The following is a 287,632-nucleotide window of genomic DNA, read 5'->3' as shown; positions in this document are numbered from 1 at the left end:
GTTGAAAGCCCATTTCTTTACTCTCAGCCTGTTCTCTTGAAACCGGAGCATATGTTGCTCTACACATCTTTCAACAAGTAACCCTTCCTCTTAGCTGGGAGTAGATGATAATTCTGTTCTGGAAACACTTTTACAATTATCCCATCTCACTCTGAAGCTCCTGGCTGGATAAACATAATTTCATCTATGCCAAAAATAGACTACTAAGAAACAATCAGAATAAATATTAATAAATATCTCTATCAGTTGTAAATTCTCAGTACCTCAATAAATTATAACAGCATTCCTGCTACTGCTCATTTGTTTAATAAATAAGCTAGAATTCTAATTCCAAATGGTGTAAATCATCAATGCTGTTAGCACTGGAATGGAAGAGCTTCAAGTGATTATGGAATGGAAAAGCTTCAAGTGATAATGGTTAGGTTTTCATCCTACTTATACATTTTAGCCAAATAACCCCATCTCAACTTACATTTTTTTAAGCACCAATTCTCTGAATCTTGGAAAGGGATTTTGCTGTCACCCTATCACCCCTTCTTCCAGCCATCTCCTCCAAAATAGTAAAACATTGACCTGTTAAAGCAGAGAAATTGGCAGCCCCGAGTCAAGCTAAGAGGAAATGTAATAGACTCCAAACTAAAGATTCAGCTCCCTTTTTAGGTCTAAACAATCACTAATGGGAAAGTAATAAAATTTGCTTTTGTTTGATTTTATCTTAGTAATACCATTCTGTCACTCGCCTTTGGTTCTATCCTTTTAATTAGGTAAATAAAAATCTTCAGTCATAATCTTCATCTTCCAATGCCCGTTAATCAGCTACCAGCTATAAAGTTCTTTTAAGAACTGATTTAGTCTTGTGCTTATCCTGTAAATTAAATTTTTATGAAAGATTCTGGTGACAGATCCTCCATGATTGAATGACCTAAGTCCCCTGGAGTTTTTCCTTTGAATGAGGTAGGGGACTTAGTTTAACTAATTAAAGTCTTCATCCATGACTCCTTTAGTATGAAGTTGCAATTTGCTAGCATGGATTTTAAGAGTAGAATTTTAAAACAGGTACAGACTAAAGTTTTTGTGTTAGTTACGATTCTTTATTCTGACTACTGCTCATGGAAGAAGTAGGGGAATAAGTCTGATAATTAGTGTTGTATTTTTTCATTAAGATAACTTGAACTAGAGTTCCGGACAGTATCTGCTGTGGGAGTTGCTTGTTCTTTGGCGCAGTTCTCTGCCATCTTGGTGGAGGAGCAGAGGGTTTCAGGAGGCCCTGTGTAAGACCTGCTGTGTCTGCACATGTGGCCCACAGGGAACGGCGCTCTCGAGCTCATCGAGCATGCGGCCCTAATCCTTGTATTTTGCACCCTCTGCACCCTGCGTTCGTTAACTGGTAGCATGTTAAAGATGTTTCTAGGTAGACAAGTAAGGACCCAGAAAAAAAAGTTTTACAAATATTTTGGGACTCCTAGGCTTCATTTTACAACTAATCAGTGAATGAAGTTAAAAGAGCCTTGTCCCCACTTTCTTGGTACTAAAATGTTACCCATCTGAGTTCTAGTATCATATTGGAAATGCACCACCATCCCATCCCACTGTCCCTGGATGAAGATCTTTAACAGACTTGTAGGCTTCCAGCAGAGACCTCCTCGTGAGCCTGCAAGCGTGCTCAGCTGGGAGCCGTTAGCAGCAGCAGGCTGGTCTTCAACACCTGGCTTCAAGAGCGGGGCGGGACTCCAGGCGCTTGCGCAGGTGGTTGGCAAAATCCACCTGGGTCTGCGAGAGGACCTGGTTGATGATAGTCTTTGGCAGCCATCCCTAGAGTTGAAGGTAGAAGAATTTGGCCATCTTGTGGGTGACATTCCGCTCTAGACACTGCCATGCCCGATCACACACCTGGTGGGTTGCCTAGGCTTGGCCTTCTAGCTCTGTTGGTACGTGCCCCCGTTCAGTTGATCAGGGTCAGGGGCTGGAGGACTGCATTACTGCCCTGCTGTCATGACCGTGTCAGAAGCGCTGGATTTGCTGTCCAGACAGATTTCAGCCCTGTCTTCCCAGCGGTGTGACCCTGAGCTAGCTACCATACCTTCTTGGGCCTAAGTTTCCTTCTTTCTAAAAATAACTACAGAATTGAAATTTGATATGAGAAGTAAGAGGGAGCCAGTGCAGGCTTCTGAGGTGGTGGAATAGCAGTTAGGCCATCACTCCAGTGTCCCCTCTGCAACGGTCCAGTTCCCTCAAAGTGGAGGCTCTTTCCAGGTGTGTGCGGGATGATGTGGGAGCCGTAAGAGCTTACTTTGCTCACCGCCGCCTGTCCCGAGCCGCCCCCCGCCCCCCGCCCCTTACCTTGAGGTCGATGTTGAGCAGCCAGGTGAGTTTGGTCTTTGAGGGGCTTCCAGCCAGGGGATGGAGCACCATGCAGGTGGGGCCGTGCTCAGCTCTGCCGGGTGAAGACACGTCAGGTCAGGAGGACAAGGCTGAGTTCTCGAACACTGACTAGTCTTCCCAAATCTCATCAGAGAAGTGTCCTTTGCCAAGGGTGACATTTAACAGTTGGCACGGTTACCAGCTTATCAGAACAAATGCTGATTGGAGCTGGAGCTGAAGCCTGGAGGCCTCCTGCGGTGCCTTTTAGTCGCTGGATGACGGGGAGGGTCCAAGGAAGAGGGTCCAGGGTGGTGCTGGGGCCCCTGGGAGGACTCAGGTAGCAACCTTGTTCTACGTGGTATGGTTCTGTTTTAATCAACATTACAGTGGGACCTGAGCATACCAGCTAAACCTCAGCCCTACTTCTTTTTTTTTTTTTTTTTTAACATCTTATTGGAGTATAATTGCCTTACATTGTTGTGTTAGTTTCTGCTGGATAACAAAGTGAATCAGCTATACGTATACTTATATCCCCATATCCCCTCCCTCTTGCGTCTCCCTCCCACCCTCCCTATCCCACCCCTCTAGGTGGTCACAGAGCACCGAGCTGATCTCCCTGTGCTATGCGGCTGCTTCCCACTAGCTATCTGTTTTACATTTGGTAGTGTATATATGTCCATGCCACTCTCTCACTTCGTCCCATCAGCCCTACTTCTTGTTTTAGAAAATTACTAAGGTTCTTAAACTTGCTGGGAGGGTCAGGACAAACTGGTTATGTAAGTGTGGCCAGTCTTGTCTTCCCCCCGCTGCGATGGAAAATGAGACTTCCTCTGTGAAAGGAAGCTGAGGGTAGGAGCCAAGGATGGGTTTCTTAGAGCTGGGGATGCATCACGCACTTGACAGGTGCATGTCCCCAGCCTGTGTTAGAAAAGGGAGCTTTTGAGGCTGCTGCCAGTGTTACCTGATGACGCCCTTCTGCTCGGGCATCTCCCCGTAGTGTGTGGCCATGCCAGCCAGCACACACATGGAGCCCCGGCGCTTGGTACAGCGCACACTCACGAAGTCTCGGGGCCCCACAAGGTTTCCTGCCGCCTCTGCGGCCAACTCGTGAGTGATGACTGTGTCTTTTCCAATCTTCTGCAGGACCTGCCAGGCCACAGAGAACCAGAGTCACTACTCAGCCAGGTGGGGGGCCGAGGCACACCGCAGCTCACAGCCCCCTCCCGACTGCTGTGGCCATCCTTCCGCCTGGGCCTCCCCACCTTGATCTCCTTGACATTCGGGTTCCACTCGCCCATGGCCTCCATGTGCTCCACGAGCTCTTCGTAAAGCCTCTCCATGGGCTGGTCCACTACCACCTCCAGCCGGAACACCTTGCCCACGTCTGGGATCACTTTACTCAACACTTCGTCCCCATTCGCCTATCGGCAGGGAAGAGAGGAGCCCCAAGGGAAAGGTTAGAAAAAAATATTCCTGGCCGAGGACACGTAGACAGTGCCGGGCAAGGCAGGAGGGGAACAGCCAGGGGAACTCTAGGCTAAGCCTGAGTAAGCCTGGAACCATCTCTGATTAAGGTAGAGGAGGTCATCTTTCCTGCCGCCTGCCTCGTATGTCTGCTGAGGACTGGGGAGGTAACCTGCCTGTTCCCTGGGCCCTTTTTTCTTGGGTGTAAATGTTGATGGGTGTGGGTAAGTGCCACCTGAGAAGGCCCTTACTTGACTTCAGAAGCTCAAAGATCCTGAGAGAGACGCACCTGGGAGCAGGGAATGTGGTTTACAACCAGCTAATTTCCCACACAGGTTTTTTTAAAAGTCCAATCCCTCATTTTACACCAGAGGGATGTAGGGCCAGAGAAGGTCAGTGAGATGCCCCAGGACCCTTAGCTAAGAGCATTGCTGGGCCTAGCTCCCAGATTTCCCAACTCGCAAACTTGTAGTCTCTTAACTTTGAGAACTTGGAGAAGGAAAGATCTCACCTGAACTTTGGCCAATGGGCAGCATGTGAGCTTTTGGTGAAGATAAAGCCACCAAAGTCTCGGTAGAGCTGTTGGCCTTTAACACACGCCTTGTTCCCAGCTCCCAGTGAAGGGGCAGTGGTCAGGAGCAGAGCACCCCAGAGGGCCTTGGGCCGCCTGTATCCCAGTGCAGCCCTGTTGCGAGTGAGCCCAGGTCACCCCTGCGAGGTCAGCCATAAGGCGGGCTAACAGCACAGGCACTGCGCTTCAGCACTGGAACTCTGACCCAGTGGGGATGAGGCCTCTGCCGCCCCTGGAGTCCCCGTTTTGCATGGTCTGAATGGGTGTACAGTGCATTTGGAGGGTAGCTAAGGATGCAGGAACAACATTTCTCAAACGTGAGTCTCCAGGACATCTTTGTTGGAGGAAAGGGGTATCTGGGGATATATTCTTGGGAAAGGAGAATTCTCAAACTGCTTGCTGCCCAGTAGACTGTTGCACAAGGCCGGACTTCTGAGAGGAGTAGAGACCCCAGCTGGCCTTGAGCAGATGGCCCGCAAGAGCGAGGAGCTGTGGGTTCCTCCGCACCCACCCTTACCTGCTGGCTCTCCTTCTTCCAGCCCTCCTGGTCACTGAGGATGCCCAGGGCCCTCTGCATGGCCTCCTCTCCCTGCTGGATATAGGCCAGTTCATGGTCGCTGTAGAGCGTGTCTTCCAGCTGAGAACCTGGACACAAAGCCACGGAGAGGCTGAGCTTCCTAGCCTCCCACGAGCTTTCACCCCTTTCATCTCTGAAGAGCCCGGACCAAAGCCATATGGTCCAGCCTGCAGGTTAAGTTAGACACGGGGGACAGGGAGGGGGTCTCGCCATGAGCAACGCCATTCCCATCAAAGTGAGTGAGGACGGCTGGGGGATGCGGGGGGAGGGACCAGAGCCACATGCACATCCTTTGCCCCCCCCCCCCCCGCCCGGAGCTCCCCGCCGCTGGTAGAAGCCCAGAAGCCTCAGCACTTACCGAGCAGGGAGCCGCGACGCCGAACCTGGTTAATCCAGGCAGCTGGGGTCGGGCCCCCCGGGGCCCTCCGGTTCAGCTCCTGGCCGATGGCCAGCACAGCCTGGTGCCTCAGCCCTGCAGGGAAGGGAGGGAAACTGTCGCTTAGGAGCAGAAAAGCCCCTTAGAGAACGTTCCACCCCTTCATCTCATCACAGAGGAGGAAGCTGGCCTGGGGCAGAAAGTGACTTGATCAGGAATACCTCCAGGGCCCAGAAACCAGCCTGCCTTCTGGGCTGGCCGGGCCTGGAGGCGGGGGCCACACTCAAGCTTGCTGGTTTCCTTCTTGAAAGGGAGAGAAGCTTTGAACAACCTATCCTGCTACAGAAGGGGAATTACAGCCACCAGTCCCCTGAGGTCTGTGTGGTTTCTGCGTGAGTAACTGCTCCGTGTGCCCGGGGGTTCCCGCTGATCTAGAGAGAAGAGCCCCACGCCGGGTACAGGTCTTCCAAGTGCGGCTTCCATCTAAACAGTGGCCACTTGAACCCAGTGTAATTAGAAAGGACTTGCTTAGGTTTGTGGTCCCTTCAGCGACAGCAGGGAATTGACTCCAGTGACCCTGGTTTCTGCCTCCTGACTGATGACAACGAGACTCCCCACCTCACCCACCTTCCCTCTCTATGTGCTCCTCGGCTGTCTTACTCCCCTTTCTTGTCCTTCTCCCCGTCTCCCGCCTGCCCTGCCTCAGGCTTGCCAACACAGCTTCCCAGAGTCACTGCGGCTCAGACTTCCCTGGCACCCTTGGTACCCATCCCAGAGAAAGGCAGAGTCAGGAAGAAGCCAAGACAGCTCGGAGCCCTGGAGGGGAGGCTGGGGATGACAGAGTCTGGAAGGCACCCAGGAACCTTCGCATCCAGCTCCGTTCTTCAGCGCGGGGGACACTGAGGTATGGGGTAGGGGGAAAGGCTTGCACAGGCTCCCCCACTGAGCAGCACCCCTGGGACTTGAGTGGCCTGTCCCTCCCCCCCCCAGGCGCACACTTTCCCCACTAGACATTGCCTGCGGGCTCCTGGTCACCCGGACAGGGGGGCCCAGGAGCTCACCCTTCATGTTGCGCATGTGTCTGTAGGAGCTCCCGGCGCACAGCTTGAACGTGGCGAGGAGCATGGTTCCCTGGCGGTGGGGGCAGGCGTGGAGGCTGGCGGTGGTGCTTCTGGCCTCTGCTCCTCTCCTCCTGGGCCTGTCAGGGTTGGCCTCTGGGTCCTGCAGCCGCGGCCGGACCGTGCGTCCTGCGCCTTAAATGCCTCCAGCCGAAGGCTGTGTTTCATCATCAGGAGATAAAAAAGCCATCACTCATAGTGTAAAGGAAGGCACCAAGGATAGAGGGATTGCCTCACAAGGAGCCTTTGGCCATTTGCAGGGAGTGCGGGCGGGGGTGGGGAAAGGGCTTGGGAGGCTGCTGCCTGACGGGGTGGATGGAGGGGAGAGAAAAAAAAGGAGCAGCAGAGGTCAAGGCAATTTAGAAAAAAGTATGCACATGTGACAGTGGTTCTCAAGCAGCAAGCTGTTTAAAATGCAGCTTTGTAGCCCTCATGCTCAGAAATTCCAGATTTAACAAGTCTAGAATTGAGAAACCTGAAACCTCTGAAACCTGTATTTAAAAAAAAATTCCCAGGTGATTGCCATGAAGGTATTCTGTGAACTGTACACTAGGCTTTGAGAAGCTCTGCCCTGGGAGAGCACCCAGGGCTTCTGATAGGGGACAGGCAGGCAGAGCTGACAGAGGCCACCCAGCCCCAGGGTGAGGGGCCTGAAGTCTCGGGAGGAACGGCGCTCCCACCCGGTTCTACAAGAATCAAGTCATCACCCCTGCGGTCGCTGACCTACAGTACACCCTGGAAGGAATTCAGGAAGACAATTAGGATGAGGCACGCTGTGCTCTGGGAAAACAGGCAAAGTAAGCCTTTAGACAGTTATCAATATTATAATATTTTAGAAAGTTTTTATGAATCTGGATTCTTACATCTTATACTTAGAAAAGCACTAAAATCATGAACGGAGAAACTCGTCGCTTGTGACCAGGAGCAACCTTCTACCAAAATGTGTGCTTGAGTGCAGGTACCCTTCACCTAAATCACACATAAGCCAGCGTCCCCCTTACCTCTCCCTCTTTAGAGCAGTTCCTCAGAGCTATCTGAGAGGCTGTTTCCCAGGCTATAGTCCTCAGTAAGTCCCCAAATAAAACTGAAACTCACAGCTCTCTTGTTGTATGTTTTTTTCAGTCGACAGTTTTGCTGACCATGAAGGAGCACAGAGCTAATAACTTCTCTCCTCCATCTGAACACTGTGAAGATTCAGGACCTTGGTAGCAGCAAGGGCCTTTTATTCCCATCCACCTCCTCAGCGAGTCCAGACGAATTTGGGTGAGTTTCTCCTGGTTCTCAGATCTCCCAATTATTGGTTGATAATCCTGAGTTTTATTTGGTGGTGTATAACAGGTACCTGACGCCCAGTTGAAAGATACTCGGGGAGTGCCCCCCGCCCAGTTCTGCCTCCAGAAAGACACTGAATGGTCTGGACCGAGCGACTAGGTGTGAGGCTGGCCAAATGTCTTTCCTCAATTAGGCCAACTAAGGGGTGTCAGAAAGCCAACCTCTGACTAACACCCCAGCCAGATTGATGTAAAATACATACGGAACTTATCTTACAAGTACTTACTTAATTGGGAACTAACCACTGAACTGCGTAAGAAATTAAAGAATTCTAGTGGAAACCCTGATGGCTTAATAAAACTGTTAAAGGATCAAGATCAAGCATTAGTTACAGGGCTTCCCTGGTGGCGCAGTGGTTAAGAATCCACCTGCCAATTCAGGGGACATGGGTTTGAGCCCTGGTCCGGGAAGACCCCACATGCCGCGGAGCAACTAAGCCCGTGTGCCACAACTGCTGAGCCTGCGTGTCACAACTACTGAAGCCCGCATGCCTAGAGCCCGTGCTCCGCAACAAGAGAAGCCGCTGCAATGAGAAGCCTGCACACCACAACGAAGAGTAGCCCCCGCTCGCCGCAACGAGAGAAAGCCCGTGCGCAGCAACGAAGACCCAACGCAGCCAAAAATAAATAAATAAATAAATATTTTTAAAAAAAGATTGGTTATATATGACTGATAACTGATGAGTATGGTTATAATTTTTATGACTTTTTGTCAGAAGTATTACTGGCTTTTAATCTTTGTTTTCTAGATATAAGGAAACCTTAAGCTAATTATGACTTACAGCAACTTGGTAAATTAGACCTTTGTAAGCAGAACTGAAACATTTATCTTTTCTTTCTACTTGATCCCACCAGAAAATGGAAACCTTCAGGTTCCCAGTAGCCTTATCAGGTGAATAAGGAAGGTCAACTCCTGGCAGGTGCAAGAATGTCAAGGTATTTTGGAGACCTTGAGAAGAGAGGAATTCGCCCAAATCTATAGTTATTGTGGCGGAATCTAATGGCAAGCCCTTGGCATGGCTTTCCTGGCTCAACTTGAGAGGCCTTTTAAAAGTTCAGTCTGAAATTCCTTATGAAAAGTTCCAGGAAAAACAATTTAAAAGAGCCTATATAATCAATTACACTTATGTAAATAATCAGGCCAAGTTTATTTTGCAAACAAATTAGCCTTAATTGGGCTATATTTGGTAGAAATGAAGGTGATTTTAGAGAAAAAAAAAGTTCTAGTGGATATTAAGTTCTAATGTTGTCAACTGTCTTCCAAGTTTGTACTTACTGCCCAAGGCTCACTTCTTTTATTGGCTCCTTGTTATAGTATTGTGAAGTTTAATTGAATTATTAAAAGGACATTGTAAGTTTGTTTCTGAAGCTTATCACAGTAATCCTTGGATGAAGATCAGATGCCCCATGACCTGTAACAAGATTACATATACTAGAAAATATATCATTTAAAGGACTTTCTCCAACCTATACAGAAGGACCCTCCAATGAAAATAATGACAACTAGGTGACTTGATTAACCAAATAAATAGTTCTACATAAGATCAATGATTGTAATAGTGTAACCCTAGATATGGGAAGAAGCAGTAAGAGGGAAACTATTCCTGTAGTTTCCAGTAAGAGGGAAACTATAACAGACTAGTAAGACTGTTATGGGCCCAGTTCAGTAACAGCACATTGAGTGACCTATATCAACGAAATCCTCACCAGACCTAAGAATGAGCCTTCCTAGCGCCATGGGACAAATTGGTCATGAAATGCCTCCTAAACCTTGGTCAAAACTATGACCAAGGGGAGGGTACTGCCAACCCGAGGAATGTTGCCCACCATCCAGTTCTACAGCCCCTGCAGTCGCTGACCTATAGTTACCCCTAAAAGGACTTCAGGGCGAAGATCAGGATGAGGCACTCCGTGCTCTGGGAAAACTGGCAGAACTGGCCCTCAGATAGTTAGAGATTTTCAGGAGACAGTTTTTGTGAACCCGGACTCTTGCATCTTCCCTTACTTAGAAAAGCACTAAAATCATTAAAGGAGATACCTGCTTCTCATGACTAGCAGCACCCTTCTCTGAGACACGTGCTTGGTCGCACGTACCCTCTTCACCTAACTCACGTATACTTCAGAGCAGTTCCTCAGAGCTGGGAGGCTGGCTCCTGGGCTACAGTCCTCGCCAAGTCTCCAAACAAAACTGAAAAGTCACAGCTCTCACGTTGTGCGTTTCAACTGACGGTGGAAATGAGCTGTTCAGGGTCACACAGCTGGTCGGCGGCAGGTCTGGGACAACAACCTTCAGTCCATCTTTACACGGCTCCTCCTGCAGCCCCCCGACACTTCGTGTGTTCAGCTGTTCAATTATTGATACATCCATTTCTATCAACAGCCTTTACCAAAGCCCTGTTTAGGGTCAGTTCCCTTCTCAGGGGTTAGTTCTGGAGCAAGGATGACACCTCAGGGCTGAGTCCTGTCAGCTCACAGAGCAGAGCAGGGAACTGGCCAGAGACACAAAGAGAGGGGGCCTGGGCCTGGCCGTGCCCCACGCCCTTCCTCATGCTTTCCCGAGTAACATAGGCTGGCCTGGCATGAGCTGAAAGGTTCAAAAGACAGGGTATTGGGGTGCCCAGCCCAGTCTTTCCACTTTGGGGGGCCCTGTGGTCTGAACGGGGACTCGTGAGAGGCCCAGTCTCTCCTCTGCAGTTCCCACGCTCTGGTCCAGGCCCAGTGAGGGGGATCTCATTCCAGTCTGCATGCTGGTCTCCAATGACATCTTTTCCTCTTAAGGTTGACCTTGAGGTTGCTTCTGAGCCAGATTCACCTGGCAAGAAGGTCGGGGGTCGAGAGAATCACATTGAATTTGGCCCTGGTCCTGGGCCTGCCCCGCAGGTGAGACAGTTCCGTGTCCTGTCACCACTGCACGGAGATGGAGGGAAGGCCCCCCCCCACCAGCTCTTGCTGTCCCCCTCACTCTAGAAAGGACGAAACAGACAGGACCTGCCTGGAGCCAGGCCGGGTGCCTGGTGTCCATAGGGAACCGGTGAGTCCCACACGCCCCCTTCAGGCCGTGCTGGCACAGGGAGACGCGGCCAGCAACCCGGAGAAACGCCTGTCCCGGGCTGCGCTCCGAGCAGTGGCTGCCTGGCGGCCCCGGCCCGCCCTCCAGGGCCCCCGCGCCCGCCGCCCGCTTGAGCTGTGAAGGCCACCCAGCCTTCTGGAACTGGCTTGTCCCTTACTGTGGGTCCCCCTAGAGGGGCTGTCCTGGTTCTGATTTGTGTCACGGCGTGTGCGTGCTCGCTGTCTCTTCTGTGGGGCTGGTTCCCCTGCCCTCCCAGCGCTCAGCTCCCGGCGGGGCGGGCGGCGGCACAGGGCAGGCCCCTGCTCCTCCTCTACAGGGAGCAGCTGGGGAGCTGACTCTTAGGAACCCTGCTTGTGGGCTTTGTTTCCGGCCCTCTCAGAGTCACAGGGAAGCTGGCACCCGAGGGAGAGCCTTGGCCTCTTGTTTGTCTCCAGCCTGAGCCAGCGGCGTGGAAAGAGGTCGGAGGGCCCGGGGGGAAGGCAGCAGGCCAGCCGCCCCAGGCTTCTCCTCCGTCCTGGCCCACGTGCGCCCTCGTGCACACGTGCCTCTCGGTGGGGGAGGAGAGGGGTTACCATGGGACAGGCCACACAGATAACGTTCAAGGCCCTGCCATTGCTGTCCTGGGGAGAATCATGGCCGTTATGACGGGGAGGAGGTGGTATGGGGAGACTGCAGGATCGGGGCACAGGCTGCTGCTGATGTCAGAGCCTGCCACTGACTCTGGGACGGGTGTGGGGTGCTGGTGACCTCCTCCTGGGCCAAGGTTCTCTTCCTCAGCCTTTCCAGGCTGAGCGCCTTGTTAACTCTCACGGTCCCTCTGAGCAGGAAGGTAGGCAAAGAGGTCTGGGAATTCCCTCTGGTTCTGGAAGTCCTCTGTGTCTGGCTTTGCTTTTGGATGAGGGCAGAGCCCCCAAGGGTGGAGACCAGAGGGCACCGCAGGCCGGGAGGGAAGAGATGCGGCCCAGGCTGTGCAGAGTGCTGGAAGGCCCAGGGCCGGGGAGGGAGGACCCCACTCATTCACTCAACAGTCCTTTGCTGCGTGTCCACTGTGTAGCTCCACAGTTACAGGGGAAGATGAACCAGGTGACCCCCTGTGGGGAGCTGGAGGGCGGATGAGGAGGGAGCACCTAACGACACAGGAGGAGGAAGGGGGTGCTTCTGGGGGGAAGTCAGATTAGGAAGGAGTCAGCCAGGTGGGAGAGGGGCTGGGGGGCAGGCGCTCCAGGTAGAGCATGGAGCGGGCGGGGGTGGGGGCGGAAATCTGAGGGGTGCTCAGCTGTGGAGTGTTTGTAGGGCGAGGAGGGAAATCGAGGCTGGAGAGAGAGGCGCAGAGGTCAGAGCCAGCGGGCGGGCCTGGGAAGATTCCTCCGCAGGTTCCCGGGAAGCAGAGGCGGCGAGTTGAGGAGGGGACCTTGAGCTGGCGTGGCCCGGCCCCGAGGAGGTGAGTACTGGGCATCGCCAGCGGCCTTCGACCTTGGGCGTGCGGGGAAGCTGTGGACTGCAGGGCAGAAAGCACAGAGGTCGAGTTCAGACGGACTTCCCATCCCACTCCCACCACTTACTTTATGATTGGGAGCCCCTCACTTCAGTTTGAACTTCCTCATCTATAAAATAGCGGTATGTTTTCTTTTTCCTTTTCTTTTTCTTTGTGTAATCCTCTCAGGGTGGTTATAAGGCTTGAATCAGGTAACAATACATCAAGAGCCCCCAGGACCAAGCCCTAACTTCTCAGCCAGTGTCTGGGCCCTCCCGACTCCCCCCAGCCGCCCTTCTCGTCTTGCCCAGCTCAGCGCGCTCCCGAGGTGCCCTCCACGTTCGGGGCAGCTCACAGCGTTACCCCCTGAAAGGCTTCCCTTTGGGCACCCTGTCCCCCTACTCTTTAGTTAGAATTCAATACCTTTGGGCCCCCCGGCAGACATTTATCACAGTATCAGTAAGACTGTTACCATTCCCCACACACACCTTTTTTAAAAGACTGTTTTAAGAGCTGTTTTAGATTCACAGAGAAACTGAGAGGAAGGAACAGAGATTTCCCGTAGACCCTCTGCCCCCGCACCTGTAGATCCCCCCTCTCTCCGTGTCTGTGAGTTCCGCCCGTAAGGACCTGTAAATGCCATGAGGACTTGGATCCTTTCCAAATTCTTGATTCCCCAGCACTTAGCACAGTGCTGGATAATTAATAGATACTGAATAAATGTTTAGTAAGTGATTGGGAAGCATGGAGCCTGGCACTTTGTAGATTATCAGTAAGTATTGATTTTCTTCCAGCTCTTCCATCCTGCTTATAGGGTACATGCTTATTTAATATCTAAAGAGTGGAGTGTTTTCCCCCAAAGGGGCCACTGTGAGAGGGCAGCAGAAAGTTAAGGCAAGTTTAACTCATTGGGCTTGAGGTCATTATGGATTACCTCCCTTCAGAGAATATATATTTTTTAAATAAATTTATTTTTATTTACTTATTTTTGGCTGCGTTGGGTCTTTGTTGCTGTGCGCGGGCTTTCCCTAGTTGCGGCGAGCAGGGGCTACTCTTCGTTGCGGTGCGTGGGCTTCTCATTGCGGTGGCTTCTCTTGTTGCAGAGCACGGGCTCCAGTAGTTGTGGCACGTGAGCTCTAGAGCGCAGGCGCAGTAGCTGTGGCGCACGGGCTTAGCTGCTCCGCGGCATGTGGGATCTTCCCGGACCAGGGCTCGAACCCATGTCGCCTGCATTGGCAGGCGGATTCTTAACCACTGCGCCACCAGGGAAGCCCAGAGAACATTTTATGTAATCCAGCACTTAATTCCTCAATTTGAGTTGGTTGCCGTTATGTTATCACTCTTTATTATTTTTTTTTTTTTTTGGCTGCGCCACGTGGCATGCAGAACTTCCCCATCCAGGGATCGAACCCACGTCCCCTGCATTGGAAGCATGGAGTCTTAACCACTGAACTGCCAGGGAAGCCCTGTTATCATTCTTATTTGTACAGAGGAGACTAAGTGTAAGCTCAGTGAGGGGATGGAAGGCATCCCATGAGTCTGGGGGGACTCAGCAGATGATAATGGCTGGCGTGGAGCGCTCCTGAGCCAGGGGTGGCTCTAAGCTCTTCACACATGTTCACTCACTCCTTACCACCACCCAAAGAGCTGGTGCTATTAGATCCCCATTTTACAGACAAGGAGCTGAGAGGTGCCGCTGGACCAAGCTCTGAAGTGAAGAAAACAGGACGCACAGCCCGTGCTCTTCACCATTTTTTTTTTTTAATTGAAGTACAGTTGATTTACAGTGTTGTGTTAGTTGCTGCTGTACAGCAAAATGACTCAGTTATACATACATATGTATATCCTTTTTCATATTCTTTTCCATTATGGTTTATCACAGGATACTGAATATAGTTCTCTGTGCTCTACAGTAGGACCTTGTTGTTTATCCATCCTCTGTATAATAGTTTGCATCTGCTAATCCCAAACTCCCCGTCCATCCCTCTCCCACCCGCCTCCCCCTTGGCATCCACAAGTCTGTTCTCTATGTCTGTGAGTCTGTTTCTGTTGCGTAGATAAGTTCATTCGTGTCATATTTTAGATTCCACATATAAGTGATACATATGGTATTTGTCTTTCTCTGTCTGGCTTACTTCACTTAGCATGATAGTCTTTAGGTCCATCCATGTAGCTGCAAATGGCATTATTTCATTCTTTTTTATGCCTGTGTGCTCTTCATGTTTTAAAATCTCCTGCTTCTCTCTGAAAAGCGGGGCCCGTGTTTGCCTCTCATACCTGACAAGTCTCGGGGTGATGCTCAGCACGCTTATCGGTCCCCTTACACTGGTTCCCTTGTTCTCGTCCGCCTGCTTCCAGCAGGTGAGAGCCAGGGACGTTGGCAGGGGCCACAGTTAAAGCTGTCTGTCTTCCGTAATAGCCTGAACCAGAAGAGCAAACTGAAGGCAGGTGGGCTGAGTTTAACTTTCCAGATATTTTATTTGACCTGCACGCTATCTTTAGAAAATTTTGAATTAGTTGCCAACACAAACTGTAGGGACAGAAAACAGATCAGTGGTTGCCAGGGGCTGGGGAAGGAGGGAGAAGTTAAATTCACAGGGGCAGGGGTGATGGTGATATAACTATATGCAGTTGTTAAAACTCACAGAATTGTACACTAAAAAGAGTGAATTTTACTGTATGCAAACTTATTCGTCAATAAAACTGGGTCTTAGGGATGAATTCCCAGGCAATCTGGGTTTCTGACCTTGGATACGGCCAGCACTGGGCCCTCTCTCTTCCTTGCGGTTCTAGCTGCTGGCCGGCTGGTGCTCTGACACCGCTTAATGCTCTGCGTTTCCCGAGCAGCAGCGTTTGAGACCATGTTCTACCCCTGGGTCCTGCAGCAACTGCTGCTGAATGTCTGAAGTTAAGGAGGAAAAAAAAAAAAATTTTTTTTTTTTTTTAAAGGAGAATAGGTTCAAAATAGGAGGTTGAGAAGGGGGAAAAAGAGAGGCAAAGCGGTGAAGTGAGACATGAGAAAAGAAGAGGACTTGATTTTATTTTCTGCTCCCATGTAGCCCTGGCAGAGCCGGAGGAGTACACAGGTAGGGGAGTGCTCACCAGGGTGGACAGCCCCAGAGCTTTGGGACAGGTGGGTACATGCCATTTTCTAGGGTGGGTTTCCTAATTCTTTCAGGCTAGGAGGTCTTGGGTCACTTAGCTAGATACAAAACCTGCTTCGCTGGCAAAAGCAAGCACCCATGAAGCAGTCTCTTGCTCTTTATCCCCAAAGGGGTAATATGCAAGGTGGAGGTGGGGCACTGCAGTTGGGAGGAACACGGACTGAAGAGTATCTGTTGCCTCCAGCAACCCTGACAAGTCCTCCCCCACCCCCAGCCCCGTTTCCCTGGGATGCTCTTCCAGACGTTGGCACACCAGTCATCTCCAGACTCTTCATGCCTGGGGGGCTGTGGTCTCCAGTGAGGGCAGTAAGAGAACACCTCCACATTCAGCGTAAGGATCTCTGCTAATCACTCCACTCCGGGATGCTCGGTGGGTCCTGCCGTCCTCATCCTTTGAGGCCTTACTGGCCTCTGAAGCATCTTATCTGACCAGCCTGAATTCACTGCATTCCCCATCCATCCATCTGTCCATCAACCCGTCCTTCAACCCCAGAAATATGTACTGAGACTTGATATATGCCCGGTAACATCCTAGATGTGGGACTACAGGAGTGAACATGACAAAAATCCTGTCCTTAAGGGTTTACATTCTAGTGGGGGAGTGGAGCAGACAGTAAAGTGAAACTTATGTTGGACTGCGATACTTGCTCTGGTGAAAAGCAAAGCTGCCAAGGATATAGGTGGGGGAGGGGGGAGGTGTGCTATTTAAAACACGTCGTGAGGGAAGGATTCTTGCAGTTATCTGGGACAAGTATGTCCTAAGCAGAGAGAACAGGAAATTCCGGCCTCGTCCAGGGCCTGCACCATCTGCCGTCTGTACCTCACTCTGCCTGACCTGCCACCCATACTCCTGTGAGCAAAACTGAGGCCACTCTCCAGCCATCACATCTGTGTCATACCCCTGGGGTTCACGCTGACGTGGCATCCCTGAGAAGCCCTCCACAATGGGCAGGATGAGGGCATCTGGTTCTGCTAAGTATCCAGGGCCTGTTGGGAGTTTATCCGAGCAGGGGAGGAGAGCAGATACTGTGGCTTAAATTCAGCCGACAACATGCGACGTAAGGTCAAGGGCCAAGGAAAGGGGAAAAGAACAGCTGGGAGAGAGAGAGAGAGACTGCTGTACCCAGTTACATCAGAATAAAGATCGCCAGGAAGGGGGCTGCAGTAGGTCTTCCTTGTTTGTTTGTTTTCCCTGAAAGTGGTCTCATGGGAACCCCTATTGGAAGAAACTATTAAAGACAAAACAAAGGTATAGAACTGAGATTGATTCTGAAGCCTGATAACAGTAGAGGAGTAGTCCAGGAAAAAAGCACGATTTCAGTACCTGCAGAAAGCCTGGACTGGGCAAAGCTGAGGGCAGGCCGTTGCGCTGAGCAGCAGGGGGATGAACAGGAGGGAAGCAGGGAGTCTCATTCCATCCTTCAGCTCTGACTCTTTGCTGCTGCCTGTGTGACAAAGGTCTAAAGGCAATACGTTATTACGCATAATGACTGAAGCCCAGCTATGGCTTGGAAATTCCTGAACTACCATGGCAATTGTCTCTCTTCTTTTTTGAACGTAAGAATAAATCATGACTCTTTTGATTGCATTTGGAATTCCGTTTGAAGGAGGTTGAAAAGACGAGTGCAGTGAATCCGAATCTCTTGAAGGTGCCGGATAATTCTGAAACAGTGGTGCTCAGAAAAAAGCAGAACGCTTACAGAATGCTGTAATTCTGCTGACTCTCAAAGAACATCTTCTTGTAGTGAAAGTTAGTTAGCCGCCTCTTCCACAAGTCTTCCCTTTGGGAAGTTAATAACAAATTCCGGCTATTCAACAGTAAGGTTAGAGATGAAACACACTAGATAAATCATTAAGTGCAACTGTTCTTCACAAATTAGCTACGTTGAAACCAACCCAATGATGAATAGCTCAGAAGTCTGCATTTGGGGCAGTTTTAAAGACACCTGAGCTCTTAAAATGTGGTCTATTTAATACTATAAAATAACTCAAGCATAGGAATTGGCTATAAATATCTTCTCTGCAAAGAATGTCTTTGCTCAACAGACTATTCCAGTATCTGGAATAATTTTACAGTTAAAACTGAGAATCAGGGAGGATTAGTGACTTGCTTGAGCCCAAGGTGCTAGAGAGAACAGAGTCCAGGTTTTAACCCATGTCTCCTGTACCCTCAGAGTACAGCCTCTTAGGCTTCCTGTGTGATCAACATCATTCCAGAAAAGGGGCATCACTTGGCTTGGCCGAGAATAACCGAGATATAGCAGTCACTGAAACACCGTTTTATCTGTGCTTTTTGATCACAGCATACGAGGCTCAAGACTCAATCTAAAGGACTAGAAAACCTAATGAAATTAGCAGAATATTTAGAGAAGTCGTTACGTGGATCTCAAGGGAACGCAGTTGGGATAGCTGTTGGTGAAGCAGAAACAGCAGAAGCAGGAGTGACGCTGCTTCTCAAACAAACACCAGCTTCTGTTATAATCAGTAAGTGCAAAACTTCACGGAAAGAGCCCTCCTCAAGCCTGAAAACTTGTTTTTCTTATCAGAAAAAAACACGACAAGGGGAGAAAGGAGGACCCGCAGGATATCTGGTATGAAAATATTCCTTCGTAAGTAACTAGCAGCTTGGAATTGTGACAGAAGGGAAATCCCAGCATGTGTGTGTATGGACTGCTTATACCTTTGAAAGCAGAAATTTAATGACTATTCATTGAAGGCAACTCAAACTTGGGAAATAATAACATTGCAATTTTGAGATTCATATTTTATTTACAAGCAAATGAAGAATATTCCCTGTAACCACTAATTTGGGGTGAGAAGAGCAATATAAAGAAGTAGTTGCTGGCTCCACAGTGACGTGTGAAAGGAGTCCATGCCACTGTTTCTTTAAATGATGATTTTGTTATTAAAAAAAACGAAACAAAACGCATGATTTCTTCATGTTGCATATGTGAAAGAATTCCAAATAAAAATGACTTTTCAAAGCTCTGCAGTCTCTCGTCAAATGTGTCACTTGGTTTGGTGACAGCTCCTGCTCCCCAAGAGCTGCAGCCTCTGAGCAGAAGACTTAATACTCATCAAGAGTATCTGCTCGAGGGATGGACAGGCCTCGGTCCTGCAGGGCCTGGACTTTCAGCTTCTCAGCCTCCAGCTTGGTCTGCTGCTCTGCCCTCTGTTCTTCTAGGATTTCTTCAATAGACACTTGCTGGAGGGGTGTGTCACTCTCCTTTTCTAAGTCCTACAAAACAAGCAGGTTTGGAAAACTTCACCTGATGACCAAGAATAGAAAACATCATAGATCTAAAGGCAAACCGGTTCCTAAATGGATTCCTATATCCGGCTTGGGTTATTTTTTGTACTTGAGATAGGGCAGAAATATCCTATGGACAGATAAGTTTTACAAAGAAATGGCTGGCAATGCTCCTATAGAACACATGTGAGTGTGGTTTAACAGGGATCAGTATCGGCATGTATAACAAAGCTTTAGTGTATCCAAAGTAAAGTCCTACATGAGACAAGTACTCCTTCTCTTTAAAAAAAAAAAAAAAGATTAGGGCTGCTTACAGCTATTTCCCCAACCCCAGGGAATCCAAGAGAGAAGGTACTGAGGTCAAGATGGCTTAAAATAAATTTTGTATTTATACGTGATCAAAGTCAGCCTAATTTCTGGGGGTTTGTGCTCAGTAAGAAGGTAGAGAACATTGATTCAAAGTAGCACCACCACCTCCCACCCCGACCCCCCCTCCCCCCCGGACCCTGGCTCCATCCTGAGCCAAAGGCAATACACTGTCCCTCTGTCGCATTACCCAGGAGTTGTTACATTATAACACAGGACTTCTTTCCCCTCCATGGCAACAAGTCTTCTAGAGAAAACCTCAGCAGACCAGTTAGGTTACTAAACCATTTTGGCCCCAATATATTTCTCGCAAATATTGGCTACTTTTCCCACTTAATATGGCATAATATGCTTAGTATTTTTATTTTTGAACACCTTCTAAACATTTGATAACCAATTTTATAATGCAGAACCTTGCTATAAAATGATCTACCTACAGACTCAGTTCTCTCTCCTTAAGATGAGTATACAGGTGTCACTCTGTGTTTTAGTAACGTGGAAAGCCTATACCGACAGGGCATTCTTATTTCTCATCCTCCTCTCTTTTAATTATAAAATTCTGGGAAGGCATCAACACATACACAAACTCTCCAGACGTTCCAGCCGACCACTGGATACTTATCTTCAGGTGCTGCTAAGGCCTCGGAACCCGCAGGCAGTGACACAGCAGATGGAGGACTCTCACCAGAAAGGTTAGAATGAAAGCCACATAAATTACATAAGCAAGCCCTGCCCTGGGTCAAAAGTTAACTGCATCCAGCAAAATATATATTATCAAGTGTCATCTTCCCTCACAACCCATGGGCAGCAGGAGGGAAGATAACGTTCTTGGCTTACTGTACTGCCTCTTGGGCTTTTCAGCGTTATGTGCTGAGCTGTGCATGTGGTTATGGTAATGCTGTTTCCTAACAATCAGCTTATTACTTAAGGCCGTGTGTCTCATCATCCTTGAGGTAGAATCCAGGGACTCTGCAAACAACTGCATGTTTACAGAATCCAAATGGCTTCTAGGTTTGAGTTTTCCTAGAATTGGCTCATGATGTCTTCAAACTGACTACCGATTCACAGAACTGTGTAAGCATTCCTGAACCATATTTCTTTAGTGGAACCATCGTAAGAATTCTGCAGCATCCAAACCATAACATACAAAAAAAAGAGCACTTTTCTCCACAAAAGGGCTCCCAGGAAACAATGAATCTTCACGAATAAACACAAGTTCACTTCTCTTCACATACATCCACACAGGGGCATGTTTGTGCCAATGTAACTGGCACAGAAAGCATGGATGTGGTGTTTACTACTATACAACTGAAGCACAGTATGTGTGGATATTTTAACTTAAATCTTTCCCCCAACAACAAAGTAATAATTTCCTCTTTAAAACAAAGAGGTGACAATTTCCGCTGCTTACTGAAACCAAAAATATCAACCACAACAATATTTTTAAAATTAGAAAAAGTTATTTCATAGCAATACTTGGACAGTATTGATTAGTTGTTTCTAGCTGTTTCCGACATGAGGTCTCTGAACGAGCATGACCCTGGCAAAATTACCTCCTTACTTTCTCAAATGGGCTACCGTTAAAAATAGCTACGGACCAAACTACTTCACTCCAAAGACTTCTGTAAACGTGATTTAAGATGTGGCTAGGGATTGGGAAACTTTACTGAAAACTTTAAAGATAAAATCAAGCAAACGCCAAGGTTTGATTTTCCTGGAAAACCCAATAATCAGAAGCATGAGGATCAAGTCAAAGGTATTAAATAAAGTACTTTTCTTTTAAAGTAAATGTCTCACGTAAAATGTGAAATCAAGTTTTACTTTCTTTAAAAATGTCTGAGTACTTCTAATATATATTTTGGGGGAACAGTTTTCTAATAGTTCACACACATACACATATAGACCTACAGTGACACCACTCTAGAGGATCTGATCTAACTTTTCACCTGCCAGCTGGCTTTCCTGACACACATAACAGGTACCTCTCCGCCTTGGCTGGGAGCTAAGGATCCAAGTGAAGTTGAGCCCATCCTCGGAAAGTTAACAGAAAGGCTTCTTCTGCAGCCATTCTTTCCCCTTCCCCCCTTTAAAAAACATAGATATCGCATTGTATATGCAGTGTGTCTTTCCCCCAAACACCACTAATTACCTTTATGTCATGAAAAACCATTTGTAACCAATTGTTTAAATGACTGCAGAGTATTCCAGTGTTAACAAGCCACATTTCATTGAATTATTCTTCTCCTGTTAGGTACCAAGCTTCAATTTTCTGCTATCAGAGATACAGTAACAACATACTAAGGAACACATCTGTGCGGGACAGTATTTACGTATATATATTTATATACATCTATGGCTGCTCCGTGCGGCTTGTGGGATCTTAGCTCCCCGACCAGGGATTGAACCCGGGCCCTTGGCAGTGAGATCGGGAGTACTAACCACTGGACTGCCAGGGAATTCCCATGTAGGACAGTATTTTTTATGGTATCAGGTAAAAATCAATGGTATTTTGCTGCTAATGGGATCAAAACCTTTAAAATGCTAGGAGGCATTGAAACAAAGTTAACTGTTCTCTGTAGCTTTCCTTTTACAATGTAGCTTTCCTAAGCTAATTGGGTGGTTTCCTTGAGAAGCTGGGTGAAAGTGGAAAATATATTTTTTCCTTCTTGAAAAGACAAAAAAGAAACCTAACTGGCATGATTATCAAGAGCCATAGCAGCTTAACAGTTTTCACTTACTATTTCTCCTAGTAGGACCACATTTTCTCCTCTGACCACAAAAATCCCTCGAGGAATATCACCGTATTTTTTGCCCACATGAATACGCTCCACAGTCTGATGTAGCACTAAGTTAGCTATAAGTGTACAGGGAAGAAACAAAGATATTTAGTTCAAATTACTTTATAGGTAAAGGTCCATTACTCAATTAATCAGTTATTTTGAGTAGAAAAGATTTAGCTGAACATGATTTTCAAACTTTCTAGTTCTGGAAAAAGCTAAAATTTCAAACAATCTCTTACTCTTACATTGAGACAAACCACTTAGGAGACTTTTAAACAACTGCAAACTGAGAGAGTATTTGGGATTATGTTGCACTAATAAGGAGGACGGTGGAAATAAATGAAGAAAATTAAATTCCTTATGAGTTAGTTGCTAATATCAACATGGCTATAAGAAAATATAAATGATAGGGCACTTGGAAAACTCTAAAGCCCAAACAACTGCAGAAAGTAAAACTCTGGGGTTTTTTGGAAGGAAACCGTTTTTCTGTGTTGTGTGATGATTTACCAAAGATTTAACTTTGTTTCAGTACTTAGGATTCATTATTCATTTAACCCAATGTAGGTATTCATGGATTACGATATAACGGTAACCTATTTTTTCCCTTTGTCAGATAACCATAATCTGGTAATCTGAGAGAGTAAAGTCACTATTTACCACTTTTCCCTCATGTAGTCTGATGAATTTGACTTAAGGTTTAGAACCACAATCTGTGAAGAATAATTCCTTTTCCTCTTTCAATTGGTGCTGTTTGTCTTACGTGAAGAAACGCAGTGTCTATGCTCTTATCGTCTATAATTCTTACATGTGTTTCAATTATGTTGTTTTTCCTCAGGCCCAAAGCCACTGACCTAAGCAGATGTCCAGCAAATGCTGATATGAACTGAGGAGTTCCTTAAGACAGAAGCAAATATAAGGTCTCTTTAGAAAAATGCAGGAGGCAAAACCAAGACCAAGACCTTGAGTCTAATGTATCCCAAGGTATAAAATCCTAAGCTTAATGTTGGGGGGTCCCTAAAAAGCTTCAGCAAAGGCCTCTGACCCACTTTTCATTGGACAGGGAGGGATTACCTTCAGGGCAGGAACTGCTTTGAAGAGTAGTCGCACCCAAGCCAATGTACAAATGAGCAGCTTTTTCAGTGGACTGTTTATTTCTATCATCTGGCTCCCTCTAATGGGGAAAATAAAAAATAGTCCAAAACACTCAGCGCATGTTCTAGTGAAAACCAGTTTTAGAAATACAAGCTTGTAAACACAAGCTTTTGAACCACCTAATTGTAATTTAGAAAACAATGATGTAATGATTCAAACCAATATTCCATTATGCCAGACACGTGAAAAAAGTTGCAGACAAATAAACTTCGATATGAAACAACACAAAAATACAATGGGCAGCTCTTATTATCCAGAGTACAGGAGAAGTCCGTGACTAATACGTACCAAATTGATCAATGCTTCTTAAAAAGCCTATAAGCGTCCTTCCATCTCGAAGCAGGACCAGGTGCTTTTCTGGGGAGAGGAAAAAAGATCTTCAAAAAATGAACTGTTGGGACTTCCCTGGTGGCACAGTGGTTAAGAATCCGCCTGCCAATGCAGGGGACAAGGGTTCTAGCCCTGGTCCAGGAAGATCCCACATGCCACGGAGCAACTAAGCCCGTGCGCCACAACTACTGAGCCTGCGCTCTACAGCCCACGAGCCACAACTACTGAAGCCCGCGCACCTACAGCTCGTGCTCTGCAACAAGAGAAGCCACTGCAATGAGAAGTCCGTTAGCCTGTGAGTTTGCAGGGTAACAACAAAAACAAAGCTCATAGCAAATTAAGCTCTACCACTTCCTCTTCCAGTGTATTTAAGGCAGAGTTCACTGAGGAATTAGAGGGATGACCCGGCAGCCCGGTGTTTAGATGAGAAGACCGGTGATGAAAGAATCCGAGCGGGCGGCAGAGTGGGGAAGGACTGGGCATGTAGTCGGGGGCCTGACCGACCGGTTCTAGATGCTGATGCTTGACAGTTAAACCCTCTCAGTGTCATGTCAGTTTCTATACCTGCAAATTTGGAAACTGAATCTAGGTGATCTTTATGATCTTAATTCAAGAATTATTTTCCCCTCAACTGAGATGGAGAGCTTCTATTTCACACTCTGGAATCAGGGAAGGTTTTAAATAAAAAAATACCTCAGACATGTAGAATGAGGATACTGATAATAAAACTAGAGCAAAAATTCAATAAAATTTATGGAAAGCTATGTGCTGTTCTGGGGCCTAGATATAGAGTAGAGCAGGGGTCCCCAGCCCCTGGGCTGCGGACTGGTGTCCGAGGCCTGTTAGGAACCGGGCCGCACAGCAGGAGGTGAGAGGTGGGCGAGTGAGCGAAGCTTCATCTGCCGCTCCCCATCGCTCGCATTGCTGCCTGAGCCGTCCCCCGCCCCGCCCCGCCACCCCGGTCCGTGGAAAAACTGTCTTCCATGAAACTGGTCCCTGGCGCCAAAAAGGTTAGGGACCGCTGCAGTACAGAATAACATGCAGAGTCACCAACCTTATGAACTTATTTTCCTGATGGAGAAAGTCAAACCAATTTTTTAAAATGCCCTATAGTGATTAGTCTAGCAGAATAATAAACAAGCTAGCAGGATGAGAAAAAGAGGGAAAGAAGCTACAGAAGAGAGGGTGGCTAGGGAAAACCTCTCTGAAGAGGTGACTTTGAGCTGACACTGAAGAATGATAGTAAGTCAGTCACTAGAATAGGTAGCCAAAGTCATTCATTTGTTCTTTAATGCCATGGATAAAGTACTTTCTAGATGCAGAACAGAGGAACAAGACAGTGATTCTTTCCTGAAGGAACTTATAGGCTTTCTGGGGCTATAATTAAGTACCACAAGAGAGCAAATCTTAATTATATGAGACTGAGAGAAACTATATCTAGCTGGAGAAGGTATCTGAGTTGGACATTTTTGGCCATAGGAAGAGTGACAGGGAAGGGGAAGAGGAGGGAAATCTGTAATATAGGCAGAAGAAAAAAGAGCTATGTATCCAAATGTCTGGCTAAAAGTTGAGGGTGTGAAGGGAAATAACAGGAGATGAAGTCAGAAAAGTACTGGGAGCAGGCTGAGTTTGGATGTGACTTCACAGGGAACAAGAAAACTCTGAAGATTAAACTGGCAGAAAAGAGAGAACAGTTTTGAGGCTAGACCCAGAGCCTGAGACATGAAGAGACCTGAACCAGGGGAGAGATGGGAAGGGACGGGATGGGAGGACCAAGACACTGCAGTTATAAGGGATGGGATTTGTCAGCCAAGTGTGTTTGTATATGTGGGTATGTGTGAGAGAGTCGGGTGCTGAAGAGATGAGTTAAAGAAGATGTAGGAATTCTGAGTCATCATGTCAGGGAGGACCATTTACCAAGAGCTGGGGGTAAAAGAAGCAAGCTCAGTGGAAGGTGATTAGCTGTAGTGATTCTGAAGTGGTATCAGGACACCGATGTAGAAATGTCAACTGGCAACTGGAGATGTAAGACTGGCTAAAGAAGTCAGGATCACAGCAGTTTTTGGATAAATCCACAAAGAGGTGATATAATAATTAAAGTCCAGGAGCCCTCCTAGCGATTTAAAGAAAGAAGCAAGCCAAAGATGGGACCTAAGTGTCCATTTATTTTAGGGAACAATAACAGTTGCAGAGGTAAGAAAATCAAGTACCAGTGTTGGAGAAATCAAGAAAATGAAGAATCCTGTGGTAACGGTATCACAGTGTTGCAGAGGAGAGGGAAGAACTCGGAGGAGCGCATCAGAAGATGTCTTTCAGACTGCAGTTTCAGTAGTGTGTTGACGAAAGAAATCAGATTGCAGGGGTAATAGAGGTAGGTGGTCTATTGCAGGTGGTCAGGAAGTAGAGTTAAAATGGGAGATTACTCAAGAGGTTTGGGGGTAAAGATGTGAAAAAAAGGATGGGAATTTGATGGTGAAACACAACTGAGAAAAAAATCGACAGACAAGAACATACATGAAGGGGAGGATTCAGAGGGGGAGCGAGAGAGGATATGAGAGCAACAGGATATTAATGGAAGAAGGTTCCAGAAGCAGTGGGAGGAAAGAGAAGTAAGACACAAACTGAAAGGGAGGAATACTTCCTATTCAAATGAGAGGCTGGGTGAAAATACAGAAAGACTGAGGAGAGCAGAGCGAATGTCACAGTGAAGGGTGCATATGAAATGGTTTCAAATCTTTCAGTAAAGGAAGAGCTTGGAATCTGCAAAAAAGGGGTTAGAGGCTTGAGAAAAGCAATTATTTTTAGTAGGATGGCAGGATGTGTTAGGAGCCTCACATAATTCAGATACATAACAAGAGAGGTGAGGGCAAAAGGGCATCCTCAGACAACTAAGATTGAAGATTTCATCACCCATTACAGACAGGCTTGTACAGTGGTTATTCATAGATGACTTTGGTCCAACCTACATTTCCCTTCAATAGCAAAATCACTAATTTGGATCTAAAAAGTGATTTCAAACGACAGGAAGAGAATTTAATCATAAACTCACTCTTTAATTTACATACATAGTAACTGTAGAGATTCCTGTAACTTGTTTGGAACTGTGTGTAAACCGTTTTGCAGCAATTACAAGTTAATGAGACAGATCACACGACTGAGACAACTTTAAAAAAATGTTTAAGGAATAATTCACAGAGGAGAGTTTGGAATAAAGGAAAGACAACTGTACAGAAGTGAGTTCCTCTTCAGGACAGTGACTAAGAATAAGGGAGGTCTTAATCAATGAGAGAGAAAACTGTCTAACAGAAGAAAAAGGTAAGTTTGAAGTGACTCAGTCTTTCTGGAAAAGGCAATACCTGGTCGGGCAGTGGTCTCCATTACCACAACCCTAAAGTCTAAATACCCTCAACGGTAAAAGAAGATTGCAAACGGCCACACAGCATAAATCCTATATTTAGTGCTAATTAAGTCCAACTGTTGTTGTATTACTCTTTTCGTTTCTTGAAGAATCCTTTCTCTAAGAATTCTCATTCATCCACCAGTAACCACCTGGTACTTCGAAATGCCGCAGGTGGGAGATGATGCACCGGGGAGGCGGCAACTTTCACACTTGGGCCTCAGCAGCCGCATCCCTGAAAAGCAGAAGTGAATTCTACAGCTTGCCCGGGGGCCGGTGAAGGCTGCGAGAGACAGGATACAGGGAGCAGGCTACGAGGTGGGCAAACGGTGTGTCCCGTGGCTCCTGCATCCTGTGGAAGATGCCAACACCGGACGTCCAGAACCTTACTAAAAACACACCGCCCCCGGCCCAGACTCATTCTATGAGCTCCCTCCTAAGAGGCACCCTCCTGGGAAGAAGGGTCTCACCCCAGACTTCACTCGGTGGAGATGAACTACTCACTGTCGATGTCCTCGATGAGGCTGGCGGTGCCGGGCATATAGTTCATTTTGAGTTGAGATAAGGCTGCAATGTATAGTGGCGGTGGGCCAGCGCGTCCAACACGTCCTTCCTCCTATCGCAGTCGCCGCCTCGGCGGGACCGGGACAGGAACCCGGACCCGGACCAACTCCCCTGCCCCGGCTTTCAGCAGCCGGGGCCTGCCGGAAACGCCACCATATTACCCCCACCCACTTCCGGCATCACGTGCCCGTCCTCAAGAAGAGGCGGGGCCGTAGCGGGGTCCTGGGATACGCTTGCCGCATCCCTGATAAGAGGGGAAGAGGAATCTAGATTGGATAGACAGTGGGGAAATGTGTTCTCCCTTTCAAAGGAACACGGTGCCGCCCCTCGTTTTCCTGCTTCCCAGACCCCAGAGTCACGGACCTCCGTCTTTCCACTCTCAGGACGCGGAAGCTGAGGGGGCGGGACCCGGCCTGGGATTGGCTGTTGCCTGCCGACCCCCCCCCCCCCTTCCCTGCTGTCCAGTCGCGCTCCCCCGCAGGCGCCTGCGCAATGGGCCGGCCTTAGGGGGCGGGAAGCGCCCGGGGGCAGTGGAGCCCATGTCGGCCTTGAGGCGCTCGGGCTACGGCCCCAGTGACGGTCCGTCTTATGGGCGCTACTACGGGCCTGGGGCTGGAGATGTGCCCGTACACCCACCTCCGCCCATATATCCTCCCCGCCCCGAACCCCCCCAGCCTCCCATTTCCTGGCGAGTGCGCGGGGGCGGCCCGGCTGAGACCACCTGGCCGGGAGAAGGCGGAGGAGGCGATGGCTACTATCCCTCTGGAGGCGCCTGGTCGGAGCCGGGTCGGGCTGGAGGAGGCCACCAGGTAAGCTTTGCGCCATCTGTCCCAGGGGGGTCCGACAGGGTAGTCTTTGGGGGTGAGGGACATTGGGATTGATCCACCTCCAAGAGTTCGTAATGAATCGGGTTTCCTGTGTTTTCCTTAGGGGGGCTTTGGAGAGACAGAGACTAGGATCGCGGGTGGGGGGGTGGTTTGCTTGTGTTCCCTTTGCCCCTCGTCTTCTGCTTCAACCATAATAAATGTCTTACCATGAAAGGAGGAAAAAAGATCCTGCGCTGACCTGCGAAGCTGAGTAGCAGGCTGCGAAATCTCTCGCCTGGGGACGAGGTTGGGCTGGCGTGGCCCGGCTCTTGCTTTTCGAGTCCTAACAATTTTTCCTGCGTGGCTCGTCAGTTCGGCTCTCCCCGAGGAGGGAGGTGGCTGCAGCCTCCTCCGTCACTCAGCGACCCCTCCCGCTGGGAAGGAACATGAGGGAAGGGGAGGGAACTGGGCATTTAGCCCTTTGCCCCTAAAGCTTTGCCCCGCATTGGATCACGGATAATCAGTGTAGGAAAGCACCTTTACGTGGATTGTTTTATTTCATCTTAACGGTGACTGCAACGTAAATGTCATCACAGCGTTCCTATTTTACGATGGAAGAACTGCTGGCTGTGAAAGGTTAACTCACTCAGTATATTCGGACCTCTAACATTTTATTCTGTGTCGTCGTGCCGGAAATATACTTCTGTTTTGTTAATGCAATATTCTTCGTAGAGAATTATCGTTATACGGTGGGGGCATACGTCTCCTTTGCTTCAGGAATTATAACATCCTCATTGGTTGAAAATTTCTAAACATTGCTGGTGGGAATGTAAAATGGTTCAATGGTTTTGGCAGTTGCTCAAAACGTTAAGCATACTGCTAGGATATTACTCAGCAAGTCTGCTCCTAGATATACACCCAAGAGAACTGAAAACACATCCACATAAAAACTTGCACACGCATGTTCATAGCAGCGTTATTCATCATAGCCAAAAAGGGAAATATCCCAAATGCTCATCAACTGAAAAACTGATAAAATATGGTATATTCATACAATGAAATTATTTAGCCATAGAAGGGAATGAAGTACTGAGACATTCTACAAATGGATACACCTTGAAAATACGCTACATGAACGAAGACAGTCACAAAGACCAAATATTGTATGATTCCATTTATATGAAGTGTCCAGAATAGGCAAATCTGTAGAGACAAAGATTTGTCATTGCCAGGGGCTGGGGGCCTGGGGACATTGGGGAGGATAGAGAAAAGGTATGGGGTTTCCTTTGGGGAAGATGAAAATATTCTGGAATTAGTGATGATGATTGCACAACTCTGAATATACTAAAAACCATTGAATTGGACACTTTAAAAGGGTGGGTTTTATGGTATATCTTTAAAAAATTGTATGAATAAAAACATGTAGTGAGAGGTTAATTGTGAAGAAAGGTCCATAATTTCTATCTAAATCTGGAATAAGTAGCCGTGGGACTTCAGTCCCACGACAGAGTAGAAAGATGAAATGCTTAGCCTATAGGTAGGCAAACTAGACCGAGGCTCACTTGAAGGGAAAAAGGAAGGACTGCTGAACTGACGACTGCCCGGGCTTGCTATGTTATCAAAACAAAAGTGGGTTTTCAGGTTAAGGTTAGAGAAGTAAAGATCTTAACATTGTGCAGGGAGTTGTCAGGTATTGGTGGAGTACAGGTGTGCACACAGGGTGGGTGATGGTGCTGGAGGGAATGGGCTTAAAGCTGGAATGTGTAATTGGCATTTGTAAACCATTTCAAGAGTCTGTCTTTCAGGTTGACGTTTCTGAAACTTGAAAAGTATTGGATGATAGGGTTTTTAAATTTTTAAATATTTATTTATTTATTTATTTGGCTGCATCGGGTCTTAGTTGCAGCACGTGGGATCTTTAGTTGAGGCATGCGAACTCTTAGTTGCGGCATGTGGGATCTCATTCCCTGACAAGGGATTGAAATCCGGCCCCCTGCATTGGGAGTGCAGAGTCTTAGCCACTGGACCACCAGGGAAGTCCCTGGATGATAATTTCTTATGCAGCAATAGGAAACTAATAGAAAAGATAAACATGTTGGCACGTGTGTTGCAAATTGTTTTTCTAAATTCGTTGTTTATCTTTTGACTTTATTGTGGTTTTTGCCATGTAAATTTTACATATTTATATAATCAAACATGTCAGACTTAAAAAAAAAGGTATAGCAGCCTTTTAAAACCTTACTCTTGGAACTCCCTGGTGGTCCAGGGCTAAGACTCCACGCTCCCAATGCAGGGGGCCCGGGTTCAGTCCCTGGTCAGGGAACTAGATCCCATGTGCCGCAACTAAAAGATCCCGCGTGCTGCAACTAAGACCTGGCACATCCAAATAAATAAATATTAAAAAAAAAAATAAAACCTTACTCCTTAAAAAGTGTGGGCCGTGGACCAGAAGCTTCAGTGTCGCTTGGGGGTTTGTTAGAAATGCAAAATCTCTCCTGCTCCAGACTTACTGCTGCTGCAGTTTAATGAGATCCTCAGGTGATTCATATGCACGTTCATGTTTGAGAAGCACTGCTCGGCAGAATTGAATGTATTGAGATGATGTTGCACTGAACCACTACAAAGCCTTGACTTTATATTAACCTATTTAAATATGGCAGGGGAAAAAACGGAGAACCTCTCCCTGTGTTCTTTCTTTTCTTACCTTGTTAGCTATACTTCAGCACTGCAGTTTGATTCCTACACTAGCAGCATACGCATCACCTAGGAGCTTGTTGGAAATGCCGTATCTCAGGCTCTGCCCCAGACCTGCTGAATCAGAGTGTGCATTTTAACCAGATCCCTGGGGGATTTACGTGTTCCCCCAGGACGAGCCATCTGAGAGAGTGCTGAGGTGCAAGCTGGAAGCTGCAGTCTCTTCTAACCTAAGCTGAGAAGTGATCCACCATCACTTCTGCCGAATACTACTGGTCGTGGAGAGCAGCCCCAGTACAGTGTGGGAGGCCGCTTCACATGCATGTGAATGTAGGAGGCAGGGGTCTTTGGGAGCCATCCTGGAGGACGGCTACAGTGGGAGGGTTTGGGGAGACAACTTAGGCTCCCAATTAGGTCAGAAAAGAAACAAAAAGGGCATGTGTTTCAACAGTGTCTGAATGTAGACAGGTTTTTTTTTCAGCATTTTATTATAAAAATTCTCAAACATCTAGAAAAGTTGAAATTGGGAAAACCAATATATCCACCACCTAGATTCTATGGTTAGCACTTATTATGTTTATCACATGTATCTATCTTATTTTTTGGACGTGTTTCAAAACAAGTTACATAGGGGACTTCCCTGATGGTGCAGTGGTTAGGAATCCACCTGCCAATGCAGGGGACACGGGTTTGATCCCGGGTCTGGGAAGATCCCACATGCCGCGGAGCAGCCAAGTCCGTGAGCCACAACTACTGAGCCTGCTCTCTAGAGCCCGCGAGCCACAACTACTGAAGCCCACGTGCCTAGAGCCCGTTCTCCGCAACAAGAGAAGCCACTGCAATGAGAAGCCTGGGCACCACAACAAAAAGTAGCCCCCGCTCGCTGCAACTAGAGAAAGCCTGCGTGCAGCAACGAAGACCCAACACAGCCAAAAATAAATAAATAATAAAATAAAAATTAAAATAAATGAAAAAAATATTTTAAAAAAACAAGTTACATAGATTCGAAAGACATTTTCTTTCTTTTTTTTTTTTTAAATTTATTTATTTGGCTGCACCGGGTCTTGGTTGCGGCAGGTGGGCTCCTTAGTTGTGGCTCGCCAGCTCCTTAGTTGCAGCACGTGGGCTCCTTAGTTGTGGCATGCGAACTCTTAGTTGCAGCATGCATGTGGGATCTAGTTCCCTGACCAGAGATTGAACCCTGGCCCCCTGAATTGCGAGTGCGGAGTCTTACCCACTGTGCCACCAGGGAAGTCCCTCGAAAGATTTTCAAAGGTGTGTATCAATTGCAAGTGAGGGTTGCAGGAGAAACAGAAGGTAATTCTGAGTTTTTAGTATTTCATAGGAATAAAGATTTCATAGGAATAACAAAGAAGAGGAACAGGTTTTTATGGGAAGATATATATAGTTTAGTTTTTTTATATATAAATTTATTTATTTTATTTTATTTATTTTATTTTTGGCTGCGTTGGGTCTTCGTTGCTGCGCACGGGCTTTCTCTAGTTGCGGCGAGCGGGGGCTACTCTTCGTTGCGGTGTGCAGGCTTCTCATTGCGGTGGCCTCTCTTGTTGTGGAGCACGGGCTCTAGGCACGTGGGCTTCAGTAGTTGTGGCACATGAGCTCAGTAGTTGTGGCTCACGGGCTCTAGAGTGCAGGCTCAGTAGTTGTGGCGCACGGGCTTAGCTGCTCCGTGGCAAGTGGGATCTTCCCAGACCAGGGCTCGAACCCGTGTCTCCTGCATTGACAGGCGGATTCTTAACCACTGCGCCACCAGCGAAGCCCTGGTTTAGTTTTGTACCAAAAGAACTAGTGATTGGTTAATAGAGGAGCTTTAAAAAAAATACAAAATACAAACACTTGCCAAGGGTTTATGTACTGCCTTTATTTCATTTCTGCTGAAAACCAGTTAGTGACGGTGGTTACTGAGAGCCAAGCTCTTGATGCAAAGTATGTGATTGATTAGAGAGAGATGTCTGTGATTTTCTGTTTTTGTTTTGTGGTTTTTTGATGTACAATTTTAGAGTCTGTGGTGTTGAGGAGTTGTTGTCTGGGAACAAAACAATAGATGTGGGGCTCAGGAGGGAGACAGGGGTTGGAGACAGTGATTTGAGAGTCATCAAATGGAAGCATAAGTGAATTACCAAACCAGGTTATGCTGCCAGGGGAGAGCTTTGAGATCTAGGATGGGTGACGGAGAGAGAGGACCCAGAAGACAATGAGCGAGAATACCTGGATAGAAGGAAAATCAGAACGTCATGTGATACAGACCAAGCGAGGCCACAGTTATTTTGCAGGTGAGTGATATGAGAACTGAAGAGAAGCAGTTGGATTGGCAATTAAAGAGGTATCATTGATTTTAGTGGTGGGAGTTTAAAACGGTATTTAAGTAATGAATGGGGGGTTTGGATGGCAAGAGAAGTGGTGTAAACTGTTAGTAAATGAGAAGGTGGTCAATTGACTGGGAACCAGGATTGAGGGAAGAATTTTTAGGATGAGGTGGCTTGAGGATGTTTGTAAGCAGAAATCGACAGTAACACAATAATAGTGGGGGACTTTAACACCCCACTTAACACCAATAGACAGATCATCCATACAGAAAATAAATAAGGAAACACAAGCTTTGAATGACACAATAGACCTGATAGACTTAATTGATGTGAGTAAACTAGTAGATTGAGAAAAAAGACACTAACAAAAGGATGGAATATGGCTTGGGGAGAAGCGGATTAAGAAGTGAGGAAGAGCTGAGAAACCTCTTCCAGAGCTAGAGGGGGAGAAAGGAAGCTTTGAGTTGCAGGAGAGGGGCATTGGAGGAGTTCCTGGCTCTTGATGTCCTTGTCGATGAAGAAGGAGGCTAGGTTATCTGAGAGTAAAGGAAGTGGGATGGGATACGCTGGGAACTTGATATGGTAGATGCTGAAGCAGGTGCTGGGGGAAAGGAGGCACGGTAGGGAAGCACGGAAGAGACCCAAATGAGGTTAAAGCTGAGAAATTTGTGATGATGACCAGTACAGGAGCATAAAGTGCTTTGTAGTGGTTTTGGAATATATCGCTATAAAAATAATTTGTAATATATTTTTCTAATAATTTTTTTTTTGTCTTAATTCTTACGAAACATATAAACAAACTTGTAAATGGATCTTTGGTAGTACCAGCACTACTGAGATTCCTCTACTGTTAGATTTGTTTGGGCTGGGGTTATTTTTTGGAGGCATGGTGGCAAGTCACTTTGTAAACCATACATCCACTTCTTATGGGACTAGATAGTTCTATGATAAACATGAAAGGCGTTGACTCCAGCCTTCACCTGAGATATAGGTATTTCTTCTCAAAGGAGAAAAAAGTAAATAAATTTATTATGTTCTTGCATAATTTTAATCAAATTTCCTTTGTCACAAAAACTTTAATTCACATTATTCCCACTTGTGAAAACCTTTTATCATATTTGTTTCGTTTACATCATCTTTTATCATCACCTTTGTCTAGTTTCAGACAGCACATAAAAAGTTTGGAGAGACTTCGGCACATGATAAAATTGGCAATTTGGTTTATAGAACAGCTGTCAACTTCAGCCAGCTTCCTGTGAAACCAAACGCTATTTCATAGAATTAGTGTCATGTTAGGAGGGCCTTGAGCTGCAGACTATCATTGTTGCTGGGGATATTTTTAGATTTGTTCCATTTTGTCCAAAAGGGGGAAAAAAAAAAGCAAAGGCAGTCTTTTAAATTAAGACTTAATAAAATTAATAATTTTTACTGCTTCATTGAGGACATTCTTTTTTTCATATAAAAATCATGATATATTTATATATTGTAAATTTTACCATTTTTAAGATATAGTTCTGTGAGTTTTGACAAACACATATGGTTATGTAACCAGTACCACAATCAAGGTATAAATATTTATCCATCTTTTAAAAAAAGGACTCCTAGGATAAGATGGAAGATTTAATTTTTATTCATCTCTAAACCCCATTAAAATTACAGAAAGGGAACTGTGTTTCTTACTGTTTTTTAAAGTATTTTATGAACTCATTTGCATAACATATGTATGTATGTGTACACATATATATATTCAGTATTTTGAATGTGTCTCAGTCACTTGCTGTCATTCTTTTATTGCTTAAATGATCCCATGTGATGCCAATGGGAGCCCCCTCTTCTTGGCTTCTAAGTCCTTTTGACATGACCCATTGATTTTTGACAGCTTCTTTGATTTCTGGTACAAGATATGCCAGGCTTATTGTAGTCTGTCCCAGATGTTATAATCAGCCATTCTTTTAAGAAACCTTGTTGTGTGTTTTTTTTTTTAATTGGAGAATTTTATTTAGAAGCTATATATGTCAAGATCCAGGCAGGAAAACAGAACATACACTAGTTCTTTTAAAAGAGAGAATTTGATTTAGGAAATTAGTTAAATGGGTATTGGAGATCTGAAAAGGTAGAAAGAAAAAATGTAACACAGAAGATAGTTACTGCAGGAAACAGCCTCAATTCCTGGGGCTGGGGAATAAAGAGAAGAGGTTAGGGGTATTAGAACCTGGAAACTTGGAAGAATGGCCTGGTATAGCTGGCACCGAGGAGGCACTGCCGAGCTGGTGCTGGTACCTGTGAGGGAGTTCTTGGGAAACCAGGAGTCTGCAGCCTCTGCTGACTGACGCTGCCCCCAGGTTGAAGGGCTTTGCTGGGCTGGCACCGGCAGGAGTGGGAAGCCAGCGTGCAACCAGGAAGGAGCAAGTCCATTCTCCCCTCCTCTAACCTAGTGCCCCCTATTGGCAGAGCCAAATAGTAAGCAAGTGACAAAGAGAAATGTTTGCAGACTCCTGATGCTGCATCTCAGAGCCAGTTACAGAACGCGGTGTTTGGAGCTGAGGGCCAGTAGCTTAATAACTGGTACAGAAGTGACATTTGGGTGCTAGGTATACTGATTGCTGTTGTGTTGTCATTGCTTCTAGACCTTTCCAATGGACAGAGTTATATAAAATAAGTATTTAAAAAAAAATTTTATTGGAGTGAAGTTGATTTACAATGTTGTGAATAAGTATCAATATTTTAAAATAGAAAAATAAATAAGTTCATATTTGTGTTAATTCAAATTGAATGTCATAGATTATTTTTACTTCTTAGATTGTATTTATTACTTTTGTATGGAAAATTTTGGTTCCTAACAATATTAAGGTAATTACAAATACTTGTACAATCCTACAATAATATATAAAATAAGTTCAAAATAATGCCAGGTTGCAGCTCTGGCATGACAGCGTGAGGAGCTCTGTGGGCCCAGTCATCAGTGAAACTGGTGAAAAATATTTTTAAAAAACAACCAAATTAAAGTCTCTGGAAATGGTCTTAAGGAATTTAGCAAATGAAGAAACATTTATTTTAGAAAATTTACTCAAACTCGGTAAGAATAGTGAGATTCTGTGCCATCCTCCACCTCTCCCACCCCCCAACCCCCAGCTCAGTGAGACAGAAACTCCATTAGACTGGAGAGGCAAATAAAACAAAGTTTCTTCGCTCCCCAGGCCCCAGTCCTCCTGGGTGGGCAGCACATCGACATTGCTCATCTTGCCCCCAGCTACTGTTGCAGAGGCCACGTTCCGGGCAAGTGTGGCCAATAGTGGTGGTTCCTACCCATGCCCTGTCCCTACCTGTGGAATGGAGGCTTTACCTTGGGTAGGGCACTGCTGAGAACACTGGGGCTCTGATCACCCTTACCCTGGCTTGTAAGGCAAGCTGGGAAGGCCTGAGGCTACTGCCCTTTCCCCCCAGGTGCTCAGCTTTTAAAGCAGGGGTGTCTCTCAGAGAAGCACACCATTGTCCCCAACCCAACTGCAGAGTGTAGCTCAGACATTTTATCTGGAGGAGGATGTTCTCAAAAACTGTGGAGGGTGTCGTGAAAGGCATTTGGGAGGAGATCAGTAGGTTCACTGAAGATACAGACCAGGCTGCGGGCCAGCCAGTTTGCTGGAGAGAACTAGGGAAAGAGATCGCTGGGAGGGGCCCTCTGGGGTTGGAACACATCTCAAACACTGACTTTGGGAGGTGTCCCTTCCAAGGAACCCAGATTTGATTGGATCAGTTTGTAGAGCAATTTATGTCCCAAGTAAACAGTAAAGAAATTAGCTGGAAATTTGTGGAGCTTTAACAGCTAGGTGTGGTCAAGGAAAGATAGACATATATATACATATATATAATGCATATATTTATATATACTCATTAAAGAAATTAAAAAGCTGCATTAGAAAATATTCACTTAATGCAGAAGCAGTAAAAGAAGAATAGAGGGACAAAACCAAATATGAGATATAGAAAACAAAAAAATAAATGGCAGGTGTAAATCCAACTATATCAATAATAACATCAAGTGTGAATAGATTAAACAATGCAATCAAAGACAGAGATTGTCAGGCTGGATTGAAAAAAAGAAGATGCAACTATATGCTGTGTGAGATAATGGGAAAATATATATGTATATATTGGTCTCTGCCCCAGGTTCCTGGTGTAGAGCTCCTGAAACCCTTGTAAATTCCTAAGTCATAAGAGCGCTAGGAGCATCTTTTGTTCTAGTATTTGGTGTGTGAACCTGGTTCCTGACACAGGGCTCCTGTATCCATTGGAGTTTCCTGGGTGACAGGAGTGTCTTTTATACTAATGAGGCAACTCTAGGTGTTTTCATGGATGGCTCCTGGATAGGGCTGGTCACCACAAAGACCAACTCATGATTAGAAGCTTGGAATTTTCAGCCTCATTCCCCATTCTTCAGAGACTGGAGAGGGGTTGATCATGCCTACGTGAGGACGCCTCCATAAAAATCCCAATAGCATGGGGTTCAGAGAGCTTCCAGGTGGGTGAACACATCCACATGCTGGGAGGGTGACACACCTAGCTCCAAAGGGACGAAGCTCTTGTGCTCAGGGCCCTCCCAGACCTTGCCCTATGTATCTATTCATCTGCCTGTTCATCTGTATCCTTTATCATATCGTGTAATAAATTGGTAAACTTAAGTAAGTATTTCCCTGAGGTCTTTGAGCTGTACTAGCAAATAAATCAAAGAAGGAGGAGATCATGAGAACCTCCAATCTGTAGCCGAGTCAGACATAAGTTATGGGTAACCTGGGGACCTACTACTTGCAATTGGCATCTGAAGTAAGGGGGGGTAGTCTCATGGGACTGAGCCCCTAACCCGTGGAATCTGATGCTATCTCCAGATAGAAAGTGTCAGAATTAAGTTGAATTGTGGAACACCCAGCTGGTGTTGCAAAATTGCTTGGTGTGGGGGAAAACCCCCCGACATCTGGTATCAGAAGTGTTCTGAGTGTGGTAACAGTGTGAGAATAAAGGAGAAACATAGGAATAGGAGGTTTTCCTTCTCAGCTGTCTATAGGAGGACATACTTCAGATTTAAAGACACAAATGGCTTGAAAGTAAAAAGATGGAAAAAGAAATATCATGCAAACTGTAGCTAGAGGAAAAGCTGGAGTGGCTATGCTAATATCAGACAAAATAAACTTTAAAACAAAAAATATTACTAGGGATAAAGAGGGACATGATAAAAAGGTCAATCCATCAGGAAGATATAACAATTATAAATATATATGTACCTAAGAACAAAATACACAAAGGAAAAGCTTACTGAAATAAAAGGAGACATAGACAACTCAATAATAATAGAGACTTCAGTACCCCACTTTCAGTAATGGATGGAACAACTGGACATAAGATCAACAAGGAAATAGAAGATGTGAACAACACCGTAAACCAACTAGACCTACCAGACATCTATAGAACACTCCATTCATCAACAGAATATACATTCTTCTCAAGTGCACATGGAACATTCTCCAGGATAAACCATATACTAGCCATAAAACAAATATTAATAAATATAAAAGGATAGAAATATACAGAGTATGTTCTCCAACTGTAATGTAATGAAATTAGAAATTAATAGCAGGAAAAACTTTGGAAAACTCATAAATATGTCAAAATTAAATAAAACAGTCCTAAAAGAACCAGCAAGTCGAGGAATAAATCAAAAGGGAAATAAAAAAATACTTTGAGATGAATGAAAATGAAGACATAACATACCAAAACTTATGAGATGCAGCTAAGGTAGTAGTGCTTAGAGGGAAATTTATAGTCATAAGTGCCAGTATTAAGAAAGAAGAATGATCTCAAATCAAGAACGCATCTTCCATCTCAAGACACTGGAAAAAATGAACCAACCAAACCTGAAGCAAGCAGGAGGAAGAAAATAATAAAAATAAGAGTGGAAATGAATTAATAGAGAATAGAAGAACCATAGATGAAATCAATGCAACTAAAGGCTGGTTCTTTGAAAAGATCAACAAAATTGATGAACCTTTAGCTAGATTGAACCAGAAAAAAAAGAGAGAAGACTCAGATTACTAGAATCAGAAATGAAAGAGGGGACATTACTACTGATCTTACAGAAATAAAAAGGATTATAATGGAATATTATGACTAATTGTATGCCAATAAATTAGGTACCTTAGATGAAGTGGACAATTCCTAGAAAGATACAAACTACCAAAACTAACTCAAGAAGAAATAGGAAATCTGAATGGATCTACCAAATATTTAAAGAACTGACACCTATTCTTCACAAACTCTTCTAAAAAACAGAAGAGGAGAGAATACTTCTGAACTCATTCTGTGAAGCCATTATTACCCTGAGAGGAAAACTAGGCAAAGACATCACAAGAAAAGAAAATACAGACCAATATCTCTTATGAATATGGATGTGCAAAAATCCACAAAAAAAACCTAGTGAAACTGAATACAGCAATGTATAAAAAAGAATTATGTACCATGACCTAATAGGATGTATTCCAGGAACGCATGGTTGGTTAATATCTGAAAATCAATTAATGTAATACACCATATCATTCAAATAAAAAACAAAACCCCTATGATTACCTCAATAGATGTTGAAAAAGCATTTGGCAAAATCCAAAACGTTTTCATGATAAAAACACTCTAGGAATTCAAGGAAATTTCCTCAACCTGATAAAAGACATCTGTGAAACACCCACAGCCAACCTCATATTGAATGATGAAGACTGGATGCTTTCCCTTAAAATCAGGAACAGGACAAGGACATCTGCTCTTGCCACTTCTATTCAGTATTGTACTGAAGGTTCTAGCAAGGGCAACCGGGCAAGAAAAAGAAATTAAAAGGCATACATAACCTATATGTCTATATGGAATAGAATTGAGAGTGTCTATGGTCAGTTGATTTTTTAAAAAATTTATTTATTTTACTTATATTTATTTTTGGCTGCGTTGGGTCTTCGTTGCTGCGCACGGGCTTTCTCTAGTTGTGGTGCGTGGGGGGCTACTCTACGTTGCGGTGCGCAGGCTTCTTACTGCTGTGGCTTCTCTTGTTGCAGAGCACGGGCTCTAGGCGTATGGGCTTCAGTCGTTGTGGCTCATGGGCTCTAGAGCGCAGGCTCAGTAGGTGTGGCACACGGGCTTAGTTGCTCCGTGGCCTGTGGGATCTTCCCGGACCAGGGCTCGAACCCATGTCCCCTGCATTGGCAGGCAGATTCTTAACCACTGCACCACGAGGGAAGCCCGTCAGTTGATTTTTGACAAGGATGCTAAGACCATTCAATGGAGGGAAAAAGTCTATGGCACAACATATGGTACCATGACAACTGGATAGCCACATACAAAGAATAAAGTTGGACCCTTACACCATATATAAAAATTAACTCAAGGGACTTCCCTGGTGGTCCAGTGGTTAAGAATCCATCTTGCAATGCAGTGGACGCCGGTTCGATCCCTGGTCAGGGAACTAAGATCCCACATGCCGTGGGGCAGCTGAGCCTGCGTGCCACAACTAGAGAGCCCGAGTGCCACAACTAGAGAGCCCACACGCTCTGGAGCCCATGTGCCACAACGAGGAGCCCACGTACCACAGGGAAAGATCCCACGTGCCGCAGCTAAGACCCGATGCAGCCAAAAAATAAATAATATTAAAAAAATTAACTCAAAATAGGTCATAGACCTAAATGTAAGAACTAAAACTATAAAACTCTTAGAAGAAAACATAGGGATAAATCTTCATTTCTTTGGATTTGGCAATGGTTTCCTAGATAAGATGCCAAAAGCACAACCAACAGAATAAAAAATAGACAGATTGGACTTTGTCAAAATTAAGAACTTTTATAATTCAAGGGACATGATCAAGAAAGTGAAAAGAAAGGAAATGCTTGCAAATCAGATATCAGAAAAAGGACTTGTATCTAGAATATATAAAGAGCCCTTAAGACTGAACAACAAAAATATAAATAACCCAATTTAAAAATGGGCAAAACATCTGAATAGACAGTTCTCTAAAGAAGGTGTACAAATGGCCAATGAGCACATGAAGAAATGCTCAACATCATTGGTCCTCAGGGAACTGCAAATAAAAATCACAGTGAGATACGACTTCACACACACTAGGATGACTATAAAAACAAGCAAAACCACAGAAAAAAACAGGTATTGGTGAGGAGATAGAGAAATTAGAACCCTTATACTTAGCTGATGGGAATATAAAATGGTGCAGCTTCTTTGGAAAACAAATGCCAGTTTTTTAAATTGTTAGAGTTACTGTATGACCCAGCAATTCCGCTTCTAGGTATACAGCCAAGAGAACTGAAAACATATGTCCACATAAAATGTTATTCGTGAATGTTTATAGCATCATTATTCATAATAGCCAAAAAGTGGCAACAATCCAAATGCCCAGAATGGATAAGCAAAATGTGATATTTGTATACAATGGAATATTTTTTGGCTGCAAAAAGGAATGAAGCGCTGATACATGCTACAACATAGCTGAACCTCAAAAACATGCTAAGTGAAAGAAGCCAGCCACCAGATATCACGTATTATATGATTCCACTTATATGAAATACCCAGAGTAGGCAAATCTATAGAGATAGAAAGTAGATTAGTGGTGGTGTAGGACTGTGGGAATGACAGATAGGAGGGTATAGCCAAAGGGTTTTCTTTTTCAGGTTTTGAAATGTTCTAAAATTGGTTGTGGTGATGATCACACATATCTCTATAGTATATCTATGGATATACTAAAAATCATTGACTTCGACAATTTTAAATGAGCGAATTGTATGGTAGTGAATTATATCTCAATAAAGCTGTTAATATAAATAATAATATCAATATTATGACTAACAGTTCCCTAATGGATGCAGTTTAGGTTTCTTTGCAGTTCATCTGGTCTTTAGAATATATTCCACTAAGTGTGTACAGTCAAAGTAAGATGATTTAAAAGTCATTAGAAATAATTCTTTTTTCTGTATGGTTACGTTACCAATCTGATGTTTAGTCATCTCATCAGTTGATTTTTCCTGTAGTAAAAAACAACTCCAAGAGTTGCGGCTTACAACAATGAATATTTATTTCTTGCTTTTGTTCTGTGATGTCACTGCAGAGGCTCATCTCCAGGTCTGGGTTGGGTTCAAGTTTGTTCATGTGTTTTGTTCTGGGACTCAGGCTGAAATGACAGCTCCTATATGGGATTTGCTAGTCCATGGTGGAGGGCAGGAGTGCAAATGGGTTCCTAGAATTTGCATTAATTCCTAAATCCTTTGTTTAAAACTGGCATGCTGTCACTTACCCATATTTGTTTGTTTTGCATACAAGGTTAAATTACATTTTAAAAAATATGTGAATTTATACCTGTTCCTCCAATTCAATTCATATTAAGTATAATATGAGATAAAGTTATCATATTAACTGATAAAGTTATCAGTTGAAAACTGAGGGGTAGGATAAGAGGATACTGGAGATTTGACGGGACAAGAAGGTGAAATAGTTGTTCTATGAGTGGGATGAACATACTGAGGAAGGGTAGTGTAGTTGCTAGGCAGTGCTGAGTGTCTGCTTGTGTGAAACCAGAGAGCTTGTGTTTCTCTCCACCGATATTTAGGTGAAGTACAGATGTGGAATCAGTGGATAATCGGGTTTAAACTGGGTTAGGCTTTTGCAGGTGAGAACATCCGAGGGAAAGAGTGGTAAGGGATTTAAGGTGTTGAGAATCTGAGTAAGGAAGGAGTGAGGACAGGGTGGGTGGAGAGGTAGTAAAAATGTGTGGGGTACTTCGGAGGATCAGTAGAAAAGGACAGAAACCAAGGAAGTTCTGGGGATTTAGGTGTTAGTTCACCGCTGCTGGAGTGAGTCAGCTTCAACTCTGGTCTTTTCACCTCTTTAATTAAGATTCAAATTCTTGGTAGAGAGAAATCAATTAATTATTCAAATACCACTTAACCGGGGGAAGAAGGTGGGGTGGGGGGGGGGGTGCGGGTGGAGATTGGTCAGGGGAATTTGCCTGATTGAGAAATTTGGTTGTTAGGATCTGAAGTTGCTAGTTTCTATATTGCTCTAGTTGCTGTATTATGTAAGGGAGATGTTACTTGCCCAGCTTGTATAATGTCATGTGGAATAATTGCATGCTTTGAAAACAAAGTATTATGAAACTGGTAAGTAGTGCAGTTAAGCTCAGATGGTGATAATTAAATTCTCAGAGACTACAACTGCCAGTGAATTCCTTTGTGAAACCATATTTGAAGATTTGAAGATCCTCTTTAAGCTTAAAATTAAACTATAAAGCTCAAAGCAAAATAACTCAACTCATGGGATGACAAATGTATATATTAAAACAGCCTGAAAAGTTTTGAGTTGTTCTAGTTTCTTATCAGAGTGTATAGGCTTATTGAAAATGATTGCACTAACTTTTTGAGGTGAAGTGAAAGCTGTAGAGATTAATGCCATACCTAGATTTTCTCCTCGGAGTGGTAATTATTCTACATAATTCCTGATCCCGAGTTAGTTGTGGGCTGCCAGCAGAAACCTTAGCCATAGCAGAAAGTAGAGGAATATGAAAAAACTAGGGTGTGGCCAGGCAAAGAAGTTGAGTATTGAAGGTGTATGCATTTGAAGTAAAGTTTAGTAGTAAAATATTACTTCAAGTTTCAAAGTTGTTGAGATAGGTAAGTATTATACTACTCTTCTTAACAATGGCAAATAACTAATTGTGCTGCACTAATTAAATTAGTAGTGATGGGTTAGTGATTGGAGCAGGATAAAGGAATTGAATGTCTCTGGTTTTGCTAATTAACTTGACATAGTAGATATATCATTTGTTATAACTGGCATAATGCACAAGAATACTTAATAATTGCTTTGTTCTAGGGCAAGTGATTGACCATGTATCTGCATCAATTTTAATAATGAGTGATTTTAGAGTGGGGTTCCATTGCTTTTTGTCTATTGCCTATTTTTTTTTTGATACTTACACCTGCCTCTATCAACTTTTCAGAATGATGTAAGGATGTTAGTAAAAGCGAATTCATTTTCCTTTTTGTCCTTAGGAGCAGCCACCGTATCCTAGCTACAATTCCAACTATTGGAATTCTCCTGCCCGACCTCGGGCTCCTTACCCAAGTACATATCCTGTAAGACCGGAAATGCAAGGCCAGGTAGGGTCTAAAATTGACAGACTTTCTGAATTTTTTCTTAATGAGTCGATTTATTTTCAGAACCTGTGGAGATTTCATAGTGAAGATGTGTGGGCTTTTGTTATATAATGCATTCTATCTTAATCATTTTAATGTTTTTAGCTCAGAGATAAGGAAATATCTAGGCAGATACTACCTATAGCAAAGGTAGCTTGATGCATGATAGATTATTTCTCAGGACCTGGAAACAACAAACACAAAATGTACTTATTTCTAAAAATTTGACCTTTTATGGAGCTATAATTGACATATAACATTATATTAGTTTCAGGTGTACAGTGTAAAGGTTCAGTATTTGTATACTTTCCAGAATGATCGCCACAGAAGTCTAGTTAACATCTGTCACCATACAGTTACAAAGTTTTGTTTCTTGTGATGAAAACTTTTAAGATATACTCTCTTAGTAATTTTCAAATATACTGTACAATATGTTAACTATAGTTACCAGGTTGTACATCACATGCTATGATTTACTTATTTTATAGCTGGAAATTTGTACCTTTTGACCCCGTTTACCCGTTCCTGCACCCCAAGCCACTGCTCCACCTCTGGCAGCCACCAGTTTGTTTTCTGTATCTATGAGTTGGCTTTTTTTGCTTTTTAGATTCCACATATAAATGAGATCTTATGGTATTTGTCTGTGTCTGACACTTCATTTAGCATAATGCCCTCAAGGTCCATCCATGTTGTCCCAATGGCAAGATTTCCTTCTCTTTTATGGTTGAATAATACTCCATTGTGTGTGTGTATATATATATATATATATATATATATGTATATATCACATTATCTTCATCCATTCATCCAGTGATGGACACTTAGGGTGTTTCCATGTCTTGGCTGTTGTAAATAGTGCCTCAGTGAACATGGGGTGCAGATATCTTTTCGAGTTAGTGTTTTTGTTTCCCGTGAATATATTCCCAGAAGTGGAATTGCTGGATCATATGGTAATTCTGTTTTTAATTTTTTGAGGCACCTCCATACTGTTTTCCACAGTAGCTGTACCAGTTTCCATTCCCATCAACAGTACACAAGGGTTTCCTTTTCTCAACATTCTCATCCAATACTTATTTCTTGTCTTTTTGAGAATAGCCATTCTAACCGGTGTGAGGTTGTATCTCGTTGTGGTTTTGATTTGCACTTCCTGATGATTAGTGATGTTGAGCACCTTTTCATGTACCTGTTGGCCATCTTGTATGTCTTTGGAAAAATGTCTATTCAGATCCTCTGCCCATTTTTTAAATCAGGTTGTTTGATTTTTTGCTATTGAGTTGTATGAGTTCTTTATATATTAACTCCTTAACTTATCAGATATATGATTTGCAAATATTTTCTTCCATTCAGTAGGTTGCCTTTCTTTTTTTTTTTTTAATTAATTAATTAATTTAATTAATTATTTTTTGGCTGCTTTGGGTCTTCATTGCTGCGTGCGGACTTTCTCTACTTGTGGTGAGCGAGGGCTACTCTTCGTTGCAGTGTGTGGGCTACTCTTCGTTGCGGTGGGCAGGCTTCTCATTGTGGTGGCTTCTCTAGGCGTGCGGGCTCAGTAGTTGTGGCTCACGGGCTCTAGAGCACAGGCTCGGTAGTTGTGGCGCACGGGCTTAGTTGCTCTGCGGCATGTGGGATCTTCCCGGACCAGGGCTCGAACCCGTGCCCCTGCATTGGCAGGCGGATTCTTAACCGTTGCGCCACCAGGGAAGCCCTGGCTTTCATTTTGTTGATGGTTTCCTTTGCTATGTAGAAGCTTTTTAGTTTGATGTAATCCCACTTTTTAATTTTGCTTTTGTTGCCTTTGCTTTTGTTGATAAAATTTTGACTTCTTATGACAAATATTAAATTTAAAATATTTCAAGCATTCTGAAAGAGTGCAGAAAATATGTACATTGTTTTTTATCTAGCTCCTAGCTTTGTCAGTTTTTAAGTTTCAGATTTTTAAAAAGAAGTAAAATAAATACAGTTGAAGCCCCATATAACACTTCTTTCCATTTCTTAAAGTTATATTAATTGTCTCATATGTGTTTTTATGCTTTTGCTACTTGTATATGCATTTTTATAGTATTATTTAACATGATTTTGAACTTGATATGAGTGGTTTCATACTAGCATTCTCCTGCAGCTTGCTTTTCTTTAACTCAACATTGTTTTTCTCTTTTCTATTGTACAACATATGAGACAAGCATTTCCCTAGTGTATGGAATTGGTGGGTTTGGATATGTACATCTTTATTTAATATAGCCAAATTACTTTTCACAATGGTTGCCAATGAGGAAATGAATTTTTCAATTTCAGCACAAAAGGCAGCTGGGATTTTCATTGGGATTGCATATAGATCAATTTGGAGAGTAGCATGCGTTACTTTTACAGTTAATGTAAGAGGAAGACAGAACTCAAAGCCATGAGTCACAATTTTTTTCAGCAATGTTAATTTGTCTGATTTCATCAATTGTTCCTATTGATAAAGATTATTTTTGGGGACTTCCCTGGTGGCGCAGTGGTTAAGAATCTGCCTGCCAATGCAGGGACACGGGTTCGATCCCTGGTCTGGGAAGATGCCACATGCCACAGAGCAACTAAGCCCGTGCACCACAACTACTGAGCCTGCGCTCTAGAGCCCGTGAGCCACAAGTACTGAGCCCACGCGCCACAACTACTGAAGCCCACGCTCCTAGAGCCCATGCTCCACAACAACAGAAGCCACTGCAATGAGAAGCCCGCGTACTGCAATGAAGTGTAGCCCCTGCCAGCCTCAACTAGAAAAAAGCCCACACGCAGCAACGAAGACTCAACGCAGCCAAATAAAAAAGGGAGTCAACATATTAAAAAAAAAAAAAGATTATTTTTGGAGATGACATCCGCCCCTTCAGATAAAGGCATTTATTACATGTATATATTACATATATTCAAGAAAGATTCACTTTTAATTTAGTGATGACTTTTTGAAAGCAACAGCAATAATGTGAGAGAGCTTTTAGATACAAAAATTGTTGGATTCTAAACCCAAAGGTATCTAGACATTTGCTTGTATGGGATTAGCACACGTGTATTTTCTGGTGAAGCATCACATGGGGATTATACATTTATCTTCTGACCAAAACAGACTCCTGTAGTGGTATGTAGATATGACTGGTTTCCTTTTTTAAAAATTGAATGGTTTCACTCCTTTGCCTTCTATCTGCCGCCTCATGTGAGCTTTGCCACATGATCACTCTTCTCTTATAAACCGGGAGTGCGTAATTTCATGCACTTTCCCCCGGTAATGTGGAATGTATATCCGTTTCTTCAGAATCGATGAATGTTGGGAGGGCCCCTGAGCAGTCCCCAAAGCTGATTAGACTGTTGTGTTCAGGTGCAGTCTATGTGCTACGCAGGAACAGGGGACAGTCTTTGAAATACAGCTTTCCTCATTTTCAGCTCATAGTAAGGATTGTTGAGGAGCACGTCAGACGGTTTGTGGCGCGGGTTTGGGCCGCATGAAGTAAACCAGCTCAGGACAGAAGGTTTGGTCTCACCAGACTGTTGATGAAATTCACGAGGTATTTTCTGAGTCCTTCAAACTAAGATTGCTTCTTATTTGCTTTTAACGCCTTCATTTGCATCAATGACTGTCTTCTGAAGCCCCAGAAGTATTTTCTTTCTCTTTGGCCTCTGTATCAGGGCTTTGAAACTGGGCCAAGAACTCCTGTGTTTTCTTTGCTATGCTGCCAGGCTACTCTTCAGAAGACTTAAAAACTTTGAACATTTCTGAACTATGATCATAAGCTCATCCTTAGTCAACGTCTGTAGCAACTGCAAGGCTAACGTATGTTCTTCCGACGCTGATCATTTGTAGACATGCATGTTGTAGCTCTGATCCATTGACCCAGTGGGTACTTGGGAAAAGCATGATAAATACACAGACTCTCTAGTAATGATTGTGGTGGGGTGTTTTTGTTTAAAATCCTCTCATTGGTCATGAATGCAAATTGTTTTTCTAAAGCTTCTTTTCCACGTATCTAAAGGATGAAAGACGGATGTTTTCACATTGATTTTCTGATAAAGAAGATAACTCCCTTGGGTTCTGGGAGATTACACCACAGAACACTGAGTACCTGGGAATAGAAATGCTCTAAGAAAGAAAACTGAAGTCCTCTTATAATGTTCTGAATTGAGAAATCATGATACAAAAGGACTTTCATCAGAACCTATAACACCTTTTCATTTAATTTAAAGGGGACCTGGGTTGTAAAGTACAGCTTATTAAGTACTGTGGTTTGGAGCTCCTGTGAGACAAAAATTGGAATAGTTATATAAGGAGAGATACTGCATGAGGAAGTAACCAGTGGATGATAATAGATTTGACAATTCCAGAAATGAGTATTAGTAGAAACTCAAGTTGATGTCGACTGCTGATAATTATGAAGTCTTGGAGTACTTTTGTGGTGAAGCCTTCCATGTGTTTCAAGATCAGCACAGCAGGAGGAATTGTGGTGTTGCTAATGGAAAAAAAGTTTTTTTTCCCACTTGGATTGAGTCTGTTTGCTGTTTGATGTTCATGTACCAAATGGAAAGGGAATCTGTTGAACAAGTGTATCACTTCCTGAGTGAGAGACCTGATCAGTTTTCTCCTCTTTGGATTCTATATCTATAAACAGTCCATCAATTGTAAAACCAACTTTTGGAAGAAGTATTACCTCCTGGATAATCTTTAGCTTGCAATGAGACATCATATGGTGTGACATGATTCTGACTTTTGAATGCTAAGTCATATTTACATTTACCTCTAGAACAAGAGCAGCACTTGGGATATTTTTTGAGTTTTAAGAGCTCCAGTCTCTTGATTTCTTTTGGAATCCAGAATGAGACTTCTACAGAAATTCAATGACTATCAAAGATTTTGTTTAATTCTTCTTGCAGTTGCTCAGTTTCAGATTTTCTGTTGCCATATCAGCTGACAAGTTTCAAATCACAGCTTGCTATCCTTAGATACAAATTTCCCTTCATGAAAATAGTCTACTTGGACATAGATGGAAGTAGCTATGGTCCAAGCAGCCCACCAGTTTCTAGACATACTTGGGATTTCATGACTTTTTTTTTTTTTTTTTGGCTGCACCGCACTGCATGCTGGATCTTAGTTCTCCGACCAGGGATCGAACCCATCATGACATTTTTAATAGCATAATTTTTTTTACTATAAAATACAACTTTATTACTAAACATTTGGGAAATAAAAGGGAGAAAAAACACTAATTCTGTCATCCTAATATATCCATATTTTGGTAAATTTGTTTTCAGCCTTTTCCCTATCATATTTACACAGCTTTACATATGCCTTTTAATATGGCAACTCATTTTACATATGCCTTTTAATATGACTTTTCATTTATCGTATGTACTTTACATGTTATAGGGTGAAATAACAGGAACTTTTTTTTAATAGTAAGGAAATTTTCAAACATAATCCAAAGTAACGAGAATAGTGCAATAATCTCCCATGTACCCATTACTCAGCTTCAACAAGTATCAATACATGGCCATCATGTTTCATTTATATATCCTTAGAGTATTTTGAAGCAAATTCCAGACATCATGTTATGTCTCTTGTAAATACTTAAGCATGTATCTTTAAGATATAAGGAAGCTTTAAAGACATTACCGCAATGCCATTATTAAAACTTAAAGGAAAAAAAACCCAAATAATTCTTTAATATCATTAGATGTCTGGTCAGTTCTAACAGTGAGTTTTTTTAAATTAATTAATTTATTTTGTTATTATTTTTTTGGCTGCGTTGGGTCTTCGTTGCTGTGCGTGGGCTTTCTCTAGTTGTGGCGAGTGTGGGCTACTCTTCGTTAAGATGCGTGGGCTTCTCTTGTTGCGGAGCACAGGCTCTAGGCGCGCAGGCTTCAGTAGTTGTGGCACGAGGGCTCAGTAGTTGTGTCTCACGGACTCTAGAGCGCAGGCCCTGTAGTTGTGGCGCATGGGCTTAGTTGCTCCGTGGCACGTGGGATCTTCCCAGACCAGGGCTCGAACCCATGTCCCCTGCATTGGCAGGCGGATTCTTAACCACTGCGCCACCAGGGAAGTCCCTAACTAAAGTGAGTTTTTAAGACAGAATAAAATTTCCTCAATGAATAGCCTATAGTCTACTTAATCATTCCATCAGTACGGGACGGTTAGGTTGTTTACAGTTCTGCGTGATGGTGAATCATGCTGTGATGAACAAATTCATGCCTATAATTTTTCCTCTAGTTGAATAATTTCCTTAGGAAGGATTTCTAGAATTTGAATAACAGAGCAAAAAGTCACATGATTTTTTTTTAATCAAGTCTTCAGCTGTATATGTTGCATAAGGGATTGTTTGGTTAGGCACAGCAGCCTGTAGGCAGAAGACTTGATTAGCCTCACAGTGGCTGCTCAGGGAATGCCTGGCTGGATTTTCCCTCACTCCTGTCCCTGCATGGAATTCTTTGGCCATGTGGTGATAGTAGCCTGTCTTTTATCCTCTTGCCATAAAACTGTGGCTTAGAATTTATTTTCCACAGAATTATGGCCTCCTTCCCACTTCAATCTATCCCTCTTTTTGTTGTGGTGGATTTGGAATCAAATTTAAATTTCATTTTCTTCAGTAATTAACAACTGTAGAAGATATCAGGATTCTTTTTTTTTTTTAATTGAGGTATAATTGACACATAACGTTACTTTCAGATGTACAGTGTAATGATTCGGTATTTGTATACACTGTGAAATGATCACCATGATAAGTCTAGTTAATATCACAAGATTCTTTTCTTATTCTTCTACCTAAAATGGGAAAGATTGTCTAGTTTTAGAAGGATGAGTCCAGGAAAACCTGATTCTGTTTTTACCATTTTAACAAGGTAAAGTAGAAATTAATAGAAAACATTAAGGTAATCATTTAGAGTTTAGCTTTAATCTTGTTTGGATTACTAAACTGAGGATTCTGGGTGTCAGTAATAGTCTGGATAGGTGATGTAAAACTGCAGTAAGCAATATATGAGGAATTTGTCTCTGTCTGCTGTTATCATTTGGGGAAGCAGAGTGGGATAGTATCAATACAAAGCACATGGGCTTGGAGTCAGATCTGGGTTCGTTTCCTGACCTTGCCACATTAATACTAACAACAATTTGTATTATAAAAATTGCAAATCATTGAGCATACTACGTGCCAGACACTATACTAAGCATTTTATATATGTCATCTCATTAATTTTTACAATAACCCTGCAAGATATGTTTATGATTTCCATTTTCCTGCTGGAGAAACTAAAGTTCAGAGAGGGTAAATACAAAGCCAATGGCAGGGCTAGGTCTGTCTCTGTGGTCTTTTTTTCTTTCTGTTGTATTATGGTTACTTTCTTCTTTCTCTCGCCATTCTCCCAGGTTTCCCGGAATACCCTCTTCAGTTTGTGGGGACAAGTTCCCTGCCGTTAGGTGCAATTGTTAGGTGCACTTATGGAAATGGCTGAGAAGCACTAAAGGCCATCACTTCATCCTTCATCACAATATACCCATTGTTATGACACAGACTCTAAGGTGATAATCTGAGTTTAATATATGTATATGATTATAATATATGAAAGAATACTTCAAGGGTTGCTTAGGTAGTTCATATTTTCATTAGTTACTGATCTCCTTTCTTCCCAAAGTTTTGGAAGTGAGGGCATTTCAGCTCATCTACTCATTCATCTTTTTTTTCTCCCAACTTTGCTTTTTTACAGAGTTTGAATTCTTTTACAAATGGAGCATATGGCCCACCATACCCCACTGGCCCTGGGACAAATACTGCCTCATACCCAGGGGCTTATTACACATCTGGGTATGCTCAGACCAGTTACTCCACAGAGGTTCCAAGCACTTACCGTTCACCTGGCAACAGCCCAACCCCAGTCTCTCGTTGGATGTATCCCCAGCAGGACTGCCAGACTGAAGCAGCCCCTCTTAGGGGGCAGGTTCCAGGATATCCTGCTTCACAGGTGAGCATTCGCCTGTTGTGTTTTTATTTTTTCATGTTAATGAATGGTACCAAGTTTATTTCTCTGTTCATTTTCAAGAGGTTAGGGGTTTTTTTAAAAAAAATAAATTTATTTATTTATTTATGCGTTAGGTCTTCGTTGCTGTGCACGGGCTTTCTCTCGTTGCAGCGAGCGGGGGCTACTCTTCTGTGGTGTGCAGGCTTCTCATTGCAGTGGCTTCTCTTGTTGCGGAGCACGGGCTCTAGGCATGCGGGCTTCAGTAGTTGTGACACGCAGGCTCAGTAGTTGTGGCACACGGACTTAGTTGCTCCACGGCATGTGGGATCTTCCCAGACCAGGGCTTGAACCCGTGTCCCCTGCATTGGCAGGCAGATTCTTAACCACTGTGCCACCAGGGAAACCCAAGAGGTTAGGTTTATATTTTTTAATATTCTATGAATGATCCCATGTTTATTTCTCTGTTCACTTCAAGGAGAGTTCTAGTATGTCTTTATTTGTGCTTCCTGATAGCATATGAGTCCATTTATTTATAGTATCTGTGGGACAGACTTATGCTGTGCTTCAGCCACTGAAGTTTAGGCCCTATTTTTCTGAGTTTGATGGTCACCAAATCTGCCCCTGATATCTTTAGAACCAAGCTTTTTTAGGTTTGGAGAAAATATTTGCAACTCATTGGAAATACTACAGTTTAGTCCCATAGCAGCTAAAATATACCCTGTTAAGCCGAGAGGAAGCATCTCTGAATCTGTTTACACTAGAATATTTTCATTACTTCTTTAAGTGTTTTTTAGCAATGACCAGTGTATTTCCTTCCTCTCAATCTAGAACCCTGGAATGAGCGTGCCCCATTATCCTTATGGGGATGGTAATCGTAGTGTTCCACAACCAGGACCAACTGTACGATCCCAGGAGGACTCCTGGGCTCCTCCGGGTGCTTACGGCATGGGAGCCCGTTACCCCTGGCCTTCAGCTGCCCCCTCAGCACCACCTGGCAGTCTCTACGTGAGCGAGAGCGCTTCATCATGGCCGAGCAGTGGCTCTCCTCGGCCACCTCCCTCCCCGCCAGCCCCACAGCCCAAGGTAGGAGGCTTCTAGACGTTGTCCTCTTAATGTCTGGGTAATTAAGAGAGCGCAAGGTGGAACTTTTTCTGCATTGGTCTGTGTTGAATGGGGACTAACTTCAAAATGTTGGTGGCTACTACTTATAGCTTTACCTAGCCCGGTTTACTTTTTATTTAAAATAGGCTTATTTTTTAGAGCAGTTTTAGGTTCACTTCCATTTTTAAACAACAGGAGAATGCTCATTTACTAAATTAGTTGTAATTTAGTTATCGGAATGTTAGACAAAATCAAAGATTATATTTTATTACCTCAGTCTCCTGACAGAAGACAAAACCAATGTGAAATTGCATGGTTTTATTAAACCACACACTTGAACATCATTTGCTTGTGGCCAGGTTCCTTTTTAAGATTGTCTTCAGGTTTTATCTCTTTAGGGGAAAAAACTATATAATTCCTATGTATTAAGTCACTGGACAGATTGTGAGGTGGTAAGGATAGATTATGAGGTGTTCATGATGATGACCTGTCTCAGGGTAGAGTCCAGCCTTTATACTCAGGAATTCTCTTCCTTTTATCTTTTTAGGGCTGTATTCTTCTCAAATGATTAAGGAGGGCCGTCCACTTTTATTGGTGGGGAGTCTTTTCATGTACCTTCCTGGTCAGGTGAAAGATGTGGGCTAACAAATCTGATGTTGATGGATCCCCATTAAAACAGCTTTTTTCCCCTCTTTGCTCTCCTACTCCAAGGATTCCTCATACCCCTATAGCCAGTCAGACCAAGGTATGAACCGGCACAACTTTCCTTGCAGTGTCCATCAGTACGAGTCCTCGGGAACAACGAACAATGATAATTCAGAGCTCTTGGATTCCCAAGTCCAGTATAGTGCTGAGCCTCAGCTGTATGGTAATGCCACCAACGAACATCCCAGCAATCAAGATCAGAGTAATAATCTTCCTGAAGAGTGTTTATCTTCAGATGAAGGGACTCCCGCAAGTATTAAAAAAATCATACATGTGCTGGAGAAGGTCCAGTATCTTGAGCAAGAAGTAGAAGAGTTCGTAGGAAAAAAGACAGACAAAGCATACTGGCTTCTGGAAGAAATGCTAACCAAGGAACTTTTGGAACTGGATTCAGTTGAAACTGGGGGCCAGGACTCTGTCCGGCAGGCCAGGAAAGAGGCTGTTTGTAAAATCCAGGCCATACTGGAAAAATTGGAAAAAAAAGGATTATGAAGGGATTTAGAACAAAGGGGAAGCCTGTTACTAACTTGACCAAAGAACTCTTGATTTTGGTTAATTACCCTCTTTTTGAAATGCCTGTTGAGGAGAAGAAGCAATACATTCCAACTTTCCTTTGATATAAAACTTGAAAAACTGGTAAAGGACTTGGAAGAACAGTTGGGTTATGAGTTGTTTTCAGTTTTCAGACCAATGAATGTAATAGGAAGTTATGGAGTTACCAGTATTGCCAAGTAGTCTCACCCCTTAAGAAATTTATGGGTATCTGCAAGCTGCTTCTTATCAGCAGGAGGGAAATCCACCTTATGTAACAGGCTTATCAGAAACCTACCGGATAAGACTGGATGTTGTCTGAGACAAACAGGCTCTGTTTTTTTAAACATCTGGATTACTTGTCACATTTTTGTACATTGTGACTGCTTTCACCGTACACTTTGTGTGTAAATTACAGCTTGGACTTTAGCCTTCTTGGACCTCTGTTTCGTTTTGTTACTTGTAGTTCACAAATATAGTGTTATTCTCTACTTCTTGGTACATTTTGTAGTAATATGTTTAATATAATTACTCAAGAGACTATACTGACAGCCAGATAGTATGGCAGTTCTGGATGAATTTATATCTTTTCACCACTTGAATATATTGCACTGTGTAGTGAGTTCCTGAGGTAGATTGTCTCCTTTTTTGTATAGATCATTAGGTTAGAGTTTTACCACTTCTATTTTTCATGTTACTATTGGAAGGTTAATTTGGAAATGGCATGGGTATAGGAATGAAAATGGGGCTATTTCCTTTTTCGCTGTCTTAATCGTATTTGGATGAAGATCCACTTTAAAATTTCCTTTCTTCCCCCTTAATTATCTTTTTACTACAGCTGCTTCCATATGGAGCAGTGTGATGAACACAGATTAAAAATTAAATGCCACAGCACGTAGAAATAATAACTGCAAAAGTAGTAAATACAACCATTTGGGAATGCTGTTCTCCATCTAAAATATTAGCTTCACCATCAGGATCCCTATGAGCAGATTTCAGCTCAGTGTATCTGCTCAGTTTACAGTAAGAAACAACGAGGGTAAAAGAGGATTCATGCTCAGGGAATGAATCAGCCATAGCTAGAGTGGGAAATTGTGTTCTTCTTTTAAAGGTAGATTTGATGTTTATCTTTGTTTCCCTAGAATAAATTGCATAGACAGTATTGCCTGTTTTATAAGAAAGATGTTTACCATCACTAATAACAGTCATTTTAGAGCCAGATTTAAGGAAGGGATATTGAAAGGGTCTTAGCTGGATTTGCTTGGGTAGCTCTATGCTATCATGTAGAAGAGACTTAGGTAGATAACTTACTTTTTTCATCTGAAGTGAGTTCCAGTATGCAGTATCTGTTATTGGAAAAACTGCTGTTTCTTAATAAGATATCCAAGTGATTTTTTTTCTTGACTGCCAGGCCTATTAACAAGAAAATAAATCCAGCCATCTCCTCTCCTTATAAAAAAAACCAATACAAACATATTATATGACGAGAAGAAGTAAAGTAAAAATATTGGCCGGGTCTTAGGTTGGTATGAGTGATTTTATGAGATAATATGGTGGTGACAATTTTATTCTAGGATTTTTATTTTTGGCCTAATATAAGAATGTTACAAAAGGCTTTTCTATGAAAATTTAAAAGTTATACTTGAAACTAAATATTTAGAAGGGGGAGAACCTTAAAGCTGAGTTAACATAAACCAGTGAGACAATGACTAATACAGGAGAGAACACTATTTTTTAACTGAGTGCCCAAGATACCAATTTCCCTGAAGTCTTGATTTTTTAATCTATAAATCACACATTATACACACACACATATATATGTGTGTGTGTATGTTTTTTAACAGTTTTTTTTTTTTAGTTTTGAGATAATTTTAGACCTCCTGAAGAGTTGCAAAAACAGCGGTTTCTGTATGCTCTACGCTCACCTTCCCTTTATATTAACAACTTACATAGCTGTAGAACATCTGTCAAGTTAAGAAATTAGCCTTGATATAATGCTGTTAACTAAAGTAGAGAGTTTTGAAAGTAGAGATTTTCTAGTCTTTTCACTAATGTCCTTTCACTGTTTCAGGATCCAATCCAGGATCCTGCCTCGCATTTAGTTGTCATGTCATCATAGCGTCCTCCGATCTGTGACAGTGTATCTTGACACCTGATGCGGTAATGTATTTCTGGTGTTATTAACCTTAGCCACTACCTGAGGTGGCGTCTGCTAGGACTCTCTGCTGTAAACTTACTATGCTTTCCTTTGTAATGACTGAATGTTTGCTAGAGATAATGTGAGCTATGCAAATGTCCTGTTTCTGCTTAAACTTTTGCCCACTCATTTTTGTATCCACTGGCAGATCTTGCTTGTTACTACTGTGGTGTTCGAATGTGACTTTGTTTCTCTTATTCCTTCTACATTTATTAATTGGATTCTTTCTGTAAGGGAGGGCTATTGCTTCTGGATTTATAATTTTAATTATAATAAGATATTCAGGATAAGTACAGACTTAGAACTTAAAGGTGTAAACCATGTTAAAATGATTCCAAATGCCAATATCAAGGAAAGGAAAACTAAATTGCAACCTGTTCCAGAAAATATAGTGAATATAAGAAGGAAAATAGTATTCATTTTTTTGTGGATATGATTCAGTTCTTAGTATTGACTCTAGACTGAATTCAAATTTTTTTTGGTATTTCACATCTGGACTTTTAAAAAGTGTCTAAGTTTAATATTACTTTGGGGATAATTTCTGTCAAACTCTTGAATAAAGTTATCCGGATCTGGCATGTTAAACACAGCTATGTTCTCTATAATAAGCCACTATTGTTCCAAATATAAACGCCAATGTAAATATTTAGATGAATTTAAGTCCCAGTGAAGTATTAGCAGGATGGGCTGGTCTCTACATTGTTGGTGGGGAATTCTTTAAAGTGCTTTGAAAAATGGGGTTTTGAAAACAGTTCTGTAGTTGGTTAATGTAATACCATTAGAGGTGGGAAGATTTTTTTTTTAAGTTGAAGAATATGGATTAAATTGGCGTTAAAAAAAGTTTTTTGGGGGATGGATACTTGATGACTGGAGTTTTTCATCCTTTTTTCTTTTTAAAAAAGTTATGAGTTTGAAGACTCAAATAATTCTATGGAAGTTAGCAATTTAAAGAGTCAATTCTGGGACTCCCCTGGCGGTCCAGTGGTTAAGACTTCACCTTCCAATGTAGCAGGTGCGGGTTTGATCCCGGGTCTGGGAGCTAAGATCCCACGTGCCTCGCGGCCAGAAAACCAAAACATAAAACAGAAGCAATATTGTAACAAATCCAGTAAAAACTTTATAAAAATGGTCCACATCAAAAAATAAAAAAAATCTTAAAAAAAAGTCAGTTCTATGAAAAGGAGCACTCTTCTGTTCCACTCCCATTTTTCCTTCGACAAAAGTAACTACTTTCAATTGAGTTTTTTAAAAAAATTATCTCCATATTTTTTTAATAACACAGTTGTATTGCTCCCTTTTGATTTATCAGCTTTAGGTCATTTCTACTGATTTTCTGTTGTAGAGGATGAAGGTTAGGTCTCTCTGCCTCTACCCTACACACATCCCAGCTCTCATCCCTCCAATTTCTCAATCCACTTATATGGTAATTCTGTTGTACGTTATTATACTATGTAAATGCTGCCCAGAGCTCAGTCATGCAGTAAACTGTTTACTTTTCTTTTCCTGAACAACTCCTTGTTTTCTCTGGAATGAATCATTTGTCATACTTATTTTGTTTGCCTATGTGCTTATGACTGATTTGACCTCAAACCCTCCATCATTTGTCTAAGTCTTCTCGTAAGATGCCCAGACACATTTTATCAATTTTAGGCTCCTGAAGAAGCGTTCCTGGAGCCCTCTGACTGCAGCACTGGTATGTTCCTGGTGCATACTTTCATTCTGGTCTCTTCTGTTCATCCTCGGGATTCTCTCCACTCCTTCTGTTGGATTCCTTTTTTCCATAGCCTGTGTCGTTCTCCTTCTCAGTTTATTCCCTCATTTTGTAGAGCATGTTCCCCAGTACCTTCCTGGAAAAGGGTGCATAGGAAGTAATTTTTTTCCATCTTGCGTATTTGAAAATGTGTTTTCATGATCCTTTGTTTAAAACTTAGTTTTTCTTCCTGGAAGCTTGTAGGATATTTTTGTCCCTTCTACAGTACAGTGTTGGTGTGGGTCTGTTTTTGTCCATTTTACTGGGCACATTTCGTTCTGGAAACTCCTGCCCTTAAGTCCTATAACGTTGTCTTGGGTTTTGTTTGTTTGTTTATTTTCCTCCTCTGCTACCCTAATCTCTATTACATCTTTCTAGAATTCCTGCTGTTTCTGTTATAGATCTCTTAGACGGGTTCTTTGATTTACTTATCTTTTCACTTTCATTTTTTGCCTTTTTGCTGTACTTTGTGGGGGATTTACTCACCTTTATCTTCCAACTCGCCACTGAATTTTGTTTCATCTATCATATTTTTAGTTTCTAGGAATTTTTTTGTGCTCTGTGTTCTCTATGGGATTCTGCTCTTGTTTGTGGGTGTAGCATCTTATATCTCTGAGGATATTAATGACAATTTCTTGATTTTTTTTTCTTCTCAAATAATGAATTTCCTACAAAGTTGCATTTTCCTTTCTTTTTCAATCTCCATCTTTTTCATGTTAGAGATATTTTTCAGATGTCTATTACTTCTTGGTTGTGTTTTTTACAGTGTTGTTATACTGGACACCCCAAATTGCTTCTAGAAAATGCTTCCTGACTATTCTGTTTAATTATTATTTTTTCATAATCTTTCTTGGAGGGAATAGCTATTTTGAGTTGAAGTTGAGAAGGGAGGATTATCTGGATAATTTTTACTCCTCTGTGAAGACAGGAGGGCTTTATACTCTATGTGGCTTTTCTCATCAGGAGTGGTGGGCAGTAGCACATTTGTTGTAATAAAATGTGAGGCAGAGGAGATGCCAGCTGCTGAGAAGGGAGGACTTAGGGGTTTCTGAGATCAGGGCACATTTTCTCTAGGCAACTTTTAAATGTTCTTTTATTTTGCAATATATACCTTATCCTGGTAAGCTAATGCCAAGGGTAGTATTGCCAGATAAAATATAGGACTCTCAGTTACATTTGAATTTCAGATAAACAACAAGTCATCTTTTAGTATCAGTGTGTTCCACATATGGCATGGGACATAATGATACTAAAAATGATTGTTTTTCTGAAATCCAGAATAACTAGGAGTACAGTCGTCCCTCAGTATCCGTGGAATTGGTTCCAGGACCCCGCCGCGGATACCAAAATCCATGGATGCTCAAGTCCCTTATATAAAGTGTTGTAGTATTGCATAAAACCTATGCATATCCTCCCATATACTTTAAATCATCTCTAGACTAGTTATAATACCTAATACAATGTAAATGCTGTGTAAATAGTTGTAAATACAATGTAGATACTATGTAAATAGTTGCCGGGTATGCAGCAAATTCAAGTTTTTGGAACTTTCCTGAATTTTTTTTCTTTCCAAATACTGTCAGTCCATAGTTAGTTGAGTCCGTGAATGTGGAACCGATCAATAGGAGTACCAACTGTATTGTATTTCTTATTTTTTATTTATTTATTATTTGGCCACGCCACGTGGCTTGTGGGATCTTAGTTCCCTGACAAGGGATTGAACCCAGCCCTCGGCAGTGAGAGCGCAGAGTCCTAACCACTGGACTGCCAGGGAATTCCCTATATTGTATTTTTTTTCATTAAAGTTTTTATTTTGAGATAATTGTAAATTCACATGCAGTTTTATGAAATAATTCAGAGCTTTCCTGTACCCTTTACCCAGTTTCCCTCAATGGTAACATCTTGCAAAACTGTACTGTGATGTCACCGCCAGGATATTGACATCGATATGGTCAAGATACAGAGCAGTCCCGTCAGCACGACTCTTCCTCCCGTTGACCTTTCACAGCCGCACCTGCTTCTCCTTTCCCACCGTGCTAAACCCCTGGCAACCACTAATCTGTTCTCCATTTCTAAATTTTGTCATTTTGAGAATGCTATATAAATAGTATTGTATAGTATGTAACCATTAGAGATCGTTTTTTTTTTTTTTTCCACTCAGCATAACTCTCTTGACATTCATCCAAGTTGTTTCCTGTATCTGTAGTTCTTTTTTATTGCTAAGTAGTAGTCTATGATGTGGATGTACCACGGTTTGTTCAACCATTCACCTCTTGAAGGACATATGGGTTGTTTCCAGTTTGGGCTATTATGAATAAAGCTGCTATGTACATTCATGTACAGGTTTTTGTGTGGACATAGTTTTCATTTCTTTGGGATAAATGCCCAGGAGTGTAGTTCTGGGTCATATCATACTTGCATGTTTACTTTTTTGGAAACTACCAAACTATTCTAGAGTGGATGTACCATTTTACATTCCCACCAGCAACGTATGAGTCTCTCTGCATTCTTGCCAGTATTTGGTGGTGTCACTATTTTTTATTTTAACCATTCTGATGGGTAGGTAGTGATATCTCATTGTGCTTTAATTTGCATTTCCTTAATGGTTAATGATGTTGAACATCTTTTCATGTGCTTATTTGCCATCTGTGTATTCTGTTCTGTAAAATGTCTGTGTGTGTCTTTTGCCCACTTGCTAACTGGGTTTATTTCAATAGACTTCTTATTGTAGAATAGTTTAGATGTACAGAAAAATTGTGATGATACTACAGAGTTCCCATATACCCCACACCCTGTTATTAACACCTTAAATCAGTTTTGTACGTTTGTCGCAATTAATGGATCAGTACTGATACATTCTTGTTGACTAAAGTCCATACTTTATCCAGATTTCCTTTGTTTTTACCTGGAAAACACCGTTTTCCTCTTCCAGGATCCCATTCGGGATACCGTATTACATTTAGTCATCATATCTCCTTACGAACCTCTTGGGTGTGACAGTTTCTGAGACTTTCCTTGTTTGTTTTTTGTTTGTTTGGGTTTTTTTTTTTTTTTTTTTTTTTTTTTTTTTTTTTTTTTTTTTTTTTTTTTTTTTTTTTTTGCCACGCTGCACGGCTTGTGGGATCTCAGTTCCCCGACCAGGGATTGAATCCAGGCCATGGCAGTGAAAGCCTGGAATCCTAACCACTAGGCCACCAGGGAACTCCCATGACTTTCCTTGTTTTTGATGACTTTGATAGTCTTGAGGAGTACAGGTCAGATATTTTGTAGAATGCCCCTCAACTGGGATTTGTCTGATGCTTTTCTCATAATTACACTGGGGCTTGGGTTTTGGGGAGGAAGACCACAGAGGTAAGTGCCCTTTCTCATCATATATCAACTGTATATACTATCTACATAGCTTATACTGTTAATGTTAACCTTCATCACCTGGCTGAGGTAGAGTCTGTCAGGTTTCTCCACTACATAGTTACTATTTCTTTTTTCCCCCTTTTCATACTGTATTCTTTGGAAGTCCCCGTTTGCAGCTCCCCCCTTAGGGGATGGAGAGTTACCTTCCACCTCGTTGAGGGTGTTTATCTACGTTAATTCTTTAGAATTTACTTGCAAGGTAGATTTGTTCATTCTCTCCCATTTATTTATTTGTTTGTTTACTCAGTCATTTATATCCATATGGACCCATAGATATTTATTTTATACTTTGTGTTATCTAATGCTACCTTATTTATTTTGTTGCTCAGAATGTCTTGCTTTGGCCATTGGGAGCTCTTTCAGTTGTGTCCTTTTGACATACCCCCATGATTTTGTGGGGTTTGTTTTTTTTTGGAACCCTCCTCACTTTCTGGCACTACATGATTCTTCAGGCTCATCCTGCATATTTCCTGTTCCAGTGCTAGAACCAGTTGCTCCAACAAGAAGCCCTCGTCCCTCTTATTGAAGAATGATATTGAAACCAAATTTGGGTTCCATTGTGTGTCTTTTCACTGCTGAGTTTTAAGAATTCTTTGTGTTTTCTAGATACTGGTCTTTTGTCAGATTGGTGCTTTGCAAGTATTTTATCCCAGTCTGTCGCTTGTCTTTTCATCCTCTTAACAGAGTTTTTCACAGAGCAAAAGTTTTTAATTTTGATGCAATCCTATTTATCAGTTTTTCCTTCTGAGAACTTTTGGTGTCACGTCTCTAAGAACTCATTGCTTACCCCCGGTTCCTGAAGATTTTCTCTTATTGTTTCCTAAAAGTGTTGTATTTTACTTTTGCATTTGCTACATTTACATATGCTCAGTCCGACAACCCGAGCCAAGAGGAAACCTTGGCTTGATGGAAACCTCCAGGGGCCCAAGGAGACACCTTGCTGCACAGCTCCAACTGAAGTTATCAGCTCAAAACAGTCTTCATTGAAGTGAGAGGCAAATCACTTTCCTCAAAGTGGGAAAAACAAAATCTAAGATTATTCAACTTGAGGGCAGGAACTATTCAGTTGTGGCTATAAAGTAATAAAATGCATTTTTATGAATGGTTTATAGACTTATAAAAATCACCAACTTTGGGCTGGAAGAGAACGTCACACTGATGTCTCTATGGTTCCTCTAGTTCTAACATCCTTTTATAAACAAAGTCAGTAAGTGGTACTTGCCGCACAGCAGCAGCCTGTATATTCTTGTTTAAAATGTAGATTCATGACCCCTCTGATTAACTATCGTGGGTTTCAATCTGAAATTTAAAGAATCTACTTAGCATACCCTTCTATTCATTAGAGTTTGAGAATCACTGTTACAGCCTGGCCTTGTTATTTTATTGTCAGATCATCAGAAACAACTGCGGAGTTTTCTCAACTTTTGATGCCGACGTGTCCACCAGGGGTTGAGAACTTCTGTCTCCAAAAACTGTGTATCCTCGTAGCACCTAATGCCTTGATAGGCACTCAACACAATACCTTTTGAATATTGAAATATGATTTATTCTGGAAAGAAATGGGAATTCAAAATTGATGCCTAACAATTATTCTGACTTCAGATGTGAAATTCAGTGGTTTCGTGACCCTTAGAATGTTGCTTTTGCTCTTTAGGCAGCTTACTGGCCATCAGCATTATCTTTTGCACTGGAGCATGGAGTCAGCAAACTACCACCAGAGACCAAATTTAACCCACTGCCTGTTTCTATAAATAAAGTTTTATTGGGACACAGCCACACCCATTGGCTTACATACTGTCTCTGGCTGCTTTTGTGCTACAGCAGAACTGATTAGATGCCACAGAAACCTTACAGCCCACGCAGCCTAAAATATCTATCTGGCCCTTTACAGAAGAAAGTTTGTTGCCTACTGCACTGGAGCATTGAAAGGGAAAAAATAGACTTTGTTTCAGATTTTACCTTTTAAGCCTTTTTCTGGTAAAAGATTTGATATACCACTGCAACAGCAATAGCCAGTGAAATTAACTGGTGGTTTCTTTCTTTATTTTTTAAATTAATTTATTTTATTTATTTATTTTTGGCTGCGTTGGGTCTTTGTTGCTGCACATGGGCTTTCTCTAGTTGCGGCGAGCGGGGACTACTCTTCATTGCGGTGCGTGGGCTTCTCATTGTGGTGGCTTCTCTTGTTGTGGAGCACGGGCTGTAGGCGCGCGGGCTTCAGTAGTTGTGGCATGTGGGCTTCAGTAGTTGTGGCTCACAGGCTCTAGAGCGCAGGCTCAGTAGTTGTGGCGCACGGGCTTAGTTGCTCCGCGGCATGTGGGATCTTCCTGGACCAGGGCTCGAACCTGTGTCCCCTGCATTGGCAGGCGGATTCTTAACCACTGTGCCACCAGGGAAGCCCAACTGGTGGTTTTTTTGAGAGATATCATAAGATATTCTCTCTTTCTGAAACTACCTACCTGCTGGGCCTTCTTGGAAACCTAGAATTTATACTTCTTTTTTTTTTTTTTTTTAATTTTTTTTATTTATTTATTTATTTATTTATTTATTTATTTATGGCTGTGTTGGGTCTTCGTTTCTGTGCCAGGGCTTTCTCTAGTTGCGGCAAGTGGGGGCCACTCTTCATCACGGTGCACGGGCCTCTCACCATCGCGGCCTCTCTTGTTGCGGAGCACAGGCTCCAGATGCGCAGGCTCAGTAGCTGTGGCTCACGGGCCGAGTTGCTCCGCGGCATGTGGGATCCTCCCAGACCAGGGCTCGAACCCGTGTCCCCTGCATTGGCAGGCAGATTCTCAACCACTGCGCCACCAGGGAAGCCCCTAGAATTTATACTTCTTAAGGCAGTGTTTCTCACAGTGTGGATCTCATGCTGTCTGCATCCAGATCACCTAGAGGGCTTGTTTAGAATGCAGATTCCTGAATCCCACCGAAGACCTACTGAAATGAGAATTTCTGGAGGTATGCCTGGACATGAGATTACTCCCTCTCTTGTAACTAGTGGTGTATCTGGTCTCTGTCTTTGTTGTAGCAGTCAACGCGATATATTTATTTATTTATTTTTTGAGGTCTGAACCCAGAGTATTTATTGTCATGGTAATATGAAGAAATGTTCATATTCCTGTGCTTTTTTTTTTTTTTTTTTTTTTTTTTTTACATACATCTCTTCTTTTTTGGATTTCCTTCCCTTTTAGGTCACCACAGAGCGCCGAGTAGAGTTCCCTGGGCTACACTGTAGGTTTTCATTAGTTATCTGTTTTATACATAGTAGTGTGTATGTGTCAATCCCAGTCTCCCAATTCATCCCACCCCACCTCCCGTTCCCCCTTGGTGTCCATACATTTGTTCTCTACGTCTGTGTTCAACAAGATATATTTATTTGTTTACCTGCTTGTGTTTCCTATTGAGACTGTGAACTCCTTCAGGGTAGGTATTGTGTTATACATTGCTTTTGTATTCCAAGCCCCAGATTAGGTACATTTAATTGTTATAGTTCTCAAAGGTTGGTCCATGGAAGCTGAGAGTCTCAGAGACCCCTTTAGGGGTCACAAGATCAAAATTTTTTTTTTTTTTAGAGTATTAGTCATTTTTTATTTTTATTTATTTATTTTTGGCTGTGTTGGGTCTTCGTTTTTCTGTGCGAGGGCTTTCTCTAGTTGTGGCAAGCGGGGGCCACTCTTCATCGCGGTGCGCGGGCCTCTCACTATCGCGGCCTCTCTTGCTGCGGAGCACAGGCTCCAGACGCGCAGGCTCAGTAGTTGTGGCTCACGGGCCCAGTTGCTCCACGGCATGTGGGATCTTCCCAGACCAGGGCTCGAACCCGTGTCCCCTGCATTGGCAGGCAGACTCTCAACCACTGCGCCACCAGGGAAGCCCAAAATTGTTTTCTTAATTGTACCAGGACATGATTTGCCTTTTTTTCTCTGTTGTTGACATTCGCACTGTTGATGGAAAAGCAATGGTGGGTAAAATTGCTGGCGCCTTACCAGGAATTAAGGCAGTGGAAACAAATTGTTCTACCGGTCATTGTATTGTCCACTGCCATGAATTTGTAATAAACACAGTGCCAGTTTCACTTAAAAATATACTTCATGAAGAGTAAAAATTAATAATTTTATTAACTCATAACCCTTGAGTTCACACCTTTTTCACATTCTATGTGACAAAATGCTTAGTATGCATGAAACAGTTCTGCGGGCTGAAGTACATTGGGGAAAAGCGTTCCTGGACCCAATTCCAGTGTGTGTGTAGAGGCCTCCGCACACCAACAAGCAATTCTTGTACGCCAGACGTTCCCATGACTTCCTCCTTGGCTTCAGTTAACTTGCTAGAACGGCTCACAGAACTCAGGAAAACCCATTTATCTACTAGATTACCGGTTTATTATAAAAGGATATAAAACCACAGCCAGATGAATGATAGAGATACACAGGGCATGGCCTGGGGAGAGAGGCCGGACCTTCTGTTCCCTCTCCAGGTGCACCACTCTCCCCAGTCCTCACATGTTCCCCAACCTGGAAGCTCTTTGAACCTTGTCCTTTGGATTTTTAGTGAGGCTTCATTACAAAGGCATGACTCAGTCACTGGCCTTTGGCAACGGATTCAACCTCCAGCTACTCTGCCCTCCCCAGAGGTTGGGCGTTGGGACTGAAAGGTCCCACCCTCTAATCCCATGGTTGGCTCTCCTGGCAAGCAGCCTCCCTCCTTCTGTGGGATCCAAAAGTCACTTTCCCTGAAGCGTTTTCAGGACCTGAGGACAAGAGACCAAATATTATCTCACTGCTTTTATAGCTCAGGAAAGTCCAAGGGTTTTGGGAGCTGTGAGCTAGGAATTGTGAATTAATATATACATTCATCTGAATGACCAAATATTTTTCCCATAAATCACAATATATTGCAGCTGGTCTCTTGAGGAAAAAGCACGTTACATTATTTGACTTGGTAACTGAACTAGCTACTCTTTTTTTCATGGAACATCATTTTTAGTTGAAAGTACAAACGACAGACAAACTGTGGCTATGCAGATTTAGGTATGTGGCGGAACTTTTCTAGAAAAAGTGAGATTGTCACTTCAAAGAAAACAACTGACAGTATTTGTTGCCAATAATGAAATTAGACATTTACAGGAAAAAGAATTTTGGAAGACTTTTATCTGCTATGAGCTTGACAGCTTCCCAATACTTAAAAGACTTCTAATTAGATTGGTGGTAATTAAAAAAATAGTGAAATATGTTAACATTTGAAAGGCTGCATAGCTCAGTGAACTGATATTTTACAAATGACCAATGCATGATGTCATCAGTCATGCATGGGTAAAAGATCTATTCAAAGTTCAAGATAGACCAATGGTGGGTTTTTTTTGTTTTTTGGCCGCACCTTGCGGCATGTGGAACTTCCCTGACCAGGGATCGAACCCACGCGCCCTGCAGCGGAAGCGCAGAGTCTTAACCACCGGACCGCCAGGGAAGCCCAAGACCAATGGGTTTTAAAGTATCAGAGTACAAAAATTCACTAATATGTTTTCAGATTCCACATTGCAACTAACTTTTAAGAACCTACCATTTGTCGAATTTTATTGTAGTAGTAAAAAGAATACTCCACAATTATCTGAAAAGGCCATTAAAAGATTCCTTCTTTCTTCAGCTACACAGTGGAGTGAGGCTGGATTTTCTTCATATACTTCAACCAAAACTAAAATTGTAACAGATTGAATGCAGAGGCAGATATGAGAATCCAGTGGTTTTCTATCAAGCCAGACATTAAAGAAATTTACAAAAATGTAAAGCAATGTCATCCTTTTCTCTGGTTTTTAAACAATTATTTTGGAAACTAGTTATTTTTCTGTAAAAATATTTACATAAAATGGATTTTTCTTATTTTTAAATGAATTAAATGTTTAAATTTCTCGGTTTTAACATCGAGTACAGTAAATAGTGATAGATACAATCTACATAAACACTCTTTATAGAGTTCTCAATAAAAGTATAAAGGGTCCTGAGACAAAAAAAAAAAATTGACAACACCTGGTACAGAGGCTGCAACACGGATTTGGAGAAAGAGGGCCTAAATTCAAGTTCCAGTTCTATCACTTAACTGCGATTTTAGGTAAGTTACTTAGGTGCAGGCTCTGAAGACAGACCTTGTGTTTATAATATTGGCTCCATCACTTGCTGGTAGTATGTGAGTCACTCTACCTCTGCAAATAGGGATAACCTACTTCACCAGGTTGCTGTGAGAATTAAATGGGAGTATACTTGTCAAATGCTTACAGTTGTTACCTACAGCATAGAGTTAAAAGCTAGCTACTGGGCTTCCCTGGTGGCGCAGTGGTTGAGAATCCGCCTGCCAATGCAGGGGACACGGGTTCGAGCCCTGGTCTGGGAAGATCCCACATGCCGCGGAGCAACTAGGCCCGTGAGCCGCAAACTACTGAGCCTGCGCGTCTGGAGCCTGTGCTCTGCAACAAGAGAGGCCGCGATAGTGAGAGGTCCGCGCACCACGATGAAGAGCGGCCCCCGCTCGCCGCAACTAGAGAGAGCCCTCGCACAGAAACGAAGACCCAACACAGCAAAAAATAAATAAATTAAAAAAAAAAAAAAAAAAAAGCTAGCTACTGGTATCAGTTATATTATCTAGTCATCTGACAGGATCCTAGAGGCTGGGGCACAGTCCTGGCTTTCTTCATCCTCTCTGTGTTACCGAACCCAGGTCCGGCTGCTCGCTGCTGGAAAGCCCATTCTCGAGAGACGAGCGTTGGTAGGAAAGGAAAGGTTGCTTTATTTCGGAGGCTGGCAACCGGGGGAGAGGGTGGACTCCTGTCCGAGAACCAACTCCCGATTGCTGCTCAGGGGACGGGGGCTTTTAAAGGGGAGTTTCAGGGCTGCATATGCGGGAGCAGAACAGCACAGTCAGTTCTGACAGTCATCTTGAAACCAGTAATGCGGTGGTCTGATCAGCGTCATCTTGGTTGTTTTAAGAACAGTTAATCTTTAGTTCCAGGGTTTCCATTTCTTTGAGGCCAGTTCTTGGAATTGTGGCAGCTTATGTCACGGCTACAGTCTGGTCATCATGTAGTTAACTTCTTCCACCTGGTGGGGATTTCAGTATCTGTAAGACAGCTCACAGGATACGGCTCAGAATATTATCTATAGCCCTTGAGGAGGGACTGAAGGTCCTTGACAATGCTTAATGACTAAACTATTATTTGGTCTCCTTTGACTGTTTTCCTTTGTTTCTGCATTTTCTCACTTCTCTGATTAAACTTATTCTTTGCCTAAAGTTTTTCCACAGACAAAAGGCGGGCTGAGGACATGGGGTGAGGGGGCAGGGACCGTACGGTCCTGCTCCGTTTCATCTGCAAAGAACAGAAGCTATTCAGGTGTTATAAATTTGAGGAGAAGGTATAAGTAAACTTGTGGATAATTGTGTGTGGCTCTTAAACTGTAAGAGAATTAATCTGTTATAAAAAAAAATCCCTCTTTTAGTTTCCTTTTTCTCAGCTTTTGAAGAAATAACAAGACAGAAAAACATTCCCTGAACCCTTGCCCTATAATCTAGTTAGAAAATAGGAAAGTATTTTATTGCATGCCCGAAGGAATTGAAGTCTTCCAGAAAACTAAATAGGAGAGCTGGCAGGGCTACTACTTGAGAAATTCTTTTAACCTCTTTACCTCAGTTATGTCATCTTGTTTGGACAAAAATATCTCATCTCCAACCCTCTTGCGGCTTTTGAATCCTGCCAAGCTCACCTCTACATCTTTTAAAGATATCTTTTTGGCAGCTTCTAAATCCCAATAAACGCAAAGGAGAGGGGCAAAGACCCAGAGACGATCTTTTCTTCCCTTGCAAATGCCAATGGTATCCGTTCTCAGCACCCAGAAGTGGAGGTCTGGGTAGACGCAGCTGCCGCCAGCGCCCTGTCCTACTTCTCACTAGGGGCATGGCATCCCGGCGTCCCCGCACCATCCCGGCCCATGAGCAGGGTCAGCCAGGGTACCACCGGGTCAGAGGTCTGTTTTCCCATCTATTAAGTGGGGAGGCTGGGTCATCTTGAAGAACCTTGCTTTCACTGCAATTTGAAACGCTCCCCACCTATAACGTCTCATTCCCCATCCCTGCCTTCTAAATACCTGAGGCCTCTCACCCAGACCCCGTGCGCGGGTACCAAGCGGAGGGCTCGCGGCCGGCAACACCCGCGTGCCCAGCGCTCCGACCTCCAGCCCGCTCGGAGGAGCACATCTCGCGCGAGTCCCTCCACCTCTCGCGACACTTCCCGCCAGCGCCCCTGCGGGCCTCCACGCCCCACCCGTTGCCTCCACGCAGCAGTCCCCGTCACCTCACCTTTGCTCTAGGCAGCCTGGCCCGCTGGGAGCGCGGCGGAGCACTGTGTTGGGCGCGAGCCCGGCGGGGCCGCAAGCTCCGCCCTGCTCTGCTCCGCCCCGCCCCTCCTGGGCTCGCGGGGAAGGCCTCCGCGGGGGATATGTCGTAGCCCACTCAGCGAAGGCAGGAGAACTTGAAAGGCTGCGGGGCTGCCAGGTGAGTCTGCGGCGGCGCGTTCGGGGCGGCGGCCGGGCCCAGGGCTCCGACCGGCGTGCGGGTGGGAGGCACTGCGGGATGGAGATGCCAGGGGTGAAGGAGGACGCGATGCCCGAGGCAGGGAAGGGGGGCTGGGAGGACCAGCCCTGGCGGGGTGGGGGTGACCTCGGTTACAGGGACGCGGCCAGGGACCCTTTTGCATCGACCGTGCCCGAAGGCACCTGGAAATCACCTCGTTCTCATCCACGCTCCGCTCCTCTCTGCGGGGCTAGACGCGGGACGGAGAGAGGCGTCCGCGAACCCTGAGGTCCCAGACCTGGGCTGCAGGAGGCCCGGGGTCGTGGGGAGAAGGGACACGCAAGGTGGCGGAGGTAAATTCGTGCTGGGAAAAAAGATAAAGTGGCGGAAGCTGGAGAGCGTCCGCTCCGAGGGAGGCCGGGTGTTTGCGGTCCCGCTGCGCTCGGTGCTGAGATAGCGATGGTCTTGCCCGCGCCCCTCCGAGGAGCCTGGGTTTACTTTCGACGTCTGCAGTGTTAGTCTCTGCGAGTGTTAAAGGGGCGGAAATACACAGGTCACGGTCTTCCTTGAGGGAAGGAGGCTTTTGAGGTCACTTGTTACTTTTCGTCTGAGACCTGGATGGTGCGAGTGGGTGCGCGCGTGCGCACAGTGGCCCCAAGCGAGGGTTCGCGTTTTCAGAATTTGTACCACAGTCTCTACTTAAGCACCCTTCAAGCATTGATAAAAAGTGACTGGTTCTTAAGTGAATAGTTTTATTTTCAATATTGTGATTCCAGTAGTCAGGTAAATGTGTAATGACAAGGGCCTGGAGCCTACAACCAGGTGTTATTAAGACGGAGTACGCGTTTTTGCCTTGGGACCAGACTTAGATTGGAAATTGGGGTAAAATTTTTTTTGCAGTCAAGATTTCGACCATGTGTTTCTCGTGATTCCAGTTTTGTTTAATTAAAACCATGCAGTTTTCTGAGAGGATTGGAAGATCAGTGCAAAGTGGTTGGTCTAACTATAAGAAGCGTTTTGTTTAAGGCCTCCTTCCTCCAAAAAAAAAAGAAAAACCCCAAAAACAAAACCAAAAAAAGCTGTTAATTTATGTTATTTCTGTTTTAAATTATGCAGCCCCCTTAGATTTTTTTTCAGAAATGACTCCTTAAAAATGACCAGTTTTGTGTGTGTGAACAATTACACTGTTAATAGAAGGAAATTTTATTGATAGTTTTTTGTCTTTTAGAGAAAGAAATGTCATCAGTGGAATCACACGAGGAACAATTGTCCCAGTCAGATCCATCCCCGTCACCAAACTCATGTAGTTCCTTTGAGCTGATAGACATGGATGCTGGCAGTTTGTACGAACCCGTTTCTCCTCATTGGTTTTATTGTAAGATAATAGATTCTAAGGAGACATGGATTCCCTTCAACTCTCAGGATTCACAGCAGCTGGAAGAGGCATACGGCTCTGGTAGGGTGAAAGCTATGACTTGTAATAGACGAGGACTTACTGTCATTTCTCTAAAACTGTAATATAAAAGTCCTTATAGTGAGTGCTATTAGAAGTAAATTTTAGATTTTTTTCTAGTTGTCTCATAGCATTTTTTTTTGCTTTACATTTTTTATACTTTCCAAATTTTACCTAATAATCTTTTCTTTTTAACATCTTTATTGGAGTATAATTGCTTTACAATGGTGTGTTAGTTTCTGCTTTATAACATCCTATAGCATTCTTATATAGAAGTTCTGCATTACTATCCAGCCAATTTATAATATTCAAGAATTTGGTCTGTAGTTTGAAAACAGGACCTATTGTAATTCCTGCATAGTTAACCAATAATGTTTCTTATGTTTCAGTTTCTGTTTATGAAGAGTGTGGTACGGGCAGTGTCACATTGCAAAAGAATGAATTCTTTCATTTTTCTCTTGTTTTTTCTTCTTTTATGGAAACAAGAATGATGCTGGTTACTACCTTATCATCATGATGGTCATTAATTTATCTTTTGGTCCCTTAAACAAAAAATTCAGAAGAGCTTTCTTTTATACATTTTTTTTTAAGGGACACTCCTATCTCTCCTCAGAAAAAGAACAAAACAGCATTGGGTATTATTTTTTTCATGTTTCATTAAAACCAAGAATGATGTTGATGGTTTATAAAGTAGTTTAGCCAAGAAGAAACAGATCATTCGTGTGTTTTATAACATTATTTAGAGCATAACTCAGAGTTGTATTTTGGGAGCTCTATTTTGCTATACTATGTACTTCTTTTCCCCTTTCCACTCCCTGATAGGAAAAGACTGTGATAGGAGAGTTGTGCCCACTGATGGGGGCAGATACGATGTTCATTTGGGGGAGAGGATGCGGTACGCCGTATACTGGGATGAGCTAGCATCAGAAGTGAGGCGCTGTACCTGGTTTTACAAGGGAGACAAAGATAATAAGTATGTTCCGTACTCGGAGAGCTTCAGCCAAGTGTTAGAGGTATTCCTGTGACCCTTTTTTACTCATTTTCTTCATTGTGTTCTTCTCTTATTTCATAATCTTTTCTTCCTCTTGTGACTTATTCTGTGAATTTACAGAGAGAGTTTGGTTCTATTTGCATCACAGTTCATAGCATTTCTTTTTGCAAGCTCGTTTCAGGATAAAGTAGTTTTATTTTCAAATTTTGAAATACTATGGAAACTATTATGTATTTAAATTAAAATTTTTTTTTCTCTAATGGTGATCTTTGTAAATATTTAAACTGTGACCACAGGATTGGTCTTTTTTGCCTTTTATTTTTCTTGCTCTGAAAATGTTCTGAAATTTGCTTTAAATTGGAGTAGGATATTAATATTATTGAACGAAATATATCAAAATGTGAACAATGATTATTTCTAGTCTTGATGATGGAATTGGGACTGATTTTTTTCCTTTGTCCTGTACTATTATCGTAATTTTAAAATAAATTTGATAAATCAAGAGAAGGAACTTTATATGTAATGTAATCCTCATTTTATGGATAATACACATGCATTAACATTATTGAAAGAAATATATCAAAATGTGTACAGTGATAATCTCCAGTCTAGATGATAGAAGTAGAAGTGATTATTTTTTCTTTGCTCTATACTAGTACCTGTTCTCATTTTAAGAGAATTAAAATAAATTTGATAAATTAGAGTAAGATATTCTTATTGTAATTGTTTATCTAGCAGTATTCTTGTAAAAAAGTTCAGTTTTAATAGAAAAACCATTACGGAAATCTAATGAAATGTGTTTTCTTTTAAGGAAACTTACATGCTTGCTGTAACTCTGGATGAATGGAAAAAGAAACTGGAGTCTCCCAACAGAGAAGTTATTATATTGCACAATCCAAAGGTAAAGCAAATTAATGCCCTTCTTTAACATTGGGATTAAAGGTTAATTGCATTAGTAAGAAGAACTTAATTGGTTTCTTTTTCTGGGGATTCTACATAGGATAAGCTTTGGACATTTTTATATTACATTCACAGTTATGAAACTTGAAGCTGTGGCTCCTACCGTCATTTCCTCATTCAACTCTTACACAAAAATTTTCTTAGGGAAAATTATGTCACTGTAGATTTAGAAAATCACTGACACGTTATGTGGGCACCTCTTCCATGTGTAGGGTATGGTTGAAAGATCTGTTAGCCTGATGAATTTTCATTTTCCTATTTTTTTTTTTTTTAGCTTTACTGAGGTATAATTGACGAAATAGCAAGATATTTAAAGTGTACAACATTAGCCTAATGTATTTTCAGGATTCTCATTTCAAGCTGTAGGAGTTGCATATCAAAACTCCAGTTGAGATTTGACTATGTGTTATGTTTTAAAAGACCCGTTCCTACCCCTCAGAATGTATAAATAGAAGTGTCTTTAATGTAGAGTATGTTTATTGCTCTGATCTTTTTTATTTGAGCTTATGGTACATTACCAGCCAGTCGCGGGGTCTGATGAATGGGGTTCAACACCCACTGAGCAGGGCCGACCTCGAACAGTGAAGAGAGGGGTTGAGAACATCTCTGTTGACATTCATTGTGGTAATGTTAATCATTCATTTTTTTTCTTATCTTCTGATATACTTATTTGTGTATGACTTAAATCGTGGTCTTTCTCTATGGCTTTAGATTACGTCAAGGCTTAAAAATGGTCTTTAATCAAATGGGCTTATTCTAAGTTAAGATTAGCATTACTTCATCTACTAAGAATCTTAATAGGTACAAAAATCTCTTTTAAAGTTGCTAAGTATGTATGGTGGGGTGGATAAAATTTGACAGTACTAATCAGGAGGTCACTAAGTACAAATGAACTGATTTAGTCCTAATTCTAAGAAGTGTGATTCCACCTGCTTGATTATTAATTTATTCCTGGTAACTCCTGAAGGTTTTCAGGAGGTTTTCAACCAGGGAAAACTATTTTTCAGTAGGACCTTGATGGTTATCCATTGCTGTCTAGCTAGGGTCATTTATGGTTGGTTTTATAATATATTTAACTGGATTATAAAATTCCTTTCATCTTTCAGAGGAGATGGCTTGTCTCTTGGACAAAGTCGTAGACTTACTGTAATTTGAAAAGATGAGTTTAAAATTTCAGGCTTCAAATACATACCAGACTTTATTGGTACAACTGATAAAAATAGAATATTAGGTAAAAGTATCCTGTCAATATTAAATTACTTGAATTTGGTAACTGCCCTGTGGTTAAATAAGAGCATATTCTTAGGAAATACATAATAAAATATTAAAGGGTTAAAGAGATGTGATATATGCCATCTGATAATGTATGCAACCTGCTCCCAAATGGTTCAGAAAAATAAATGTGTGTGAATACACATACACATAGAGAAATAAAGCAAATGTGGTAAATGTTAAAGTGTTGAATCTATATAAAAAGTACATGAGAGTTTCTGTACTGTTCTTTCAAGTTTTCAATAAGATTGCAGTTATTTCAAAATAAAAAGTTTAAAAAACTTGAACAATGTTTTCACTGACTTATTACAAGATAAATTAGAAACAAAGTAAAATCACTATATTTTTACTAAGTAGTTCAATATGGGACTGTGTCTTTTAAAATATCTGCTCATATTTTAACTTGCCCATTTCTATTATCTATTCATTGTGAATGTTTGATTTTAGAATACATGACTAGTTATATAGAGTAATTTTTCTTTGTAATTTCACTTGTAGGGGAACCTTTACAGATAGATCACTTGGTTTTTGTAGTCCATGGGATCGGACCAGCCTGTGATCTCCGCTTTCGAAGCATTGTACAGTGTGGTAGGTTTGCAAAGCATGTTATATTAGATCATGTAAGGGGACTGTTAGTGCTCCTGTGAGTTGAGATAAAGTGTTGTCTTTAGTCTGTTGTCTTAGCTGCATAATAAGATTTGGAGAGCTAAAGACAGGTGGCAAGGTAGTCAAGCTTCCCAGCTTAGACCTAAAGTGCTAGTAAATTCCTTAGGCTAATAGGTTTATATTCTTAACTAATAAATCTTGAGTGAGTAAGCCCTCAAGTCTTATAAAATTGTTTTATGATGTGATGGTCCTCTTTATAACCATTCTAAATTTAAAGGGAACCATAAATATATGACCATGAAGATAATATAGTTTAAATGAATAACAGAAGCTTCAACCATTTTTGTAATTCATACTGTGATAAACCTTATGATATTCTAATTGGAATATTTAGGTCGTTAGTATAACTTGACTTTGAAAGGTAGTATTCATAGTCTAACTGCCCTAATTTGGGAGTCTGATCGTAATGGCTAATGCCGCTAAGCATAAACCTCCTAGAAGGTTAAGATCGACGTAATATGAATTCCAAACGGCAGTGTATTTTTTAAAAATTTAAAATTTTGGGTAAAGGTTGTTTATAAGAACCAGAAAGTTAGGATAGGAACCTGACTGCAAGGCCAATTGACATGGTCAAGTGGTTTGTTTAAAAAATTGAAACAGTTCCCTTGACACGGCAGAAGTTTTGAAGTTACTGTGTGATTTTTTTTTTTTAATATAAAAATGTTTTGTATAGTAACAGCAGTTCTATATTAAAGGAATGTCTTTTCCTACATGCACTGTTAATTTTTTCTTGAATACTCAATCTACTTTTGACTCGAGTCAGTAGGTGCTATAAGCAAATATAGATGGATGCAGTATAATTATAAGATCTGTTGCATCCTCGCTCTACAAATTGATCGCTTCACCGTTAATGCATAGTTAATTTTCTTTTCTAGTTAACGATTTTCGCAGTGTTTCTTTGAACCTGCTACAGACGCATTTTAAGAAAGCCCAAGAAAATCAGCAGATTGGGAGGGTAGAATTTCTCCCAGTCAACTGGCACAGTCCTTTGCATTCCACTGGTGTGGATGTGTGAGTAGTACTTTACACCTTTGAGTTGCTAACTGTGATTGTAATGTTTTCTGATCATTGATATGCTTAGGAACATTTCTGCTATAGCTGATTGTATATATAAAATTTTGTTCAACAGAAAACTTTTTGTACTTCTGTGTCTTTTTCTTAAGAGATACATTATTAAGTGCGGACCAACCCCTTTGTTTAACTAGCTCGGGTTAGGAGTGGGGAGTTGTGTGTATCTTCTTCCAGTATGTTTTACTGGCTCATTAGTGTTTACTACTACAGCTTTATTATTTCTTCAGCATAAAGCCGAATGTTGCTTTCTCCCCATAGTGTATAAGCATTTCCATCTTAAGATGTCAAAAGCCAACCTACCTCAAGATGTACAAAGTATTTTGTTGTTCCTTTTGTGATCACATTTAGATAATATTTGTCCAAATTTGGGGAAAAAAGGAAATTCCCAAATATTAAATTATTGGGGTTTATAACTTGACGTATAATTGGTGCAATGACTTTTAAGTGATGGCTTGCTTAAGTTACAGGCTCAGTAGTTCTGTTTGTAAACTTTTTGGTAATGTCAGAGAAGGTTGCCTTATATTAAGGATATTCAGCTGTGGGCTCGCCAGAAAGAAGTATGTTCATAATATAGTTCTAGGATAGAAGTAGGAGATGCTTCTCTGGTAGATAAAGGAAGTAGCATTGTTTCCATGCTGGTCTTGGAAATGGCTTTTCTGATTCCATGTCTCTCAGTTCTTAATACCCTATGATTTGAGCATATTCCACGTGCCAAATGCTCCATTGTGGTGTTGCTTTTACTAGGTGCACAGAGTTCACATTCTTTCATATTTGAGTTGATGCTAAGAGGTTACTAGGCGCACATAGCCCTCTCTAAGCTACAGAAGATGTTGAAGGTTTGAGGAGTCTTTCTGGGAGCTTTGAGAAAGCTTTATGTGGAAGCTGATTTACACTACGTCAACATTGTTTTCCTTTGCGAGATATGAGTTCTGTTTGTCCTTGGCATCTGGCAGTCTCACCTTCTTTCAGCTTTTAGAAATTCGGCATAGAGAGAGAGAGCTGATCCATTTATCATCTGACTTGTGATCAAAAAACCTTAATGCTGAGAATTCTAGGAAAAGCCTCTTGTATCTTTTAAAAAACTCTATTATAGAGAATTTTGTACACAAAAGTAGCATATATAATGAATCTTCATGTATTGATTATGATTACCCAGCCCAACAAGCCTCAACACGTGGCCAGTTCTGCCCCATCCATATCTTCCGTGTACTGCCCATCCCTCCACTCTATTACTTTTGGATAAAATCTTAAGACATCATCATTTCATCTGTTAAATGTTTCAGTTTGTATATCCTGTTAAGGATTAAAAATATATATATAACACCATTATCACATCTAAAAAAATTCTTAATATCAGCAAATATACAATCAGTATTCGAATTTGTAATTGTCTAATAAATGTCATGATTTATATATACACATACATACACATACATGCACATACACACATAGTTTAAACTGGGATCATAAATTGCAATTAGTTGATGTCTTTTAAGTCTCTTTTAATCTCTTGATTACCTTTCTATCTCTTATTTTCTTGTAATTTATGTCTTGAGGAGGCTGGGTTTTTTGTCTTGCAGAGTTTCTCACACTCTGAATTTTGCTGGTCACATCCCTTTGGCTTCATTACAAATGTCTGTCCTCTATATTTCCTGTAAATTGATAGTTATCCCTTGTATCTTAATTTCTAAGTGTAATTTGGATAATAACTTAGAGGAGGCTATGGAATGTATTTAGGTTTTCTGCTTAAAATATCTTTTGTTTTTTCAGAGATCTGCAGCGAATAACTCTGCCCAGCATTAACCGCCTAAGGCACTTCACCAATGATACAATTCTGGATGTCTTCTTCTACAACAGCCCCACCTACTGTCAGACTATTGTGGACACAGTTGCTTCTGAAATGAACCGATTATATGTACTTTTTCTGCAGAGGAACCCTAATTTCAAAGGGAGCGTATCCATCGCTGGTCATAGTTTAGGTAACGGATTCTATGTGACCAGAGATGACTATCACATTTTAAGGATACCTGTTTTTGAAGTACAGGGTCTTTTATCAGTATCACATTCAGAGGTCTAGAACTGGTCTATGATGAAGAATTTGGAAGGGGTTGGAAGGGTGGTGGTGGATTGGAAAGAATGACTCCCTGCTTCATAGATTTTGCTTCATGGGTAATTGGCTTATTACTTTTTTTTTTGTATAAAAGACAGCTATTTAGTGCTAATGCTTTGAAATTGTCCCTTCTTTCTTCTGTTTTACTTGTAGGTTCACTTATATTGTTCGATATCCTAACAAATCAGAAAGATTCTTTGGGGGATGTTGACAGTAAAAAGGTAATTTAGATGTTCAGATAGGTTCTTTTGTATGCTTTCTTAGTAAGCATTTTTAGATTTTAGGCTTTTTGTTTTTCGCTTAGTCTCATACCATAATATTTACATTTATTTTAATTTTAACAGACTTGTAATTATCTCTGTCATTCTTGGATGATAGAAGCAAGATAGTAGTATGCTTCTACAAATATTTGCCACATTCTAAAATAATTATAGGTATCTTATTTTTTTCATTATAAATATGCACTACTGATCTGTTATTAGAATTATAGAATCATTGAGTTGAAATGGAATTTGCATATGAGGAAATGAAGAGTGAACTGGATGCAAACTGATATAGTTTATAGAAATTCTGTTTGAAAGCCATCCTTAAACATTAATAAGAGCTCAGGGAAGGCTTTATTAATGATGATGAAGAATACTTTGATACTCATTCATTCACTCATTCATTTATTTAAAAACATCTTAGGTTTCAACTGACTGCAAAAACTTAAAGATCAATCACAATTTATATTTCGTATAAATTACAATTTATTCAAAGTTAAGATAGGTCTCTGTGGATATCTAACATAGTACTTTCCTTTACTGCAAAGTAATATTAATAAAAATCTGAATGAATTTAGAGAATACGAGCTTTACAATTTAACTTTTAGGATTTGCCAAGTATTTTCATGGATCAAGGAGACACACCGACACTGGAGGAAGATTTGAAGAAACTTCAACTCTCTGAATTCTTTAGTATCTTTGAGAAGGAGAAAGTAGATAAGGAAGCTCTGGTAAAAATAATCTTTTAAAACTTTGCACTATACCATTTTCAGTATTTTTTTTTTAATAAATTTATTTTATTTATTTATTTTTGGCTGCGTTGGGTCTCTGTTGCTGCGCGTGGTCTTTCTCTAGTTGCAGAGAGTGGGGCTACTCTTCCTTGCGATGTGCAGGCTACTCATTGCGGTGGCTTCTCTTGTTGCGGATATGGGCTCTAGGTGCGCGGGCTTCAGTAGTTGTGGCTCGCGGGCTCTAGAGCGCAGGCTCAGTAGTTGTGGCGCATGGGCTTAGTTGCTCCACAGCATGTGGGATCTTCCTGGGCCAGGGATCAAACCCGTGTGCCCTGCATTGGCAGGCGGATTCTTAACCACTGTGCCACCAGGGAAGTTCCCCATTTTCAGTATTTTTATTGCTTCTTTTCATCGTACTGCTTGCTAAGAACCTGCCCTTTAGAAACATTTTAGTCATAAATACTTCGTTATCATTAGTAATGCTCTTTAGCCTTATTTGTGTGCTTTTTATCATATAAAGTGATCTTTGCTTTGTGGAGGTTCAGAGTTCCAAGGAGCCATGTTAATAGCAATGGAGCAAAGACTAAAACACAGCACAGCTCTGAAAACATGAGAGCAGGAATAAATGACCACTAACTTTTCCAACTCTTATTTTCTGTTATACTTTCTAGAGCTCTGCTGTGGATATTTGCTTGTTTATTTGTTTTTGTTACCACTAGGGAGTCCTAGTCATGCAAAGCAAAGAACAACAGAGTGTTTAGGCCTTATTCCTCTCAGAGAACAGGGCATTTACTTATTTATTTTTAGGACATTTAATTGATTTTATTTTGCCTAGAAATAAAGATATTTGATTTTTTATGCTTAGGCTTTATGTACAGACAAAGATCTTCAGGAAATGGGAATTCCCTTAGGACCAAGAAAGAAGATACTAAACTACTTAAGGACCAGAAAAAATTCAGTGGTATGTGCTTAATATAGCTTGTGGGATTAAACAGTTTTTTGACTTCCCTGTATCCTTGTGCTTTGTGAGGTGTTTAGTATAGGGAGCTAAGCAATTTTTAAAATTGACCTTTGGCTCTCTTTTCAGAAATTAAACACATTTACTTTATTGATATCTTTAAAAGTGTTGTTAGCTTCAGAAGTCTTTATCTCCCCTGGACTTCCACCATTCAGTTTTTTCCTTTTTTTTTTGGTTTGTTTTGTAACTGCTTTATTGAAATATAATTCACAACACATACCATAAAATTCACCCTTTTAAAATATACAATTCAGTGGGTTTTAGTATATTTGCAGAGTTGTATAACCATTACCACTATCTAATTCCAGAACATTTCCATCACCGCAAAAAGAAACATCATATTCATTAGCAGGCACTCCCTATTCCTCCCTCCTGTGAACCAATGATCTATTTTCTGTGTTCATGTATTTTCTTATTCTGGATATTTCATATAAACAGAGTCATACAATATGTGGCCTTTTGTGACTGGCTCCTTTCACTTAGTATAATGTATTCAAGGTATAACCGTGTTGTAACGGTGCTTCTGCACTGAGCATTTTTGGCCACTGATTCCTTTCCATAGTCTAGTTAATTATTTTTCAACCTTTTAGCAGGTTGCTCAGTTCTGATTTAAGGCTGATAGAGACATACTACTTGCTTTGATTAGAAAGGCATAGCACTTCATTGAACTCCTCAGCAATCCCCAACATTCATTCCACAGTGCTCTGCTATCGTTTTCTCTCATGATGGTTGCCTAAAGTTTCAACTGCTACCCAAATGGCTTTGTACAGCTTTCATTATTTCAGAGCATGTAGGGATATCAATTCATAATTTAAGGCAACTTTTGTTTTCATCAGCTTTATCTTGTTCTCTGAGAGATTCTTCTTAAAATTGTTGACTACCATTTCAAAACCTTCCCAAGCATCCTTTTAAACCAGTAGAAAACTGTATAATCCTTTGGATATTTTCACTACATAGCAGCCCCACAGAACTATTTTTTATTCTTTAGGGAATTAATAGACCAACCCCGAAATCACCTGCAGGGGCGAATATGTCTAACATCCCCAAAGAATCGGAGTTCTGCAGTAGTACTAATGGTACTGGAAATGATGAACATCTGGATGTTGGCATTGGGCAGGTAACAATACTAATTCTCTTTGGCCATTTTATTGTTTGCCATTGGTATGGTAGGAACAGATGTAACTTTTGTTATTAATGAGAGATGCTTTTATTTCCTCCTTCCAGGTGCCTGTAAAATACCCCCGGCTCATCTATAAACCAGAAATATTCTTTGCCTTTGGATCTCCCATTGGAATGTTCCTTACTGTCCGAGGCCTAAAAAGAATTGACCCCAACTACAAATTTCCAACATGCAAAGGTTTCTTCAATATTTATCACCCTGTAAGCATTGGACAGCTCTTGTGGTTTTACCTGAATATTAGGGCTTATTGGTAAAGAGCATACGATATTCTATTGTGTTGATTTACTTTTTTCTATATTATTCTGTAGTAATGAGATAATTTATAATAGTATGAATCTGGAAGTGATGGGGCAGAACAACTACATTTAAAAAAATGAGCTTATAATTATTCTTGCCTGATACATAGCTCCTGAGACTGTCATTATCTTTCTTCAGCAGAGGTATATGTAGCTATTGTTTTTCCTATGTAGTTTGATCCTGTGGCCTATAGGATTGAACCGATGGTGGTCCCAGGAGTAGAATTCGAGCCAATGCTGATCCCGCATCATAAAGGCAGAAAGCGGATGCACTTAGGTAAGTCTTGAGTATAGAACCTGATAATTCTAGACCTTCTGGTCAGTGCACACTGACTGGACCTCATTCACTTTGTTTAGCTGTGTTGAACCCTTTTACCTCTGTAAACCATGTAATGTTCTTTTTCATATATGTTTCAGAACTGAGAGAGGGCTTGACCAGGATGAGCATGGACCTTAAGAACAACTTGCTAGGTTCGCTGCGGATGGCCTGGAAGTCTTTTACCAGAGCTCCATACCCTGCCTTACAAGCTTCAGAAACTGCAGAAGAAACTGAAGCAGAACCTGAATCAAGTTCAGAGAAGCCTAGTGGTCAGTGACACTGTACATACTGATTTCCTACACCAGGCCAGATAACAGGGACTCCATGGTGTCTGGTTCTTATTTTCCCAGGGTCTTCTTACTTTCTCCTTTTTATTGTTTAGGACCAATACTATGAGTCCTAATGGGCCTTCAACTCTGCTGGTGTTTTCTGTCATCTAATAGCCACAAATTTTGGAAAAACATTATTTGTGAGGGAAGATGTCAAGAGAAGCTGAGCATCTAGTAATGAGGCTTTAAAACATTCCCCACTTGGGCACTATGGCAGTGATGCTCAGAGCCTACACTGTGAAGAACCTTGCTTTTACAGGGGAATGTCTGTGTATTCATGGGTTGGTTTTATTTTCCTGGCTGGGGACTAGCTAGGACACTTTTCCTCTTAATTTCACAGTTAATACTGCATTCTTTTGCTTTAGTTTTCAATTGCCTATGGAGTTCTAACCCTGTTTGCATTTAGTTTGTAAACCAAAGGCAAATGGAATTAGCCATTAAAGGTACAGGAAGGAAGAAAGGGATTGGATAAAATCAGTGTGCCTTGAGGAGAAGCTTTAAGGGGATTGAGAGGAGGAAAATGAGAGAGAGCTTTCTGAGCAGGGTAGCGCAGGGTACTCCTGCGGTACAGCTGGAGTCTGAGGGAAAGTAAGGACAACCTTGGAGGGCTGGACGCTTTTATATTCTTATTATGGTTCTTCTGTATCCAGATGTTAGCACAGAAGAGAACCTTGTAGCAGTTAAACAAGAAGCCCCCCCCATCCATGTGGGAATGCTGAATGGAGGCCAGCGCATCGACTATGTGCTACAGGAGAAGCCCATTGAAAGTTTTAATGAATATTTATTTGCTTTACAAAGTCATCTATGCTACTGGTAAGTGTTTGTTTGTTTTTTTAAGTCTATCTTTTTTTAAAATTAATTAACTTATTTATTTTATTTTTGGCTGTGTTGGGTCTTCGTTGCTGTGCGTGGTCTTTCTTTAGTTGTGGCGAGCGGGGGCTACTCTTTGTTGCTGTCACGGGCTTCTCATTGCGGTGGCTTCTCTTGCTGCAGAGCACGGGCTCTAGGCGCGCGGGCTTCAGTAGTTGTGGCTCATGGGCTCAGTAGTTGTGGCTCACGGGCTCTAGAGCGCAGGCTCAGTAGTTGTGGCACACGGGCTTAGTTGCTCCGCAGCATGTGGGATCTTCCTGGAGCAGGGCTCGAACCCGTGTCCCCTACATTGGCAGGAGGATTCTTAACCACTGCGCCACCAAGGAAGCCCCTAAGTGTTTGTTTTTGTTTTGGGGTTTTTTGGTCTTAATTGTTTGTTAAGATTTCTTCAGATGATATGAGTGTGCTGTTTTGTAATTGTATGAACAAGAAATCATTCTAATCCCAAATGTACACTGGCCTATCCTCCTTTTTCTACATCTATCAAATATCTGTGAAACAATTAAGACTTATTTCACCGAGCATAATATTCTTTAGGTCCATCCATGTTGCTGCAAATGGCAGAATTCCATCTTTTTTTTTATGGCTGAGTATTATTCCATTGTAATATATACCACATTTTCTTTACTCATTTGTCTGTTGTTGGACACTTAGGTTGCTTCCATATCTTAGTTATTGTGATTAGTGCTGCTGTGAACATTGGGGTGCGTGTATCTTTTCAAGTTAGTGTTTTCGTTTTTTCTGGATATATACCCAGGAGTGGAATTGCTGGATCATATGGTGGTTATATTTTTATTTTTTTGAGGAGCCTCCATACTGTTTTCCACAGTGGCTGCACCATTTCACATTCCCACCAACAGTGGACAAGCATTCCCATTTCTCCACATCCTCGCCAGTGTTTGTTATTTGTGTTCCTTTTGATGACAGCCGTTCTGACAGGTGTGAGGTGGTATCTCATTGTGGTTTTGATTTTCATTTCCCTGATGATTAGTGATGTTGAGCATCTTTTCATTTGCCTGTTATCCATTTATGTGTCTTTCTTGGAAAAATGTCTATTCAGGTCTCCTGCCCATTTTTTGATTGGGTTTTGTTTTTTTTTTTTTTGATATTGAGTTTTATGAGCTGTTTATATATTTTGGATATTAACCCCTTATCACTCATATCATGTGCAAATATTTTCTCCCATTCAGTAGCTTTTCGTTTCATTTTGTTGATGGTTTCCTTTGCTGTGTAAAAGCTTTTAAGTTTAATTAGGCCCCATTTGTTTATTTTTGCTTTTATTTTTTTGCCTTAGGAGACAGATCCAAAAAAATATTGCTGTGATTTATGTCAAAGAGTGTTCTGCCTATATTCTCTTCTAGGGGGTTTATGGTTTCCAGTCTTACATTTAGGTCTTTCATCCATTTTGAGTTTATTTTTGTAAATGGTGTGCAGAAATTTTCTAATCTCATTCCTTTACATGTAGCTGGCCAGTTTTCCCAGCACCACTTGTCAAAGAAACTGTCTTTTCTCCATTTTGCATTCTTGCCTCCTTTGTCATAGATTAATTAACCATAGGTGCATGGGTTTATTTCTGGGCTCTTTATTCTGCTCCATTGATCTATGTGTCTGTTTTTGTGCCAGTACTAATCTGTTTTGATAACTGTAGCTTTGTAGTATGGTCTGAAGTCAGGGAGGGTGATATCTCCAGCTTTGTTCTTTCTTTCTCAAGACTGTTTTGGCAATATGGGGTCTTCTGTGATTCCATATGGATTTTAGGATTATTTGTTCTAGTTCTGTGAAAAATGTCATGGGTATTTTGGTAGGGATTGCATTAAGTCTGTAGATTGCTTTGGATAGTATGGCCATTTTAACAATATTAATTCTTCCATTCCAAGAGTGTAGGATATCTTTCCATTTCTTTGTATCATCTTCAGTTTCCTTCATCAGTGTTTTATAATTTTCAGAGTGTAGGTTTTTCACCTCCTTGGTTAAGTTTATTCCTAGGGTATTTTATTCTTTTTGATGTAATTTTAAATGGGATTTTTTTTCTACTTTCTCTTTCTGATAGTTCATCATTAGTGTATAGAAAAGCAATAGATTTCTGTATATTAATCTTGTATCCTGCAAGTTTACTGAATTCATTTATTAGTTCTAACAGTTTTTTGGTGGAGGCTTTAGGGTTTTCTATACAAAGTATCATGCTATCTGCAAATAGTGACAGTTTTACTCCCTCCCTTCCAATTTGGATGCCTTTCTTTTTTTCTTTTTTTTTTCCTTTCTTTTTTTTTTGTCTGATTGCTGTGGCTAGGACTTCCAATACTATGTTAAATAGAAGGGGCAACATTAGGCATCTTTGTCTTGTTCCTGAATTTGGAGGAAAGGTTTTCAGCTTTTCATTGTTGCATATGACGTTAGCTGTGAGTTTGTCATAAATGGCCTTTGTTATGTTGAGATATGTTCCCTCTATATCAACTTTGATGAGTGTTCTTATCAAGAATGGATGTTGAATTTTATTAAATGTATTTCTGTGTCCATTAAGGTGATCGTGTGATTTTTGTCCTTTCTTTTGTTGATGTGGTATATCACATTGATTGATTTGTGAATGTTGAACCATCCTTGTGTCCCTGGAATAAATCCCACTTGATCATTATGTATGATCCTTTTTTTATATTGTTGGATTCAGTTTGCTAACATTTTGTTGAGAAGTTGTGCATCTATATTCATCAAAGATGTTGGCCTGTAATTTTCTTTTTTTGTATTGTATTGGTCTGGTTTGGGTATCAGGATAATGGTGGCCTCATAGAATGAATTTGGGAGTATTTCCTCCTCTTCAGTTTTTTGGAGTAGTTAAAGGAGGATAGGTGTTAGCTCTTCTTTGTACGTTTGCTAGAATTCCCCTGTGAAGTCAGTCCTGGACTTCTGTTTCCTGAGAGTTTTTTTTAATTACAAATTTAATTTCACTAGTGTTTGGTCTGTTTAAATGGTCTGTTTCTTCTTGATTCAGTCTTGGCAATTTTTATGTTTCTAGAAATTTGTCCATTTCTTCTAGGTTGTCTAATTTGTTGCAATATAACTGTTCATAGTATCCTTTTATGATTTTTTTATATCTCTGTGGTATCAGTTGTAATTTCTCCTCTTTCATTTCTTGTTTTGTTTATTTGGGTCCTCTCTCTTTTCTTCTTGGTGAGCCTGGCTAAAGGTTTATCCTTTTTGTTTATCTTTTCAAAAAACCAGCTCTCATTTTCATTGATCTTTTCTATTGCTTTCTTTAATTTCTATTTTATTTCCTTCTCTGATCTTTATTATTTCCTTCCTTCTGCTGACTTTGGGCTTTGTTTTTCTTTTTCTAATTCCCTTAGGTGGCAGGTTTGTTTGAGATTTTTCTTATTTCTTGAGGAAGGCCTGTATCACTATAAACTTCCCTCTTAAATCTGCTTTTGCTGCATTCCATAGATTTTGGAGAGTTGTGTTTCCATTTTTATTTGTCTCAAGGTATTTTCTGATTTCCTCTTTGATTTCTTTATTGACCCATCATTTTTCAGTAGCATGTCATTTAGTCTCCATGTGTTTGTTCTTTTCCCATTTTTTTTTTTTTTTAACTTTTTTGGGTTTATTTATTTATTTATGGCTGTGTTGGGTCTTCGTTTCTGTGCGAGGGCTTTCTCTAGTTGCGGCAAGTGGGGGCCACTCTTCATCGCCGTGCTTGGGCCTCTCACTGTCGTGGCCTCTCTTGTTGCGGAGCACAGGCTCCAGACACGCAGGCTCAGTAAATTGTGGCTCACGGGCCTAGTTGCTCCGCGGCATGTGGGATCCTCCCAGACCAGGGCTCGAACCCGTGTCCCCTGCATTGGCAGGCAGATTCTCAACCACTGCGCCACCAGGGAAGCCCCCATTTTTCTTTCTGTAATTGATTTCTAGTTCCATACCTTTGTGGTCGGAAAAAAGCTTGATATAATTTCTGTCCTCTGAAATTTGTTGAGACTTGTTTTGTGGCCCAACATGTGATCTGTCCTGGAGAACATTTCATGTGCACTTGGAAAAAAATGTGTATTCTGCTGTTTTGGAATGTAATGTCCTGTAGATATCTATTATGTCCACCTAGTCTATTGTGTCATTTAAGGCCACTGTTGCCTTATTGATTTTCTGTCTGGATTATCTGTCCATTGATGAAAATGGAATGTTAAAGTCTCCTACTATTACTGTATTATTGTCAGTTTCTCCTCTTATGTCTGTTACTATTTGCTTTATATATTTAGCTGCTCCTATCTTGGATGCATATATAGTAACAAATGTTATATCCTGTTCTCGTATTGATCCCTTTATCATTATAGAACGCCCTCCTTTGTCTGTTGTTATAGCCTTTGTTTTAAAGTCTATTTTGTCTGATAGGAATATTGCTGCCCCTGCTTTCTTTTCATTTCCATTTACAGGAAATATCTTTTTCCATTCCCTTATTTTCAGCCTGTGTGTGTCTTTAGCTCTGACATGAGTCTCCTGGAGGCAGCATATAGATGGGTCTTGTTTTTTGTCCAGTCACCCACCCTGTGTCTTTTTAAAATTTATTTATTTATTTTTGGCTGCATTGGGTCTTCGTTGCTGTGTGTAGGCTTCTCATTGCTTTGGCTTCTCTTGTTGCGGAGCATGGGCTCTAGGCACGCGGGCTTCAGTAGTTGTGGCACGTGGGCTCAGTAGTTGTGGCTTGTGGGCTCTAGAGCGCAGGCTCAGTAGTTGTGGCGCAGGGGCTTAGTTGCTCTGCGGCATGTGGGATCTTCCCGGACCAGGGCTCGAACCCGTGTCCCCTGCATTGGCAGGCGGATTCTTAACCACTGCGCCACCAGGGAAGCCCCACCCTGTGTCTTTTAATTGGAGCATTTAGTCCATTGACATTTAAAGTAATTATTGATAGGTATGTACTTATTGCCATTTTATTACTTGTTTTCCGGTTGTTTTTGTAGTTCTTCTGTATTCATTTCTTTTTTTTCTTCCTTTGTGGTTTAATGATTTTATTTAGCAGTATGCTTGTGTTCCTTACTTTTTTGTGTGTGTGTATATGTTGTAGTTTTTTGATTTGTGATTACCATGGGGTTCTTATATGTTGACCTATATCTACTTGTGTTAAACTGGCAGTCATTTAAGTTCAAACATATTCTAAAGAACCTACGTTATTTTACTCCCCTCCCCTGCATTTTGTGGTTTTGATGTTAACATTTCACATCTTCACGTTTATCCCTTAACTGTTTATTGTAGTTATAGTTGCTTTTACAGTTTTTTGTCTTTTAATCTTCATACTGGCTTATTTAAGTGGTTGATCCTCAGTCCTTACTATGTATTTGCCTTTTCTATTGGGATTGTCCCTTTTCTATAGGTTCTTACTTCTTTTCCACTTAGAGAAGACCCTTTAACATTTATTTTAGAGTAGATTTAGTATTGATGAACTGTTTCAGTTTTTGCTTGTCTGAGCAGTCCTTTATCTCTTCTTCAATTCTGAATGATAATCTTGTTGGGCAGAGTATCCTGGGTTGCAGGTTTTTCCCTTTCAGGACTTTGAATATATCATGCCACTCCCTTCTGGCCTGCAAGGTTTCTGCAGAGAAATCAGCTGATAGCCTTATGGAGATTCCCTTGTGTATGACTCTCTTTTTTTCTTGCTGCCTTCAGAAGCCTCTCTTTACCTTTTGCCATTTTAATTATGTTATGGCTTGGTGTGAGTTTGCTTGGGTTCATCTTGTTTGGGACCCTCTGTGCTTCCTGTTCCTGGCTATTTGTTTCCTCCAGGTTTGGGAAGTTTTCAGCCACAGTTTCCTCAAATACATCTTCGATGCCCTGCTCTCTCTCTTCTCCTTCTGAGACCCCTATAATGTGGATGTTGGTACATTTAATGTTAGCCCAGAGATCTCTTACACCATTTTCAGTTTTTAAAATCTCTCTTTTCTTTTTGCTGTTCTGATTGGGTGATTTCCATTATTCTATGTTTCAGATCACTTATGTGTTCTTCTGTATCACTTAGTCTGCTATTCAGTCCTTTTAGTGTGTTTTTTATTGCAGCCATTGAATTCTTCATTTCTGATTGGGTCTTTTTTATATATTCTAGTTCCTTGTTAAAATTCTCACTATGTTCATTTGTTCTTTTCCCTAATTCAGTTAACATTTTTAAATTAACTGTGTTCTGAATTCTTTATCTGGTAAATTGTTTATTTCTGTTTCATTATTTATTTTTTCATGGGTTTTCTCTTGCTGTTTCAATTGAGAGCAGTTCCTCTGCCTTTTCATTTTGCTTAACTTTTTCTGTCACTATGAATTTAGGTGAAACAGTTACCTATTGCGGTCTGAAAGGGGTATTCTTATGTGGGAGCATCCTTATACAGACTGTGTGTGCCCAGTGCCTTTGATGGGAGAGCAGGATTTGATGACACGGACAAAGTCATCTTTCCTCAGCTATCACCTTAGTAGGGGGTGGAGCTGGAGCTGGGTGTGAGAGGTGGGACTTCCCCTCTGCTCAGTGGCTGTCACCATGCAGTTGGGGACAGGGTCTGATCCTAAGTTGCTGGAGCCAAAGCCCTGAGGGTCCGGCCCAGGCTGGCTCTGTTCCCTTTAGGTGTGTTTCCCACCCCCCTGCACTGGAACCCTTGCCCCAGAGCTGGGGAGGGCAGACAAAAGTGGGGCCCATGTGGGCTCTCTGCAGACAGAGGTCCGAGCTGTCTGCCATGTGCAGCCTTGGGTGCATGTCCCCTTTGCCCCTCATAGTCGATCACTGCCCCCAGCCTCCCCTGTCTTGTTATGGGGCCACACTGCAGGGCAGCTGGGGCCTGTGTGGACTCTTGGTGTATGTTGGGGCGTAAGCCGTGGGGTAGAGGCCGCTGTCAGAGTTCTGGGCTTCTTCTGATGCACTGCTTGAGTAATTGCCAACAGTGGCTGCTGACACCGACACCCCACCCAGACTCTGCCCCAGGTCTGGGTTGCCTGTGCATCCCTTGGCTGTGTTTCTCCCTGGCGGCCCTAGATGCTGTGCAATGGTGCATCGTCATGGAGCAAGTGGGGCTGAGGTGTGCACCCAGGCGGGGAGACCTGGCAGCCACTAGAGCAGTCCTCCCACTGTACTCTCCGTCCTGCCTGGGGGCGAGCCAGCACGCACGCGCTCCCACAGCCCTGCTGCCCTCCAGCTAGCCAAGGGGGCTCGTCTCCCCTGATTAGGACCCCAGGACTGGGGCGTTCAGTCTGAGGCTCTCACTGCTCACTCCCCAGGGTGGGTCTCCGCCTGTGCATTCTCCCTTTCCCTCTGAGTCCCCTCCCAGGGGCACAGGTCCCAACCTGATCGCTTTTCTTCCCATCCTAAACGATTACATGTGGATCTTTCTTACAGCCTTGGTTGTACCGGAGCTTTTCTGCCAGTTTCCATTCCACATATAGATGTACTTTTGATGTGTTTTTTGGGGGGGTGAGTTCCATGTCCTCTTACTCTGCCACATTGATCGATCCCCCTTGCCATCCATACATCTTCTTTGGTGAATTGTCTGTTGAAATCTTTTGCCCATTAAAAAAATTGGATTATTTCATTATTAAGTTTTGAGAGTTTTCTATATTTTAGTTACAAGTTCTTTTCAGATATACTTTTTTTCCTCAGGATGTGGTTTGGTTTTCATTTTTCTAGCAAGTAGGTTTTGAAGCGCAGTTTTTTATTTTGATGAAGTCCATTTTACTGATGTTTGTGCTTTTCTGACATATTTAAGAAATCTTTGCCAAATCCAATGTCATTAAGGTTTCTCCTTTGTTTTTAGAAGTTGTGTCATTTTAGCTTTTACATTTAGCTCTATGATCCATTTTGATTGAGTTAATTTTTAAAGATGGTGTGAGGAAAGGATTGAGGTTCATTGTTTTGCATGTGGTTTTCCTGTTCTAGCAACATTTGTTGAAAAGTTTATTCAGATGGAGAAACTGTTGAATTGCTTTGGCTCTGTTTTGTTCCACTGATCTGTTTGTCTATCCTTATGCCAATAAAACACTGTCCTGATTACTGTAGCTTTATAGTAAGGCTTAAAATTAGGTATCTTTAGTCCTTCATCTTTGTTGTTCCTATTCGTAGTTATTTTAGGTATTGTAGGTCCTCTGCATTTCCTTATATATTGTAGAATGAACTTGTTAATTTCAGCCAAAAAGCTTTTTAGGGATTTTGATCGTGATTGCATTTTATCTATAGATCAATTTGGGGGAAGAATTGACAGCTTAATAATGCTGAGTCTTCTGACCCACGAACACAGTTCTCTCTCAGTGTATTTTGGTCTTGAGTTTCTCTCAGCAGTGTTTTGTGGTTTTCAGCGTATGTGTCATGCACTCTGTAATTCGTATTGCCCTCCTCCTATTATGAATAAGGTTGAGCATCTTGACATATACTTAAGGACCATTTTAATTTTGGGGGGGAGTTATCTATATACCCTTTATTCTCTTTTATATTGAAATTTTGGTTTTTTAATTGATAAATCTGTGATATGAGTTGTAAATACCTTTTCCCCAGTTTGTCTTTGACATTGTGTACATTACTTTTTGCTAAGTAGAAATTTTGATTTTTATGTAGTCAAATTTATTTTTTTTCCTTTTTTGGCTTCTGGAATTTGTGTCATACTTAGATTTTCCTTGCTCTCCAAAGAATTCCTTACCACAGTTTATTCTGATATTTTAGGGTTTCATTTTTACATATAAATCTTTGATTCTGTTCAAATTTATCCTAATAGTAAGGTGTGGATTGATCCAAATCATTTTCAGGATAGCTATCCAGTTGTTGCAACACTGTTAATAGATCTGATGTTCTAACTTTATTGTATTAAATTTCTATGAGTATTTAAGGCTACTTCTGGACTTCCTGTTCTTTTCTATTGATCCATTTATTTATGCACCAGGATCACACCATTTTAATATCTGGTTTAGCTAATCTCCCCTCACTGGTATAGGAGGAAGGAGTTTCTTAACCTGCCATCTGTGTATGGAGCTTGTGGGGAATAGAAAAAAGTCTATGAGTCCAGTGAAATTCTATTTATAATTTCGGGTATATATGTATATGGTGTCTTTTCTGGGGAGAAATCCATAGGTTTCATTAGATTCTCAAATAGATCCATGACTCAAAAAATGTCAAACCTTAGATCTAGAAAAGTGTTTGAGCCATATACCCTTACAGCAATCCGTGAATGCTGTATTTTTATAATCAAATTTCTTTACAAACTGGATATAAATAATTGCTTGTACACACACTGAATAATATCTGGAAGATGCATGAGAAATTGGTAACGTCGGTTGTCAGAAGTTGGGGACTAGTGGTGAAGAAACAGTGAGAAGGAGACTTCATTATTATATCCTTTTATATCTTTGATTTTTATTCATATGATTGTATTGGCTTTTTGAAAAAGGTGAATAACATTTAAAAAATTAAGGTGATGAATTGGATGACTCTTCCATGTTGTTCCAAGAGTGAGTTCTGTGGAAAGGTAGGGCTTGGTCATTTACTACTGGCTTTTTTATATTACAGGACATAATGCTAGACTTATTTGTTATAAGGTTACCTTACAAACCACTGCCAATTACATCACCTCTGAGTCAGATTTTTTTTAAACAGTAAAAAAATGAACTCGTAAGGTGGTTGTGTAGATTGAGATGATATATGTAAAGCATCTAGTACGAATGTTAGTTTCTTCTTTTTACAACATAATTTTTTCTCTTTACAGGGAGTCTGAAGATACAGTATTGCTGGTCCTCAAAGAAATCTACCAAACCCAGGGTATCTTCCTTGATCAGCCTTTACAGTAAAAATGAACCACCTATGGCTGCTTAATGTAAGTTTTTAAATGTCATGTATGCAGCATGGTTCCTACATATTAACATGGGACGAGGAACCGTGGAGCCTCAGCTCTTTATAAATACACTTTTTGTTGCCTGTCACCAAGATCCAGGTTATTTTTTAGAGGGACTCTGGTTAAAATTCATGGGAAAAAAGCACAGTAGGCCACTTAGAGAAAGGTTAGTGTATGTTTGTTTTGTTAGCGACTTGGTCCAATAATACTTGCCATTTTTAGGATCTAAACTCAGAATCTTAATAGTTGACCATCTGAGAGTTACCATGGCAACAGTTACAGCTTTAAGCACAAACAGCTCACCCTGGGATTTACGTTACTCAGCCCTGTAGATGTGTAGTTAGAAAGTTTGTGTGTCAGACTCTGGCGTTCTCTCTGGTCGCCTTCCAGCGTGATGACCTCTTCCACTCTCTCCCTTAGACGGACACTGAGGGATCCTTCCCCAGAAAACCTGCCTCTTTGTTGCTGCAGTTTTCCTCTCCTCAGCTGCGACATTTCCTGCAGGTTGCCTGCCACTTACTCACCACTGGGGTCTTTGGAAGATAATCTTCCTCTCTGGAAGTGAGTGGAAAAGCAAAGGGAAGACCCTATTACTTTTTACCACTGGCTTCAAAGAAACACTTGCCATTCTTTCGTCATAGCTGGGAGTGGTTTGCATCTTTAATACTTTGATGATGGTATTTAGGTACCACACTTTATTGCTTATTACTTGAGATGGTATAACGTCTGTTTGAGTTTTTGTTTTGGGTTGGGTATAAATTTTTCTAAGAAATTACTGCTTATCTTTAGAAAATATTCTAATCTGGAAGCGGACTCCCGAGATTTAGAAGGCATTTTGGGGTCTGCTCATCGCTTATGGGTGTTCTCTGCATTTGAAGGCCAAGTCTAAGTGGATGAGGGAGACCGGTGGCCATCAGACTCTTTTGAGCCAGCTTTTATTTCCTACACGTACCGTATGAACAAAGACTAAAATTTGTAAACACTGTTTACTCTCTCTACAGCTGACTGACAGATTTATTGCTAGGAATCACTGAGCTGTTCATTGTTTCCACAGCTGTTTGAGCTGCTCTCGGTGGACAGTCTAAAGTGGACAGTTTAGTTCACATCAGGTGCATCTTTATAAAGCAAAGAGATATTATATATCCTAGACCTGCCCTTTTATATCATATCATACTTCAAACTGGGAGACTCTAGACAAAGTCCAACTTAGTTGTTGGTTCTTAAGTTGAGGGTTATAAAAGCTGACAGACCTGAAATTACACAGCTTTGACTGCTTATTAAGTGATGAATAAAATGTTTTAGTGGTACATTGATGGTGAAATAGAATTTGTGTAAGCCATCTGCCACAGCTGCTTGGGTGCAGGGAGTATTGAAGAGTGTCCTCTTCAAGCACATAAACAGCGTTGCCTTCTTAGGTACCTGTAGTGCAGGACGCTGCGGGACAGGCTCCCAGTACAGGCAGTGTTGGTAGATCTGGCTAGGGGGAAGTGTTCCTTATTCTGAAAGACAAACCTGCGTCTGTGGGGCCAGGAACAGCTGTTGCAGAGTCAGTGTCAGAGCGTGCAAGTGAGATGCACCTTGAAGAAGACGGGTGAATGGAGACTAATTGTTTCCAAGGCATCTTGCTCACCACTGTGCTGCAGGTATTTTCTTTCTCACAGGTCTCAGCATGTGATTGTCTTTGCGGTTCTCTTTGTGACAGTCCTTCACACTCCTTTCAGGTTCCTACAGGCCCTGGTGGACAGAGCGGTGTAGACAGGCAAGCTGTGTTTCGTTTTTTATATCGGTTTCTTGTAAGTAAATGTATCATGGTATCCAAAGTCCTGGAATTTAACATTCACATAAGCCATCTCTTTGACGGCAGAGGGAAGGTTAATTACTGTCACCCTAGAGTGAAGGTTGGGGTAAAGGTGAGAGCCTGGCCTTTCCTTGTCCATCTGCTTACAGACTAATGCTAAGCCACTAAGAAGTCTCATCTCTATGAAATACTTTATTTTCTTTACTACATAAACTCTGAGTCTGAAGTAAGGGTTACTGAGAATTCAGTAGCATTCAGTACATATTGAAGGGGAAGCTTTCATCAAGTTGTTGTCTTCAAATTTAAATTTGGTCTTCCTATTAACAGAATAACTAAAATTTAAGAGTAAACCAAAGGACCAGCAAGAGTGAGTCCCTGTAACCAAAGATGAATAGCATCAACCTGGATGGCTAGATAAACCACTGTTTGTACTAAGACGTGTTTCCTTCCTGGTGTTGAGGGGCAGGTGACTGGAAAAGAGCTTTATATCCTGTTTGTCCCCCTGTGCTGGTATCACAGATGTATATTCCACAGGGTAATAAGCTTGACTTGAGTTCCTTGTTTAGTTGTATATTATTTGCACTACTTCAGTTGTATCATGTGCAATCTCTTAACCAAGCCTATTTTTAAATGCTGGTAGAGTATCATTTTATACATACTCCCAGCTGCAGAATTGGTATTGCTTATCTCAGCAAAAGAGATTGTTTGCATGGAAAGATTAATAGCACTGATTAGCTTTCTGATATTTTGCACTTTTTGAAATGTTTTTTATGTGATTATATTTAAAACTTTAGTAAATACTGAAATAAAACCATACTGACCAAGCTGCCTACTTTTACCTGGCTCATCCATCATAAAGTAAAGAGAGTCAATACAATAACCATTTCTCTTCCCCTTGTGTACTACTAAAACAAGTTTAAAAAGAGTTTTGGGCAAAGAACTAACATTCAGGTTCTTTGCCCTTGACTGTTGATTTAAAGTGCGGCGATTATAAGGTAAATATTGAGATGCTCCTTTGGTATTATTGACATCAGCCACTGCTATAGATAGTGGAATCACTTGTGTCAGATAGGGAATCTGGTGTCTAACTTTGGAAATGTTTCAGGTCTCAAATGGAACTTTAAGCACAAAAAAACCACGTTCACCATTAGGAAAAAGATATATTGAAAATATGTTATAGAAATAACACAAATCAAGGTCATATTTAAAATATAATCACAAAAATAAAACAAATAAAATATAATCACAACACAGAGAAAGGCCGTTATAGGTCCTACACCATCAGTTCCGCCGACGTCCAGTCATGGTCCCTTATACCCTACCGTGAGGGCGGGGCGGGAGGAGACTCACCTGCCCTCCAGACAGCCATGTCTCTGACTACCCTGCCCTGCCTTGGCCGCTTGGCACAGCTGGCGCATTTGGGCAGATCTTCAGTCCTGAGTGGAGGGAAAGCAGCTCGTGAGCACAGTTACACAAGTAAGGTGGAGAGAGTGAGTACTGAATCCACGCTCCTGACCAGTTTCTTTTTTATTGTGTTTACTCAGTAATTCAACAAATTATCAAATCGTTTATGTTTACAGTATTCAAAATGGACAGCAGTACTTAGCTGGACTTGAATAAGATACGCACAGTGGTAAATAAGCCAGAATTGGAGATTTTCCTATTTAAGGCGTGATGGAATTGCCACCAGAGAAAGTAAACAGAACTAAAATAATTTAATTGCTCATGCCCTAGATTTTAAGATTTTGAGCTATGGGAAATGGAAATTAAGTTCTGATAATCAATGCTAGCTTCTAGGATAAAGTGGGGCTAAGGTGAAAGCTTCTTTGTGACAGAATCATTCCAAGAACAGTACTGAAGTTAAGTGTAAAAACACTATATAGATCTTGGGATACCAATCCAATGGGTCACACTGATAAGCTGGAAAGACCATGGAAAGATCTCATTACTGGAATGCGTGGCAAACAGTAGTTAAAAAGGACCTTGACTCCTCGCAATAAATCCCTGTGAGCTAGGGAAACTGCATGATCATGGGGGCTTCTGTCCACACCTGTACCTCTCAGGAGGTAAAAGGTCAGAAATTCTTGTCCTGGGTGTGGTGAGTTAGGAGGGGCTGATTCACCTGTTTTCCAGGGAGGCAGCTCCAGTGTCTAAACATCGAAATGACGAGGGTCGCCGGGCTGCTTTCGCGCGGTGGGAAGAGCAGGGCCGTGCTGCAGTGGTCTGTGGCACTGGGCGTCCGTCAGGGGAGGGTAGTACTGCCTGTAGCAGACGTAGGCGAACGTCAGGCCGATGGCGGATCCAGCCAGGACATCTGACGGCAGAGGAGACGGGCGCCCCCTCAGTCACGGTGGTGCCACCCGGCAGAGGGAGCTGGGCCCTCCAGGCTACTCTACTTGTTTGTTTAGCCGGCAAAACCCCTCAATTCCAGGCTTATCGGTTTTTTGGGTTTTCTTAATTTTATTGTACAGTTGCGGGATTGTCATTGTCAGGTTGTTCTCTAAACACCAAATCAAAACACATCTTTAGTTGGGTAGTTATAACAAGGCTTTCTCTGAGTTCACTGCACTGAATATTTTCAATTGAGAAGAATAATGAAGGTTCACTTAATGCTATGAGCAACTCCTTCTCACATTTAAAGGGTTCTAGAGGAAGGAATAACTCTTCAGGAGTTACCTCTCTTTGCAAAAATTTAGTTTATTCTTTAAAACTGAGCTCCTAAGGTCCTCTGGGCAATACTGTAAGCTTTTTTTTTGAACTGTGGGCTTTCTGTGCAAATATTCTGTAATTTGGATGTTTTACTCTGTCATTCAACTTAAATTTCTTTGGTTTAATTACAATTTTATGTTTTCTTGAATTTTACTTTCATTTCTGAACAAAAATCTCAACGACAGTGAACTTGATTTTTAAGACAGTATAAGTAAATTGAACTTTGAGGTTGGTTGTAAAAAATTTCTTACAGAGTTTATTCTGAACTTATGATGCTTCAAAGTCATGGGAAAATCAGAATGTTCCTCCTTGGTAATCTGTTCAAATGCTAACCGAGTGCTTTTTCATTTTCTGTGTAGCGATAAACGCATACTCAGTACAGAACGCAGGCCATCCTCTGCTCACTTGTCTGTTCATTCAGCAGACACCCGGGGAGCGTCTCCTGTGCCGAGTGCTAGGGAGAAACGATGGGAGAACGGTGGAGGCGTCCATGGCCTGATGCCTTGCTTACCTTGCCAGTGATGCTTGTAATCACAGGTGCGGGACAGCGCAATCACAGCTGCAAAGAGTAGGGGTGACAGAAAGGAACAGAACCTCCAGGATTTCCCTCGGCCTCGTGGTGTGAAGCAGTGTAACTTCCCTGCCAGGTAGAAGGACGCGAAGGCCAGACCAGCAAATGCAACTAGAAGAGGGAAAACCTCTAAGTATGTGTCTTTTAAAGAAAAAGAGGAGGCTAGCGGGTATGAACATGTTTTTCTCCCGTTTGGTAACTTTCGGTGTAGATCATCGATCTACATCGTCGGTTATGAGGGAGAAGGAAACAAAAGGGAACATACATAAAGGACCGTTTCCCAAAGTGAGTAACATTTACCCTGAGAATAGTTTTGGAATCCTAGCGATGGGACTTCACTTCCTGATGCGTTAGTTTCCTGATGCATAAATGGGAATCATAAAAATAACAGTACCCATCTCATTGGGCTCTTTCTTTATGGTATCAAACGAGACACGAATCTAAAATGCTTTCAGAAGCACCTGACATACAGTAACTCTTCAATAAAGGTTAATATTTTTATGACTGGAACAAGATTGCAGGATTTAGGCAAATAATACAGTAATAATAAAATGTTCAAATTTTATGAAGGTAAACTACTTCCTCTGTCCTCGAACATTTAATATTCGAGGTTCAAGCTTGTTATTAAAGAAGGGGGCTCTCCGATTTCTAGATACAAGAACAAGAGTGCGTGAGATGTTCCCATCCTCACAAGCTTCCTAGGTTAAATTCAATGATCCAAAAAAAAAAAGCATAGATGTAGAGTCCACGTGGTATTCATACAGGAAGAATGTCCACTGGGGAAGCTCTTGCGGCCCTCATTCACCACGTCCTCATCTCCGGTGCACATCAAGTCATGATGGGCTTGCCCGTCGGGGAAGCAACGGTAGAAGAAGTCTGGGCGTGGCCTGCAAGAAATAAGCAAGGTCTGAACGTGGATCATTTACAACTCCAGAAGTTATTTTTTGGTTGTGTTAGATACCTTCTTAACTGTCAGTCAGTCAAATAGTGTCCCAGGCAAAACAGTGAAACCGGATTGGATAGTCACCACTAAGAGAAAAGCCTTATTTCCAGGGTCAATATTTAAATCAGGAAGGAAAAAAAGCCACTGCAGCACATAGTTACTTTTTAGGGCAAAGAGTGAGTCGTGCTGCAGCTTCTGGGGGTGCTCTGGAGGACACCTACTCTGTGTCAGTGGGAAATGCTGTTCAGGGCAGAAAAGAGCCTGAGAGTCACCCGAGGGACCGAGGTAGAGGGAAGGGAGGGAGTGTTTGTTAGAAAAATTAGGGCTTCCCTGGTGGCGCAGTGGTTGAGAGTCTGCCTGCCAATGCAGGGGACACGGGTTCGAACCCTGGTCTGGGAAGATCCCACATGCCGCGGAGCAACTAAGCCCGTGAGCCACAACTACTGAGCCTGCGTGTCTGGAGCTTGTGCTCCGCAACAAGAGAGGCCGCGACAGTGAGAGGCCCGCGCACCGCGATGAAGAGTGGCCCCCGCTTGCCGCAACTAGAGAAAGCCCTCGCACAGAAACGAAGACCCAACACAGCCAAAAATAAATAAATTAATTTTTAAAAAAAAGAGAAAGATCAGACTGAGAATAAAGACAAAAGGCTACGGGGAAGGTGTGGCAGCAGTTGCGTGCGCCTGCTCTCCTGGGGGGGGGTGGGGGGGCGGGCGGGCGGCAGCGCTGGGCACTCACCTCCCCACTATCAGTTTGACTGTGTTGGTGAAGACGCCGTTCAGAGCCAGGGCCAGGCTGGCAGCTGGAAGGCAACGGAAGTAGCTGCTGGTAGCGTCTGCCCAGGAGGAGCGGCCGGGTCCCTGTCTCGTTAGGCGCAGCCGCGGTCTCCGGGGACAGAGAAGCGCTCGGGCTCCAGCCGGAGCGGAGCGTGAGAATAATCCCGGCCCCCGGTGGCCACTCCGCCGTGGCACAGGGAGAACGCGCGACCCGGACGGAGGACGCGTCGGAGCTGCAAATAGTCCGGTGCACGCAGGTGCACCCAGGACGTGGAGCACGTCTCACGGGTAGCAGGCGGGGCACCCGGGAGACAGTCACCGAGGAACGCAGAGCTCGGCCCCCCCCCCCACCGCAGCCGCAAGCCCCGTGGGGGCCCCCGCCTCCTGCTTACGGCGCTGGGGAGGCCGCGCTTACCCAGGCAGGCCTGCCGGCTGTCCGCTGCGTCCGCCTTCTTCAGACACCTGGCCAGGAGGACCGGGGCCAGCGGGGCCAGCAAGGCGACGACCTGCGCCGGACACGGCAGAGCTCAGCACACGAAAGGAAACAGGGCCGCCCCGAGAACGTCACACAGCTAGCTGGGAAAAGAGCTCCCACAGCAAGAGGGGTGAAGTGACAGAACTGGCCTATCAGACCTCCCGGCTCCCCCGCAAGTGCGGTGTCCCGGGTCTGCCTGCGGCTAGCTGGGCGCCGAGCTCCCGCGGGAGCCGCCGTCACCCCTCCTCTCAATGACCAGTTGCCCCGGGCCGCCCTGAGCAGCCGCCCTCGGACCCTGTCCCTGGAGCTGAAGCGGACGGACTTCTCTCTCAACCTGGCCCTTAACCGTTACGACGCGAAGGCTGGTCTTCAGCTCCGTGGAGGAGCCAGGGGGACCTGCCCGCACCCTCCCTAGCGTTCGGCTCCTTGAGAAGTGCGGTCAGAAGGAAGGCTGGTTCTCCACGCACAAACATCGGCTTGGTGGCGAAATACTCTGCTTCCACGTACGGATTCCGGTAGAGCCACATCTCCTCGGGCTGGATGAGCCTCTGGAAGGGCGGGAGCAGCTCTGTTACCCTAAAGGGGACACAAAGGTGCGGGCGCGTCGGCGGCTTCCCGGAAGCGCGCGCGGAGCCCGGCCGGGCGGCAGAACCTACCGGCCCCGGGCTGGGGAGCGGGGCCGGGGGCCGGGGGCCCGAGCGCAAGTCCTTACAGGAAGGCCGCGAACAGCGCGAGCCGCACGCCCACCTCCGCCGCCACCTCCTTCCCCATCACGGCGCGCGCGCTCAAGGCTGACGTGGCGGCGCCGAGGGAGGGGGCGAGGGGCGGGGCCGGATCGGGGGCGGGGCGGGGCGAGCGCGGGGGCGAGCGCGGGGCGGGGCGAGCGCGGGGCGGGGGCGAGCGCGGGGCGGGGGCGAGCGCGGGGCGGGGCGAGCGCGGGGCGGGGGCGAGCGCGGGGCGGGGGCGAGCGCGGGGCGGGGCGGGGGCGGGGCGCGGCCCCCAGCGCCTGAGACAGCGACGGACGGAAGTGAGGGGTCGCCCCAACTGTCTGTTCCCCGCCTGTCCGCGCGCCCGACGTTGCGTACCTTACCGAGGCCCGGGCCTTCCCTCCCGGGGACCACGCGGACGTCTCGTTTCCGGATCCAAGTCCCCTGAAGCACAGCGCGTGCTGCGGGAAGACGTGCCGGGCTCCCGCAGGACCGCATTGCGGGCCTCGCCGGCGCGATGGACGCGCTGGGTCTTTCGGCCCTGCGCTGGTCCCCTCCCGCCCAGGATGGCCTCTTGCCCACTGAGTGGTAGCAAGAAATTACGGGCAATGAACAAGTCCACATATTTAATTTGGAACATACGGGACAATTTATTGAAGTCAACCTCAAGCAAAATCTGAAATCAGTGGAATGTCATTAAAAACCTTTCCAAATTAATCCTCACGGAAGCAAAAAACACATTTGAATTCCAAAGTATTTGTAAAATAAGAAAGGCAGCATCTCAGTAGATATAATGTACAAAAATTATATGTTCCTACCAGCACACACAGTAGTAAGAAGCTTAAATATTACAGGCAATGCTAATACACCGTAACTAGTCAACAATAAGCTATCTATATACAGGTTAACCAAGCTTTACACGTTTCACACTATGCAATAAAACATAGGCCAATCAACAAAATCCCCAAAATATCATATATCTTGAAGTCTATGTGGCAACATCGAGTCATTATACAGTAATGCCCTAGTGGAATACCCCCAGGGAAAATGAACACTAATCTTTAGTGTCAAGAGCTTCTAGCCAAGTCACAGAAACTCAAAAGAGATTGACTTAGTGAATATTGATGCTTTGTTATTAAAGACTCAAGTCTCAAGGGATTTAGGCAAAAAATAACAGTTCACAGGATCTACAAAGTTTATTACAGATAAACAAAGTACAGAAATAACCAATCTACAAAGGTAATTATCATAAAGATCACGAGGAAATGAGAGCAGAATCTGTAGGTATCTGTGTTTGTTGTGCAATATCACAAGTGGATACAAATGAATTTCTCCTATCAATTCCAATTATGCACACACCCTTGTATATAAAAAGAACCAGTTGTAGTCATCATTTAGCATCTTGGTTATCAGTGGCAACATGATTTTCTTTTTTTTTTAACACAGGGCATGTGACAGCACAAATGAGATAAAGAGCAATATTAGTGACAACAAAGTAAAAGTAAATTTTATCCAGTCCACTTCTAAACTGACAAGAATACCGTTTGAATCCCTCATTTAGGTCATCTGATGGATACCGAGAGGCATTCGCACACATCAGAAGTCTGTGGCAGGTGGGGAAGGGAAACCCGAGGGTGCTTTCTTGCCAACTAACAGGTGCAGTGATGTCACATAAGAAAACGAAGGACTGAATAAATGACTTTGGTAACTATTCATCTTTTCCCTTTTTCTTACACATTAATGACTCTGGGATGCCACCAAAGGACAGGTAATTCTCTTCCTCCTTCGTACATATGTGCCACATGCACCTGAACTTGTCACTTAAGCAATGGACTGAAAAGAACGGAAATGGGTTTGAAACACAGGTTACACACCCAGCATTTCAGGAGTGTAACATAAGTGCACATTTTTGTTTTTTTCCCTACGCAGGCATATATTAAAAGGAAAGAAGAGGTGCTTGGGGATAGGGTTGACAAAATAACAAAACAGAGAACATACATATGAAGTACTCGTATAAATGCTGCTGGTATTTCATGCAGGAGTCTCTTCCCCGAATGTGTGCACTGAATCTGAGAGAACTACTGTGGACACTTCCGTCTGCAGAACTTCGCCTTTAATCCAAGTTCAAGAGGGTAAGAGACAAAACAGTATACAAAACAATGCTTTCTACTTCATAAATTTTAAAATAACTGTAAAATAAGCAGAATCTGAGGAGTTTCAAGTACTTAAAAAACCTGAATTCAATGAGGCAGAGGTCTCAATGTTAAAGTGGCTACTTCGTACCTGTGGTAAACACTATCACCCCCTCCCTTACCCTACTGTAACCCCCTTTCTCCCTGTACCCCACCCCGGATAAATGTCGGTAGATTTCAGTATATACAAATTCCCAACTCTTCGTATTTGTCAATATAGGGCAAAGCTGTCTAATTATATCTATTTCCGAGCCTATCTGGAAAGGGAAGCGAGTTCTACTCTTTGTTTACAAATAACCAGAGACCAATTCTAGGTGGCCCGAGGCCAAAGGAAGTTGTTCCAAATGATCACTTCATGTCTGCAGCAGCTCGGACAATGAGGGGGCTGTACACATCAGCCTTTTAAGAAGTAATTCAAGTCTAATTTGCACTGCCCAGCACAAGCAACTTCCCAATGTAGAAGGACATCAAGCGTGAGCTTCCCAAGCTGTCAAGATGCCACGGTAACTTGTTCCCTTATCCTAGTGGGACACGGCATGCGGCGGTACCTTGACTTTAAGGTGAATGCTAAAGAAGAGCTTTCTGTTTTAAAATGAAAGACAAGCAACAAATCCCTGGAGTCCAGAGACTGCGCTCCACACAGCTGGCCCATCTGTTTCCGAACCGCAGATCTGGGTTGGACCCTGACTGGGACACACCATGCAGCGAGCTACTCTGAAGGGAAACTCTACTTCCTGAGTCAGGAAAGAAGGTGTCCAACAGCCGCCCCTGTCCGAGTCCTTTCCGCAATCATCTCGATGTTGTGAGTTTCCCAGCGTTATTCACAGGCGTGCCTCCGAATACTCTGGGGAAATGGCAGCTGGGAGCTGGGAGTGGCCTTCCCCCTGCCCCCCCCTCCCTTTTTTTTTTTTTTTAGTTTTTAGATGTGTTCCTGATTTGAACACACAGAAATCTCCAAGTTTCAATGATTCTAAAAGTCAGCCTATTTTATAGCTTAGGCCAGAGCATTTCTGAGAATTAGGATAGGGTGGGAACTTGTTAAAAGAAAAATGAAAATAAAACCCACCTCACTCCTAACTCCAGCCCTGATTAGATCTTCAAGAAGTGACTCACTTCCTCCAGCTGCTTCCGCCTGCCAGGAACGCAGGGCCGTCCACCCGTCCCTTCCCAGCCGGCGACAGGACAGGCAGCTCCCGACTCCTCACACCCCCTCCCGCGCAGGGCCTGGAAGGCCTCCAGGATTTCACCTCTAGCTGTTACAGACCCGATTTCTGAAGATTTATGCTGATTATCAAAAATCTTACATTCGCATCTTCCACCAAAGAGCCAACATAAGGTTAAAAAAAATACCACCGTTATCCCATGCTGCTTTAAGCTATTTCATTTTCGGACAAGAATTAAAAACCAACCATTTACGCTCTGACCACAGACAGATTTAAAAGTTAACAAATAACAACTTCCAGCTACCAGTGAGCAACATGTCTTTTGCAAAATTTCATTGGTGAAGCACAGACAAGCACCCAGCATGGATACTATGCACATATAAAGCACAACTTATTCTTTTTCTGCTTCCATAGCCTGCACCTTTAAAATATACAAACTAGGCGACAGTACGAGGTGTGAGGAGAGCTCCCTGGCACTGCCAGGACTAAAAGCACGTTCCAGACCGTAAAGGACACTCGCGGACAAAGACCCCACGGCTGCGGTCAGCAATGGTGTTTTCCGCCCTGATTTCTGAAATGGCAGAACAACCCTATTAGCCAACCCCCCACCCCCCCAAATTAAAAAACCTCAGCAGAGCTCTGCTAAAGACACACAAACAAAATGTGACACGATGAAGAAGCTGCATAAAAATACTTAAACCTAAGGTATTTGTAGTATACAGGATATACCCTGGCTTACCATATAAAAGTCACCAGATATTAAATAGCACTAAGTCCAAAACAAAGCAAGGAGATAAGATTCCATGTTGGATACCGTTTCAACACGAGGTGCATTTCGAATATTAAAGGAAATCCTTCATGTTAGTAAGTTTAAAAAAGCAAACATTTATCATATACATATATAAAATAAAGTTTTAGTATGATAAAACCTAGATTTTCTTAAATTATTTTTTAAAAGGACATCAAACTAGATAATTGCTCAAGAGCAAACTTTAGTGTTTTGGTGAGCTGTAATTCATGTGACTTGTAGCAGTCGCATTTGGTAATACATATAGCATTTTCTATCTTGCTCTTTCTTTTGGGACCATATCTAATCAACAGAATTACTGGAGGCCCAATAAGTTACCTCAGAATTATTTGCTGGAATCAGGCAAATGGCAGTTTAGGAGCTTAAGTAAAGGAATTGTAGTGTTTTTTGTTTGTTTTCTTTTCTTTTTTTTTTTTTTTTAACAAGAAAAAATCCAGTATAATTGCACATTTACATACAAAGAAAAAAAAAAAAAGCACAAAACAGATTTTTTTCTCCTTTTTTCCAGAGAAGAATTCTAAATTGATAAGAAAAAGGAACACACAGCGCAACTGAAGGAATGTTGTGGAGCATCTATCTTCCCTGCCTTTATAAGGTCACTGGGTACTTCTTGAGGGAAAATAAATGCTACCAGGTACCGGCAATTGTTAGCAGTCAAAATTCACAGAGAAGTTGACGTTCATTCAAGCTAAACCTAGGCTTCTACTTAGTACAGTGTTACAACAATGTCTGACAGGACTAATTAATTCATACAGGGAATCCTGGAATATACATATTCCTAAGCATTAAAAGCAAGTGAGTTCTGTGGGCAGATATTCCGGTTCACTTGCGTCTATGAGCTCCAACCATTCTTGCTATCACTGCTTTCTGTGGAGCTCTCCCTAAGTGCTTCCTGCCATGAAGTGTGTTTGTGTGGCTCTCATTTACCCTGTAGAAGTACAAGTGCTTCCCCTTCCTCAGTGGGGGTGAGTTTAAGTACTGGGTAACTGTTTACATATAACTTGGGGATGCCCCCTACCACTTTCACCCCCAAATTAGGAACTGAACAAAAAGATCTATTCAAATACAGTTCAAATTCATTTGTGTAGTTTTCACCAGGACATGTGACTTGAGTGGTCAGCTGACAAAGGGAATGTTTGCTTGGGAGAGGAAAGCAGAGACAGAAAATTAAAATGCCCATAATTCTCTCCAAGTCAGACCAGGGTGTACATTAAATTGGATAGAAAATGGGGCTTATTTGACCCAACTTTTGGTCTGTGCCTTTCATCTCCCTTTAGCTGCCTTTACCAGTGTGTCAAGACAACAGGAATGACCATTCTAACTCTGTATTCATATCCACAGAGACACACTTCATCAAAAACACCCATTATCAGTGGAGAACGTTTCAAACTCAGTGAGGGCATCGATTTCTTTTTTTCTCCAAAACAAAAAACCAACAACAACATTATATACCTCTCTAGGTAAAGTTATATCGGAAAGCCCACCTAGTTTAAGACCACAGAGGTAATATTCACTGAGGCCTTTTGATTTCAAGAGGCCAGATTCAATACTCCCACAGAGCCCTTCTCTAAGACTACGAGAGGCGTCTGGAAGGGAAAGCGAAGCCAGCCTCCCTACTGCTCAGGAAAGAGGTATGTAAGACCACCATACCCTTTTCTAGAGGGCTTTCTGCAATTCCTACTTAAAACACACACACACACACACACACACACACACACACACAGATTAGACTATCTGAACTACACTTCTCAAAATTTTAAAAATGAAAATAAATAAAGGAATGATGGCTACTTTTGCTTTTTACACCCAAGGAACACATTCTAGACTTTAAATTTATCTCATTAACAAAATTTTCTTTTCTCTTTGTTCTTATTTTAAAAGCGAAGACATCTCTTTTGCCAGCTGCAAAGGCATTGAAGCACAATAAAAGGCAAGAAAAGACCAAGGGAATCTAACCCTCCACAACAGAATCCCCAGACTGACAGAACGAAACCGAAAAGCCAGATCCCACGAACGGCTTCTGCTTGCACGGCCTGGCTCCCCACCTTCCCTTTAATTCGGCAGCGCTGATGGCCAAGGCTGCATGCACTGCAGCAGTCTCTTCTTGTACTAACGCATTCTCTACTTTTTTCTTTTCCTTTCTTCGTTTAAATAAAAAAAGAAGGAAATCACTGCCCGTTTATTCTTTGACTTCTTCTCCGTGATCTTGTGATTCCAGTTTACATTTGATCTTGCTCCAGTATTCGGGTGACACGGGAGATACAGGGTCATGTTCAGAGCAGCAGAGACGGCCTTCCAGGGCGGAGGGCACCAGAGCCCCCTTTTCGTGATCTTTGCAGAACGAACGCGGACAGAACTCACAGAAGGACACAGCTGCGCCGCTGCACTCGTCGCACTGATGCCACGGGCACTCCCACTTTCCTAGCACGGGCGGGAAGAAGGGAAGGAGCCCAGTGAGTGCCCGTCCCCAACGCCCACGAGACACCCCACTTCCCACCTTCCTCTCGGACTGGGGACTGAACGCAGGTGACTATGACTCCGAACCTCAGCCAGCAGGGGTCTGGCTGCACCTGTCAGTGTGGCTGCGAGCTACTGCCCCAAACTCAACTAGGAGCCAACCACCACCTGTGGTAATGGACAGTGAGACACCAGTCCTTGCTGGCCCACGGGCGCCCCCCACCGGCACTGAGACAGATTTTTCACTAGCAAAACCTCTGCTTGCTACTGTTGCTTGTTCTCTCCAACGCCTCCTAACCCACGGCTCCACCCTGGGGCAGGACCGCCCGTATCTGAGTCGGGCATGGCGGGCAGGCCGGGCTCACCGTAGGGCGGCTGGGGCAGGTTGAGGCAGAGCAGGTGGTAGGCCTTGGGGCAGTCCTTCCTGTCGCACATGACCAGCTCGCCGCCGTCCCCGCACTGGAAGCAGTGATCTTCGTGCAGCTGCTTCGGCTCTGTTTTGATTTTTCGTCTCTTCTGCTTCAGCTTAGCGTTCTTTGCCTTTTCTTCAGTTGTGGACGCACATGCCGACTGGCAGGAAAGAGGGGGTCACGGTTTTAACGATCACAGTGCGTGAAGCTTTACGTAAAAGGGAGACCCTACAACCTCACGTTCATTTAAATTCACCTGTTGTTCGGTTACCTAAAACACCAGGAGGGCTTACCCTGTCACGGAACTGTAGTAAAAATAATTCATTTTTCATTGATTTTTGAATAGGTGTCTTTTTTTTTTTTTTTAATCGCAAAGACAACTGAGATAGCATTCACAGAACATAAAGTTCACCAATTTAAAGTGTATAATTCGGATACACTAAAGTGTGTTAGGATAGTGTGAATTTTTTTTTGAAGTTTTTGAAAAAGATCTTGCTAACTTCAAATTCAATCAGAAACACAGACATTTTCAGAACCTAACAGTTCTCACTAAGACATGCTCTAGTGGGAGGTCGGAGTCTACACTCTGGGTAAACGCAACTGCTGGCCTGCAAACTAAACCAGGCCCCCCCGGCCAGCGCCTCCTGAGAGCCCCAAACAAGCTTCTTCGGCAGCCCCTTCCCAGCCCCAGGGGCGCCCCCTGCAGCCACTGACCTTTGGCCGCACGCCGAGGAAACCACTGCAGTTATCCGCCCCGCAGTGGCACTCCGTCCGGCCGTTGCCCAGACAGTCCAGGTTGTAATTAAATGTTAGCTCCATCCCTAGAACACAAGAGAGAGAAGTATTCAGACTCAAGTCCTGGGGGAGAGAAATGCTGTCAAAGACACACCCTCACAACGAAAAAAGAGACACAGTTCTGACATGAAGACCCTTCCATCCTCCGTGTTCCACACTGAAGACAGTGATGGGAAAAAGGAAAAAAACAAACAAAAAAAACAAAACAAAAAACTAGAGGAAAACGTCCCATCCACCAATGATTAAAGCAAAAATAGATATTCTACAAAGACCATCATATTCTTTTCACGTGGTCTTTTCTTTTCAAAGACCATGTGACAGAGACCAAGAATCTGAAATCTGTGCTCAAGAAAAATGGGTTCTAGTTTAGCTCTCTTTTCTAAAACTAATTTACACTAGTTTCTAAATAAACAAAGACAAGACAAAGACAAAGATGACCGTGGAATTGTCACAGCCATACCATTTCCAGTAATTAGTGCCTCACATTATGATCAGAAAAGACTTCAAAATGCACATTTACTACATACACCAAAGACCCAGGGATTCAAACTAGGAGGTCGAAGCTTGCTTGCTTTCTTCTTCTTCTTTTTTTTTTAAATTTGGCCACACCATGCAGCAAACAGCAAATTGAATGTACACAGTCAGTCCCCTGCTTTTTACACATAACAGATTCCTAAGAACGTGTGCCAGAGTTAAACAAGGGACTTCCTGTTATGAAGTGGTTTCTTTCTCAGAAATTAAAAAAATTATATTAAGTACTGAATTTAACCCTGTCTTTTTGCCGTCGCCTTTAAGGACAGATTTCTAGCATTTTAAAGTTTTGTTTTGTTTTTTTTGGCCACACCGCTCGGCTGCAGGATCTTAGCTCCCCAACCAGGGACCGAACCTGGGCCCCCGCAGTGAAAGCACCGAGTCCTAACCACTGGACCGCCAGGGAATTCCCAGTTCAAGCTTTCTTTAGCTGGACCTCAGCAATCCACAGCGAGTGCTAGAAACACAGTTTACATCCCTTTTAGCTCCAGCATTTTTCTTCCCACCCACTTTTCTACAGACTTAACAAACGAGAAATTAAGTCTTGCTGTTATTGATGCTGGATGGGTAAGGAAAAATGAAAGCAGTAACTCTGCTTTGAGGAGCGTTTTATGTCTAATTTGAAACAGACTGATTTTTCAAACTAAAATACAAAACAAAACCCCCCCACAAACAAACGAAGAAACCAGTTGATGGTAACAACTGGTTAATATTTTCTTTAATATGAAAGAAAAAAAAAGGAAACAAAAGCTTAAACATTTGGTTACATTATACAGACAGCAATAATTTGGAGAACTAATTCAGCAGGATCATAGACACAGAATTCTGTGATACCCTCTCTTACTAAGCTCCCTTTTGCAGGATGTAGATGTTTACTTCCTACGGGCAGGTAACAATTCTAAATACAGCTCTTTATCTTATTTGAATAAATACTTGAGTGTCAAAACTTGTCTGACACTTGAGTGTCAGAATGTCCTGCCCTCAAAGACATACTTGCTTCCCGGGGAGGGGGCAGTCCCTTTTACCTGCAGGAATGTCACAAAGAGCAAAAAGGCCAACTCGAACATCTCCATTCACCGTCCACTTTTGTGTCTCACAGTTTGGATTACAACTGTGGTTCATAAAGCGAGAATAATTTCCCTTCGGGCCAGCGTCAATGATACGGTCCTTCAGAAAGAAAAGAAAGGAAAATTTCCTTTGACATGAAACTGAGCATAAGCGTGTCTGAGAAACATCCAACTCAGGCGAGAGCCACGAGGCAGCACTGTTTGCCAGCAGCTGAGGTCTGACGACTGACAGCTCCGAAAATGTGCTCGCGGCACAACTAAGTTCTCTACTTTACATGATGACCAAGTCAAAAGCAAGTAAGATAAAGTGGAGTTTAGTTTCTTTTAAAGTTTGTTTCTAGAAACAAACACACCACAGAATAATGTGACTTAGATCAGCTGGCCATGGGCTTAACGAAAGGTATTTTCTGAGTAGAGGGCTCTCAGTTCGGATGCTATCTGAGATGGGAACTATGGTGTGCTGCTGTCAGCCTTCCTTTCCTGCTCTAAGCAAGAAGCAAAACTTGTAGCGGGGTAGATGGATGAGAGCTTAGGCCATAAAGAGGGAGGAAGGAAAAACAAGAAACTTCTCTGAATGAAGACTTGGAGATCTGACTGATGGAAGGGCTAGAGTTTGGGATATAATCTTCATAGTCTATTTTTACTTACACAAAAGTTCAAAATACCATAAAAAGCTCAACATTTTGGCTCCCTGAACTTAAACTCTGATAGTCTGGGAAAGCTCTAGAAGATGGAGCCTCCCAGATGGCTGGAGGGGTCACCGGCAGTGAGGCTAGGATTTAAGGGGCCAATCAGCAGTCACAAATAAATGGCATTTTATGTTTATAAAGTATATGTTCATGAAGGTGGTAAAACTTTCAAACAATGACATTTCAGTTAAAATAGTACTTCTTTTAAATGATTTCTGGTTCTTGTAAGGCTATTCTGACTCAGTTTTAGAGACAGCCTGGAACATAGGAAACATGGGTACTAGTCTTGGCTCGTCATTAAACTGTAACAAGATATCCAACAAATCACTTATGGCTGGATCTCAGTTTCTCGTCCTCTGTAAATCAGAGGACTGTTTTTTTTTTTAAATCTTTTATTGAAGTATAGTTTTACTGAAGTATAGTTATTGGTGTACAATATAAGTTACAGATGTACAATATAGTGAGTCACAATTTTTAAAGGTTATACTCCAGAGGACTGTTGAAGAAATTAAATGAAATAGTTTTGCTGTAATGTGCATCAAACAGCACTCACAGTTACATGTATTAAACCAGAAGTTTTACTGTCATTTTTCTTTTGACAGCATTCATTTTTCCTAACTCATAAAAAAAATTTAAATATATAGAACAATTTACAGTTAGGATTTTTGCTAAAGCAGAACTTTACTGGTGGTTTATAACTTAGAATTACAGAGCTGATTCTCTCCCTTGGAGATAAAGAAACTGAGGGCCAGGTCTTTCAGTGACTAAGAGCTGGGACTCAAATCCAGATGTGTCAACCCTGTTCCTGGTCATCTTCTCATTCACAGCGCATCTCACATGACCTGTGCAAGGCGCGAGTAATCATTCACTTTTGTACTCTGGTATAATGAGCATATTATAGCGGGACACACACTGGCTACTGCAAACCATTATAATTTGCTTGAGAAAAACCAAATGAGAGGAAGGAAACTGAGTTTAACCTAAGACCACCAAACTAAACCAAAAACTCCTTTTTTCTTACCAAAAAAAAAAGCAATTTTACCTTGGTAACAGTTAACATATAAAAATTAGTTACACTGTTCTCGTGGGCTCGCTTGATTCGCAATCTGCATTCTTCCTCATCAATTAATTCGCCAACATATTCATTTACAAATTCACCCTGCAGAGGAGCACGCAATATATAAATGTACAATCAGTGTATCCTATTAGAAAGCATTCCTTAACATCACATGTATAATCCGAGAATTAACCAAAAACATTCCTGGAAATACAACTATAGTACAAAATAAAACCAGAAAATTGACATTGGTACAATCTACAAGCCTTATTCATATTTCGCCGATTTCACAGGCACTCATTTGTGTGTGTTATGTGTGCATGCGTGTAGTTCTATGGGATTCTACCAGGTGTAGAGTCAGGTAACCACCACCACAAGCAAGATACAGAACTGTCCCGTCAGCACAGATGCCCGGTGCTTCTCCTTCATAACCACACCCATCCTCCATCCCTAATCTGTTCTCCAACCCTATAGTTCTTCTAAAAATTTATTTTATTGAAGTATCGTTGATTTACAATGTTGTGTTAATTTCTGCCGTACAGCAAAGTGATTCAGTTATACATATATTCTTTTTTATATGCTTTTCCATTATGGTTTATCACCGGATATTGGATATAGTTCCCTGTGCAAATAACAGTAGGACCTTGTCCAACTCCATAGTTCCGTCATTTCGAGAGTGTTCTATAAATGGAATCACAGTACGTAACCTTTAGAGATTGGATTTTTAACGAAAAGCTGAGCCTAATTCCCTTGAGATCCATCTAGGTTGTATGTATTAACAGTTCATTCTTCTGTCACTGCTGAGTGCTGTGCCGCAGCAAGGACGCACCACAGTTCGTGTGACCGGTCACCGGCTGGAGAACATGTGAATGGTCTCCAAGTTTTGGCTATTACAAATAAAGCCGCTGTGAGCATTCTGATAAAGTGTTTGTGCAGACAGAGGTTTTCACTTCTCTGGGATACATGCTGGGTCATATGGTGAGCACATGTTTAATTTCTTAAGAAACTGCCGTACTGTTTCCCAGAGTGGCTGTAACACTGCGCATTCGCACCCTATGCTCCCCAGGTATGAGAGATGCAGTTTCCCCACGTCCTCACCAGCATGTGGTATAGTCCCTACTTCTCATTTTGCTGTTCTAACAGGTGTGTAGCGATAAGCTCCTTTTTAAGTAAGTGTAAACAGTACATTCAACCTTTCACGTTTACAAATGCATAAACATTAACCCTTTTACCTCAAAAGCGTGGCTGATTCAGTCTAGGACAACAGCATTAGCTACAGGATTTACTGGTGTTATCAATACTTTTTTTTTTTTTTTGGGGGGGACCAATACATTTTTGAGGCAAAGAAATGTCTTAGGAAGTAAATGAAAATGTATTTGCTTATTGTTTCAGCAGACTTGCGTTCCTCCCCCGGGCCCGACACACATTCTCACTAGCCGTTCTCAGAGCTCTCAGTATCACAGATCTGAGAGTACCAGCCATGTCAAGGGTACTATATTATATTTTCTGATTTTGATGAATCATTAAGAGCATAAGCCAATGTCCTTTCTCTACTGATAAAAAGACAAGATGGTGATTTCTGTATAAGAGGAGGGCGCCTGCGGGTCAGCCTTTCCCTGGGCAGCCGGCCGGCCGTTGGTGAGATGGGCGAGGAGCCCGTCTGCTTCAGGCGGCCACACGCTCGTTTCAGCTGGGCCTGGTCACCACACGAGTGCACCTCAGGCTTCTTCCCTCCCCCATTTTAACTGACAGTACAAGCTCTGACAAAGAGTTAGAACAGAACCGCGCTTCATCTCTAACTGCGACGCCACGACAGGACCGCTCTGCACGTTCATGTACTACGCACTGTCGGCCCGGAGCGGCTTTTCCTACACCCAGTTTGGACTTGGACCCCGGCCGCTGAAAACATTCTGCACCTTTGTATGGTATCACCGCCCTCACCAGGTAGAAGGTTTCACTGCCATCTTGGCTGCACTGCCACCTAGTGTTACTTTATTCTATGGCAAGTTTCCTTTAATGAAAACCTATAGAGCAGAATTTAAACCAAATCAGCTCTGCTTCATTTTTTTTTTTTTTACAAATTGGGATTCAAGTTAAGGTTTCATTTGAAGAAAGGGTTCTGTGGCTTTAAAGGCCTAAAAACCATTTATTATAGTTTATATTTACTATGCTATGAAAATTGGTGAATACAGAAAGGTGAAAGTGCTGATATCAAACATGAGGCACGCAAGTCTCGTAAACTTGATACCGTTGTGAATAAATGTCTCTAGCTATTTTGTAAAAGAAATATTTTAGGCATCCAAAAAGTGACAAATCTTTAGCCTCAAAGAGTTGCTCACTGGACTTAAAACCATTAACTGTGAATTCAATTATGGATAAAAATAACAAAATAAAGAACTTTCAGGGAATTCCCTGGTGGTCCTGTGGTTAGGACTCCACACTTTCACTGCTGAGGGCCCAGGTTCAACCCCTCGTTGGGGAACTAAGATCCAGCAAGCCGTGCAGTGTGGCCAAAAAAACAAACAAAAAAAACTTTTAAAATGCTAGAAATCTGTCCTTAAAGGCAATGGCAAAAAGACAGGGTTTAATTCAGTAAATGTAATTTTTTTAATTTCTAAGAAAGAAACCACATCATAACAGGAAGTCCCTTGTTTAACTCTGGCACACGTTTTTAGGAATTGTTATGTGTGAAAAGAAGGGGACTGACTGTGTACATTCAATTTGCTATTTGGTTTCTGTCCCCTAAGTATACCCAAACCTTCTCCATGTTGCTACAAAGTCTTTATGATTATGCTGTTCAGTGACTGTATATTTCTAGCTATTTTGTAAAACACCAATTGTCTTAACATTAGCAATTCCTCAAGTGCTAAAGTGCAGAATAATCCTGATCGTATTTTCTTTTCTCTTAATTGTATCATTAATTTAGTAACTTAGAATATGGTTTAGAATAAATGTAACCACTATTAAAAGATGTTAACATGGTGTTAAACTGGATAGATTTCAGGATGGCTCCCCAAACTCCCCTGAAATCATAAACAAAAATTTGCAAGTGATATGCAGGGCATTAAAGTAATATCAAAACATGTGCATTATATAATGCCATACTAAACGCAGATGGCCTTTGACCAAGCGACCCAATCCACATACCCAATGCATTGGCAAATCCTGTTGGCTCTACCTTTAAAATGTCAGAAATCCAACCACTTCCTTCCTACTCAACTACAACCCTAGTTAGTCCAGGCCACCAGCATCTCTCTCCGGGACTGTAATGGTCTCCTTTTTATTGCTCTCTCTCCATTATCATAAATTCCCCATAGTACAGCCCAAGTTATTCTTCTGAAGCCCAGACTCTTAAGGTGGCCCCCATGACCCCTGCCTGCTGGTGCTCACGCCCTTGTGTAATCCCCTCCCCTGGAGACAGCAGGACCTGTGACTTGCTTCTAAGCAACAGAATGTGGCCCAAGTGACAGGATGTGATTACGTGAGTTTGTTACATTAGGACTTCAGCATCTATCCTGCTGGGGCGTCTCTCTCCCTCATTGGTTGTAAGGAAGCAAACAGCCATGTTGGGGAACCCCATCTGGCAGGGAACTGCGGGCAGCCTCTAGAAGCCAAGAGCAGCAAAACAACAATAACAACAAACCCAAACCAAAAACACCTGAGGCTCTCAGACCTAGGGCTGTGAAGAACAGCATTGTGCCAGCAGCCGTGCAAGCCGGGAAGCTGGATCCTTCCCTAGTTGAGGCACAAGAATGAGAATCCAGCCAGGTCAGTGCCTTGACTGCAACCTGGTGAGCCCCTACGTAGAGGACCCAGCTATGCACTGACCTATAGGATCTGTGGGATAGTACACTGTGTGTTATGCTGTAAGTTGCCAGGTTTGTGGTTATCCTGTTAAGCAGCAACAGAAAATGAACACATGGAGGCAGACGGATGCCCTCCCTACTAAACTCCGCCAGAAGTCCCTGTCCCGAGGCCGATGAGGCCCCGCACGACCTGGTCCCGCTGCCCCTCTGCCTTGCCAGCTGCCCACCGCCCGGCCCTCCTCGGCTCACTCTCCAGCTCCCTGCGGTCCCGGCGCAGGAGGGCCTTCACTCTGGCCTGCTCGTCCACGTGCACCTGCACGCCCTCCCGCTCACACGTTCGGGTCAGACCTTCCTGAACCCAGTCCCTGGCACCCCTACCCTCTCTGACAGCTTTATTTCTCTTGGTGGCATTTGGTGGTACGTGGCGTCATATGTCTATCACCTGTCCCTGGTGCACTCACAAAGGTGTCCTGCTCGCTGCTGTCTTCCAAGTGCCTAGAACAGTACCAGGCACAGGGAAGCAGCTGAACAAACATGCGCTGAATGAATGAGTTTCACCCCAGCAATCTAACCTACAGAAATGGATGACAGATGATCAACAGAATTAAAAAATGTGTGTGTGTGTGTGTGTATACACACACACACACACACACATATATATTTATTGGAAAACAGGCTATGTAAATGAAGGTACATTTTACTATGGAATACAATGAGACTATGAAAAACAATGAGGTGAAATCTGTATTACTGCCATAAAAATAATTTTCTGATACATTAAGTGGGAAAAAAGAATAATATGTATGATTATATTTATGTTTAAAAAACCCTACAAATACAGAATATAAGAATATATATTTGTATATGTGTTTATGTGTATAATTGCATAGAAAAAGTTCTAAAAGGCTACATACCAACCTATGGACAATGGTCCTCTCTGGTGAGGAGACCAGGAATTGAGGGTGAAGGAGGAATTTCACGCTTTATTATCTTTTTTTGTATTGTTTGATTTTCTTTACTACATTATATGGTATTTCTTCATTACAAAGATGATTTTTTAAAAGGCAGAAAAATGCCAAGAATAATTTTAAATTCCCACTAGGCCCATCTTCTCTCACTAAACACGGCTCCAAGTTCTATACGTTGGCAGGTGGGGGGAAGGGTGGAGGTGGGGACTTGTTTTAAAACAGATTGTTCAGGCCTGTCACCAATATTTCAGGTGGCACTGTTTTAACAAGGAACGCGGAAGATTCTCAGGATATCTAAAGGTTGAGAGCCACTGTCTGAATAGCAGAATTTACTGGTGATTTTCAATTTTCTTTGAGCTATTTGCATTAAAATATCTTCTACAATGGGCGTGTATTTCTTATGTTAAACAAAGAGACTGCTTTGAAAAATTGCTTCAAAGTATAAGAATGAAGATAATTTATAAGTATCAAAGATCTCAACTTTTCCCAGTTGCTTCTGTATATATGATCTAGTTTGAGACTAGCAACAACTCTTAAACATGCAGGGCAGGAATTATGTCCATTTTAGAGATGAAGAAACTGGGGCTCAGCGAGGTTAAGTGACTTGACCAGGGCTTCATGGCTAATGAATTATGATGTTGGAGCAAAGTCCTGGGGTTGCTAGTTTCTGTCTCAGTACGTCCTTAACTTTACTCTTTTTCCTTTACAAATTTTAAATCTAGTTTGCTTAACAAGTAAAAATTATTTCAAATAGAATTACCGGTGTCCCTTCTCCTTTTTATGACTGATCATAGGAAACCCAAAGGTTATGTGTATTTTATTTTTTTTAATTTTTAAAATTTTTTAACATCTTTATTGGAGTATAATTGCTTTACAATGGTGTGTTATGTGTATTTGATTACTACCTCTTCTTACTGCTCCTCCTTTGCTCAAGAAGTGCCAAACTCTCAACTTCAGAAGTTTCAAAATTTTGGAATAAATCCCCATGTATTTAACCCTTATTGAAGCATTTCTAAGAGGCATAGGTCCTGGTCTGTTCCGCCACTGGCACCATCCCATGCTACCTTCTTAATGCTCCTTTTGGTCCTGAGGCCCCAGCCTCTCCGCTCCGTCTTGATGATTTCTGCATCCGGGTAGAGCCTCTTGGTGAAGCACTGGTTCTGGCAGCGCTCCCCCGCCGGGCACACCTGCGGGTGACACTCGTACTGCAGCATTCTGTTCAGACACTCGGACTCCAAGCCACACGGGTTCTCGTCAGCCGGCTTGCAGTTACAGCGGGGAATCTCTGACAGGTCTGCAACCTGGATCTGCACCTTTCCTATTACTTTGTTAGCCTGGACAACAAAATCACAAACGGGAGGGAGGAACTTGAACAGGACGTCGGTAAACACCCAGGCCCTCTTGGCTCTGCTACTGCCTTGTGGTGTGACCCTGAGAAAGGCTCTTTATCTTGATCATAATTTCCCCATGAATAAGCTAAGATTAATAGCTGTCTCTCTTTAGTTGACAAAAATATCAAAACCTGATGTGACTTCTCACTTATTTATCCTGTGTATTTCTCCTTCTACCAGTTGATGACAATTTCATAACTGAAAACAACTGTGGGCTGTCTGGAAGAAAGGGGCTAAATCCCTGTATTCTTATTTGGTTACACGACAAGCGGATGGAGCAAGAACGGGGTTTCCCGTCAAACGTGTTGCTCCTCGGTATGAGCGGCTCATCAGAGCCCCCATCATCCCAGGGCAGCAACCTCGGCTCCCGGCTGATACTCCAACAGGAGCTCTCAGGTTGTTCTGCAGAAGACTGGGTGGTAATCAGCAAAAGTTGTTATAAGACAACAAGGGCCTTCTAACTACTAAGAGAGCAGTGCATTTCATCTTGTCTGTCAAAGAGCAATGTTTTCACGGGTAAAGACTCACTTTGATGTGTTTGTAAGGAGGGGGTTTCCTTGAGTTTTTTTCAATCTCTAGTGCTTCTTTACTTTCTCTTTGCGCTTTCAATTCCTGGAAACGTTTTGCAGCTTCTTCCAACGCTGCCAATAAGACCAAACAAAGTATATAAATACCAAAAACCAAATAAACAAAAACCATCAAGAAATTAGTTTTACCCTGCCTTCTCAACGCACTGAATCTGGCCTGAGGGTTTCTTTTAAAAATTATATTCTGGAAATAACCATTTACCACCAGGATAGGGTAACACTGAAATAAGATATAACTCCTTTACGGCTGAACACTGTGCCCTGTGCAGGCTGTTGCTTCGGAGGAGAGGTCCCACTTCAATGATCAGAGGTTTCCACGTGAACCAGAGAGCAGCTCTTTACCTCGTACCAGATTTAAATTCACTTTACTCTTACCCAGAAAGCTAAACTTCCTGGCAACTTGTTGCTAAAGCAGCTGTAAGGCTCTTCCTGGGAAGCATTTAGTCTTACTATCTTACTACTCTTCTGTGGCAAAGGAGCTTCACTTGATTAAGAAGACTATGTATTTCCAGAATAATCTCTATGTTTGTAGTAAGATCACTGAGGGAACTCCTTTCACGTACACAGCACAGTCTACTACACTGAATGTATTTTTCCAGATGACTGGATGGTGATGTGGTTCTAATGTGACTGGAAACTTATGGACGCCGGATCATAACACCTGGTGAAAATTCTCTAACACCAGAAACATGTCTTACGCAAGTTAGGAGGTGCGGAGAGATCAACACAGGTGTGTTAGTTCTGGGCCACCGTGAACGTTGTCCAACGTACCTTTTTTGAAGGTCTTGTTAATACTAGTCTGTCCCTCAGCAAAGCTTTTGTCTCCTTCGACGTAAGGGAACACTCTGCCCTGGTGTACCCAGTAGTAGTCGTGAGAACCAAAGAAGAACACGGGGAAGTCCCCCAGGTCGTGCTTGAGGCCCTGGATGTTGAGCGGCACAGACCGGGGGTTGCAGATCTCCGCTGGCCACCATCTGAAAGCAGGAGGATGAAAATCGCGCTACGCTTTACGTGGCTGGTGGGAGCCAAAAAACAGAGGTTTTGTCCTTTGCAATTTTCATTCAGAATCTAAGGACACAAAATACCTCACTTATCTTTAATCCTGCCCAAACCACACGTCATTTAACAACACATTGATGAACGAATTAATGAATGAAATAGTGAACACAGACTAAACAAACTAGGCCCTAAACACCCAATCTAGTTTCTTCCTTAAAAAAATAATATTTGGTATTTATAAAAGAATGTATATCATGAAAAGAAAGCATAACAATAAAGTAACAATGAACCCACTATTCAACTTAAGAATCAGAATTTACCAACAATATTCCAAACCAGATTTCAGTCCTAGAAAAGTCATGTTTTTCTCCAAATGTGACATTCTTAATACCAAGTGTGTCTTTATTCCTAGTAATCAAGGGCATCCTTTGCGAATAAACTGATGCTGCAGTAAAGAATGCCCACCCCCATTCAGACTGGTGTTTTCTGACTCTCTAATCAACCAGGATGAAAACTTTTTGGTCAAATGTACTAGGTTTATATCAGTGTATATTTCAGAATCTAATTCATCTTAGATCATAATAAATGGGGGATTTGGGACAGGAGTGAAAACATAACTGCTTCATGCGATGATGACCGGGTCCACAGCAGTCGCTGAGGGAACCACCCGTGAGGCTCACTGGACAGTTTCCCACGATTGGGCAAGTCAGGAATTGTAGTATATAAGATCATCGATACCAAGAGTAGATATATACAAACTTAGATTTCTTTCAGTCTCTTATTTATAGATGCCTAATAAAATTGTTTATTTAATGAACAACGACATTATTGAGAAGATAAATGATGGCACGGTCACATTCCCAGATTTATAGTGCGACCATGAACACGCTTCACCTAAAAGCACTCTGTGTCCATCTAAGAGTTAATTAAAAACGTGGGTAGAAGTCTGCTCAAATTGTTAAAACAAAACAACACTCTTTTGTGTCATCAGTATTTAGTTCCCCCTCAAAGCAGGCTGGGCGGTGGTCGTATTTCCGAATCGCGTCAAGGCGTGTCGGGAGCGCACGGTAACTGCGAGCACTGGCTCGGTTAGACAGAGGCGCGCTTTCCGCCAGCCTTGTTCCAGGCACACATCTCCCCCAGGAAGTTTCACATCAGAATAACTAGCTGGTGAAAAGAAACAACTTCGTGGGGCCCAGAAAGGCCTGACTGGAAAAAATACATTAAGAATTAGTTCATGGATGTGAGCCTTTGCAAAATGAACAAGAAGAACATGAGCTGCGTATAAAATCTCACTGGATTGTGAACGGGAGCACTGCTTTGGGCTTCTTTAAAATGTAATGTGATAGCACAGGGAGATCAGCTCGGTGCTTTATGTCCACCTGGAGGGGTGCGATAGGGAGGGTTGGAAGGGAGACGCAAGAGGGAGGGGATATGGGGATATAGGTATACATATAGTTGATTCACTTTGTTATACAGCAGAAACTAACACACTATTGTAAAGCAATTATACTCCAATAAAGATGTTAAAAAAATGTAATGTGATTAAAATTTAAGTATTAAAATTAAGTCAAATATATTTTCGTATTCATAAGTTTTTTAAAAAAGGAAATATGTAATGTACGGCACAGTGACTATAGTCACTGCTAAGAGACTATATTTGAAAGCTGCTAAGAGAGCAAATTTTAAAAGTTCTCATCGGAGTTCAGGCTTTTCCGGCACTAGCTGTCCTGAACTCCTAGCTTGGCTCCCTGTCATAAACATTGCACCTTCCTTCACCACAAAAAAGTTCTCATCACAAGAAATAAAAAATTTGTAACTGTATATGGTGACGGATGTTAAGTAGACTTATTGTGATCGTCTTGCAATATAGACAAATGTTGAGTCATCGTGTTGTATACCTGAAACTAATATAATGTCAATTATATTTCCAAAAAAAAGGCAAAACAACTTTAAAAAGGAAATATTCTGAAACGTATTTGAAGATCTAAAGGCTCCTTACACTGTTTTAGATATTTCTTATCCAGGAATGTCTTATCTATTATTTGTCAAACCTGCACCCCTCCCCTCCTGGAAAGATATATATTTTTAATTATAAAAGCAATGTGTGCTGGTCAGAATCGCCATCACTAAAAAGTCTACAAATAACAAATGCTGGAGAGGGTGTGGAGAAAAGGGCACCCTCCTACGCTGTTGGTGGGAATGCAAGTTGGTGCAGTCACTATGGAAAACAGTATGGAGGTTCCTCAGAAAACTAAAAACAGAGTTACCATGTGATCCAGCAATCCCACTCCTGGGCATATACCTGGACAAAACTATAATTCAAAAAGATACATGCACCCCTATGTTCACAGCAGCACTATTCACAGTAGCCAAGACATGGAAACAACCTAAATGTCCATCAACAGATGAATGAATAAAGAAGTTGTGGTACATATATACAATGGAATACTACTCAGCCATAAAAAAGAATGAAAAACGCCATTTGCAGCAACATGGATGCATCTAGAAATTATCATACTAAGTGAAGAAAGTCAGAAAGAGAAAGACGAATACCATATGATATCACTTATATGTGGAATCTAAAATATGACACAAATGAACCTATCTACAAAACAGAAACAGACTCACAGATGCAGAGAACAGACTTGTGGTTGCCAAGGGGGCTGGAGGGGAGGGAGAGGGATGCACTGGGAGTTTGGGGTTAGCAGATGCAAACTATTATACATAGGATGAATAAACAACAAGGTCCTATTGTACAGCACAGGGAACTATAGCCAATCTCCTGGGATAAACCATAATGGAAAAGAATATAAAAAAAGAATGTCTATACTATATGTGTATAACTGAGTCAGTTTGCTGTAACAGCAGAAATTAGCACAACACAACACTGTAAATCAACTAGACTTCAATAAAAAAAAAAAAGACTATACCTTTAAAATTATTAAATGTAACTTTATGGAAAAAAAAGCAATGTGTGTTTCTTTTAAAAATTAAAACAGTGCAGAAATGTATAACAGAAAAACTGAAAATGGTTCCCCCTTACAATCTCATGCCTCACACTATTAACATTAGATGTTTTTTCCAGGTAATAATAAAAACATATTATATCTAGATCTACAGTTTTTAAAAGTTGTATAAACACATGGAGAGATAATGTATATACTGTTTAACATGCTTCCTAAAATTAACTATATATTGTGGATACCCTCCCATGTTACTATACGCACCTGCATTATCCTTCTTTTGGCTTCCAGGTGTTCTACAATATGGATACACTACAATTTATTTGACAAATACCCTACTGAATGAACATTTGGATTATTCAAATTTTTGCAATTAGAAATAATACTGCAATGAACACCCCTATAAGTACATTTCTGCCCATCTGTCCAATTCTTTTCCTTAGATAAATTCCCTGAAGGGGAACTACTGGGTCAAAGGGATGCACAGTTGCAACTCTGATACGTGATGCCTTACTTGTACAGGAGCACTTGTCTCCCCATGCCCTCCTGAGCTGCAAAATTATTACTCTTAAACCTTTGCAAGTCTGTTAACTGAAAAATAAACTCTTTGTTTTTAATGTACATTGATTTTTAGTGAGGCTGAGCATTTTTTACATGTTTATTTTCTATTTGCTATTCTTTTGCAAACTGGCTCTTTCTCTTCTTTGCTCCTTTTTCTAGGGAAGGTATTTTTCTTTTCTTACTGAGAGTAGAAGAGTTCCCCTGGTTTGATATTTGCCTTTTAAAACTTTGTATCTTTTGCCATAAAGTATAAAATTATTTATGTATTCAAACTGTCCATTTTTAAAAAAGAACTTAGAGGTTTCCCGTCATATGTTAAAAAAAAAATAGTTGGGGGAGGAGCTTCTCAATGCCCCTTATCTCAGCTAAAAATGAAGTTTTTAAGGTTAAATAGGTAAGCAAGCAGTGTATTTAAAACAGAGAAAATGACATAGCCCTTGTTAAAAAAAATTACAGTATGTTTGAAATTCTACAGAAACATATTATACTTAGGATTCTAATTGAAAAGCAGAACTCTACTGTGTGTGTGTGTTGTTTTTTTTTTTAAACCAAGGATGGACTTACACTGACACATCATAATCACCTAGTTTACCTTAGAATTCACTCTTGGTGTTGTACATTTTATGGGTTTAGACAAATGCATAGTGGCATTTATTCATTATAATATTATACAGAGCATTTTCACTGCCTTCAAAGTCCTCTGTGTGTTCTCTTGAATAGTATCTATTTTCTTAGTAAAATTATAAACATATGCCTCAAAATGTGGAATGTAGAGTTTAAAAAAACATATCGTTATTCCTGTTCAGTTAAAGGCTTGTTAAAAACAGGCTTCTTAAAAGGAGGAAGATTTATTAAAATAATGGCAATCACACATACTTCTTGCTTCATTCCCTTAAGATCTAAAGGCTCCTAATGAAATAACCTCTCTCTTTAAATTCTAAAAAGCTCTATCTTTGCACACAATTTAGAGCTTCTAGCTAGAACTATAATGGACTAGATTTAGGGGTAAAAAGAGCTATTTTGGCCAGGATATTAACTCTTAACTTTATTAGAAATCAGAAATTAATATAAACCTAATTAGAGTGCAAAAAAAAAATCTTCCCCACTCTCCACATGAAACCTTTTATTCTAAAATCTATTAGTACCATAGTTCGTTAGGAAAAAATAACTTTCAGAACTTAAAAACAAAAGTCAACCAACTAATAAAAAATATCCAACAACCACTAACCTTCCCAGTCTTCTAAAAACCCAGACTCAAAATATGTTTCTTCTCTTTCTTTTTCTAAGGAAGTTGCGGCACTGTGCTGCTTTTTCTACCTATCTCCTAGCCACTTTGTGTACAGGCTATGAACTACTGAACAGTGACTGAATACTTCCTCTTTGTCCTTGGAAAAACTTGCCTGTAATTTCCCAATTTGACCCAAACAATCTGCTTGTAATGTAGTTTCTTGCCAGCTTTACAGTCATTGCAATTCCAGCAGCCTTCTGGCATCTCTATGCTCAGGCACTCCGGGTGGAAGGAAGCCGGGCACGACTCACAGCAGAGCAATCTTCCACCTTGAAACAAACAAACAGTCTTAATAACTGAGAAAAGAGGAAAGAGAGAGAGACAAGAGAGAAAGTTATCTTTTACCTGCATTAAATTTGATTCAGATTGAGGGAAATTAACAAAGGGATTGAGTTATATTTTAGTGATGGATTAAAATACAAAGCAATGAACAGATTTAGCTGAAGTAGCGCTTTCCAGGGAGGGCTTCAGTGGCCAGAAACTCAAAGCCTTTGAGTAGTAGGAAAAACATTACTCTTTATTCCTCTAAAATGTGGGCTATTGAGGTACCAGTTTAGCAGGCAGCTAAGACTATTAACATATGACAAATAGATGCATAAAATCTTTAGACTGAGTAGATTTGAGAACAGATTTTCAGAGAAATATGTAGCAACTCTCTTTTCTCCTTGAGAGCTAAGAAAGCAAGGAATGGTCATCTTTGTATTTTAATCCAGTGGCACAGTTAACTACATCCCTTTATAACAACATTAGCAAGAATGAAAACAGCCAATAGGTTGACCAGTACTTTTTTCTTCCCATGTAAGAATACAAAAAAGGAAAAGAATCTTGAATTGGTGATTACATTATCATTACCTTTTCAGTGAAGACAAAGAAAGTCAAACAGGCTATATAGCAGTGGTTTGCAACTTTTTCATCACCAAGGATCCCTTTTCCCTTCCTCATGGATCCATATGTTTTCAAATATTTTATCAAACAAAAAACCCACCAAAAGCAAAAAAACATCTTAAAAGTAGCAATTATTTTCTTCTGTTTTAATTAACCAAAGAAATATATAACAGCCAATCAGAGCTTCTGATGCCAATAACAAAACTGGTATTATCACATTAAATTGTTAAAAGCATAGCCAAATATAAAGAAACTCACGCCACTGTATTTTACACAAATGTCTGATTCTGTTAGACTTTCTGAACTATTAAATATAGTTCAGAATTTTGTTTGTAATATTTTCTGATGTCATATTGAGAACCACTGCTTTACAGCATAAAATAATAAGTATCAGTGTAGAATCTAGTACCACACACAAGGAGATGCGTCCAAGTACCCCAGCAAAATCCTCTCCTTTAAATACACAGAATGATCTCTGGATCAAGACCGAAGCAGGTGCGGCAAACAAAACAATATTATTTTTAAATCCAAAAAATTAAAGAGATTTCAGGGGAGAAATCTCTTTATTGTTGTATTTTCTCTTTATTGTTGTATTTCAACAAGTGACAGAAAAGAATGTTAACCACTGAAGATGAAATGCAATAAAGACATTTACTGAAAAAAAAAAAAATCTTTCCATTGGAAAAGCAAGTCTACAACCCATGAGTATACTGAGATTTAAAGTCTCATAAGCAAAAGGTTAAGAGCCCTCAATACAACTTTATCAAATCACATGCTCCAACCTTTTGAGGGTTTGCTATCAATTTTCCAGAAAATCTTGTCTTCCTGTAGACTTTCAAACTTCTAACTGATTAACATAAAAACAAAAAGAAAATCCATACACAATCAGTGATGAATTAAATTACTATATTTCCTCTGCTTAAAAGCTTTTACTTCAATCATTGGGATTTTCCCCTTTGTCTGCACATCTCAATATGGATTAATTGTTCCAATTCTCCAACCTAGAGATTAGCTGCCTGAGTGCTCTTAGCCTAGGTAGGGAATTCTTCTGTAAGTTTAAAGTAAAATGAGATAATTCATTTTTCCATCAGAAAGAAATGACCGATAGGGAGAGCGGTCTTTGCAAATACCTTTAGAGGACAAGTGATTATTAGGGTTGGTGTGGAAGAGTCAGTCTGGCCATTTTTTAACATTATGGAATAGTCCTAAATTTTAAGTCTTATTTCAGAGGAAATACAGACCCTGAATCATCAGTGAAAATCATCACGATTTTTTGACAAAAATACACAAGGGAAATAGAAAAATAAAAATATGAACAATCCACCTTGGTGCTATGCAAGAAAACTGCTTTAGGATGCGAGAGAAGAAAGATATGGTTCAAGCTAAGCAAACAGAGGGCTCAAAATAATTTCAATTCATGTCAAGGTCAATACCAAGTACTGAAAAGAAAATAAGCGACAATTGAATTAGTCTAATTTTATAAAGGCGCCAGCAGGAAAATAAGGCATTTCCTAAAATGCCTCAGGTAGTCTAATTTTATTGCACTATGGAATTAGTCAGACCCATGTCCATCTTTGTTTTGGAAACAGTTGGTATCACCAGTAAGATGCCATACTGTGACTTCAATGGAAAACAGACAAAAGAGTCAACAGTCTCTCCAACCTCCCTCTCCATGGGTTCTAATCAACTTGCTTAGTTATACTTTCTTTTAGTCATGGGTTGCCACTTCAGATGTCTGACAAACAGCAAACATACATCATCAGCAGGCAACACAAAGCATGAAAAAGAAAAAAAAAAAAGAACTAAATTTTCTTTAAAGATTCTGAGCCTGGCCCCAGATCATAATGGCAATGTATACAGGAAAAGGCTTTCACCTTCCAGGTTATTTTACCCTCTGGGATAATCACTCCCCAAATAATACATTAATGTTAAACCACTTTTTTCCCCTTTATTACATATAGGCTACATAAAGCAAAACACAAGATTTTTCTTCCATATATTAAATTAACTTGGAGAATATAAATATACATTTAGCTCTTGGTTCTCAGTGGATAAATTATCTATTAGCAATTCTTCAGTTCAGCTTGGCTGCCTTTCAATATCCAGTATTTGCAGCATTTTCCCAGCTGCCCACCAATGTCTCCTAAGAGAAGGGCAACTAGTTTTCATAGCACCATAACAAAAACATTTAAGAAACAAAATGATAGAATGTATTTCAGAATCAAAATTTTAAGTGTCAGTATCTTTGTTTCCCTCTATAACCTGTCTTGTTATTTACTTGAGAGTTAGTAACAAATTATATCATGTCTATTCTATTTAACATGAATGATACGGTTCTACATCAGGCAAAAGAGAAAGAGCCCTCAGAACATGCTTCTGTGTTAAGCAGAATCCTAGTCTTTCAATTTTAATGATCTATAGATATATGGAAGGTGTGAAAATTTATTCAAGAAGAGTAAGTAAAAATTTGTAATAATGGAATTATTTTAAGCCCTTTTTAATAATTTTGCAGCCATATGAAGACAGCCACAGCCACCAAGGTAGAATTTACCAAAAGCAACAGATGGTGCTTGACAGGCATACATTTCCCCCCTTCATTTAAAGAGAAAAAATAGGAAATGCAAAAATAAAAGTAAGAGATAAACTATTTTGATTATTACCTTTCTCACATTTCTTTTTGGAAGCTGACGAAGAAGGAATCATAGGTAATTTCATCAACTCTGCACGATTTGATTCGTTCAGTAGGTAGTGGGACTTATAGGCATAGGAACTGAACATGGGGTCTGAATGGTCCTGCACTATCAGCCCTATACGAGACAAACAGAAAGATGTGAGCTGCAATGAAACTACCCATGATTCCATGAGGAAAAAATAAACCAACACCTACTATGTAGCTGTGCTTAAAGCTGGGGGGGAAAGAATATGAAGAAAAAGAAAGATCTGACAGACAAGGCTTTCCATCGTTATTAAAAGAAGTTTAAGCTACTCAATGCCTTATCCCTATATAGAAACCTATATACCCAGAAGGAAACTCCAAATTAATTTAAGGATGTAAACTGCTTTGACGTCATTCTGAAAACCCCCTCTGGAAAACAAAGCTACATTCCTTAAGGTTTAGAAGTACTATGACGACAACCCAAAGAACAAAATGATGTATCACTTAATTGCTGGAAATAAGAACTGTCCACATGACACAGTAGAGACCTGCTGGAAATGAGAACTGTCTACATGACACAGTAGACACCCTGGTCACCTTCAATACATCAAGCAGCGCTGAAAGGCAGAATTGGGCTTCTTCTCCTCTCTGCTCAGATCTCTAGATACCCTCAAATTCCAGCTTTCTCAGCCAGATAATGAAGCTTTTCTCTCAGTATGATACACGATTTTAAAGAAGATATAAGTTGTTGAAGTTCACTGAGGTAATGCAAACATTTAAAGTTTTGTCCTGCCATGATAATAACTGACTAAAACGCTTACCAACTTAAGGGCTTATAAAAACAGTCCTTTCAGTCTACAATACAGCTGTCCTGTTGGAGGAAAACAGCATCTGCTCTAAACTACCCGTGACACCCACCCTTCCCCTCCCTCTCTCCTCCTCCTGCCCTGAGTTAAGTCCATCCTGTAGCTATGGCCACTCCTAAACCCAGGACCTCTGAGACCACGGAAACTTTCTCTATTTGGTTACTGGTCAAATCATGACCGCAGTTTCACAGAGATCATTTTGAGAAGAGGGAAGAGGTTTGTTTTTAAAGGGCTGACCATTTACTATTTTCTGTGGATTTTATCTTCATTTGATGCTACCCTACACTGAGGCAGATTCAAGAAATATTGATATTTCTCATGTGAATGGAACTTGAAATTGCTAATCGGTAATACATAAGAATTTTCAAATAAAGGTTATATAATGTTGAATGAACATTTCATACGTTTAATAGAGAAAAGTGGTGCAATGGCTTTTAAATAAGAAAGAACAACTTAGAATATTAAGTAACTTTTATTTTACACCACCCTCCAGATGAAAGGAAATGCTGAAGAATCTATACTACACTGAAATATAACTGAACACACCCTATGGCACCATGGCGGGCAGGGGAGGAGGAATGTTTCTCTAAATGCTGAAGCATTTCTAAAAATATTTCCAGATATTTCAGCCCTTAAGAATTAGCTTAATGATTTTAAACAACCAATAACCAAGAACTAAGACAAAAATCCTCTGTGCAGAGGGAGAAACTCTGTATGCGGCAAGAAACAAAGGCAAAACAAGCTAAGTTTTCTAACACCAAAACATAAACAATTAAAGTATCCCTTTTTATGTGTGGATTTATTACAATTAGATCTCCTTAAAAAAGAAGACCTCTATAAATTCTGATAAAAGAACACATATCATTTACTTCTGGAGAACTTTTAAGCCCTTCTCAAATCCCAACATCTGATCTATTTAGAATAAGTTTCCGTAAAATGCTGGAAAGGAAAATGAGAGTTTCTGCTAACTGTGCAAAGTTGCAGTTAAAATATTTGGGATTAAATAATCTTGCTCTTTAAAGAGGCATTTAAATACAGCATATCTTCCAGAATAATTGCCAAATTGGTAAGATGCAAATAGCATCCTGTTGTTAAAACATGAGTTTTCCCCTCATTTCCATTATCTCAAGTTTTTAATCAAGGCATATAACTTAAACTTAACAAAATGGCTAGAAGTTTCTCTAAAACTAGGTTCCTTGACAATGGGTCATTTTCTACCTATCTTAAAGGAAAACACCTGCTTTAAAGGTCACCCAATTATTGAATGAAATAGAGCAAAAGAAAATATTGGTTGATATACTTAACTGATGGTACTTGATTCAGAATATACTCCAAAGTAAGCCAACATGATAGTTTTAAACTTGGTATTTAAAAATGTTGGCTCAATTACTTACACACACACCCACACACACCAACACACACACACTCCTCCACCACTCCTAGTAAAAGTGAGTAAAAGTAAGTGCCTAGAAGGGTAGAATAAAATATTTACAAAGCGATAGAGACTTTATGTTATCACTGACACTCATCTATTTGAAAGTCTCTCAAGTTAGTCATTCAGTTGATAATTCAGTATTTTCATCCTATCATTACTTTCTTAGGAGTGGGGAGATGGAAAAGGCACGTGCTGACTTTTTCTTTGGCTAATACAGTGTGGCATGAAACACTTCAGACCTTCTTCCCCTGTACCATCCAGACTTCAGAGCAGGATGCAGCTGTCGTCACTACTCTACACAACACTTCCTTCTACTCGCAGACCACGCCACGCACTTCCAAACTGAAAAATTCAAAGCAGTGTGTACAATGGACCCAGGTGGCTGCTATGAAAAGGACTACCATTTACTTAATCTTTTACCGTCCACCTCCTCTGGTTATTTTTTTTTTTTTTTAATGAGAGTTACAAAAGCAAAACAACTCAAGATCTATCATAGCTAAATTCTATTAAAAATACTCTATAGTACTTTCACCAAATTAAAAGAACTGTCTCCTAAAGCAAAAAAACAAAAACAGGGACTTCCCTGGTGGCGCAGTGGTTAAGAATCCGCCTGCCAATGCAGGGGACACGGGTTTGAGCCCTGGTCCGAGAAGATCCCACATGCCACGGAGCAACTAAGCTCATGCGCCACAACTACTGAGCCTGCACTCTAGAGCCCAGGAGCCACAACTACTGAGCCCGAATGCCACAACTACTGAAGTCCACATGCCTGGAGCCTGTGCTCCCCAAGAGAAGCCACCACAACGAGAAGCTCGTGCACCGCAACGAAGAGTAGCCCTCGCTCACTGCAACTAGAGAAGGCCCGTGCATGCAGCAAAGAAGACCCGAAGTGGCCAAAGATTAAAAAAAAAAAGATAAATAAATTAATAAAAAACAAAACAAAACAAACAAAAAAACCAAAAACAAAACAAGATCCAAAACTTCATTTTCAGTATGGGCTAAATATAATCTAACAGGCCTGATATGCCACACAGTCCTTTCAAATATTTCACACTAAGGGAAGTTTAGAAAACTTAGCACTTACGATTAAACAAAAAAACAAAAAAAACCAGAAAAACCCTGCACTTGGGGATATTAGTTGGTTTCTAAAATGCTTACTAAACACTAAAAGTTCTTTTATTATAATACAGCTGAGACGCTCTGTAAAGTTGGGTACTCTGTATCATATTCAACTGAAGAAGTTCTACTTTATATTACAAACTCAAGTTCACTGACGCCCTCAGGGACGCAATATTGTTTTGAAGTGATCAATCTTAAGTGGCAGACTTAAATATCAACAGCTGGCAAGTAAGAAAGCCTGTACTGCAGACTCTTAACTAATACACCACATATGTTGCCTTGGCTGTATTCCACCAGGTCTTCTTCAATGCCAGACCAAAACATGATAAAATACAACATAAACAATTAAAAAATAAATGTGCTCTTCTTGCCTTCCAAGTGAAATCTCAATTAGTTGAAAACTCTGGATTAAAGAATATGACATGGGAAGAGTGTACTTCGAATAGAAGAACTGTTTGCATAAGGGAAGAGAGCTGACCCTTGAACAATGCTGCGGTTAGGGGCGTGGACCGCCACGCAGTTGAAATCCCCTGTAAATTTAAGTCGCCCCCCCCCCACCTGCGGATTCCACCAACCTTGGATCCCGTAGTACTGGAGTACGCCGTTGAGAAAAACGCGCGCACAAGTGGATCTGCGCATTTCAAACCCATGTGGTTCAAGGGTCAACTGTAGATTAATCTTTTGATGCTCCAAATAGGAACACCAAGAACTCATCTATAATTCTAAGTTACTAAACAGATGTAGATTTTAGCTTAATTTATGGAAGAATTAATATTCTAACAGTTTGAGTATCTAATGTTATAAAAGGGACTAGTTACTGGAAGTGTTAATCTCTCTTAGGGATATTACTGAAACTCAATCTTAATGGGGAAATATGCCAATGAACCCAGAAAGACGTAAAGAGAAAGGGCTGACACTCACCTCTTGCGCAAACGAAACAAAAGCCTACATTTACAGCAGAGGAAGAGTTACTGCTCCGTTTGGAATGATTACTACAGATGAGAACGTAGGAAGACACAAATATGCTGCCGGCAGCAATGCAAGCATCTCCAGAGTGGTAGGCTACTGGGCACCTCAAACATCTCATCATGCGACCTGTTGAAAGACAATCAAAAAGGAATCTATGTAAGAAAGAATCAGCTGCTATAAAATGAGATCTTTTGGGATCTGATGTGATGCTGGATAGTAATACAAAATCTTTTTCTTCCCTAGTTCGACTCTGCCGTTCCTATGCTGTATGGCCCCTAAATGCAGTGCTCATCTAGAGGTCACTCAAAGAAAAATGTGTCTGTGCCAGTGCTGGAGAGATGCTGGTCTCCAATACGGCACCTGTTTAAGGAATTTTCAAAGGTAATTTTGAACATATGGAATTTTCTTCTCGTGGTCTGAATTAGAACCTAGAATCCACTTATCTTACTATCTATTGTGGCTGAGCTGTAATAGCTATAGATAAACAGAGGGAGAATGCCTGATGTTCTTTATAATAATGTGCTTACTGTTTGCTACTGAACTTAAAAAAAAAAACAACTGTCCCCTTCCTTAGCTCTGTTTTACCTTTACTTGCTTTGTGGATATCTTTCTCCATACAGCAGGCAGAGCAGCAGTGCTGGGGACAGCGGAATCCTTTTGATTCAAAGATGGCAGTGGGGAATTTGCGGACACAGGCTTCATGGTAAAATTTCCCACAAGCACCAACAGAGCAACGCTTCACGTCTGTACCAGACACTTTACATGAAAAACACGGGTGCTCTCCTGGAAAATTGGTGAGGAACACAGATTAAATAAAATCTGATTAAAGCATATTCCTTTTATTTTATTTTATATTTTTAATATTTATTTATTTATTTATTTATTTATTTATTTATGGCTGTATTGGGTCTTTGTTGCTGCACGTGGGCTTTCTCTAGTTGTGGCGATCGGGGGCTACTGTTCGTTGTGGTGCACGGGCTTCTCATTGTGGTGGCTTCTCTTGTTGCGGAGCACGGGCTCTAGGCATGTGGGCTTCAACAGTTGTGGCATGCAGGCTCAGTAGCTGTGGCTCGTGAGCTCTAGGGCGCAGGCTCAGTAGCTGTGGCACAGAGGCTTAGTTGCTCTGCGGCATGGGGGATCTTCCTGGACTAGGGCTCGAACCCGTGTCCCCTGCATTGGCAGGTCGATTCTTAACCACTGCTCCACCAAGGAAGCCCAGCATATTCCTTTTAAATAGAAGCAGTCACTGACACCGAAGAGCTAACCCCCAAAGATTCTACTACTGCGTGTAAGATTTTTAACATACAAAAACGGCATTGAAAATAGTTAAAATTAAAATGACTTAATAAAACTTGCTAGAATAATTGATTTGCTACAATAATTGGTCATCAATTTGAAGATATAGCACCAAAAACAATTTAGATCTCCACTTCTCACTTTATACTAAAATTCCATAGAAAATCTAGAACAGAATTTTCAACACCTGGCAGCTGAGAGTGGCAAGGTCTTCCCAACATAGAATAAAGAAATTACCAATAAAAAGGCAGATTCCATTAGATAATCACAATTTCCATTTGTAAAACAGACATAAAATGAAAACTCATAATCCTAATAAAAATAGAAAGTTGTATCTACACATCTTATTCGAACTGTAGAAAATCAAGGACAAAGAGAAAATATTAAAATCACCCACAGAAAAAGACAATTACCTTTAAAGAAGCAAGACTGCTGACTGAAAGAGAAAGACGGAAGGCAGAAAACAGGGGATGCTATCAGTAAGGGCTGAAAGAAAACTGTCACCAAGCCAGAATTCTATGCCCAGTGAATGTACTCTTCAAGAAGGAAGTGAAGTCAATACACACTGGGGAGAATTAATAAAACCAAAAGTTGGTTCTTTGAAAAAGGTTCATAAAACTGATATCCCTGGAAACAAGTAACTAATAAAAAAAGGAAAAAAAGCAACAATGTTAACATCAGAAATGAAAAATGATACATCACTACAAATCCTACAGTTGTTTAAAAAATAATAAAAGGATATCACTACATTTTTGCCAAAAAATTCGAAAATTTAGGTAAATCAACAGATTCCTAGAAAAACAGAACTTACCAACACTGGCACAAAAATATTAAATAGAAAAAATGACAGTTCTATAATCTAAGAAATTGAAACTATAATTAGAAACCTTCCAACCAGTGGAGCCCAGGTGGCTCCACTGGTCAACTGCCAAACATGTTAAGAAAGAAACAATTAGAATGGAAAAGAAAAAAAAAAAAAAAAAAAAGGAACAAGTGAAAAACAAACAGACGTAGAAAAATAAATGCAACAAGGATTACAAAGGATTATGTTTTGTTATATAAAGAGTTCACATATGATGTTATCACTTACACGTAGAATCTAAAAGCCTGTGCGCCACAACTACTGAGCCTGTGCACCACAACTACTGAGCCTGCGCTCTAGAGCCCGCGTACCACAACTACTGAAGCCCGCACGGCTAGAGCCCGTGCTCCGCAACAAGAGAAGCCACCACAATGGGAAGCCCGTGCACCGCAACGAAGGGTAGCCTCCGCTCACCGCACCTAGAGAAAAGCCTGCGCACAGACAATGAAGATGCAACCCAGCCAAAAAATAAATAAATAAAATCTTAAAAAAAGAAAATAACAAAACAGTCTCACAGATACAGAGAACAAACTAATGGTTACCAGTGGGGAGAGGAATCAGGGGAGGGGCAAGATAGGGGCAGGGGATTAAGAGGTACAAACTACTACATATAATAAAATAGGTAAGATACAAGAGTATATTGTACAGCACAGGGAATACAGCCAATGTTTTATAACAACTTTAAAAGTAATATAATCTATATTGAATCATTATGTTGTACACCTGAAACTAATATAATATTATAAACCAACTATACTTTAACAAATTAATCAATAGAAGATAAAGCAGAATCATGGGGGAAAAAAGAGTTCACATATGGAGAAAATATATGTAACATATACAAGAAAAGATAAGAAGACTTATAAAGAACTATAAATCAATATAGAAACGGCCTAATATAAAAGTGGGCAACAAGTAGGAACAGGAAATTGACAGAAAGCAGAAAGACAGATAGCCAATTAACATATGCCAAAATGCTCAACTTTACTAGTAATCAGATAAATACTAACTAAAGCCCCAAGTAACATTTAAAAAATTCATCAAATAGGAAAAAACTTAGAGTCTGATAATACCGATCGTTTATCAGGGCGTGGGGAAACGGGCACTCTTATATACTGCTGGTAGGAGTTTAAGTTGGAAGGAACTGTCTTAGAAGACAACACGGCAGAATCCATTCTAAAAGGAGACATTGACTTCCTGTGGCCTAGAAATTCTATAATACTCCTTGCTGTCTGTGTTAGAGGGAAGACTTGTACATATAAAAGGATGTTGACTGAAGCATTGTTTGCAACTGCATACGATTGAAAGCTGTAATTATCTGCCTTTTAAAATTAGGATTAGCGTTTTCCTTTTGTGTGTGTGTTACATATGGAAATCGTAAGTGACTATTTATTTGCACATCATCTTTTGGGAAGTGTTCAAGTCTTTTGCCCATTTTTCTTATGATGCTATAAAAATTCTGAAGGAAAAAAAATACAAGGAATAGTTTTTTGTTTTGATTTTTTACAGAAAGTTATATTTGGTTTTGGAAGTACCTAACCATTACAAATTGCCTAAGTCGTAAAAATCGTTTAAAATCAGGACTTACAACTGTGATGTTCAAATTTTTGTTGTTGTTGTTTTTAACCGACTTTGTTGTAGAAATAAAGTAGAGCAGTGTTAAATTAGCTGAATTACAAAAATTCTTTAAAATTAGTACTTACAACTGTGATGTTCAAATTTTTTTTTTTTTGGCTTCCTTATACAAGTAAAACAGAATACAGAAGGGTTATTTTTGTTGTTGATGTCCTGTTGCATATATATAATTTCAAATTATATTTTAACATATTGGTAGATCTGAAAGCAATAGTATTGCTTTGTTTTTTAATAAATTTATGTATTTATTTTTGGCTGCATTGGGTCTTTGTTGCTGCATGCGGAATTTCTTTAGTTGCGGCGAGCGGGGGCTACTCTTTGTTGCGGAGCACGGGCTCTAGGGGCGTGGGCTTCAGTAGTTGTGGCTCGAGGGCTCTAGAGCGCAGGCTCAGTAGTTGTGGCTCACAGGCTCAGTTGCTCCGCGGCATGCGGGATCTTCCCGGACCAGGGCTCGAACCCGTGTCCCCTGCAGTGGCAGGCGGATTCTTAACCACTGAGCCACCAGGGAAGCCCTAAAAGTTATTTTAAAAAGAATACTATTGGACTTCCCTGGTGGCGCAGTGGTTCATAATCCTCCTGCCAGTGCAGGGGACACAGGTTCGAGCCCTGGTCCGGGAAGATCCCACATGCCGCGGAGCAACTCAGCCCGTGCACCACAACTACTGAGCCTGAGCTCTAGAGCCCACGAGCCACAGCTACTGAGCCCATGCACTGCAACTACTGAAGCCCGCGTGCCTAGAGCCCACACTCCGCAACGAGAAGCCACCGCAATGAGAAGCCCGCGCACCACAACGAAGAGTAGCCCCCGCTCGCCGCAACTAGAGAAAGCCCGTGCACAGCAACAAAGACCCAATGCAGCCAAAAATAAATAAATAAAATAAATAAATAATTTTTTAAAAAAACCATAAAAAAATAACTTCTAGAAATTTAAAAAATTAAAAGAAAATTAGTTTAAAGTTTAAAAGGTTTGACTTTACCTAATGCATAAACTGCTCCACGTAAAAATGAAATAGGCTTTCACTTGCATAATGATCAAAGTAAGTCTAATATAAATGAAAACTGTTGTAATCAGTGGTACCGTCACACTAACAGAGCTGACTGAGCTATAAACCCCTGTGAGACTTACGTTTAGAGCTCCAGCATGGGCATGCTTCCACTACCCTCCCTCCTCACTAGCACATGGTCTTCCTTCAGAATAAGAAAGTAATAAGTAAAATTGCCTGCTACACATTTTATTCAAAAGGGCAAATGAAAATGCTTTCTTTCCAGAAATCACATTTGTCTTAAATAGAAAGTGGCAGTATAAGAACTTATCAGGCATGTATCCTGTAATACTTTTTACACGTGAAGTGTTTTATCTTTTGATAAACAAAAAAAGACTTCGTAAATGATCTTAAACAATGGTTTGAAGAATCTGAGTTTTCACTCCTAATATGTTGGTAGTGTACCACATCGGTATCAAACTGATTTTCATGTGATAGTAAATATATCAAAAGCAGTTTAAAAAACAATTACTTTTGTGGTTTTGATTTGCAGTTCCTGGATTACTAATGATGTTGAACATTTTTTCATGTCTTACTGGCCATTTGTGTATTTCTTTGGAGAAATGTCTCTTCAAGTCCTTTGCCCAATTTTGAATTGGGTTATTTGGGTTTTTTCGGTGTTTTCTTCTAAGAGTTTTATAGTTTCAGTTCTTATGTTTTGGATTTTGATCCATTTTGAATTAATTTTTGTGTATGGTGTAAGGTAAGGGTCCAACTTCTTTTGCATGTGGATCTAATTTTCCCAGCACCATTTATTGAAAAGACTATCCTTTCCCCACTGAACAGTGTTTGCACCCTTGTTAAAAAATCATTTGACCATATATCTGAGTTTATTTCTGGGTTCCCTATTCTATTCCATTGGTTTATATGCCTTTATGCCAGTACCACACTGCTTTAATTACTGCAGCTTTGTAGTAAATTTTGAAATCAGGAAGTGTGAGTCCTCCAACTTTGTGCTACTTAATTGTTTTTAAAGCAAATTTCCTTCTTAAATTTTCTGATAGTTGTGTACCCAATTAGATTATATCGAACCTTTGTTGGCAGAATTCTGCTGGATTCTAGAGTTAGAAGAGAAGCCCTAAGAGTGTTTTAATACTGAGATACATGGTCCCTCCTATCAGTAATTTATCAGGCTGCAAATCTGAGTGCTTAATGGGGCCAGGCAGATTACATCAATGACTGAGTGACAGGGTTTTAGAAAAAAGTGTCTGGTAGGGAACGTGGGGAACAAGCAGTATGTGCCTGATCCATGTTAACACGTTCAAAACTCACTCTGAGGGCCAAATAAAACGATGTGCAGATAATCTGACCCTGAGGCTGCCCGCTGGCAAACTGTTCAAAAGCTTTACTGCAGAGTCTAAATGTGGTAAATAAAATGATATTTTACATAGGGAAAAATATGTTATTTGTTTAAAACAGCTTGTGTAGCTTAATTTTTGCCTGTGTATGTAGGTGAGTGTGTGTGTGTGTGTGTGTGTGTGTGGTCAGGATATGTGATATATGATCCCCATCCTACTGAGTCAAGGTGGCAGAAGGCAATGGTAAAGGGCAAGGACCCTGGGGTCAAGCTCTGCCTGCTGGGCCTGAACCCCAGTTTCACCATGTGTGTCTTTGTGACTCTGGGCAAGGTTGGAAACCGAACTCTCTAATCCTCAGTTTCACATTGTGTAAAATGGAAACAATAATAGTATCTATCTCATAATGTAGTGAGGAACAAATGAGATAAGAAGATAAAACGCTTAGTACTAAGAGCACCTGGCATTTAGAAAGTACTTGGTTAAAAAAAAGTTACTGTTCTAATGGAATTTAGAATATACAAAGGATTTTTGGAGGCCTACAAGTAAAAAAGAATAAAATAAGTATCTATGAGAATCCAAACAAAGGGAGGAAAGGAGTAGGAAAATAATAAGGTATCAAAGGTAAGGTCAGCATATCGTAAATACTTGACAGCCAATTGGCTCATAGTTCCTCACAGCAAAACCAAAACAAAACCCACAGAAACATGTGAACATGGTTCTTAGAAGCACTACCAAGCCATCTCCAGGTGACTTTTCACTTACCTTATTGGTACAAATTAAACAATTCTATTTTCTGCTTTCTATGACTTAACTAGAATCATGGCTACACAGAGAAGAAATATAAACTTACATATTTCTTTCTCTGTACGTTATTTTGACAGGTGGCAGTCTATACGTGGGGTACAAGAAATAAATGGTGACCCCAAAACCCCCATATTTTAAAAACAATTTCTGATAGCTCCATCTTTCTACTAAAAATACAATCCCCACGGTTATAGTTTGTGATGGACACTTACTCTGGTCTATAAAGTCAAGGGATTTCAAACCAATTTATTGAGCACAAAAATCTCAAACCCACCTGAAAAATAATTCACTCTACAAACTTTGTAGAGCTCTTTAGATAAAACATAAATACATCTCGATGATTTGACAGATTTTACGGTAAAGGCACTAGTGGGAAGAAATCTGACAATAATATTACGACCTGCTCTTTTGATCTCAGGAAGCCTAATCACTGGATGGTCTTAATTTGTTGGAACAGCTATGGGAGAGGAGATACGAGCTACATAAACATGGTAAGAGAGTGTGACGTCATGGGAGATGTGGGCACTGCACGTTCTCCACCCTCGCCCCCATCTTCTCGCATCTACCAGGACGCTCACCAGTTTTGCATTCGACGCAGATGAACTTTCCATCCGGGAACGATGTCAGTCCCAGGCACTCCAGGTGGAAGTGTCTGCAGCATTCTCCCTCACAAGGAATCAGAGAATCCCCAGAGCTCTCACAGATCTGTAACATGGCAAAAAAACCCCAGCTGTTCTCAAACTGTAGCAGGCATCAGGACCACTGGGGGGTCTGTTAAGACACAGATTACTGGGTCCACAGTTTCTGATTCAGGGGGTCTCGGGTGGGGCTCGAGAATTTGCATTTCCAATAAGCATCCTGACAATGCCAATGCTGCTGGTCCTTGGCCCTCACTTTGAGAACCAATGAACCAGATAACTATTTCCAGACCCAATATGTATAAAGTTTAAAAGTTATACTTGATCTTTTTATGACTGCTCCTTTGGAATCTGCATACTTTAACTTTTCTTCACAGTGCAAAGCAGTATTTTTCAAAAAGGGTAAATACACATTAAAAACTTTAATAACAACTTCAATTTAAGAAGATGTTTTTGAAGTCAGCCATCTGCCATTTACTTTCAATTAATAAGGGAGTGTCACAATGAAGACTGGCACTTACACGTGAATAATAAGTATTCCAACTCCGAAAGGGAAGAAAAGAGCCAGAAGTGGCTTTTACATCTGTAGCTTTAAAGTAGTATCATAACTTGGAAAGATACTACCCTCTCCAACGGGAGGGAAGTGTGTTACCGGCAGGATGTTACAGCATTTGCTTCAAGCTGCAGGACAGACCGCCTGCCTACCTGACAGACAGTGTCCTTCCTACTCATTCCAGTGCCTCTTCTTGACAAACTGGAATCCACGGACTGCACATCAGAAACATCTGCATCTGCAGTAGCCGAAGGGCTATCGACTTGCTTTCCAAAGCCTACCTACATGGAAAACAGAACACATTTTTAAGAAAAACAAAAGTTTCCTCAAAATTAGGTGCTACGAAAATTCTAGTAAGACTTGCTCAAAGAAACCTTCACACAACCCCTTCCTCCTTTCTTTCTAAAACCCCTGGATTCCCAATGTCTGGTGTTTTGAGAGAAACTGTTACAATTAAAAAACTACGCTCCTGTTATGTAAGAGATCAGCAAAATTAAGAGACCTGTAAGTTACAAAATGACCAAAATGATTTCTTTACTACCAGCATTTAAAAAAAAATTCCCTGTTCTCGCCGAAAAAGTTAGGCAAAGCATTACTTGGTTGCTTGGTTAGGCAAAGCGAGACAACACTGCGCCCAGGCCCTGGGACATATTTACCTGCAGGTCACTCAGTCCTCTGGAATCGGAGTCAGACGTGTCTCTGTACGTGGAACTAGCCATTTCTACATCAGTTGAGGCGCGGCTCCTTTTCTTTAGAGGTTTACAGGAATCTGAAATCTCGCTGGCACCTTAATACAACACACCGAAATTAATCCTAAAATAGTACTTAAAGTTTGTTGTTTTAATTTTTTTGTGGGAGAATATTTTCTTTCCCCAAACTCATCTGTAGTGTGAAAAAAAGCATAGCTCTCTTTGTAACACTGAAGTCACGAGTCAAAATTTCATAAGCTTCTGACCTTCCTGATGGTGAGTGATGTAATTTACAACCGCTCTATTAAAACACTTAATTCCGTGCTCCTGCTCTAAAGCTATTTTCGGGCAACAGAGCCCACGTTCCAACCTAAAAACCAATTCTATCAAAACTATAGGACAGCTGATCGATTTGGAGCAATGCAAAGAACCATTCAATTTGGAGGGGGAAGACATAAAACCCAACACACTGTGTAGCTTACAAATATGGTCGCAGAGACACCTCCATCTTGTTTTTATTAGGGATGTGACAAATCTTTGATTTGTATTCGATTCGTACACGGATAGTGCCATTTTCCCCCAAATTTTGCAATTCAGTTGATTATTGCCCCCCAGATAAATCCTGGATGTTCACAATTGTTCATCTGAGACTTCCTGGGTGAAGGGCATTTACTGTGACCATTACAAGTGCTGCAGCACAGCTACATACGTCATGCCATCTAGGAGGCACAGTGCTGAGGGCTGTAAACAGACAATGTTCAAGTGCAGCCAAATCACGAAGAGCTGGATGAGAGGCCTCTGTGTGGACTTGGTGAGGGAAGGAATAAATATGAAAAAAAAAAAAAAAAAAAAAAGGCAGAGAATAGTGTGGAATTTTTTTTTTAAAACGGTGTGTAATACAAATCCAGCCAAAACAATAGTGCAAAAAGTTACAAAGCAACAATCTCTTGGGCTAATGCAGTATAGGCTATACAGAAACAGCCACGATGAAATGTGCAGATCAGGCACGGTGAATACCAAGGAACCAAGGAGACGGTTAATATTTCAACCCACAGTTTGTGTTTTGGATTTTTTTTTTTTTCCCCCAAAATTTCCATACAACAAACAGACATCTAGATCAGCCCAGCAAGCTATGGTGGAAGTGTGCAGTCCAGAAGAGACCATGGAGAAACAGGTCTCCCGAGGCCATGAAGATCCGCAAAGGCTGACGGGAGCAGCACTTGGTGTGTGGCCACGGTCTGTGGAGGAGGATGTGGACCTCGTCAGACTGCTCAGGTTACTGGAACCTCGTTATCACATCCCATCCTACAAGGTTTTCACTGAATGTTTCCTTACATCTACAAATGAGGGTGCCTGCCCGTGTTAACGCTGATTAAAAAACACAAGTACACAAATCTATCTCCTTCATTGCTGGTGTATGGACCCAGAACACCACCACAAAATATTTCCTTGGCCTAAAAGATCACTGGATTAACAAGGAGTTTTAACAGAGGAACAGGAGTGCTGTACTGAGAGGCTTTCGAAGGGAAACACAGGTACCGCCATTTCCGATGAGTTTCTGAAAATGCTAGAAAAAGAACAGGCTGCCGAAGGCAGCCACCACGCTGTTCTCCATGATAACGGCACTAATGTTAAAAAAAATAAGAGCTTTTAATGATTGTAATGTATACAGTTTGGGCTGTTTGGCAAAACCCTGCAGATGTGCATTAATGACGATTTAAAAAAAAAAAAAAAAAACCAAAAAAACCCAAAAACAGTCCTTGTTGAAATTGATCAGTGTAAGTTAAACGGTGGTTTTTAGGCTGGACCCATGATTTAAGCTGTACCCATCCAGCTCAGACCAAAAAAAAAAAAAAAAAAAAAAGAAAAGAAAAAAAAAAAATCATTTGAATGTTAAAGCAATTGTTCAGAGTCTTGAAAAAGAAACCAGGCAGGAAAATGCCAATAATGATGATTGGCAAAATCAAAATTGAAAACAAAGAAACTGTTTATCGAGCCGCCGACAAAGAAATCTTGCATGGAGACTACAAGTCTGGAGTTTCTGGGATGAAATTGTACAGGAATCTCAGTCCACAGTTTCCTCACTCGCTGCGGAGACGGAGCTGTCACTGAATCTGACAGAGCCCTGCACTCCCCGGTCCGCCGACCCTGTGGAATGGTGGAAACACAACGCAATCAGGCCTCCTAATCTCGCAGCGATCGCGATGTCTTTTCTTGGAGCTCCGCCAAGCAGTGTTCCCTCCGAGAGGCTGTTCAGTTCTGCTGAGGATCTCCACGGAGACCATCGCTGCAGACTTCTCCCCGAGAATGCAGAGAGGCTGGTGTTTTTTTTTTTTTTTAAATAATGCAATTTGCCCAGAGTAAACTACAGGTATTAAATACAGTCTGATCTCACCAAAAACGCACGAATCATGCTATGGAGTTTGTACTGTAGTCAAATTGCACACAGAAAAGTACAGACTTAAGTTTAAGGTTTCTTAAACTTTGTGCATATCTCAAATAGATTCTGCATAAGGTCATTAAATAATGGCCATAAATATGCTACGAATCATTTTAATCTACAAAAAGATTTTACAGCACTGTAAAAATAAACGTGGCAAGATTTTTTTTTTTCAATCAGGTTGTCTTGTCTGATTTGTGATAGTCCATGTTTGACCACTATTGACATAGCTACTATTCGGTATTCAGTCGAATACCAAAAAAAGTGGATTCGTCACATCCCTAGTTTATAAACCAGTGAAACCCCAGAATCTTATGGAGAAAAGTTGGAAACAGTATCAAGCCTACGTGGTGTTCTCCAATTTACCAAAACAAATGAGACTTTCCACATGGAGGCACAGAATAAGATCAATTCTAAAAGACACACACGCACGCATGCGCGCACACACACACAAACACGGGAATACTTCAATTTCACACAAATCATCGACTGAAGAGCGACAAGTGATTTACAGAGACACACAAAAATACATGAGGTACAAATAATTCTTTAAAATTGGTTTTAATCAAGGAAATGCAGAGCAACATTATAATAACTCACCTTTTTGTAATCCAGTCTTCACTGTAGCCTGAGGAACTGTTTCAACCTGTTTGGACAGAAAAATACAGCATTAACGGGGAATTTTTTTTCACTTAATTAACAGAGGGAAAAAAATAATACTTCGATCAATCTAAGTAATGATGAGCGATTAATGTATCTGAAATCTGGACTTGGTCCCATTTTCTGGTAAAGTTCTCTGTCTCAGGGTCAGGGAGGGTTTAAATCCTAGCTGCCTGTGCTGGATGCCAAGTGACAACACACAGCCGCATGCTTTTGAGCACAGACCTTTCCCACCATTCCCTTGGTATATGAAAAGAACACAAATACTTTCCTCAGTGTCTGGGAGGCAGGAGAGGGGTTGTTTCTGCAACCAGCCCCGATGTTGCTATAAACCCCTCCCGCCCCAAAGACGTTAGGATAAATTTTTACTTACTATGATACTCAGGTTAATGTAACTCACGCCACTTTAAGACCCTTCCGCGCCTGCACTCACATCTAAGTTGCTGGGAATCAGGACCCTCTCTGTAGAGAGTGCTACGGGGCTCCATACAGCTGGAAGCTCAATACTTTTGCTGCTAGTACAAACTTAAGAAAATAAGTTTGTGATATTGCAAAAGCACTTTCTTGAGTGTCTTATGAACAGTGTCTTGATCCTACATTAGGAGAGCGAGATCAGAAGTTATTCTGCCAATGTTTATGTAAAACACGTGGTAACTTGAGGATTGAACCGTTGGAATTAAAGAAAGGATGCCGTTTGGAGGAGGTTCCTGCTTAAGCTATGAACTGGATTTTATGTTTCTCTGAGATGTGGTGAAATATGCATGTTCCAACACATTTTGTAAATATTTAAGGATTATTCTAAGCTTTTTAAAAAAGTTTTTTATTTTTATTTTTTACAACAAGTAAAAAAAACATACAACAGAAGTGCTTTTATAAGATACAATTAATAATACAAATATAAAATCTTCTAAACAATCACTGGTATTGTTTTACTACTAACTATAAACACAGTGGCATTAACAATCGGTCCCATTTTTTGTACTCATTCTCCTTATTAATTTTAGACTGACTGGTCACAGACTGAATTTGGGAACCAGCTGGCAAAATCACAACTTCATTTTGGGAAGGAATACTGGAGATCTGCAAGAGGTTAGAAAGATTTTTTGGAATATAATTTCCTAAGTATGAAAGCTAATTATGATAAATGAATGACAAATTAGTATATTATTTAAATTTTTGTTAAATATTTCTGGGAAAATTGTTTTACATGTCTGATGATACCATAGAGTACCCACAAAATCAGCTCTTAAGTTTGGAAGTTTAAAATGCTGAAGGAAATAATTTAAACAGAAAACTTCACATTCTTCCATATTTAAGTGGTTTTAAAAATATAAAGCTTATTGGAACTAATACTATTCACAATTCTTTTTGTTTAGTAGCAGCTGTCTGGGTATAAAACTGGATATTCTTTCACTTTAACAAATTAAGAAAAATTCTGACTGTGAATTTAAGTTAAAGGAGTTAACGATTTCCAAAAATTTCTTTGAAAAGGTAATTTAATATGCCTATTGCTGTACTGATTACACTGGCTGAATACCCTTCAGTCAAAATGCCCCTCCTTTTTTTTACGTAAATAGTGTGTATCTGATAACCCAGTAACAGGTGAGTGCCATTCCACTGGGAAAATAACATTCCAAAAAATCTGTGATACCAACAGAAAAACCAGATCATCTATGATTATCTGTTTATTAAATAAAACTCTTATAGTTAAAATAATTTGGTCTGTTTAAAAAATAAAAATAATATATACCAGCAGCTTAAACCAAAAATTTAAATTTAAAAAAAAAAAAAAGGGAACTCAATGATGGTTCCAAATAAAAATCACGAAAACATGAAATCATTTTGCTCGTAACTGATATGTCAAAATCAATGTGAGGAATTCTTTAAAAGTCTTGTACCACTGGCTTCCCATCTCCTGAAGCCTGATTGTTTTCTGTGAAAATGCTTGAAGCAGCATCACAGGGATGGTTGTATTAGGACTGGGCACTGGGATTCACCAGGACAGAAGCATTAGGTAGTCCGGAAAGGAAAGCCAGTGTGGGGGGGAGTCTCTCTTTCTTTTAAGACACCAGCATAAGCCACAACACTCACAAATACGACGGTTAACCCTCTACATGTGGGAAGCCAACCTGCTCCTTTTTGATCTTCTTCTTTGGCACGACCTCAGTGGATTTCTCTGATTCGGAACGGGTTCTAATGGATCTTCTCTGTTGCTTCTTTTCTACTGAGCCTAAAAGATAATTCAAACGAACAGACAATAAAACCTCACTTGAGTAACTGACATCCAAGTAATTAAGACCTGACCAAATTCCTTCCTTTTCTTATCCGTTACTTTTGGTCTTTTAACTATAACTCATTAAAAAACTATTAAACACTTGGGAGTACATAAAAAAATTGTATAGATCAAATTGTAAAAGCTGATGGGTTGGGACTTCCCTGGTGGTGCAGTGGTTAAGAATCCGCCTGCCAATGTAGGGAACATAGGTTCGAGCCCTGGTCCGGGAAGATCCCACAGGCTGCGGAGCAACTAAGCCCGTGTGCCACAACTACTGAAGCCCGCGCACCTAGAGCCCGTGCTCTGCAACAAGAGAAGCCACCATAATGAGAAGCCTGCGCACTGCAACAAAGAGTAGCCCCCTCTCGCCACAACTAGAGAAAGCCCACACGCAGCAACGAAGACCCAACGCAGCCAAAAAAACAAATAAATACAATAAATAAATTAAAAAAAAAAAAAAAAAAAGCTGATGGGTTGAGACTAGGAGTCATAACGCACTCTGAACTATACAGATAAAGAGGGATTGGATTTTTAAAAATTGTAAAGTCAAACCAAAACAGCAGATAAACACATTTAGGTAATAATAATTGAAGGGATGAAGGTACTGAGGGGATGGATGAAAATGATTTTATTCTCAGTTGACATTAGGAAGTAATGGTTCAAAATTCAATCGGTACTATGTATTTTGCATTTTAGCAAATAAATTAATTCTACACGTAAAATGCTTACAGTGCTAGGTGCTGGTTTTGCTATTGTTATATCATTAACAACCAAAGGGAAAAAAGCAGGAAAGGCACAAAAATGGGACTAAAACTGAATCATTAATTTGACTATCAAGGGACTCGTATAATTTAGAAATAATTAGTCATGGAAAACTAGTTGAAACAAAGTATCAAGCTATTTAATATTAAATAGTGAAAAAAAAAGAAACTATGAAGATTTTTAAACAGTAAAATTCTTTGAAAGAAAACTCACATGGACCCCATTTTGGAAAGGATAAAACTTAAGATTGAAGGCTGCAATGTGAAGAAACACTAAGTCAGGAATGAATCACAGAATGATTCATTCTGTGACCCTCAGAAGGCATGATACCTTCTGCACAGCTGTTCTCCATCTTTTCAGTGCTTGGACCACCTAAACGGTCCTTGCTAGATAATAATCATCTTGCAGAAGCTACCTCAATGAAGTGTTCCATATCACCTGTATATTTTCTGGTTTCATTGTTCTTGTCTATGTGGAAAGGGCTTTCCTCACCTTTGTTCAAAGCCAAAACAAAGAAGGATCCCACTACTTTTTTGGGGGGAAGGAGTAGGTAGTTTGATGATAATGTATTGTTTCTGAGCTGTGCTTAATTAATTTCTAGCAGAGAAGTCACAAAATGAAGGTCTCCTTTACTCTCACTCTTCTCCTTACAATGATGAAAATGTTAACTAAGACAACAGGTATCCTACCCTCACAGACACCTGAGTATTCCAGAGATCCATATTTCAGTATAGTCATCAACACTCAAGACCTACCAGGGAAGAGGAAAATGAAAATAGAACTGCGTAAAACAAACAAACAAACATTTATCTATAATCTTCAATTTATCTATACAGATAAAAGCTACCCGAAGAACACATACATTCTACTACATTTAAAGACACTAAAAAGTATTATGTTTATGTTCTAAGAGGTGAGAAGTGAGCATCTCTGGATTTGGAAAATAGCTTAGAAATCTGGTAGAAATGCAGATACAACTCCTCAAACCACAGAAATGTAGCAGTGCCACACATCCTATGTAGCACCTAAATTTACTAAGAAAAGGCTGGAGAGTTCTCCATGAGTAGTTAACACCTAATGAGATAATGGTGCAATTGGTTTCTGAAGGGAGATCGGGTCTCTTTTCTGACTTTTCAACTACTGAAGTTATTTTCACAAGGAACAAAATGCGATCATGTAAAAAGATAAAATATGCTTATCAACTACAGCTGGTAACCAAATTTAAACCAAGGTCAAAGCTTTAGAGCACTCATCCCTAAATTAAGGTTGCAACATTAATTTACAATCTCATTACACTATGTCTGCCTGAGGAAGGAACTGGGCTTTTTCTTGATATAAAGAATTATAACCCTCCACCTTTAGCTTTCACTAGGAAAAAAAAAAAAAAAAGGAAAAGAAGAAAATTCACAGCAGAACTTAAATTGAAATGAAAAGACTACATGAAGATAAAATGTTCAGTAGCTGAGGGGAAGAAAAAACAATCTCCATTAAAGGTAAAAGTTTAATATTTAAGATCAATCTAATATCCTATGAAGAATTTACTTTCTCCCTAGTTCAGAGAATGCAGATGTTTAAATAATGATCCTCCTAGTCTAAATATCACACTTACATTCAGACAAATTACTAACAGTTTAGTGTAAAGAAAGATGACAAAACTGACAGACCTAACTACAGAGCACTGAGGCCAAAAGAGTCTTGTGGTATCAAAGAAGGTAACAAACTTTTTCAATTATGGCTAATTAATGCAAAATCTTCTAAGTCCATTATTCATTGCTTCATTATAATTTCATTTTGTATACAGCATTTTGAAGTGATACAAGTTGCAAATCTGGTTCTGGACTTTGCTACTCCCTCCTTACTTTACTGCAGCTTCCTTTCCCAACTCATTGTTGAATTAAGGCATTCTATTTACTACGCCCTGTCCCATACATGGCAACACCTCTCCCCATCCTGCAGCCCTTTCTTGAAAATAAAGGGCTGCAAGTTCTTTCCTGAATAATGATTGTTTTTATTTAGCTTTTATAATAAGAAGGATCTTACTCAAAATTTCCCTTACAAAAATACTTACCCCTTAGTGCCACTCAGTTACAGGTTTGCCTGAGTTACTACTGATCCAAGATTACTACCTTGGGTCTTAAGACTTTAATCCTTCTAGAAAATTATTTGGTCACTTCTTAGATTCCAAAAAAAATTTTTAAAGAACAAATTGAAACAAACTCCTTCCTCCTAAGATTTCAAATGACCAAGTTAGTTGGTATCTAACTCTTTTCTTGACAGCTGTATGCAGCAGTAATACTGTTATATAAACCAAACCCACCAGACACTCAATTAAGCTTCTATAAGATCCTTAGTAAGTCAGTCTCTTAATAAAAATTACTTTGCCTATTCCAAAGGCACGATCTTACTAGATACAGGCATTTCTTCTTTGAGTGACAATAATGTAGCTTGATTTTCAACTCATGGTATCTGTTAATCAGAGAAGATTGTAAGAGAGCTAGGCCCGAGCCCCTCAACTGCTGACATCTAGCACACCTAAGAATAATGGAAAGAGTGTGAGCATCTACTAATTTGTGTCCAATAGGGGATAAAGGAGGAAATAGTAAGAATGTGTTAATAGTGCTGGAGGGCTTCCCTGGTGGCGCAGTGGTTGCGAATCCGCCTGCCAATGCAGGGGACACGGGTTCAAGCCCTGGTCCGGGAAGATCCCACATGCCGCGGAGCAACTAAGCCCATGCGCCACAACTACTGAGCCTGCGCTCTAGAGCCCGCGAGCCACAGCTGCTGAGTCCGTGTGCCACAACTACTGAAGCCCACGCGCCTAGAGCCCATGCTCCGCAACAAGAGAAGCCACTGCAGTGAGAAGCCCGCGCAGCGCAACGAAGAGTAGCCCCCGGTCACCGCAACCAGAGAAAAGCCCACGCACAGCAGCGAAGACCCAACACAGCCAAAAATAAATTTAAAAAAAAAAAAAAAAATGCTGGAAAATTAAAGCTGTTATTCTCATGCAGAGAGATCATCAAATGGTGCATCTAGTCAGATATGTACATACTGTGTAACTATAGTCTTTTCATTATAGAATCCTATTATTTAAATTCCTGTAGGAAAAATAACTATTACTATTACTATCAATAAAGCTCTCTGGCCCCTAAACCATTCTTTCCTATTGAAATAATTGCTTTTATAATTTCATTTTTAAAATATAATTTGATTTTGATAACTAAAGGTTTCTTAGGAACAAAGCTGCCACGTGACAGTCAAGCAGAACCAAGAACTCAAATGGGAATGTACTCTACATTCATACCCACCTGCAGGACCAGATGTTGTTTCAGGAGATGACGTATTCTGAGTTGCCTTTTCATTCCTCTGGTTTGGTGTAGAAATTATAAGTCTGTCTTGTCCCCTGACACTTATTTCTGTTTTGTTACCAATTCCCTTCAAAATAAGGCAAATTAAAAAATAGGTGATTACCAGGCAAATGGCATCATTGGTTTATAAAGATGCCTTAAGACCATCATAATGTGCTTGGATTTTATATGGTCTTTGATTGCAGTTAATTTATTATCTTAGCCATTATCAGAACAATTTTATTAAGTCATCAGGATTTATTCTAAAATGTACAATGAGACTATGTGGGGAAAAAAACCTGTTTTCTAAGTCCAGATGGTGAATATCACTAAAAAATAAACCTGTATCATCTAATTTTCTGTCAAAACCAAAATATTTTCTGGTTTGAATAGTCTCTCCCTTTACCCATATCACAGTAAGAGAACTATAGTCATTTTCATGTGGTAAAGTGCCCTACTACAGATAAAAGTATCAACACATCTTTGAAAGACAAGGATATCCTTAGATTACAGAAGTATGATGAAAATGTGCACCCCATAAGCAATTTGGAGCAGAGAGAAGGCAGGGGCAATTACAGTTCTGTCTCATTTTAGGTATTTTTAATGCAGTGAAATAAAGGAGTGATTTATAAATATAGTATATGTATTTTTAATGCAGTGAAATAAAGGAGTGATTTATAAATACAGTATATGTATTTTTAAAGCTTTCATTTTTAAAAGGTCAGTTTTATCTCAAATTTGATTTAAATAGCACTCTTTGAGTGGGGGGGGGGGGGTGACAAAGTTTGATTTGTGCATCCAAAAGCAGATAAAAACCAGCTCCAAGAATGAAGCCAATCTGCATTCGAAAAAGATGCAAAGTATTTACTTGCTAGTCAAAGCTGTCAACAGAACCGAGTGGGGACCGTGACTTAAGCCTTCCCAAGGAGCTTCGCCTTACTGAAATCAGTTGAACCGATAGGCAGAAACAGGTTAACAGAGGACCCTTATGCTCTTCTTTAGGAAAATATACCACAGATGAGGCGTGCCTATATTTAATTATTTTAATGTGCATATGACAACGTTAGGAAATAAGCACAGAATTCTTTAAAAATAGCACACATCCATGAGGTGCCACTAAATTTGGATTCACAAGCCCACAGTTGTGGTGTCGGCTGGGAGGGTAGTGAAGAGGTACACGGAATAGAAATTACAAATGTTGTAAAAGAGTTTTAAAGTCTTCAAGCTAAAGTATAAGTGCCCTAAATGGAGGCCCAGGGCTGTCTGATGGAGACATTCCGTTTGAAGAGGCTACTTTCACCCCGTTACACAAGCTGTCACCACAGTTCATTGTGACAGAACAAACACAGTTCTGGTATTTCTCTAAAATGTATTAGCTATCCCAGGTCAACATTGCTTGTGCAACCAAACAAAATTGCTGGTGCAACCAAACAGAGCAACAGGTATAATGATTACAATGGTTAATTCAGATAACTGACAGAAATGATTTAATAAGAAGCATACTTTGCAACTAAGAAAAACTAACCACACAAACCAGAAACAGCCAAAGTGCCCAGTTTTTTCCCATGATTTTAGGGAGCTCAGTTCAATTTTGGCTGCACAGCTCAAGATTAATCTAGTACAGATGGGGATATTACAAAAGAGAGAAAAAAAGAAGAAGAAAAACAAAGCTTTTATGCCTATGTCTTTTTTGCCCCCATCTTAAACAGAGTAAACTGACTGTACATTTCAAGTGCAGTGAATACGAAGGGTATTCAAATTATGACCTTGTGTTGTTTGGGGTTTCTTTAAATGCCAAGGTTGACTACTTACTAGATACCTAGGTTCCCCCAAAAAACCCATGAAAAAAGGAGGTACCTTCGTTGAATAGACAAACTGATCGATAAATTTCCCATCTCCTGTAGCATTCTGAAGAGCAAACACTTGTTCAATTTTCACAACTGGAGACATGTTACACTTCTGCAAATCCAGGCTCCCTTTGTGCATTGTGATGGAAGCTGGTAAGGATTTCCTCGCAGCTGCCGTTTTCCAGGCTACTTTAACAGGAGGTGGTTCGTCCTCTTCCACGCTCGTGTGCCGCCTCTGGCTGTGTCTCCGAATTTCAGTACCTGATAGTGAGGAGGCCGCCTCGCCTGCACTGGTCTGTTCTGGCTGAGTATTCAGCACTGATCTTGGCCTTCGGGTTTTTTTAACTTCGGCTTTGGAGGCAACATTCTTTTTTGCTTGGGATAAAGCCTCCTCAGGCTGTTTATCAATGTAGATAAAAGTATACTGTTCGATTCTTTCCTCCCGGGTCATTTTCAACGCTTTCTCTGCGTGGGCAATGCCGATATCCCACTGAGCACGTTCTCTCTGAGGCCGGGGTTTCCGAATCTGTAAAGAAAGATACAGGCATTATGGAACATGCTTTAATCTAACAGGGACCGTTAAACCAACACATATTTCCCATGTGGTCTTATCATCTTTCCAGGTATGCATAAACATCTTCAGGGTCTTCAGTCAAACAAGCGAAATGTTCTAACTCCATGACTTTGATGAATCGAGGACATGCAGGTCCACTCTTTTACAGTAAACCCTTCTTTGTCGCCCACTCTGCTGGACAAGCCCCTCCAAGAGGGAGTCGTCCTCCTCATGTCACATTCCTAAAAAGCTGGCAATGATGATGGCAAAGAGAAGAAAGATTACAGAAAGGATTACTTTCAGGGGCCAATAAAACACTAACATTAAGGACGACACCGTAAAGCTCAGGGGTGCCACACAGACCACAGCAAAGCTAAGTAAGTGGCACAGAGCCAGCATTTGGAGCTGAGCGGCCAGCCTGTGCCAGAATGCAGACAGGGGCAGAATGCAGAGACAGGAGAGCCCCGAGGAACACGTGGAAGTTGATACGACACAAGAAAACAGGATCGTATGAGAGGAAAAATAAACCTGCGTCACAGTTTCCATAGTCCTGATCAGAAGACTCTGGATTGGCAAAACAGGTAAGAAAATTTTGAATAAAGGTATGTGAGATGAGCAAAGCAATTAGGAATTATCCAGGGGGTTAGACTGAGGCAGCCAGAAATTAGCTAATGAAACAAGGAGACGGTACAGTATATGTCAAACACTGTTATTTAAATCTGTGAAGTGTTAAGTTTGATAAAAGGAATCAAAGTCCTCTGTGGAAATATTTAGCTTAGAGTGAAAATATGACAAATTTCTGAATCACCTGAGGCCCACACTAAATTAGTTGAATTTAAAAATCTCGACCAGACAGATTATCAAGAGTTCATGTCAAAATTCTAGTATGTCCACCACCACAACAAACATCTTTGGTTCCATCACTAGTGTGACCTTGGCTGAACCCGCTACTTAAGATTTCTGTGCTTCAATTTCTTCATCTGCAGAAATAGGAATAATAGTATCTACCTCACCGAAGTTGTAATGAAGATTAAATGGATTAATACATATATAAAATGCTTAAAACAGTGCCTGTCTCAGAGTAAGTACTAAATATTTTTAAAACCTTACTTTCATCAAACAATTTTGCTAAATAAGAATACAGGGGAATTAGGGGAAAATGCTGAAATAGGAAAAAGCATAAAAATCTGACAAAATCCACATTTCACTAGCATCTACTAGACTATGTACATTTGAATTCAATTCAAAATAGAATCCAAAATTGTATTAAGCAGATAAAGTTTTCAATAGGACTATAATGTTGTTTATATGACATATAAAATTTATTGACACACTTACAATGAATTATTAAAATTGAACTTGGAGGACTAAAATAAATCATTCTAATTGCTTGAATTCAAGTATGAAAAGCCCTACTAAATTATTAAGTCCTTTAAAGTCCACATTCAATTGACCATGTTCCTATGTCATCAGTCACCTTCTGTTTCTCAGAGTGATTGCTGGCTTGTCTGGTCGCCTCGGCCAGTAGTTCTTCATACTGTTTGTGACCTTTGTACTCTCGGACCCGCTTTTCATGAACCCACGCCCTCTCTGGCTGGTTGCTAAAAAATTGGACGTGATACTCCCGGGCACCTGTAAGTAAAAATTCTTATTAGCCATTTCAGAGCATAAGCTGCCACATATACTTTGCCAAAAATGTGGACCTAAGCCAGGTTCCCTAGTTTACTCCTATTAAAACATGTAATTTTTGGATTGCCCAAAGATGTAATCCAACATCTACCAATAACACAACTAATCGTTACTGTAAAAATCACCCCAAACAATTAAACTTAGCACAGCAAGTTTTAAGAGAAAAAAAAAAAAAATCAGAAATTCTGCTAATTGTCAGATTTGTTACCTTGGTTACACAATTTATTTTTACTGGCCTCAAACCTTTTTACAAACAAATCTGGGCATAAATAAATAATTTTTCCTTCAAAAAAATGTATAACATATTTTCTTGGACTTTTAAAAGCCAAGTGCTGGTCAAACTGCTTTTCTTTTCTTTTTTTTTTTTTTTTATTAATTTATTTATTTATTTTTGGCTGTGTTGGGTCTTCGTTTCTGTGCGAGGGCTTTCTCTAGTTGTGGCAAGCGGGGGCCACTCTTCATCGCGGTGCGCGGGCCTCTCACCATCACGGCCTCTCTTGTTGCGGAGCACATGCTCCAGACGCGCAGGCTCAGCAACTGTGGCTCACGGGCCCAGCTGCTCTGCGGCATGTGGGATCTTCCCAGACCAGGGCTCGAACCCGTGTCCCCTGCATTGGCAGGCAGATTCTCAACCACTTCGCCACCAGGGAAGCCCAAACTGCTTTTCTAATGACAAAAAGTGTGGCGCAAAGACCTGGGGGTGGTGAGCACAGGACAGGCTACTGAGACTCTCCCAGGGATCCTGCAAGGTCAAAACCATCTTCACAATAATACCAAGATGTTGTCTTTTTCATGATGTTGACATTTGCACTTAATACGGCAAAAGCAGTAGTGGGTCAGACTGCCGGCATCTCAGCACAAATAAAGGCAGTGATCACACCAAAGTATACTAGTGCCGTGTCCTTCACAGCCATACGCTGGCAGTTAACAAACAAACAAACAAAAAAGCCAGTTTTACTTAATGTCCTTGATGAAGCAGTAAAAATTACTTTGACTAAATCTCAACCCTTGAACACATGTCTTTCTAATATTCCTTGTGACGAGATGGGAAGGGTGCATAAAGCAATTCTGCGTGCTGCAGGTATGAAGATTGCCTTGAGGGAAAGTACTGTGATTGAACTGCAAGGTGAACTGGCCACTTCTTCATGGAACATAACTAAGAGAAAAACTATGGTTATTTGAACTTGAGAATTTGGCAGGTATTTTCTCAAAAATGAACAAGCAAGTTTGTCACTTCAAGGAAAACAGCTGATAGTATTTGTTGCCAATAATAAAATTTGATCTTCCAAGAAAAATCAAAATATTGGAAAACTAGTATCTGTCCCATGAGTCTTCCAATTTCCAAATAATCTAAGAATTTTCTGATGAAGCAAGTGGTGACAACAAATGTGATTTTAAAAATACCTATAAAGGAATGTGTCAACATTTGGAAGATATGCATGCAATATATTTTAAATGGCCAATGTATGATGTTACAAAGTCATGAAAGGCAAATGATCCATTCAAAGTGCAAGACAGAAACCAAGTACAAAAAGTTTATTGATAGGATTTCAGATTCCATATTGCAACTACCCCACCACTTGCTGAGTTCTGGGGCAATATCAAAGAAATATACCCACAATTATCTGAAAAGGCTATTATTAAAGTACTCTTCCTTTTTCCAACTACACATCTGTGTGAGGCCAGATTATCTTCATTTTCTTCAACCAAAACAACAAACCATAACAGACTGAATGTAGAAGCAGATACGAGAATCTAGTGTCTTCAGTTAAGCCAGTCATTAAAGAGATTTGCAAAAATGTAAAAACACCATTCTTCTCAATTTTTTTGCTTGAGAAAATATTTTTCATAAAAACAGAATATAACATACAGTAGCTTTTTAAAAATGAATTGGTAAATACTTAAAAATTTTCTCAGCTTTAATTTCTAAATTAACATAAACAGTAACAGATATAACCTATGTAAACAAAAGCATTTAGAGTCCTCAAATTTTAAGAGTAAAAGGGGTTCTGGGACCAAAACACCTGAGAACCACTGCTCTCTGGCAGTGCTACTCTGAGAGTGTGGTTCCCAGGGCAAGCCAGTCTGCCACGAAACAAGCAGAGAAGGTAAGAGTGAGCATTTAGATACTATGATAATTTGATATTGCGTGACATCTAAGCCCATGATCAGGGATCCTGTACCGTGTATTTTTTTTTTGGAAGGGGAGGCCTTTCATTTCCCTAATAGTTAATTTTATCGTATTTTACAGAAGCATTGGTCCATGGTGGACTGGAAAATTTTTTAAAAAGAGCAAAAAACTAGTCCTTTACCAATAACAGTTTGAAAAACACCACTGTAAAGAAAATGTCTCAGGTCAATAGAGAAATGTGAAAACTGGTCCTCTTGGGGAATCCAAGATAAGGCAGGTACAGAGAGAAGGACAACCAGCAGATCCTGACAGAAAGTATGGGTATCAGCGTAAACTCAACTGAATGAGTTACAGGAAAAGGATTATATCTTGGATTTGAAATTTTTAAATTTTATTAGACATTAACAGGAGATTACTTAAGGAATATTTTTAAACCAAATTAAAATTTCATATGTAAAATAGCCTGTGAGAAAAGAGAAACATACACAACTTGGTTTTCCATATCATCTAATCTGAGAAGAGCCAAGCATAAATTTGATTGTAATCAGTCAAAGAAGGTTTATTAAAAGTCCAAGGGTTTTGGAGGACAAGAACAAAAATATAGCCTCAACTAATAGGTAGGTTTGGAGGACAGCGTGGTGGGTACAAGCAGTAGGGTTACAAGAACACAGGACAGGTGAAAGCGTCGCTTCTCGTTTTGTCCCGAGGCTGCGGGGCTTGTTTCTGGCACCAAGGCGCAAAGGGCCTCCCCGAATCTTTCCGCTGATTATAACAAATCCCTGGCTGAAGGCTACTCTGATTCTGCTGGGATGACGACTGAGTTCTCACAACGCCTGAACAATAAGATTCGAGAGCTTCTTCAGCGAATGGAGAGAAACCTAAAGTCAGCAGACCCTCGGGATAGCACTGTTTACACTGGCTGGGCAGGTATTGCTGTGCTTTACTTACACCTCTAGGATGTGTTTGGGGACCCCACCTACCTACAGATGGCACATGGCTATGTAAAGCAAAGTCTGAACTGTCTGACCAAGCATTCCATCACCTTCCTTTGCAGGGATAGGGGCCCCCTGGCAGTGGCCGCTGTGGTGCATCACAAGATGAACAATGAACGAGAAGCGGGCAGAAGGCTGCATCACCCGGCTAATTCACCTCAGTAAGACTGATCCCCACATGCTCCAAATGAAATGCTCTGTGGTCGAATGGGCTACAGCTATGCTCTTCTCTTTGTGAAGAAGAACTCTGGAGTGGAAAAGATTCCTCAAAGCCATATTCAGCAGGTTTGTGAAACAGTCTTAACCTCTGGAGAAGACCTAGCTAGAAAGACTCCACTGGCGTATGAATGGCACCAAGAATACCACGTCGGGGCTGCTCATGGCCTGGCAGGAATTTATTACCACCTGAGGCAGCCCAGCCTTCAAGTGAGCCATGGGAAGTTACACAGTTTGGTCAAGCCCAGTGGAGACTACGTCTGCCAGCTGAAATTCCCTTCCGGCAACTACCCTCCTCGTGTGGACGATACTCGGGATATGCTAGTCCACTGGTGCCACGGTTCTCCTGGGGTAATCTACATGCTCGTTCAGGCCTATAAGGTGTTCAAAGAGGAACAGTCTCTCAATGATGCCTATCCGTGTGCTGATGTGATCTGGCAGTGTGGCTCGCTGAAGAAGGGGTACGGGCTGTGCCACGGCGCTGCAGGGAATGCCTACGGCCTTCCTGTTGCTGCACAACCTCACGCAGGACGCGAAGTACCTGTACAGGGCCTGTAAGTTCGCTGAATGCCGCTTAGATTATGGAGAACACGGATGCAGAACACCAGACACCCCCTTCTCCCTCTTTGAAGGAATGGCTGGAACAATTCATTTCTTGGCTGACCTCCTAGCGCCCACAAAAGCCAGGTTCCCTGCATTTGAACTGTAAAAGGAAAGTCCCCCCACTGCAACTCACTGCATGAGCCTCTCTATACATCAAACCCGGGCTAAAGCAACAATAGAGTCAAACTGTGTACTTGATTTAGTTGATTTTTTTTTTTTCAGAATATGTCTTTAGTTCAGTTCCTTTTTATTATTTACTTTTATTTTAAAATATCCAGGGAAATCTTAATTAACTTCAGTTTCTCCTAAAGGGAGGGTAGGTGATACGTACAGTATTTTGAAGGCATATATGCATTTATTTCAGAACTTGGAAGCAGTCGTATTCTTACTCAAGCTTATGAATATAACCATCTGTTACAGTTCTAAAAATGTTTAAAAGAAACTAAATGTAGATAAATACATGCTTATCACTGGATATTGACATCCACCTCTTCCCTTTAGTATTCTTTTTATGACACTTTTATGACTTTGCTTTTCTCTAAGTGGCTGATTATGAAATGGGACAAAAATATAACTATATGCTTCCAGGACAAAAACTGAAAGAGTTGCCAACTGGGCTAGGGACCTAAACCCAATTTTTCAGATTCACAATGCTTAAACTAGAGATAAACATACTTTCAAATTTGCCTCTTTTTGTTAGTAGAGCATCTAGGCTCTACAATCCAACATCCTTATCAAAAACTTCTGAAATGTGATGGTCGTTATATGAAAATTCTGATTTGAAGGTTATTTCTAGATAAGCCTACAAAAAGTTTGTTTTCTCCAACTAAGCTAGTATGTTTTGGAACTATTTATGTAAATTTGTTTCTTCTTTGGAATAAGTGTAAGATCAGGAAATGAGATTTCTGTGTGTAAATATATTATGATTGAGTCCACCCTTTCTGACTGACCTTCTGAACTTTGATTTGTGTTTTACTTACTTTGCAATGACGATGCTTTATAAAGCGTTGGTTGCTGGGAACAAGCCACAAGATATTTTCCTTCCTATCTGTCTAGATGTTGATCTTTTCACTAAATAGTAGAGCATTCTACTTGTTTAAAAAGGGGGAGGGGTGCTATATTGCAAAATCGCTAAGCTTTTGACAGGAATGCTGGTTCCTGAGAAGGTATTATCCAGCGATTATTCTTATAACAAATGGCTTTTGTCTCTTTGCATACCCTAGGCTTTAACACTCATCCATTTCTGAGCCCTAAGGATCGGGTATTGATATGGTAGGTGAAGAATCCTGGTGCTTCAAATTCTGTACAGATGTTTTGACTCATCAGCTCCCATTCCTCCTTCTTTCATTGATGACTTTCCCAGGCTTGTTTGTCTTTTCTATGTATTTTGACTGATTTTGAAACATTTTGCAGCTTTTAAGAAAACAGGCTCTAAAAATTTTAAATGTGCCTATTTCACGGCTCTCTCGGTCACAAAAACATGCTATTTTTATTGGAACTGTGAACCAAATCCCCACTGAGTACATGCTGGATCCTGTGGATAGCAATCCCCTACTATTTTCCATTTAGCACCAAAATAGCTAATATTATTGGCAATTGCCTGACCCTTTAAAGGCTACTGACAGTAGGATCTAAAACACAGCCCACTGCTCGGTTCCCAGGATTAGCTTATTCCTCTGTGACTCATGCTAGCTGGGGACAACCTTGTGCCTCTCAGATGTGAAGCACTGCTGGCAAGCTCTGTGCAAGCCGTGCCTTTCTCGTGAACGTGTCACATGAACAGTGTCAGCGTCCACAGGAAAGCGAATCTGCCTTTGGATGGGTGTCCAGCTTGAAAGAACAGACCCCATTTGGTTTAGTTAAATGTCTTACTATACTGTTCCTGCACTTTTAGCTACTATAGTTACAAACCAAGGGAAAAATAACAAAACACTTTCTCTTAACTGGAGGAGACTGATACAGTGCTTCACCAAACACCTTAATTAATTTAACCCCAGGAAGACATCAAGGCAGGGAGAAGAACACTTTGAATAAGATTCTTATTCCTATTTGGATTGCTGTTTAGCTACTGCCATCCATTAACAAATTTATCAATACAAACGCAATCCAGTTTTCATTTTTTTCTTTAGCTTTTTAAGTTATTAAAGTAGTAAGATTTTATATTTGTGCCATTGTTTGTTTTATTTATGTTTAAGAGCTCAGAAAGTTTGATAGGATTTTAAACAGGCAAAGGTTATAAAACTCAGACTAATACCCTAACACCATGGTAGAAACTGAAACTTTTACATGAAGTTTCTTAGTTTTGAAAGGAAGAGGCATCATTTCAGTTCTATTTCTGTTACATCACTTTTCCCTCAGATATTCTTCTTTTTGTTAGAAAACAAAACAAAACGAAAAAATGCACAAAACTGCTCCCCAGAAAACTGAGTACCTTTTATCTCCATGTAAAGACTAGGTAGTGAAACCTTAAAACCTTGTCAAGCAGTATTCATTTATCCTGTCATGTGCTTCTATGAACCTCATGATCAGTTATTTACATCAATCCTGTTGGTCCCATCAAGAAGTCAGTCTTTAATCCTTAGAGTCATTTGACCCTCTTTTCATCTTTGATGTCACTTCCAATTATTTGGAATCAAAAGCCTTCACGGTAGGTAGAGTTTTAGGTAAAAGTGGCCATTTTCTCTGTTATTACAACTTCCCGGCATAACTTAATTGAGAGGTATACTTTGCTCCTAAGTCCTCAGGTTAATTTGTGTCTGATCTTATAATGCCCTGCCTTCTCTTGACTGAGCTTGAAATACAAAACGTGAAGAGTAAACACTTATTCATCTACTCCCTTGGCTACCTGAATTCATCTATAATCCTTTGTTATTCATACTCAATTCTGACTTCACTGCTGCTCCCCCTAAATAGGTCAGAGCACCCCACTTCTGTATTGTTAAACTGTAGAAGAACTGTTTCTCTCCTACAGGTACAAATCAAAGTGGAATATTCAGGGATCCTACGCCAATGTTATATAGCCATTTATTGGAAAGGGCTGGAATTGTATGTATTTCTATGTTCCGTAAAGGATTTGACTTAACTGGCTCTCAATGAAATTTTATTAGGACTATAAAAAAAAGAGGGCTTCCCTGGTGGCGCAGTGGTTGAGAGTCTGCCTGCCAATGCAGGGGACACGGGTTCGAGCCCTGGTCTGGGAAGATCCCACATGCCACGGAGCAACTGGGCCCGTGAGCCACAATTGCTGAGCCTGCGCGTCTGGAGCCTGTGCTCCGCAACAAGAGAGGCCGCGACGGTGAGAGGCCCGCGCACCACGATGAGGAGAGGTCCCCACTTGCCGCAACTGGAGAAAGCCCTCGCACAGAAACGAAGACTCAACACAGCCATAAATAAATAAATAAATAAATAAATAAAAGAATGTGAATTTCTAAAAAAAAAAAAAAAGAAAAAAAAAGTTTAAAAAAAAAAAAAAAAAGAACATAGGACATAATCTGTTTCCAAAAGTCAGAGTTACTTATTTAGAACCAAACAGATAATCCCAAAAGACTTCGAATTATAGTTAAAAACATGAAAACAAAAACTCACAGATAACATAATCTCATTTTAATCTTTATTTTCAACTTCTTCCTCCATTAAATCACTTACTACAGATGAAACAAATCAATTTGTCTCTTTGTTGGCACTTTGTTTCCTGCTGGCTGGAAAACTATAAAAAAGAGTGAAACAAAAACCCAAAGACCTGGGCTTCCCTGGTGGCGCAGTGGTTGAGAATCTGCCTGCTAATGCAGGGGACACGGGTTCGAGCTCTGGTCTGGGAAGATCCCACATGCCACGGAGCGGCTAGGCCCGTGAGCCACAACTACTGAGCCTGTGCGTCTGGAGCCTGTGCTCTGCAACAAGAGAGGCCACCATAGTGAGAGGCCCGCGCACCGCGATGAAGAGTGGCCCCCGCTTGCCGCAACTGGAGAAAGCCCTAGCACAGAAACGAAGACCCAACATAGCAACCAATCAATCAATAAAAATAAATAAATAAATCTTAAAAGCAGAAACCTACCACTAAAAAAAAAAAAAAAAAAAAAAACCCAAAGACCTGACAGATGGAGAAACAAGCACATCTGTCTCTGAATAATGAGCTAAATTTCCAATAGAAAAATGTGAAGGACACATTTTTATATAACAAAAATAATATAGGTAAAACTGTCCGGTTTTAAATTTTTTAAAATATATTGGGATTAAAAGTTACAATAGGTATAATGTGATACCATTTAAAACTCTCAGTTAAAAATCTTTATTTTCATATCCATTAATTACAATATGCAAAGAGAAAAAGAATTACTCCCAAACTCTTTTTCTCTTTTCTCTCTCTCTCTTTTTTTTTTTGGCCGCACCTCGAGGCTTGTGGGATCTTAGTTCCCCCACCAGGGATTGAACCTTGGTCCCCCAGCAGTGAGAGCACAGAGTCCTAACCACTGGACTGTCAGGGAATTCCCCGAATTACTCCCAAACTCTTAATAGTTGTTACATATCTGGAGGATGAGACTATAGGCAACTTTGCCTTCTGAACATATACACTGTATTGTCATAAGCAGAAAGAGCATTTCATTTTTAACTTTTACACTTAAAATGAGATCTAAACAATGAAATACAACAAAATAGACATGTGATCCAAACATCTTTCAACGTGCTCTTCAAAGAATTATATCTGTAAGTGTGAAAACCGTTAAATACGTTTTCCAATGCTGAGAATCTGACTAATAACAATACTGACTAATTACAGTATGGAAACCATTGATTACTATATAAAATTCAAGACAAATTTTACAAAGTAGTTTAGATAATAAGCAACACAAAATGTTTCACAGGTATCACTTGTGGAACATAATCAACAAAATCAAGTTTTATACTGTGTTTCTGGTTTTTAGAAAAACTGTCAAAAAACTACGTCATTTAAAACTGCACTGCACAGCCATGCAATGAAATATTATTTGGCAATAAAAAGAGACAAAGTACTGATACACGCCACAACACAGATGAACCTCTAAACATGATGCTAAGTTAAAGAAACCAGACATAAAAGGCCACATATTATATGATTAGATTTATACGAAGTGTCCAGAAAAGGCAAATCTATAGAGGCAAAAAGTAACTAGTGGCTTCTTAGGGCTGGGGAGCGGAGGGGGGAATGGGAAGTGACTCCTAATGGATGCGGGATTTCTTTTTTAGGCTGATGAAAGAAGTGATAAAGTTAGATTGTGGTAATGGTCACACAACTCTGGAAACGTACTAAACATCATTAAATTGCAGGCTTTAAAAGGGTGAATTTTATGGCATGTAAATCATATCTCAAGAAGGCTATTATTTTAAAAACTACTGCAGGAAAGAGAAAATTTAAAATATTATCAGCATGTACATTTTTCAAACCTAAATTCTCAGATTTCGGTTTCCTCAACAATACAAACAAAATCAGTTTTTCCAGCACTAAAGTAGGGAGGACCAGACCAGATTAATTCATAAAATAAATTTAAATACCTCCTTTGGAATACAAGATGAAGCACAGATTATGCTTTCATTTGTATCCCAGAAAAAAGCTGAATTTAGTAAGTTTTCATAGAGTAATTAAATGTGAAATTCTTTATATAATCTCAAAAGGATGCTTTCCTAAGGGGACAGAACTGAAGAGCCACAACTCTCACGTGATATAATATCTTAGAGTGCTCTGGAGGCCCAGATAGGGACGTGTATTGTTTTATGTAAGAAGGCTTGTCCCTTTCTTCTCCCATTCAAGAATCATAGATTATTAAATGTGCAAGGTACTCAAGAGATTAACAGTCCAACAGCCCTACTATATAAATGAAGGGGCTAGGACTGCCTCCCCCAGTCTCTGTAAATTATGAGTAGGGGAATTCAATTACTTTCCTTTTATTATACAGTAGTAGTTAAGAGTGAAGGTTAGGGACTAAGATTTCTTTGAGACTCTGTTTACAGATCCAAAACGTAAGGATAATAGTACCTACTTCATAGTGTCGCTGCTATGAGGACTGCTTAAGAAAATATACAAGAGAATTGTTTGTTTTTTAATTTATTTTTTGGCCACGCCATGCAGCACGTGGGGTCTTAGCTGCCCAACCACGGATCCAACCCATGCCCCCCGCGTTGGAAGCGTGGAGTCTTAACCATTGGACCGCCAAGGAAGTCCTACAAGAGAATTGTTTAACACTGTGCCTTGCACAGGAGTGGTCATTCAACAATGTTGGGGTTTTTTTTTAAACTTCTGCCCCATTGATACTTCTAGTCACCCCAACCTTTAATCAGCAGATTATAGTGACAAGATGATTGCCTTCTGTATCTGGGTGGATTTCTTGCTGGGTAGCACAAGAGTTACAAATATGGCGATCCCGTCACAAATCTGACTTGCCAGACACTTTTTCTCCTCGTAACAGTGAACAGGGACCAAGATAGAAAGTTTAAAATGAGAGAAAAAGAAATAGGTGCAAAGTTGTCACAGACAATAAGGGACTCGACAAGTGAGTTCGCAAAGCAAATATCCAGAAATAAATTCCAAACTCCAACCTTCCTCTGGCTACTAAGCAAGTCCATTCCAAATGCTAGAACCTCAGGAATCTATTCTACAGGTTTTGGTCAAACTCTGGAAAAGGAGTAAAGTTAGAATACATGTTTTCTTAACATTTATTAACATTCCTAAGGGTAGGATTCTATGCCATGTAGCTGGCTTCAAACCATACTTCTATTTCATATTGAATTTATAAGGATGTCCCAGTAAATTTACAGATTCAAAAATGGAGTAAAAAAGAAATTTTTTTAATTAAAAACAAACAAACGACCCACCCCCCAAAAAAAACAAACAAAAAAAAGGGATAGAAGGAGGAAAAAGGCATCTTCCAAAATTTATCAGGATGAAAAGCACTTGTCTGAGTAAAAAAATTACTACCCACAGGAGTCAAAGATGAAATAAAAATGTTCAAAGAAAGCTTGGCCCAAATGTCTACTACGCTCATATACAACATCTCATTACATATAGGTCTGCTTGCTTTTGGAGGTTTTTTAAAAAAAGAAGTGTGAAAGAAATTAGAAAACAAACATAGGGTGTTCTAAGGGAAAAAAAGGACCATGTCAGCTGTAGAGGCTCTCTGCCAGTTAAGATGACCGTAATTATTTCACTGTTCATTAAAAACTGATACTGATATGTGTTTGGGTGTCAGATTACATTATCACGTATGTATTATATTCATAAACAACATTTCAGATCCACTTTTTTGCCACAACTTTTTACTAATGTCCATTTATGCCTTTTCTTACCTCTTGTGTTAATTTTGGTGTGAACCTCGAGTTGGGGATCACTTGAAACCATACAAGGCCACCAAGGATACGTTCCCACCTTAGACCAAACAAGATCGCCAACCTGGAACTTAACACCAGCGGACACTTCTGTTGTTGGAACAGAAGGTAACATCGGCTGAACCTGTAGGAAAAGGTCATAAAAAACTTCACTCATACTTTTCTCTGATGCCTGCTATCCGTATCTAGCAAAAGGGAAGAAGAGAGGAGGAAGATAAGCCCCACCCCAAACACTGAAAAGAGGACTGATGGTTTCTGTTGCCAAATTATTGATAAGGCATCTCAGAAATTCACATCTATTAAAAAGTGGTCATAGTTTTGAAAAGGAAAATAATTTGCTAAAAATATCTACCTTTTAAACCAGCTCCAAGATTTATTTCAGTATAACTTCTGAAGTAATAATACATGCTATGTGTGTTCTAATTTAATCACTCTGCTTCCACCTTCTCACACCATGTTTGGTTAGACAGTATTCACTAAAGCCACTCACCGGGAGCTCCTCTTTCAGTACTGGATCTTCTCTTGGTTTTTCTGATACAGTGTCAACCCTCTCATTTGGTCTCTAGGTGAAAAGAATAAAATGGCAGCAAACCAAAGAACAGTGACACACACAAAGAGTCAAAGAAAACTAAACAGCAAAGGGAAAAAACGACATTTATTAGCTGAATAATGTAAGGAGGAAAAATACAACTTACATAGTACGTGATGCTGTGTCTTAACATCCATTGTCCATTCTACACCACAGCTATAGCTCCCATTTCTTACTTTATCACTTTTAAAACTTAATTTCTTAATTTGTTAATTTTCATTTTTTTTTAACTTATCAGAGTGCAGAAAAATGGGCACTCTGAGATTGCTAGTAAGATGTAACTTGGAATTCTAGAGAGCAGTTTGGCAGTATGTATGAAAAGCCTTAACTTTTCACACTCTGACCCAGCAAATCCACTTCTAAAAGTGTATACTGAAAAAGCACTGATATATACACATACTGATAGATACACACAAAGATATGCACACCAGTGCTATTTTTAAGAGCAAATATTAGAATTAGACATTAGTCTAGATGTCCAAAAGTACAGAATTCGTTAAATAAATTGTAGTACAACTAGATAGTGGAATAATATAAATTTTTAAATGACACGGAAAAATAACAATATAATGTTATTTGAAAACAGCAAATTGAAAAGCAGTTTGTATAGTGTGATTCCGATCTTGGAAAAATAATTTCTTATGTGTACAGAAAAAAAAGACTAGAAGGATACCACCAGGTGATGGAATAAGTGATTTTCTTGGATGTGCTTTTCTATATTTGTCAAATTGCTTATAATAAACATCACATTACTTTTCTAATCATAAAACCCACAAATACGTTATTTAAAAATTGATTTCTACAATCCTTTAAGGAGGCAATTTCGAGGTATCTATCCAAATTCAAAATATGTACACTCTTCAATTTAACAATTATATTTTAGGAACCTATCCTACAGAAATACACAAAGTGAGAAAATCTAAGCAGAGGGATGGCAACTACAACATTATTTCATGTCAGTAATCCACATCTATCAAAACCTTCCTACTTTTTATTTTAAAATAGCCTGTATAAGCCTTGAAAAATATGTGATACATTGTACAGTAAGTTGATAAGAGTAGTTATCTTTGAGGAACGATATTAGGGAAGCGGTGAGGGAAGATTTATACTTGTATATTATTTGTGTTTTCTGTAAAAAGCAAATTACTTTTGTAATTTAAAAGGTTTAAAAACTTTTCTTGTCAAAGAACAGAATTTGGTTTAGATGGCTTAAAAAAAGAGAAATATATCCATTAACTTAGCTCTAATTCCACTTAAAAAGTATGGCTAATTCTAGAAGTTACTTAAAATTCTCATTCAATTAATTCAAGCAGTTTAAGACGCTGCTATAAAAACAAAGTTTTATTAAATAAAAGAGACTGTAAAAATGGTAAGGAAACGATAAGCCAGACTCATATGCCAAACCCCAAGTATCATTCATTCGTTCAGCAGTGCCTACGACTTTCCAGGCACTGTTGGAGAAGTTGGGTATACAATGTTGTAACAGACAGATAGGATCCCTGATCTCAAAGAGCTCACAGTTGGGTAGAAGAGACAGACATTAAACAAACACAAACATACACTCATACAATGTAAATGTAAACAGAGAAATAATGGTGTGTCGGTATGTAGCTATGATATGAAGGTCAGGAAAGGCCTCTCTGAGAAAGTATAATCTGAATCAAAAGAGGAGGAGTTAGTCTAGTAAAAAGTGGGGGAAAGACCATGCCAGAGAGGAGTGGCATGTGTGAAGTCCCTGAGGTTAAACAAAGGTAGAAACTTCAAAAAAGCCATTACAACGGACTTCACTGCCCCAAGGAAGAGAGAGGTTACAAGACGAGAGTGGAGAGGAGGCTACATCACCAGGGCCTTGTAAGCCACATTTAAGTGTTTTATCCTAAGCGCACCGAAAGCCTCTGAAGAGGATTAGGGAGAGAAGTAATACGCGGCCAATTTCTGTTTGAAAAGGATCATGTTAGCTGTTACATGGAGAATATTTTGGAAGGGAGCAAGAGGGGAAGCAGAATGTCTCATTAGGAGGCTACTGAAAATATTGGAAATAGCCCAAGTGAAAGAAGTAGTGGCAGCTGTTGGTGGGCACTAAATTAGCTCTGTCAGATGTGTCTGTGGTGGCACCATGACTAGCTAATCCAACAGGACACGCTCACTGAGCAAGGAAAGAAAAATCTATGTTCAAATGGGAATTTTTGTCCTGATCTCTGGTGTAATGAGGCAGTTTAAAAATACGGTCCACATTTGCGTAGGCCCGTCCGGCAGCTTCATTTCAGTCCACAAACGTAGCTTAAGCCTTCACCTCAGCTTCTCATTCTCAAGCTACAGCAGGAGGACAGGACCACCTGGGGAAGCACATATGGAGCCAAGAAAGCAAGTCCTCCTCCTCGGCACATTCAATCTTCTGATGCCGGGGTGTTAGGGACCTCTGTAACTCTGAGGGCAGATAGATACGGAGTGACCCATCTTTGCCAAACGACAGAACCCTACTGTTTCAAGAACTGGTCTGAAGCTCAGTAATATTTTTCCCTTTCTGGATTAAAGACAGGATTTACTCCAAAGCCTTTTTATTATTCAAATGTCTTACCTCTTTTTTGATTTTTTTTGTTTGTTCCATATTGTTCACATTTCCTGCAGGCTGGCTTGAAACACTGTTAAAATCACTTTCAAAGAACTGAGATTTTTTTACACGGTCATTTTAAAGGCAAGAAATGGAAAGGGAGAAAAAGAGGCCCAAGAATATTTATTCTAAGCTTTCAAGACTATAAAAATAAAACACGAAAAAAAAGTCAAATTAGGATGCTGCAGTGATAGAAAGGGAATATACATGGTAAAATGTGCTAATGCGTGAACAAAACAGTAATACTTACTAGGCATTTAGAGACCTATGACTTGAGCTCAAAAGAAAGGTAAAGAGAGAGAACACAGTATCACAAATACCAATTAAGAAGGGGAGTTTTTAAGATGAAATGGTCAAGGGAAGCCAAATGCTTAGGAGTCAAGAAAAATAAGGAGTCAGAAATTGCCAACAGATAAAATACTGCTGGGTATAAAATCCATTTTCCTTCAGTTGTTCAAAGGATAAGCTTAAAAGAGATTAAAATCAAATAGGGACTGAAGATACCTTTTTTGGTACTAGTAGTGCTGCTTCAGAAAGAGAAAGCATCAGAGAAAAGGTGACAGTGAGTGAGCTCCCCATAGTGTTCGAGTCATCTTAATTTTAAATGAGGGCTTCCCTGGTGGCGCAGTGGTTAAGAATCCGCCTGCCAACGCAGGGGACACGGGTTCAAGCCCTGGTCCGGGAAGATCCCACATGCCGTGGAGCAACTAAGCCCATGCGCCACAACTACTGAGCCAGTGCTCAAGAGCCCGGAAGCCACAATTACTGAGCCTGCGTGCTACAACTACTGAAGCCCACGCACCACAACGAGAAGCCACTGCAATGAGAAGCCTGCGCACCTGAACAAAGAGTAGACTCCCACTAGCCGCACCTAGAGAAAGCCCGAGTGCAGCAAGGAAGACCCAAAGCAGCCAAAAATGAATTAAAAAAAAAAATTAGGGGGAATTCCCTGGCGGTCCAGGGGTTAGGACTCGGTGCTTTCACTGCTGAGGGCCCAGGTTCAATCCCTGGCCGGGGAACTAAAGATCCCACAAGCCGTGTGGTGTAGACAAAAAAAAAAATTGGTCTTTTTAAAATTAAAACCCAAGAGATTTATCAGGATGAATAATACTCATCAAATCTGGCAGAATTCCAAATCCTTAACAGTTTTCAAAACATTAAGTAATGTTATATTCTCTAAAAGAACCAAAAACTTATGTCATCATTTAAGGTAGAAAGAAAAATGTAAAGTCAGTAAATTGTTCGTGCATTTTTCTTTTACTTTCTGAATAACTGTGTACAAGTTCGCAATGCATATGAACAGTTTCTAAGAATTTTAAGACCTAACACTCTGAGGCTGGAGAACCAAATATAACCTCTAACTTAGTGCTAATGGGACCGAACCAGCCGTCTGGCTTTTTATAAGTGAAAATGGCAAGCTAGGAGTTAATGAGACTGGCCTTAGTGGATAAGCCCACCAAGGTGCTGGTGGAAGACCAATGTTTGAATAGGGCCTACACTCACATGCCTGAGGCATTACACCTGCCAAGGAGGAAGAAATGCAGAAACATTTCCACATGTTTCTAATTTGGTGGGAGAGAAAACAGCTAAAGCAGCTTTACAAAATATACAATTTCAGTAGTGATCTCAGGTCTCCTGCTGCCTAGATGTTTGGACACATTTTCATTGTTGAGAAGATATACTTAGGTTGTTCCAAAGAACAGCCACTCTTTAGAAGGCCAAACAGCTCAGAATCGGGAGGAAATACTTGTAGATCAAATATGAAGAAAAAAGGAAAGGAAAAAGAAGTGAAATCTTGAAGTGTATTATTTTAGATGAGATTTTGTTTGCTTTGTTTGTCTCAAAAAAGAACCTATGAGCGAGCTTTTAAGGAAGAAATCTATATCTGTATCTATATATCTATAGCTATAGCTATATCTATCTATATATCTGCAAACCCAGCTAGAGGACCATCATCCCAGGCACACAGTTGTCATTATGCTTCCCTCAAGCATCTGGGGGAGGGGAGCTGTCCCGTGGTGTGGGCAAACTCTTACGTGGGCTTCTTTCCCTTCTACGCCGGCTACAGTGCTGAACACCAAGGGCGTGGACCCCCAGTGACAACCAGGAGGCACAAGGGCATCAAAAATTAAAGCACTTAAAAACAACTGTCCTGAAGAAAGCAAAAGAGATGTTGTTCAAGTTAAGAAAACCCCATTAAACACATACACAGTTACAAAAAACAGGTTGATTTGTGCACATCCCTTGTCCGCATGGCTTAGCAGAGACACAGCACTAACAACAAGCAGGGCCTTTGGGGGCTCCAGCCCAAAGTTCTACTGTCAGAATGGAGCATCACTTTTATGGCACCATCTCTTAAGCTTATAACTGCCTCCCATGTGTGATAAAAGTTTAATTAATCAAATTCAACTAACGAGAGCTTAGCTTTTCACCATAGTTCTTTGAAAGAAAAAAACCCTGGATTTTCCCCCAAAACTCAACTTTCAGGCAATGGTCTTGGTAACATTTAGTGCAATCAATGCCACTTCCCACACCTATACCTTCAGTCAAAGTGACATTCCTTTACCCCAAGATACTGTAAGATCCTAAATAATGAAATATTAAATTATGCCCCACATGATTTACTAAAAAAGAAAATGAACTAAAACTCTTAAGTTACATCTAACCATTCTAATTCCTGGATATAACAGTTAACTGAAGGTTTAAGTGATATAAACGGCCAGACAGAGCAGACATCCAACAGACAGAATTGGCTTTAAAATCTCACTGAAAAGTGACTACTAGAAATATCACATCACTGCACTGAATTTTTTTCCTAGATTCCAATAAAACAAAGAGTGGATACGAAAAATGAAGAGACTATCTTCTCCTGCCTCTGCTTCCAGCCGTATTTCTATTGTGACATATTTTAAACTATATATTTTAATATTTTTACCAATAAAGGCAAGAAGTCTAGCCTAATAAATAAAATTGGATATTCTCCTATTTGCCAGATTCTCTAGAGCAAAAGCAAGACGGGCCAGCAAGATGGTTCTTAGGACCTAAGCTAAAACCAAATGCAGGTTTTATGCATTTTCGTGATTGCTAAGGGTCATAGTGCATCACATGTCTTTTCACTGCAGGTCCATGAAAGAACTGCTACAGTGGACGTCTCTGGAGAGTAAAAAGTTAACTTCTCTCCTTCCACTGATTCATTCATTTAATAAACAGTATAAGATACTACGTGAGCTAAGTTCTGTGGGGGGCATTTAATAAATGACATAAGAAATTCAAAGGTATTCCAGAAACCACTTAGTTTCAAAGCCTTCATTTTATAGCTGCAGAACTAAGATGGCAGAACTGCTAGTGTCGCGATTACTCTTTATCTCATCACCCAGTTTTATTTTCTTCATAGCACCTACCACTATCTAAACTTAGACGCATTTACATAGGTATGTGTGTATTTTCTGCCTCTTCTTACTAAAATATTAGCACCCTGAAAGTAGGCATCTTTACTTTTCATTCACTGCCCGACTTTCAATTCTTAGAAAAGTGTCTAGCACACATTAGGTACTCAGTTGATATTTGTTAAATGAATAAATAAGAAAACTATAGAAAAATGAGAAAAACATACTGAAATATCACACTGAGACTTGTGAGAGCCTAGAACCAGTGTGACCTTTACTCCAGAAAAACATCATATTTGAGTTGTGTGAAGTAGTGGAACCCAGCTACCAAGGAAAAGGTGAGTTGGTAAGATGTAAACATTTCTTTGAACAGAAGATGATAAATTAACTTATTCAGGCATAGCAGATAGAAAAGCAAACAACTGTCACAAAAATTCACAGATATTCATTTCCTCCCAAATCAATGTCTGGGGACATCTTCAAGTAATACCATGTATTAGAATACTAACTAAAAACTCTTCATTCAAGCTAGCATTGATTTGTTACATACCTTTCTTATTAAGAAAACTAATACTGAAACCTCAGAGATGTTAAAAAAAATTTAGCGGCATGCATCTTAAGTTACCACTAAAGAACGACTTTTATAAAACCTCTACCTGAAGAGTTAGTGAATATGTATGAATACTAACTCTGATTTTAATAAAAAGAGTTCCTTTATTTACTTCAGGTTATTCTGTGGCAAACACACTAGTAATGAGGGTTAAATCTAAGCTCTACTGGCAAAAGTTGGTCTGGAACAATGGAAAACCAATATCATTAACCATCTTTCTCTGCCTTTCCTCTTCATCTTCAGAAACCAGTTTTTTTTGTTTGTTTTTTTGGTTTTTTTTAACATCTTTATTGGAGTATAATTGCTTTACAGTGCTGTGTTAGTTTCTGCTGTGTAACAAAGTGAATCAGCTATATGCATACATATTTTCCCACATCCCTTCCCTCTTGCGTCTCCCTCCCACCCTCCTTATCCCACCGTTCTAGGTGGTCGCAAAGCACCAAGCTGATCTCCCTGTGCCATGCAGCTGCTTCCCACTAGCTAGCTATTTTACATTTGGTAGTGTATATATGTCCATGCCACTCTCTCACTTCGTCCCAGCTTACCCTTACCCCTCCCCGTGTCCTCAAGTCCATTCTCTACATCTGAGTCTTTATTCCCGTCCTGCCCCTAGGTTCTCCATAACTTTTTTTTTTTTTTTTAAGATTCCATATATATGTGTTAGCATACGGTATTTGTTTTTCTCTTTCTGACTTACTTCACTCTGTATGACACACTCTAGGTCCATACAGCTCACTATAAATAACTCAATTTCGCAGAAACCAGTTTATTACAAGCAAAATTAAGTGAGGCTATTAAACAAAGAAACACAGGAGGCAAGATCTTTAGTGTCACATGTTTCTAAAATATTTCTTTACTCTGATGATGTCCATTCATTTATTCAACAAATATTTACTTACCACCTATCGTAACATCCCAAGCTCCATGCTAGGGATCAGATGAAAGAAGTTATCAGAAATATTTACATTTGGAGAGATAAAAACTGAAAAAGATCTCTTGGACTTCCAGTAAATGTGAAATATTACAAATTTTTTCAAAAAGATGTTTCAACTTACATTTTGTTCCTCTGGTTCTAATTTAGGGATTTTGTGTGACTTGCGCTCTTCAGATCTAGATGAATCATGCTTGTTGCTTTTTTTCCTCTTTTCTTTTCTGCTTTCATGCTTTGACTTTGTGTGCTCACTTGCCTGTACTTCATTTAAAAGGTCTCCACAAAGGGAAGACTCAAACAATTCCCTGCCATTCTGGATAGTTTTGGTTATTTTTAGTTTAATTTCAGGTGAGCCAGTCTTCTTTGGAATCACAGTCTGTGGTACTGAAGGAGGAGGTGGTGGCTGTGGAGGAGAAGGTTTTTCCAGAATTTCATGTGGTCTTGTGTTTGGAATTTCTGAATGGTAATAGTCAGTGGGGCTAAAGTTTCTAACTGCACCAAAGCCATTGGCCGACCCATTGGGATACTGATTATAGGACTGGTATTTGGTTTGAGTTTCGTACATGCTGATTGATGATGGGTAGCCATTCGTGAGTGGAGGAAGATCTTCTGTTGTAGGTGGGTACTGAAAGCCTTGCTGCAAGGTAGCTTCGTATGGTGTCTGGCCACCATCTTCAACAATGTCACTGTTGTTATCAAAGGCATCCTCCTGACGGATGTTGGCGGAGTCAATGAGTTGAGGTGGTTGCTGAATTGTGTTTCCCATGATCCCTTGCATGAAAGAGAAAGAGAAATCCATTGTTCTGCTCCAGCATCCTTAACTTTCCCTTTCTCTCATCGGGCCTAAAGTTTTAAAAGAGAGATTAAAAGGTGTTAGTTAACATCCTCAAAGACTAGAGGCTAATCAACTGCAAAAGGATTAAAGTAAAATATTCTGAATCCAATTTTCATATCCAGATCTGCACAAACTAAATTTTTAAAACAGGTAGCCAATATAATTCTGACACAGAGCAAATACTTTTTATCTTAAATGCTTATCTGTTTGAAACTCAATTACTTTCACAATAACTTGAGTAACAAAATTTTATCCTCTTTGCCATCCTGCAAAACAGTTTTGACATTCCTTTCTGTTTCCCAAATTAGAGACTATAAGTCTCAGTTAAAACTGTAAATTGCAAAATAAGCAGTGTCTTGACACATACAAATTAGGTTCCATGTGCGCTTTCCTTAAATCATTCATATTTTATCCAGTGGTTCTGTTATTACAAAAATAATAAAATCTTACTGCAAATATTTTAAATACAAAAATTAAAAGGCCAAATCCTCTCCCACTCCACCATTCCCATTCTCCTAAGTCATGGATAACCACTGTAAATACTTTAGTGGGTACTCTTCCAAATATTTCTCTACATATTTACACACAAAATATTTAAAAAAGAGTTTATTCTGTGACTTGCTTGTTCAACTTAAAGTATGTTCTAGATATCTTTCTACATCAGCATGTACAGATCACTCTCATACATACTTCACTCTTTCAGTGGTTGCACAGTAAACAACTGTGTAATCTACCCTAACATGTTTAACCATTTGCGTACTGACAATCGTTGAGTTGCTCACAACTGTTTGGTATTATAAACAGGTTGACAGGAAACTTTCTTGAAACTGTACCTTTATGCATATATGTATTCTTCCAGGACAGATCTGAATTTTGATAGATACTGCAAAACTGTTTCATAGGCTGTACTATATCAATTTATACTCATACCAGTAGTGTAAGGGGATGCCTGATTTCCTATACTCTTGCCAGTATCTAGTTGTTTTTAATCAGTGGTATGTATAGCAGAATCAACTTTACTTTTACAAAAGGCACATGTCAAGATCTATATACTGATGACTCTGATTCAGTAAATCTGGGGTGAGGCCTAGAGCATGAATATTTTAAGGCCACATTCCAGCTCATACTGATGCACACTCCTGGTTGGGTCACTGCATTATACTCTCACAATTACTGTGCCTTCTCTAGAAGGTGTCTGAAAATGCCCACATTGTGTAACAATGTTATAATACGGATAAGCATCTGTTAGGAAATGCTCTAAGACCACTCTGCTTTGTCATAAGGTTTGACAGTCTCACATCTTGAGACAGAGGATTAATGGACTGCCCAGATATTATTTTGAAAATCCTATAAACATTTCTTCTAAAAAGCCCTAAGGCTGAGAGGATCTCACTACTGTATCAAGTCTGATAAACTGACTGTAGCTGCCAGAATACTGGGAAGAGGACTCTGAAGCTACAGTCTAGTTCAATCCCATGACCAACTAATAACGTCCACCATCTTGGTTCTAGTAGGGTTTACCATAACGATAAAGCAAGTAACCCAGAACAGCAAAGGGAAGAAGGAAACAAAAGCTGACAACACTTTCCAAGGTGTATCCAATTAAACAGCTGTTGTTTATTCTGCTGTTAGCAAATGGAAAGAATTTTAGAAGTTCTAAAATTGCAAACAATGAATATGCGAGCATATAGGAAATCAAACTGCCCGTACTGCTCTACAGTGGAGTGAGGGATGGGGGCATGGGGTGTGAGAGAACACTCCAGCTTTTTTAGCATCTACTCTGGGCCAAGCACTTTATATGTATCTCATTTAATCCTCAAAACAACTCTACAAGGTGGGTATCTGACTCCTGCCTCCTAGGTAAAGAAAGTGAGTTTCAGAGGGGTTAGGTGTCTTGCTTAAACCCCTATGCCCAGGGGGCCAAATTAGGATTTGAATGTAAGTATCTCTGACTCTAAAGCCCAAGATTTTTGCCACTATGCCACTTCCATTTTCTTCAGCTGTAGGTTCTGAGAGGATTTGTTTCTTTCGTTCATGTGCTTTTATTCCTTGGTCACTGCCAAAATAACGACTAACTATTCTATAATAACCACCGCTGACACTTAAAGAGCGCTTAGAGTGTGCCAGGAGCTGTTAAGCGCTCTAAATACAGTACCACATTTAATGCTCCCAACAACCTTCAGCTAGACATTAATGTCAGTTCCCATTATGGATGGGGAAACAGAGGCAAGAGAGGTTATGACTTGCTCAAATGCACAAGGCTAGTCATTCGAGCCATGCAGTCTGGTTTCAGAGTCTGTGATCCTAACCAGCATACTGTACTGATAATGCTGACAAAGGTTAGAAATCATTTCTTTATATATATATATAGCTTAAGAGTTGAAACATTACCCTACTCTGACCCTTGGCAAAAATGTATATAGCTCACAGACACTAGAAGGGTATGTTCTAAAATTCCGTGAACAGGGACTTCCCTGGTGGCGCAGTAGTTAAGAATCCACCTGCCAATGTAGGGGACATGGGTTCGAGCCCTGGTCTGGGAAGATTCCACGTGCCGCGGAGCAACTAAGCCCGTGCACCACAACTACTGAGCTTGTGCTCTAGAGCCCACGAGCCACAACTACTGAGCCCGTGTGCCACAACTACTGAAGCCTGTGCACCTAGAGCCCGTGCTCCACAGCAAAAGAAGCCACCGCAGTGAGAAGCCCACGCACCGCAATGAAGAGTAGCCCCCGCTCGCCGCATCTAGAGAAAGCCTGCGTGCAGCAACAAAGACCCAACGCAGCCAAAATGTAAATTAATTAATTAATTTTAAAAACTAAAGGAATACTTAATTAAATCATTATCCTGTGGTAAAAGTCAGATGTGAAAAAGCAAATAAAAATAGAAAAAAAATTAAATAAATAAAATTCCATAAACACACATGGGGCAAGTACACAGGTAGAATTCAAAAGCTCTCCAAACTTCCAACTTGAAGGCAAGTTAAATACCAACATTTGACAAGATGCAACCTGTGTTTTTGGTTCTCATAATTGTTGTACACAAGATCAGCTTCCAGATAGTCTCCCAAATCATAGTCTACAGAGGTTTTCAGGCACATGTATTCAGAGACTAAGATTTCTGATGCTTGTGATTTAGTTCCAAACACAAACTTCTAAGAAGTTTGGTATTTTCCCCCTTCTCTTCTCTTCTCTAGCTCTATAACCAAATATTTTATTTTAGTTTGAACTAAGAACAGAAATAACATTACCCTATTACAATTATAGTATAAGAGTTTACAATTACAGTGTTTTCATATACATTTTTTTTTAATTAATTTATTTGGTTGTACCGGGTCTTAGTAGAGGCTCGCCTGCTCCTTAGTTGTGGCGTGCTAACTCTTAGTTGCGGCATGCATGTGGGATCTAGTTCCCTGACCAGGGATCAAACCCAGGCCCCCTGCTTTGGGAGCTCCGAGTCTTAACCACTGCGCCACCAGGGAAGTCCCCTCATAAACATTCTTATTTAATCCACAAAACAAGCCTGTAAAGCTGACAGGGGAGGTGTTAGCTTCATTTTTCAGATAACTACATTCAATACTTGCTGAATTTCCCACGACTACAAAGCTAATTAGTGATTAAGCCTGAAAAAGAAGCAAGCTCTTAGCTTCTAAACCTGTGCTCTCTTCCACAATATCTCACTGCCAGAGAATATCCAACCACCCACAGACAACATACTATAACCTTAAGAGTCATACGTTCAAAGCTGAACAGACTGTCCTTCCTTAACTCAGCTTTCCTTTCAGACTACCCCAGATTGGCCGTTGCTTTCACTATTTTTCTAGCTTCCCAAGCTAGCAGCCTCAGGTTCACAGGTGACTGATTCTTCCCTGTCTGTGAGACCGTAAAACTAGTCATTGGACAAGTCTAGTCTCTTCCTTTGAATTGATTTGTTCTTTGATCTCTACATCCATGTCAGGCCAGGCCCTCGTCAGCACCTTATCCTGGACCTACAACGACTGATTTTCTAGATATTTCTCACCTCTAACTACTTCTTCGTTAGTTTCATCTAAAACCAAACTGCAGAGTCTACTCTCATATTAAGACACTCTGAACTCCATACCACACCAAGTCCCTTCCATGCCTTTCAAAATTTTCCATAATCCGACTTTCTCCTACCAATCCAAATTGCATGTGCATGAATGAACTTTTCTGAGCATCCACTGAGCCAAATATCTATAAACTGAGGCCTAATATGTTACACGTTGTTTAATCCTATGAAGCAAAGTATCATTCCCATTTTACAGATGAGAAGGAATGGAGCTCAAAAAGATCGAGTGATTTGCCCTTAGTCACGCAGCCAACAGTAGTTGAGTAAAATGGTGAAACTCAGATCTTCTAACTCCAATACAGAACTCTTTACATGGCAGCTGCCTCATAATATGCAAACTACCCAAACTTCCCATTTTAATCCAATATGCTCCATACCCATAATCCAAATGCCTGTTTGACAGCTTCTCTCATATCTCACAAGCCTCTTAAAATACCTAATAATGAACTCTTAGTTTTTATTTTACTTAAGTGTGTCCTTCCCCCAGTCCCTCCTATGAGAAGGAGATGAAACCTCCACCTATCAGTTGTCAAAGCCAGAAGCCTGGGGATCATGACACACCCCTTCCCCTCACTCCTACTCTTGCCTAATCTGTCAGTGAACTCCCGGAGTCTTACCTCCCACGTGCACGTCTCACACTTGTCTGCCTCATTCCACGTCTCCAGCTCCTCACCCTGGCCCCTGCACCTCCCCTTGGCTCCTGCACAGCTGCCTCCGCAGTCTCCAGGCTGCTTCTCCTGCCTCTCAGAGCCTACTTCCCCAGAGGACAGCCCCGCTGCCTTTGAAAAGCTAACCCGATCACGTGGCGACTCCTCAGCTTACAGCAGGGAAAATGAGCGACGACGTGGATGACTCTCACAAAAGTCATTCTGAATGAAAGACCCCAGACACCGCGAGTCCACTTACATAGTGCACAGGGTGATTTCATTTACACAAGGTTCAGAAACAGGACGAAGTTAAAACTAAATCCACGGAGACAGCTGTCAGAATAGGAGTTGCTTTTTTTGGACGGCATGCTGTAAACACTGGAGGGGGGCCATAAGGGAGGTTTTTAAGCTGCTAGTTATATTTAATTTATTGCTCTAGACAGCAACTACATGATTTGCTAAAATAAGCAAAAACAAACAACAAAGCCTTCAATGCCTTCCCAGTGCACTCAAATACAATCCAGACTACGTATCATCCCAGCAAGTCCCTGCATGGTCAGGCCTCAGTTTACATTTCCAAAGTTATCTACTAACACTCTCCACTGGAAGCATTACACTCCAGGGGCTTCTTTTTCAATTTCTCAAATGTGCCAACTTCATTTCTGCAATCGGGATTCTCATATGTGCTGCTCCAGCTTAAAAACCTCTCAGAGAGGACTTCTGAGGTCCTCTGCTCATTCTCTTCAGTAAGCCTATTTTTCATCCTTTACAGGACTCACCACAATATGTATTATTCAGGTATGCGTTCGCCTTCTTATGGTCTGTCTCCCTCATTCCACTGCATGCTCTGTAAGTGCAGGGACCATGGATGTCTTATTCAATGCTGGACACTCAATACTGTTCAATTAACAGATGAATAAAAGAGTCCCTGACCTCAAAGGGCTTAAAACTAGTACACCTCCACTGACCTGCAGGATTTCTGGGGATATCAGCCTATAATGTAACTTTACTCAACCACTAATCCCTTGTTTGGTAAAAATGTATTATGCTCATTGTAAAAAACAAACAAGCAAACAAATAAAACATTGACACCCATAGTTACATGGTCAACTGATCTTCCACAAAGGTGCCAAGGTAATTCAAGGGGAAAGGATGGTATTTTCAACAGACGGAGCCGGGAAAAAATGACTGGATACCTGTATGGAAAAAGCGAACCTCGCCATTCCTTTACACTATACACAAAAAATAACTAAAATTAGTTCATAAACCTGGTACTAAAGTCAAACCATAAAACTTCTAGAATAAAACGTGGGAGAAAATATACCACTGTGTTAGGCAGAAGATTTCTTAAACAGGACACAAATACCATGAACTATGAAAGAAAAAGACTGATAAAATGGACTTCAAAATGAAAAACTCCTGCTCTTCAAAAGTCACAGTTAAGAAAACAAAAAGGTGTGAAACTAACACAACATTGTAAATCAAGTATACTTCAACAGAAAATTTAAAAATAAAAAAATTTAAATGGCAAAAAAAAAAAAAAGGTGAAGTATAGGCAGAGAGAAAATATTTGCAAAATACATATCTAACAAAGAATACCCTTATACTCTTACATCCTAGGAAATGGGGAGAGACCCACTAAGGGTTTTTGCGTAAAAATAAGACAAGTGAAACGACAGTTTAAATATTCATCGCTCCACGGGTTACTTACTAATTGCAAACAGAAATATGTACAGGAGAGAGCTGTGGCGGGCAGCATTTCAGACAAGTGAGGAGATACGGCGTCACCAGAAGCCAGCCGGACAGGCCTCCTGTGCCCTGTGGTGTGATTCATGAACACATCATCATCTCCGAAGCTCTCTTCCCAGCACTTACACTGAATCTCAAAATGAGGAAACAGTCAGACAAATCCAAAACGTGGGACCTTCTCTCAGAAAACTGGCCTCAGCTCTTCAAAAAGTTAATGTTACAAACAAAAGGTGGAAAGACTATTCTATATTTTAAAAGACAAGATTTAACAACCAATGCAATAATGGGTGAACTTTGATGAAATCCTGGATTTAAACATACACACTAATGTAAAAATAATGTTTTGGAGAAAATGAGAATTTACAACGTGAACTAGCTACTAAACAATGGAGCTACTAATTTTCAAAGGTGTAACAGTGTTCTGTTTATGTAAGAAAATGTCCCTGTTCTTAGGAGAGCTATGCTGAAACATTTAAGTGTCATGTGATCCACAACTTTCAAATGGTTTAAGATTTTAAAAGTACATATACCTAGAGTAAAACAAAGGAGGCAAAATGTTAACAATTCACTAATCCAGGTGTTGACTATAATATTCTTTTAACTTTCCTAAAGGCATGAAAATTTTTAAAGTAAAATGTTGGGGAAAAATAAAAATAAATAATTTAGCTAAGGGGTTGGAAGAAGTATTGAAAAGAAAAAGTAACTGCTTCTTAAGGTGGAAAAGCGTACATTAAATCTTGACACCATATTCTGACCAACTCAGCTAAATGGTCCACTGTATCATATTTTCTAGAAAGTCTAAGCATGAATAGAGCCACACTTTTTCATATTATACCTCCAAAGAGTACAATAATGCAATCAAGAAAGTAGTTTTGATAATGAAAAAAGAAGATATTTTAGGACTATAACTAAATTCCTTTACATCGTGATTTTTATACATACTGCAGTCTGGCGGCCAGCCTTCAAACAGCAGACACACCAACTGACATTACAGATTTCGGAGGTGCTCCAGTGAGTACTATGGTTGAGAGAATCAGACTGCTAGGTTCAAAACCCAGAGCCAAGGCTCATTAGCTATGTGACTTTGGGCAACTTAATCTCCCTAAATCTCAGTTTTCTTACCCAGAAACTGTGGATACTTTAATCGTCTACAGTGTTTCTGTAAGAAATAAGAGTTAATCCATGAGCAGTACTTCGGACAGTGCCCCGAGTATAGTTAGAGCCCAGTATCTATTGGCTATTATTACTGTTATCATTCAGTAAAATGCTGGGCACACAGAACTTGTGAAAAACCTGATCTCTGACCTGAAGGCATTTACCATCTCTTTAGTATATTAGACAAGATAGGATTTTATGGGCAAGACTCATATGTAAACACATTAAACAGAAGGTGACTAAGAATTACATTGTGTGCCATCAGAATTAGAAGACATTTGAGGACAATGCTCACTGGGGAAGGAGGCATTTAGGCCACGAAAGACAGGCAGGATAGGAAGTTGGGTGTTTTTCACCCTCACTTTTTTTTTTTTTTTTGGCCGTGCCACACGGCTTGCAGGATCTTAGTTCTCCAACTAGGGATCGAACCCGGGCCCCCTTACAGTGGAAGCTCTGAGTGCTAACCACTGGACAGCGAGGGAAGTCCTCACCCACACATTCTAAAACTCCTCCACAGAGGCCACCAAAAACTCTCATACCTTTGTCATTAATAAATCCCTGATAAAGATGTATGTTTTAAACTTTTTATATTACTCAAGTAGTAATAATAATGACTAAGGACTTACTATGTGTCAATGCTACTCTAAATGCTTCACATTTGTTATATTATTTCACTCCTTATAACACCTCTTCGAGGAAATACTATTGCTTCCCCCATTTCACAAGTGAAAAATGAAGGCCAGCATGATTAAGTGACTTGCCCACAGTCAGACATCCTGTAAATGGAGGATTCACACACAGCCCCTCTGTCCCACAGCACTGGCTCTTGGCCAGTAAACTCATTTCTCACCATCCCTAAGTATGTTGAGTAAACAGCAACCCAAACATTCACTTTACATCACACACTTCCCATCCCGCTGCCCAGAGCTAACAATTTGGTGGGAGAGTTAGCGAACTAGTGTTCCGCCCATTCTAATATGTACTTCCAAGTAAATGAAACCATCACAATTTAGGACAAATTCTTCCTCTGACCAATGTTTCCACGTTGGTTTTTGTTTCGTTTTGTTTTGAGATGAAAGAAATCAGTGAATGAAAAAAAAGAAAAGAAAGAAATCAATAAATGAATACTTTTTTCTTAATTTTGTTGAAGCCGTTCACAGACATTTTTTTTTTTTTTTTAAATTTTATTTATTTATTTATTTATGGCTGTGTTGGGTCTTCGTTTCTGTGCGAGGGCTTTTCTCTCTAGTTGCGGCAAGTGGGGGCCACTCTTCATCGCGGTGCGCGGGCCTCTCTTGTCGCGGAGCACAGGCTCCAGACACGCAGGCTCAGTAATTGTGGCTCACGGGCCTAGTTGCTCCGTGGCATGTGGGATCTTCCCAGACCAGGGCTCGAACCCGTGTCCCCTGCATTGGCAGGCAGATTCTCAACCACTGCGCCACCAGGGAAGCCCCACAGACATTTTTAAAGGAAAAAAGTTGAAAGTTATCAACTAAAGCTTTAGGTCATTCATTCATTCACCAACTTATTCATGAGGGGAGTGATAACAGAAAAGTTTACTTAAGTCAATCTTAGATACAGAGTTAAAAGAAAAAGGAAGCATGTTATGTTTCAGATGAACAGCTTGAGGCTATAAACATCAATTAAGTATTCATGATGTGTAAAATGTTTAGTCTAAGTCACTATAACAAATTCTTAAAATGAACAATGCCCTTTGGTAGACTGTACATATTGCTAGGTTCCACTTTATAGAATTACATGCTGTGCTGTATATACTTATTTTCCTATGTTTAACACCAGTTTCTTCTCAATAAGAAAAAACTTTATATTTCATTATGGATCAAAATCCCTCATATTGATATCATTCAGGCTTTTTGGAATCAGAAGTAGTTCTAAAGGTGTCATATAAATTACCTATTTCTGTCTTCAGACCCAACTGCCCCTTCAATACATTCCTAGGTTAATTTGTAAATCTAACCGCATCACTTTCCTGATTAAAACCCTTCAATGATTCCTAGAAAAAGTCAAAGCACTTCAGCCAACAGAGCACACAGGCCCTCTAAGCAAGGTCTCTATCCATATCTCCAACCTTAAGTCACTTTTGTACACTAGTAATGTCAGGTTACTGAGAATTACCATACACACATGATTTCGTACCACTGTGCCTTTACTAATGTTATATCCTATGCCTAATACGCCCTTTTACTTTTTTTTTTGGCTTGACTTTTAGTCATCTTTTGAGCTCAGAAAGTCATTTCCAAGGAGTAGTCACTTAAGTTCTAGGCTAGTCTGAGTAACTTTCCTCTGTGTTCATAAGATAAAACCTCTTAGAATTAATCATGAAACAATCTGTTTATGTGATTTTCTTAAGAGCAGGAAGTAATTTTATTCATCCATCTGCTCCTAGAACCCAAAGCAAAGGCTCAGAGGAGGGGCTTAATGAACCTTTTAAACTGAACTGTGTAAACTTAAGGGAGTTATCACATATACATGAAATGCTTTAAAGACTTGTTGAGGATCTTGCTGTGAAGAATGCAAGATAATATAAACGCAACTATGGTCTCCACAGGAATATCCTTGGCAAAATTTGACTGATAACCAGTTACCTAGCCACTACTGAGATTCTCCTTAGTTCTGGGCTACACTTCCCTGCAAGGCTTAAAGCCCCCAGAGACTGGCATGAAGTCAAATGAATTTCCAGGGAGAGTCTATTAACCCAACAAAAGACCAAAAGATATCAAAAACTCCTTTATAAGCATATCTATTTAAAACCCTAGTGTTATTAATACTGTAGATCTGAAATTCAGAATGTGGAAGCTCTCAAAATACAATTTTCACAGTCATAGTTAATTGAACTGGCATGAACATGAATCCTCATTTTCCAAATGTATTCCAGTAATTATAATCAATCCTACTAAAATACAAAGCGAATTTGATATATCAACATTAGAAGTTTTACAGCTAAAGAAATATAGTGGACTATAACGTGATTCCCACAGCACAGAGGAAGAGGGTGGTCTTCCTTTACCCCAGGATAAACAAGGGATCCAGATGTTTCTTTATGTGAACTGTGCAAGAAATATTTCTCAAGGTTTATGATAAATCCACAGTCTGTGTGTGTTTCTATAGTAACAGGAATGGAGTGCATGCAGACAGTCTTCAGTAGTGAACCAGCTATGCTGGTTCTTGAAAACCTGGCATTTTTACTGTTTGGCAATTTCTGCGGCAAAACATTATAAAAATGATACATGATGTTCAAAAATTACAGTCATTTTGTTTTAAAGCAAAGAATTGAAATTAAACTTAAGCATATACTCTTTGAGGTGTAACAAGAGAAAGCTATCAAATATAGTCATATACTGATTTATAACTGAATAATCACTAATGTTTGAAAACCAGATCCTGCATTTGACATCAATTCGATACATACACACATACTCCTCCAGAAAACTTCAACTACAACTCGCCCTTAATGACAGAATATGAGGATTTTTGGATGACAGCATCAAGGGAGATTTTCATTTTACTATTTTTTCCCCAAATCTACACCAAGAAGAAAATGTTAAGGGGAGTTAATTTTTTTTTTTAAATATGGTCCATTATTTTCAGTACTTAGGTTTGCAAGGGTGAAACCAGAGCCTCTATAAAGTAAAAACTTGAAAAAACATGCATAATCTATATAGAAAGAATGCTAAAATCCCCTAATGCCAGGGTTTTAAAAGAGACTCCATTCTTCTTGGTTGTGTGTTCTATTCATATTTTAAAATCTAATTATATGATCAGAGTGATCCTTTGACTATAGCCATAAATTCTGTATTACCCGTTTTGTCTTTCATAATTTAAAAATTGTTTGTTAGTAATGTAATAACAAAGGTGTATTGTTAAAAAAAACAGGTATGTTATTTTGTTATAATTATCTATTTTAAATCTGTAAATCATTCACCCTTTTTGGAAATAAGAGATAAATATTTTTTTTTTTTAATTTATTTATTTATTATTTATGGGTGTGTTGGGTCTTCTTTTCTGTGCGAGGGCTTTCTCTAGTTGCGGCAAGTGGGGGCCACTCTTCATCGCGGTGCGCGGGCCTCTCACTATCACGGCCTCTCTTGTTGCGGAGCACAGGCTCCAGACGCGCAGGCTTAGTAATTGTGGCTCACGGGCCTAGTTGCTCCGCGGCATATGGGATCTTCCCAGACCGGGGCACGAACCTGTGTCCCCTGCATTGGCAGGCAGATTCTCAACCACTGCGCCACCAGGGAAGCCCCCAAGAGATAAATATTTTTAAAGAGCCCAAACACACACCTTTAAAAATCAGCAAACGCAAACTGCTACTAAGTATCAACAAGATGCATATTACTCTAAAAATTAATATTCTTCTTTCAGAAGCCTTTCTACATTTTAACTTCACCACACACACAAAAAATCGGGGGTGGGGTTATGGAAAAAAGAAAATCAACCACTTGGTTCTAAGAACTTGACCATGCCTCTATAACATCAGAAAGGAAATGAACAACAATATTCACCTTTTACTAAAAGTAGCTAGAATTGATAGCATCTTATCTGGCTCTGTTATAGACAAAAAGCAATAACTGAATTTGGTACAGTGACTACACAACTCAACATCAATCTTTCAAACAAAACGTATCCTGCTTGAAAATTCTTTTTTTTTTAAATAAATGTATTTATTTATTTTTGGCTGCGTTGGGTCCTCACTGCTGTGCGCGGGCTTTCTCTAGTTGTGGCGAGCGGGGGGGCTACTCTTTGTTGCGGTGCGCGGGCTTCTCATTGCTGTGGCTTTTCTTGTTGTGGAGCACAGGCTCTTGGCACGCGGGCTTCAGTAGTTGTGGCTCGCGGGATCTAGAGCGCAGGCTCAGTAGTTGTGGCGCACGGGCTTAGTTGCTCTGCGGCATGTGGGATCTTCCCGGACCAGGGCTCGAACCCGTGTCCCCTGCATTGGCAGGCGGATTCTTAACCACTGCGCCACCAGGGAAGCCCTTTTGAATCATTTAAAGAGGTTTACTGCCACTCTGGTTGAGGCTACCTCTTTGAAAGTTTAATGGAAAAAAAAAAAAAAAAAAAAAAAAGTGCGGGGAATTCCCTGGCCATCCAGTGGTTAGGACTCCTCGCTTCCACTGCCAGGGGCCTGGGTTTGATCCCTGGTCAGGAACTAAGATCCCGCAAGCTGCAGGTGGGCCCCCACCCCCACCCCCTGCTCCCCGCCAAAAAAAGTTTAATGCTATTATTTAGGGAAAAACATTTTATTTTCTGAACTACATTTCAGCAATTACACTAATAAAACATCAATTCTCCAAATGATACAAAAGGCTCGCAGTACTGTAGTATGTTAAATAAATGTTCTATATTAGTAAACCTTATACGGGTATCTTGACTTAAAGGTACTTTCCGAGGTAGCCTTTTAAAAAGAACTCTAAGCTGCTGACTAATTTCTGGATTAAAGTGGAAAATATGCTTGCTTTAAAAAATAAAACAGTTCGAGAGAGAATATATTCTCTTTATATCGTCATGTGATTTTACTCATTTATCCACCAAGATACAAAGGGAATCATGTCATTTTTATACAACTACTGACAACATGCACCCAAATCAAAGTAGTTTTACTCCATCTATATCTAATAAACTCAAGATGTATCAACAGAAGATACCTTTCTAGAATAGGATTTGTTACATGACATTTATTCATTAAACAACTAAGCAAGGGCATAAGACTGGCCACTCTCTTCAATAAATGAAGAAATAAAATATGAATATGATGCTTAAATAAAAACAAAACAGAAATACTGGTGAGGTTTTCTCTTCTTGCTCCCTACTCAGGTACAGTATTTTTGTCCTACTTTCTTTTTTTTTTTTTTTAACATCTTTATTGGAGTATAATTGCTTTACAATGGTGTGTTAGTTTCTGCTTTATAACAAAGTGAATCAGTTATACATATACATATGTCCCCATATCTCTTCCCTCTTGCATCTCCCTCCCTCCCACCCTCCCTATCCCACCCCTCTAGGTGGTCACAAACCACCGAGCTGATCTCCCTGTGCTACGCGGCTGCTTCCCACTAGCTATCAATTTTACATTTGGTAGTGTATATATGTCCATACCACTCTCTCACTTTGTCCCAGCTTACCCTTCCCCCTCCCTGTGTCCTCAAGTCCATTCTCTAGTAGGTCTGCATCTTTATTCCTGTCTTGCCCCTAGATTCTTCATGACCTTTTTTTTTTTTTTAGATTCCATATATATGTGTTAGCATACAGTATTTGTTTTTCTCTTTCTGACTTACTTCATTCTGTATGACAGTCTCTAGGCCCATCCACCTCACTACAAATAACTCAGTTTCATTCCTTTTTATGGCTGAGTAATATTCCATTGTATATATGTGCCACATCTTCTTTATCCATTCATCTGTCGATGGACACTTCGGTTGCTTCCATGTCCTGGCTATTGTAAATAGAGCTGCAATGAACATTTTGGTACATGACTCTTTTTGAATTATGGTTTTCTCAGGGTATATGCCCAGTAGTGGGATTGCTGGGTCATATGGTAGTTCTATTTTTAGTTTTTTAAGGAACGTCCATACTGTTCTCCATAGTGGCTGTTGTCCTACTTTCTTAGAGACACAGTAGTATTCCTACAGAATGCCCTGTAATCTATTAATTTTACTCAATCTAAATAAGAATGCTGTCACAAAAAGCTACATATTGTATTATTCCATGTATATGAAATGTCCAGAACAGGCAAATCCATAGAGACAGAAAGCAGAGCAGTGGTTGCCAGGGGCTGCAAGGACGAAGGAGTGGAAGCTAACTGCTAGTGGGAATGGGATCTCTTTTTGGGTGATGAAAACGTTCTGGAATTAGTGTGGCTGGTTGCACAACCTTGTGAATATAATAAAAACCGCAGAACTGTACCCTTTAAAAAGGTGAACTGTATCTCAAAAAAAAAAAAAAAAAAAAAAAAAAGGAATGTCTAGAAGAAATCAAGAAAGTATCTGCCTATGTTTCTCAACAATAAAGTCTACAATACCTATACAAAGATTTACTGGTTTCAACACACATGTAAACTGTACTTAAAATAAAAAGCTCTACACTTATTAAGCTACAGCAATTAAAAGGTGAGGTACTGGCAAAGAGACAAACAATGAAACAGACTAAGATCCGAGACACAGACCCAAGTCAATACGGGAATTTGGCATGTAACAGAAGAATCACTGCAGATGAGTGAACAAAGGACAGAATATTTAAAGAATGGTACTGGGACAGCTGTTTATCCATATAGAAAAAAATTAGATCCTCACCATGTAATATACCAGCTCCAGGTGGATTAAAGACCAGATATAAAAAGTAAGACTTAAAAAATTTTTAAGGAAAAACAAAAACATAAAACGGAAGTAGATCATTATGAACTCAAGGTGGGGAAGGATTTCTTAAACAATACATAAACAGTACAAAACACACTGATGAATAAAATCAACAATATTTTTTTAAAAAACTGTACACCAAAAGATCACACAAACAAGTGAAAGGGCAATTCTCCAGACTGCAATGCATTAAAACAAAGCTGGGTTCTACCCTCCAACCTTCTGCCAACTTTCCTCAGTTCTTGCTATGTTCATTGGCTGTGCCTTATCATGTCTCATCTGAATTAGAGTAACAACTTCAAACTGTTCTTCCTGCTTTCAAAGTTGTCCACCTCCAATCTACCCTCTCTAGCATTGACAGTTCTTCAAAAGAAAACAACCGTTTCCCCCAACCCCGCCACCCCCAAATTTAATAACATCCCATGGCTCTCCATGCCTTAGGATAAACTCCTCAAAGCAAAAGGTCTCTGTTGATTTGGCCCCTGCCTACCTGTCCAGCCTCCCCTCCTCCTGCTTCTGCTTTCCCACTTTGCCTTCCACCATTCTATCATTTCCTCTCTCATCAACCACTTAGCTTTTGTACAGATGTGTTAAAATACTCCAAGAAGCTTTCCCAGACCACCCCTCACCCACCCTCTGAAGCCCCTGATAGCATCCTACCTATACTCTACCATAGCACTAACATATCACAGAGGACCATCCTGACCTAAATGAAGGGTGTGTGTGTGTGTAAGCGAACATGATCTCAAAACATCTGTGTAAGAAATAAGAATAAAATACTTGATTACATCCATTCTGGATACCAGCAGCTGTCTGTTAATTGCCCTCTGTAGGCTGAGACAATGTTGGGCGGAGGTTCATGCCAGCTCCTCCTTCCTTCCCATTCTGCTGCTACTACAATGGGAAGGAGACCAAACGTTACAGCCAGGTTGTCCCCACCCCAACCTATACAGGCTCCTCTAATAAAGCACATATTTATTGAGCACCTACTACCTGCCAGACATCGCACTAAGCACTAAAGTTGCAGAGATGAAAATTCAGACGTGGTTCCTGGAATTATACAGTTGCATTATTACCGGAGAGAGAAAAGCAATAAAGGGAACGTGCTGGAGATGAGGCTCAGTAATACGCATTTATTCATTTCATTATCGAGTGCCTGTATTATGTTTGGTCCTAAGTACTAGAGATAAAAGATGAGCAAGACAGAGTCCCTGCGGACAGAAGGGACAAGTGCCCTGGATGACAGAGGAAAACATCCAAGGTTGAGGAGCTGGGGGATGTGGGAAAGAGAGAGGATGCAGGGGACCTGAGACATTTCCAAGTATAGGAAACAAAAAGTCCTAACCTGTGGAAGGGAGGGGAACTCCTTTACAAAGACCTATATTAACCATCACCTAAAATGGTTAAGAACTTCCTTGGCTTCTTAGTTTCACATCTTCTAAATGATCTAGATTATATATTTCTTGATATGTTGCAAAACCAAATTACAAGAATTTGATGAAAGCACACTACATAATTCAGGGATATAAAAACAACTTACATGCCAGAGAATATGGCAAGACTGGAAGTTTACGATGAGGACATGGGACTGCTTCATCTCTGAAACCCGGCCGACTACAGTGGCTAGCACGTCATCAATAAACAGACTGATCACAAACAGAAAGGAGTACTGCAGTAAGGAGCCACAGGATTAGATTAACAATGTGAGTATTTTACTATGAGCTCATAATTGTTAAGTAACTAGTATTACTGAAATACCACAGGTGTTTGTTAGCAGCATGCATTTAGAACTGACCGTACAGATTTACTTTTTCCCTCCTGAAAAGATCATGAATAAAGCTGGAAAGTAGCTGCACAAAACCAAACAAGCAGCAGGTAATCAGGTCACTAAGAGGAAACAGAACAAAATGAAATTTCCCCCTATTATTTTTAAACTTTTTCAAAAGTTTAGTATGTAACCTTACTATATTTTATCAAGTAACCTTTTCATCAGAATTAGAGTAGAAGATATTTTATTAAGTGCTGGAAATTCAGAGTATAAACACATCACAAAAAAAGAGTCACTGGCTGACAAGAAATGTATTTACATAACCATATTTAATTCGAAGCTCACTACCATGAATCTAATAATTCTACAGGCATACATAAACTATTAACATAGGGACTTCCCTAGTGGTTCAGTGGTTAAGACTCCGCCTTCCAATGCAGGGGGCATGGGTTCGATCCCTGGTCAGAGAATTAAGGTCCCACATGCTGCAGGGTGTGGCCAAAAAAAAAAAAAACAACACATTTAAACTATTAACATATTAGGGTTCATATTTTCCAAAACAGTAGTTATATTATGAAATGAAGCTTTGTCTTTTGCTCAGTGTATAAAAACTGCAATCACTACTAATGGGATTAAGAGAAACTGTCACAACATTATCACTGTTGAGCATAACACATGATAAGAAGAATATAAAACTCTAATGAGTTTCTAATAAAATGACTTCCCTTTTTTGAATCATTTATAGCCTAATACAAAACCTGTACTAAACACAAAATCAGTTTATATTAGAATGCCAACCTGTATTTGAGGCAACTTTGAGTAACTTCAGCGTTCAGAGAATTGCCAAATGTGTTCAGATTTCTGAAGTTCATATTTATCTTTAATTTCCAAAGCAAAGGGTAGCGTGTCTTCTTTGATCATGGAAAAACCAACCAACCAACAAAACAAAACTACTTCACTTCTAGCGAAGGTACTGGGTACTTTTATGTTTTGCTCACTGCTGTAACCCTAATCCCCCAGTACCATAAGGGAATGAAAAAGGCTGTTAAATGAATATAGGAATGGCAGAAAAGACAAGTGGAAATTAGAACTGCTATGTTACTGAATGTTCATTTCCATCCAAGTAATGAAGACAGAAGAAAATGTGTTTTGGCTATCAAACTACAGTCAAAAGTACAGCCCCAAATCACAGCATTAGTCTATGTTGTAACAGGACTTCAACTCCATAATCTAAAATTACGCAGATAATTTTAGTGTGGACCTCATCAAATCTCTGTGTTATACTAATCTCTAAAATTACTAACATTTCCCAAGAGCCAGATATGAGTTACCAAATCAAATTTGGTTTTTAGTATCTGGACTTTACATAACCCACTGATCAAGAAGTGATCCAAAACTCAAATATATGACTGAGAATCAGACTAAGAAGGCAACACACTTATCAATGAGTTCGCACTCTGAAACAACGTTTTTCAACCCTGGCACTACTAGCACTTGTTGAGGAGGGCTGTCATGAGCATTCAAGATGTTTAGCAGCATCCTGGCCTCTACGCACTAGATGCCAGTAGTACCACCTGCCAGTAATAATAAAAGATGTCTCTAGACATTGCCAAATGTCCCCTGGAGGGCAAAATCGCCCTAGGGTTGAGAACTACTGCCCTAAAAGGATGGTCACCAAAATGGAAATGCTTACTATAGTCTGTTCTCTTTTGCTTTGCCTTTTGCTTCTCTGTAGATTCTATAATGAACATATAAAAATGTTAATATGTCTCTTCAAAAGGAAAAATACAACTCATTAATTATAAATCAAGAAAATGCTCATATTTATTCGGCTTCTATTCTATTTTTCAATGACTAATACACACAGATGTTTTCCTGAATATGCCATATTTCTGAGTATTCAAAAGGTTAAACAAAAAAACCTGCAACAACTCAGAATAGATCCAGATTTTAATCTGTATAAGAATCTCTCTAAAATTTCAAACAAAAAATACTTTAAACATGCTTCAAGTAAAATAATATGATTTACTGAGGACTGACAATGTGATGTTCCAAGTGCTTTACAAGTATTATCTCATTTAATCTTCAGAAAACTCCTGCAGGATGGATACTAGTATCTCCATTTTACAGATGAGGAAACTGAAAGACAGACAGGTTAGGTGGCCGGTCCAAGGTCACACATAAAGTAAGGGGTAGAGCCAGGAGTCAAATCCAGGCAGTCTTGCTTCATGACCTGCACCCTTTACCACATGCTACACTGTCACTGACCACTGAACCACTTTTCTGTCATGTCTGTATTAATTCAGAAAGGCAACCATTACTGCTTCAAAAAACATCCCTACTATTAACAAAGCCAGCATCTTCAACCTGTATAGAGGCTGTGATAGACAGAATAATGACCCCCCACCAAATACCCACATCCTAATCCCTAGAACCCGTGAACATGTTACCTGATGTGGCAAAAGGGACTTTGCAGATGTGATTAAGTCAAGGATCTTACAATGGAGAGATTATCCTGGATTATCCAGGTGGGCCCAGTATAATCACTAGGATACTTACAAGAGAAAAAGGGATGGAGAAGAGTCAGAGAGAGAGATCTGAAGATGCTCTGCACTGGCTTTGAATATAAGAGAAAGGGGACCGTAAGCCAGGGAACGCAGGCACCTACAGAAGGTGGAAAAGACAGGGAACAGATTCTCCTCGAGAACCTCCAGAAGGAATGCAGCCCTGCTCATACTTAGATCTTAGCCCAGAGAGACCCATGTTGGCCTTATAACATCCAGAACTATAAGATAATAAATTTGTATTGTTTTAAATTTTGCTGTGTTTAAGCCATTAAGTTTGACATCATTTGTTAGAGAGGCAAAAGGAAACTAATACAGAGTCTTCTCTGACAGCATTTCTAAACACTCCCTTGTTTTCATTAGTTCTAGTAACATCCCTATAGAACCTAGGACAGGAAAGAGAATTCCCTTAGATTCCTTAACCTAAGATGTGGGGAACGTGAAACAGAAAGAGCACTTTTAAAGGTCTTACCCCATGACAACATGAATAGTCCTATCTAGGGCTACAAATATGCTAATGTGGCCTACAACATGTCCCTGGACAGCCAGGAAAGCCATCAGCCTGCAATTGCTCAGAGGACGCTGCTGTCACCTTTTACGCTGCAGAAGAGAAGGACGCGATTTCTTCCTGTTTTGTTGGCAGTCACTCCTGCTTTCTGTGCTCTGGAGTTAACTTTCATTCTAGTTGGAGATGTGATACAAACAGTGATGTGGCAGCAAAGCCACCACCATGCATGACACAATAACGTCATGGGTCCTTTTGTCACTCAAATACTTACTGTATCTTTCCATTTCTGACAGCTAAAATCTCTGGGCCACACTGGATTCTGTGGCTGATTTTCACAAAAATACATGGTGCGTGTGGAGAAAACTCGCAGTAGTAAAGACAGCACTATGGTTAAGAACCATTTTTTTAAAGTCTGTTAATTTAAACATATAATAGCCACAGTTAATAAAGAAAAGCCCCTTGCAGCCATCCCAAAGAACGCTACTGAGCCAACAATTTTTATAATGAATAACCTCTAACTGGAAGTTTATTTTGTAAAGGTGAATAATGTATAAGTTCCCTAAATAAAAAGACTGATTCATATCTCAAAACATTAACTATTTAAGACTATGTATAGGAATAGATGAGTAAAAATAAAACCCTTTCCACACTTATCATGTTGGCATTTAAAGATGAGAAATTAAATGACCTAATTTACTGCATGAGAACATTTGATCTCTGACTACTCACAGATAACTCAAACCACTATCAGTTAAATACCGCTTTTATCAGGTAAAGTGCCTATGTCTGCTACACAGTGATGTCCATTCATAGATGATAAGTCAAAACAACACACTGGAAAACTAGGATTTGGCAGTTCTCTCTGTTCTGACCAACGGCATACAAATAAATGACTTCGAGTAAATCCCTTAATCTCTAAAAGGTTATGAAATGAGGCTGAATACTCAAAAACTGACGATGGAAATATTTTCTCACTTGTTTTTCCATTTTGTCAACTCTATGATTTTTTTTTTTTTAAAGAATTTTTTTTTTTTAAGGCATTGTTTACTTTGTTTATTTATTTATTTTTGGCTGTGTTGGGTCTTCGTTTCTCTGCGAGGGCTTTCTCTAGTTGTGGCAAGCGGGGGCCACTCTTCATCGCGGTGCGCGGGCCTCTCACCATCGCGGCCCCTTCCCATTGCGGGGCACAGGCTCCAGACGCGCAGGCTCAGTAATTGTGGCTCACGGGCCTAGTTGCTCCGTGGCATGTGGGATCTTCCCAGACCAGGGCTCGAACCCGTGTGCCCTGCATTGGCAGGCAGATTCTCAACCACTGCGCCACCAGGGAAGCCCTATGATTTTTTTTAATAAATTTATTTATTTATTTTTGGCTGCGTTGGCTCTTCGTTGCTGCGTGCGGGCTTTCTCTAGTTGTGGCAAGTGGGGGCTACTCTTCGTTGCGGTGCGCGGGCTTCTCATTGCGGTGGCTTCTCTTGTTGCAGAACACGGGCTCTAGTCATGTGGGCTTTGGTAGTTGTGGCACGTGGGCTCAGCAGTTGTGGCTCGCGGGATCTAGAGCGCAGGCTCAGTAGTTGTGGCGCACGGGCTTAGTTGCTCTGCGGCATGTGGGATCTTCCCGGACCAGGGCTCGAACCCGTGTCCCCTGCCTTGGCAGGCGGATTCTTAACCACTGCGCCATCAGGGAGGCCCCAACTCTATGATGTTTTACGTGGAGAGGATTTATTTAGTACATATGTGCATGCCTGGACAAAAGTTTGTCTGTTTAAAGTAAGAGTTCCCACAGAAATGTTTCTATACAGACTCATTCTAAACTAATCGCCGTAAATTACGCATATCAACACCACCAAAATAATCAAAAGCCGGGCCTCACCTTGCCTATTCCGAGACTCTAAGTGGTTTGTTATTCCAGATATATATCTAATTCCTCACAAAGTCCTTTTTTTGTTTTGTTTGTGACACGGTTCATTACTGAACACCAACTATGTACCAGGCCCTATTCTAGATCCTGGGAAATCAAAGGAAATATGATTCTGATCTCATAGAGCTTAAATAAACATGAAAATTTCAGAAAATGATAAACTACTATAAAACAGGGTAATAGGACACAGTGACTGGGGGTCTGGATTGTTATAAAAAGGACTAATGGAATCCAAACCAGGAACTAATCATATAGAAAGATTAGAGGAAGACACGTGAAGAGGTGATCATCAGACATATCTTTTATTTCCTTTCAAGTTCTCTTTGTTTCAGAGGCTTCTGAGGTTATAGTAAAAAGATTTAAATGATAGTCAAGTATTCCAAGTACTATAAAAAGTTTAAGATTTCCATATTATTTAACCATAACTACTCTAAAATACTACTGAAATGAAATCATTTTGTTGGTCAGCAGTACATAGTCTGTTAATAACTGCATTGATTAAAAGAGTTTTTAAAAATACTTTTATATTTTAAAATTTTTAAAAATTTTTTAATTTTAAAAATATTTAAAATTTGTATATTTTAAAATAATAATCAAATAACTATTACTAAGTTGTTTCCTGTGAATGGATTTATTCATTATCTAAGAGAGTAAGCATTTGGAAAAATGAGATTTTAAAGTCCCAACCCCAAAAAAACACACAAAAAAAGTAATCACGAGAGCAAAGAATGTGAAAATGTCCACTTCGACTTAAATTCTTTTCCTTCACTAAGAATATCTAAATCTGTGCTAATCACACGTGGTTACTGAATTGTAAACAAATTAAAATTAAATAAAATTAAAAATTCAGTTCTCAAGTACACTAGCCACATTTCAAGTGTTCAAAATCCACACATGTGGCTTCCCTGGTGGCTCAGTGGTTGGGAGTCCGCCTGCCAGTGCAGGGGACACGGGTTCGATCCCTGGTCCGGGAAGATCCCACATGCCACGGAGCGGCTGAGCCCGTGAGCCACAACTGCTGAACCCGTACGCCTGGAGCCTGTGCACTGCAGCAAGAGAGGCCACCACAATGAGAAGCTCGCATGCAGCAACAAAGACCCAACAACAGCCAAAAATAAATAAATTAAAATAAATAAATTAAAAAAAAAAAAAAGAAAGAAAAAATATCCACACATGGTGGGTGGCTACCATACAGGACAGCAGAGACACAGGGTATTTCCATCACTGCAGAAAATTCTATTGGTCAGTGCTGATGTAAATCATTTCTCAAATTTGACCCAAACAAAAACATCCTAAAAAAGCTTACAAAAATCAGGTTAATTATAAATTTTTTAAAGAAATTGGTGAATAGTACCGTATAACTAGACAGAAATCACATATGAGGAAATTTAGCAGACACACGTACGCAAGAATAAAATAAGAGTAAGATAAATCGGGGACAAGGAAAAATGTGCTCTGACATTGGTGTTGCAGTCATGAGTCTTGAGTTTTAGCTGTGAGTCTACCTCTCTGAAGAGATACGACATATTTGGGCTTCTGTTTATAGCCCATAATAGAGGTTAAATCAGGTGATCCGATCACCTGAAATGACCCCAAACAATGGGAAAATGAGCTGTGATTCCTCCTAGTCACCAATACATAAATGTAGGGGTTGGATTTGCATTCTGACAAGAACATATGTGATTTTAAAAATTAACTTTAATGTCTTACCTACCCTATTAACATTATTTAAAGATGTTCGTTATTTGCAATAGCAAACAATTATATGAAACTCACAACCAACACCTATTTACATAAATAAGATTTTAGGGGGTAAAGCATGACCACCATATTTCTTTCTACAAAATTCTCTAAGTGGGGCTTCCCTGGTGGCGCAGTGGTTGAGAATCTGCCTGCCAATGCAGGGGACACGGGTTCGAGCCCTGGTCTGGGAGGATCCCACATGCCGCGGAGCAACTGGGCCCGTGAGCCACAATTGCTGAGCCTGCGCGTCTGGAGCCTGTGCTCCGCAGCGAGAGAGGCCGCGATGGTGAGAGGCCCGCGCACCGCGATGAAGAGTGGCCCCCGCTCGCCGCAGCTGGGGAAAGCCCTCACACAGAAACGAAGACCCAACACAGCCTAAATAAATAAATAAATAAATAAATAAATAAATAAATAAATAAATAATTCTCTAAGTAATCAAGGTGTATTAGAGAAGTAGCACCTTTTCTTATCATTTTTATTTTTAATTTTCCTTAGTTTATACCACTAGTAATAGAGTAATACTATTTTTAAAACATAACGGTACTACTCCATAATCTGTTTAACTCTAGTACCATCACCCCAAATATATTCTGAAATTTTCACTTAATAATTTTCCACTAAAATTGTGTTAAGAGAAAGATGATGGTCAAGGACATGAAAATATCCTGTGTAAGGGAGTGACCTATGTGAAATGAAACACAATTAAATACCAAAAAACCCCCTGTCACTAAATACAGTCACACAATTTTCACTTGACTATGATTCTATTGTTACACAACATTTTAGGTTGCTTTGTAGTTCTTTTTTTTCCTGACTAAACCACATTACTTATTGAACTGCCTTGTACCAATACAAAACTTACTAATAAAACACACAATTTCCCTTATCTATTTGGTTTAACCTCGAAGTCTTCACTTTGTTCTTGACCACACCTGGCAACAACAGACATGGTATTATGACTGGAAGAAAATTCACATTAAATTATTTTCCAGTCCCTTACATCAAGGGACTGGCTCACAGTGAAATTTATGACAAACTAAGTAACTTATATCAGTCATCTTGTTCCATTCACTATGAAATCTAGTAAACTAACAAGTTCATCCACATATTTTCCTTCCTCTTTCCCTAACAAATTTTTAAATTACAGAAAACAGGTGTGAGATTGTTCAAATTTTACTTTCTTTTACCATATCAAGGCAAGGTATCACAGAAATGATAATGTAGTTTTTAAAGTACTAAGCAATTAATTTATCATAATATCTAAAATGATAATTTACTAAGTTTATTTTTCCTATAAAGGCCAGGGGTTTTTCTTCTCTTTTCTTTTTTTTTTTTTTTGGTTCATCAGGTTTATCACTTTAGTATTTTAGGTTCAATTATATTCAACATTTCATTTTTAAAATAAACAATAAAAGAACATAAGGAACTTCATACCATATATTCAAATTTTACATTATCACCTATTTGCTTAATCAGAACATGAAGCGTTGGTGAAGCTATAAGCCATCATGCTTTTGTAATAACAACAGTGGAAGTAAATTTGGACTGGAAAGTTAACTTCATGTTCCTACTTGTAACAGCATGAATTCTCTTTACCAACTGAGAAACACCCATATAACCCATGCAGAGATTCTGCTCAAGCACTAACTAACATTCAGCTTTTAACTTCTATAAAAGTGAGTTTAGGCCAACTGAGCTCACATCTTCATCGATGAAACATTCGACTAAAGACTAGCTCATTTTGCATATGCTATTATTCTTATATTTTTAAAAAGTCATTTATTATCGGCTACATGCCTGGTCCAGTTCTAGGCACACTCTAGCACTTCTAGTTTAGATCCCTATAATTGCAAAAAGTAGTCATTTTCATCTCCACTTCAGAGATAAGAACACCGAGCCCCAGTGGTAGAGGTACGGCGGGAATAAGAACTCGGGTCTCCCTGACACTTGCCCTACACTCCACTGCCCATTGAGTTTAAAAAAAAAAAAAAAAAAAGTTTTGTTAAATGGCTTAAAGCAAACAGAACAACTTTCAGGGTGAAGGTCAGTTAGAGCAAAGCAAACCTCTCAATAAAAAGAAAGCCATACATTTTATACAATAAGTTTGCTATAGTTAACTATATAGGTATAGCATACTTTCCATAGACATTTCCTAAAATAAGGTGTTTCTGAATAAAATTTGAATGAAAAGAAAGGTATTTTAAACCACATACAATGCTTTCTCAATAAAGGCATCATGACTGAACGGAAAGATGATTTTATAATTCAAAAACTCTACCACATACTTTGTTTTATAAGCTTAAACTTTATGTCATGTTTTCTTAACACAGGAATATGAGCATCTTGTTTTCATAGATGACTTTTAAAATCTCACTCCATAAATTGATATAAAGTATATATCATCAATTACAACGCAATAAGGCTGGAAATAAAATTTTTCAAAATAAGTGATAGGAATTATAAAGAAAAAATGTATCACACAAGCTGCTGCGTTCTTGTATACCTATACTACACTTTAAAAACCACAAATAAATGCAGTTTTTAAAAACAAAGCCTTTCTGATATTACTAGGAGTTTAAATTGGTTCAAACCTTGCTGGAAATGTTCTAAAATCGACTATGGTGATGGTGCACAGTTCTATGAATATACTAAAAACCACTGCATTGTACATTTTAAATGGGTAACTTGTAATGGTATGTGAATTATTCCTCAACGGAACTGTTATTAAAAAAAAAACCTTTCTGGAGAAAATAATGGAAATATGTGTCAAAAACTTTTGTAATGTTCAGACCTGTTAAGTAATTCTACTCTTAGGAATTTATTGTAATCAGATCATCACAGTCATACAATTTTTTAAATATGTAAGAATGTTCATCAAATTTTATCTAAAAATTGCAAACTGCCTAAAATGCTATCAACAGAATAATGGTAAATAGATATGGCACAACCATACAATGAAATTATATATCAGTTTAAAAAATCACATTCTCAAAAAAATTTATTTCACAATAAAGCAGGTTATAAAATAATATTATACACTATTCCAATTTGTAAAAAAAAAAAAAAAATACAGGTATGCATAAGAAAAACACTGGAAAGATACAGAACGAAATGTTAATTGTAGTTGTTTCCAGTTGGTAGGATTTCAGGTGATTTTAATCTTCTTTATATCTCACTGGTTTTCAATTTCTCTACAATAAACAACCCTTTCATAACTTAAACATAATAAATGTTATTTTAAAACTACCAGCCACTTTGGAAAGTACAAATTTTCCATTAAAAATTAAAAACTAATAGGGCTGGGGGTAGTGGTGGTGGTGGGATGAACTGGGAGATTGGGAATGACATGTATACACTAATATGTATGAAATAGATAACTAGTAAGAACCTGCTGTATAAAAATAAATTAAATTTTAAAAAAAGATTCTATAAAAAAAAAAACCTAATAGGGCTATCAGCATTTCTTAGGGGTACTGTGTGTGGATCTATATGCATATGGATGTAATACCTTAATTAAGACCTTAACCTCAACACCCTAATTCTATGACACAATACAATAAATTCTAATGATCAAGGCTAAATTGTACAGGTGATAACAAAACAGAAAGCATGAGATGACCAAAAGTATATTAACCTTACTTCATATACAAAGCCAAATTACCTACTTTAGGTTTAAAAAACTATTACATCAAATTATGTGTGTTTCCACATCTAGGAAAACTCAACATATACAGTCATTTCAAGATTTAAAATAATTATTTCTCATCCTTGCAGGAGGAAAAAATAGCAAGGGATGTATTTAACCTTCACCCAGAATAAAAAAGAACAACATTCTATTGGAATTTTAGGTGAAGCATAGCATTAAGTTTCTCACCACAATCAAATATGAAATACCATACTGCAATGTATTTGGATCCGGCAGAGATCAAGAAAAACACAGACAGCTTAAAGTAACAAAATTATAATAGCCAAATAAAGGCTTTAATTTATGTATGCAGATGTGTTATAAAAATGTCCTTCTTAAAGTCCACGTTGCAGAGTTTTATGCAAATAGTCTGTATTCATCAGGTAGTCAGAGGGGAAAAAAAATTCAACTTTGGGACTTCCCTGGTGGCGTGGTGGTTAAGAATCCGCCTGCCAATGCAGGGGACACGGGTTCGAGCCCTGGTCCGGGAAGATCCCACATGCCGCGGAGCAACTAAGCCCGTGCGTCACAACTACTGAGCCTGCGCTCTAGAGCCTGCGAGCCACAACTACTGAGGCCGTGCACCACAACTACTGAAGCCCGCGCGCCTAGAGCCCATGCTCCGCAACAAGAGAAGCCACCGCAATGAGAAGCCCGTGCACCGCAACGAAGAGTAGTCCCCGCTCGCCACAACTAGAGAAAGCCCGCGCGCAGCAACAAAGTCCCAACGCAGCCAAAAATGAACAAATAAATAATAAATTTTTAAAAAATACTCAAAAAAATTCAACTTTTTTCTGCTATCACAATCCTCCAAAGTCAACATTTAACCTTTCCATACATATAAGAAAATATTTCTAGAAAGTGAGGGAAGCACATTAAAGTAGGTTTCTCCAGTTAAAAAAGAAATCTGGGGCTTCCCTGGTGGCGCAGTGGTTGAGAGTCTGCCTGCCGATGCAGGGGACACGGGTTCGAGCCCTGGTCTGGGAGGATCCCACATACCGCAGAGCAACTGGGCCCGTGAGCCACAATTACTGAGCCTGCCCGTCTGGAGCCTGTGCTCCGCAACAAGAGAGGCCGCGATAGTGAGAGGCCCGCGCACTGCGATGAAGAGTGGCCCCCGCTTGCCACAACTAGAGAAGGCCCTTGCACAGAAACGAAGACCCAACACAGCCATAAATTAATTAATTAATTAATTTAAAAAAAAAAAAAAAAAGAAATCTGGTTCACCTAGCCAAGATGCAGACAAGGTAAGAATCAAGAGGCACCAAGGATGGAAGAGTCAACATAGACTGCCACTGTTCAGGTTAATACTTTTTCTAATGGTTACATTAATGTGAAAGCAAGAGAGTCAAACTAGTTTTTGTAAATAAGATACTTAAGTTAGGATATCACTGATACAGGTAAATCTGACATTTCCTAGGCAAAAGCCATTGTTCGAGTCTGCACATAAATCTAAAACCAGTAGTCACTGAATCCTACCAAAAACTGCATCAGAGATGAACTCTGAAGAAACAGCTTTATGCAACATGGCATGATTCTTGTAGGATTCAGCATTATTTTTTGTTTCACATTCATTAGTGAAGCACCAAGATTTCAAATGACTAAACGACTACACTAAATGTTAGGAAACTTCTTTTTTTAATTGTCTAGATAACCCTTTTGATAACAACAAATAAAAACTGGCGATTCAGTTTTTACCTGTGCTGACTCCTCATGGTTATTAATTTTTCAGCTTTCTTTTCAGCACACTGTTATCCCTCAAGTCCAACTACCAACCAAGACAATACCACTTAAACCAATGAGACTGTCTCTGCAGCTTTTCTTACAGGGCGTATTACCTGGGTAGTGACTACATGATGTTCGTTTTCTAATTATTTGTTTATACTGTACATTTAGGTTTTATGCTTTTATCTTTATATGTCATGTTTTACAAAAGTCTTTAAAATGCACTTTAAAAGTCTTTGCTTGTTTGTTTTTTATGTACAGCTTTAAGACTCCACAGCTGGGCTTCCCTGGTGGCGCAGTGGTTAAGAATCCGCCTGCCAATGCAGGGGACACGGGTTCAAGCCCTGGTCCGGGAAGATCCCACATGCCGCGGAGCAACTAAGCCCGTGTGCCACAACTACTGAGCCTGCGCGCTGCCGCTACTGAAGCCCACATGCCTAGAGGCTGTGCTCCGCAACAAGAGAAGCCACCGCAATGAGAAGCCCGCACAGTGCTGCGAAGAGTAGCCCCCACTCACCACAACCAGAGAAAGCCCGCGCACAGCAATGAAGACCCAACTCAGTCAAAAATAAATAAATTAATTTTAAAAAAAAGATTGCAAAAAAAAAAAAAAGACTCCACAGCTGAGAGATGTGAGTAACACAAGACTCACTAAACACAATACCATCTTGGCTACAGCCAAAATGCCAGTAGGCAAGCCTCCACATGAGACTTCCTAATCTTTTGAATCTCAAATCAATTTGATAAATGAAATTTTATTTTACCCACAAAATCCCAGGAAGCCACACATTTCTTAAATTTAAAATACCTACGTATTTAAATTGAGTTAAATAATTCTTGTGCTTTCCAACTTCACACACACAGAAGTTATTGTGCTGGAATTCTATCAAACATCTCAGAAGACATCACGTAAAACAAAGTATTATTAGATAATATTCATATATGTATATGGTTAAAATGGAAACTATATGAATATAAATTTTTAAAATTTTCCTATTCACTCTCTCCTCAATATAGTTCTAAATCTAGATGAAAGAGGGAACATAGTAGAAAAAAGAGTTCTCATTGTAGATCAGTCAATGATAACACAGATTCACACCTAAAATTTAAGAATAAGCCAAGAATCAAAGAGCTTTTCAAATGCAAAATTTTGTCAATAAGCAGATGTACTTTAGAAGTAGCAAAACACATCCATCTAGCAAAAACTGAACATTCTCTAAATCACAAAATTTTAAATATGCCTTTTTCCTTCTTTTCATGCCACCCTGTACTAGCACAACATAATACAGAAGTGTTTAAAAGTACTTATTAAGTATTTAGTAAGGTCAACAATAAAAACAAAACGAAAAACCTCTGAGTATTTAAAAAATGTGTTAGGTAGTCGTAGTATAATCAGTTTCTTAAATTTATCTTTATTTATATTTATTAAAAGATTAGCCTGCAGAAATAAAGTTCACCATTCATTTAAAAACTCAAATGCTGGACATGTTGTTTACTAACACATGAATAAATCATCTTAGTTGCTCTTTCAAAAAATAATAGACTCCTTTTTTTTTTTTTAATTAAAACTAAAAACAGCAATGCACCAAAATAGATTTTATGGATAGATAACAAATTCTAAGCCTTTTTAAAGCTTTAATGATTTTAATTTTTTTAAGTGTCTAAAACAGACTTTTTGTTTCAAAAGAATTCAATGAATAAGTATCCACGGTTACGAATTTTCTTCTTGATAGTAAAAAATAATTAAAAATAATCAGTGATGCCTAAGATTTTTTTAAAACTTGTTTTCAATTAGGTATTCTTTCCAAGTTCTTTTCCAGGACCGTGATAGACCTCTTATTTTTTAATTTCATTGATAATTTTATTAGAACAGGAAAAATTCTGCCAAAACCACTTCATTACCCAAAATACAAACTTCAAGATACCTGGACAAGACTCACTTATGCATGTAAAATTATTTTGTATAAATGTTATATGTACAACATGGTGAACAAAATATGGAAAAAGAGAAGCAAGAGCCTTTACCTCACTGCAACTTAATCCCCTTGTGCTCATTATACTAACCATGCCTAACCTTGAGTATTCCCCCTCACCTTGAGCTTTCACAGAATGCACAAATACTTCCACAATAATGAAGTAATGTGATGTGGTACAAAGAGTCAAGTGACAGGTTTTTCACCAAAGCCTTGGACTTAACTTCTCTGGTCTCAGTGATTTCTCTTGTAAAATAAAGTAGTTGGACTATATCTCTTCTATTTAAATAGGCTGTTAGGGACCTAATTCAGGACCTGCTATATTACTTGTAATAGCAAATACTTGTTAACAACTTAATGTTAATATTAATCAATATTTCAAACAATGGAATACTATATGACCCTTAAAAAAAAGAAAGCGGTAGTTCCATATGTGCTTGTTTGAAAGGATGTCCCAGGGAGCCTACTAAAACAAAAAAAGCAAAATGCAAACAGCGTGATAGACTTTGTATGTGTTTTAAGATAGATGTACGTACATATGTACAGAAATTTTCTAGGAGGACACCCAAGAAACTTCAAAATGGCTGTTAGTGGAGAACAGAGTGTTAACTTTTTTTAAAACCTCTTATAGTCTTAATATTTCAAAAAAATTTAAATAATGAATGTGTGTTATTTTTATGAATCTTTACAAGAAAATAAAAGTAAAGGTCTGCTGATCAGGTTTTAGAATTAGAAAAGACCTGGGTTCGTATACTGGCTTTGCTGTTTACCATCTGTGTGTTATTAAGGTGTTTAACCTCAATCTCTCCATCTGTAAAAAAGGAGTTAACAGTACTAACCCTCCCACAACTGTTGGGAGGATGAAAGGAAATCATCCATATAAGACATTTAGCACAGCACACTGTTAGAGGACAACAGCTATTGTAGCCATTACTAGGCTTATTATAAATATTATTATAAATTCCAGAAATGGAGTGTCTTTTAGAATCAGACAACTGACTAAAGACTTGGACAATTCATTCAAGGATGACCAATCTCAAAGGCAACCAATTCCCTTTACCCCAAACTCATTCAATCTGATCAGTATAAGAAAGGGCATATCTATTAACTTAAAGTTAAAAAAAAAAAAAAAGCTATCACAGGTAGCAGGTGAGCTGATGAGGGACATGGTAATCAGAGCACAGTCTGGGTTTTAATTAAGTATCAACTAACTAGAGTAGCCTTCTTCATTACATGTGGATACCTAGCCAGGAGCCAGAATACTCATGACAGCTGGGCAGGGGACCTTTATCTCTACAAAATGCTGAATATCTAGGAATAAACTTTTTTTTTTTAAAGTAATTCAAGTTTCCAAGAGTCTTTTCTTATTTTAATATACAACAATTTCTCATTTTCCTAAAAATTTATGGCACTGATGGTTCATTCATAAATTAATTACAAATAACATGTCAATCAAGTGAGAGATATAAAAATGAAATCTCCATAAAAATAAATTCCAAAAAAGCATACTGAATGGATTTTTTGAGTGGAACTTTTTCTCATAAGATTTTTAAAAATTCAGGCTGAATATTATCAAATCAAAATAAATTGTAAATCTGACCTCTATACTAAAAGTGCTCTCCCAAAGTAACACTCTGACAATACTCAATTTAATTTTTCCAACAGACCAAGAACACATCCTAAAATTCTATACAACAACTTGGAAGGATGAGGCGTTAGGACAGATTAAACCAATATGTAGCACAACTGGTTTGAGTCCATCATATTACAATTTTAACAGGCCTTCCTGGTATTAGAGAACAGTTTCAATACCAATATGACGGATTAAAGTTTGGATTCTCCCAACTACAATGATAAAACAAAAACAGAAGGTCACACACATTTAATCCTTTTCAATATGAAAATAAAATAGGCTCCACTTAGTTCAGCTACTGTAAGTTTGTTAGTATTTAAAGCTTTAGAATAGTAACTACTTCAAATCACATAAGCAGATACACTTGAATACATTTGAGAGTTACTGTAGCTTTCCTGAGAGTGACCTGAAGTTCCCACCAAAAAATCCTGGCACCTGAATGACGCTCTGAGCTCTGCATGCCTGCTTCATAGATCATTGCACTGTGCTGAACTGACATTTGGAGATTGTACTGGGCAATTGTATGAAAGCAAAGAGAAAGGATGGAAGAGAGTTTATTTTAAAAAAGAAAACACTTCTTAACACACCCATCACCTATAAGCAAGAGCCATCAGAAGCACCATTTTAAAATACACACATTTCTAATTTTCCAACACGCAAACTACAGCGAGCAGATAATGTACCACAGCAGACCTTCCTACCCCTCCTCTCCCCTCACACAGTGCTTTGCCGAGAGCACAAGCCCAAGTAAAATAACCGAGGCAATTTCCTTGTTTACTTAAAGAATTGCAGAAAACATGTTGACTGCTTCTGAGGCTTCTGAAACAAATGAATTTTCAATATTTAAAAGACTTTTCATGATCATGTTTGAAATAAGAGTAGTAAGGACTCCTTCAGCTAGTAAAAAATATAGTTTTAACTTTATTAAAGGGGTTAAATTTTACACCGCAGTTCATTAGCATGCCTTGTTCGCAACCAGAAGGAAAAGGGGAAGGGGGGGCAGCAAAACACACAAGATGGAAAACATTACTACCTCCTTTGGTGGTTATGAATAATTTTAAATGACCCCAAGATGTATGGGAAGAGTTCACGAATAGAAAGAAAGGGGGTTAACAATCTGAACTGGCCCCTTCTAGATTCATACTGATGTCGGAGAGAAGAAGGAATTTATTTACACTGCAGTGCCTGGCAGCAAACATGGCGGCCCCTGCCCCCTTTAAATCGGAATAGTCTTCACTCCCTCACCAGAACCATCAAATTATGGCCATGTCTCTCTCTGTCTTGCTACCATTACACGAACACACCTCTTCCTCCCTCAAAGCACCTCAAAGCAGTAAAACCCACACCTCCCCATTTCACAACACCATAACCACTAGCTTCTCCATTATCTAGCCTTGAAAGAAAAGGCACAGAATACACACAAATATAGGAACAAAAGGCTTTCCCTTCCTAACACTTTAACAACCCCCTTCCCCTTCTTTTCCTCCCACTCTGTGACGCTTGGTCCATAGTTCTCATCCTTCTCAACATTCAGTTAATTTCCTTCCCGAGCCCAATCCTGGGTCTCCCAGTTCCTGAGTCTATTTCCTATCTTCCTATTGCATCCTGTCTCAAGCATTTCTCATCCCTTTTTCCTAATCCACCTTTTCCTCCACTTCCATTCCCTCGTGTCTCCCTTGAGGCCCCATCTCTCCACCTAATTCTTTCTCCTTCCCCCAGACTCTCCTAGTTCGCATACTCCACCCCCAAACCTGCCTACTTCTCTGTCCGTCCAGGTCTCTTATCTCCAAACCTAACTCTTCTCCTCTCCCCCTGCCCCTCCCCCGTTCCATCTTTATCCCCGCCCCCATCCCACCTCTACTCCCAATTCCCAGTTTAGCGCCACTCCATCCCTCATCCCAATCCTACCTCTCCTGCCCCACCTCCCGATCCCCTCCACACCCCCCGCCTTGCTCCATCCTTCTAGACTCCCCTCGAACCCTTTCAGGCCACCCGCTAGTCCTCCCATCCCTGCTAAGGTCTCTCTCCCTACCCGGGTCCCATCCCTAGGTCGCCCCCTCCTCGCCGTCCCCACCTCAGCGCTTCCTTCCAGCGCGCGCGCACACAAACACACACACACACGCATTCACTTTACCTTCACTTTGTTCCATTCTAACCCCCCGGCCGTGTCAGTACGATCACAGGAGACACACGGAGGCCCGGAGTAGGGCTGGGGTGCAGGCAGCCGCCGGGGCCGCGGGGGGAGGAGGCGGAACCAAGCTAGGCCGCATGAAATCCCCGGGCTAGATTTCCCTCGCGCCGGACGCCTCTGCCATGGCGGCCGGCACCGAGGAGGGCCACGGCCAGGCCGGGCCGGGCGCGCAGCAAGAGGAGGAAGACTGCGGGCGGTGGGGTGGGCAGCGGAGCCGGAGGGATGGGGGTCGCCGCGCAGCTGCAGCTGCCAGAGACCAGCCCGTGGCTGGCGGCCGGGCCGGGGCAGCAGGGTCGTCGGGGCTCGACTCGACCTCGCACGCCTCTCCGCGGCGACCAGTGGACAGTCCCCCTCCGCCTCCGCCTCCGTCTTGGTCGCCGCCGCCGCCCGCTCCCGCCGCCACAGGCACCGCCACCACCGCCGCCACCGCCGCCGCCGCGCACAAAGCCCCCCCCACCCCGACTCTCGGGACGCCGCCGCCGCCAAATCCTCAGCCGCTCATTGGCCGCTGGCCGCGGCGCCTGCCGGGAAATGCAGTCCGGGGCTCAGGGCGCAGTGGGCTAAAGGAGGAAGAGGCCAGTCGGCGGGCGGAAAGGAGGGGCTGGGGGAGACCCCGAAACGCCAGCGGCCCGGCGGGGTCTCGACGAGAAGTGAGACCGCAGGCGATAAAGGCAGAGAGACGGAAAGGCGCGACGCGGAGGAGAGTGAAAAACAAAACAAAACTAGAAGGCAGGATAGAGGTTGGGCCTGGGAGGCGAAAGTGTGCTCGTGCGTGTTCTTTGATGCTTCTAACAGCACATGTCAATCACCAGATGGGACTCCTCGGGGTGACACTGGATGCCCTCCCTAGACCTTAGAAATCCCCTACAAACGGGCGCCCGGTTAAGATGAGCGGGAAAGGGGACAGCGATTTCTGTGCCACCCTGGTTGTCTCCCGCCCGACAGCTGTCACAGAGGAGCTCCCTGTCCCACCGGGCTCTGCGTGTGGCAGCGATTTCAGACCGGAGCCTTGGGGGACAGTCTCGGATGGCAGACTCCTCGGACGCCTCCCTGGCAGGCCCCGGGCCCCACACGCCTGCTTCCTTCTCGCCCCGCGGGCCCGGGGGCTTGTGGGTAACGGGGGGAAGGAAGGCAGAGCCGCCCGCACCCCAACCCAGAGGGACCGGCAGGCTCCCCGCCCGTCACGTGCCGGGCCCTGCGCTTCTCGCGGCCAGACCTCCGCTTTGAGGGATGAGGGCGGGCGTTTGTCCCAGACAGAGCTCACGTACGCAAGAATGAGAGGACGAAGCGCCAGTCAAGATTCTTTGTAACCCTATATCCCTCCCCATCCTAGGAAATCTATGTGAAACAATAGAAGGTACCAGCTGCGTGACACAGTAAACTCGTCTTGCAGGAGTTGGCCGATTTGGTGACATTTCCTGGGGCCTGGTGATAATGACTTAGGACGTCGTAGCACAGAGACGTGAAAGTACAAAGGAAACACAGGCTGCGACCAGATGAGGAAACCAATACTCCGTTCTGAGAATAATAAAGTCATATCACCACTAGACGTTAGACTCTCCATCGACGTTACAGTGCTGGATCTATTTGGTACCGTTACGGGCAATCCCTGCTACCTGTATCTTTAAATACCACTTAAACAGGAAATTAAAAAGATTCCTACAGACCAATTATTTTCATGATTACTAATTTTACATTCGTTTAAAAAAAAAACACATACACACACAACCCTGTTAATAATGCTAAGGATGATATTCAGAATTAAGCATTCCCATTACTGCTAATCATTATTTCTAAATCTATGCTTGTGTGGTTCCTATGCTCGTGGTACCAAAAGTTAAAGGAATCAATAAAAGCACATTTTTGTTTTAAATGTCTTTTTGGAACACAGATCTCCAAAGGGGGCCACACCACCTGAGCTTATTTCAAATGTTTGATTCTATCTCCTGGAAAGAGAGGTTAAATTGGTCTTTTTTTTTTTTTTTTTTTCTTTCCTATGATCCTTTCTATCTCCATACTTCTTTCCCACCTTCCTGTATTGACAAGAGTTTAAAATTAAACTTATGTGAAGTAAATGCATAGTCTCTTCCTGCATAACATACACATTGTTAATAATATTTGATTTGGAGCCGTATTTAGGGAAATGGCCATTAAAATAACAATTTACATTTTTCGCATCTAACATGAGGTTCAGAGCATATTTTCTATTCTTCATAGAAAGTGACCAAACAGTTCATTAAGAAAGCAATCTGGGACTTCCCTGGTGGTGCAGTGGTTAAGAGTCCGCCTGCCAATGCAGGGGACACAGGTTTGAGCCCTGGTCCGGGAATATCCCACATGCCGCGGGGCAACTAAGTGCATGCACCACAGCTACTGAGCCTGCGCTCTAGAGCCCGCGAACCACAACTACTGAAGCCCGTGCGCCACAGCTACTAAAGCCTGCACGCCCAGAGCCCATGCTCTGCAACAAGAGGAGCCACCGCAATGAGAAGCCCGTACATCGCAACGAAGAGTAGCCCCCGCTCGTCACAACTAGAGAAAGCCCGCGCGCAGAAACGAAGACCCAAAGCAGCCAAAAATAAATTTAAAAAAAGAAAATAAAAATATTTTTCTAAAAAGAAAGCAATCTAACACAATTCTCAGGGCCAAGATTAGGGAGAAAAAACCATTTTTGTTTGTCTTCTGAAGATTATATTAAGAAACTCATTACATGATAAATCACTTATCCTGAAAGTCAAAAAAATCACCAGGCCTGATAAGAGAAGGCAGACATCGTTTTGAACCAATTGATTTCAATAAGAAAGATTCTTAAACCTTCCCTTTTTAAAATGGGATTGCTGACATATGGCCATGGTAGAAAATCTAGCTCATCTTTCAAATACTGGGCTTGGAATCGTTCATCTGGTTTATGAATACTTAATGATTTTCACTGTGCCTGGTTGTAAATGAATACAATGCATGAATAAGAATATTTCCCGGCATAAAATGTCTCCCAGGGAACTGAGAAGAATATTTTTGCATCTTTTATGATCTTTTCCAGAAAAGTACATGTACATGATAGTGCAGTGATTAATTTATGAAATTAATGTGAAAATTATACCTACCTAGCCTTTTAGAGTTCAAAATTTACCATCGGGAATTTTCAGGGAAGGAAAGGTAAAGAGACTTTATAAAGATTTGTAGATTTTGTTAACTCTCGTAAACATAGAACATGAAGTGAAGCCTTTCTGTCTAAAGTTGGGTATCAGACACGCACAAAGGGCCCTCTAGTGGCCAAACTGAAAAGTTTTGCCTATGTAACATATAGTCGATCCATTTGGTTATTAGCTGAAAAATGCTTTGTGGATTAAAAGCAGTCTACATTTTTTAAAAAAATGAAATTTTATACCCGCCATCTTTTATTCTTACAAATGTGCAGCCCAGATGAGTAAGGTCTGTGGTCAGTCACATGTTAAGAGAAGTATTCTCCGTGTGAAAGCGATTCCCTCCTGTCATGTTAAAGTAGAGCCACCAAAATTTTGTTTTCCTTCTAGAGCCAGATAAAATGGATGGGTAGAGATAATTGGGGATAGAGTACATTTTTAGATCTTTCACTTTCCCAAGATGGCTCAGTTCCCCATCCTAGGAACTGAAGTGCCCCCAAACCTGCAGTGCCAATGTCATTGCACAGCTACTATAATATACATTTTAAATGTTATTTGAGAAACACAAACTACTGAACATAATCAATATCTGTTAAGAGAACATTTATAAAGCAATTTTATTTAGTGGAATTCAGATTTCCATATGAAGATTTCATAGCATTCCAGTTTTTCGCCCTGGAGATAGGAGAGGGGATGTTTTCCTCACCATTCCCGCCCTTTCTGCCACTCCCTCCCCTCACTGCTTTCCCCGCCCGCAGTTGCGGAGTTGGAAGGTGGGGGAATATATCAAAGTGATGTAATTGGTGACTCCCAGATAGTCACCATGGCGACTATCAGGCATATTACGCGACTGGTAGTGTAAGAGCTTCTTTAATCCAGCTTCAAGGAAGGGGTTTTTTTTGGGGGGGGGGGGCTGTGAATCCACAGCCTACAGAGTGTGAACAGGCAGAAAAACGTCAGTATTGAGCCCCCCAGCATAGACACTCCTTAAACTAAAGCCAGTAGAGGAGTCATTTCGCCGGTGGGAACCAGACCTTGCCGCCCCCTGGGCTGCCATCGCGAGGGACACCTTAGCGCCCCAGAATCTGAGAGCTCATTGGTGGGTGGTGTCGTCACTCAGAGTGACGTAATGGCTGAGGAAAGAGGTGGAGCCATAGAGACTTGGCTTCTGGCCCTTCTAGCTGGGGGAGCTGTGGGAGGAGGGGAATTGGGAAGGCGCTGGAGGACTGAGGCAGCAGTTCCGGGGAGCCTGTCGTAGGAAGTAGGGGTGGGCGGGCCAAGTCCTCAGGCTGTTACTTGGTGGGCCGCGCCTGCCTGTTTTCGTCCGGAGCCCGCTCCCTCCGCATCCTGCTCCTCCCATCAGCGCCCAGATTTCCAGACAGCTTCGAGGCCCCACCCCGCGCTCTCCTCAGCCCCTGACCTCGGCCCCCCGCCCGCACCCCAACTTTGGGGCTCAGCCTCCACCCCCCCTCTTTCCATGCTTGGCTTCCTCATTTCTTTTCCGTACCCTGTGTCCCGATTCTTCTCGCCTTCCTTCCATAAACTTGGATAGCCAAGGGTCTTGGTCCCCGTGCCTGCAACACGCCCGCTCCAAAAAAAACCCAAAGACCCCGCCCCCGCCCCCCCGGGACCCCAGCACAGCAAACACAGTCCAGCAACACACAACGCGCACAAAAGTCACCGGCTAGGGAGGCCGAGAGCGCGTTTTGCCCCCGTGACGTCGAGAATCTGAGGCAAAGGTAACCGGGGGAGCCTGGGGCCCGGGCGAGCGGGCGTGGCGGCGCAGAAGCGCAGGCGGGGCTCGCCGCCTGGCTCCGCCCCGCTCGCCGCCTGGCCCCGCCCCGCCCCGGTCACGGTCGGGCACTCCTGGGAAGTGGTTGCCCACAGTCCAGGCGGCTAGTGCCCGCGGCCCGAGAGCAGATTAACTGCCCGTTCGGGTCTGGCCTTCCTCCAGCAGGGGACCACCCGCCATTGGTCTGGGTGCAGATGTTCCGAAGTATCATTTGAATTCTTGCTCAAAATGTCAGGTCTGTGGTTGAGGTTTCCGTACCGGAGGGATTGCTACTCCTTTCCCAGCTTCAGGAAAGCAGAGTTGACACTGCGAGATACTAAGGCTCTTGCTGCCGTTGGCTGAAGAGCGCCGTAGGATGCAGACAAATTTTGGTAAAGCTTATTTAAAGGTTTAAAGCTCAGTTTGGGCTCTTTGGAGAATCACTAGCATAGGAAACCCGTTTACCTCCACTTTAATTATTAGTAGGTGCCATGCATATTTTCATTGCTGAGTGAGTACTTTCAATCTTTAAATGTTGGCAGCAGCTTTTCCAAGTATGGAAAAAAGCTAATTGAAAACAAATCCAGAATATTTACTGTCTACCTGTAATTTTAGGCTACAAATAAGTTTGTCTTGATTTCTTAACTACTTGGCAACCGTTCAAGTAAATTACTCAGTACTGTTGACCAGAAATCAAAATGTCTTTGAAGACCATATCACCATCATGAACATCATCGTATTCGAGATCATTTCTATTTGTTGGGATCTCAAATAACCATTCTCAAATCCAGGGCTAAGAAAATATTATTCGTGATTGTTGGAAATGCACTTGAAGGAAATTTTACACCTTGAATAGAATATGCAAATTTTCTACCCTTGCAATAGTTAAAAACACTTAAATCCTGATATCTGTATAATTGATTTTTTTCTTTTTCCTTTGGCTGCATTGGGTCTTCCTTGCTGCCTGGTGGCTTTCTATGGTTGCCGCGAGCCAGGGCTATTCTTTGTTGCAGTGTGCGGGCTTCTCATTGCAGTGGCTTCTCGTTGTGGAGCATGGGCTCTAGGCCCGCGGGCTTCAGTAGTTGTGGCACGCAGGCTCAGTAGTTGTGGTGCACGGGCTTAGTTGTTCCGCGGCATGTGGGATCTTCCCGGACCAGGGCTCGAACCCATGTCCGCTGCATTGGCAGGCGGATTCTTAACCACTGCACCACCTGGGAAGCCCTGATGTGTCTCTAAAGTACTGAATTGTTTACCTACTCCTTCTGTCTAGGTCCCTATGTTGACTTGTTGAGACAAACACAAATATGGCCTTCTACAGTTATAAAACAGTCTTAGCTATTGCCCGAGCAAGGTAAGCCTTGGAATTCCACCCCCCAATATTTATATAAACTTTATTCTTCTAGTTGGAAAAGATACATGTAAAAGGATAGGCTTAGTACACAATTAAAGCTTTGTTGGTTTTAATTGTGTTGGTTTTTAGAAAGCTGACATTTTAATATATTTAAACTTACCCTAGATTTTCTATATGCTTTAGAACTCAGGCTGAGTAATTTTGTAGAAGTGTGGGAACAGGTAAGATACAAGATGTAATGGCTTTAGAGTGACACCTCTGTAATGAGGCCCTTAGATGTAAAAAGGAGTAAAACTGCTGGTAAACAAGCCAATCCTAGGGCATATATACCTGCCCCAGTAAGGTCTGTTATCACTTATTTGTTCCAGAGAATATTCACTGAGAACTTACTGTGTGCCAGATATGTTGTACATTTTCCCTTTTGGTCATTCAAAAAGTGCTATACTTGGCATGCTTCAAAAATAGTCTGAAAGAATGGAAAAAGCCATCTCTTTGCCAAAAGAAGTCTCTTTGCCAGAAGTTGTCTTTGCCTAGATGGGTCTTATTTTTACTTTCAAACAATCTGATGTGTCAGTTTAGCTGAAGATTGTGAGTTGTCACAAAACTAGAATGTAGAGATCCCTGGCCGGGGAGCCCAATTCCTGTTTTTTTTTTTTAATTTTATTTATTTTTTTATACAGCAGGTTCTTATTAGTTATCTATTTTATACATATTAGTGTATATATGTCAATCCCAATCTCCCAATTCATCCCACCACCACCTGCCCCCTGCCACTTTCCCCCCTTGGTGTCCATACGTTTGTTCTCTACATCTGTGTCTCTATTTCTGCCCTGCAAACCAGTCCATCTGTATGGGGAGCCCAATTCTAACTCTTATTCCTAACATTCTTTAGGAATCTTAGGTGAAGGGCATTTCAGTAGTAAGTCCCTCTCATTTGAAGGAGTCCCTGGGCACTGCATAGACAAAGCAGTATTGTGTGATTGGTTTATCCCCACAGGGACCATGAAATGTCTCGTTCAAACAATATTCCTATCATCAGTAGAGTAGCTAAAGACACAAGTGTTCCACCTGGTTTATGATAATAGAGACAAAACTTTCAAACATAACCCGGGGTAAAAGAATGTTTGCTTTTTAAATCAATAGTCACAGAGTTTCTAACTTGTAATACGGCAATTATCCTTAGGAATTAACTTATTAATATTTCTCTTAGAGTATATCATTCACCCATAAAGCATACTATCCTTCAACTGGGCTAAACAGTTACATTTCATTCATTCACGAACATAATCTACTTTTAAAATGCAGGCTTAAAAACGATTGTTCTATTTTTACCAGATAAAATATCTATTTCTTTAATTTTTTTTCTTGTAATAGTATGTGCTCAACTCAGAGGATGTTGCTCTTTATTCCAGATTCCCTAGCCATTGTGTCCATCCCACCAGCTCTTCTTACTCCCCATCATTTGCATTTCTTCACTTACCAGATTCCCATTTAAATAAAACATATATGAAGAACTATGGCAGCAAGAAGTACTCCTATCCTACTCAGACAGGCAATAAAGTACTTCACTTAAGGACTAGAGTAATACAAAAGCTGCACACATCTGCTTGCTGGCTGCAGGAGGTCCCGGGTAAGCCTCAGCTGGAGCAAACCGCAAAGAAGCCACAGGTGCCAAGCCCTCAGCCAACAGAAGAAACTGGAGCGAAGATTAAGGAAGAAAAGCGATCTTATAGGCAAATAATTATGGATGAACTTAAATATTATCACAATGGATTCTATTTGCTTTGGACTGACACCAAAGTTGCTGCCAGAATGGTTTGGAGGCTGTTGCATGGACAGGTGCTGAGCAGACGAGAGAGACGAAGGGTAGGGCAAGAGTCATATTTGCGAAAGAAAATGGAAAGTTAAAATGAACTATTTGGAACCAACTTTTAAGTTCCACTTCAAGTTCATCTTAAAAATCCCAGAGTAGGAATAGTAACTCATGGTGAGAACCAGAATTTCTTACTTGTCTGCAACTGACTTGCTGTACAACTTTAGGCAGGGTCCTTAAAATTTGTGTATATTTGTCCATGGAATGGTTATAATTGTGTTTTCTAATTTCTCCAAGGAGTTGAGAGGCTTCAAGTTTGATCTGTGCATCTGGAGTAGAAACTGCTGTTAATATATTAAGTATACGCATTTGAAAAAGCAATTTTAACAGATACCATGTGATTAAAGTACAGACCCCTAACTTAGATGAAAGCTCAGAGACACCAATAACATGTTTTGATTGTCATAGATTTCACTGAAGATATCCCATAAATATTACTTCAGAGCTATGGTACAGAGGAAAATCCGGCCTTTCCATTTTATAAACAGCTGCAGAAAATCTGTCTTGGGTTTTTTAACACTTTAAGAACCAAGGCAGGCTTTTGTTTTTGTTTTTGGCGTGTCCTAAAATAATGACTATTTGCATATGCATTTGATTCTTTAGCTGTTGAGAACGTGTGCTGATTTATTCCGCCTGCTTTATGGTGTTCATCACTGTCTCCTTCATGGAATTCTTATTGCCAGCGTTTCTGAAACTCTTCCCAGAGATGTTGCCGTCAACTGTTGAAAGTGAATCCAAAAAGGTATGTAGGATTTTAAACTTTTAAAAAAATTAATAGATTTTGTTTTTTAGAGCAGTTTTTAGGTTTACAGAAAAATTGAGCAGAAAGTACAGAGGGTCCCCAGATACCTCCCTCCCCCCTGTTATTTCCCCCATTATTAGCATCTTGCATTCGTGTGGTACACTTGGTACAATCGAAGGACCAATATCTATATATATCAGTATTAATTAAATCTCATACTTTACATTAGGGTCCACTCTTTGTGTTGTATAGTTCGATGGGTTTTGAAAAAAAAAGTAATGTCATGTATCCGCTATCACAGTATCATACAGAATAGTTTCCCTGCCCTAAAAATCCCCTGTGCTCCACCTTTTGGTCCCTCTTCCCTCTTCTCCTAACCCGGGGCAATCACTGATCTTTTTACTCTCTCTATAGTTCTGCTTTTTCCAAAATGTCATGTAGTTGGAATCATACAGTGTGTAACTTTCTCAGACTGCCTTCTTTCATTTAGAAGATGCATTTAAGGTTCCTCCATGTCTTTTCCTGGCTCATTTCTTTCTAACACTGCATAATATTCCATCATACGGATGTACCACCATTTATCCATTCATCTATTTGAAAGACATCTTAGTTGCTTCCAGTTTTTGGCAATTATCAGTAAAGCTGTTGTAAATACTCATGTGCAGGGTTTTTTTTTATAGATTTATTTATTTTATTTATTTACTTTTGGCTGTGTTGGGTCTTCGTTGCTGCGCGCCGGCTTTCTCTAGCTGTGGCGAGTGGGGGCTACTCTTCATTGCGGTGCGCGGGCTTCTCATTGCAGTGGCTTCTCTTGTTGTGGAGCCCGGGCTCTAGGCACGCAGTCTTCGGTAGTTGCGGCACGTGGGCTCAGTAGTTGTGGCTCGCGGGCTCTAGAGTGCAGGCTCAGTAGCTATGGCACACGGGCTTAGTTGCTCCGTGGCATGTGGGATCTTCCCGGGCCAGGGATCAAATCCATGTCCCCTGCATTGGCAGGTGGATTCTTAACCACTGCGCCACCAGGGAAGCCCCATGTGCAGGTTTTTGTGTGGACACAGGCTTTCAATTCATCTGGGTAAATACCTAGGAGAGCAATTGTTGGATTGTATGGTAAGGCTATGTTTAGTTCAAGAGAAATAGACAAGCTGTCTTCTAAAGTAGCTGTACCGTTTTGCATTCCCACCAGCAAGCAATGAAAGTTCCTGTGGCTTCATCAGCATTTAGTCCTGTCGGTGCTTTGACTATTAGTTATTCTAATTGGTGTGTAGTGGTATCTCATTGTTATTTTAATTTGCAATTCTCTAATAACACATGACATTGAGCATCTTTTCACATGCTTATTTGCCATTTGTGTATCTTCTTTGGGGAGGTGTCTGTTCAAATCTTTTGCCCACTTTTTAATTGGGGTGTTTTCTTTTTGTTGAGTTTTAAGGGTTCTTAGTATATTTTGGGTACAAGTTCTTTATCAGATATGTGTTTTGCACATATTTTCTCCCAGTCATAACTGTGTCTTTTTCAGAGCAAATCTTTTTAATTTTAATGAAGTACAACTTATCAATTTTTTTCTTTCTTGGATCATGCTTTTGGTGTTGTATCTAAAAACTCACTGCCAAACCCAAGGTCACCTAAATTTTTCTCCTGTGTTTTCTTCTAGGAGTTTTATTGTTTTGAGTTTTACATTTTGAGTTAATTTTGGTGACAGGTGTAACATGAGTGTCAAGATTTTTTTTTTTTTTTGGCCTGTGGATATCCAGTTTTTCTAGCATCATTTGCTGAAAAAAACTATCCCTTCTCCACTCAATTTTAACTTTTTACCATTAAAAAATAAAGAAAACAAAAATCACCTGTTACTGCAGTGACTAGTTGAACAGTAGGCATGATTTATTCAGCCAAACAGACCATTTAGTGCTTGTGAGTAGTCCCTGGGAAGAGGGTGTCCTCCTTTGATGGTCACTGTGAAGGTGAAGGGCTGGACAACCGAGGCAGCCCCTGCATCCTCTCCATCTGTGCCACTCTCCCAGACAGATGGATGAAGGCGTGGACACAACACTAGCAGAGGACAAAGAGGGCAACTTTTAAAGCAGACCAGGAAATGTTTCACGGAAGAGGTGACCGTGGACCTGAGACTTTAAGAGTAGTAGAATTTTACCACACTGTTTGAAAGGCACTCTGGATAGAAGGAATAGCACTTAAGATGGCTTAACAGTGTAAAAGAGTATGCCAATCAGAGACCACTGACTGATTCTTTGTGGTTGGAGCAGGGAGTACAAGGGGATGGATGGGAGAAAATGAGACAAATGTGATGTGTTGGGGTCAGGTTGGAAAGCATCTACCACCCTAAGGAATTTAGACTTTGACAGTGGTGAGTAATGGAAGGTGTATGTAAGCAGGGGGTGAGAAAAACGGTAATCTCTATTTTAGATCAATCTAAATAATCTAATCAACAATGATTAGAGCTGTATTTTAGAAAAACAAGTTGCTGGCAGGAAGGATTAAAGAGGGCAGAGCCAAGTGAGGAAAATCAGCCGGAATGTTATTGCAGCAGCACAAGAGAGAGATGAAAAAGCCGGAATTATGAAAGTTGCATCAGGAGTAAAAACTTGAAGATAGATTTGAGGGACTTCCCTGGTGGTCTAGTGGGTAAGACTCCACGCTCCCAATGCAGGGGGCCTGGGTTCTATCCCTGGTCAGGGAACTAGGTCCCACATGCATGCTGCAACGAAGATCCCGAGTGCCGCAACGAAGACCAGGCGCAGTCAAAGTAAATAAATAAATAAATAAAATATAATAATAATAATAATAAATAAAATAAAATTTCTTAAAAAAAAAAGAAGATAGATTTGAGACAGATTTAAGGGGTAGAATCAAACTGCAATATTTAACTGCCTGGCAGTGGTTTAGTTTACTTACATTTAAAGTAAACAGGATCTAGAATTAATACCATAGGATTCCAAGGAAGGCATTAGTGAATGCAGGAAGATGGGGGGAATGAGGAAGTGATTTATCTAAATATTCCTCTTTCCTCAGCACTGCTCATTCCCCAGACATACATATATACACATCATGGCCACAGTTTTAGAAAATACTGTCTTCTTTGCTTTGTTCCATGAACAGAGGGGGAGCACACGAGAGTGAGCGTGAGTGTGCCAGCCTTCTACTCACACCAGGTCACAGGATCATGCGCTTCTCTTTCATGGTACTTATCTGGTATGCTTTTACATTAATTTGTGGAATTACTGGATTATCATTAGTCAATAATGGTTGTCTCTCCCATTAGACTAGAAGTTCCATGAGGGAAGGAATTCTTATTTGTTTTTGCTCATTTTATCCCAGCACCTAGCACACAGTGGATGCTCAATAAATAAATGGATGGATGGATACAGATGAATGAAATGGATGGCTAAATGGGTTTTAATGATGGTATTGCCATTGTGTAATTTTGGGGGGCTGAGTCTTTTAAGATCTTTCTAAGAAAATCAATGATTGCTGTGATTGGCTGGTCATTAGAATCTCTTGGGCAACTTAAGGCGGAAATGTATGTATATATATATATGTATATATATATATATATACACATAATATATATATATATGTGTGTGTGTGTGTGTGTATATGTACTATACACACACACACACACACACACACACATATATATTCCTGTTCCTCTCTACCCACCCTGATCATGGTTATTTTGAAAATACTACCACACTGCATCTGTGATAATGAATGAGGATTTAGAAACACTGGTCAACATAGTGTCTTAAGAGTATATATTTAATTCTCTTTTATATAGTGCTTTGTTCATATCTGTTATAGCACTTAACTCATTGTCATATAATTGATTCTTTCTGTTTTCTTCTTAACCTGTAAGCTACTTTAGCATAGAGTTAATTTCCTAGTTTTCTTTAGTTTGTGGCCCAAGCAAAATCTGGGGCCACTCACACTAGGGGTTGACTTGACCAACGGCCTAGATGGCTTGCACCAGGTTAAGAGACAGTATGTATCTATTCTAAACAGTGACAAAGGCTTCCATTGAGGGGACATTTTGGATCTATCAAATATTTATGATCATTGTATCAATGAACAATAAAAGGTAAGATTAAGGAGACAAGCTGCAAATCAAGGCTACTTTTTAATTTGCTCTGGTTATCACAAAGCGCCTTCAGTTAGGTCTGAAAATAATATTCATACGTGAAATAGGGATGACCGACAACAAAGCCACAGTTATTTTTCTCTCATCTTTATCTACCAAGTTGTAATCACGAAGAATTAACTTTGATTAACTTTTTCCTCTTCTATTATGAAGGAAGAAAAACAGAAAAAGAAAATGACTGCAAAGTTGGAACTAGCAGAATTCCTTCAAGAAACGATCGCAGACATGGCAAGGAGGAACGGGGCGCAGCTGGGGGATGCCTCCACCCAGTTCTCAGCCTACCTCAAACAGGTGTCCGTCTTTTATATAAAACCAGGCAACATATCATCATGGAGCTTCCAACTTGTTTATAATCTCTGAATTTGCAAATATCTAAGTTACAGAGATACAATATTGCAAACATTTATGGGAGTTTGCAGAAAAACCTATCTTAAAGCCATCAGTGTGTTGAAGATGTTGATAACTTCTTGGAAAGAACAGGAGAATGAGACTCAAACTTCTGAACTGCTCCTAATTTTTCAGTTGATTTAGGCTGACTTCCCACAGATTTTTTTTTTTTAACTCCCCTTTGTAACACAGGGCCCACATCCACTTCCAGACAGAAGACACAATCCATAAATGCTTTGGCGTCTTTCAAATAGTCTACAGGGAAGATTCAGTTAAGTAGGAAGCACGTTTTAATCAGCCCCTTCGTCCCGCTACCTAGGTCCAGACAGGCCACAAGCCCAGCACAAAGGAGATAGTTCGCTTTTCCAAACTCTTTGAGGATGAGCTGACCCTGGAGCACCTCGATCGATCTCAGCTGGTGGCCCTCTGCAAACTGCTGGAACTGCAGTCCTTCGGAACCAACAATCTGCTCCGCTTCCAGCTCCTGATGAAGCTGAAGTCTATAAAAGCAGATGATGAAGTCAGAGCTGAACTACAGCTGTAGGGAGCTATCCAGACCTTGGGGACTGTCTTAGGGTGGCTTTGTGACAAAGTGCAGTGTCTTCTGTTAGGTCTGCTCAGGGGCTGGTTCTGGCAGAATGAGTGGTTTAAACCAGGGTCCCCAACCCCCGGGCCACGGACCAGTACTGGCCTGTGGCCTGTTAGGAACCGGGCCGCACAGCAGGAGGTGAGCGGCGGGTGAGAGAGCAAAGCTTCATCTGCTGCACCCCCCATCTCTCTCATTATCTATCTGAATCATCCCCTCCTCACCCGGCCACCCCCGCCTCCGTGGACAAGTTGTCTTCCACGAAACTGGTCTGGTACCAAAGAGGTTGGGGACCACTGATTTAAACAACCACTGACAACCTGGACCTTGATTACTCACTTTAGGAGTTGTCTGTCGTATTCTTTAGAAGGCCCTTGTAAGCAGTTAGTAGTTCGGATGTCTTAGCTGGGACTAATCTAAAGCAGTGAGGGTCTGCTGGGAAGGCACAGCAACCCAGTAGATCCCAGAGAACAGTAGATTCCACTGCCAAGGACAGTGCTCGACCCCCTGTACCTCCCCTCTGCTTCTCCCCACGGAGCTGGGTGAGCCGGCCTGGTAAGAAGGGGTGGCAAAGGATGATGCAGGGAGGGAAGGCAGGACCTCGACATCTTCTGGAAGAAAAGGGCACCATTTGGCCTATAACTACTAATTAGAGTCCTTAAAAAGTGGGAAGAATGTTTCTTGAATCTGAATCAGCTGCTTTAAAAGCATTCTGCCTGAGGGAGCAGGATTCCCAGAACTGAGAAGGCAGGATCCCATCGGCCCCATTTAGATGTTTAGTGGTTGCTTTTAGAACTTTGGAAAAAACAATACTGGTCCCAGAAGTACCACAGTTTGGGGTCATACCAAGCAGAAACTGTGTTAAGTTGTTTACTGAGGGAGTTTTGCAGACCAGGGAGTTGGGGCCGTTCCTGGGGTAGGGGAGGACCACCACCGGGATGTGCAACAAATGGTACATTGAAAGCTTTTCAAGTGGAATATTTTTCTATGAGTCTTAAAGCTGCCGCGAAAGGGAAGTGGAGTAGAGCTGTCACAACCAGGCGAAAGGCAACGCAAGAGGGGAAAGAATTCCCTTGGGGACAGGCAGTTGAGGAGTTCTGTCAACTTCTCTGATATTATTAATACCTGTTGGCGGGATTCCCTTCATGTCAACCGCTGCACCTCGAGGTCACCTTGCTTTATTAAGTGCCTGGCCTTTGCAGCAGTCAGCGCGGGGGACAAAGTGGGAAAGCGGCAGATTCTGCGTTTCCCTCGATTTGTTGGAATTAGGTAAAATTGGAACCAAAGGATCCAATACCATTCCTTACATTTGTTTCAGGTGATTGCCAAGGAAGGGGTGAGTGCTCTGAGCGTGTCAGAGCTGCAAGCGGCCTGCAGGGCCCGGGGGATGCGCTCACTGGGTCTCACTGCGGAGCAGCTGAAGCAGCAGCTCACAGAGGCAAAAGTGGCAGCTTTACTGGACCCTCTTCCCCGGAACTCTCTCCCCTGCCATCTGCAGACCTTGTTTTGTGATTTCTGCTTTGCCATCTTACCTAATTTGCCTTGTTTAGTTGAGCCGTTGGCGGCTGAAGTAGCTGGATTAATTAATTTATTTTTTAAATTAATTAATTAATTTATTTTTGACTGCGTTGGGTCTTCGTTGCAGTGCATGGGCTTCTCATTGCGGTGGCTTCTCTTGTGGCGGAGCACGGGCTCTAGGCGTGCGGGCTTCAGTAGTTGTGGCAGGCGGGCTCAGTAGTTGTGGCTCGCAGGCTCTAGAGCACAGGCTCAGCAGTTGTGGCGCACAGGCTTAGTTGCTCCGCGGCATGTGGGATCTTCCCGGACCAGGGCTCGAACCCGTGTCCCCTGCATTGGCAGGCGGGTTCTTAACCACCGCACCACCAGGGAAGCCCTGGATTTATTTTTGACAGAGACGCGGTAGGTACTCTATTAAAGAGTTCTCTGTTGCTGCTAACCAACCACCACAATGTAGGGGCTCAAAGCAGCACCCATTATAGGCTCACGGTTCTGCAGGTCAGAAGTGCAGGCTGTTTTCCTTTCCGGAGGCTGTGTGGGAGACTCCCCTTCCAAGCTCATTCAGTTTGTTGGCTGAATTTAGTTCCCTGCAGCTGTGGAGTGAGGTCCCTGTTTCCTCACTGGCTCCCAACCCAAGGCTACTCTCAGCCCCGGAGGCCCCTCCACCTGCGTGAACTTCTCACATGACGTCTAGCAGCAGATTTAAGGTCTCACGTGATTAGGTAAGACCTACCTGGATAATCTTCCTATTTTAAGGTCAACTGACTTGGGACTTGAATTATATCTGCAAAATCCCTTCATGGCAGCACCTAGATTAGCGTTTAATTGAATAACTGGGAGAAGGTGTGGGTACACGAGGGACTGGAAATCTTGGGACCACCTTCGAATTGTACCTCCTCTGGGTATTGTAAGGGCCTGGGCAAAAGCTCTGATAGAAGGCCTGTCAGAATCCATGTGAATCCGTGTGAATCCATCTGAGCCACCTGCCGGTGGCTCAGCTGGGGTTGCTTTCCCAGTGTGTGCCCCAAACCAGGGTCAAGTGTTAGCTTTGTAACAGATTTCCCCTCAAATAACAGATTTTAACTGAGTGTCAATGCTTTACAACAAAGGAATAACTCCTATTACAATCCTCATTCCTGTAACTGTATAAAGTGCTATGGAGTGTACACAAATTATCTGGGAATAGGCGCCCCTGTTGTGACTTTGAACCCCGTCAGGTAGCTATTTCCTCTTCCATGTCGGACCTGCTCCGGTTGGAAGGTGAGCATGTTGTCAAGAGGTACTTAAACATCATTTATTTCCTGAACATAGAGTATTAAGTGACTTCATACTGTCAAATTGCTCTCTTGAAAGGATGTATCATTTTACAATACACTTCAAGGGGGTGAGAATACTAATCCAACCATACAATCAATATTCAGCACTCTGTATTGTTATTCCAAAAATCCTATGCTAGGATACGGCTGACATTTCACAGAAAGGAAAAGCTAAAAATGGTAAACCTAGGAAACATCTTAACTTCATAAAAAGATAAATTAAAACTGTGCAATTTGGGAATTCCCTGGTGGTCCAGTGGTTAGGACTCCACACTTTCACTGCTGAGGGCCAGGGTTTAATCCCTAGTCGGGGAACTAAGATCCCACAAGCCGCACGGTGCAGCCAAAAACAAACAAACAAACATACAAAAAACTATGAGATTCCACATTCACCTGTTACGTTGGGAAAGATCAGAGTCTGGTGACACACCGTGTTGGAGAGGATGTGAGGAGAGAGGCACTCATGCATTGCTGGTAAAATCCTCCATGGAGGTTTGGCAATAGCTTTCAAATTTTAAAAATGCATTTACTTTGCCCTGGAAATTTCACTTCTAGGAATTTATCCTATATTCTTGCACATGTGCAAAATGATATATCTACAAGGTTATCCACTGTAGCACCATTTATGATAGCAAAAGATGGAAAACTGTAGAATAATCAAATTATGGCATTTCTGTACAATGGATTCCTTTACAGACGTTTAAAAAGGCGGCAGCTCTACATCATCTGGTATGAATCCATTTCCAAGATATTTCAGAAAGCAAAGGACAAAACAGTGTGTATATGTCACCCTTGGTGTAAAGATAAACATATAAATATCTATTTTATATGCACAGAATATCTCTGGAATATTGTATCAGGAACTGTTATCAGTGGTTGCTTCCAGGGAGGGAAATAGGGTAGCTAGAGAATAGGGTAGAAGGCAGGCTTATTTTTATTGATTAGATTTTATTTACCTTTTGAATTTTGTCTCTTGTGCATGTATTATATCTATCTATATACACATACATATACATATATACATTTAAAGTTTGACCATTTGGTACTTGAAAACTTACATCTCATTCTAATGTTAATTTCTTTGGTTATGAACAAGGCTGATGTATTCTTTCACATTATCTACTTCATACTGAAGAGAAGATACTTAGCTACTTTGATCCACAACTGGTTTGAGAGTTTAACTGAACCTCCCTCTCAGACTCTGAGTGAGGGGCTGCAGGGCCCAAGCACTGGTGCAGAAGCCAGGAGACGTGTCCCTGTTCTTGTTCTGCCCTTAGTACTCAGTGTGCGCCTGGGGGGCTGTAAAACCAGGGAAGAGTAGATGACCGTGGGTCCAGCTCTCACGTCCTGTGATTGTCATGTTTCATCCTCCCCCCATTCTCCAGTGGCAGGACCTCCACCTGAAGGAGAATGTCCCTCCTTCTCTTTTGCTTCTGTCCCGAACCTTCTACCTGATAGACGTGAAGCCAAAGCCAATTGAGATACCACTCAGTGGGGAGGTAAGTCCTGGGTCGGTGGGGAATCCGGACCCCGTGACTGGGGCCTCTCCGCAAACCTCCATTTCCCCTTACAGTCAGAGTAGGCATTTCTTTTGGCATATCTTGGAATTTGGCCCAAGTGGCTTTAAAAATCTTTTGAAAATTCCTTTAAAAAATGAAAATCACTCAAACCACCTCTAGCTATGTAGCTGTTACTATCTTTAGGAGTCTTATTGATTTAGGAGTCTTATTAGGAGTCCGGTTTATTCTTTCTCCTTAAGTATCTAGTGTTTTTTAGCAGGTTTCACCCCCCCCCCCCACCATTCTTTCTCCCTTGAGACTGAATGGTTCCTGTTCTTTCATGTCTATTTCATTTGTCCAGATTCCTATTAATTGTTTTAAGGGTTTTTTTTGATGTGGACCATTTTGAAAGTCTTTATTGAATTTGGTTACAATATTGTTTTCTGTTTTATGTTTTGTTTTTGTGGCTGTGAGGCCGTGTGGGATCTCAGCTCCTGACCAGGGATTGAACCCGCAGCCCCCTTCACTGGAAGGGGGAGTCTAACCACTGGACCACCAGGGAAGTCCCCAGATTTCTATTACTTTTTAAAGCAGTGATGGCCAATCTAGAATATAAACAATTTTTTTGTCTTCCTTCAACTCTTTTCCTTAATCATTTTTTATTGCCTTTAACGCAGCAGTCTTTTTTTCTCCTGGTGTTTTACTGAAGAACCCAGGACTGGCCCATCTTGCTCTGGGTCCATCAGAAAGGGCCTCTCGCTTCCCTGCTTTGTGGCTTCATGTCTGACTCCGAACATGCATCAATGATAGAAGACGCTGCACGTGTGACTGAGCAGATTGAGGTAAGTACTTTGGAGTGAGGACCAGTCATTTTAAATCTTGGTTATGCTATTGACTCTTTGGGCAAGCCAACAAAAATGATACAACGTCTAGCATGAAAAATGTACTTCAGTAGTTTTGGACCTGATTCATAAATGTGACTTCTGAAAGGGAAGTGAGATGAGGGTCTTGGAAGAGGTAGGGCCTAATCATATTTCAGTGTGCTTTGGATGTGCTCAAGTGATACTTGAAGAATAAAACTAACACGTGAGGATCCTAATCTTCAATAAAGCTTGTGGAGGACAGCCAAAAAAATAAAAAATAAATAATAATAATGTACTTCAGGAAACGCCGTCTTACTTTCCCTTTCCGTATTTCCAGAGACTAATCTGGATTTGGGCTTTGTCCAGAAGGATTCTAGGGGAGACTAGGAGCAATTCTGGAACATAAACCATGTTCTAATAGGCTGCTGGGTTCTTACATTTTCTCTGAGACAGACCAGCTATTTGTCATTTTTAGACTGCCCTTCAGTAGCAAAGAAATTTTGGAGTAGCAAAATGTCTTAGAGCTAAATTTGAGTTTCAGAATTATTCTAGAGGAGCGTAAACTCTTGATCCACATGTTGCTTTCTGGAATGGTTAATAAAGACCTAAGAATTAAGGACAAGCTCCTAGGCATTTTATTGTTGTTGTTTTTTTAAATCCATGCTTTTAAACTTCTATTCTCCATATATACAAAATGAAAACAAGTAGCATACTAGGTTCAGTAGAGAATTGAGAGACATCAAACTGAATATACTATAGTTTTGGATATACGTAGCCCTTTTCCCTCCAAAGTACCTTAAGAAATTACTTACTTCCAAAGAGCAGTGATATATTTACTTTTCAAATCTAATTAATGTAATTGTTGAAGACAGATTAGCTAGCTCTTCTAAAATACCACTCCCTCCCTCCATTTTCCTGGTGTTGCAGGGGCATCTATTAGCCAGCACCTACCATTTGAATAAGTCAGACAAGTTTATCACTTATTATTAGACACCAAAAATGATAAAGATGTCACTATTGACTAAGTTATATCAATGCTATTAGAAACTGATGGGTAAATGAGAAATGGCAACTTTTGTGTTGATTTTTTTTTTTGAGAGTGAGAACAGGATCAGAACTGGCAAATCAGTAGCTTGTTAATAGCAGGATTTTAAGTATCAGAATCTAATTAGAGTGCAACTTTTGTATCTAGGGTGCCCAAAACTCAAAAGATAAATAATACTAAGTTGCTATTTCAGGGACATGTACTTCATATGTTACTCATAAAGGAAGTCAGGGATTTAGTGGAAAGCAAACTGTGCTGGAAAGTACTGACTACCGTAGAAGTGCTTCTGAGTTTCAGGAAGAACAGAAGGCTTAGCTTATATAAAACATTTCTCTCCCTAGGCTCCCAAGATGGATATTCCCGTGGGATCACCCACTTCCTCTGAATCTAAAGAGAACATGGTGGGGTTAGCACTTCAAGTGAAGGGAACTAAGGTTAGACAATTACTTTCATTTGCTTTAAGTGAAAATAACAAGAAGTTAATTTCTCTTATTTTCCACCGCCTGAATGAAACTGAATTTCAATACAGTGGTGTTCTTTAATACGGATTTTTTTTTGGTACTGCTTGATCTGTTTCTAAGAAAGTCCAACATCTGGCTATATGTATTTAGGTTCCAGATTTTGCCTGTTGAGTCCAGTGCCAGATGTGAAGTAGCTGTTTCAAGCTCCTGGTGGTCATGGCAGGGTGACTGTAGATCCAATATACCTTTTGCTGTAAGTCAGTTACCCAACTCTCAGCTCTGATGTTTAAGGATGAAGAACTGATACAGCTGCCACCAGCTACATCAAAGCCTATTTCATTACCTAAAGGATCCATCACTGCTGCTAAAGAAGCTGTAAGTTTCTAAAAAAAGAAAACCCTTTCCCTCTAGTTACTTTTAAGGGCAGTGAGAATCTAGAATTATAACTGTTGCAAAACACCACACCCTGTCTCCGTGTCTTCCAAACAGGAAGCTGTAGGCTGAACTTTAGTCATCTTTATAACCACTGTATTTTTTTAAAACTCCATGACCCCAAAGTGAAACAAACAAACAAAAAATCAACAAATGCAATCGTGGATCAGACCTAAACATGTTAAGTCTAGAAGCTAATTACAATATAGGCAGATTCTTATTTTCTGTTGCGCCAGATGGAAATAGTTCCCATATGTTGTGTATTTCGCACAGGCTTCAGATGTCAGGAAATACTAGCAGGAAAGCAATTTAAATCTTAGGAGAAGTGCATGTAAATAAGAAATTACTTATCTATCCATTTTTCCCATTTGGGGGCGAGAGCAGAAAGCCCGCCGCAGTAAGCAGTAGGGGTCACGGGAGAGTTGAGCTGTGGAGTGGCTCTGCTGACTCCTGAGGACCAAAGAGAGAACCAATGAACTCCCAGATGTTTAGGCCTTGTTTGCATGTCATCTTTCTCACTGTGACCAGTCCCTAAAATCCTTATGTTTGGTACCCCGACACTCCAGGCAGAATCACAAGATAACCCAGAGCAGCAAGGCTAGTTCGAATGGAGCGTAAGGACTCATGGGGGATGGAGCGCCCTTTCTCTGGCTTCCTGCCCTCAGCCGTGGCATCCGTAAAGGACATCCCGGGCAAGACTACCTATGTCTGGTTTCAGATATAAGATCAGACATTTAGTCCTTGGGGCAGTCTTTGGAGGCCTTGTAACCATTCAGATGATGTCAGCAGCAAGACCAAGTTCAGACCATTTGGAAAACTATAATTGCAAAGTCCATTTCCCCTGTAGCATTAGGTCATCCCACTGGACCTTGTGTAAGGCCCACCCGCCATGTTGTTTTCGAACAGCTTCCTGTCCTTTAAGGGAGGAAATTTTTTGCATAATGGAATCAGCTTGGTGCCTTAGATGCCTCTTGTCTCCTCTGGCTTGGTAACCCGGGTAAGAACTTGGGAACCTCCGAAGCCAGTGATGGTTGAGAGTGCCTGACCAACTTTTTCAGACTGACCCATCAGTAGGAACAGAGCCCTGGAAACAAAGTACCTTCTGAGACACAATGGATATAACTCCCCATTTAGGTCTTCCTGGATATAAAGAAGAAAAGGCTTCTTGGAGAAGCAAATGGGGAGTTCAACAGACTGGCAATCAGAAAGACTTGGCTGCTTCTTGGCTGTTCTGAGACAGCCCCTCTCGGGCCTGCAGAGGCTGCAGGGATCTGGGAGGCTGCCACTCTTCCAGCACATATGGCTTCCATTAGCCTCCATTTGCTAGGAAACATAATTAAGGGTTTAAGACTTAACCATTTGTTTGTGCTGGGTGTGTGTTTTTCTGGTCTGTTTGTCTTTCACAAACAAGACTATCTGTTAGTCACAGGGGTTGTTAAGAGTCTTGATATAATCCCTACGCTACCCAGTAACAAGTATTATGTTCAGATATTTACGTTGGGTGTCTTCAGTGTTGTCCATACTGAAAAAACTTAACATAATAAATAGATCGCCCTGCAGCTGACCACCAGCCTTCTTCCCTTGGGGAGTGCTTAGAAGGGGAGAGGTATTTCAGCTGTGGGTGATGAAATTGGATTCCTTTACTTGCTGTGAAATTGAAAGCAGTTAGATGGGAGTCAATGGAACCAAGGAAAACGCAAATCTCCCCACCTGGGATCATCTAAATGAGGAATGTCATCAGCATTTCGCAGCAAGGGAATGCACTTTAGAACGCTTCCTAAACCTTCTCTCCGCCTCACCATGTCCTGCCGAGGCACGCTCAACTATGACGAATGCCGACCGTGCGGCCTTCCAGGGATCTCAGCATTGGCCTCGCAAGGTGATTCACAATAAGTTTTCCCATTTTTCAGGTGGTGGTTGTTTAGTTAGTTCACATTTCAAGTGTTACACGTGAGAAAGGGATGAGCTAGTGCGCTTGCTCAACCCTGTTTCAGCTGGATGCCTCATGGGTGCTGTTGGGCTGCTCTACACCCCTTCCTGGCTTTCCCCATGAGCAGAGTGGGACTGGTTAGCTCAAGGGGCCCCTGGTCACTTTGGACCTCAGTTGGACTTCACCCATTTTTGCTTCATAAGTCGGCATCTAAGACACTTGATACACCTCTCCTCCCCTTCTTCTGATAGTCCTCAGAGAGGTCAAGGTTGTTGCTTTGTTTCATCACTGAGAGCACTTGGCTGGCGGGTCCCATGATCGTTAGATGCAGCCCCCTGCTGAAACCGAGCTAGCGGTGTTCTGGTAAACGATTTACACCCAGCTCTGGCAGGGGCCGTGGTTGCAGGGGGAGCCCTGATTTGTAGCCTTCGCAGATTCCGGTGATGTAAGTACTCGCACAAGGCTGATTTTCAAGCTACCAACAGGAGGTCACCGAACAACGCAGAGTTGGGAAGAGATGTACACGATCAGCTCAAGACACCATAATTAACAGACCCTAGGCCTCCTGGAGGAACGAGAGACACTTAAACCTCTAATTGGTGCGTGCAGCAACTGTATCAGTTCCATGCACCAACACAGACATCTGGGAGGCAGTACCGTGTAAATGGCCGTAAATACTGTTAAGTGCCAACCTAGAGAGAACTTGCCCCAATGGAGTGTTTCTGAATACCAGGGTTCCTGCCGATCTGGCTCTCAGCAGCTGAGGGAATGGAAGCCTACTCTTCCCCACAGATGCAGCTACCGCGGCTGTACCGGCTGCTAATAATCTGAGTATAACTTTAGGCATTTTCTAAAGCCCAACCCCAGTGGTGATGTCAGACTTGGCCCTTGTCTCACACACTGAGAATTCTGCTCCAAAAGAAAGGTGTTGGTGGCATCTGACATGTGTGGACCTGCACTGTGCCACGTCTAATCCTGTATTTCGATCATCACAGGTCACACTGGTGATATCGAATAAATGCTCTATAACATTAAAACCTAGACTAAAGATTTCCCGGTCACCACCAGTGTACAGCTGTAGGTAAAGTCAGACTGACGGAACGTGAAAGCCGATTGGCACGTTACTTAATCTTTGATTCTGGCTTGCTGGCTCCCCCCACTGGCGGCTGATCAACACAGCGACTCCATTGTCATCGAGACATTCTTTCCAGCTGAGGTTCGATCTTACTTACCTGAGATCAATACGGTACATTAGCGGTGCCTGGGACGGATGCGCCCCAGCCTGTGGCAATTAGAAAGGGCGGGAAGGCAGTATCGATCGATGCTGTGGTGATCCCAGGCCCTAATCTTTTAACCCTCAGGAAACCAGACACTCAGTCCTTGACAGCACGACATCTTCATTAGATAAGCTGGATTCCTTTCCTCGGGAGACCCAATCTGGTCATCTAAGTAAAATGGCCATTTCATTTTCTCTCAGGTCAATTTCACTATCTTTTATTTGATAGTCAGCTCAGTCTCTCGGGAAATCCACGGGGGATTTCAGTAGTAACAGCGAGGACATCACTGTTACAACAACAGTGCCTTCTATCTCCCAGCACCTCTCCCGAAGGTACAGAAAGCCCTCTGTAAAAGATCGTTCATCCATCCACACAAACGTGGGCAGAAATCATCACTGGTTTACAAGGAAAGGTCCCACTAGAAGGTGTCAGGCAAATGGTTTTAAGTGCTAAAATTCATTTCCTGGCTCTGCCAACATATGCCTTCTTTAAACATAAACACAAATCATGATATGTTGACAGTTGCATATTCATTCACAGAGGAGACCCAGGAGAAGAGAGAACTTTACAACAGTGGCCAGCACTGCAGCTGCCAAGAAATAGCTCAGAAAGGAAACTTCAGGAGCAAGCCCATTCTCCCGACAGGAATGAAAGCGTGCTGGACTTCCTTTTGCACTCAGAAGGAATCCAGCAAAGAGCAAGATTTGGGGGTAGAAGCCGAGTACCAGCAGGCTGAGCACGGAGGTGCCAAGGAGCCAGGACCTACTTGGTGAGGGCGGTACTAACCAGCAGGTGGTGGAGGAAGAAAACTTCCAAGCAGCCAAAGCACAAACATTCAGACAACGTTCTCCCTTTCCTGGGGGCTGGGGTGGAGTTTGTATAGGAAGAACCATAGGAAGCCAAGATGTGCGATCGTCCCAACACACGCAGTCTGATCACACGAATTCAGGAAGCGTGGAGTGGGCAGGGGGGAGGGGGAATCACGGACACAGAATAGCCTGGGAGAAAAGAAACATGAAGCAAGGGGCCTGAAGGTAAAGCTCGTCTCAGGGGACGAGTCCTCCCTCACACAGAAGCACGGGCAAAACCACACCCACACAGAGGGGCAGCCCGCATCTGGGTCTGAGTACCTGCAGGCCCTCGTCGAATCATGCTTAGCCTACTTGCTGGCTCTTCTGAGGTCGGCCCCCAGCTCCCTGTCTGACCCTCAGACCCCCACCTGGCCTCACCCTCTCCCCCGAGGAAACGGTCCGTGGTGGAGAGGGCCGCAGGGCCTGGCCCCAGGCCCAGCTTCTCTGCTCCCTGCCCATCACGCAGCCGTCTTCCTTCCGTGCCTTTCCGAAAGCGTCGCAGAGCTAGGAGGCTTGTCCGGAGGCCTCAGTGCAGGACCTGAGGGGAAGAGCCGGCTGGGAGTGGGGACCACAGACAGCCCCAGAGCCCGTCAGCCTTGCTCCTCTGCAGCTGACGTTCTCTCCCGTGTCACACAGCCCGTATAAAAATGAAGCAGCAGCAATTTTTATTGAGGGACCTAAACTGAAAATAGGTTTAGAACATAATTTAAAAAAATAAAACAGCAAAAGTAGCAAAAAATATATGACCTTTTTAAAAACATTTTCCTTTTTTTTTTCTTTTTTCTTTGTTTTTAACATAGAGCAACTGATGCCCCCCAGCCACCAGGAGCATCTTACCCAATGGGTAAATCTCTGGTAACGACCCTTTTAAAAAGACATGTAAATATATACTCAGATTTATACACTTTGTGTTTTCTTCATAGCTATGTACAAAGCCCCTGCTTTGGGGCTGGGCCCCAGGGCCACGACACTGCTCCCAGCCTTGGCGTCCCCATCCTCTGGTACCAGGTATTTGGTCAGCAAAGCAAATTAGTATCGGAATTAATAAGCCACTGGCACCATCCATCTGGAGCAGAGGTCGCCTTCCACGGAGGCCCGAGTGCTGACCACCCCCCCTCACTCCTGCTGTAGCCCGAGGACCAGGCACCTGCCGCGGGAACACAGGCTGCGTGGAGCAGACAAAACCAACACAGAGAAGCTCGGCCGGCTCTGCCTCGCGTGCTCGTCCCCCCACTGCCTGACCCTCCAGGCAGGGCCAGGCGGCTGGCTGGGAGGGGTCTCGGTCCAACATGTGGGACGGAACCAAGTGGCCATGAGCAAGTCCCCGCCTCCCTGCTCCTCTGTCTCAGCGGCAGGCTGGGAGGAGGAGGCGGAGGAGAGGGGAGCTCGGGGGCGACGGCCTCAGGGAGACAGCTGGCTCCTGCCAGCAGGAAGGGCAGGAAGGAGGCGGTGAGTCCAGCGGGAGTGGGGCCGGGGCCGTAGCTGAGGATGGAGTCCGGGGAGGGGTGCGGGGTGCTAGTCAGCGCCGTTTGAGTCCGCCATTGGCCAGCTGGGCCGGGTGTCGGGGCAGACAGGGCTCCTCGGGCAAGGGCTCGTGAGAGAAGACGGAATCCTCCCCAGAGGAGCAGGTAGAGCTGCGGGTGTCGGGGAAGCTGGGGGAGTACTGGTCCAGGGGCATTGATAGGTCCAGGTACTCCTGTGGGAGGGGACAGAAGGACGCTGGACCCGCACTCTCCCCCCTGCGGCAGTGGCAGGAGGAATTCAGAGAGAACCCGGCCGGCGGGGCCTGAAGGTCTGGGAAGGGCAGCCTCACCTGGTTGGAGGTCAAGGCCACGATGCGGTCCAGGTCTTCCACCAGCTGCTTGAAGGTAGGTCTTTGAGAGGGTACCGCGTGCCAGCAGTCTCGCATCATCATGTACCTGAGGCAGGCCAGTGAGGGCGGGGGAGGGAGGACCAGAGCTCAGGGCAGAGGGACCATGGGCGGAGTGACCGGGCAGGGCTGTGGCGTCTGGCCAAGCACCCCTTCTCCCCTCTACCTGCCCAGCCCATCCCTCCCCCAAGGCCCAGGCCTGGACCCCAGGCGTCTTCTCCCGCTTACAGCTCATTGGTGCAGTTACTGGGCTTGTCCATACGATGACCCTCCTTCAGCAGCTTGAAAAGCTCCTCCACAGGGACGCCAGGGTACGGGGAGCCGCCCAGAGTGAAGATTTCCCACAGAAGCACCCCAAAAGACCACCTGTGGAGGAGCGTTCCAGGCACAGAGCTAGGCCACCCTGCAGTCCTTGCCGCTCTCCCTCCCCAGCACGGCAGGCACACACCCTGAACCCGCCCCCGGCCCCCAACACAAGTCCTTAACCCCAGGGGACCCCAAGGGACCCCAGGGGACCATGGCCTCCGGGAACGGAGTGAAGGGGCACATACAATGTTTTTTTCTCTCAGAGATGGAATGCCAGACCCTACCGCCCAGGAAACTCTCTCCTGACATCCCTGGCAACTGCTTATTTCAGACTCACACGTCGCTCTGGTGGGTGTAGATCCGGTCAAACAAGGCCTCGGGTGCCATCCACTTGACAGGCAGTCGGCCCTGCAAGCAGCACGGGGACACTGGCGGTGGCCCGGGGCAGGCGGGGGCACATGCAGGACTGGACTTGGCTCACCCCACCACAGTGGAGCGGAGCCCCGGGCAGAGGACGGGCACCAAGGGCGGCGCCAGCACTTACGTTGGTCGTCTTTTTATAGTAGTCGATGTGGTGGATGTCACGAGCGAGGCCAAAGTCCGCGATCTTCATCACGTTGTCCTCCGTCACCAGCACGTTCCTGGCGGCCAGGTCTCGGTGTATGCACTGCGGAGCCAGGAAGGGAAGAGGGATGGGAGCGAGGAGGGCGGGGCGCAGGGGAGGGTCTGCAGCCGTCTGTGGGCCCCCTCCCCTCGCAGGCCTTTGCCCACACCTCACCACTCGACCTCCCCGCACGGTCCAGTTGCCTGCTACGATGGCCCTCGCCTGCACGTCAGAGCCAGCCGTCCAAACACCCCCACCTCCGGGCCCCTCGATCACTCCAGCAAACCCTCCATATCGACCCCTTTTCCTGCCCCTCCCAGCTCTTAGTTTTGGATTTGCACCCAGCAAGCGGAAAGTTTTGCTTCTGTCCAGTGTGTACGAGCTCTCACGCCCCATCTCCCTGGGCGAAGCACATCCACACCAGGCTGGGCTCAAACAAAGCAGCATTTACCGAGCACCGAAAGCTGTACTTAAGTCTCTTGCAGGACCTCATTTCCCCCCCCCGTAGCTGTTCTACAACGCAGGCAGTATCATCCTGACTTCACATTTGAGGAAACGTAAGGAGGCGGCTGCCTGAGGCTGCACAGAGAGTGCCAGTGCGGGGACTGGACCCTAATCCACCCTGACCCCAAGGCCACAAGGCTGCACTGGCTCTCCTGACTCTGATGTCTCCCGAGAGCGGCCCGCACGTCCCCCACTCCAGCCAGGGGAGCCTTCAGGAGCCACACCTTCTTGGAGGCGAGATACTCCATGCCTCGGGCCACCTGATAGGCGCAGGATACCAGGTCCTTGGAGGACAGCTGCTCCTCGGGATGACGGCTGGGGTTGTAGCAGTACTCCAGCCCCGGCGGCCTCCGGGCCTGCAGATACTCTCGGAGGTTGCCCTTGGAGGCGTACTCCACGATGACATACAGGGGGCCTGGGGACACGAGGGCCGAGAGGCTGTCAGGGCCGCCACGCAGGCACACGGGCCTAGTTTCACCCCAGGAACTCCGCCCCCAACGGCACTGCGGGAACTGTGAGCCTAACCTGCCCTTTCAGGGAACCCCGCAAATTCAGTCCAACTCCCCAGCGAAACCCAGCCAAATCATTCTTCCCTGCACACTCCAGGAAGTTCCCAGGCAAAGCTGGGGGCAAGAGCCCTAACCCAGACCCCAGTAACTCACCTGTTCCCGCCCACACACTGTGTGTGAATCCTGGTACCTGTATGAACCCCAACGGGCACCAGCCCAGACCCTGAGAAACACATTCCAACTACTGCTAAACCAAACTCTCCTCCCAGCCCACTTCCCGAAGCGTGGCTGAGAGATGCCGGGTCGCTGACACCCCAGCTACTTATCTGCTCCCTGACAGACAGGCAGCAGGAAGCCCGGGGTTCCCGCCCGAGCCCCTTCCCGACACGGGTGGGAAGCCTGCGGGCTCGGCGCCTACCGTCCTGCGTGCAGGCCCCCAGCAGGTTGATGATATTCTTGTGCTTCCCGATCATCTTCATCATCTCCATTTCGGAGATCAGGTCCGACAGGTCTTTCTCTGTTGCATCCGCTTTATGGACAAGCCAGAGAAGGGAAGTGAGACTCGTTTGCTTTGGAAGGGAGGCCGACAGGAGAAAAACTAAGGGAGAGGGATGACGTGAGCACCCAGGGGTCCCTCTTCTCTGGGACTTGCTTCTCTCCTCCCTTTTTCACATCCAAATTTATCCTCCCATCCCTCTTACGAGAGCCGGTGTTGCCGTAAGTGGCAATGAGTAGGGCAGAGGCTACGTCAGGAAAATCGGCTGGCAACGGGATCTAGAATAAACACCTGATGACAACCCAGGTGGATGCCAAGGAACAAGGTGAGATCATAGTGATCTTGGGGTGCAGAATGCCCCCCACTCCCGGACATCCCTAAGCAGGCCATGTAGCAGGTGTGGGTAATGGCCCGAGGTCCACAGTTTGCTTGGAAAGGGAAGGGATTGTTTTTGCGGGGACACAAGCATCACTTACACTTCAGCATCTTCACAGCCACTTTGGTCACCCGGTTGGGTTTGTCCTTGTCCAGCCCAATGGCCTCTGCCAACACCACCTGCCCAAAGCAGCCCTCTCCCAGGGGTTTGCCTAAAACCAGTCTTTTGGGGAAACAAAGGGTGGTGGTATAAGCTGGGGGTGGTAAAGTTCAAACCTGACGGGACACCCCATTCCTCCCCGCCTCCACGTAGTTCCCCCAACCGAGAGCAGAAGGTAGAAATCATCATTTCTGATGCACCTGGTGCACCGTCGCTCCCTCGAAGGTCGGAGCACACACAACTGCCAGCGTTAGGATAACAAGCGGGGGTTCCCCAGAAAGTGGAGAGGGTTACCTGTCCCGTGGCAGCTCCCAGCGGGGGTCTTCGGGAAGCTCGTATTCAGAGACCCCAGCCAGCATGGGGGTCCCGCTGGAGGAGAGACGCGAGGGCCGAACCAGCAGGACCCCAGAGTTCATGGATGCGCTGGAGTCGGCCGACACCTACGGGGAAGCGTGGGGTCACCCTTCCAGCGGGGACGGGGATTCCTCTCATCCCCAGTTAGGGCTTTTCGCCAACGGCAGAGGTATGTACCTGTCATATGATGCTCCTTCCCCAGCACAGAGTGGCAGAAAGGCCACCGGGGGTCAGAAGACCTAGGTTCTAAAACTGACTTATCTTCCCCACTAGCCTTTCTGGGCTTTGGTTTACTCACCTTTCACATGAGCGTTCCAGACTGACATTGTGTATCTTACCATTGCAGTAGCAACTCTATTCTTGTCCCATTCTTTGTGAAAACCCTGCCCTGGATTAGGGATTCCTGTCTCCCAAAGCTCCTTCCAGAATTAGCCCGGCTCTTAGCGAAGGTGGCCTCCTTTCACACACCTTCACCCTCCATTCCATTTCTGGGATGAGGGGTGCACAGGAGAGGTAGGGCATCTTGGGACCCAACTCAGGTCCTCTCCCCCGCTCTGTACCTTTGCACCTCTATTCTCCTCACTTTTTAATTTTTTTGGCCGCGCCTCGTGGCTTGTGGGATCTTGGTTCCCCGATCCGGGATCGAACCCGAGCCCTTGGCAGTGAAAGCGTGGAGTCCTAACCACTGGACCGCCAGGGGACTCCCCACCTTTGCACCTCTAATGGGCCCTGGGGGGCAGTTCAAACTCGCAGTACCAGCTGTGCACTCAGCCCAGCTAGAACCGTCTTCCAATCCACATGCCGGGTGAGCAGGTCACCGTGGCTGGGGTAAGATGGGCTCATGGACCAGAACAGCTTGGAGCCTGACGCAGAGCACTTAGGACAGGACATTCCCCTGCCCTGGCCCAGAAGCCAGAAACCAAAGTCCGAAGCAGTCGGCTGGGCACCATGGCGAGGACAGGGCATTAGAGGGTCCCGGGGAAGGCCCCGGGGCCCAGGGATGACGCACAGGAGGAGGCAGAGCGTGCAAACCCCCCATCTACTTTCTGTTACCTGTCTGCGCAGAGGGATGCTCTTGGCCAGCTTGTGCACGGCCATCTGGCTGTGGAAGTCACTCTTCTTGGTGCCGCTCTTCATCTTATAGATGATGACAGACCCCACCATGCAGGAGATGAGGAAGGCCCCCGTGCAATAGATGATGATCTCCAGGTACAGGGGCGAGGTCATCACCGCCGGTCTCTCTTCCAGGGCTGGGTCAGTGCGAACAGGGTGTTAGCGGGCTCGGGGCGGGGCCCGTCCACTAGGGTCCCAGCTCCATAAGAAACTCAACACCCATCTCCTTTCCTCTGGGAATCTCCAGGGCAGAGAAGAACCAAGCCAGGTCCCAGCTAGGATTGGGGTTCTGGCACTGAGCACACGTCAGACGTTCTGTGATCTCTGAGGCTTCCTGATCCTGACTCGTATCCCAAGAGGGATGGACTATATCTTGCTACGCGAAGCCCATCCTCATGAACTCAGGAGCCCTCCTTGCTCAGCAGGACGGCTGGGCTGGAAGGGTACCTGGTGCCCTTGCAAGAGATGGCTGAGAACTCACTTGTGCTAGATGCCTTCCTCAGTGTCCCCATGAAAACTCGGCCCTTCTCCGCAGTGCCTGAGCACTGTGTCCCCCTATCACAGGGGGCAGCTGAACTGTCCATCGATCTGTCATCACTGACAGCTCACAAGTATCTTGAGGGCCCAGATGGCACCTCATCCGTGTCTGTAGGCCACAGTGCCTGGCATCTGGTGGCACTCATAGCATGAGGACAAGGAAGGGGAGGGGAGGAAAGAAGAAAACCAGTGTGTATCCTGACTTTGTTTCTCAGCTTCACCTACGTCATCTGTGTCAGGTCAGATGTGTAAATATCCACACCTCGCCAAACCACAGGCAAAACTAAACTTAATTTCCGAATATGTCTGGACTGCTAAAGATGGAAAATGTAAACTTCTCTTAAGACTTCTACTCACAGGTCTAACTCCTAAAGCTGAAGAAGGACATGGAGGGGGGTTGTTTTATTCTCTTCTCCATTTAGAATCTCGCCCTTCCCATCCCCACAGAAGCCCGTGCAGTTTAAGCCCCCTTTCCCTCCCACACGGAGGCTGGGAGGGTTCCAACCAGCACCGCTCCACAGAACACACATTCCCCACGAGGGGAGGGTCCCTCTCCCCCCACGGCTCTCCTCCCACTCCTCCCCTTTTAAAGACCCCCGCCAGCCACAGGGGCCAGCACCCCGAGGACCTCCCCCGGGAGGCCCCAGGCGTGACCCCAAATGAGCCCAAAGGGAACCTCCCGAGGCCTGACGAGGGGATGGCAGTGCTGATAACAAGGAGAAGCGGTTCTGTTTTTCTCGTTCCCCAGCGTCGAGCAACAGAGACAACCAACTGGGAGCACACACGGGACGAAGACAGTGACGAGGAGAAAAACAGAATGCTTCTCTCCCTCCAGCGGGGGTGTTATCAGAGGAGGAGAGAGGGCGAGAGAAGAGAAGAGGACAGAGTCTGCAGGAACCAGAGCAGCACAGCGCACAGCCCACGTGCAGCCCTGCAGAGGCGCCAGCCCACCACCCCGAGCAGGCGGCAGGCTCCTGCCTTCCCGGACCAGTGCACACGCCTGCCCTCTGGAGAGGGGAGACGTCGGGAGCCAAGGAGCATAAATGGGCACCCTCAGGCCCCCGGCGCTGCCTGGGAAAGGACTCGCTCCATGCGGCTGCAGTCCACTGTCTGGGTCTCGGTGGAACCTCGCTCTCACTCTCAGGTGGCAGCGTGGGAGGAAGGAGAGCGTGATCCTTGCCAAGAGCAAGCCCCTCGTTCCAGGTGCCTACATTCAGTTACAGGAGGAGCGGGCCTTTCTGAGACCTTTGGGGGGGTGCTGGCGATAAAGGATCAGACAAGTTAAGGAAGGCCGCCGGACCCAAGGAGGGAAGGAGCCTGCCCTGGAGGAGAGCCCAGCTGCAGGTTAAATCCAGATGCCACGCATGCATCACACTGGCCCAGGGGAGAGCCAGAGGCAGGCACACAGGTGGGACACCTCCGCGTTCCTGCATCACGAGGAAAGCACCTGTGCTGGGCACAGTCACTGTCGATGCTCTTTAGCAACCGAGAGGATTCGACCTGCAGAGCCGGACAAATCACTGGAGCCACCTGGTGGCCCTCGGAGCCCGGCTCTGTGTCTCCCCCAGCCCCGCGATGCATGCTCCCCCCGTGCCCATGGCGAGGGCAGGACACTGAGAGGAGAAGTACAGTGTATACCTTCCAGAACGGTCAACCATGCAGAGTGATGGGAGAGTCCGATAGAGTTACCCGCCAAGCATGTATACTCCCCCGCGTCCTCAAAGGAGACATTCCTTAAGTGCAGCACCTCCATCTCTTTGTCGGTGGTATTAACTCCGGCCGTCTAGAAGAGACAACGGAAGCAACATGGACAAGCCCGGGACCGGAGACCTCTCAGAGGCGCAGAGGGAGGGAGGGAGGAAGGAAGAGGAAAAGGGAAAAAAAAACACAAAAAAAAAACCCAGAGGAAGAAATGCTCCCCAGCGTCTCCTTTGCAACAAGGAACAAACAAAAACCACCAGGCATGAGCGAGACCTGTTAGAAGAAGAGAGTGGGACCCTGAGGAGGAACTCGGCAGACCTGAGACGACACGAATGGCTGGTTACACCCGTCACCAGATGCTGGCAGCCCCGGCCCGGCCCGGCATGCGGCGGCGAGCGCATGGAGAAATGGGGCCCGGAGCGTGGGGGGCTGTTTGGTTTCCAGAGGGCACACACAGGAGGGGTGGAGAGGGCGGCAGCCACACACGCACACACACGCCCGCGGACGCCGGTCCTCTCTTCTCTCCATCACTCAGACCCTCCGTCTGCATGACCAGCCGGGACGCACCCCACGCACAGCCAAGGAACACACACAAGGCACAGAGGGGGCGACACCAACACAGAACCAAACCAAACCAGCCTCCCAAGGCCGGGTATTTTTCCATGGCTCCGGGCACTAGAAACACAGCAGGGTAACAGGGGGAGTGGGGCGCTGGCCTCCCCACCTGCCCCAGCAGCTCGGGGCCTCAATCGAACTCCCAGCACAGGGGTCCCTCCAGCTCCCCGTTACCTTTTGCCACAGGTCTGGTGACTGTGAGCCACGCAGACTGGCTAGCTTCACCAATATAATTGGAAACCTTACACACATACTCCCCGCTCTGCGCCTCTGTCACATTGAACAGGGTCAGCACCTCCGCATCCGAGCTATTTATCCCCGAATGCTGGAACAGACCAACGACACGCCATCAGTTGGGCCAGCACTGAGATGTGGCTGTATTTTGCTCCCATGCAGGCCCAGGAGCTAAGGCAAAGGGAGGCTGAAGTGAGACTCGCTATCTTTCCCTTGTTAGGACAAAACAAGTGGACTTTGAAAGTCCAGAGCAGTTGACCGAAAAATAAACTAAAGAAAAAAATCACTGCCCCCAAGCAAACGTTCTGTTTGTGTTAAACCCCCTCCTCCAGGACGAGGGAAGGGACTGTGAACGGAGAGGGCGGCCAAGGCCAAGGCCACGGCCACGGCCCCGCTCCCTACATGGCAGTTTCAGCACCCGAGGTGAAGAGCGGGGTGGCCGGTAAATCTTTGGGACGGCCAAGCCAGGGAGGATGAGGTCTAACGCTGGGACCAGGAGGGAAACCACTTTCCCAGCTTCTGGTGACTTCCTGTTGCAAGATCCACTGGAGAATTAGGCAATTAGCTTCCCTGGATTAATGGAGCATTCAGGGACAATCAAAGTCTGGGAGTGGGAGGAAAAAGGAAGAAAATGCCAATTACTCCTGAAACCGCTGAGGACTGACCTGTGGCCTCTGCTCTTCCAACCCTACCTAAGCCGTGCCTGTCATTCAGCCCACGTGCCAGAAAGAACGTGACTTGGGAACCAGGGCAGAGACTGGGAGATGCTGGCTAGAGAGGCTGTGGTCATGGGCAATGGAAAAGCAGGAATGCCAACACCTTCCTGGAGTAGCTGGCCCGAAAGCTTGGGCACAGTCACTGTCGATGCTCTTTAGAAACCAGCAATGCCCACCCCCAGCCCTCTGTGCCCCTCACGCTTCCACCCGTGACCTGCCACTGGTCCTGCGGAATGTGGCTGGGTCCCCATTTAAGATGAAGCCTGTATCCAAAGAGAAGGGATGGGGCCCCATCGCGGGCACCGAGCCTGACCACAGCAACCTGGGCCCCGGGAGACACAGGCCTCCTTCTCAGAGCCCAGCCCACGGAGACTGGGGCCAGGGATTACCTTCAAGATCTGGACATAAGGCAGGTTGTCCGGACCAATCTTACTCCCATTCACCTCGATGTGCTTTAGCCACTGGATATGGGGCTGCGGGTCGCTGTACACCTTACACATGAACTCCACATTGCTGCCCAGGGCCACTGTCTTGTTGGCTGGCAACCCTGCCTGCAGGATGGGCCGGTGAGGGGACCGCTCTGCGGAGGAAGGGAGGGGAGAGGCTCGTCAGGCTCTGCCACGGCTGCTCCTGGCTGAGATGCTGACAGAGGGCATCCCAAAGGCCACCAAACTGAAGCACTCCCGGACCTCAGCCCAGCCTACCCGTCCTTAGCTACAATCACAGTCACTGAGACGCTTGCTGTTCAAAGTGTGGTCCAAGGGCAGCGGCACCAGCATCACCAGCTTGTGAGAAACATCGAACCTCAGACCCTACCCCAGACCTCCTGGACCGGAAGCTTCTTTTTACAAGACCGTAGCCTCAAAGCCGAAGCAGAATGCTGGCTGTGAAACTCTTTACCTTCAGGTTGCTAGAGAATGAGACTCAGAACCTCTAGAAGGAGGAGGCTGCAGTCACAGCACCCAGAGGCGTGACATTCTTCCTAGTGTCTCAGGCAATGCCCGGAGCCTGCATTCACCAGGGGCCTGTCCTCTCTGAGCCTCTCAGTCTGCTTTCCGTACAGTGGGAACAACAGCGCCTCTCTTGCAGGGGTGCCAGGAGAATTGCCCGTGGTGTGGTTGCTGCACCCAGCAGACCGCCGGCACGCAGGGAGTGATAGCTACTATTAAGCTAACTTTACCACCGCTACTCCAGTCACCTCCTGCAGGGGAGACTGTCAACGGCACCTGTCACTTTACAACGAGTCTGTGGTGCGGCTGATACTCCCACCTCTATTTACAGGTAAGGGAAGAGGCAGGTGACAGAGCTAATAGATGCCACACCATCCTGACTCCATCCCTGAGTAAACCTGGCTCCAGGCTGTTTTCTCAGCGTCCCTGCTCTTTCCTCTAAGCTCCTACTCCTGTCGCCTTCTTACCCACGACATCGAGCTGGTAGGTGTGGTTGATGCTGCCGTACTCGTTCTCCACGACGCAGGTGTAGTTGCCCTTATCAGAAGGCACCACGGAGTCCATTATGATGCTCCAGGTGGCGTAACGGACCTGAGCGGAAACATGCCGAAGGGTTCTACTGCGGGTCTGGAGGAAGAGGCGGTGCTGGTGCCCCGAGGCGCTTACCCTCCAATCAGAGCACGGAGGACACAGCCCGGCTGCACAGCGACCCCAGCCCATTTATACTCTGCAAGAAGGCATCAGGCAGACGGGTGTGAGGACTCAGAGAGTCTCCCCACAAAGGCCAAGGCCATCGTGATCTGGACAGATGTGCCTTCTGCACCCTCCCAAATATACTGGGAACTTCCCCAACCCTGCACCTCCGTCCACCCTGTTCTTGGGCCAGGACAGCTCCCCGCTAAGAGTCCAGCCCTGTGCGCCCTTGACATCTCATTTCAAAGTCCAACTCCTCCAGCCCCATCTCCGGTCAAACCTGTTCTCTCCGTCCCTCTGTACCTCGCAGGTGCAGTGCCCACGGACATCTGCCGCCTTATTAGACAGAATTCTGTATGGGCAGGATACTGCCTCATGAGACTCAGAGCACAGAGCCTTGCATACAGCAAGTGTTGGGTGAATTAATTTAAACAGTTTCCATATTTTTTCTGATCTCCTTTGCTTTTCTTACACCAGAATAATGAGAAAAGAGCAGCTAAGTGAAATGGGAGAGAAACAGGAACAATAAGGATGATCAGAGACTTTAAAGGAGGGATTAGATGAAGATGTTCTTCCTGGAATTGTAAACGGGCAAAGGACATGAATAAACAATTCCCACAACAGGAAATGGAAATCGCTTATGAACACATGAAAATTCTAAGTTCGTTACTAAGCAAAAGAGCCCACAGAGAACAATGCAATACTCTCATCTATCAAATTTGTTGGCAAAGGTAGAGTGAGCTTGTCATTCTCATACTCTGCTATGGGAGGGAAAATTCATTTTCTCTTTAAGAAAGTGACTGTTACCACAATAAAATAAAAAATAAAATCGCACCCCAACTGATTACATCATCCTGCATTAGAGCAAATATCGCAGTAAAATTTTATGTCTTCCCGTTGTACTTTGAACTCTATTGCCTAGTACATTTTCTGGAAAGACATGTGTTCAAGAAATGTTCATGTAATAAATGAATACATGAATGAATGGATAAAATTACCTAATTATCAGGGAAAAAAAGGTAATTGGGTAACATGCATCAAGGGCTTAAAAAATGCTTACACTTTGATCTAGTAACTTTCCTCAATCTGTCCTAAAGAAGAATATTTTAAAATGCTGACATAGACTTAAGTACAAAGATATTCACCACAACATTATTTATAGCAGTGAAAAACTGGAATATAACTAGCATTGCAAAATAGTTCATTAAATTATGGGACATTTTAATACCGGGATATTATAAAGCCATGAAAAAGTATCTTTCAAACACATGGCAAAAGACTCATGTTATAATGTTAACAACTGACAAGAAATTTTACAGACGTGATCATCCAAGTCAAAACCGTATACACAGAAAAAAAGACTGAAAAGATTTAACTGTATATGCACTTTTTTGTATTTGAAAAATTTTTAATTTTATAGATAGAAAGCGTTATTTAACATAATTAAAGGCATAGAAATAGGGATTTTTCTAAGCAGCGGCTCCTGCTCCCCTGACTCTAACTTTCATATAAACACAGGTACCTTGTAGCCTCCGATCCTGTGGTCAGGCTTGAATTCTTTGCCATTTTTCAGCCAGCGCAGCGTGGGGTTAGGGGTCCCACTGGAAGGGCATTTGAACTTCACTGTCTTGGCAGCTGGCACCGCGTGCAGTTTCTTTTCCATCTTTTCTGGCGACGTCCAATACGGAGCCACGGCTGCCCGGGGAGAGCCGAGAGAGACGGGCGGGGCCTGGTCAGGCTCAGGAGCGAGGGCCTCCGCCCACCCGCCCACCACCTGTGGATGACGCCTGCACTGATCCGGACCCCCGAGGGATCCCAGGGCCAAGCACTGTGACCCCACACGCCCCCTCCTCCCCTTCTCCAGACAATCACCCGAGCCTCCCCCTTCCCGTTCAAACCCAACACCCGGGCCCAAAGGGCAGTAAGGTAGGAAACAGTGTCTCACGCATACGGTTTGGTTTGGTGTTATCTGTCTCTTTCTCCTCTGAAGAGGAGTCATCATCATCATCATCGTCCTCCGAGGAGGGGAGAGCATCTACGGGAAGGAGAAGGGGCTACTGACGTCCCTCCAAGGGAACAGGGGCTGGCGAGCTTCCCATCCAATCAACAGCCACCCCAGGAACACAAAGGCCAGTCCAGTTATAGATGACCGCAGCTACCCCTCCCCATACTGTCCCCCGGTCCCACTCCTCCCTTAGTGCCTGTCCCTCCGAGGGACAGACACGGTTTATTTAAGAACTGCATGCTCTATGCGTGTCGCCCTCCTCCACCGACCCCAACGCCCTGCCCTCCTCTGCCCAGAAGAAGCCTTTACGCTGGGCAGTTCCGTGGCGGGCAGGTGGGGTCTCTTTAATTTAACTCCACCCTGCATTCAGAGGCTCACTCAACTCAGCATGGCCTGGATGCGCTGGGTCTCAGAACTAGCAGCCAGGGAACCTGTGTCCTCCTTTGGAAACCCAGATCTAGGCACTGCGGCCAGAAGCCATTTCCGAAGCCATGGGCTGAACGACGTGGAGGTGGACTTTTCCTAGCACGCGTCTGCTGAGGCCTGGGAGCTGCCCTTCTTAACCAGAGCAGACGGGGGGCCCACCACACAGTCCGCGGCTGCCAACACCTGTCCCCAACAAGTATCCACCCCTTTTAGCATGTGGTCACCAATCAGGGTTCATGCCAGATCTTTTTCCAGTCCTTTCTAGTGCTTTTGGGGGTCTGGAGGGAAAAAAAGGAGGCAAGTCCCTCAGTTAGGGGCAGGTTCTAGATGATGCCCGGGGGAGGAGATGCCAGGCCCGCACCCGGGGACGCACCAACGGCAGAAAGACAATTTCAGCTCTACCTTATTTAATCCTAAGGTTTTGTACAAGTCGCATCTTACAAGTGGCAGATCCCCAAAGTCACAGAGCCCTAGGGTTCCCCGGCTGCCCTAACAGCTCTGGAAGCCGGAGGACAGATGTTTTCCGTCAAGCCGTGGATACGGCGGCGCACCTGGATCATCCCCCATCACCCGGGGACCTCACCACGTATTCGGGGGTGCTAATTACTAAGCCAAGTACCAAGTCCAAATGGCCAGGGAGTGAGAGGGTGGAAGCTGCCTCGGCCCTCGCAGCACCCGGAGGACTGGGCAAGCTGTGGTGGAGAAATCACAGTGTCTCACTGCCCCCGATGTGTCGGCAATCACCTCCGAGGTAGGTCCCGGAAGCCCCGGCTCTCTGGCCTGAGGCCGGTACCACGGGTCACCCCTGAGAGCTAAGCCACGCGGCAGGCAGGGAGCGATGTTAGTGGGCAGCAGCTTCTGCAGCAGCAGAGTAGGGGCAGATCACAGCCGGGCAGAGGGCCTGCCTCCCCCCGAAGACCAGCAGACAGGGTTGGAGGGCAGGGGGTCTGGGGGAGGGGGAGGGCGGCCTTTGCTACCAACCTGAGACGTTGACGGAGAAGTAGGTGGTATCGCTGCCCGAGGGGCTGCTGGTCACACAGGCGTAGAGGCCGGAGTCGGCGGGCACGGAACCCCGCACCTCCACCTCCTCCCCCGTGATGCGGGTGCGGTTGCTTTCCACCAGCTGCACCCCGTCCCGCAGCCAGTTGATGCTCTGTACATCGTCCCGCAGCCGACAGCGGAGCTGCAGCAGGTCACCGGGGTGGACCAGGAGGGACTCCACTTCCACGGGGGCTCCCCAGGGCTGGGCTGCTGCCGCCACAGGGGCCGGGAAGAGGAAGCGAGGGGCGGGGAGGAGGGGGGAAAGACAAAGGGCATTATGCCAGCCGCACTGAGCTGCAGCATCCCAGGGGCTACGGAGCTGGGGAGGCGGGAACGGGAAGATGGGTCAGTTGGGAGGCGGCTGGCTACCTGGGCACCCCCATCGCTTCTTCTCCACCCCACTCCTCCAGAGGGCAAAGGAAGAAAGAGGCAAAGTTAGGAAGCAGCTGCAGCAGCATTAAGCGGTTCAAGGTTCGTTTCTCTCCATCCTAGGGGGGCAGCCGGCCCTTCCCAGGACCCCTGTGTGTCCAGAGTGTCCCCTCCCCACACACTCAGCTCTTTGCCAAGAGTGGCCGCTTCCCAGGGGAACACCCCGTTTGCTTCTGGCTGGGGCAGCCTTACCCCTTTCCCTTGGAACCGTTGAACAAGCCCCCCTGCCACAAACCCAGCAGCCCCCATCCACGTGGGGGGCAATTTGTCATGGGGGGTGTCTGGATTCAAGTGATTCGGCACTCAGGGGTCTGAGCCCCGCAATGGGTCTGATGCACAGGGTGCATATGTGGGAGAGACAGCCCAAGGGAAGGTCAGCTCAGGGGAGCCTCTAGCTAACAGGTGTTGGGCCAGAGGATTCGGACCTTTTGACTATATTAGGAACGGAGGCCTGCAGCTGCCACAAAACCCACACTTGCTCTGGCAGCAAAAGCCAGTGCACACAAAGCTCCTTTCTCCTCATCCCACTGCAGGGCTCCCCCTCTCCAGCCCCCCACCTTCCTCTCCCCTGCCCTCCCCCGACACACGGGCACACACATCTACTCCCCCTCACCTCTCCTTCCCCGGAGTCTGGGGATCCGCACACCCATCCCTCTCCACCAGCAACACTGCACTCACGCTAATAAGAAGGCCTGAGGCCGGACACAGAAAGAGGCCACCATCCCAGGCGGACCCCTCTGCACTAACAAGGGGAAACGCAGCTCCTAGTTCCTCTCGGGACGTGCAAGCCTGCTCTCGGCATCTTCTGCCCGCTGTCCGTCGCCCACCAGAAGAACACACCTGCTGCGGCTCCCATCTACCACCTGACTAGTTTCTGCTGCCTTTTGGAACCTTCTTTCTTTCTCACCATGGGTTCATCATCAGAGGCTCGCCAGGGGGCCCCCTGCCCTGCAGGTCCCTGATGCGCGAGGCTCTGAAAGGCAGCTGGCCCTACCGCCCTGCCGGGCCTTGCATCTCAGTCTGGCTCTGTCCACACACCCTCCGGTTCCAGCCCGGCTGGAAACTGCCTCAAACCCTTCCTCTCTTTTTTGTTTGTTTGTTTTTTTGTTTTGGCCACGCTGCCACGTGGGATCTTAGTTCCCCGACCAGGGATTGAACCCGCAACCCCCCTGCATTGGAAGCTCAGAAGTCTTAACCACTGGACCACCAGGGAAGTCCCTCAAAGCCCTTTCTGACTCCACTCTGGGTCAGGTGCTCTCCCCTCTCACTTGTCACACTGAAGGAAAGTCCCCTTTCTCGACTGGGTTGTGAGTGTGGGGACGTGTCACATTTACCTTCAAATCCCAGCACCCAGTAGTAGGGCCCTGGCACATGACAGCTGCCAATAAATGCACGCTGAATAATGTAACAATGATGCACTGTCTCCTCATCATCTTCCTTTCCAAACTCCCTCTTCTCCTTCACCACCTCATTTTAAAAAACTCTTTCTGAAGTCCCAAACAGGTTTCTTCTAGAAACGTCACCAATGAAGAAATGAGTGTCCTGGGAGCCAAGGACTAACCGTAGTTTTGCTCAGAGGGGCCTCGGATAAGGCTCAGAGGCCAAGGCTGCAGGCCCTGGCACCCTTTGACCCAAGGGCTCTGTCTTAAATATTGGGTAAATATGGAGTCATCAAAAAGGGAGTGCTGCTTTAAAAGGGTTTGGAAACCACTAGACCCGCACTCATTTATTTCTGTGCGTCAGGTCAAGAGGAACACCACAAAAGTGAGCTGACCACACAACTCATTAAATATAAGCTTTTGTGGGTCTTGAAAAAAAAGTTATTCTTTCCATTTTTAATGGTTTGTGGTTTTGCCAAAAGAAGGTAGAAAAAAAGCCGTTCAGACTTGACCCTTAAGGAAAACAGAAGACGCTCTTATGGATCAAATCTCATTTCCCTGCAATGACCTCACTGATTAAATATTTTGCAGCTCGTGATCTGTACCAGCCGTTGGTCAAACAGTAAACTCCGGTAAACTCAAATTCTTAGCCTCTGGCATCACAGCCTATTTTGACAGGTCCCAGAAACAAAAAGGTAGCAAGGAGCATACGGGCGTTTCCCCAGGAGAAAGCAGCAAAGGGAGACTGGGTCCTGCTGGGACCAAGCTCTGGCTGATTCTAGCTTGGATCCAAAACTTCCCGCTCATTCCAACCAGGACTTGCGAACAAAAACTCTCGTACGTGATCTATTAAAGCCTCAAGAGCCAGGTTTCTTGTCCCTGCCGCTGGAGGTAAAGCTCCCCCTGATGTTCCAGGCCCTGGGGAGCTAGTCCTTCATTCTCCTGATCAATATCCTATGCTGCGTAGAGGATGTGTTCTAAGCCCGTGGTTGGCATTCAACGCTCCTCACAGTCTGTTCCCACCTCCACATGCGACCTTCTCGTCCCCACCTTTTGCTCCAAGTCTGAATGTTTCCTGCACGAACTGCCTTACTTCTGCTCAAGACTATCAGGCATCTCTCTAGAGCCCTCCTACCCACCTACTCAAAGTGCACCACCCAAAACGCCCAGGAAGCCTTCTGCTGGCACAAGTGTCTCTACCCTCATTTTCTGTACAACAGTAACCGTCTGAACCACACAGACGCACACTCAATTCCATACCATGTTGCACTGTTGCTTTTTCAAACAACTTTATTGAGATAATAATTCACATACCATAAATTATTATTCACATAAATTCACCCATTTAGAGTGTATCATTCAATGCTTTTTAATATATTCACCGAATTATGCAGCAATCACCACCATCTGACTGTAGAACATTTGCATCACCCCCAAAAGAAACCCTGTACCCATTAGAAGTCACTCACTGTCCCCTCCCCCTCCCCCAGTCTAGGCAACCACTGATCTGCTTTGTCTGTATAGATTTGCCTATACTGGATAGTTCATATCAACTGATTTGTACAGTATACAGTCTTTTGTGTCCTCCTTCTTTCTTTTAGCATGTTTTCATGGTCTTTCATGTTGTATCATGTCTCAGTACTTCATTCCTTTTAATGGCCAAATAATATTCCATCGAGTGGATATACCACATTTTATTAATCCATTCATTGGTTGATGGAAATTTGGGTGCACTGTTTCCTAACTGTCAAAAGTGTCCATGTCTAGCCCAAGAAATAGCCAGCAACCCAGAGCAGAATTGCCTCTCACAGTTTTCCCACAGTGCCTAACAATGTCAGAAACTCAGAAAATACTCAGTAGGCCTTGAACTGAAGTTCGCATCTGGCACAGACTAATTTTTGGAAGAACCGAAAACCAGCTGACGGCTCTTGGGTGATTTTTTTCATGGCTAACAGTGCTCTCGGATGTGTGTCAAAGTCTCCATTTACAAAGCAGGTAAACGCCGCTTTCTTTTAGGAGGTGATGGAACGGTAATGGACTGCTTGCTGGTTTACTGGGCCCTGCCCCTCTGTGTCACCACCTGGAGTAGCAGCCCCGACCTCGGAGAGTCCTCTGTAACTGTCCTGCTGATGCAGGACATCACTGCTCACTGGCCGCCTGTGACAATCAAGTCACTACTCTCCATTCTCTTTTGGTCTTTCCAGGGTCCCCCATTTATGCCCTCATTGGAAAGGCCCTTGTATCTGTGGCTCCATCTCCACTGAGCTGGCTTTTCTCTGGCCGAGACCCATGGACCAGGGCTCTACATGTTGTTAGCAGTCAAGAAAGGAGCCAACTGACAGCTTTATTGGGCTGGCCATGAATGATGAAGAAGAGAAAGCAGTTTATTGCTCAGCAACTTGAAAAGACATTCCAACTCTTGGAGCACGTGATGAATTGGAATGGGGATGCTGAGGGAGACGGCAAACCCACACACTCGCTTTATGTGTCCCGTGCTTCCTGAGAGATGGGGAACAGAGACTGGAGGACATTTGGTATCTGGATTCCGTGGTGACCAGGCTCTGGGTGCAATGCGCTTGGAGTGCACTGTGGGAAAACGGTGCATCGTGCTTCCACACCCACGTCAAAGTCACGACGATCACCACCAGGAGCTAGGTGGTTAGGCTTAGGGTTAGCGTTGGACTTGACTTGCACACCCTTAGAGGGTTAAGGCCGTCAACAACTTGGCCATCTCTCCAGAAGACAAGGAGAGAACAAAGGCTCCTGCACAGCTGCCTGAATCTGGGGCTGAGGAGCACTGTGGTCCTGGCAGCCCCTGGGACGGTGCAGCTGGCAGGTGGACTGTGGAAGGCTGTGCAGGCTGGACCTGGTACCCCCTTTCGTGGGAGGGGAAGGGATTCAACCCCATCCTGCTTCTCTAATGGAGCCCCTCCAACCCCCAGGGGGAATTAGGAGCAGATAGGGGACCCACACTTTTTAGTAATCCTCAAGGAAGCAGCTAGAGGTGAGGGGCGGCGCTCTCAAGTCTAGGAACATGATTAACGTTAACGGGGCCCTACTGTGTCCCTTTCCCTTCCTACTTTCCTCCAAAATACCAGGGCTTTGTAATTCCCAACAAGCCAACAGGATGTAGCATTTGGCTTATGGCAGGACTGGCAGAAATCTGCCATTGTCACCTAGCAGGCAGTTCTGCCCCGGGTTCATCAGATCAGATCCAAGTTCTTGATTCTAAACTCTGAGTCTTCTGCCAGCCATGGGCACCGTGTAGGGTAGGGAATGGCCTTGAGGAGGCTCAAATCCATACAAATGTTGTCATTAGAAGATGAAACCCCAGTTTCCAAAAATCCAAGAAAACAGGGGCTTTCTCCAGAATGGCTATCATTAGGTGTCTCTGTGAGCCCTTGTTACTGTGCGAAGAGATGTAAAGGATTAAACTAAGGAGCAGAAGGGCTGGTTAGACTTGCGCTAACCAGGATGAGAAGATTTATGCGATACCTGATCATACCACACGAGGCAACGGGAGAAGAATCTGAGAGCCCAGGACAGGTGATCCAGCACAGGCTCTGAGGTTTCAGAACTCAGGTATTGGTGGTCAGGGTGCACGGCGATGCTCACAGCACAGGGGGACATGACGGTAGGGAAAGGGAGCGAAACTAAGGATGAGGTGCTTATGAGCAGGGCTGTGCCTCGGGATGAAGGGGATGGGAGATGATGAAGGGGATGGGAGATGATGAAGGGGATGGGAGACGATGAAGGGGATGGGAGATGATGAAGGGGATGGGAGATGATGAAGGGGATGGGAGATGATGAAGGGGATGGGAGATGAGGCCAGACTGCATGGCCTGCTTGGAACAAAAGAAAACAGCCCCCAAAATGATTTCAACTTATAAGGTGGGGGATAGAACAGAACCACTCAAGAAGTCCCAGGGAACACATTTCTCTGCAGAGACTGTGAATGCAGGCCTTTCATGCCACAAGGACGAATATACCTGAAAATGTATTACTGAAATACCATTTCACCAGCCCTGGTCCCATAAGAACCAGTTCGGTCTGGAAGACATCCATCCCCGAGCCTCACAACTCTGCACGAACCCAGGAAGGAATGACAACATACTTGTATAGCGCTTTGCGATTGACCACGCGCCTCCCCATATGTTATCTTGGGATCCTTAAACAACTCTGAAAACAGTGATACCAATACGGGCAGTATGCTTACTATATACATCCCACATCCTGTGAACACTTCTAACACACACCATCACTGAATCCTCACAGCAACCCTATGAGGTTGATAACCACTCTTATCTCTACCCCGAGGGCGCAGAAGCTGACAGCTGCTCCACAACCCTGTGGAGTGGGTACCATCATCCTCATTTTACAGAGGGGACCCTGAGGCACCTGGAGGCTCAGGATGTGTCTAAGACGGCCCACCTAGTCAGTTAGGTGGCTGAGCAGGGATTCGCACCCAGGTGGCCTGGCTCTCCGCAATCCCCACACATCTGGAGCCCAGGTCTACCGCTTTGAAAGGCAGCCCTTATTTTCACTGTCTTTGCAACTTCCAGAAGACAATGGAGACGCTTTCTGGTCGGCCCCAGGGTCCTGTCTGATGGCACCCATGTCTCCTACCTTCTCACAGGGGATTCTGCAGTCGGTTGCTTTGGCCTCATCCTTCCCTTTTCATCTGCCCCACAACTACTGCTTTATAACTCTGTTTTCTTACTTACAAATGTACTTTCCCAGCCATGCTGAGCTACTCAGAGTTGAGGAGGTGTGACTGCACACGTGGCGGATGAGGAAATTGTGGGGTGGGTGCGGTGGCACTGGGACAGCGGCAGACCAGGACCAACAGTCATGCCCTATTTTGGTATGGCACCTGATACTTTACAAGGCGTGTTTATCCACGTTCATGTCCATTTGCATTTATTCCATTTAGACACAAGACAATGGAGGCAGAGAGACTTCTCCCAAAGTCACAAAACAGGGCTCAGCAGTGGTTCTAGGTGCTGGGTCTGCTGGGTCCTGGGCCCTTCATCCAGCACACGGGGCATCGGGAGGTACCTACAGCTCTGCCTTGGCCACAGGTACGCGGCACGACCCCTCCCTCCTGCCTGGGTCCCTGGCTCAATCCCTGACACCTTCTCTGGTCCCAACCCCTCACTCTCGAGTGCAGCTTACAGCTGAGCTGATGCCCTCCGATGACCCCTGCCTGATCCACTGAGATGCTCGAGAACGTTAGGCAAAGAGGCTGGCCACCCCTTCCATTGGGCCAGCTCTCCTGATTACACATCCTGAGTGTCCCACTCCTGGCCCTCTGTATCCCATCCCCTCAGGCCCCCCGAGAGTGCAGTTTGCGATCCCCTCCTCCAGGACCTGGGGGCCTCTCAGCTACCTCCTCCCACCCAGCTCTCCTGGTTCCACCTCTGCAGCCAATACCCTCACTGCCCTTTATTTTGCTTTCTCCTAAAACACCTTTTCTTCCTATCTCTCCACCACTTCCCCAGACGTGAAAACTCATTCTCCGGAGACTTCCGCGGCTCTGTTCCTCCTCTCATTTGTAATGTGACATAGAAAATAAGCTTATGGTTACCACGGGGTAAGGAGAAGGGGGAGGGATAAATTGGGAGATTGGGATTGACATATACACATTTCTATATATAAAAGAGATAACTAATAAGGACCTACGTTATAGCACAGGGAACTCTACTCAATACTCTGTAATGGCCTATATGGGGAAAAGAATCTAAAGAAGAATGGATATATGTATAACTGATTCACTTTGCTGTATACCTGAAACTAACACAACATTGCAAATCAAGTATACTCCAATAACATTTTTTTAAAAAATTCATGGCTTTATCGTGCACTCATTCAAGCTGCTCGGCTGAGGGCTGGTCCGTAAGTATATGTCTTATCTACCCTCTGGGATCAGGTGTGGTGTCATCCCTATGCCGCACTCCGAAGGGGAAGGGCGTAGGGCTTGAATAACCAGCCCTCCACAAATCCAGGCGTGTTGTCTCGGGCAGGGGGTCTCCATTGCTGTCATCCCTATGAAATCCTTTTGCTTTTGCGTCACTGGCTTGAGAAAGTTAGGAGAGAAGGGCCATCCTCTTCGGTAACGTGGGGAACTGGTGGTCCAGGAATGTTTACAGTCTTGGCACAAACTCCCCAGAGATAAATGAGGGGGCAATTGTGGGTGGGGGAGGAACTCGGGGTGGCTTTGAAAGCAACTTAAAAGAAACACAGAACAGCCCAGTGGGGCTCCGGGAGCCCTCTGCCGAGGTTTTTATGACGTTACTTTGGCTTTGAAATGGAACTGAAAACTTACTTTAGTCTGGTAAGGCCAGGTCAGAGGGGGTTCTCACCGAAATCCCGGGGAACAACGGTCATCCTGCAACGGTGGGAGGGTCCATGGAGGAAGCCCTCCAGATGTGAGGTTCCCTGGACCTGAGGCATCCCCGACATGCAGGGAGAGCTGCAGAAATGGGGTGCACCGGTGTGGGTGGGAGGGGAGCCGGGGACACCAAATCAATTAGTGGGGCCTGACACCCAGATCCAGCCGTGTTCACCGGGCCCCTGACCCAGGGAGATTTGGAGTGTAGGGTTTGTTTTTTTTTTTTTGTTTTTTTTTAATAGAAAAAGGGACAGAAGTAAGAAGGAGCATTTTGCATGCAAATGGGCCACTGCCAGAAGAGCCCATTAAAATGTAAAGACTCCACGTTCAGCCTGACAAAACGGTGCAAACTGCTGTGTTTGCCAGAGAGGCTGCAATACAGCTCCCGACAAAGGGGCCCGGCAACAATGGGAGCTGAATGGCCTCAGTCAGCAGGTCCCCTCTCGCGTTGCCATGGGGACCCCACCAGGGCTTTACTAAAGGTATTTCCTGAGGAGAAAGGCAGTGCACACATGTCCAGGCAGCCCAGCTAATCCTGCCAGGAAGCCATCGCCATTCAGCAGCCCAGGGGCTTGGGGCTGGGAGGTGTGTTTTGTTTTTATTAAAAAAAAGATTTCGGGGCTCTTGTGTTGTCCCATCTCGTCACTGTAATTTAGCGCAGAGCCGCCTGTGCTGGCCAAAGCCACAGCCAGGGCCCTGCACCCACTCCAAGACCCCCCCAAAACCAGCTCCGCAGGAAGTGGTTGGGCAGGGGAGGCCCAGCAGTCTGTGCAAACCTTCCCAAAGATGTAGCGACGGGTAACCCAGCATCAAAGGTGGAGTCTGGGGTTCAAGCCCCAGTGCTGGGTTCCAGCTGATGCCTCCTTGGTACCTGTACTTTCTTCCCTCCTGGGGAGTGGGTAACACCCCCCCCCTCCCCAATACCTCCCACCATGAGGAGGAGAACACTTTCAGGCTGGGGAGAGGGCTGTAATTACATGATTAACAAAGGAATGCACCCAGGAGTTGTTTTTAAAAGAAATCTCCCCTCTTCCTCTCTCCCCAATGTTTACAGACGCACTCTGGGCAGAGCTGAAAAGAAAAATGCGTCCTCCACCCATTTCCCAAAAGGATTCCCGGTACCCTTGGCTGCTCTGCCTTACCTGGAAGAGAGAGCTGCTCTGGGAAGGGGCAAGTTCACCTAAGACGTGCAGGAAGAAGCGTAAAGAGCAAAGGTAGGTGCCTTGCAGCTACCGGGAAGGGAGGTCCTCAGCTCCCGGTTCCTAGAAGTTTGTGTCACCGGCTCACATTTGGCACCAGAGGAATCAGCCTTGGCAGATTCAGGGAAGAAAGCCAACAACACAGCTGGCGGTGGAGACAGAAATTCCTGTGTGACAACTGCCCCCCTCGGACACAGTTTAGGGTAAATTAACATTTCCTGAGCAAACTTGTATGTGGAAGGAGCTGGCCTCGGTGAAGAGGATAAAATGAAGGGGGCCCTACCCACCCAGGTCTGTGTGTTTGCAGAGCCCATGCTCCTGCCTCTAGACCTTCCCCGCAAAATGTTCTGAACCGGGTATTTTGATAGAATCAGAGTGATCGTTTGGGCAGCATTAAGACTGTGCCTTACAACTGCCCTGGGCGCCCGGGAAGCTTCTAGAGCCACGTTCGGGGGGGTCCTATTTTGGGAAAAGAAGCTGGAGAGCCTTGTTCATTGATGGAAAACTTCCCCCAAAGAACCGCAAGCCCAGTAAGGACACTTGTGTGGGCTGTAAGCACAGGGGATCTGGATTCTCAGCTGGGGGGCTTCTCCTGCCTTTATTACAATCACGTCCTAAGCTCAAAGCAAAAGTGCCACCGGCCACCAACTGTGACAACACAGAAGTAAGAACACCTTCCCCTGAGCTGTCAGGGAAAAGCTGGACAACTAGTTGAAGTGGGGTGTGTGTGTGTGTGTGTGTGAGAGTGTGTGTGTGTGTGTGAGTGTGTGTGTGTGTGTAGGGGTCCCGCTGCTCGAAGGGGAACTCAGACCCTCCCACCACTGGCCCAGAGCCCAGGCCTCCCAGCCATGTGTCTGCAGCTGTGACCTGTCAGGCACTTCCTGGTCTGGGTTCTGTAATGGAAAGATCATTAAGAGTGGGGGAAGGAGGACAGCCAAGAGGTAGCCCTGCAGCTCCCAATCCGCCGGGCGCTGACCTTAGAGTCCGGTCAGGTTCCTTGAAGAAAAGAATGTATGGCTCTCCCCCCACCCCGCCCCCTCCCAGGGCCTCGGGACGGCCTCCCCTCCCCCATGCTCCTCAGAGCTGGTTTGGGGAAGGAAGCACCGGTAGCTGGGTAGGAAAACGCTGCTGCTCCCTAAGCTTGCTGATGAATTAGTCGAGGCCACAGCTGTTTCAGAATTTGCCTTTTGCCCCCCTCCCCAAACCTCAATGGGTGCTTGAGAGCACACGCACCAGGGCTAACAGTACGCCTCCGGCTCTGTGCCACCTTCCCTCCCTGGCTGGTCCCCGTGGCTGCAATGGTGGGTCTGGGTCACCGGGCCCAGTGCAAGGATGATCACCGCCCACTGCAGTGGAGAAAGGAAGGGACTCTTCGTAAAGTGACCTATTTTTTTCAACGTTAAAGAAACATCCCTTAGTTTTACATTACGAGAATAAAGGTGATAGACATCTTTTTATTTATTTTTTTGGCCACGCCAGCTGCATGGCGGGATCTCAGTTCCCCGACCAGGGATCGAACCCGGGCTCTCGGCGGTGAAAGCGCAGAGTCCTAACCACTGGACCGCCAGGGAAGTCCCAATAGACATCCTTTTAAAAGGAAGTGGTGTAAAAAGGTGGTTGCCAGGGGCTGGAGGAGAGAAGACTGGGGAGTTACATGTTTAACAGGTAGAGTTTCAGTCAGGAAGGTGACACGTTCTGGAGATGGACAGTGGTGATGGCTGCACAAGGCGAATGTACTTAATGCCAAGGACCTGAACGCTTAAAAATGGTTGAGTTTTATAGTATGTATATTTTACCACAATAAAAAAAAGTACTGGTAGCGGACAGTGTTGGTTTTTTAAAGATGTTCTTACGTGGCAAAATAAATTGTCAACCCAAAATATCGGGGGGGTATTTGACTGGCCCATGGAACCTAAAAATCTGGGGCTAATGGTCTGTTCCACAGACTGGCAGGAAAGTGATGGCCCAGAGGACCCACTGACATATGACGTATTCATTCTTCTCTCTCTCTTCCTTCACACACACCGTGAAAGTAGAGCATTTAGTACTGTTTTCAGAAACTAAAAGAGTGTGGTTTGGGGATATTTCTCCCTGAGATGGGATGGCACTCAGGCAGAGCGCAGGTAGGAGAACCAGGACCAAAGGCTGCTTGGAGGGCCAGTGTCTGCACTGGGGAGTCCTGTGCTCGGACAAGCTGGGTGACCTCGAACAATGAGCCTCCTGCGGGAGGATCCCTACTCCGGGCAATGTCCACATTCCGGGTGTCCTAAGGGATGAGAGCCTCGTTTGAAATCCTTGTGAAAACCACACAGTACCAAACTCTGCTTGAGCCCCAGGTGGTTGTAACTGGCTGGAAGCAGCAGCAGGAGTATCTGAGCGCAAGTCACTGGGATGACCGGCCCTGCCACTCCTGTGTGACCCGGGCCACAGCACCTCCCCTCTCGGCCTCCGTGTCCTCCACTGTGAGATGGGAAGGCTGACTGGACAAGCTCTAGGCAACTCCAACAGCTCTAACCAACATTCTAAGTTTCAGCTGGGCCTCGGGAGTTGAGTCCCACTCACTACATCCCCTCCGGCCTCCACCGGCACAGGCCTCCCTCTGCCATGAGGGAGGGCAGGAGACTGCAAGTTAATTTTCCTTAAGAAGAGGGGCGGGGACTCCCCTGGTGGCCCAGTGGTTAAGACGCGTGCTCCCACTGCAGGGGGTGTGGGATCGATCCCTGGTCGGGGAACTAAGATCCCACATGCCGCGTGGTAAGGCCGAAAAAAAAAAAATAAGACACATGGGACTTCCCTGGTGGCGCAGTGGTTGGGAGTCTGCCTGCCAGCGCAGGGGACACGGGTTCGGGCCCTGGTCCGGGAGGATGCCACGTGCCATGGAGCAACTAAGCCCGTGCGCCACAACTACTGAGCCTGCGCTCTAGAGCCCACGAGCCACAGCTGCTGAGCCTGTGTGCCACAACTACTGAAGCCCGCGCGCCTAGAGCCCGTGTTCCGCAACAAAGAGAGGCCACCGCAATGAGAGGCCCGTGCACCGCAACGAAGAGTGGGCCCCGCTCGCTGCAACTGGAGAAAAGCCCACGCGCAGCAACAAAGACCCAACACAGCCAAAAATAAATAAATTAAATAAATAAATATATAAAATAAATAAATAAACAAATAAATAAGACACAAGGATGTAATGCACAGCACGGAGAATATAGTCAATATTAAAAAAAAAAAAAAAGAAGAGGGGATTCTGTTTTGGCCACAGAGCTGCGGCCACCAGCACCTTCAACACATGTCTCCCTTCATCTTTTCCCTCTGGCCCGAGATGCTCCAGAAGAAGCCTCAGAGCCGAGGGTATGGAGTAGCTCAGAGGCTGTGACTGGCAGAAAGCTGGGAGCCCAGGTATTCTAGAAGGATTTATTTCACTGTCCTTTTTTGATGCTCATGAGAGATTCCATGAGAACTCGCTAGGCAAATAAATTTTAAAAATGGACTGAAAGTCTGAGGGTAGTGGGGAAAGGACACATGTTATGAAATAAATGTCTCTTCCAAGCGTACCCTTCAGGCATTAATATAGTCTTGAGAGTGCAAATAAAATGGATGAAAGTTTTAGATGCCGAAGGGAGAACTTCATTCAGTATGTTAGTCAAAGAACCTGACTCTTCTAAGGTTTAAAAACTAATTCCTAAAACCAAAGGAAAATAAACCTTAATTCCAAAGTAAACCCTGAAGTTGGATAATAAAGGGGCAGAGATTTCCGAATGCAAAAGGCCCCTTCCAACGATGGGAGAGCTGATCCACATTCCAAAGGTGGTGATAACTGACTTAAAGCTCCAAGCAACGCAGAAGAAGGGCGTTCCAGGAAGAGGGTCTCCTTCCTTCCAGACAAGCTCTTAGACAACTTTCTACTCCCGGTCCTTCCTTCCTCCAATAGGCCCCGGCGATCGGACTCAACCCTCTTCTACTTCCCTGCCTCCCACCTCTCCCAGTACAGGGGTTAGAGCCGTAGGCACGGATATTAAAGAGACCTGAGTCGAACTCTAGCTACTCCATTTATTTTAGCTGTTTAACCTGGCGAGTGTTCGTCTGACCTCTCTGAGTCAGTTTCCTAAACTGTGAAATGGACACACAGCACCCGCCTTATAGACAATTAATTGATATCAGATTCTCAAAGTGTGGTCCCCAGATGGCAGCATCAACATCCTCTGGGAACTTGTTAGAACCACCCAGCTCAGGCCCCGCTGCAGAATCCAGAGCTCTGGGGGTGGACTGTGGCAAAGGTTTTTTGGGTTTTTTGTTGTTTTCTAAAATTAATTAATTAATTTATTTTTGGCTGCGTTGGGTCTTTGTTGCTGTGCGTGGGATTTCTTTAGTTGCGGCGAGCGGGGGCTATTCTTCATTGGGGTGTGCGGACTTCTCACTGCTGTGGCTTTTCTTGTTGCTGGGCACGTGCTCTAGGCACGCAGGCTCAGCAGTTGTGGCGCGTGGGCTCAGTAGTTGTGGCTCGCAGGCTCTAGAGCACAGGCTCAGTAGTTGTGGCTCACGGGCTCTAGAGTGCAGGCTCAGTAGTTGTGGCGCACGGGCTTAGCTGCTCTGCGGCATGTGGGATCTTCCCAGACCAGGGCTTGAACCCGTGTCCCCTGCACTGGCAGGGGGATTCTTAACCACTGCGCCACCAGGGAAGTCCCGGCAAGGGGTTTTAAGAAGCCCACCGAGTGATGTGCCTGCCGGGAAAACCTGAGAACCACTGCAGTAAGTGATATAAAGGGCTCACTGTGGGGTAGCAATAATTATTTCTCACCTATTTTCCTTACCTTCCTATTGAAAAGGATTTCATTCCTATCTTCCCCTTTTTTAAAGCTAGGAATTGTAGGTATCTTTTTTTCCCTAGTTCCTTTATTATTAAAAAAAATTTTTTTTGGAGTATAGTTGCTTGACAATGCTGTGCTAGTTTCTGCTGTACAGCAATGTGAATCTGTTAAACATATATGTATAGCCACTCTTTTTAAGATTCTTTTCCCAGATAGGCCATTACAGAGTACTGAGTAGAGTTTCCTGCGCTATACAGTAGGTCCTTACTAGTTGTAGATATCTTTTTTTGAAAAAGAAAATGGGTGGTTACCTCGCTGTGCGTTCAGGCATGCATTCATTTCTTCGAAAAGTATTCATGGAGTGCCTAACGTGTATCAGACACTATTCTAAGGTGCTGGAGTAAACAAAGGACAGAACGACACCTCTGCCTTCGTGATACACGTGGGCACACACGTCACAGCCCGCAAACGACAGTCAATCTGTCCCTTCACTTCAGGGAAGAGGCCCTCTCCTGTGGTTTCAGATGTCCTCATAACCTGAGTTTTATGTCCTTATTTGAGGTTGTCACTGGATGACACTTTTTAAATGAGTCACTTATTGTATTTGCCTATGTGTAGTAAGAGCGACACTGGCCGGGGCTGGGCCTGACCCATGGCGAGGATGGGGTAGGGTTGCCATTTGTCCTGGGCCTCCCAGTCAAGAGGGGCCTCCGAGAATTTTTGTGTTTTCCCCTGAAGGGCACACAGATAGTTACTGACAGAACTGGAAGAAAATATTTACCAAAAAACTTGCAATAAATCTGTGTTCTATTCCCGGGGCACACCTCAGACAGTATACCACAAATTAATTAATTTTGAAAATCCTGTAATTACTTTGTGACTAGCCCAACTACATTGTATTATATATATTTTTGTTTAAAACATTAATTTGTTAGATGTAAACATTAAGAAAAACAAAATTTCAGGACCCTTGTGGGTTTCTTTTTGCATTTCTTCACGCTTTAAATATATATTTACTGGTAGCCTCAAAACAATGCTAATGCTTCAGCCTTGCTGAACCTTCTAACATGTTTATTTCCATCCTTGAGACATTGTTGGACCATTTTAGAAACATTCCAGGTGGTTTATTGTGTCCGGGCGATACCACTATATTCTAGAATAAGTGTGACCTAGAAGGAAAACTCAGGTGTGACATCTGATGTCTTAGAGGCCTCAGATCCCAGACCTTCTCCAAGTAGGAGGTCTCAGCTACCGTGGAAAAGGCAGCCTCAATGGGGTTTTCGTTCCATCGATTATTCTAAGCTAGGGAACCACTTTCATTAGGGCAGCTCATAGACCTATGACCGATGCATAACCTCACAGTCAAGAGCAGAAGAATGTCACACAAGAAATGCACAAGCAAGTGTCTCCAGCTGCCTTTACCCCAATCACACACATGTACATACCACCCCAGAAAGGGAGGTGAAGCCTAATTCCTGTGAGATAAAAGGGACTGACCCGGCAATGTTTAAATTCAAATGTTTGGGCTTCCCTGGTGGCGCAGTGGTTGAGAATCTGCCTGCTAATGCAGGGGACACGGGTTCGAGCCCTGGTCTGGGAAGATCCCACATGCCGCGGAGCAGCTGGGCCCGTGAGCCACAACTACTGAGCCTGCGCGTCTGGAGCCTGTGCCCCGCAACGGGAGGGGCCACGATAGTGAAAGGCCCGCGCACCGCGATGAAGAGCGGTCCCCGCACCGCGATGAAGAGTGGCCCCCACTTGCCGCAACTAGAGAAAGCCCTCGCACAAACCGAAGACCCAGCACAGCCAAAAATAAATAAATAAATAAATAAAAAAAATAAATAAATAAATAAATTCAAATGTTGGTCTGCCTGTATTTTGGGAAGAAACCCAGTTTGATAGAGGGACATAGTATAGTACACTGGAAAGAAAAATATTGGAGTCAGACCTACCTGAACCTGAATCCCACTTTCAACACCTATCAACTAGATGACCTTTCAGACAAAGTACTTAGCTCCCTGAACCTCAGTTTCCTCATCTGATTTTGGAAATAAAACCTATGGCCATGGGAATCAATGTAGAGGTAAAAATATGTAAAGGATGTGGAATGTGAAAATGTAATAAATAGTATTTATTAATTATTATTTTTAAGGACCTTTACTGGTATTGCCTTTCTGGGGCTATTTGGTACTATGTAATCACAACTTTTAGAATGTAAGTATCCTTGGATACATGGGCAAATTTTATTTGTAAAAGTATGTTCACTTAAATGCAAACTATTGAAAATAACTTAAGTGCCCAACAGTAAAGGACTGGGTAAATAAACAAATTTTGCACACCCATACTACTACACAGTTACTGAAGCATGATGGAAACATCTCTGCATGGCAAGAAGTACCTGCTCACGTTACAAACCAGTATATAACATATACATTCCATTTTTGAAAAGTTATGTTTGTATAAATGCAGGAAAAAAATCTATATAAATAGATTCACCAATAACAGAGATTATTTTTGGATGATGGGCCTATAAGAGATTTTCTTTTTCTCTTTACAAGTCTATGATTTCTAAATTTTCCACAATGAACCCAGATTACATATCAAAATATCCATGTTTTAAAAGAGCAATAAAAACATTCTTTCTGACTGCATACAACTTTGCTCTAGTGGAGAAAACAGCCGTATGTTAAAAACTCCATAATGTAAGGCCGAGGGAAATAAGTGCCAGATTGAAAGTTACACAGAAAGGGGGTGGGGGGGAAAGGAGTGATTAATTTGGAGACAGAGGAGGGCTTCAAGAGGGAGGTGGCCCTTAAGCTACTCCTTAAGCTAAGAGTAGAAATTACAAACAGTGAAAGCAGGAAAGGACAGGGATGGACATTTCCAGCTGAGGGACCAGGATAAACAGTTGTTATGTATGAATGTGTATGTTGTATTAAACAAGGGAAAAGGAAATCTTATTTCGCCAGATGGATGGATGGATGAATGGGAGACAGGGAGGAAAGGAAGGAAGGGAGGGAGGGAGGGAGGGAGGGCGAGAGCAAGGAAGGAAGGAAGGAAGAAAACTAAATCAGTAAACAAATGGTGAAGGGACCATTAGCCAGGGGCTAGTTTTCGACCGTGGAGAAAACAGAGGAGGGGCTAAGCTCTAAGTTCAACTTTCTTTGTTGATCAGATATGTGACTCTCCAGCATTGATGGTTTTTAACCTCTTTCCCTGCCCAAGCTCATGACCACTAATGTTCACTCTTCGCCGAACTCCTTGACCCTCTCACCCACTTGAGGCTTGACGCACCTACACATCCAGGGCCTGGGAAACACAGCCACATTCACAACAACATTCACCTTCTTTTACACAACCCATCCCAGGAGCCTTGGCCACGATACAACATGTGGGCTCAGGAAGGAGCATTGAGTTTCAAGCTCCATCCGAGCCAACAGTCCTCGTGCTTGGAACTGACTGGACAAACCCCTCTCCTGAGGTTTCCCGTTTGCAAGGAGAGAGCCTTTAAATGAAGGCAGTGGGCACCTCGTTTGGCAAGGGGGCAGGGGAGGGTCGGTGCTAACCAAGAACAGGAGAGGGGGGGACTCAGGGTACAAGCCACAACCAGCCCATCAGGCAAATGTCCCCCCGACTTGGCCGTCAGCGGCTGTAAGTCAGAGCAAGCCCCCAAGTTCAGGAGCAGCCCACAGTCTAGAACAGCGATCCCTGACCTTTTTGGCACCAGGGACTGGCTTCATGGAAGACACTTTCTCCATGGACCGGGGTGGGGGAGGGGATGGTTTCGGGATGATTCAAGCGCATTACATTTATTGTGCACTTGATTTCTATTATTATTACATTGTAATATATAATGAAGTAATTATACAACTCACCATAATACTGACAGGAGGCGGAGCTCAGGCAGTAATGCGAGTGACGGGGAGCGGCTGTAAATACAGATGGAGCTTCGCTCACTCACCCCCTGCTCACCTCCTGCTGTGCGGCCCAGTTCCTAACAGGCCACAGACCGGCACCAGTCCGTGGCCGGGGGGTTGGGGACCCCTGGCCTAGAGGCTTCTCCTAAGAGGAAGCAGTTTGGGATTTATTCCAGGCCTTAAGAGCCCAGGTAGAGCAGTTAACTTGCTGCTGAATCACTTGGGCGGGGGGCGGAGGTGGGGAACAGGGTGGGCCGAGAGAAGGGAATGCTGGCCGTAAGTCTGTGGATAAGCCTCCTCTCCAGAATGAGCAGGGCGGCCTGGGCAGCTGAATTTAGGAGACCAGCAGTGCCAGAGCAGCTGGACTTTCCCGGTCAGCAGGGAAACAGTTGTCTCGTTGCCAGGCTTTGGGGAGGGAAGAGGCAAAGGTGGCGTCTACAGGGGGAGCTGGAGCCCCCAGCGGCCCCCGAGGATCGAGGCCCTGTAAAAACAGGGCACAGCTGCCGGTCAGGATCTCTGACCCCGGACCTCTCCCTCCCGGATAATGACTCCCCAGAACTCACTTCTCCCAAGGCCATCCCTCACCGCCCCAGACACGAGCCATCACTCACTGTTTCGGCCTGACCGGGAGCAAGCATCCCGGCCGGGCCCTGCTGACCCACCTCCGGGCAGGGGCTACAGGCCCCAGAGGCATCCCTGACCCTCTCTCTCCAGTTCCTGCCCACCCAGGTCGTCACAGAAACCCGGGGGCAGCAGCCCGGCCTGCTTCTCTGTTTGGGCTCCCTCCCTTCCCCCTCCCTGGCCAGGGCTCTGGACAGCCATTTGTTCTTCCCTGAGAAATTCCTCCTCCCTGACTTCGGGGAGCTGGCCGGCAAAGCCAGAGTGGAAAATCAGTGAAGCTAATGGTGCAGCAATGCAGCAGCCAGAGCCAAGAGCACGGCCCTGGGGTGGCTCTGCCCGGCGTGGTCAAGTGGACACATGAGCCCTCGCGCTCCTCCCTCACACTCTCTCCCTGCACCCACCCTCTGCAAAGCTCAGCTCCAGGAACACTTGCAAACACATCCTTCCGAAGGCACCGAGCTACCTCTCTCTGGAGAGGGGGTGAGGGACAGAGTAGAGCCCCCTGGGGAAAAGTGGTAGCTCCGTGCCGCGCAGATTCCCACAGCCCGAAACCCTCCAGCCTTGCTCTCCAGTGGGTCTCCCCACATGGCTCTCTGCCCTGTGGAATTCCACCGGCCTTCTGGCCCAGGGGGAAGAAACTCCTCTTCAACGTCCAGTGTGAATTAGAACTAAACAGGTTCTTTTCACAAGAAAAAATTATGTTGCGGACGGGGTGGGGTGGAGGAGCGCTCCTGCACGTTTCCCCCCGGCAGCCACTCGACACTGGTCCACAGGACATTGGCCCCCAGGCCGCAGGTCCTCTGGCCACGCCCACTGGCTGCAGCCAGTAGGACCTCGGCCTGTACGAGGCTGGTGGTGGGATGCCCTCTGGTACTTGTTTGGGGCTCCCCCTGCAGCCAGGCTGAAATGCATACCCCTTCGGGCCAAAGACAGCTGTGGGAGCCCCTGGGGGGTTGCCAGTGGCGGCCAGGGCCCAGGGCCGGACTTCAAGCTGGGGTGATGTCTCTGGCACCACTTGCAGCTCCCCGCCACGGGCCCAGGTTTCTGCAGAACACAAAGACAAAGGCTTGCTTTGTGGTGCCTGGCATCCAGGGGGCTTGCAGCCAGAAATGGAATCGTGCGGCTTTTCCATTAAGTGTAACCTCTCCCTCTTCAAGCGGCCACCAGACTCCTTCAAATCTGGGTAGGTGGGAGGAGCTGTAAAACCCCAGCCATTAAATCGTTTATTAGTTGCAGGTTTCTGAGCATGTAGGCAAGTATTTTGAGACGGCAGGGCTCATACTGTGCCCTCCACCATGTGGGGTCTGGGGGCTTTAGCCCAGGTTACTGCTGAAAAGGGGGCAGGATCCCCACTCCCAATTACGAGAAGCGGCCTTGTAAGCAGTTTTGGATTCACCCACTTGCTTTTCTCCAAGTCTTATTCTAAAAGAGAGAAAAATACACAAAAACAAGCCTCTTCAAGCTCAAAGCGTCTTTCAAGCTAGTGCTTATCTTTTTAAAGGGGCATTCTACTCCCCGGCCCATGACCCCGCTTCAGTCTCCCCCGCCCCCCTCCCCGCAAAGCCTGGTCTGAAACAAGCTCAGCCTCTTTAAGATCCCAAACGAGAGAAGGGAAAGGAGAGGGAGGAAGGAGGGAGGCTGGTTTTCCTGGAACCCTTATTAAATCAACTTTCCAAGGACAGCCAGAAACTCCAGGCCCTCCCCGCTCCCTGAGGAGCATTTGCAGACTGGGGGAGGGGCTCCCGACACACACACACACACACACACACACACACACACACACACACACACAGAGCAAAGCCTTTCTAAAGGGCAAAAGCTCTCAGTCAGTGGGAGCAGGGTTTGGGGTAATTTGCTTTAAACTTTTGGGCAAACCTTTTATATACAGAGTCTAGTCTTTTCTGAGGACAAGAGCAGCATTGTTATTGAATAATCAGCAGGGCCAAGACTACGGCAATACTTTACATTTGTGAGATACCTTATAGTTTACAAAGCGTGGAGATAGATTTTTCCCTTAGGACTTCAGGTCTCTGAAGACAGTGGGGCCCATGTTCTGCTATCACAGAGCTCAGAAGGGATGATCTAGGAGAAGGGGCTGAACCACAAGAGGGACTGACTCAACCAAATGGGGACCTGGGTCCTGATGTCCATCCAAGTCTCGTGGGTTTCCACTTCTGCGTCCTAAGGCACTTCAAGTCCATCCATGAAACAAGCCCTTTACCACGCGGTGTCTCCTGTGGGGTCCCAGGAAAAGGTACCCACATCTACCATTTATGGCTCATTGACTATGTCCAGGCAAGGTTCTTAGAGCTTTGCAGGCATTTGCATCTGATATTCACAATGACCTTAGAAGCAGATGTTCATTACCAATATAGATTATAGAGTGTCAGAGAGGAACTTTCCCAACAGCCAACAGTCGGTAAGAAATGGAACCAAAATCAAAACCAAGGCAGTCCAGGGAAAACATATGGCCACAGACTTGTACACGAATGTTCACAAGAGTTTTAGTAATAATAGCCCAAAGTATTAGCAACCCAAATGGCCACCATCAAGTGAATGGATACACATTCCCCATCTAATTCCATGATGTGAAACTCTAGAATAGGCAAAACTAACCTACAGTGACAGAAAGTAGATCCGTGGTTGCCTGGGTCCGGTGCTGCAAAGGGGGCTGACTGCAGAGGGGCAGGAGGCAAGTTTGGGGGGGTGATGAAAATGTTTCATATCTTGATTGATAGTTACGTGGGACAATGTTACATTTATCAAAACACATCAAACTGTATGCTTAAAATCAGTGCATTTTATAGAATGCAAATGATACCTCAATTGATTTTTAAAAAATGGCAATGTAACTTCACTCTTCACTGCCACATCGCCTCCTAATAGCCCTCTCCAGCTCTCCTACCCCCTCCCTCCCGTTTGCGGAGCAGGACTTTGTCATTTTCAAGACTTTCAGCCCCTTGACTCCACCCTCCATCACTGCCCCGGCTTCCTTTCCCAGTCTGGATGCACAACCAGAAGCTTCAGGACCACCATCACCCCCTCAACCCCTATTCCTTATGCTTCGACCCTTGGATACTCCCTTCCTGCTTACAAGCACCCAGGTCCGAGACGCGTACTATTCACTTTCTCCACCCTCCATCCCTAGGCTGCAAAACGGTTTGTTAGAGAAGGTTAAAAAAAATACTTTAGGGTCCACCATAAATGCATATTCTCAAACCTTATCCACCCCTCCTCATTGCCACCTCTGCTGTGGCTGACCCAAACCTCTATCTACTCCTCACAAACCTCCCACTCTGACTCACTCCCTCTACTCGCATCTTGTCTGTGTCTCTAGTCACCCGGAGTTGACATCCAACCTACTTAAACCCGTAGATTTTTTTTTTTAATTTAATTAATTTTTTTGGCTGCATTGGGTCTTCATTGCTTCGCATGGGCTTTCTCTAGTTGCAGAGAGTGGGGCTACTCTTCGTTGCGGTGCGCAGGCTTTTATTGCGGTGGCTTCTCTTGTGGCGGAGCATGGGCTCTAGGCGCACGGGCTTCAGCAGTCGTGGCACACGGGCTCAGTAGCTGTGGCTCGCGGGCTCTAGGGTGCAGGCTCAGTAGTTGTGGTGCGTGGGCTCAGTAGCTGTGGCGCACGGGCTTAGTTGCTTCAGGGCATGTGGGATCGACCAGGGCTCGAACCCGTGTCCCCTGCATTGGCAGGCCGATTCTTAACCACTGAGCCACCAGGGAAATCCTAAACCCGTAGATTCTATTTCTATAGCGTCTCTGCTATTTTTCCTTCCTTTACAATCTTCCACTCTAGTTCATTGCCTTTCTCTAGCTAGACATTCAGAACAACCATTTAAGCAACTCGTCTTTCTGGCAACAGTGGTAGCAGCAGTAATAACTCCTAACGCTTTGCCTGTCAGTGCTTTATCTGGATTATCTCACTTATGCCTGTATTACTGCTCCATTTTAAAGATAAGCAAACTAAGACTTCGTGTGTTTGAGTAATTGGTCAAACCAAGTAATGCAGCTATTAAGTGGTGGAGCACGATTTTTTTTTTTAGAATTTTTAAAAAATAAATTTTATTTATTTATTTATTTATTTTTTCATTCATTCATTGCAGTGCGTGGGCTTCTCGCTGAGGTGGCTTCTCTTGTTTCAGAGCACAGGCTCTAGGTGCGCAGGCTTCAGTAGTTGCGGCACGGGGGCTCAGTAGTTGTGGCTCACGGGCTCTGGAGCGCAAGCTCAGTAGCTGTGGTGCACGGGCTTAGTCGCTCCGCGGCATGTGGGATCTTCCCAGACCAGGGCTCGAACCCGTGTCCCCTGCATTGGCAGGCAGATTCTTAACCACTGTGCCACCAGGGAAGTCCTGCGGAGCACAATTTAAACCTAGGTCCGTCTGACTTCTTTCTCCCATCCATCCAAACTCAGCTGCCTGAAAATCTGAAAGCTGGATTGTGTCACTTTCCTGCTTAAAACTTTTCAAGACTCCCAGTATCTACCCATTTAGGTACAGTTTCCTCAGCAGGGCACTACAGCCTTCCATATGCTAACTCAATCCAATTTTTCCAGGCATTACGTCCCCCGACTACCTACACACCAGGTAAGTTGTTCTCTGTACACCTTATACATCCTGCCCCAGCACCCTCACTCATGCTGCTCCACCTGGAACACCCTTCATTTCCCTCCCAATCCTCTGCCCAGCCCTCTGGACCATCTCAGATGACGTTGGCTGTCCCTCTCCCCCAGCATTACCACTGCATTGTGTTATAACTCCACTACGTGGTTTAAACACGGTCCACCTTGAGTTTAGCTGCCTCTGTGCTTGTCACCCTCTACCCGACGGTGAATTCCCCGTGGGCAGAGACGGTCCCTCCCACTCGGGGTCTCCAGCATGTTCCAGGTCAGGCCTTGCCTTCAGTTCTGTCACTGAGTACAACACGAATCTGCCTGCCCCAGCCAGTGCATCTTCTAGAAAGCACCCCCTACCCATCCCCCCTCCTTCTCCATCACCCTACAAGAGGACAAATACCCTCAGTCCTCATTCGTCACTCACACAGGTCCTGGCAGCGAGACTGGTGGCCCTTTAAACGCAACCACCATGTTGTGTGCACAGCTGAGCCCTTTACCCACCACCTGCCAACCTCCTCTGCTTCTGTCATCAGCCACTGGGTCACAAGCCACACTACCCTTTGGCAGCAGAAATGCCCAAATATTAGTTCTCAAAGAACTTCGAAAGCTGTCAGGTGTGCTGTACCTGTAATTTCCATGAAGTATTTTCACAAGTCCGGAAAAATCCCATCAGCAGTGGGAGCAAGTCTTTCCTGTTACTAATAATCCCTCCAAATTCCCAATAAACTACAGGTCTCTACCAGCGCCTACGCCCCGTAATGCTCCCTGGTTCTCAATCTCTTTGAAATCCCTCCAGCAGTATATCCAAAGCAAACCTCTTACCAGGCCTCCAAACAGGGCCTGTGAGAGATGGTCAAGAAAGACAAAATGGCAGGCACGTGGCCATGATGGCCGACCCTCATAGAAGATATGTCTTTGGAACAATTTTCTAGAAGCCGGAGGTCTTTATGAAGCTCCCACAACCTTCCACATCCCCTGGAGCCCGATCCAAGTTCTAAACCCAAATTCACAGGTCACTCGCACCCCACTGCGCCGCCCAACCCCACTTTATATACATCATCTAGGTTAGGGAGCTGGCTCTTGGGTCCCAATCAGAAGTTCTTTTTTCAGGAGGAGAAAAGCATAAACCGCACCCCCACCCCGCGAGCACGTCACCTCTGGCAGATGGATGTCACCAGCCTTCACGACCCAACCTCTGATGAAGCTGGCTGTGTCTGCAGCCAGGCCCCCACCAGCCCAGGTACCTTGGGAGCCTCTCCTACAGTCCAGGAGCCCTCAGCTCCACCTGGGATGGAGCCTCCGCAGTTGACCACATCACGTCTGTCCCAGCCCCACCTTGTTGCTGAGGGCCGGGAGCCCAGGCTGCCCTTCAGGCCGCGCCTTACCTTGTTCCGGCAAGGTTGGCGCTGGCCTGGCAGTGCAGAGCGCGGCTGTGACCAGCACAGCCCAGAACAGGAGACACTTCCAGCTCCACATCCCAGTTCCGCAGTTAGAAGTTGGTGACAAGTTTCCGCACCTCCATGGAGACTCTGCCGTGGGCTTGACCCTCCTGTGCAAGCTGACTCTGGGGAGAGAAAAAAAAAAACCCCAAAGTTAGGAGGGTCTGCATGGGGGAGGAGGGGCAAGGAGAAAAAGAGGGAAGGCATGTCACACGGCCACCCTGCCCAGAAGAGTGCCTGAAGCAATAACTTACTCCTTCAGACACAAAGAAAGGAACCGTGGTCCTGTCCCAACGGCGAATTCAAGGTTATACGCCTTAATTAGACCAAGGAGTGGTTCAATTCAGTCCTACAACTATTTATTGAGTGTGGACTGTTTCCCATGTTGGGAAAATCATCAGAAAGTTCCCCGAGGCATGAGCCCCAAGATCATTTGTGCTGGGAAAGTGAATGGCCTCAGGAACGTCTCCCACAGGTGACCTGGGTGTGCGGATGTGACCTCTCCCAGTTTAAGACTTCACTCCCTCTAGGGCACACCAACCCTTCGGGGAGGGATAAAGAGAGATGAGGAATTATGGAAGAAGCCCAGAACTGGGAAATGGGAGCCAGGTGAGATGCTGACCGTCTCTGGCCCTACGTGATGAGGAAGCTGAAATACGCCATCTCCAAGGTTCTTTCTTTTTGTCTCTAAAACTGGATGCATCGCAGGGCCCTCTGGTTCTACCAGCTTCCCTCACGGAGAGAACACAACTCTCACCAGCTACTTAAAAAGGGCCTCCGAGTAGGGAGCTGTGAGCTGGATCCAGTTCTCCCCGAGGCTGAGAGGTGACGGCAGAAGTCCAACAGAAATGGATCCAGAAGAGGGGAAAGGTCGTGCTGAAGAATAAGGGTTCTTGCAAGGCCTGACTCAAAGACGGCTCACACCAGCCCCGGTGAAAGGCACAGACTGCGGGCCTTTATCCTTCTCAGGTCCGAATGGGTAAAATTTAAAACAACCCTCCAAGGTCTTCAGGATAATGGTCTTTTCCGCTAAACATTTACCAAGTGATAAGACTCTCTGGGCACCGTTTGGGCTACGAGGGGGTGACCCTCTCTGTCTTCCAGGTGGCTTTTGCCCTAAATACTCCAGGGAACCATCCAAGTTATTCAGAGAATCCACTTCCCCGGAACATGCCCTAATGTGGTGCTTCAGCCGGGCCTCCCCCTGAGCCAGACAGGGCCCCTTGTGAGTGAGTCAGGCGCGGCTGGCAGAAAACCCCCCAGATTCTTGGCCTCGTTCACAAGCGCCTGCCAGCGGGAAGACGCATGCACTGCCGCTGCTAGCTCCCTCCCAAGGCTTTCCTGAAATTTTTTTAATGATTTCAAATCAAAGGAGAAGTAAACACTTCTATTTTTCTAAATTTAGGAAAGGGACTAGACAAGGCAGATTCAAACAAGTTATTTACTGAATACTCACTACGTGCCAAGCATGGACTAGGTAAGACTTTAAACTATAAAACTTCATTTCTTCCCCACTGTGAACTTAAGGGGAGGGGTGGGAATTATTACTGCCCTTTAAGCAACGGGGAAACTGAGACGCAAAGAGGTTAAGTGCTTTGCCCAAAGATGTGCAGTGAGATGGCAAGGGCACCGGGTCTACATCACCTGGGTTTTCAGATGCCAGAGACCAGGGTGGGAGGAAGCAATAAGGGGGTGATCAAACCTGGTTCTACCGGACGCAAGCTCATTTTCTCCAGAGGGCATCCCTGCGTCACACAGAAGCCATGTAAATAAGGACAGATCCGAGGTGACTCTGGCAATGGGAGAGCCTTTGATTCTCAATTCCTTTGCTCTAGAGAAAGACCCTTGGAAGCAGCTCATGGATATGCCATCTAGGACACAGGATGGGGCGTGATTCCCGGCCGGGGATAGAAGTGATGCTTGCCAGAGGACATCCCCAAACCACATTCCACATCTCATTACATCCCAAAGATACAGCAAATGGACGCAGGCCAGTCACCGAGAAAGGTACACCTGACTAAGGACCTAAGTAAATCCCATAGTAATGGCCAGAGTCATGAATGAATTTTTAGTATCCAACAGGAAAGGGTGGTATCATCTCGAGATGATGAAACTTGTTTTCAAAGGTAGCAGGCGGGCAGCTCCCACCACCACTCGGCCGCTCTGTCCCCTGAAAAGCCTGTCTGCCTCCTCGCAGGAGTGGTCTGGTTGCTGACTGCCCTCTTTCAGCTCAGTGATCAACGCACTTCAAAATAATCTGGCAGCTTCCCTGCAAAAGTCTCTTCCTCTCCTCCCGCCCTGGGCCTTGAGTCCCACATCTGTAAAACAAAGGATGTTCAGAAAACCCAGCCCCCCCGGCCCCCAGGCACCCACTCCTGGAATGAGAAGGGGTAAGCGGGCACACAACTTATTGTGGAAAACACAGTGACACAAACTAGTCCCCAGACTACCTGGGACCCTAGGGACTGCCACCTCCCCCTTCACGTCACCTTCTTCCCATTCTACTCATTAATGAATTCTTTAAGTCTCTTAGGAACAGTCTCCCTCCTCCACTGCTTGACAGAGGTGACCTGTAGCCCTGCAGGTGCACACAGCAGCCGGCCCCTCAGCCTCTCCCCATCAGTCACGTCTCCTGGGACCGGCAACCCAGCTCCTGCTCTGGGTGCAGAGGTCCTCACTGGGGAATGAGAAGAGTTGGGGGGACACAAGCCATCTCACTTACCCCAGTTGTCATCAGAGGGAGCTAAAATAGTTGCCTTGCCTACACCACAGGAGGTTACGAGCTTCAAATGGGGGGCATGGGTGAAAGTATCTGCTCTCTCCTCTCGAAAGCCCTAATCAAATGTAAGGAATTACATATAAACATTGTGCTTTGAGTCACTTCTTGATAGCAATCTCAGGAGACTTTGGTAATTGGCAACCGGAGGACGTGAACTTCCTGCCTTTGCAAAGGCATTTCTCACCATCCATCTTTACAAACCCCACACTCTAGACCTAGACTCTGTCTAGGTCTGTCTCTGTCTGGGACTCTGTCCCATTCGGTGGCCCCTCGTGGCTATGGGGCACTTGAAATGTGTGTGGCCAGTGCGAGGCAGGATGTGCTAGAAATGAAAAATACATACAAGAATGTGGAGCCTTTCAATGATTTTTTCAAACTGATTACATGTTCAAAAGATAATATCCCACATATATTGGGCTACATCAAATAATTATAAAAACTGAAACAAACGAATTAAGTTAAATGAATTTCACCTGTTCCCTTTTTCTTAATTTCAAACGTGGCTACTGGAAAAATCTGAGATTCCATGTGGCCTGTGTTACATTGTAGGGGACAGGACAGCTCTGGGCAACCTCCGTGCCCTGTCAAGCCTTCCTTCTTTGCCCTTCCTCTGTCTTCAGCGGGCTCTCTCATTCGCCAAGCCCCACCTCAAAAAGCCACGTCCTCTTCTACAAGTCTTTCTTGGGCCTTGGGAGGATCCTCTGAATTTCCAAAAACACCATAGGGTCTCAAGCTCCTTAAGAGCAGGGTCTATACCCAATCAACCTTTGTCAGTGACCTTAGCACCTAACACCTACACAGCAGATGCTGGTACATTTGGGAACTGGATGCATAAATGAATGAAACAAAGAGAGGCCGGTAGAAAAGAAACTGACAGAGCCACGCTTGCAGAGGAGAGGTTGACAATGCCAGAGGAAATCATCCAGCACTCCTTGTTAGCCAGCCAAACTCGATTTCAAAGCATACCAACCCGGACATTTTCTAAACATCTTGATTCCTCAGACTTGAGGAAGTGACGCCAAAACTTTAATCCCTTTAGACGGGAGTAAGACTTCTTAACAGAAATGGTGGCTTTCCCCAAAACTGAGCAACAGTGAGCATCCCTCCTCATTGGTGAGAGTGGCAGGACAAGTTCTTAATAAACATCCGAAAAAAGACATGCAGCTCAGCTTACGAAATTGTACCCGCTCCAAGAGAAATGCTAATTTAAAAGTTTTTAGTCTCTGTCAAAAGGAGTGCCCAAATGTCCTTGGGAGTGCGGTATGTAAAAAGTGAGTAGTAATCAGAGAAACCCTAACTGCTCCACGGTAATCTAGGCAGCCTTGCTACTGAAGACAGGATGGGCTTGTGGACCATCACATGCTTGGAGGGGTTCACCCAGGTGAGGGCTATTTACTTGGAGCCCAAACATGGCTTTTTTAATTGCAAGTGGAATGGTGATGAGGAGAGAATTTCTAAGGGAGATGCAACCTTAGGGAGATAAGCAACTCTCCTAGCCCACGTCTGGTTTTTAATCCTCTCAGGAAACCCCAGAATCTTCTCTGAAGTTCTGCACCTGGACTCCCACCAGCCCCGGGTTCACTGAGACCTTGCACAAAGCTCTCGGGATGACAAATGCAAGACGTATTTCCCAAGAGGAAATTCAGCTCCTCTCAAGTGATGTGAGGCCCTTTCAGAGCAAGATGTTTGGATCCCTTCTCTCTACCTTCTTTTCCTTCAGCAGCAACAGGCTCAAACTTTCCTAGGAAGCTCTTAACTAACAGCCATTTTGATGAGACAGATTAAAAAATGGAGGCCCGGGCTTCCCTGGTGGCGCAGTGGTTAAGAAGCCACCTGCCAATGCAGGGGACACGGGTTCGAGCCCTGGTCTGGGAAGATCCCACATGCCGCGGAGCAGCTGGGCCCGTGAGCCACAACTACTGAGCCTGAGCGTCTGGAGCCTGTGCTCCGCAACAAGAGAGGCCGCGATAGTGAGAGGCCCGCGCACTGCGATGAAGAGTGGCCCCCGCTTGCCGCAACTGGAGAAAGCCCTCGCGCAGAAACGAAGACCGAACACAGCCATAAATAAATAAATAAATAAAATTAAAAAAAAAAAAAAAAAATGGAGGCCCGAAGGAAGCATTCAGAGGCTGCTAAAAGCCCAAGCTCACAGGAGCAAATCTCCTGTTTTAGGAGTCTTGTTCCAGGTCAACACCCAAAAGCAAACAAAGCAAAATCTCATGGACTTTTCTTGGTCTCCGTGGCTGGAGTCTACCTACTCGATGCTCACCTCAGTCCTCCTAGCCTCCGGAGTCCACCAGGAACAGAGCTGGGCCAGGCTTAGGGATGCCTGGAGATGCTGTGACCCTCTCCCTCAAGGCGGGTGGGGTCATAGCATCCACCACGCTCCTTCTCCATGTCTTCCCGTGCTTCTGCTTCACTTGCTCTTCTAAGGGTGCCTAACGGAACTTTCTCACATCCTCCATGGCCAGGAGCCAAGGAAAAGAAGCACCCAAGACTGTCTACTCTGGAGCCAAAGGAAGAGGTGCCCACTCTGGCCCAAATCCCATTTGTGAAAATGCCTCCAAAATGCGCATTTCTACGGGCTTGGTCAAAGCAGACAGTGAGAGCACACTATCCAAGTGACTTTCCACCCGGATGGCCCTCATTAAAAAGCTGACACTCAGCTATGACTAAGAGTAAGTGCAACAGACGTTTCAAGGAGCTCGTCACCGATGCAGTACACAGCCATCCCAGCTGGAGCCAAGCCCCCAGCAGCCTCCCTGTCCCCAGACACCCTGCGCTCCTCCTGGGGTCAGCAGTAGCCCTGGAGCTTCTCCCAACCAACTGGGGGGAAATATGTAAACAAGTCATTAGGGAGGTAGGCTATCGGGACCGATGGTCGGTAAGGTCGCTGGGTCCTCTGCAAGGGCTCTTGCTCGGTCACTCACTCGAAGGAAGGGCTATGACCCAGGCTTGGGGGTAATCTGCCAGACAGAGGCATGTCCCACGGGGCCCTGCTACTTAGCTCTTAAACAAGCCTCAGAGAGGAAACCAGGAGCCCGGGCCAACAGGGGAAAATGGCCACTTTCTGCTCAACAGTCTCAAGGCTAAGGTTCTACAATTTAGATGGTATTCCAAAAAAAGCTCTGGGCCGGAGGTGCAAAGGGCAGGGCACATCTGCAGAGGAAACAGTCACCTTAATTACCATGTCTAGAGAAAGTGCGATTTCATTACAGCCTCCAAACTACTGCCCAAAGGAGGAAACCAGAGAAGTGTTTTCAATTTGAAAGAGGCTGGAAAGGAGAGGGTGAGAGACCAACTCTCCCCACCCTCCTGCAACTTTGGAACCAGAAAGTGCTTTCCTACCTCAGAGGTTAGAACCAGAAAAAACCCTCCACAATCCAATCCCTTTCAAACCTGCAGCCGGTACTGACTTGGTAAAACGCCCCACTTTAGTCTCTGGGAGCTGCCGCCCAAAGAACTCCTTAAAAACACCCAGGGAGCGACAGCCCGGGGCCTCCCTCCCACGCCCGGGCCGCTGCGCCCCGGGCTCGCTCCAGGGAGGGTGGAAAAGGGACGCGTGACGCCACCGCCGGGCGGCCCGAGACCCGGCGGCGGGCTCCGGACAGGGTCAGACGCTCCCGCTCCTCCAGCTGTAACTGAAGGGAGGAGACTGCAATGCTTTGGTTCCAGAAACTTCCGTCAGGGCCAGTTCTGGGTCAGACCACCTCTGACCACCTCTAGCAGATGAGATGGGCCACCCCCGAAAAACTTGGCCCCCTCTCCTACGATGCTTCTTTTCCGCACGAGCCAGAAAGCACCACCTCCATATCAGATCCTAAATAACTTGGCATCCAGGGTAACTTCTCTTCTCCTCAAATCCCAACGCCTCGTCCCCAAGTCTTAAGAAATCTTAAAGAGCGAGGTGGTAAGGCCAAGTTGAAGAATCCCAGTTTTAATCTGGGGGAGGGGGGAGGGGGGAGGGAGGAAGAGGGATGTCCTTGTGACTGCGGTGTACCCGTGTGGGGTGAAACGGAACCAGATGCGGCGGCTACATCTGGAAAATGGGGGCGGGGGGGAGTGGTGGGGGAGAAAGACACCGCAGAAACTTTGAAAAGGGCTAAAGCTTCTGGGCCCAGAAAGGAGAAGCAGGCTTCACGGCTCCCCATCGCCCTCCCCACCCCGCCCCCCGCCCAAAGGCGTCTGGCTGCCTTCATAGGCTATGAGTTAAATGAACTCCAACTACAAAGTCAATAAATTCCTCTGCAAATGAGCGTTCTAGGCCCTCTTCTCCTAACCCCAAACATAACGGGAAAGCGGAGCGGGGGCAGAGGGTTCCGGGCCCGAGAAGCAACCTGCCTCGCAGCCGAGTGAACCGCACGGGACAAAACCCTCATCCCTTCCCCCACCTCCTCGAACCAGATTGGAACTGAACATTCCCCTCCCCCCCGACCCCATAATGGGGCTTAACATCACCCGCTGGGCGCCCTCCCCTTCCCCAAACTTCCGATCCTTTCAGAGATGGACTAAGTCGAAGATAAGCGCCTCTGGAAAAGGGAATTCCTTTCTCGCTCTCCGCTAAAGCAGATTCAGCCATTTGGTGACGACACCCCCTTAAAACCTATTCGAAGAGAATCTAACCTACCCCTCCACTTCCTTCCCCCTTCAGGCCCCCAGCCGCTCACCCACCCGCAACCGCGACCCCAGACCTTCCCGGAGGTGGAAAAGGACTTAGAAAGACCCTGGATTTTTAGCGCGCCACCCAAAGCTACCTGCTGGATTGGGGTGAGTCCCCACGGGTGGACTAAAAGGAGATGGAGTGGAATGCAGCGCGCGCGCGCACACACACACACACACACACACACACACACACACACACACACACCCACCTCGCTGCCCACTCCCGCCCGCCTCCCCAGTCCCAGGAAACCGAGGGCCGCCGCCGCCTCGGCCCCGGCCCTGTCCCTCCCCGGACTCACCGCCGAGCCGCCGCCGCCTCGCCACCTCCCCAGCGCGAGTTGGCGGAAAAGTTGGGCGGCTGGCGGATCGGCGGGACCGGCTCGGGGAGGGGGCGCAGGAGGCGACGCGAGTGGAGGGAAGGGAGGGGAGACAAAAGGGGGGCGCCGAGCGCTGGGGAGGGAGCCGGGGGTGGAGGGGGGCGGGTAACGAGTGGAGGGAGGCGCCGGACCCGACTGGGTTGCGGCCGGGGAGAGCGCGCAGCCGGGAGGCTCCAGCGCCGGGGGCCGCTCAGGACGCGGAGCCCGCCCCGGATCCGGGGGCGCCGCGGCTCTTACCTCACTCGGCGCTGCGGTTCCGCCTCTGGAGGGTCCGCCGTGGCTTGTGCGGGCGGGCGGGCGCCCGCGTCCCCGGCTCCGGCCCGCCGCCCCCGGGCTCCGCTCGGGTCCTGGCGGGGCCGCGAGAGCCCCACGGCCGGCGCTCGACTCCCAGTGGCGCTCGGAGCTCGGCGCCTCCGGCCCGGGCGGGAACAATGGAGCCGAAGCTGGTGCCCCGGAGGCGGGGCGGGGGGAGGGCTCCGGTCCGCCGCCCGGGATCTCCAGACCCCGTGGCCCCCCTCTCCAGCACCGGGCGGCGGCCCTCACGCTTCTGGCAGCCCGGGCTCCATAGCCCTGCGGGGGCCCCGGCGCCGCGGCGTGCCCGACTGCCGCACTGGTCCCCTGCGCCCCGCGGGGCGCCCCTCGGACCAGAGAAAAGTCCTCGGGCTCCGCCGCTCTTCCAGCTGAGGCGCGCACTGGCGGCCGGGGAAGGCGAGGTCGCCGCAATGCGCTAAGCGGAGTCTCGGTCCTGTCCGGACGTCGCCGCCCAGCTCCGGGCACAGCCCGGGCTCCTCCGCGCGCTGCGGCTGGACCAGAGTTCGGGCTCCCGCTCGCCGCCGCCGAAGCCGCCGCACCAGTGCCCGCAGGAGCGCTCCGAGCGCTGTGCGCCGGCGGGGCGCGAGGACTCGCTCTCTCACTCCCACCCCGCGCTGGTCCCACCTCCTCCTCCTCCCCCTGCAGCTGCCTGCTGGGCCTTGTAGTTTCCGAGCCGCGGCCCCCGAGAAGGGGGAGCGGGCTGAGCCGCCCCGCGCTCCGCTGCTCCTTTCCTGCGGTCTGGCCTCCTTTGGCGCGCGTGCCCCTCCATCTGAGCACCGCCAGGAGCGCGCCCAAATTTCGGGCGGTGGCCGAATGAGCAGTTGTGGGGATGAGGTGGGGAGACGCAGTATCCCTGAGATTGCACATGGTAGCACGGGCTTTGGAGTCAGACTGTGTGCCTTGGGGAAACGATGTTCTCGCTCTACATCTCAGTTTTCTCATCTGTAAAAGGGGGATAAGAGTACTTTCCGTATAGAGTTGAGGATTAAATGAGAGCCTGGCACATAGTTACTCAGTAAATCCAAGCTGCTTTTATTCATGAGAAGGTCTGCTCCCTCCTCAGACCCTTCACTTTCCCCAGCCACATAGCCTAGGTTTTGTGGTCCAGGGAGCTGGGTTTTGTGGTCCAGGGAGCTGGGTTTTGTCAATTCTACAGCACCGTTCTTGGCCTCCAGAAGTCTTCAGCCTGCGGAGAACGTTTCGGAAGCAAAGAGTGAGTGAGAGGAGTCGGGGGGGTGTTGTTGGTTTGGAAATTAATCAGAGCCCACCCAGCGCACACTCCAGTACTCTATGGAACCCGAGGAAAAGTGACTAAAATGCCCTTTCCCCTGGGTCCTTCCTCAGAGTGGTATAATCTAGTGGTTCCCTAATCCAGATGGACATCTGTCCTCCGAGGAACTTCTAAAAAATACAAACTCTTGGACCTGCTCAGACTCGAGGAATCAGGCTGTCCCAAGAAGGAGCAAAGAGTTTTTTTTTTCTACCGCTCCCACTGTGTCAGTAGGGGACCACCGGCAGGGTGAGAAGTATGTCATCCTTGGTATGAAAGACACCTCCATTATGGCTCACTACTTATGAACTGTTTGATTTTGGGCAGGTCATGCATCTGAAAGAAATCAAGGCCTGTTTATATATTTTCCCCCAATTGGTTGGTACTTCCTCACAAGGTTGTCACCAGAATCAAATGAAATAATGGATGTCAGTGCATTCAAAGTGCTAGTTTTGATATAAATAAAGTTACTATGTAAGTTAATGGTAGGTTCTGTTCCCTCATTCTCACCTAACCCACAAGATTCTGGAAGCTCAAAAACTGAATAAGATAACCCCCCTCCACTCCCGCCCCTACCATTTAAGGAAAGGGTCTCCAAGTTATTTCTTTTATTTTCTTTCCTTCTTTCTTTCTTTTTCTTCTTCTTCTTCTTTTTTTTTCTTTTTTTTGGCCATGCAGCATGGCTTGTGGGATCTTAGTTCCCCAACCAGGGATCAAACCTGACCCTAGCAGTGAAAGTCCTAACCACAGGACCGCCAGGGAATTCCCTTCAAGTTGTTGTTTTTTGTTTTTTTTTTAAAGAAACCTTACGTTTTTTGTTTTAAATTAATTAATTAATTAATTTATGGCTGTGTTGGGTCTTCGTTTCTGTGCGAGGGCTTTCTCTAGTTGTGGCAAGCGGGGGCCACTCTTCATCGCCATGCGCGGGCCTCCCACTATCGCAGCCTCTCTTGTTGCGGAGCACAGGCTCCAGACGCGCAGGCTCAGTAATCGTGGCTCACGGGCCCAGTTGCTCCGCGGCACGTGGGATCTTCCCAGACCAGGGCTCGAACCCTTGTTCCCTGCATTGGCAGGCAGACTCTCAACCACTGCGCCACCAGGGAAGCCCCAAGTTATTTTTTTTTATTGGACTAGCAGGAGAAAGAATAGTGATCACTATAGTGTCATTCACATAGTAGGAGCTCAATAAATGTTTATGGACTGACTGAAGAGTAAATAAATAAATATTTATGCAAGTGAAGGAAAATTAAACTAAATAAAAAGCAGGAACTCACATATTTGTGGAGTACATGGACTTCAGTCATTGTTTATAGGGTTATTCCCCCTATAAGCCTATCTCTCCGCCCTTCAACCCTTCTGCTCCTGATCAGGCTCTATTTATCCTCCCATATAAGCTGCCCATCCATTAGGCCTCCTTCATTTTATTTTATTTATGATTTTTTATAAATTTATTTATTTATGCCTGTGTTCGGTCTTCGCTGCTGCGCACGGGCTTTCTCCCATGGCGAGCGGGGGCTACTCTTCATTGCAGTGCGCGGGCTTCTCATTGCGGTGGCTTCTCTTGTTGTGGAGCACGGGCTCTAGGTGCGCGGGCTTCAGTAGTTGTGGCGCGTGGGTTCAGTAGTTGTGGTGCACGGGCTTAGTTGCTCTGTGGCATGTGGGATCTTCCCGGACCAGGGCTTGAACCCGTGTCCCCTGCATTGGCAGTTGGATTCTTAGCCACTGTGCCACCAGGGAAGTCCCCCTCCTTCATTTTAAATCATGCTCATTCCAGGCCTGTAAGAAGGCCAAACTCACACTCCTCCCCCTTGGAGGGGCCTTCCCAGCCAATCCCAGCTCTGTCAGTCCCTGGAACCTCTACTGACCTTCTGGTATATCCCATTGATTTGATATTTAACCTTACTTTGTTAGTTGTCTTTTTTTTTTTTTTTTAAAGGAATTCCTTTATTTTTATTATTTATTTATTTATTTATTTATTTATTTTTGCCTGTGTTGGGTCTTCGTTTCTGTGCGAGGGCTTTCTCTAGTTGCGGCAAGCGCGGGCCACTCTTCATCGCGGTGCGCGG

General features: G+C 43.2%; 8 protein-coding genes and 2 pseudogenes across 31 annotated transcripts in view; 4 read left to right on the top strand and 6 right to left on the bottom strand.

The window, feature by feature from the left end:
* STAR (steroidogenic acute regulatory protein) overlaps nucleotides 1-7,256 on the bottom strand; it is an 8,282-nt gene extending 1,026 nt beyond the window's left edge. The window contains exons 1-7 of the mRNA XM_036838746.1: nucleotides 6,411-7,256; nucleotides 5,332-5,445; nucleotides 4,914-5,041; nucleotides 3,624-3,782; nucleotides 3,323-3,507; nucleotides 2,341-2,434; nucleotides 1-1,812 (exon numbers count right to left, since the gene is read on the bottom strand). The exon at nucleotides 1-1,812 is cut by the window's left edge and continues 1,026 nt beyond it. Coding sequence (XP_036694641.1) covers nucleotides 1,699-1,812; nucleotides 2,341-2,434; nucleotides 3,323-3,507; nucleotides 3,624-3,782; nucleotides 4,914-5,041; nucleotides 5,332-5,445; nucleotides 6,411-6,474 — 858 coding nt within the window. The 5' untranslated portion in view covers nucleotides 6,475-7,256 and the 3' untranslated portion in view covers nucleotides 1-1,698. The remainder of the gene's footprint in view (nucleotides 1,813-2,340; nucleotides 2,435-3,322; nucleotides 3,508-3,623; nucleotides 3,783-4,913; nucleotides 5,042-5,331; nucleotides 5,446-6,410) is intronic.
* A 10,929-nt stretch (nucleotides 7,257-18,185) lies between these two features.
* On the bottom strand, nucleotides 18,186-27,503 carry LSM1 (LSM1 homolog, mRNA degradation associated). Its single transcript, XM_036838774.1, has 4 exons — nucleotides 27,286-27,503; nucleotides 23,343-23,411; nucleotides 21,861-21,976; nucleotides 18,186-18,744 (listed from the first exon to the last, which is right to left on the bottom strand). Exons 1-4 carry the CDS (start codon nucleotides 27,329-27,331, stop codon nucleotides 18,574-18,576), a joined length of 402 nt encoding a protein of 133 aa, XP_036694669.1. The 5' UTR covers nucleotides 27,332-27,503; the 3' UTR covers nucleotides 18,186-18,573.
* A 107-nt stretch (nucleotides 27,504-27,610) lies between these two features.
* On the top strand, nucleotides 27,611-60,992 carry BAG4 (BAG cochaperone 4). Its single transcript, XM_036838773.1, has 6 exons — nucleotides 27,611-28,154; nucleotides 44,254-44,361; nucleotides 52,117-52,371; nucleotides 53,197-53,451; nucleotides 54,181-58,595; nucleotides 60,535-60,992. The coding sequence occupies exons 1-5, from the start codon at nucleotides 27,636-27,638 to the stop codon at nucleotides 54,664-54,666; spliced, it is 1,623 nt and encodes a 540-aa protein (XP_036694668.1). The 5' UTR covers nucleotides 27,611-27,635; the 3' UTR covers nucleotides 54,667-58,595; nucleotides 60,535-60,992.
* Nucleotides 47,311-49,448, bottom strand: LOC118887887 (annotated as a pseudogene).
* A 9,399-nt stretch (nucleotides 60,993-70,391) lies between the features above and the next one.
* On the top strand, nucleotides 70,392-94,048 carry DDHD2 (DDHD domain containing 2). 2 transcript variants are annotated; one of them, XM_036838680.1, is made up of 18 exons: nucleotides 70,392-70,595; nucleotides 70,868-70,966; nucleotides 71,842-72,069; nucleotides 72,889-73,079; nucleotides 73,869-73,958; nucleotides 74,521-74,641; nucleotides 75,788-75,877; nucleotides 76,831-76,966; nucleotides 78,797-79,005; nucleotides 79,290-79,357; nucleotides 80,008-80,130; nucleotides 80,996-81,091; nucleotides 82,137-82,265; nucleotides 82,373-82,528; nucleotides 82,799-82,901; nucleotides 83,042-83,212; nucleotides 83,923-84,085; nucleotides 93,835-93,942. In XM_036838680.1, exons 3-18 carry the CDS (start codon nucleotides 71,850-71,852, stop codon nucleotides 93,914-93,916), a joined length of 2,148 nt encoding a protein of 715 aa, XP_036694575.1. In that variant the 5' UTR covers nucleotides 70,392-70,595; nucleotides 70,868-70,966; nucleotides 71,842-71,849; the 3' UTR covers nucleotides 93,917-93,942. The 2 variants fall into 2 exon arrangements, with proteins under 2 accessions (XP_036694575.1, XP_036694574.1); XM_036838679.1 differs by lacking the exon at nucleotides 70,868-70,966 and having other exon boundaries at nucleotides 70,393-70,595; nucleotides 93,835-94,048.
* Nucleotides 94,049-94,174: 126 nt separating this feature from the next.
* PLPP5 (phospholipid phosphatase 5) lies at nucleotides 94,175-102,031 on the bottom strand. 12 transcript variants are annotated; one of them, XR_005018170.1, is made up of 8 exons: nucleotides 101,942-102,027; nucleotides 101,697-101,805; nucleotides 101,170-101,260; nucleotides 100,717-100,987; nucleotides 99,801-99,925; nucleotides 98,979-99,149; nucleotides 97,881-98,020; nucleotides 94,175-97,194 (listed from the first exon to the last, which is right to left on the bottom strand). XR_005018170.1 is itself a non-coding variant. In XM_036838688.1 (8 exons), the coding sequence occupies exons 1-7, from the start codon at nucleotides 101,998-102,000 to the stop codon at nucleotides 97,909-97,911; spliced, it is 708 nt and encodes a 235-aa protein (XP_036694583.1). In that variant the 5' UTR covers nucleotides 102,001-102,031; the 3' UTR covers nucleotides 94,175-97,194; nucleotides 97,881-97,908. The 12 variants fall into 12 exon arrangements, 9 of the variants coding, with proteins under 9 accessions (XP_036694583.1, XP_036694576.1, XP_036694582.1 ...); XM_036838688.1 differs by having other exon boundaries at nucleotides 97,881-98,072; nucleotides 100,717-100,780; nucleotides 101,737-101,805; nucleotides 101,977-102,031; XM_036838681.1 differs by having other exon boundaries at nucleotides 97,881-98,072.
* A 4,576-nt stretch (nucleotides 102,032-106,607) lies between these two features.
* NSD3 (nuclear receptor binding SET domain protein 3) lies at nucleotides 106,608-211,018 on the bottom strand. Of its 6 annotated transcripts, none has more exons than XM_036838673.1 (24): nucleotides 210,911-211,018; nucleotides 175,539-176,257; nucleotides 167,778-167,849; nucleotides 167,249-167,411; nucleotides 155,778-155,932; nucleotides 153,758-154,273; nucleotides 151,862-151,988; nucleotides 147,649-147,749; nucleotides 145,460-145,505; nucleotides 142,387-142,517; nucleotides 141,883-142,011; nucleotides 141,118-141,244; nucleotides 134,187-134,384; nucleotides 133,554-133,727; nucleotides 129,217-129,363; nucleotides 125,784-125,940; nucleotides 120,629-120,831; nucleotides 119,799-119,911; nucleotides 118,944-119,213; nucleotides 113,091-113,207; nucleotides 111,318-111,459; nucleotides 109,681-109,787; nucleotides 108,922-109,126; nucleotides 106,608-108,520 (listed from the first exon to the last, which is right to left on the bottom strand). In XM_036838673.1, the coding sequence occupies exons 2-24, from the start codon at nucleotides 176,211-176,213 to the stop codon at nucleotides 108,279-108,281; spliced, it is 4,317 nt and encodes a 1,438-aa protein (XP_036694568.1). In that variant the 5' UTR covers nucleotides 176,214-176,257; nucleotides 210,911-211,018; the 3' UTR covers nucleotides 106,608-108,278. The 6 variants fall into 6 exon arrangements, with proteins under 6 accessions (XP_036694568.1, XP_036694570.1, XP_036694569.1 ...); XM_036838675.1 differs by having other exon boundaries at nucleotides 113,124-113,207; XM_036838674.1 differs by lacking the exon at nucleotides 210,911-211,018 and adding an exon at nucleotides 192,048-192,139.
* On the top strand, nucleotides 158,438-160,087 carry LOC118888049 (annotated as a pseudogene).
* A 6,167-nt stretch (nucleotides 211,019-217,185) lies between the features above and the next one.
* LETM2 (leucine zipper and EF-hand containing transmembrane protein 2) lies at nucleotides 217,186-232,081 on the top strand. Its single transcript, XM_036838504.1, is given in 10 exon segments — nucleotides 217,186-217,232; nucleotides 218,645-219,098; nucleotides 219,709-219,740; nucleotides 219,742-219,847; nucleotides 224,151-224,288; nucleotides 224,704-224,904; nucleotides 226,289-226,408; nucleotides 229,187-229,300; nucleotides 231,550-231,642; nucleotides 231,961-232,081. Coding segments are annotated over 10 exon segments (1,401 nt in total). The 3' UTR covers nucleotides 232,057-232,081.
* Nucleotides 232,082-232,394: 313 nt separating this feature from the next.
* On the bottom strand, nucleotides 232,395-284,370 carry FGFR1 (fibroblast growth factor receptor 1). 7 transcript variants are annotated; one of them, XM_036838500.1, is made up of 18 exons: nucleotides 284,222-284,353; nucleotides 276,113-276,291; nucleotides 251,309-251,578; nucleotides 249,842-249,931; nucleotides 249,419-249,591; nucleotides 247,671-247,794; nucleotides 246,643-246,833; nucleotides 244,626-244,770; nucleotides 242,385-242,587; nucleotides 241,278-241,423; nucleotides 240,925-241,046; nucleotides 240,371-240,481; nucleotides 239,668-239,858; nucleotides 238,880-239,002; nucleotides 238,673-238,743; nucleotides 238,258-238,395; nucleotides 237,973-238,078; nucleotides 232,395-232,551 (listed from the first exon to the last, which is right to left on the bottom strand). In XM_036838500.1, exons 2-18 carry the CDS (start codon nucleotides 276,201-276,203, stop codon nucleotides 232,513-232,515), a joined length of 2,334 nt encoding a protein of 777 aa, XP_036694395.1. In that variant the 5' UTR covers nucleotides 276,204-276,291; nucleotides 284,222-284,353; the 3' UTR covers nucleotides 232,395-232,512. The 7 variants fall into 7 exon arrangements, with proteins under 7 accessions (XP_036694395.1, XP_036694397.1, XP_036694392.1 ...); XM_036838502.1 differs by lacking the exon at nucleotides 232,395-232,551 and adding an exon at nucleotides 236,808-237,855 and having other exon boundaries at nucleotides 249,848-249,931; nucleotides 251,309-251,575; nucleotides 284,222-284,370; XM_036838497.1 differs by lacking the exon at nucleotides 232,395-232,551 and adding an exon at nucleotides 236,808-237,855.
* Nucleotides 284,371-287,632: the final 3,262 nt, after the last annotated feature.

Source organism: Balaenoptera musculus, chromosome 21 (genome assembly GCF_009873245.2).
Source record: "Balaenoptera musculus isolate JJ_BM4_2016_0621 chromosome 21, mBalMus1.pri.v3, whole genome shotgun sequence".
Taxonomy (NCBI): Eukaryota; Metazoa; Chordata; class Mammalia; order Artiodactyla; family Balaenopteridae; genus Balaenoptera; species Balaenoptera musculus.
This window is presented reverse-complemented; position numbering and strand designations above follow the sequence as displayed.

What these genes read in the sequence shown, in the direction of transcription:
- LSM1 (XM_036838774.1), bottom strand. Translation starts at nt 27,331, where the DNA reads ATGAACTATATGCCCGGCACCGCCAGCCTCATCGAGGACATCGACA. An exon ending in AAGAAGCATTGATCAATTTG is followed by an intron (nt 21,977 to 23,342) that starts GTACGTATTAGT and finishes GTACACTTATAG; the next exon opens with CTAACTTAGTGCTACATCAG. An exon ending in TGGTCCTACTAGGAGAAATA is followed by an intron (nt 18,745 to 21,860) that starts GTAAGTGAAAAC and finishes CTTGTTTTGTAG; the next exon opens with GACTTAGAAAAGGAGAGTGA.
- BAG4 (XM_036838773.1), top strand. Translation starts at nt 27,636, where the DNA reads ATGTGTTCTCCCTTTCAAAGGAACACGGTGCCGCCCCTCGTTTTCCTG. An exon ending in GGGCTGGAGGAGGCCACCAG is followed by an intron (nt 28,155 to 44,253) that starts GTAAGCTTTGCG and finishes TTTTGTCCTTAG; the next exon opens with GAGCAGCCACCGTATCCTAG. An exon ending in CAGGATATCCTGCTTCACAG is followed by an intron (nt 52,372 to 53,196) that starts GTGAGCATTCGC and finishes CTCTCAATCTAG; the next exon opens with AACCCTGGAATGAGCGTGCC.
- DDHD2 (XM_036838679.1), top strand. Translation starts at nt 71,850, where the DNA reads ATGTCATCAGTGGAATCACACGAGGAACAATTGTCCCAGTCAGATCCA. An exon ending in GCTTCAGCCAAGTGTTAGAG is followed by an intron (nt 73,080 to 73,868) that starts GTATTCCTGTGA and finishes TTTTCTTTTAAG; the next exon opens with GAAACTTACATGCTTGCTGT. An exon ending in GGACCAGAAAAAATTCAGTG is followed by an intron (nt 81,092 to 82,136) that starts GTATGTGCTTAA and finishes TTTATTCTTTAG; the next exon opens with GGAATTAATAGACCAACCCC.
- PLPP5 (XM_036838681.1), bottom strand. Translation starts at nt 102,000, where the DNA reads ATGGGGAAGGAGGTGGCGGCGGAGGTGGGCGTGCGGCTCGCGCTGTTC. An exon ending in CCCCAGTGGACATTCTTCCT is followed by an intron (nt 99,150 to 99,800) that starts GTATGAATACCA and finishes TCCCTCTTCTAG; the next exon opens with TTGCATTTGCTGGTCTGGCC. An exon ending in TTACAAGCATCACTGGCAAG is followed by an intron (nt 98,073 to 98,978) that starts GTAAGCAAGGCA and finishes CTCTGCCGTCAG; the next exon opens with ATGTCCTGGCTGGATCCGCC.
- NSD3 (XM_036838673.1), bottom strand. Translation starts at nt 176,213, where the DNA reads ATGGATTTCTCTTTCTCTTTCATGCAAGGGATCATGGGAAACACAATT. An exon ending in ATCACTCTGAGAAACAGAAG is followed by an intron (nt 154,274 to 155,777) that starts GTGACTGATGAC and finishes CTTTCTTTACAG; the next exon opens with ATTCGGAAACCCCGGCCTCA. An exon ending in TTGTTTCGTTTGCGCAAGAG is followed by an intron (nt 129,364 to 133,553) that starts GTGAGTGTCAGC and finishes TGTCTCGTATAG; the next exon opens with GGCTGATAGTGCAGGACCAT.
- FGFR1 (XM_036838497.1), bottom strand. Translation starts at nt 276,203, where the DNA reads ATGTGGAGCTGGAAGTGTCTCCTGTTCTGGGCTGTGCTGGTCACAGCC. An exon ending in CACCAAACCAAACCGTATGC is followed by an intron (nt 249,592 to 249,841) that starts GTGAGACACTGT and finishes CTCCCCGGGCAG; the next exon opens with CCGTGGCTCCGTATTGGACG. An exon ending in GGCTGTGAAGATGCTGAAGT is followed by an intron (nt 240,482 to 240,924) that starts GTAAGTGATGCT and finishes TTGTCCATAAAG; the next exon opens with CGGATGCAACAGAGAAAGAC.